This window comes from Melanaphis sacchari, unplaced genomic scaffold (assembly GCF_002803265.2).
Source record: "Melanaphis sacchari strain LSU unplaced genomic scaffold, SCAv2.0 Contig34_pilon_pilon, whole genome shotgun sequence".
In the NCBI taxonomy this organism is placed as follows: Eukaryota; Metazoa; Arthropoda; class Insecta; order Hemiptera; family Aphididae; genus Melanaphis; species Melanaphis sacchari.
In genome coordinates this window covers 1,444,470-1,732,827 of record NW_020271213.1, presented here as the reverse complement: position 1 = coordinate 1,732,827, position 288,358 = coordinate 1,444,470, and the positions used below count along the sequence as shown (strand labels likewise).

The 288,358-nt window shown below is 22.9% G+C and overlaps 6 protein-coding genes and 1 long non-coding RNA gene across 11 annotated transcripts in view; 3 read left to right on the top strand and 4 right to left on the bottom strand.

Annotated features, from left to right (window-relative positions):
* The first annotated feature begins 72,809 nt into the window (after positions 1-72,809).
* Positions 72,810-192,880, top strand: LOC112596837. The gene is made up of 46 exons (XM_025342660.1): positions 72,810-72,898; positions 81,483-81,610; positions 86,039-86,162; positions 86,896-86,990; positions 105,733-106,043; positions 106,607-107,856; positions 110,495-110,711; positions 114,143-114,348; positions 119,706-119,781; positions 124,267-124,475; positions 125,846-126,069; positions 132,011-132,186; positions 132,275-132,383; positions 132,521-132,668; positions 136,127-136,370; positions 139,350-139,504; positions 140,048-140,138; positions 140,512-140,771; positions 141,768-142,023; positions 142,327-142,463; positions 143,393-143,683; positions 145,860-146,162; positions 148,446-148,589; positions 148,887-148,949; positions 151,880-152,368; positions 171,055-171,204; positions 172,928-173,026; positions 174,075-174,270; positions 174,620-174,843; positions 175,002-175,147; positions 178,267-178,513; positions 180,350-180,504; positions 181,650-181,815; positions 183,007-183,244; positions 183,424-183,640; positions 184,135-184,285; positions 184,551-184,676; positions 184,751-184,926; positions 185,533-185,646; positions 185,726-185,883; positions 186,331-186,563; positions 186,933-187,160; positions 187,801-188,025; positions 189,025-189,598; positions 190,034-190,173; positions 190,254-192,880. The coding sequence occupies exons 1-46, from the start codon at positions 72,833-72,835 to the stop codon at positions 192,438-192,440; spliced, it is 11,922 nt and encodes a 3,973-aa protein (XP_025198445.1). The 5' UTR covers positions 72,810-72,832; the 3' UTR covers positions 192,441-192,880.
* A 2,978-nt stretch (positions 192,881-195,858) lies between these two features.
* Positions 195,859-200,391, bottom strand: LOC112596817. 2 transcript variants are annotated; one of them, XM_025342625.1, is made up of 4 exons: positions 200,063-200,391; positions 199,863-199,982; positions 199,193-199,400; positions 195,859-196,047 (listed from the first exon to the last, which is right to left on the bottom strand). In XM_025342625.1, exons 2-4 carry the CDS (start codon positions 199,947-199,949, stop codon positions 195,872-195,874), a joined length of 471 nt encoding a protein of 156 aa, XP_025198410.1. In that variant the 5' UTR covers positions 199,950-199,982; positions 200,063-200,391; the 3' UTR covers positions 195,859-195,871. The 2 variants fall into 2 exon arrangements, with proteins under 2 accessions (XP_025198410.1, XP_025198409.1); XM_025342624.1 differs by lacking the exon at positions 200,063-200,391 and having other exon boundaries at positions 199,863-200,033.
* Positions 200,392-202,384: 1,993 nt separating this feature from the next.
* Positions 202,385-209,208, bottom strand: LOC112596776 (ornithine aminotransferase, mitochondrial). Of its 2 annotated transcripts, none has more exons than XM_025342558.1 (7): positions 209,102-209,208; positions 204,940-205,145; positions 204,591-204,815; positions 204,224-204,447; positions 203,452-203,703; positions 203,121-203,376; positions 202,385-202,597 (listed from the first exon to the last, which is right to left on the bottom strand). In XM_025342558.1, exons 2-7 carry the CDS (start codon positions 205,118-205,120, stop codon positions 202,425-202,427), a joined length of 1,311 nt encoding a protein of 436 aa, XP_025198343.1. In that variant the 5' UTR covers positions 205,121-205,145; positions 209,102-209,208; the 3' UTR covers positions 202,385-202,424. The 2 variants fall into 2 exon arrangements, with proteins under 2 accessions (XP_025198343.1, XP_025198344.1); XM_025342559.1 differs by lacking the exon at positions 209,102-209,208 and adding an exon at positions 205,593-205,696.
* Positions 209,209-222,493: 13,285 nt separating this feature from the next.
* LOC112596829 lies at positions 222,494-241,623 on the bottom strand. 3 transcript variants are annotated; one of them, XR_003114799.1, is made up of 8 exons: positions 241,533-241,623; positions 231,703-231,846; positions 231,511-231,621; positions 230,939-231,123; positions 227,170-227,272; positions 226,760-226,991; positions 223,997-224,175; positions 222,494-223,935 (listed from the first exon to the last, which is right to left on the bottom strand). It is a non-coding gene; the product is annotated as an uncharacterized LOC112596829 (long non-coding RNA). The 3 variants fall into 3 exon arrangements; XR_003114797.1 differs by having other exon boundaries at positions 222,494-224,175; XR_003114798.1 differs by having other exon boundaries at positions 222,494-224,175; positions 231,715-231,846.
* A 29,170-nt stretch (positions 241,624-270,793) lies between these two features.
* Positions 270,794-276,310, bottom strand: LOC112596796 (serine/threonine-protein phosphatase 2A regulatory subunit B'' subunit gamma-like). The gene is made up of 9 exons (XM_025342597.1): positions 276,209-276,310; positions 275,954-276,078; positions 275,739-275,846; positions 275,067-275,182; positions 274,784-274,952; positions 274,394-274,582; positions 273,518-273,654; positions 272,130-272,343; positions 270,794-271,109 (listed from the first exon to the last, which is right to left on the bottom strand). Exons 1-9 carry the CDS (start codon positions 276,273-276,275, stop codon positions 270,852-270,854), a joined length of 1,383 nt encoding a protein of 460 aa, XP_025198382.1. The 5' UTR covers positions 276,276-276,310; the 3' UTR covers positions 270,794-270,851.
* Positions 276,311-276,752: 442 nt separating this feature from the next.
* LOC112596775 lies at positions 276,753-279,697 on the top strand. The gene is made up of 2 exons (XM_025342557.1): positions 276,753-277,281; positions 279,081-279,697. Exons 1-2 carry the CDS (start codon positions 276,753-276,755, stop codon positions 279,695-279,697), a joined length of 1,146 nt encoding a protein of 381 aa, XP_025198342.1.
* A 1,976-nt stretch (positions 279,698-281,673) lies between these two features.
* The window catches only part of LOC112596774 (zinc finger protein Xfin-like), a 15,092-nt gene continuing 8,407 nt past the window's right edge, over positions 281,674-288,358 (top strand). Inside the window, exons 1-4 of the mRNA XM_025342556.1 lie at positions 281,674-282,471; positions 283,761-283,963; positions 284,086-284,238; positions 285,465-285,505. Coding sequence (XP_025198341.1) covers positions 282,468-282,471; positions 283,761-283,963; positions 284,086-284,238; positions 285,465-285,505 — 401 coding nt within the window. The 5' untranslated portion in view covers positions 281,674-282,467. The remainder of the gene's footprint in view (positions 282,472-283,760; positions 283,964-284,085; positions 284,239-285,464; positions 285,506-288,358) is intronic.

The following is a 288,358-nucleotide window of genomic DNA, read 5'->3' as shown; positions in this document are numbered from 1 at the left end:
TGTAACATATCAAGACACAAGACACTTAATAAATCTAAACTTACGTCACCACGTAGACCGTAAATGATAATAAACAGACTAAGAATTGGACACACCAACTTAACATATGATCACCTAATGGCTGGACGAGATCAATTTCTCTGTGGCTCATACATCAAACTAGATATAGTCAAAAATATTTGCTAAATGACTCAAATAACAAAGATTCAGAAATAAGCTCAATACTCAGTACAACCTCTATGAATTCCATACTCTAAAGCTATAAACCAACACTCTGCTCACAACATTATTACATTTATCGGAATTTAATTAAAGTTATCATTATTGTACCATACCTATACCATACTTTTATATGGTTAATATACCTATATTAAACTATGAACTTAAACTGTAATATCTTAGATTTGAAAAACGACAATAATCTTGTTGTTTATCTGTATGTATTGTATGTATTTATGAAAAAAAAAAAGTATTTTAGATTAAAATATTAAGAAAATTATAAAAAATATGAGCTTCACTAAAAATATACGTGTAGTGAAAATTAATTAAAAATAAAAATAATAATAATATATTTTCAAAACTATTTTGACAAGATTAATTTTATACTACATCCTTAATTAAATATTTTTATCGTATTAAATGAGTTAAATAATTTGTTTTATAAGATGTAAATATGATATCAATCTATATAATAATGTCAAATATTAGTAAGTACTAAGTAGCTAGGTACTAAAAACTTGTATTTATTTTGTGATTTACGATAACTTTAAAAAAAAAATCAAATCGGCCATTATCATTTTAATAACAGAAACACTTAGAAATCATATTTTTATGTTTTAATCAAAATTATCAGATATTTGTGTAACATTATTAAAAAAAATTCACACATTCATTATACATTTATAATAGTTTTAAATTAATTACTTATAAGACATTTTTCACAATATGAAACTAGTACTCTTATTCAAACTTTAAATAAATGTTGATGAGTTATAAAAACTTGCTACCTACCTGTTAAAATTAAATAAAAAACCGTAATTACATAATTTTAATCGTATACTTAATTTTTAATACTCTATTTTTTTTAATTCAAATATACACGATAATAATATGTTGTTCAATATAAATTTGGTTTTTAATTGATCCTATGTGTTATTTATATATATATATATATATTATATATACTCGTATATATTATTATTATTTTATGATGACAACATTTGACCACAATTAGTTCAAATCCTAATGACAAAACTGTCAAGTTTTTTGTTTTTGCTATCGATGCACAATATTAATGTTGACAATGACATTTGTGGCATTATGTTGAAAACCACTCCTTCATAAACAATTTCAATTATGTACAACTGTGGCACTATGACCTACAACCTACTGAGATATAAGCTATATAATATACATTATTATTACATATTATATTATTACAGAATATCATATTACTATGAAGAAGTTTAAACTATCCTAAATCAAAAAGTATTCAATTTTATTACCACAGTTTCATTTAAAGTAAATATTACAAAATTAAATTTCCTGTTGAATTTATTATAAAAAATATTTTGATACATTATAAATGTATCATTTTGTAATGTAAATATCATGTATTTTATTGGTTTTGTATACTTAAGTGTTATAAAATTATTGATAAAGAAAGTCATGTAGTTTTATTGTATGGTATAAAAAACATAATATAGATTATACTATTTATACGTAAACGGGCAGTTAAAAATTATAAATAAAAATAAAACAACATAGGCATGTTTTTAATTTAAAATATAAATTATGTTGCACATGTTCAGCAGTGTTGATAGTCTGTAGAACTTATGAGCGAGATATTGGTAAATTGATGTTTAAATATTTCTTAATAGCATTAAACATCTTAAGTATGCATAATGGTGTAATGTTGTGATTGTATATGTATGTATGCGTGAAGTACAGTTAATACGATAATTTTGTATATTAAATAAGTATGCTGACCTAACTGTATTATATTTATACTTAGAATATGATAATTATTATACACAAATTTCAACAAAAATATTGTATGTTAGTATCCAATAAGTATGTACCTATTTAAAAATAAATGCTAGGTAATTTTAAGATAATTGAATATTTAATTTTCGTATTAGATTTTGGTATTAAAGTTAATGAAGCATACCGTAGTCTATAATATTTGGTCGTAGTTTTATTATTACATACCTATTTAGGTAAAATATATTTTATTTTAATAAAAAATTGTTAATATACTTAATTAAATCAAATAAAGCTAACAAATTAAACAACAGTTACGGTTCAATACAATTTTCTAAGCAAATTAATTTTCCATGTTCTTATTTAAATATAGTTAAATAATTGCTGATAAATCAATATAGGTACGTAGGGTTTGGAAATTTTCCCGTATTCTCCAAACCTAATTTTGTACGTTTACATTGTAAGTTGTGTAAGAGTAATTTGATTCAAGTTTCTTAGAAATATTGAGAGACATATTAAATAATATAAGGAACTTACTACTTGGGTTATAATGTAATTGTGTACAATATTAAATTACACTAATAGGTAGCAGAAAGAAAAATTAACAAATTTTAAATGTTTTATTTTGTAACTGTATATTTATGAATTTTAAATATTCACTGTAGATTTGATTGAAATTTTATGATTTCATTTATTATATTTAACCGATATTGTATGAGACTCACGACATCTGATTGCAGTATTTATATAGGTTTAAATAGTTCATTAGTTTGTTGTTTGGTTAAAATTTATTTTTAATGACTAAAAACTATAGTAGGTTAAATTTTAAAAAGTATTTTAACTCTATTTATTGGGTTATATTTTAATTTAATTCAATCAAAGGTTAGTATTTAAAATTACCAAAATATTTTTATTTTTTTTATTGTTTCTAATCATTATTATTGAGTAATCATAGATTGAAAAATGAGTGCCAAGACCAAACATATTGAGTATTAATAGATTAATGAATAAATGATTGCGAAAAAGAAATATGGTAGTGTATCGAAATTTATATCTAAGGATATTTTATGCTATATTATATTATTATAAGAATTTTATTGATTTTGTAGGTTGACTAAATTTTTCTAAAAATATTACGTACCTATCTACATTTTTAGTCAATACCAACGTATCGTATAATAGTTTGAATATTTTTGTGGTATAAATATTTTAAAATAAGTTTGATTATTTCAAAAATGTCATCATGTTTAAACTTCAATTATTCAATTATGTTACTTCAATAGTTTATTAGTGAAATAAGTTTTGACTACCCAGGGAATTTATAATTTTCTTGAAATCATAAAGAAAATATTTGCTTTTTTTCAGGGCTTGCATTTGAAAAAGAATTTTTTTTTTATGTTATTTATAATTAAAACGTTATACAAATTTTGAGTTTATCGTTATTCAACTTTTGTATTTATCGTTATTCAGAATTAAAATTTTTAATATATTTTATAAATCATGACTATTAAATAATTGAAAATTAATTAATTAATTTAATGATATACTATATTTAACGTTTTGCGTTATGTTTTGTTTTATGATTTATCATATATTTTGTTAATCGTTATGTTTTGTTTTGTGTTGTTCAACTATTTATGTTTATCGTTTTCCGTTATATACTCAATTTCTTTTTGTCAAATATAACGTTATAATCATAACGTTATTATAACGTTTGAAAGCCTTGCGTTTTTTAGAATATTTGGTATTATGAAGAAAATATTATTAAAAGCCATAAACATGTTACAAAAATTAAAAAATGTAATGTAAAATAACTAGTAACAGAAGCTGCTATTTTAGAAAGTATTTTCAATCTCTGAGGTCATTGATAATTATATAAGTTTACTGAAATCATAGATTGTTTGTATTAACATTTAATTAGATAATTCTTTTTTACCTTTTCCCACATTGTACAATTTTTAAGAATGGTTCACTGAGTGAAGCCTAAATTTGATGTACATTAATCTATTTGAATATATACTTTAAATTAAATTTAATAACCAATATAGTAGGAAGTGGCTTATCTTATCATTTTTATGTAAAATCCTATTTATTTTGTTTTTAATCAAATTTTCTTTTATTTATAATTATTTAGTGAATAAAGTAAGTTTTCAATTATCATTATTTTTAATTTGATGAATAATATTTTGATTTAATAATTTTTTACCTACCTACTTATTTATATAAATAGTTTGTTGAAGTTGAACTATATGTTATATGCTATTAAACTTGGGTCAACGTTTGAGGTGAGAATTATTTTATTATAAATATAATCAACATGTGTAATGTGATTTAAAAAAAGGTCGTTCGGTCTGTTAGATACGTGTTATGAGTTTATGACAAACAAAAAATTCTTTATTGAAGCCTTGAGGGACGATTAGTAATCACTTTTTGTGATTGAACATACGACAGAATTTCTAAAATACAATTTTAGTTTATAATATACGTATTTGTTGTACTTACTTTAAAATAATTAATTTTCAGATTGAAATTTTAATTCCTTATATTATTTATAGTATGAAATATAAATTTCAAGTAAATAAAAAGAAGAAGTTCAAAATATTGAGTTTTTACTTACGGTTATTCGACCTATATAATATTGAATAACATATTGTACCAACAACTGATAAAAGTTTCACTTTTAAAACTATATATAAATTGAACTTGGTACTTCTATATAACGTTATAGAAGGATATACTTTTAATATCAGGAAAACAAATGACGAAGAATATTAAAATATTAAATAATTTGATTTTTTTTTTTTACTTAATAAGGGTTTAATCGATTTTAGTCATAAGTCATAACTATTAATAAAATTAAATATGTCAGATGTAGTGTAATCAATCATATCAATTATATAGGGTTCAGAAATCGTTTCTTTTTTAATGGTATTTTTTTTCTAGTCAAGGGCTCAATATATCTGTATATTTGGGCGTTAAGAGTCTTGTATATATATCTAGACCAATCATTGAACGTATAATATGTATAATGAATAGTATTAAAAGATGTTGACCATCAAATTCTTGTGTTTATATCACACTTAACAAAATCTATAACCAGGGATATTGAATTCATATAAATTATGATATTATGTATTGTTATAAATCAAATAAACTCTATATTAATAAATTCCAATATAATATTAAACTATTTTATTTTAATATTACTTTAAAATATATTCAAAGCTTGTTAGTAAATATATTTCAAACATTTTTTTACAACCCCAATTCTTGATAATTTACGACTTTATAAAACATGCAAAAATATAAATACCATAATAATTTACTAAAAAAACAAGTATGGGTAACTTAAATATGTCATGTACACAATTCATTTTGTATTGGGTAGGTACGAATTTTCTAAAAATACACACTTAAAATCAATACTTAAAATTAATTTAATTATGAAATATATATTTCTATTATAAATACAACAAATAATGGTTAATACGAAACAAATATGTTGTTATGATAATACGTACTAATGAAATTTTTATTTTAAACAAAAGAAGAAAAAAGAGCTTTTTTTAGTAAGACGTTCTTTTTACATTGTCGCGCATTTTAAAGGATCATTAGATTTGTGTAAAAATGTTTTTCAAATATATATATCAGATTTTAGATTTAATGAAATGTCATAATGTTTGGGGTATAAACAAATATAATTAATTCAATTTGCAACGTTGTACAATTTATTTGATTCTAACCATATCAATATTTAAATAAAAGTAGATTAGACAAAAAATAAGATAGATGGCATGACTCATAATCATAAGTAAATTATTGATTTTTCTAATGATCTGTCCTTATTTAGTTTGATTTAATGTGTAACCGTAAAAATATCCATTGAAAGTATTATTATACTTATATAATTAACTCATACATTTAAAGTATTCTTAATAATACGAGTATATTGTCTATTATATTAAAAGATATTAAATTAAACACTTAAAGTAAAATTTTATTTTTATCATCAATAAGTTTTTCTAATTAAATAATCTGTTAGAAAATAAGGTAAGAATAAGAAAAGAAAAAAATTTAAATCCATGACTTAAAATAATTATTAAAAAGCTGAACGAATTTATACAAACATTTTCATTAAAAACAGATCGAATTGCACATATTTTAGATTAAAAATAATGGATTTATTTGACACTTTTATATCCATCAATATCAGTCAACTGATAGATGAAGATTATCTACATAATAAATTTTAGTGGCATGGATAGCTGTATCCTGTGCGTGTAGTAACCGTGTAGGTATTGTTAAACGGGCGTTTCGGCCGTACTGTTTCATGAATATTATCAACATTGTGTCAGCGTTAGTGAACTATATAGGTTAAACTTACAAATAGTTAATTATAATACGAGTATAAAATATGTTTATGTTTAGGAAATATTTAACTGGATTTAATATGAAGACATATTATCATGTATTTAATTTAACCAAAATACAATTTTATACCCTGGGTCAAGCGGGCAGGGAGCTATAAAATATTTTATATCTCTTCTAAATTATTTCGAAAAACTGAAAAAAATAATAATACTACGAAATTCTATTTTATCAAGTCAAGACAAACATGTTCATTAATTAATTAATTTCACACAGAAACGATTTTACTATCTATCAAATCTTATGGTTATTAATATGTCTTTTAGTTGTTGAATTCGATTTAGTAATACCTAATAACCTTTCATACAAGATTTGTGTCGAGGAAAATTTTAAGAATACCTTTCAAAATATTAGAGACATTTTCGATGAAGGAATTATTAATATTTTATTTACTGTTCATGTATGTCAGGGTTCATTTATAAAACAACATAAGTTAAATGTAATTTATGTTGGCTTAAAATGGGTTCAATGGAGTTTTCCAATTATAATCAAACCAGGTGTCAAGTGAAATTACGTAATTTTGTTTTAATTTATTTGTAAGTCTATAATACATTATATATATAGATAATTGGGTCAGTGAAAATGGCAGTAAAAGTAATTAGGTACCTATTTTATTGGTGTCGTTAAGTTAAAATATATTGATTATAACTTCATTTGACGGGGATAAAAACCAATAATAATTTTAAACATTTTTTTTTTTTATAATATTTATTGTAAATAATTTAAAATTTTCTAAAATGTTTCAAAATATATGTTCTTTTATATTTTAAGGTAATAATAGAAAATAAGTCATGATCAAAATATTTTTTGTAATGAAAGTGATTGTGATTATCACTATTAAAATTGTATTTAGAAACAATTTTTTTAGATTTATTTAACTAGTATTTTGTTTGATAATAAAGGTAAAGTTTGTCCGATTCATTATTAAGTTTTGTTAATTTTTTACTTTTAACTTATATGTACATATAATAATTATATGCTACTAAAATAAAAATAATAAACATTTATATGAGTTTGACATATTTTCATAACTAAAATTAAGTTTCAAAAGTTATATCTTACAAAAAAAAGCTAAATTAATTATTATTGTTGTATTGAGAACTAAAAAATTCTATTAGTTATTTTTATTGACTGAGTGCATATTTAATAATTCTAAATACATAAAAATATGCAAACAAATTTAAAAATAAAATATTGAAATATTTTTCCTTTTATAAAAATTATTCCATGTATTTGTGCATACTTCATAGTTATAGAAATAATTTAATAATTTTTAAATTATTTTTAACATGTTTATTCCTTTTTTTGTGGCATAGGCATACGAAAATATAAATTAATAAAAAGACCGATACCACGGTTCATGTATACCTATAATTTTGTATGATAATAAGTTTAATTCAGTATTCACACATATTTAAAAATATAATGATAAGTTATATTAAATTGTCAATGTGTCTATTATATTAACGTATATCAGAAATCGACGGATTTCGACGGCATCATTTAAAAAAATACTATTCCGTTCCTCCTGTATAATTTTTAATCAAGGGATATAATATGCTACTTTTATAAACTACCATCAATAAAATGAATATGTATAAAATCCTTTTTTTAATTGATTAATAAAATACATAGGAATATTTTATCATTATTTAATGGTTATAAACTATTTTTATTTGGATGCTCAAATTTAGTCCTTGTACTTTCAATTATATAAAAATAAATTTTTAGTCAATAAAATTGAACTTGACACATAATATTTCTTGTTTATAAATTGATGATTATTGGGTTCGGTTTTTAATTGTTTAAAAACTTATTTAGTATTCTATTTTAGAGCATACGTTGTTTACAAATAAAATTATGTCAGATTTAAATACCAATTATTCAATTTAAAGTCTATTTTTATAACATTTAATACTTGTATGTTTTATATTATTTTATAGTTTTGCAATTTTAAATATTTTAAAAATGTATTAAATCATAATATCGGTTATTAATTTACTATTTATATGTTTAGAATTCAATGCATTATAGTTTAGCAAAAATATTTTTATGAATAGATAACTAATTAAAAACTACCAAATTATATGATGTTATCATATAAAACGATTTGAAATAAAACATACATTTACATTTTAATAAAATAAATTTTATAATGTTAAACGTTTCTATTGATCTATTAATAATGGACTAATAGGTATATTTATATAATATTATTTAATGTTATTCACGTTTTGATCGATCTAAAATGATATCCGTTCTGTACAGAAGTTTCCGTAAAGTTACCTTAAACTGAGCCATAGAATACTTATAAAACTGTGGTGAATTATTTAACTCTATTGATTTATAATAATAATATACACAACTACAGTACTTCACTTAAAGTTATCGAATCTACGAGGGCATGAGGCAACTTACTGCCCGCATATGTTGTATAGGTACTAGGTTTTTACAACAATCGTATACAATATTGCAGTTTTCGTTCTTCCTTTGTTTCGTGTAAACGTTGTGTTATTTTTGCTAGTTGTGTTAAATTATTGTCATGTTATATTAAATATAACAGAATACCTACATTAGTGAGTATAGATAGGTGTTATACTAATCGAAGTAGACGTGACTGTCTGTTATATAATCAATCAAATCTAATAAAATTATGCCTAAAAATACAGATAATATATTATATATACGTAAGATTACTTCTTAACATATTATGAATCAATGATAATTATAAGTTATGATTATCTATAGGTAACATTAATTTAATCTTGTAATTTGTCAAAAATATGATGTAAGGTAAGTTTGTATAATCAATACAAAAACGAAAACTGGAGATTGTAAGCAATATGATGACGTACTATAAATAGTTTGGATTGACATAAAATAAATGTTTTATGTAATTTTAATCACTAAAATTGACAAAAAAATGTTAAAAGTTTAAGTCATTATGACTTAAATAATAAACAATGGAATCTTAGATTTAAATTATTAAAAGAATCCTGAAATTAATTTTTTTTCAATTCTCCAGTTAAATATTATGAAGTTATTTTTATAAATATTTTATTTAAAAATGTATAGGCCTTATATTATCGACATGACACAATATGAAGTACCTATAAACACATATTTTTTTTTCTTTTTTTAATAATGTTTATATTATATTATGTACTTATTTTTCTTTTATACTTATTATTCTGCTTTACTAGGTAATGTGTAATACATAAATAAAATGTTATTATGAATTTCTTAAGAATTATTTTCTGACTTTCTGTGTTTTAAAATAGATTTAGGCAATATACTTTGATATTGATTATTCTATTTTGAAATACCCTCTGAGACCAACCAATTAACTCTTTGGGATTTTCATATTTCAAACACGTTTACCGCTGTTTATTGCTTAGCATAAACTTAATGTTACTGAGTAAAGTAAGTTGTAGTTATTTTTATTTTTATTTAAAAATCAGATTATGTGTAGTTCAACATAATTTTAGAAAAATTTGAGTTCTGGAAAATAGCATATAATAATAGTTAACGCTGTCAGTAAATAAAATAAATGAATAGTAATAAGTCATAATTAATAGCTATAATGTAATAATATAATAGTAATTATATTACAAGTATTATTATGTTATAAAAATATTATAGGTACTAATTCGACTTTAGTACTATTATATATTAAAGTAAATTTATCTAATGATATAATAATTAAATTGAAAATACTAAAATTATTAAAAGTAGTGTTATGAGAAATTTTATTTTGTTTCAAATAAATAATGTTAAAAATATTAATCAATATTTTCGTTTGAAAAAAATATGCTAGAGAGTAAATAATGTCCATGCAATATATTAATATATTATACAAAGTAATTAAATAAATTCTAGTTTTAAGTTAAAATAGGCACGAGTTAACATTGTTTTGTTTACCAATAATGTTTAGTAATGCATACTCTCTAATTTAGAGAGTGATATCAAAATATTTATAACTATTTTTTTATCATTTTTAATACCTTAATGTATATAATTTATTAATGTATTTGGAAACAGATTGTGAACGGTAAAAATATATTATTATTTTGTTTTAATGTAAATATGAGGTTTTTATTTAACTCAACAACTAAGAATTTAAAATAAAATTTGTTCTAGACAAATATCTTATAATCTAGTTAAGTACTGTTATTATTATTTACGAAAAATTAATATTGTTTTTATAGTAGGTATAATTCAAAAATAAACTATTGAAAAGATTTTAGTTTTTCACCAAATATTTAAATCATAACTTTTTAGACATTATATTTATCTAAAAATATATTTTGTGTTATTTATAAACATTACATCTTTTCAACTTTATCTTCTTGATTTAAAAATGTTTTGATATTAACAACAATTAAATAATATTTAAAATATAATTATACATTTATTATAATCATTAAAAGTTCTATTTTTAAATTAGTCATTTTAACAGACCTTTGACCGTATATGGCACGAGGAATTGCTATACAAAGTAAAGACTTTTTTGCCCTCAACTTATTGTACTCTACTTAAGTCATATCTAACTGTTCGTTATTTTCACCTCAATTTTAAATCCGCATATTTCAATACAGTAAACATCAGAGCTGGTGTTCTACAGGAAGACATCCTTTCCCAATACTATACAACTTATATGCTTTTAATCAACCAACCTCGCCCAACACTATAGTGGCAAACTATTTAGATAACAAAATTATCATATATTTAAGTGAAAACCCTATTGTATCATCGCACAATCTTCAAAATCATCTTTCCTTTATGGAAACCTGGTATAATAATTGGAGGATTAATGCAAATCAAACCAAATCTAATCACACAACTTTTACCCTTAAGCATGGACACTGTCTGGCAATCACTCTCTATGGTACTCAAATCCTGTCTACTCCAACAGTTAAATATCTTGGCTAGACCATAGGCTCACATGGGCCCAACATACATGTGTTAAAAGACTAAACCTGTGACTTCGTATGCTTAAATCTTTACTAGTTAATAACAAACACACAAATCTAAATATAAAGCTTTTAATGTATAAATCCCTCATCAAACCCATTTAGACTTATGGTCTCCAACTGTGGGGAAATTCTAAAAAATCAAATTTAAATTGTATTCAGACTTTTCAAAATATTGCATAACGGAAATTAACTAACTCCCCTCCATACATATCAAATTTTACCCTTCACACAGATTTTAAAATCAAAGCAGTAAAAGAAAAAGCAGTAACTTATTCCGTTTAGCATCTCATTTTAATCCTCTAATTAAAGCTCTTTCATCAAATGGTATTCCGGGCAATCCTCCAAGGCGCTTAAAATGAAACTGTTCTAGAGATAATATGTTAATATGTATAATAAATATATATATATAAATTAATATATAACTTCAATTAAAAGTGTCATCACTGGGTGGTTGCTTTTATTAAGCTCATTCATGTATTTTATTGTAACTTAGCTAATACTCTTATTGTGCCCTTGAGGTATAGATTGTGTATAAAGAAAAAAAAATTAGTCATACAATTTGTAAATTATTTTGTAATCAAAAAAATCATAAAATATTTAATTTGAATTATAATGCTTAATGCTTGAAGATAAATATAGTATGACTTTTTTTCTTTCTGAAAACCCCAAAAAAATATCTAACATAAAGCTATAGTAAGTTGGTGTTTAAAATTGATAATCACACATGCAATAACGGTTTTTCTTTTAATGTTTATTTTATTGTCATTAAAAAATTAAAACATTCTGGTATGACTAAAATTATAATTTTTATACAAAATCAAATTTTTTAAATATTTATATTCACACAATTGTACTGTATATCAGTATTAACATTAAATTTAGTTAAAAGCTAATAATGATATGTTATTATACGGAATCATATTATAATTATAAAGAGTTTTAGGTTTTTGAAAAATAATAGTTTATCTTACGGTATTACTATCTATTAGAAAAATAAATTAGGTACAATTAATTAATATTAATAAGCAAGATTCTAAAAAATATAAGCTGTAAGTCTCAGCTCACAATCGTTTTTCGTGTGACTTATCATTGAATTCAAATTTAAAACAAACAATATAACGAATGGTGTATTATATTGTTATATTGATTTTCACAATGACAATGCATACTTGATAAGAGCGCCCGTAATTAGGGGCTGGGGACATGGCCCCCTCACTATTTTAGTATATTCAATATTAAATGGATTATTACCTTTTTGCTCGGCTTAAATACTATAATATATTTTTATATTTTTACTTTGCCTCCCTTCCTTTGGTTTATATTTCTGCTGGCGCTCTTAAAGTTTGACACTTTATACACAACAGAAAGACTTCCTCTGTTTTTTATACCAAAAGTAAGATGAAAATTATTGAAATTATTGTAACGAGGCGATTTGATTCTATATTAAGCTTCTGTTATAGCATTAACAATTATTCATGTTATATTTAAAGGATACCAAATTTTGTTTTGTTACGATGCTTAAATAGAATAAGTGCAATATATCAACATTTATGTTGTATGAAAAGTCAGTTAATTGTTTTATGATACATGGTGGTATTGCATAGATTACCAATGAAGTGGATGAATATTTTGAGGATTTTTTTTCAAATTTTTATTAGTTAAGTATTTATAAGATAATTGTAATTATAAAATGAATTTCCATATTAGCTAACGATTTTTAAAAGTCTCATATGTGGTGTTCATAAACAATATTAAGAAACGATATTGTACTCAGTACTGTTTATATTTAAATATAGAGAAATAGCTTGTTTTTGTGGAATTTAAAAAAATTATTTGTTCGAAAACATATAATTTTAAAACACATTCTATTTTAATTTATTGTTTTATATTAATTCATCGCGTTTCATTACTTTTAATTTTTTCATAAATATTAATAATTTAAATATATAAATAGGTATATTTATACATGAATCCACGAAAGATAATAGATTAGGTCACTAATAATTTTATATAAAAAGTAATTTGAAACATTTATATTTTTTATGTATTTACGTAATTTGTTAATAATATATACAGGTATTTAACAACAGACGATTATTAAACGATTAACATATTTAGTTTATTTATTTTATATTATTAAATAGACCTGTATTTACATAGACTCTTAGGTAAAATGCTTTTAAAACTCATAGATATAAAAAATATATTTATTTTGTTATATTTAATATCTAATAAATATTATAATTTTTTGGTAGTGTACATCTTAAGGTACTTTAAAATATCATTATTTTTAATTAAGAGTATTATCTACTAAAAAATATGTATATTTTTGTAATTTTTTTGGAATCTGTTTCCATACTCTATATCCTAAATAATAAATTAAAATTTATTGTTTTTAATCATATATGTATGTATGTATATATTATCAAAAGTTTACTATGGTTATTAATAATAATTATTTATATTATGTTTTTTTTTTTTTTTATGGATAAATTAAATAAAGTTAAGTAAAGTTGTTTTATTAGACTTATCTTAGTGTTATGAACTACCATAAATCTTGATTTTACACTAATTTTGAAGGTTAAATTGACCGTTTGCAAACCCTGCTTCCAATATGTCAAAAATCACAAAAATATTTATATTTGTAAAGCATAAAGTATAAATTTACAATTTAAATTTATTCTCAAACTCTAATTACCTATATAACATATAAAAAAATAAGCAAACAGCACGGTAGGTCGATTCAGTTTTATTTTATTAGAGAAAAATAATCTTTCATACTTTCATCTTAAATTTTGTTTATAAAAATTATTAAATAAACAATAATTATAAACAGAGCTGTCAAAAAAAAAAATAAAAATATATGTATATATGTAATATATATAATTGCCATATTATAATTTTACACATGAGTGATTACGTTGAAAAATAACTTTGTTATTAAGGTCAATTTATTATTGGAATGAAAATAAACATTGTCAATAAAAAATAAAATAAATGTATGGATGTGACACAAAGACTGACATTTTTTCTTTTATTGCTTTACCCACATAAGTGTAGGTGGTAAATGTATGCATAATATTTTAAGGTATTACAATTTATGATTTAAATGCATCAATAAATTAACTTAAATATAAAATATCATTCTCAAAAATAATATTATAATTTAATTATAAAAAAAATATTAAAAATCTTGGATTATTTTATATTATTGAATTGTTTTGTAAATAAAATTCACATCTGTTCTATACCACATAAGTGTAATTAAAAAAATAAAAACAACAAAATTTGATTTCGCATTTTTCAACTTGAAATTTAGAAATTATTTTTGGTTGTAAAATAATGAAGTATATAAATAGTAAGCATCTTAAAAATCTTAAATAAACAAATATAGTTTTAAATGTCTATGGAAAGTACTCATCTAAATAATAAAAATAAGTAACAATGATACAATAATTATTGATAATTTCCAATAATTGTATAATAATTCGATGATAATGTATATACATTATTATTATCAATACGTTTTTAAATTATTAAATTATTTTAAATTTAATGATAAATATTTTTACAAATCAAGAATATATTTCATAAATAAGTTACTTTTTTAAATATTTAGTAGGTTTTCTATTGATTTTTTAGAGTTTTTCAATTTAATATTTCAAATATATTTTATAACTTTGTGTTATAACAATATAACAATTAAATAAAAAATTGTACTAAGCAGTAGCTTAGCCATCAGTTAAAATTCCAAACTTAAATTAACTTATAAAAAATAGTTGTGTAAATAAAAACACAATTAATATGTATATGATAAATCAAGAAAAACCTAAATGTTTAATTCAAAATAATTATTGTTTGGGGCTTAACAAAATAAAGTAGATTATCCGTATTTTTTTTTTTTTTTATCAAGCATTTGTTTTTAGGTAATCATTTTAAAACGTCAATAAGACATAACTTTATCTCGTTTCAATATATTTTTTTACATGTGCTTACATATGACTCACCGTACATAATGCTTGTAGATAACATTTATTTTAAATCAGCTGAAATAGCTTCTGTGAAATGATTCTTGATATCCATTACTGATATGCAAATATGTGCATTTCTTTGTCCCACGTTGTGGTCTTAAGGTTTTATTTGATAAGAAAAGCAATATGATTTTACCCTGAAAAAATTACAAATTGTATCATTATACACTTGATAAAATACAATGTATATTTTAATATAAAATAATACCACATATCTATAGTATATACACATTTTTATGTAAGTTTGGTTGATGGTTTAAATTATAACTAAGTAGTAGGTTACATAGTTGTTTTGTAAATCACATTACCCATTATCTAATAGTAGAATTTTGATATTTTAAAATTATCAATAGGTTAAATAAATAATTGGTTATCAATGAGTAAAAATATCTTTAATAGTCTTCATAAACAAAATTTTAATTAATAAACTTAAATACATTTTTAAAGCTTGTGTATTGTAAAATTTTGAGGTAAAATTTTTCATCACAAAATATTGGATGAAATTTCAAAAACGTTGACAATTAATATTTTTTGAGTTTTAAAACTCAACTGAGGTATTTTAATGTATTAATAAAAGTATAAAATAAAAAATAAAAATATTTTTATAACTTAATAAAATAAGTAAGGCATCATAATACTAATAACAACTATGTTAAGTATAATTTGTTAATAACGTAACATCTTATGTATTTTACTTTTAGAATAATTTGGGGACTTTTATGTCTTAAAAAGTTTTATGAATACAACTTTATAATATTAGAAACATATTTAGCATAATAATGGTTAATTAATGGCTTTAAATATTTATTTTGTTAAAAAGATGATTCATGTGAATGAGCTTATAACTGCGTATGAAATAGTTTAAACGTGTTTTAAAAGTTTTACCGTTTTGTAGGTTTATTTATATGTTTTTATACATAATTTATAACTATTTTAATTATTAACATAACATAATAGGTGCTTTATGACACACCTATATAGTACCTCTGTTTAATGTAGCTATATTACAATATCATTCTTTTTTCATTATATATAACCTAAAATAAAATAATAATTTACTTACATTTTTATTGTTATTTTAAATAATAATATTATTATTATTTGTATCCTTCATTTATGACGCGTTTTTTATAATCGTAATTTAACAATTTACTTTAATCGTAATTCAAAATACATTATTACACAGTTCGATGTAATTTTTACTTTATTTTATTCTATATAATCATAACTCTGATGGCGTGTACAGTGATATCAGTTTATTATGGACACGCGATTCTATCAATAATGTATAGAATTATAAACGTTATCATAAACCGATCATGTTCTCTTTCTAACAAACTCTGCAACTATTGAACAATGGTAAATATTTACAAAACAACACTTTACATCTAGCGTGTTTTTCTTTAATTTTATATTAATTTTAAAAACATTAAGTTCAAAATAAATAAAAAATGTTCCTGAAAGTAATTTTTTTTAGATTGGTGTGTTAAACTAACGTTTATTCTGATGAAAAAGTTAGACACATATAATATATAATATATATTATTACAAAAGTGCACATGCACGCGTCTGGATTTGTGCTTTTGTGTAACTACTACATTATATTATGAAAAAAAATAAAAATTAAATAAACTAAAATACAAACATAAATATCAATACCAAAAATGTTGTCTCTTTATAAAAATATGGGATTATGGGAATATAGTATAAATAGTCGTGAATATATTTTAATAGGTAACTTTAAATTATTGTAATAAGATATAATATTTATTTTGTTAGCAAACCTTTCAGATCACCATACATACATACATACAAATACATAAACAAATAAATATAATTATATACTATATCTGAGTTATTAATTATCAGATAATAGGTATTACTTAGCTTTTTTTTTTCGATTCAATATAAAAATAATTGTAAGAGTATAATAAATTATGTTCAGTTAAAAAAACAATAATTTCAATTGAAACATTTAATTAAAATGTAATAACTTATCACTACACGAGATAAACAGACAAATTATTATAACTGATGATAAATTATTTAAAACCATTGAAGTATTGAGGCATTAAAGTTATCAAACACTAATGGGTTAATTTAATGAAAAATTATTTTTCAAAAATATAAAGTAATATAAAATGTCTTATTTTAATTTTATAAATGTTGTTTATTATTCAAAATTTATATAAATACATTTAAATAAATACAAATTGGTTATTAAACATTAGTCGTAAATTAAAATAAGTGTTTGGAGCAGGTACCTATTTTGAATTAATGTCTAGTTTAAACATAACATATAGCTAGGATATTAAAAAAAAAAAAAAATTATTAATTTTAGTAGTATATTTAAAAATGATATGAATAAACCATTTCATGTGAAGAATTAAATATGGTTTTAATAAAATTTTATTTATTATTGAAAATGCAATCTTAAAATAATTTAAATTATGTAAATTACATAGCTTATAATTATAAAAATTTTAAAAATAATAATTGTATAAATATATTTATGTAATACATTCTCATTTAGTTTTTTTATAAACTCCTCAGGTTAATAATCTTATTTGTTGAAGTTTTAAAAAGTAACGAATTGCGCTCCTGTCAAAGTATAAATAATATTTAGTTAGTAAAAAAAAAAAAAATACCACAAAAATAACTGACATTTTTCAAACATTTTATTGACATTTATAAGACATACATGATTTTATAACACACGATCAGATAGTAATTTTTTCTTTGATCGGTAACTCTTTTCAAAACTTTAAAGTTCAAAAATAAACTGAGACTACTTTGAAAAAATTTAGTGCCAAGATATAATGTCGTTAAAAAATACGTTATTTTGTCATTTAGAATGTTAACACAAAAAATATTATGCAAATGATTCGTTTAATGTTTACTAAAAAACACTTACATGAAAACATTATCAAAAAATACAAAACCAGAGTTTAGTTCAAACGTAAAAGTTTCCTATTATTCAATATTTCAAGGAAATTTTATTAAATTAGTCAAACTTCTTAAATAGATGTTAGTCTAACATAAATCTGTGATTTAAAAAAATTGCCTAAGAAAGATAGTTGCATGTGTAGAACAACAACAACAACAACAACAAATGTAAATATAAAACGCTAACGAGGTTTGTTTTGTAAAATAGTCTATGTACCTAGTTGATTAACTTTTATAATTCAATGTTCATCAATAAATTACTAAAATATTAAGTATAATATCTGTTAAATGTTTTGGCACATATGGTAACACGAGTTAAAATGGGAATACTTACTTAATACATTAAGCAGAACAATATAAAATTAATTATTATATGTATATATCATATGTAGTGTTATTTTGTTATTTGTACACTATTTCCTAAGTCAAAAACTACTTAATATTTATTATGTTGAATGACAAGTAACAACTAACTCGCGCTTATCCAGTGTGGTTCAACGGATACCATGTCATCGTTTCTCCTCTCTAACTCCCTCCCATTTTAAATATAAACGAGAGTTATTGAGTCTATATTTCTTACTACGGTTTGATGATTTTGCTTGTTTGATAATAAATTACTGCAATCGAATCGTAAAACTATCCAGTTAAAAAAAAAAAAAAAAATCATAAGCCATTTTTTTTAAATTCCGACTCCGATAAAGCAAAAATGTTTGTTTAATATATTCCAACCTTATTTTGATGTAATTTATCTTTGTAATATAGATGCTATTGCTGGGCTTATTAATCTTATACTTTAGTTTCTTTTCATTCAAAATTATCTTAACATATAATTAATCAATTGTAATACCTCTTAAATCTTGTGTTTTTGGCATTTTCATATTAAATTCATCGATGCACTCCCAAGCAGTTATAGATATTTCAGATAGTATTCTCAAAAGTGGTATACATCTCTGTTGTGTCTGTTGTGTATAATATTTATGCCACTGATTAACCCAACACTTCAAATTCCGTGGTCACCGATTACATAGATGACAAGATCATAATATCTATATATTCTGATCTTGAAACAGCTTAATTTAATTGACTCTCATAGAAGATTGGTATACCTATTAAATGACGGTTCAATATAAACTAATCTAAATCTGTATAAACTACAGCTTATATTATACAGTTCATAGTACTCAGACTATGTACTTATTGTACTTGCATATGAATCTATGTATATGATACTCAAATTCCTATCTAATCCATAGTCATGTGTCTGGGCTAACATCAGATCATTTATATTAACGTGGACAGTCAACTAAAATCTTAAGATTTAATTTAAATGATTACCTACATTTATCAAACAAAATATATCATTAAAAATAAACGCATACATATTAACACTAAACTTTTTATTTATAAATTAATTTTCAAATAAACCCGTCTAGGTATATGGATTTCAACTGCAAGGAACGTTAGAAATAGAACATTATCAAAAAATTCAAATTTTCCAAAATATTGGACTATTATATCAATTAATGACCATCATCTCTTACTATATAATTTATTCTGATCTCAAATTAAAATCTTTCAACGAATAAATAATCTATTTAACATACTTCTATAATAGACTAATCTTAAACTATAATTCATCTTTTGACAATTTTTTAATTTCCATAATTCTTAGTAATCATCAAATTCGTCTTAAACATAAATTATAGTGTCGTAATCTGCTAAATACATAGTATTAATCATTAATCTTAAATTTAATATATTCAAGTAATAAAAATAAAATAAATGTCATGTTAATCTATGAGTTTTATTCATAGATGGCTTCTCTAATCAACGATTGTCCAATAATTTTTATAGGTATTGCATATTATATATACACATTTTTTAATGTATAATTATGTACATTTTTATCTATATCTCGTATAGGAACTTATTGTTCCCTTAAATCTAAAGTATTGATTTTATATAACTTTTGAAAAAAAAAACCCGAACAGTCGTTCATTATATTTGTTATGGTATGAATTATATAATATCGAAAAACCACCTGCCCGAATTTATTATTCAAACAACGCATGAGGATTTGTCTTCTTGTCACTTTTCTCAACCAGTCTATGCATTGAAAATTGTTTGGATTATTAATACGTTTCCATTGTAGATACCTATTGATATGCATCCATAGATATGCCAAAATATTGGCGAGTGGGCGAGTGTGTGTGTAAGTGTGTCATACAATATTATTATGTGTAAGGTATTATTTTTTAATCATCAAATTGTGTATAGATATCATTATTTTCATCTACTTTTAATTAAATTCGTTTTACATAATATTACTTATTAATTAGCTCAAAAAATATGTATTCTCGTGTAAAAAAGAAAAAAATAATAAATAAATAAAAATACAATCGATATCACAAATCATAAAACAGTGATGTATTATTATTTACTTTGTAAATGGAAAATAAAAATAATTTTTGTCGATTTTTCATGTTTAGTTTGTATTTGTTTTTGTTCGTGACTATTGTTATTTTTATTTATTTCACGAAAAGTTATGACTTATTTAATATTCACATTTGGTTAAGTAGACTTTGACAATATTGACAGTTTTTTGTAAGTAATAAAACATACAACAAAAGAAAAATAATGTAGGTTGTATACATTATTTAAAAGTAAATAAGTTAAGTTTAGCTTGTTATATTTGAATAATACTAGTTTAAAAAAAAAAATAATAAATAAATAAATAAATAATATAAAATAAAATAGACGTCTGATGTTTAATATAATCGCACAGGACAATTTGATAAATTTACATTTTTAATAATAAAATAATAATGACTTAAATATAACATATAATAGTTACTTGCCTGGGTAAATTTATATCACTAAAACGGAAATGAAGATATTTCAATTGCACCTTAAATAAGTTTTAAGTTTTGACATTCAAGTATTGCAATTAAAATAAAACCAAATTATTTTACTAATGTTTAAATATGTATTTAGTTTATTAAAAGAGTTAAGCTTATAATATTTAATGAACCATTTATCTATATAAAAGAAAGTTAATAAAAGTTCATACATATTGATTACAATGAGAATATTTAATTTATTTATTCAATTTAAATTAGATTGCGTGGAATTTTAAATTTGCAAAACACTTAGCATTAAAAATGAATACTCTTGTACACAATATAAACCTTTAAATAGTAATTTATGCTTTCAAATAAAGTCTAGTGAAAATTTAATACCTTATTCAGGCGATCTTATTATTTATTGAAAATATTCAAACAATACTATAATTATCTATACCTTAATCTGATGAACAAAATACAGAAAATATCAAAATAGAACATATAAAATGGCCAATAGGTAATATTAAGTATAGCACCCAACAACCAACCCAAAACTTTAGTAAAAAACTTCAGTAAAATATTGTCAATATAAAATTGATACTACTATATATACTATTTGTATATTAATTGTAACAAGAAAAAAAAATTACATTTTAAAATCGGAGAAAGTTAATGTTTTGAAAATATTTTTATTGTACTCGTAATATGAATTAAGTTATGTTGACAAAAGATGAAATGTAAATATTTTGTTTCAAACAACATTCTCTAAGAATCTAAGAAAATGCTCGGAAAAAAATGTAAATCGTTTAAATTATGTACTATGAACACTTTTTATAAATAATAATGTATAACTAATGTACAATATAAGAATAAGTGACTAGATATAAATCATCGTAAATATATTATGAAAAACATATACAGCTTGATTTTTATTTAACTTGTGTATCGCATGGTATGCTATTCTCATCTTAACCTTTCAAGACTTTTAAACTTGCATAATAAAAAAAAGATAACACATTATTTCTTGAAATAACTAAAATAAGAGTGAAATGAGATATACACAAAAAAAACTTTCAAACCAAACGAGATGGACACTCGTTAGTTGTTAGTCCTGTTGTTTAATGAACAAACACGTACTCGTTTATCTCGTGAATATTCTATGCATACGCTTTTCTTTTTGTTTCAGTGAGTGACGTTCAAATTTTAGCTTAGTTCTAGTAAAACGTTGATGTTGCATTGTAAATTATGTATAGTTATTATTTTGTTTGAATATTTTTGTTCCATTTATTTTTACTGGTGCAGAGAGTTTAACTAAAAAATATCGTACATATGTTATAATGATTACCTACTATACTGACGATTACGCATTAATTTAAACGTTATAAATATCGTAGAACAATGTAATTTAATTTAAAAATGTATTTAAGTCATATTTATGTTTTATCAATTTTTAATCATATAATATACTGTTATAAACTATAATAATTTCTGCGTCCGTTTAGATTTTTTTTTAAATGTCTTTTTGTACTAAAAATAATAAATAAAGAACGATTGTCATAAAACTGATTATTTAATCATCATGCTATTAAAATAATTTGTATATTCCCGTCTGGTGAATTAAATCACTTGATAAATAACTTATTTTATTTGAATAATGTTATATTTGTATTTTGAAATTAGAACTACTTAATGTTTAAAACATTTAAAATTATTTAGATTATAATATTATTATAAGACAATAAAACATTTGTTTTATTTTATTTAATTTTAAAATATTTCTAAAAATTGGAAAAATTAAAGATATTTATGAACTATAATCATCACATATTATCAATTTATTTAATTATACAGTTTTAGATGATTGATATATATATATCATATAATATTTTAAAATTAAAAAAAAAACATAAAACAAAACTAAATAATACTTTACAATATTTTTTTTTATACCAAAGGTGAATTCCTAATTTCTTGAAATAAGCCTTTTGTAACTAATTTTTTAGAAATAGCATAAAATGACAAAAATATACCAATTTTATGGACTGGACAACGATAATAAATGTTGTTCGATCCACAAAGTGTGCAATTGTTAGTTTTGTAACTAAAAATATTTTTTTCGTTATAAATTATTGCATAAAGTATTAGTTTGGTTTATAACTGTGATTTTTTTAGAATAGTTTGGATAAAAGTAGTAGGTATTTCTAACTAGTAAGATAGTACTCATAATTTGGAGCTGATGAGTAACTAATATTATATCATATTATATAGATGAAAGGAAGTTATTTTTATAATATGTTCTTTACTTCCTATTTTAATCATCAGGTTCAGACTTCACATATTACATTGTGTTTTAATGAATAAATAAATAAAATACCTTATTAATATTTACCTTACATTAATGAAAACCTAGATAGCAATAACACCAATAACACGTCATTTTTAATAAAATAAAAATATTCTTTATAATTAAATATTATCAAATTAATTGTATTTCAATGTATTTATTTATTTTTTTTATTTGAATAATTTACCATATTAGTTCGTTTCGATAAATAACTGAAGAAAAATTAAATTGTTGGAAGTTTATAAACAAAAGTCTGAAAATAACTTGTCCATTTGGTTGAATTGATAAAAAAAAAATCATAATTTTACATGTAAAAAAATTCTCTGTTACATTATGACATATTATAATATGAAATATTATTTCAGTAAGTATTAAAATATTTATAAAAACATAATATACTCGTACATATTTTATATGTCTATAGATACTAGCTATAGTTTAACCTATGAAGAATAGTTTTTAAACACTAAAATCATTTCATAAAAAATAATTTTTTGTTTCGTCTATATCTAGTATTTATTTATAATAGAATCTTATTGAATTCCTCAAATGACAACCTGATGTGCTTTTACATCAATAATTCAGTGAATATTTTAAAATAATTAGACCAATTATAAATAAAATGGTGCTTAAATTTTTAATCTTATTGTGTTTACACATTACAATATCATTATTGATAACACTTATAATGTATGTATAAGCAATGGATTTTCTAACGTGTCTAGTCGTCCCTCGTCAATGTTGTAAAAAAAAAAAAAAAATTTGGTATGTTACTTATGTTAACTAATATTTAAAAATTATATTGATACATTTAAAATAATGTGTAAAGGGTAACACATTTATTAGTTAAATATGTCCACATTATTTAAAATCAATATTGTTCATTTCACAAATGTTTGAAAAGATTTGGACTGTTAAATGAAGTTTTACAGTTTTACAGATAATAAGATTGATCACAAAATTAATACAATATATTAAATCAAACATTATTTATAAGTAATTAGCAAATATCACGGAAAGAAAAATGCAATGCTATATTTGAATTTATTATACTGTTCACTGAAGTTTTTTTTTTTTTTTTAAATAACTGTGAGTAAACATTGTTGATACAAATTTATTATTTCTCACATACTCATACCTTTTAAATACATGAAAAAGGATTACTGAGTTTACTTTAAAATTTAGTCCACGTTATATTTATTACAACATGTTTTTTAAATATTTCAAGACTAAATGCATAAACCTAAAAAAATAACGTTTTTTTATAACTAAAACTCAAGAAATTCTTAAAAAATAGAATACAATATTTTGTGTTTAATGTACCTATTACATTACACAATGATCATTTTTGATTAAGCGATGTATACAGTATCCAATAAAGATAATCTAAATGATTTAGATTATTCTCAATTTCCAATTTATTATTTATTAAAAATAAGTTTTTTTGAATGATTTTTAACTATCAATACTTATCGAGATAATATTCGTTATACAATTAATTGAGTAGTAGAGAATACCTAAATTATGTAGTTTTTCTATGTTGTATACCTATAAATTTTGTGTTACTATTGTTATAATTATTTTAAGACTAAAATTAGTTAAATAAAATATTCGTTTGATTGAAAAAAATATAGTATACAATCATTCATTTTATAAAATATTTATATTAATATACGTTTCTACTTAAATTTTAACATGTAATATTGGGCAGAAGATATGCGTTTTTTTTTTTGTCTTAATTTTTTTCTATTAGAATATCATACTTTTATCTAAAATATATAACAGACGACTTTATCATAGGATGCATAGACAATTTCATGTGTGTGAAATATATATTATGTGAATGCGAATATATTTTCTTTCGGCAATAAGACTCTAGATATTTTTAAATATTAATCATAAGCTAATTTTGTAAATACAATATGAGGTAGTTATATGATTTTTACAAGCGATTATTCACCTAAGGCAACACTCAAAACACATTCCTGTTAATTTTAAGACTATGTTACTTATAAATAAAAATTCCGTTTAATATTGGCCACTATTTGCAATGTGAAGTCATAATTGGTTTTTAAGGAAACATGATGGTTTGTGAAATACAATTATTTATGCTCGGAGTACTGTAAAAATAGAGTAGTGTTTCATGATAAATCATCGAAAAGACAATATAATATAATGGTATTTTTCAAATACACACCTTCATAATGGTAATGTGTTATTTAAAGAATCTGAATAATATTATGTGCGTAAAAATATCTACCACATCTATCCTTATTTTTTTCAAAAACTTATTCTATGTAAAATTTTATTAGATAGTACTTGACGATCGTTGTACAACAATAATTAATCATCATTGCATTGTTTCATTCATCAACAACATTCCTTAAAATGTTTAAACTATTTTATTTCATTATGATTGTATTATATTCAATCAGTGTAGTAATAATATACAATTAAAATTTATTACACCAATACAAACATTATAAAATATGTGACAATATTAACTAGATTAGAAACTAAAGGCGTTGAATCCAAGCTATCAATATTAATGTTTAAACATTATACATTTGCTGATTTATTTTCAAATTATTTATTTTTATGGTCATAAAATATTCATATGACAGTAATGTATAATAATTCAAAAAACTTTTAACAATAGTACCTATTAACTCTTAATAATTTATGAAAATTACAGTTTATGTTATATTTAAAATATATTTACCAATATATAAAAAAAAATGTCACTGAGATTTCATTGAAGAAACTGAAAATAAATCTACGTCGAAATACTCTATACAAAATAAATATCCGAATTCGAAAATTTTAGGGTAAAAGAATCAAATAATAAGATAGAATATCTAACTCAAAAAAGTTTTTCATAGTAATATTATATCTAAATATTTTAATAATGCTTATATTATATACAAATGAGTATATATTAAAGATGTACATAATTAGACATTTTAAAAATATTGCCGTACATTTTTTGTAAACGTAAATGTCATTGATTTTAATTATTATAGTAAACACTCAAATAATATAATTTTTTATTATGATATGTTATACCGAAAATTTTATTGTTTTGGATAATTTAACAACTTGTGTAGTTTTGATGGCTGTTAGTTTTATGGTTTTAGGTTTGTTCATTAATATGAATTGACTTATATAAGTCCATAGTATTTTTCATTTGTTTTATAGGTTACATTTTTTTAATTTTAATAGTACTTTTTTTCTCACGAAGACTAAGCATGAATAATCTATACGTTGTAATAAAACGATTTATGATTTATAGATTTCATTTTATAGAAAATAACAACTCCGTATCATTTAAGTAATTTTTAAATATTTTTTATTGATTAAATTGGAAATTTCACATTTTTAAGATTATTGTATTGTTATTATTTACTTAAGTTTTTGTAAGATCGGATTAGCTTATATAACCAACAATTTCTGACAAATTAGAAAATACATATGACATTTTTTATTTTAAGCTGTTTGATACTTGTATGTATCCATCAAAAATATAATATAAGAAATAAATGATACGTTCAACGTTTGAAGTGTATAATATTCATTGAAGCTAAACTTCTCAGAAGTAATAATAGAATCCAAACGTTTTATTTTTCTTGTAATACGATTCAAAATTGTTAGTAGGTCAGAGATAACGATTTATTACGTGAAAAATAAACTATTGTGAAAGACTTTTCATAATGTGTTGTTAAATTATTTGTATTACTTAGTAAGTACTTATGTTAACTTTCAAGTTTAGATATCATCATTAATATATACCTATATATTTATTATATTTCAAATACAAAGCAATAGTGTTAAGTATATTTTAAACTGCGAAGCCAGAAGTGAAAATGAAAATAACCGATGCATCAATTATAATGATGTATTACGTAAGAAATAAATTATATTTGATAAATAAGATATCTACAATTTATTGAGATATTATATAATACATGACGTTGCATAAAAGAAAAAAAGAGAGATTAATTAGATTATTTTGATTTACACATGACTTAATGAAGAATTTTTATATTTTTGGAGTAAATTTGGTGAACGTATTATAAGGATTATATATCAGATATATTTTAAGAATGAAAAATAATGACGATGTAGTAAATAAATTATAGATTCAATTTGTAATTGTGCTAGGGATGACACGATTCTATATTATAATATTTATAAGAAAAATTCAAAACTTTAAATTAGTCAGATGTAAAATTTGGTAGCAAGTTTTAATGTCTAAACGTAGAAGCGTGTACAAAGAATTTATAAAGGAGTTGAACGGAATATGCCGTTAACTTTATAAATACTGGATAAATTATTTTATTAAATTGTAACGATATTTTTTATCGTATTTATATAACATAAAGTATATCATAAAACTTTTAATTTTGTTAGGTTATGTCTTTTATAGAAAAAAACCTTCTATTTGTACGTGACATGTAGTGATATAGTAATGTGTGTGGCGAGAGTGCCACGCCTAGGAAAATAACATTTTGTCAAGTATAAAAAATTCATAGCGACATTTATACTATTATTTATGTTTGGATTTAAAAAAAAATAAAACTAAATATTTTAAAACAAACAAAATAATATTAAAAATTGTTTTACAACCTATATTATGTTTTAAATAATATAAAATCTGATTCAAAATAGTTTTGAAATAATAGGGATTTAAAAAAAAAAAAATAATAATAATTAAAATAATTTACTGTAATACTTGGTTATTATCTGTTTATTGAGAGACCATAGGTTACTTTTGTTAGTTATTTTAAGTCTCATTTGAAATGCCTGTGTGAAACAATGGAAAGAAAATTCATACACATAAAACCAATATTAATAGTATTACTGTTTATCCTTTTTTTTAAGGATTTATTAAAAATTCAATTATATTTTAGAACTTTAAAGTAATAATACATAGTATGTGTATATATTTGATTATAACTTCAGTTGGTTTATATCGCAAAGGTTTATTTATTTATTTTGATGAAAATATCACGCAAATGTAATTTATGGTGATTATTTCAAATTTAATTGTATTATATTAACTTTGTTTTTTATTTTTTTATTTATATCAGATTTTTTTTTAAATCTATATATATATATATTTGTCCAGTCAGTTTTTAAAATACAGTTTTCTACTTAAGTACTTTAATTTTTAGATCCAGTACTTTATGTAATTGGTAGATAGACGCGTATATTTCTATATTCGTATTTGTTTTTTATATTAACTATACACTCTATGACTCTGTTATTATGTGTTTCACTATTAAACACGTTTATCAGTTTAAGCACGTTGGTAATTTTTAGCCATAAATTAACTAATATGTGTGTTGTTTGACCACTTTATAATCTATTTAATACAATTTAATTATTTTTATTATCTTACTTTAATTGCCACTTATGAATAACTTTTTTAATTTAAATGAATTGTTGATTACATTTTTTGTATCAGCGTTTGTTTAAGTATGTAATTTTACGGTTTTTTTTTTTAATCTTTTTGAAATTTTCTCTGTTTTTTAATTATAAGTCCTTTGTATATTATAACTAGAAATCCATAGAAGATAAAAACATATTTTATATACTTATAAAATCAATAATTTCTATGTATAGATATAAATCCAAGCTTAAATTTTAGACTGCTACAAGTTATTTGATAAAAAAATTAATTAGGAATTAAAGATTAAAGATTTTCAAAATTAAAATGTATTATTTTGTCTTGCTTTAAAAATGGCGATAGCTTCAGAAATGCATAATCCCATAGAGAAATTAAAATCATATCATGACATAATTACTTTAAAAATTTTTACTATGAATTTAAAAATTGCTATAATTTTTTATAGTTTATTAGAGTTTAATTATGAATCACATTAAAATGTTTAATATATTTACACTTTTAAAAAGCTTTCTAAAAATAAACTAAGTTTTATTGTTTTTTTTCAACGTTTTTGCATTCTTTTTTGTTCTGAAGGATTAAAATTTAAAACTTTTAACATTGTAAGTTGTTATAGTTTATAATGAATATTATTATACGAATGTTACTATAAATGTGTATTAAAATAATTTTACAATCAGTAAAACTATACATAAATTTGAGCTTTGAATACGTTGAGTAGATTATGTTCGTTATATTTAGTAAAGGATTACTGCCTTATTCCCAGTTTTTTTGGAAACCAGACTTATGATCGAATACGAGTGTATATGATAATCTTCTAGAAAATAATAATAGGTAAATTAGGGGAAATATATACTTTCTTAATAGTTAGTAAGTATTAATTGTTAAAAAAGAAATACCGTAAGTATTTTTTTATTTGGTAAAAATACATGAGTTAGAAGATATAATTAATGAAAAACATTATGCGTAACGTTGGCTTAGAATGAAAGGATTACAAATCAAACTTTTTCAAAACAAACTTCTTTATGGTTAAATATCAAAATTTCCAAGGTGCTCGTTTTAAACTAAAAAACAACTTAATTAGTTCATAAATGGAAAATAAATGAAAAGGTTTTTTATTATTGAAAATCATTATTCATGAAATTAAATCAAGTGTTAGTTAGAAATTTTTAAGCTAAACAACTTATCGAAAATTTTTTTTTATAATTGTACAGACTTATTTAGAATTAAAATGTTCTATAATGTAATGTTTATTCTATGGTATAATTATATTATAACAGTATTAAATACTATTTTTCTACGAATTAAAGAATAGTTTTTATCAAAGATACATTTTGTGTACTTGATATTCGTACTTTAATAATCGTTATTGATAATATGATGTTTTCAAATTTATTCAATATTAAATGATATGTTCAATGTATCTGTTATTTTATTAAATAAAAAGAATATACTGTGTAAAGAGTATTTAGAAATTGTAACAGTATTAATTTATTTCTTAAATAAAGTTAAAATTAATGTTTCAAATTAGCGTTTACAACTTGATGTATTATTATTTATTTAATTTAAAATTATAATTTATATAAATATTACTGAATTTTATAATGGCCATAATATAGTTTTTATCTAAATGTCGGTGACACTGATAATGCGAATTAATATATAAATGTTTCATCTCATAAAATTTTCTCATAAATATAAGAACAAGGTCTATGAAATGAAACTTTTTCATTCTTAACAACATTTTTATTGTTTTTTGTTTTCAAATTTTATTTTATGTAAATGCAATTAACATTTCATAGATTATGTAATTTTGTAGACCCCAAAAGATATTTAAATTATAAATTAAAATCAATTCATTAAAAACCAAAAAAATAAAAAATTATAGTTTTCGTCTTAAAACCACCCTCTTGAATAATTTCGAAATAACACAATAGAACCTTTTTATTTTAAACAAGCGATATTTATGCATAATTATAACGTGCCATATATTATAGTTGTTTAACTTTAAAGGAAACCATTTAAATATATAGTTGTTTTACAAAATATATAATTGATCAAAATGTCTTCAACATACTATTTTAAACTGTTACAATTAAATTTTAAAATATGCATATATTTTAATTCATCTAGACTCAAACTTCATGTTATAATACTAAATTAGAAGTTGTCTTATTATACTATAGTATAAGCAGCGTACTTGGTCTGAAATGCTTTTTTAACGAACAGGTATTTACAATCATAAAATTCTGACAACATTTTATTACCTACTCAGTAAATTTAATTTACAATCAATAGATTTTATTTTATTTTTTAGTTACCAATTAACGTTGATTTAAGTTTCAAATATTCTTTGATTTTCTCTCAATAAATATTATCTTTCTTTTTTGTAATAGTTATATTAGCTTATAAAATATATTTTGTATATGTGTTTACTAGCTTTTTTCATATTTTAAATGTATTTGAATATGATTAAAATAATTTAAAAATGTTATGTTTCTAGAATTTTATTAAAAGGGCTTTTATTGAAAGATTAATAATGAATAAATTAATAAGATATAAAAACAAATTATATTTTGATGATGTTAAATTAGTAAAAGTTATCAATGAAAAAATATGATTTGGAATTTTTTAATTTTAATTTTATTTTTATTTATTAATCAATATTTTTAATTCAATTACAGATATAATTATAATTTAATTAATTTGCATTATATTATTTTAAGATTATAATAAAAAGTATTAAAAATTCTTAAAAGTGAGTTGAGTTTTTGTTTTTATAAAAGCTATGAAATATATATTTTATAATTTAAACTATAATAGTTTTTTAATATATATAATGATTTATATAAATAAAAATTATAATTTATTATACCATTATTAAATAATAGGTTACCGTTAAAAAAAAAGAAATTACGAATTTTTTTTAAGAATATAAAATAGTTTCTAGTGATATATTTCTAAATTCAAATATAAAATTTAAAAAGGATTGAAGACTATTATATACCTAGTGTAAAAATAATACATTATAACTCATTACATGTAATAGAAATAGTGAATAGTTCTGATGGTTGACAGCATTAATAATATAGCACTCAATAAACATATTCGGTTTACATTAACTGAACTGTACAAAGTTTATCTAGAATCGATTTGCATGGTTAAGAATTCTAGACATTCAGTGTATATTACACATAAGTATAAATCTTTAGAAAAATTGTGAATGTCCGGTACGTATTTGATTTAGTTTTTTTTCCGTTTGAAAAGGTTTTCAGCGACGAAGAATAATCTTAATATTTTGACGGGACGGTATTTAATAAAATATATGTACGCATATCAATAGAATTATTTTTCTTAGAAATTTAACATAATAGAAGGATGATGTCCAATATAGAAATTGATTTTTAAATAGAGCCTAATAGAACACTACCCAACTATAATTTAGAATAAAATACAATATGATGCATCACTAGTGTTCTTAAATTATCTAGACAAAATGGCGATTTTATCATTATAAAAATATTACTAAAGAACACTTGTTGTTAATTATTGCGAATATGAAAAAGAACCATGATCAACTCATTTTAATCAACATTTTTAAAATTTGTACTTGAAAATGACTTAACATGATTTAATAAAAATTCAAAGTGTTAAGGAGAACTTGTGCCTCAAAAGTGTTGACAAAAATGCACTAATAATAAAATTAAGTAATCAGTAAATATTTTATCCATTTTTGAAGTAGAAAAAACAAACGATCTATAAAAAATTAACATGAATTAGGTATTAAGTTAATTTATATTGATCATTTATTATTGTAAGATATAAGACGCCGTAGTTATTGTCCTAGTTGGCTAAATAATTGATAAATTACTTATTATAATTTTTAATTTTCTTTTGAAAATCCTATTTTCTACATTTTAAACTAAGATATAAACAATTTTAATAATAAATCATAATATATAAACGATATTAATACATTTTTCATTTTATTCAATTAAAAGATTTTTTACGATTTAAAAAATATGTTAAATATTACAATAAATTGCACTTATAAATGATTATCATTCAAAAAATCCGATGATTAAATAGTACACAAAATTAAGTTTAAAACAGCTGCGGTAGCAGAATTATACAAGAAACAATTCGAAAAAAACAAAAGCTGTAAAATACGAGGATTGGATAAAAAATAACCAATTTTATTTACAGGCATATAATTTACCTAATAAAAAATATTAGAAAATACGAAAAAAATGAAATGGAAGTCTTACATAGGGTTATTTATTGCATAATACCTACTAAGAAAATAAGTTTTAAATTAAAGAAATATATAATGTGTTATAAATTCAGTTATATTAAGTTTATTCGTGTTATTACATTTAAGCTTATAAACATGTTTAAATTAAAAACACTGGTTGAAATATATTAATTTTGAGAGTTACTTTCGAACAGTTTGTGTTGTTGGTTTTATAATAGATTTGATTACCTCTCAGCGCCGTAGGTACATTTAACTTAATACCAAAACATCAAAACGATAATGCATCGAATTGTGTTCTATAGTAATTTATTTTAATATATTTATTTTAAATGAGTTTTTGAATATATTTTTTTTTTATTCTTAGAATCTACTTTTATTTATTCTTACAGCAACCTTACCATATATGACTGACAATTTTACGTACCTACGAAAAATCAAAATATACTGTGCAACATTTCTAGGAAATAGCATATTCCTTGACCTAGCTTACAAGAAAATATTTACTGTATTAATACAAAAGTTTAGATTTTTATCTCTCCAAATTGTGTTATAATATTATATTAACGAGAAAAATAATTTCGATTTAATATTATATAAAAAATATTATTTAAAAATCATAGTTATGAGTGATAAGTCATATTTTAATGTGGCCAATAAATTTCTTGTAGACTGTGTAATTTCCAAGAATAAATAAAAATGTTGCGTGTATTAGGTATCTAAATAAAATCACAAAATATAATTGCTGGTTCTCGTGTTAATTTAAAGCAGTATATTGGGTATAAGTAATAATTTGGTTAAATTGCTATTTTTAAATGGTTTTAGTTTTTAATTCTTTAAGATATTATGTGTTATTTAGGTGCGTTAAAATCACGTAAGTACTTTTCTGAATTTAATTTAGACATACAAATATAACTATAAAGTAAAATATAATTTATTTCTCATTATTTACATTATTTAGTATCTGCTTAGTGTCGTTCGTTGTCGCTATGTGTTATAAGTACGGCTGTAATAATTGTAATAATATTATTGTATAAATGTTTTTCTCTTATTAATGTAAAATTTAGCATCTATCCTGTTTTTTTTTTTAATTATAACTCGAATTTAACTGTTTTTATAAAATACAAGAGCATTGTAAAATGTAAAAAAAAAATGTAATTATTTTTTTTATTTTTTTTTTTGTTAAGCTTCTGTGTTATTTTATTTTCTCAGCTTATAAATAACGACTTTTAGAGTAAAAGTTGAAATTTATACCAAGGAGCGTAATAATTATCTATACGCCAATCCATTTATTAATATTGTATTAATCTAACCTTTAGTGGTCTCGCTGATTCAGAGCATTTATTCCATTACATGAGGTAAACATTTGTATTTATTTAACATAATATATACATTTATAACATATATTTTAATTATAAATTTTGATTACATAGTACAAAGAAAAAATATAATGTTAAAACTTTATCGCTTTTATATCATTCAAAATAATATTAAAATATACTGGGGTAATAATTTATTTAATTTATAGACAATAATTTTATGAAAGTAAGTATACTTAAAACTAGAGTTCCAATATCTAAAAATTTAACTAAATTAAATAACTAAATTGTTCAATGATGTTTATCATATGACATATTATGTACTTATTTTATTTCATGATGTGATGTTTAATAATTATATTCAAACGGCTGGGAAGTATTTTCATTTGGCGGATACTAATTTATATTTATTTCATAAAATTTATATAATTTAATAGAATAAGCGTAAATTACATTTATAGAAAAAGGTTTAATATAAACATTGAAAAAACTTAGTTTGAAAAAGCCACAAATTGACAATATTCTTATAGTTTTAAATTATTATGAGTAGGGACAATTAGGAGAGAAAGTAGGTCATGATACACGTCTTTTTTTATCTTTTAAGGGGGGGGATTTCTAGAATTTTTTTGAGATAAATTTTATTTCAAAGATTTTTTGGTTAGTAATATAAAGATTTATATTAATAGGTAGAATACTTATTCAATTGTTTTTAATTTGTTAAGTTGTGTATAAGGTTAAGTTTATGAGATAAAATTCGATATTCTTAGCCAGGAGATTTTGATATTGACTATTAATAGAATTTCATTTATGCGATCAAATTGCGGTACCAAAAGTGAAAATTAAAAATTAAAGAAAATACATTATACCGTATGAATTTTACGAATAATTTTAAATAACATAATAATTCCAGTTTTAATCACGCCAAAATATCTTGGAGTAAATTTTGAAAAACTTACATAGGTATACTTTATTATATAGAGGCATTTCTTAAAAATTACACTATGTTTACTTAGATACTTTTTTCATTTAATTAAACAAACGCTCCTTATTAAATTTAATATTAACAAATTTCTTCTTAAACTGTTCTAAATATACAAAATTAAAATGTCGAATACTATTATAATTTATTCAAAATTTAAATAGACTAAAATAAAATATTTTGAATAATAAAAATTACAATATTTTATATCAAAAATAATGTGTTTCTGAAAAAAGTTAAACATATTTTCATTTTGTGATACAGTTATCAAAATTAAGTAATTTATGGAAGTTGTTATTCATATAAAGTAAGATATCCATTAAAAACATCATGTTAATTTGTAGTCAATTATATGAATTTAAACATCACTTTCTCATTTATGAGTATATATCCTATTGTTTTAAAAAATTATTTTAGTTTTACAGAAACGAAATAATTAGTACGAATTCGTCATTACAATCATATAAGCAAATATGCTTTTTTTGAAGTGGAAAATACTCAGTCACACGATTAAATGTATACGAGTTTCAGTGTGAAAAAAACACTTTATATTGAATATAATTTTTATTAATGTATTATATTTTAGTGAAAAATATTTAAAATTTATTGAAATGAAGTTTATTAATAAAGCATATTAAATATTATATATAACCATAGTTTTAATATGTTCGTTAAAAAAATCAGTATGTATATATATATATATATATATTATATTTTTATTACAGTAAGAACTCATGAGGCTATGTTGTTTACTAGGTGTTTTTTTTATTCATATAATCATGCATTTCCGTAGTAGAAAACGATTTTCTGAAAACTTACTTGTGGTTTCTAAAAAAAATGATAATAAATATTAAGCACTTTAATTATTCGTATGTAAAATTGTAATTTACTTAAATTAATAACATAAAAAAACAACACTCTCTTGAATTGAAATTAAACTGTTTACAACACCCGGCACTTAATATTTATGAAAGTTGTATGCTGTTTGTAAAACATTGATGTAATATAATAATATAGAGCATTACAATTTCAGATACTAAATAAATATAATGCGAATCAGCGGTTATCATTCATTATAATTCATGCATAGTATTGGACGTAGGTGTAAGTATAATAAAAACTGAATATTTCTATGGGCTCACGAAATAATGCATTAAACAAACTAGTAAATTCTGGTTGATAAAAAGACAATTACACCTGACACGACTGGTACAGTGACACAATTCACTGAAGCAACAGAAAAATTAAACAAATCATTTTAATGCAGTCAGTCAAGTGTTATTCGTTAATTGTTCGTTTTCTTGACTCAATATTTCGAAATAATGTTTAACTTTATTAACTAACGTACATTTCGAATTGTTCATCTACTATTGTAATACGAATATAGTTTCAAATATTCAATCGAAGTAACATTAGATATTAGACATACTATATTATTCATGATGGAATAACTAATTATTGCTTAAACTATAATTTGACGTTAGACTGACGCACGGCGACGATTTGAAATCACGAGTGTCAAAATACAAAACAAATTTGTTTAAAGCACGTATATAATATATGTATATGCTGTGCGTATGTGTATATAATACATATTATGTGAGATGAAGTGAGATGGATTATGACTATAGCTGATGGATTAAATTGTTGTCATGTTTTCAGTGAAAGGTCGTTCAGATACGAGATATTGGATATTATTGTGATTTAGATTAAGTAAAAATATATATTATGTACATGAATACATATGATTAAATATATGTTTGAACCCAAAAATAAATACAGTTTATTAAAAACTTCATGTTTACTTAGTATGTACTACTTTTTACTTCCACTTATTTTGATTCTTTGATTGTTAAATAAGTAACCTACTTACTCGTATTATCAAATACACTGAGAGTAATTAAAAATATTAGAAATTTTCAAAAATATGTTGAACTTATATTTAAGTAAAAATAAAACTAAAAAAATTTAATATTTAAAAATTATATAATATAATATACTAATATTAAATAACGTTTACATTTCGTTTAATTTTGATAAAATATTGGTTTATATATTTAAATACTTAAAAATATGTCAGTTTTAAATAGTATGTGCGTTTAAATTGAAATTTTGCATTCAAAGCTATTTATTTAATCATGTAGCACAAAATCACAGTATTTTTCAAAAAGCAAATAGCAAGATTTTTTTGAATAACCTTCTGATTTTTTTGAAACTTTTTTTTTTTGAAACTAAAATAACCATTTTAATTAATAAAAAAAAAAAACAATTTTATTGGAAACTACTATTATTTTCAATATTTTTTTAATGAATTACATGTTTATAATTAAATATTGTAAATTAATTCTAAGTTATTTATTTGAATAATTTGTATTTTTATATTAATTTAAATAATTATTTTAGTTTTTATGAAAAGGCAAAAAAATCAATAGTTTACATAAAATAAACATATTTTATATAAGTGAAAAATTGACACCAAAGACTGTTTAATCTTATCGAAAAAGGAACTGTAAACAAACATACATTACAATTTTTGAAAAATTCTGTGATTTTGTGTTACACACTAAAACGAATAGCATTGAGAATATTCTTACTTAGACTTAAAAAAATCTTCCTGTAAAATGTGTTGTGAATATACAAATACATACTACTGTTATAATGTAAGCACATTTTACAATTTTTTTTTTTTTTTGTATGAGGTGACTTTAAGCAAAATAGCTTTAGTTGTAAATAAAAAAAGAGCAGACAAGTGAGTATCGCTCTGCTATTATAGTTAATGTTTAGGAGTCACTGTGATAGATGTGTTAATTTTGAATTCAATGATACACGAAAAATCATTCAGAGCGGTGACGGTCACTAAGTAGCTTTACTTCATGTTATGTTTTTTTTTTTTTATATATATTACTATTATTTATATTTTTTATTTTACTGTAAGTTATATAGTAAGTTCATTTAATTTTTACCGTAAACATTGCATTTGAAAATATAATAATATAATATCAAATATAATAATATATTAATAAACGTTAACAAGTTTCTGTGAATAATGTTTATAATAAATTAATGAATATTATAGAAATTAATTCATAGTTTTTTTTTTCGATAAATTTTTATGTGCAGCCCGCATAATTAACTATTTCACATATTTGACCCAATTACTTCTAGGAGTTTGACATGCCTGTTATACATTCAATGAATTTATCAATCCGCTCAAAATTTAATGAGTTAAATTATAGGTATGTTTAATACTTTTTTAAAGATACACACTGTTACCTTCAAAGTAGTTTGTTTGTAAATTATACATAATATATTTATCATTATTGAAATACTACTACGTAAAGATTTACGAAATAATGCATTTTTTTTTTATTTCTTTTAAATTATATGATGTATACGACTTAAGTTATGTTTTTGTATTGAATTAATAGTTATGTTATCCATACTAATAATATTATATTATACAAATTAAAATGTTTTTTTATACTTAAATGAATTTAACAGTTATTAAATAATCAAATTTTGTACGCAGTATTAAATATTAATAATTAAAATAATAAATATATTTATCTATAAGCGTTTTCTGTATTTTTATTTAACATCGACCGATTGAAGTGACTTAAAATGTCTATTAAACATTAAAAGTATTTTATAGTTGAATTTTGTTTTTTATTTAAAGAGTAGAATTTAAATAGGTTTTAATAAGCATAGTTTTCGTAAGATAAATTTTATAGTCACCAACTTTATGACTAATGAACGGTGAATCAAATAAATATATTTCAAAACTTTTTTCAATAGCTATCAGTCACGCTTACAAAGTTACTAGGACCATTTATTAAAGATAAAACGTGGTCACGGATAAACGATGCGCTGATTTATATAAAACGTTTACAAGAACTGTATACAGATCCCGTGATATAACATATTAATAAAATTAATGGTTTTCTAAGAGTTTAACTATTTTCACCTAACTAGATAAAGTATTTTATTTCGTTCATTCATTACAAAATTATTTATCCGTAATTGCATTTAAATACAACGAAAAAAACTAAAAAAAAATAGAAGAGCTACTACTGTATTGCAGATTACAAGTGTACTATATTATTGAGTAATAATATTCTTGTAATGTATACATGACTAGAGTGAAGTATTATTAACGTAGGCCAACCATTATGTGGGTACATTTTTATACACATTATATTATTTGTTGTGACATATATAAATAAAACGTAGAATTATATTGTAATAATGAAAAATTAATAATTTTTTAAATAAAATAAAATAAAATGTGAGGTTAATGATGAACACAACGTAAGTCTGAATGGAGATAATAAATTATTTTATAAATTTTCTGGCATAGTTAAAACAATGGTTTTTTTATTACTCATTAAATATAATTTAATTAATGTCTTTAGAATTTTCTTGACATTATTTGACTTTAATTCTTGATAACTTTTAAAAAAATTATATAAGCAACTATTTCATTTTTTAAAGAAAAAAAAGTAATAGTAAAACCATAAAAATATGAACAATTTTCAAAGTATGCTTTAATCAACTTAAGCCTTAAAATATTTTAATCACAAATCACAACTAACTATAGTTACTGACTTGTATTGTTAATGCTATTCTCAATGTACCCTTTATATTAGAAAATATATTTTTGAGTTTTATCAAAAACGATATTGAAGACTATGTTAGATAAAGATATATCCAAGCTATTAATTAAAAATAGTTTTATGTTTTAAACAACTGTGAAAAACTAAACATTATACAAGTATTACTCAGATTCATTTGAGTTGTCTATTCCGAAAATATATCCATAAATTGACCGTTCATTAAAAAGTTTAATAGGATTTGTAAGTCATCAATGCGTAAAAAAAAAAAAAATTCATCTTCCAATTTTTCTAATCCGATAATTTTCCTGTGTATTTTCACGATTTAAACGGTTTTTTTAAAATGTTTTTGTGTCTCATGTTTTTCTGAATTACATCTAGTCTATTTGTTATAATTTTGGATTTTGCTTCAACTCAGTTAAATTGATTCCTAATTTTTTTAATAAGCTCTGAAACACTTTTAAATAAATAAATTATATTTATTAAATTAATTTTCTTAGACTGCAAACAGTGCAAACTTTAACTAGCTAAATTAACTTGAAATAAAATATTATACCACGTTATAACTGATATTAAAACTAAAAAACTATTTATTCATTGGCAAGTGAAATAACATAGTAGCATGTTCTGATGTCAATATTTTCAATCTCAGATAGTTTAGCTAGAATATCATTTTTTTTCAGTCTGAAAACGAACTACTTTTATACTATTATTTTTGATTTTCCACCTGGTGTCACTAAGAGGTTTAGCTGTAGACTACGTTATTTCATCGGCTAAAAATTTCCATATACTTTCTGATGAAATGATGAATATAAAATATAAATTCTTTGATAAAAAATATAATAGAATTAATAGACGAAAATGCTGCATAAGATGCAACTAAATTTAAAGTATTAAAATTATAGGGAACAAAGGTTGCGTGTTGATTAATTGTTAAAATTGTTGCTTGTACTTTTTTCTTTTATCCTTTAATATTTTCGGAATTATCGTAGCCTTAACCACGACAATCTTGAAAATGAATATCATTTTCTTTAAGAGTTTTGAAAATAAGATCTGTTGAAATTTATCCTGTAGAGCTTTTTGTTTTTTTTAACCCAATGAAATTTTCTAAACTATTTTTTATTTTCTATATAACCAATATTATTGCAAAATATAGTTTATATTTTTATAACTCATTAATTGATTTCTGTATCTAAAGATGCATTTAATTTTAATCTTTCATTTTTTTTATTCAAGACTATACGTTTTTAAATTATAAGCCATTTTTTCATGTAAAAAATTTATTGTAAATATATTATGCCAATCAGAAAAATCTTTAACTGATTATTTAGACCTTGTGCCCTGTCAAATAATATATAATAATTTCCTGTCAATTAAAATTTTTAAATGCATTTTTAAATGATTAATATATTTATAAATTTAATACAAAATTTTTTTTTTAAATACTATAAAAAAATTGAATATATTTTCGATATTTTTGAAATAAATAATATATACTTATTAAACATTTTTATGTATCATATGGTTTAATTCTAAATAATAAATTAAAAATTGTTTTTTTATAGATATTAAATACGATTCAGAGTATTTAAATTATGCATATAGCCCTAACTCAAGAATGACAAGTTTTGAGTTGTGGATATTATATTGTTCAAGGAAGTGTAATATAATGTAATTGCGTGTTAATATTTGATACACATTTATTATGGTTAAGTTTAGAATGAGAATTAATTTGTATGTAAATATTTGTTCGATGTGTAGCATTATGGTTTTATACTTTTTTTGCATATTATGTAAATATATAATAGTTATAAAATTATCAGATAACTGCTAAAAACTCAAAATATGTATTTTTACGGTGAAGAAATATTGTAGTATTGTTGATATTATTTATATAATTTTGTTCAACTGTTCAAGACATTTACCAGTATGCTTTATAACTGTAATTCTCGAGGGAATACATCGTTTCTTATTTCATTGCCTTTGTTTTTCACACCTTTAGAATTTGTGTGCGGCTTTTTGGATTAATCTAACCCCGAGCTTTTTCATTCATAATTTTATCACAAGTTTTTACGGCAGGTAATCATCTTTCAGTAATATGAGTATATAAAAGTTTAACAAAAAAACATTATTGTGTATGAATAAACATCCATTAAAGGTAAACTACAACAATAGATATTTATAATCCATATGCTGTCACATTTGATAAATTTAAAAACAACGTTTAACATACAAGTTCTTGTGTTTAGTTTTTTATTTTCAGAAAATTGATGTGACAACTTTTCTCTTGCACAAAGATGAAGTTTTTTTTTTATTTAACATAGCCTAAGAGATGGACCTCTATGTGTTACACTAAACTTAATAAACTAAGTTTATTTATAACTAATACATAATATAATCAAAAACAAATTATTATTATCAATAGCACTCTTGAATTCATTATCAATGGTTTAAATATTTAATAAATATATTTTTTCTCTTTTGACATATATTTTATTTTATACTTATGTCATATTAAAAAAAAAAAACAAGTTGTACATACATTTTTCTCAAATCTGTATTTTTTTTTTTTTAAGATATAATATACACACATTCATACAGAATCGACTTCTTAAAATGATCAAAACGCAATGTTAAAATAAGTTTATTTATTGACGAGTTATAAAAAAAAAAAAATGATAAAAAAAAAATATTTACTAATTCATACATTTTAGCTGCAAACATCACATTGCTAATTTTGCTATATTGTATATTTTTTAAAGAATGTTTTTTTTTAATTTTAAGAGGTAATTAATGATTTGTATTTATATTTTCCATAAAATATTAGTTTGTTACAAAATAAATTAGTTAATTTATAATTAAAATTTAAACAATTCAGATTATTTAAATTATTTGACCGATTTTTTTGTTTTGATTTTTTAACTTGTCTATGCCAGTAGTTTACATCCACCGGTCCACGATAAAAAAAGATATTGGTTCAAATTAGATTGAAAAAAATTATATTTTTTGTGCAGTTTTTAAGCTATCCATAGACGATGAACTATAACCCTATAGTAATAAGTCACTTGATGATCTACGATTTCAAATAGGTTGAGAGTCACTGGTATATTTCAGCATATTAGTTTTTAAAATTAAAAACGATGCTATTTTTCATCACAATATTGAATATGTTGTGAAATATAATTCACTACATTTTATAGAAGTGATAACTGAGTCAGTATTAATAAATACCTAAATTAAATATGGCTTTTTATCATTAATATATTTATAATTATTGTAAGAAATTTATTTTTTGAATTAGAATATACGATAAGCACATATTTTTGTTTTAGGATTTGGTTGTAATTAGTTTAAAAAATGAGATATTTTTTTGTAGATTTTCTTCTTAAAAAAAATAATATAAAAACATTTTTTTTCGTCGTGTAGAAAATGTTATTAAAATTAATATAGTTTAAATCACTAATAATAATTACTACATTTTAATTGATTCAAATAACAATGCAAATTTATCTAGATGGCTATAATGTCTATCTTACAGGTTGATTAGATACCAACATTTTTTAAGTTATCTAAACAAGATAATGATAATATAAGTACTATGATTTTATATAAGGTATCTAGAAACAGCATTTATGGGATTCATACTTAAATGTGATCTTTAGAAGAAGCTAGTAAATATTCACTTGGGTATGCATGTTGAATTAAAATTTTTTTTTAGATAGTAATTTATAGAGCAAGTTATTTAGAATATCTTATTTTTCGTGTTTATACTCATATAGTGTAAACCAGCAGGACCAAGAAAGATATTTGAAAAATGTCATTTCTATATACAGGTATTTAGTATTTTGTAGATTGGGTATTTTTAAATTATTTAAGACTATACATAGACAAAAGTATGTGAAATGTTTAGAAAGGGCGCCGAGAAAATATGCTTATGTTTAGCTTAAACTTTTGAGAGCTTTTGCTATTTTATACGTGAGATACGTGAGTCAGTGTATTTGATGTGTCTACTATAATCATCACAATTTACAAGTTATATGTGTCTAAAATATGCTTTTTGATTTTATATAAATTGTATATATAAAAAATTACTTCATACTCTTTCTATTTTATGTTAAAAATAAATTTTATTTCTTTAACTCGATTACATATATCAACAAATTTTATAACCACTGGCCTCAAAATCTTATCGTTTAAAAAAAAAACAACTAATTTTCTAAACATTTATATTTCATTTTTTTAAATCAATGAAATTTAACTATCATATCAACAAAATCTAAGAAAATTTGTTAATGTATTTATACTATTATTACTATTATATATACTTATGTATACTATTATACATTTATACTATTCATACTATAATTTCATTTAATTCTAATAATTATGACATACATAAGATCCTATATAGGCTTTTTTTATAAAAACACATGTTTTATATGTTGTTGAAAAATGTATGAATTTGTTTAGAACAATTTATTAATTATTTAAATCGACTTTCCAATTTCCACACGCCGCTCAAAACTGACAAAGAGAGTTAGTATGGTTATAAAAATGATAATTTTTAAATTTCTTATTTCTACATTTTAGGTATTATATTTTTTTTAGTAGAAATTCATATTTTTGTTTAATTCTTAACTATCGTTGTCATTATAATTATAGAGACTATAAAAAATACTAGATATGTTTTTGCAATAAGAGAAGATCGGTAAAAAAATGAAGAATGTAAACTGTGCATTCCTTTTGTTTTAGAAGCTTATACTTTTATAACCACTTATTTGGTATACTCCACATCTATATTATTTAGGTTTATTATAGTGAAACATAAACACATATAATCCCCCGAACAACTTTAATAATATTTATTATAATATTTTGTCTTATCACCTAAAAAAAAAAAATATATATCAAGTTTATACTCGTATATGATTCTTTTAACAATCAGTAACATATAAAATAGTGGAATAAATATAACATTGAAGAGTTCAAAAAAATTTAAGTTTTCTTAATAATTTACTCTCAGGTAAAATAGGCTCTTTAAAACCTCTATTTTACATTACTTTAAAAGTTTCTTCGTTTTTTTCTCGTAAAAACTATTAATTATATGTCCAATATGTAACACAAACTAAGCTACTAATTATTCTCTTGTGATGATTTCTAAAATTGCCAATATTGAACTATTTCAGTTTTTCTTTTAACATTACATATGTATCTTATAATTTTTTTTTAAATTTAGTTTTTAGGTTTTTTTTTAATATTTAAAAACTGTTTATAAGTAAATGTTTTTATTGTAATGTAATCATTTGACTATGATTGGCCTATAATCTATCATTGGCCTGTAATTTTAATAAATAATAAACATTTTGCTTATGAATATTGAGCATTTATATAATTCGATAGAATTATTTATTTATTTATTTTTTTTAACAAAAAAATGTACATATTATTATTAATTTAAAAAATATTATGAAAACCAATTTGACTTAAAACTTAAGTTAACCTACTTATTACTCCAAAAGTATTATATTATAATTATTTTACGTAGATATCTTAAAATATTTGTGATTATAAACTTTTTAAATTAACCTATTAGTATTCTACATTAATTATTAAAACTTTTTATATATTAAAATGTATTATTTTATTTATTTTTCCATACTTATATAAAAAAGAAAAAAACAAAAAAGTTCATTTATATTCTACTTTTATTATTAAAGCTGATTCAAGTACTACTTAGCATATTTAACAAGCAACATAGATATGCGTATTGTGTAATAATGTGGCACCATAAGCATGTAAAATTATTTTATCTCAGACCAAAGACCATTAACTTTCAACTTCCAACACATGTAATGTCTTCTTTTATACAAAAATAATAAGTTTTTATTTTTTCAAGTCCGAAAAAGGTGTGACGGATAAGACTTGATGCTGTACCCTAGCTGATAGGTATGGGTTACCTTATATACTTTTATAATTCAACTAAATTTATTATTTATTTCTGAGTTATACATTTTGACCTAACTTAGTACTAATCACATTATTATTTACTGAACTTCTTTTTTCTTTCGAGCTAACGCACCTAATTCTTGTCACTGACTGTCTCGTTTTATATTAGACCAGTAAGACAGTACTTCCTGACTAATTCTAACCCATTTTCCATGTCTATCACTAAACTAACTTTATAATAATTACGTCACCATTAAATTATACTGTTGTTACAACAATTAAAAATATATGCACACATATCATAAAATAGATAACTCACTATTACTCTAATAATGAGATTTAACTCATAATTTATGAAAGTTAATATTGTTTTTTAGGTTAGATATTAACGACGATAAGCATATAGTATACTTGGTATTAAAATTGTTTAGAAAAAAAATTAAATGTTAGTTAAAATTTAGTTAAATTATGTACCTACTAATATGCATTTTTAAAACAACTATTACTCCGACAAAATCATACATTTTCAAACCGTTTTTTTAGATTTACTAAATTAATTAAAATATTTAAAAATATTTAATTAATGTTTTTATGAGAAATCGTTTGTTTTGAAAAAAAAAAAGAAACACTTTTGGTAGAATCATAGTTTATTATTTATTATGACTTATAATATATAATAAATGAAAATAAACTATTTTTTTTTTTAATTTATTCAAATTAAGGGTTTCAATATGTAGTTAATAATATATTCTAATTTTGAGATAAGATACAATTACTTTAAAAGTATTACGAATGTTTTAATTTAGATTTATCACTCATGTATTAATTAATTTATGATATAAAAACAAAAATATATAACTAGGTATAATAAATACAAATTAATATTAATTTTTTAATAAATCATCTATCTAAATCGAAAAAAAATATAAATATTTGTATATTATTTTTTGTATGAAACAATCTTTTATAAAATTATTTATATACAAAACTTAAATATCTTATAGGTATTTAATATAGTAAGTAAAAAAAGTATGAAAACAACTAATAAACATTTTCATTGGGTAATTAAAATTTAAAAATTAGTGAAAGTAAACTTTTAAGTTTTTAAACTTAAAAATAAAGTACACATTGATATTTTGACTAACACGATAATGTGAGTTGAAATACAGTTAAAATTAACTTGTGCTATTTAAATTATTAATCAATAGATATTAATATAGCTTTAATGGAAATTTAATACAAATGTTCAATATTTAAATATTGTTGTTTAATTTTTTTAAATTCTAATTCGTGTAGTTGTTGAATAAATGGCTATACAACAAATAATATGAAATATATTACATACATTATATGAAAACATATTCAAAATAAAATACTTAATACTTATATTTTAGCACATTGTTACTGAATTTAAGATTTTTTTTATATACATAATACTATTTGAAGTTTAAATTTGAGAAGTTTTTAATATTATAATACGTCAATATATTACCCGTAAAAACGTTTTATTTTATTGAGAAGTTAAGCCCCCAAATTTCGTTTATGTTTAAGCTGCTGTCAGCATAAAATAACCTTAAATTATAACCGTAAATAATTATATATTTCAATGCAAAATAAATTTATTTTAAAAGCACTATGTACTTTATTTCATCTTACTATCTCACCACTTTTGTTTCCTTGGTTGCCATATTTGAACTAATAAGAACTCGTTTTCGTACTTTATTTGTGTGTCTCTATTGGTTGTGGTATTAAGTCTCACGTACATTATATTATAGTTAATATATTATTATTAATATGGTAATGACTCATGTTTTGCATTATGTTGTTTAATGTTATCATGAATCATGTACCTATTACAATAATAATAGGTGGCTATAGTGTTATTTTAGAAATATTTTCAGTGAAACATATTTTATATTATCTGTACTATGGTATATTATATTGTTATTATGGAGATTATTATAACTTATTATATAGGTATAAACTTATTATCATTGTATTATTTTTATATAAAGAGAATAAAAAAAAATATTTATACATAATAAGTATAATAGGTTCAGCGTTTTACTCAATTGGTTATTCAGTATTTTATAATGGTTAAAATATTTATTTTTAGTATATTTGTTTACATTTTATAATTTCCAATAAATATTTTTATAAACTAAAAAAGTAAATTAACAATCAATAGCCACTTAAAAAAATCCCTATTAAAACCAATAAATTTATATTTCATTCAAAAATCATCATATGGGAAAATGATTTTAATTGAACAGAGTTAGGTTTAATTAGATTAATGATTAAATAAAAATACTTCAAAAAATTTTTTCAACAATTCTAGTTCTATTATATAATTAGGTATACTATACATTTAATTAAGTTGAATGACAAACGATATCATCAATTTTAGTGCATTAGATTTTTTTTCAATTATTAGTTTTCACTCGAATATGTCTAAACATCACAATTTTCTTATTTCTTATCTACTTATCTATACTATTCTTTCAAACTACAGGTGACCCTGTCAGAAGTTTAAAAAACAATTAGTGTCATGACACTCCGCTCATCTATACTAAAGTCAACATGATTAATCCATAAGTTCCATTAATGTATCGATTCTTCAAACTTAATTAGCTACCAGTCTAACACTTTGTCTCAAATTGTATATTTATTTACAAATAATATTTAAAACAGCTTAATTTTATATTTTCAGTGACATGCATGCCATATGCAATTAATTCAAAAACAATTTCATACTTTTTTTTTTTTAAGTAGATCGTTGGAGAGTCTCAAAATATATGTATGGTATTGAAATATTACATTAATCTTAATATTAAAGTTGGTATATATAGTGTAAGTATGGTAGAAATATATTTATATATATATATATGTTTTGGAGTGTAGAAATTTTATTTTTGGGGGCTGATAAACCTTGTAGTACCTAAAGATGACCCACCTCGTTTAAATATATATCTCACTATATAAAAAGAAAAATAGTTTGTTCATAAAAATTTTATTTTTTATTTATTAAATATCTACTGTATTTATATTATATTTTATACACGTATATCTATAAAACTATATACAAATTTGCATCGTCGAGTATAAAAATATAATGGTTAATATGCCATTCTAATGCATTTTCACGTTTTATTGAAACCACGCGCTCTTACAAATATATAATATTAGTAGATAATTAATATATAATAAATATATTTTATATGTATATAATAATTTAAATGATTTTGTCATATTCTATGAATACGGTTTTATCTAACTATGTAGTTACAAAACCAAAAACCATAGATAGTAGATACATAATAAATTATATTATATGTTCGTCTAAATCGGCGATTCCTTATTGTTGAAGAATTACAATAGTCGTTTCTTACTTGTTAAGGATCTAAATAATAAATCATAATTATAATAATTTATGAAACTGAAAATACTAAAATATTATGTAAAAATAATGGTGAAATAATCGAAAAAAATTAACTAACTTTATTGCATTCAAATCGTTTTAACTAATAACTTATAAACGTTTAATAGTTTCTATTATGATTGGTCAAAAATAAATAAATTGTTAATTTAGTATGTTATTATATATATTTCTCAAATTGTACTCAAATGAACTAATTTAGGGTATGCCAAATAATCTAAAATAATTTGTATATTATATGTATATTAAAGATTATCATTTTTTTTTTTTTTTATTTTTACTAATAAGCAAACACAAAATAGAAAATTGTGAACATATCTGAATTATTATTGGTGTGAAAAGGGGAAATCTTAAAAATTATTGAGTTATTAAGTGAGCTTAAATTTTGTGACGATACAAGACAATAACTTCTAGAATTAAAAAGTTAAATAAATATACTTAAAACATTTTAGTTAGAAGTTTGAACTCGTACTTATTAAATATAGATAAAATAAATAGAACCACATATTATCAAATACAACAATTTATTTTGTATTTTAAATAATAAAAGACAATGTGACATTGTCCAACATTCATTATTTTGAAAATAATTACATTTTTTAACATTTTATTTTTGTAATATTTAAAACTCACACAATAATTATAATATATTATACTATAAGAATTTTTTTTTTTTTTTAACATGTATATTAGATAGTAAACTCGCTTAACCTTTGATTTTTTTTGATTTTTAGCTACCCATACATCGAAAATAATAATAAAAATTTTAAAGAGCAATACTTGTAAAACAATTTAAATGTATGGATTTTGAATACCCAACAAACTGTTTTTATCAGTCAATATTTAAAGTTGAAACAAATAATAGTGTACAGGGATCTGATAAATTTGGTTCAACAAGGTTTAAAGTATAAGAAGTATAATGTAAACAAGTATATTCGCTTTATTCACAGTTATTGTATTACAATTAAAGTTATATATTAAATAAAAAATTAAAATAACATCCTTATTATTGATCTTATTAAAATTATACTAAGATGTGTAATTTGTAGTTGAAAAAAAAAATGATAAATTATTCAAAAAATGTAAGACTGTTGAATATTTAGAAAATGTGCAAATATTTCCACGTTGGAGCTAAACTGTTGATTGTAGACATTTCCTAAGTTTAAGTATATATGTATACTAGTAATTCATTCTACGAGGACAAAATGATGTTGACTGCCGTAAATCACTGATGCATATATTAAAACTATTCAAAATATATATGTGAACTATAAACAAAAAAATAATACCATGTAAGCTATGTAAAGTATCGTTCATAAAATACGGATAATATCTTGTCTTAACATTGATAGAGGATGCCATAAATAAAAGTAAAAAATAAAAATTAATGCTATAAAATGTTTTTAAAATAAATATTTATGTGATTTAATGATTATATACTACTTAAAATCGTTGTAAATTTCAAACTAAATTTGAAAAATATGCATTCATAAAAAATAAAATAAAATTATGTTATAAATCTACTTACATAATTTAAATTAAGTACTGAGTTATGATATTATTCAAATTATTTCTCAATAATACCCGAACATTTTTAAAAATAACCACTTTTATGTGTTATTTTTAACATTCTTAACTTTCCTAAGAAGGGATCTTTCAAACAATCTGTCAAAAACATACACAACTGAAAACACTTTTAATAGTATGTCAACCTCAGTGAATTGGTATAGACTATAGGTAGTATGCTCTTTCACATAATATAAGTAGAGTACTTATAAAATATAAGTTGTATACATAATATACAAATAATATATATATAAATATATATTGTAATAAACGAATAATTTATTTTTTTTAGGACATACTCGTTATGCTATAATTTGTAATCTTTGATAGTCATTTATTTCATGGAGATTTAGAAATAAGTAATATCGCTCATAAAAATCAGACATTAATTATTTTAGTTAAACGATTCAATCATTTTTTTTTGCAGGTACATACAGTGGTATGTAACAGTATTATTTTCTTAAATTAATAATTATAATATTGAAAATTTAAGTGTTAAATTCAATATATACTTAATTATTTTTACAAAATATTTTATTTTTAATTTCCTAATATCGACTTATATTATGAACTTACATAACACAATATTAACTAAAAATCATATGCCATTGTGTTTGTATTTTTTTATAAATATACATAATCTGTATGAACTAATAAAATAAAAACGCAGTTAAGAAAATATTAAATAAAATTGTATAATACCATTGAATTTGAATACAATAAACATCCATACATTTATATTGGATAAATTAAAAACATTTATGTACCTTTTATATTACCGGGGGCGGGTTATAGTTATCTATTTTATTATTTCATAAATTACATATTTAAGGTAATATTTTTAGAAAAAAAAAATATATATATATATCAATTTTTTTGACAAATATCAAAATAATATATTTACATGAATTATTACTTAAATTACACACTGTATCTATTGAAATCAAAGTCATTATTATTAATCGAAAATAATTAATTTGTTTCTCTTAGTTAAACGGGTGCTTATTTATTATTGTGCTGTTAAAAATGCATGTTGGTTTTTAATTAATCAATAACAAATACTAGCTGTAAAAAGTAATAGGAATGTTAAAAAAAAAAAATAAAATAGATTCTACTAATAGCAAACATGTATGACGTATGTACATTGTGCAGCGTGATAGGTGTTAAATTTAATATTGTTAATTGTTTTCATTATATACTTGTACAATATGCAGTTCGTAGTAATATAGTATCACATAAATTATCGACAGTTGTTCGCTCAAAGTAAATGGTAATAAAGAATAGTGACACTGAAGAGTATGATAATTTAAAAAAATATAAGATTCTCATTTATTTTTTATAAAATTATTACTCATTATATATATTATATAAAATATTTTATCGATTTAGTGAAACTGCTTTTTTTTTTTTTATCAAGTATAAATGATAATTTTTCTTAATTTTGTAATATATTGGTCCATAATGTGTACATTGTAAAATAACAAAAAATATATTCATAATAATATAATATGAACAACTTTCCATGAAACTATAGTAGATAATTTTCAGTGTAATAAACTTTTTATCACACACATAAATACAACAGAAACCAGTATATATTATTGTAAATGTTTAATATTTTGTAGAATTGTCAAATATTTAAGTACTGAAAACTAACCTATATAAATCAATAATTAATTATTGATATTAGTAAAATAGTAAAACTTACTATTAAAATAAATCTGTAACGATATACATATTTAATATATTTTAAATATCGTTTAAAATTTATTTTAATTCACAAACGTATAACCGCGTATAAAATAAAATACACAGCAGAGTTTTAGAAGATAATTTTGTTTTTCATGATCTACATAATATTTAATAGTTACTAAACATTTAAAATATTAAAACAATCTTCATACGAAAACGGTTATTTAATATTTGCAGAACCCATTGGTTTTATTGAAATCAATTTTAAATAGAAAGTGTAAAATATTAAAAAGCATTGCTAAAAATATAATGAAAATAAAAAAAAACAACAATATTCTATTTTTTTAATGTCATAAATAAAATATGAACTGTAGTTGTTTCTATCTATTGTATTTTATTATAATGCATATACTTATTTGAATATACAATTAAATAAATATTAAATATTAAATTAAGAAATTAATTTAAAAGATTTATATATAATCACATCGTAAAAAATAAAAAAAAATAAAAATAAACTATAAAAAGATAATTGATATACGAGTAATATTGATTATTTTCTTTGAAAATAAAGCCGAGTTCACAGTTACATCGGTTGTGTCATGTAGCTGTTATCGTATTACTGATTGGTCGTAGTAATCATAGTATCATTCGTTATAACCATGATCTATCAGGATATTTTTAGAGTAAGGCCGAGCTTAACCTTTTAACATGACACGACCGACAGCGTTCTGAACCTAGCTTAAATCGCTACATTTACGGGTGTATTGTTTATACAAAAATATAATATTAATATCTAGAAATCTCACCACTAGAAATGTTAGAGAAAATCATAGACTAAAATGCCTACGCTAGAAATACAATTTTTAAAGAACCACATGATGTATAAATACGCCCTTTACTTGTCTTTTAGTACGTTATAAATTTATTATACAGGTATAATGAAATAATTTAGTAGGTAGCTAAAAAGTTTGAAAACGTTCTGTGAGTATAATACAAGTATTTTAAAACATTTCAAACTTTTGACACTTATTGTTTTTAAAAATGTACATTATTTTTCAACAATTATAAAAGTTTATTATACTAGTTTTCATTTATTTACAGGGTATCTATTTAGATGTAATATTATATAATTTAATTATATAAATATTCTATGATACCTATATTATACTTTTAACACAATATAATGTGCAAACATTATTCGTTTAAATAGGTGCTATTAAATATTAATGCAATTATCAATTCATAATTATAGTTCTGTATAGTAATTTATAGGTATTAAAAAAAACTATTTTATTTTTTCAATAACCTATTAAATTAACACATATCAATGGCAGAATTAATAATAAATTTGTCTGAGACTTCAAACTATCAATAAGAAAAATGATATATGATTTTTAAGCTGTAGAATAGTAAAATATATCTTTTGAAGTGATAATTTGCTTAAAAATATTTTTCGTCATCTTAAAATATTGTATCCAAAAAGTAAAATTTGTGAGAACACTATTAATTTAGAATACATTTTTGTCCATAGTATTATTTTCATTATTTATTATAAATATATTCAAAATATTATAAAAAGTGTGATTCTTCACACAATGAAATAAATATAATATTATTTTGATTAAAACAGTTAAGTTAAATTAGTTCACTATTGAAAGACTCATCCTGTATCCATCAAATACGTAATCATAACATTCTTATTTTTTAAGTAATTTGTGTGATAATCAGTGATTAATGTAATCATAGTAATTTAAAAAAAAAAAAAAAAAAAAATTGAATTGTGTTATAATTTTATAAACATTGTAATAAGTATTAACACATTATATCATAATATCTATAAAACAGTCGTAACTAGTTGAATCTATCTTAGGCATTAATAATTAGCAATCAACTATGTTTACTTAAAACCTTAGCTTAACTAAGCTTAATATTTATTAAATCGGTAAGATAACGTTAATACTATAGTGATTAAATATTTTTATGAAATTTCGAGTCTTAAAAACTGAAATGTATTTACTTTTATTATAAGTTTTATAATATTCTTATTGTGAGATAATATTACTTTAATATTGAAATCATCTTGTTGGATCGATTGAATATTAGTGACATGGTTTTTCTTTAAAAAAAAAAAAAAACATAAAATAAATGGTAAAATTTTTTGTTTTAACTTTCCCGTCATATTAAAAATTATATAAAAATTATTAAAAGCCATGTTGTAAAACATTTCATTTATAATTTGCTTGCTAACAAAACAAGAACGCTATCAAATTTTTTTCTAGATAATTTTATTATTGGAAATATAAATCGAATTATAAATTATAATATGTCACTCAATTTTTAATATCTCTAGAATTCTGATTTTTTGCAATATAACATATTTTAAAATATTCATAATAATGTAAGTAGACTATGTAAACTCATATTTTATATAAATAATAATAAATAAAATTGTGTATCGTATTTGTAAATTAATGATTGTTGTTTTAAGGGTGTTTCAATTAATTTATATTGTATAGTAATAATTTTCTTTATCTCAAGTAACATTGAATATTTCCTAAAAACCTAACAAATATTACTAAATCGCTTTAAAAATATATATAAAAACTTTAATGTGTGAAAATATATCGACAAAAATCATTTCTGGCAAGTATTATATTTTTTCATTTATTTTATTTTTTCGAACCTCTACTCGTCCTTATCCATCACAACTACTTTCAGTTCTTTGTAATTGGCTTTTTCTACGTCTTCTATGATCTATTTCATAAATAGTGTTGTTGGTCTACCTCATCCAGCCCTTCCTTTTTATTACTTTCATTGTCTATTCATTGTTTATCATTATATGTCCAATCCACTTTCCTCTTTTTTCTTTAGTTATTTATCACCTTTCTTTCCATTTGTTTACTTTTAGGTATACTTTTTCGTTTTTAACTTTCTCTGTCTAAGGAATTTTAAATTTTCTTCTCCAGAACTATGTTTCAAAATCTTCAATATATTTTTTTTTGTTTTGAATATTGTACATGTTTCTGCCCCATCTATATGGATATACTCCATACATAACTCTTTATTAGAGTTTTCAGGTCACCAGACTAATATATTTACCGTAAATAGGTGTTTCTTCTTGTAAAATATCTGTTTTGTACTTTAGTTCTTCTCATATTTTCTATCATATGTTGTTTTGTTTCCTAAATATGTAAAACATTGAATAGTTCCTAACTTTTCATTTTCAATTGTTATGTTCAAATCAATGCTTATTTGCTTCAAATTAGTATTTCTGTTTTGTTCTTGTTTATTTTCATGTGGCACTATTTACAACATTCATTTATTTTTGTTAGCATGTTGTCTAATTCTTTTTCAATTTCCGTTATCTCTGCTATTTTGTCTGCAAAACGAAACATTTGTACTAACTCACTATTAATTTTTATTCGTCCAATATGTTTTTCCCTATTTGTTTTTTTAGTACGTTTTCATTGTATAGATTGGGGGATATCATAGGGAATAAGTGATAACTGACAATTAGTGTATTATTTAATCCATATTAGATATTTAATATTGGTACATAATATTTATAGATAAATTACATATTTATGTAGCTACATTTACTAAGTTAATGGGTTCAGCTTTAAAGTAACTTTATTGTTTCAACGCGGGTTCAAAATTATTTGTTTGTACTCAACTTAATTTTTAAGATTCCTCTAAGACTCATTCAATAGCATCAAATTTAAACATTAGTCATACTAATAAATTGAATTGGGTTAAGTAATATGAAAAAAAAAATTGACTTGATTTGTCATTTTTTCAAACATGTATAACATATCTATGCTGTTTTATGGAAACAAATGCGAACGGCATAACAATTAAAACTATGAAGTATTAATGATAAATAACAAATAATTATACATAATGTTTATAAAAAAAAAAAAAAAAACTTAAGTAAAGTATTAAATATTAAACAAAATGAATTTGTTCCAAATCATTTGTGGTTTTTTTTTTCACAGATGAATAATAAATAAGATATATTTTTAATTTATATAAATGTGAAATTTACCCCGATTTCTTATATTTTTTCTTATTTGAACTACCTTTTTAATCATTGATTTTTAGGCTTAGAAATAAAATTCAGTTAAAGTAGTTTGAGATTAATTTTTTAAATTACGGTAAGTCACGTTAAATAACTTTTAACACGAAGAAAAATACAGTGAAATACAGAATAAATTCGTTAAATATACAAAATATACACGATTTCCAAACAAAATACAATATTGGATTAAATGATGACAATAAAACAGTTACTAGACTTAAGAGAAACTCCTTTTTGTATAATTGGTTATATAAAAGAGGTCAGAATGAAAAAAAATAGTTTGTTGTGTAAAAAAAAATATTTGTTTAACAAATATTAATTTTTAAACGCGCTTATAAAATATAATATCTGTAATATCAGATATTTAAAATCAAATAAAAATATCAAGGTGTAATTTGTATTCAATTTGGCCAGCCGTCAATTTACATAATATAGAAATTAAAAATAATTTTAACTATAATTAATACCGTAGGTGAGAATTTTTGTGACTTAAATCATAATTTTGGCAGTGACAGTTAAATTTGCAAATTAAAAAAATAAAATATTTTTAAATTTTATTTTTTCTTATTATTGGTGTGGTATTTTAATTATTTGGGATTATTATTTTTAATTAAATTTAATAAGTTTATTATTAAAATAATACAATAAGGATAGTCTTTGAATAAAAATTATTTTAGTTTAATAAAACTCCGTGTCACAGTTTTGAATATAGTATAGTAAATCGTCATTTTACTGTTTATAAAAGTATTTAAGTACAAAAAAGTTATTATAACTACATTATATTTATAGAGTAACGATCGATATTTAACACTAAATTAAGTATTCTGAAGAATAAATGGACTAAATAAATTCAAAATATTTGAATTTAACTACAAACTACAGGAATAATATCATAATTTTAAATGGCAAAACATTATTTTAATTGATTTAATATTCATAAATTCAAGCTTAAATAAATTTAGTTGAAGAAAAATTATATTTTGATGTATAAATATAACATATTTTTTATATTTTAACATCAAACGTTCAAAAATCCTTTTTTTTTTTTATTTAAAATTAAAGAAGTTTTGTATGACATTTTCAAAACTTAGATATTAAAATTTCATATTTTATGAATTTTCAGACAAAAAATAATTTTAAAACGATAGTAATTTTGACATTTATTGTCAAAACTCAACTAAAAAGACTTATTAATAAATAATAATCATATTATTATTTTCAGTTAGGTATTAAGATATCTTAACATATTATTATCCAACGTGTATATTTGATGGTGAAACTCACCACATGCTCATAACTAGGGATCCATTATAATTTTCATATTATAACTGTTGAACTGTTCATAAATCATTGTGTCTTCTATTCTTTTACGAAATGTCTAATGTTAGTTTTCACATTATATAATAATACAAGTTTGACAATTTACCCCTTGGTTTTTACTTGTCATATATTTTTATTTTCTTATTGATTGCATTTTGATTATATAATTTAACATATTAATCAATGTAATATTGATATTGTATAGTTATTTTACTCATTGGATTTTATAGGATTAAAATTGCTTTAGATGTCTTTATACCTGTGTAAACGGTAATAATTTAACTCGATATCTTATGTATCATAAAAAATTTTATGGAAACATTAGTTAGACTAGATGGTATTAAGCATATTTATAAAGTTTTCATATAGTTTCAAATTACAAATCTATAATGTATTAAGCGAAAAAGCGGATGCCAAGATAAGATTTATTATTATCATTGTCATTCACATTACTAAACACGTTCAATCTGATTAATCATAAATTATTGTGAAATGATTTCAGTACTAAGACAGCTGTGCAACATCTACTTGAGTCTTATAGTGTGTAGAAGTGTAGAATAATATATATATATATATATATATATTGTCACGATGTGAAAATATCTTAACATTAGCATTATTTACAGATCCGTCATCTGAAGTATAATAAAATGATGAGTTGATAAGTTAATAACATTTTTTACTAAAATAATAGGTTGACTATAGACATTTTTGTATAAAAAAATATACAGAGTGAGTTTTTTATTGAAAGAGATTTTATAAGTTTTAGATATTGTATGTTTTCAAATCGTGTTTTACTATTTTGATTATACATACCTGATAATTAAATATAATAATGTAAATTATATGTTATGATATTATTATATTAAGTAAATATTAAAATAAACATTTAATATATTTAAATCGTGGGAAAATGGGTATGGCTTTGCTGTATATATTTAGTGGGTCACTGTAATGGATGCGTTATTGAGATTTAATGACATAATATGTGGACTACGGAGATAGTCTGTCACTCTATAACAATAGTACATGCTATGATATATTTTTTGATATTTCTATTACAGCAATTAATTTTACTATTGCTATTACCGTAGATTAATTAAATTTCTGTCAAAAACATTGCATTAATTATATTTTCAATACCTATTTAATTATTTAACTATTATTCTAATACGCATACCACATTATATTACTATTATTCACTTTTAAGTTTTAAATTCAAAACTACTTTATTATAAAGTAGTATAAATAGGTTCATCCGGTTCGTGGTATAAATAAGTAATATCTTAAATTATTTCTATATTTTGAAAATTTTATTCAGTATCGTAAAATTCATAATGTACGCAAAAGTTTGAAGTCGCAACGAATAATGTTTTCAAACTATAACAAAATAATACACATTGTTATTCTTCGTTAAAACATGTAATTTTACCCACATTTGAACTCAAAAAGAGATTAATAATTTGAAAAATTATGAGTACCTACTATACGTATGAGAAATTCAAACAAAATCATTTAGTCAAAATTTCAAGTATCTTTAGTTATTTATTTTTAAATTACAACAAAAAACATAATCTATTTTCTTCAAGAACTAGTTTGACGTAAAATCAAATGATCTTGGATACTTAAAATTTTTACCAAATATATTTTATGTAAGTACCTCCATATAATTTTGTTATTGTTTTTTCTGAGTATTTTGAACAATACTGGGGAATTTTCACTTCTTAAAATAACAAACTAGATCTATTTTTCCATCAAAAACAAACTTAAATATTTGAAAATCGAAGCGTTTTTTTTAAAAACTATTTATGTGTATACAGCTCATGAAACACAACACATTTCATTGTAAAATCAATACATTCGTTGTTTTAATCAGAATATAAAACAACATATTTATTGTTTATTAAGTTAATACATAGTTTTTGGTTTTATTTGGAAACTTAATAATACATTTATAGTTATGCTTCCTTGGATATAAATTCCATCTATAATTTATTGAGAAAAAAATATATTTTATATTGTTGTGAATTATAATAAATTATAATCATTATATTATCATACTTTGTAAAGATTTTATTTTTAAGCAATTTTCACAAAAATAATTTGATAAAATAATCTTCTTAATAATAAAGACCTATTAAAATAACCTATATATCTTAAATTTTTTCATTACTTATATTATAAAATATAAAATAATTAAGTATAAAAATTAGTTTTATCAGTTTCTATATATGTGAACAAATATGAATTGTGTCACAATAGTCAGAATAAAATGTGTTTTTCATTTATTTCTTGTGTAGTTTAATTTAAAAAATAAATGTATAAGGTATTGTATTTGTTCGGTACCATTGATGCCTTTTTTATGTAGGTGCCTACAATATACATATATATATATGTATATATACTTACACGTGTGTATTAATGTAAATGGTATTTTTTAGTGTAAAAATAAATTATTGATATTTTATATTATAAAAAAATATGTTTGAAAAAAAAAAACTAAAATTAAAATAAAACGCATATTTTTCAATTGCACTTTTTCATGTAGATATTTGAATTACACTAATTAGATGTAATCTAAATTATTTAAAATTTTTTTTGTTTAATATTTAAAATGTATTATAGAAAGTTATTTTTATTAAATTGTTACTTGAATAAGTATTATGTAGACTTTAATTATAAACCAGTCGTATTTTGTCAAATATGATTGAACATTATGCACTGCATAATGACATAATCATAATCTAACAAATTCCTATTTCTATCGAACTTCGAATATTTATGTTTGCATATATCAACTCATTATTCAATGCAAATTTTATTTCTATAAACAACTCAATTAATTTTATTAGCTAAAAAATAATATACATTTTGATAATATTCATTATTTATTTAGTAATTTAAAATATTAAAAAACCCTATTTAAAGGGCGAAAAAGTAAACATTCATTAATCAGTAAATTGATTATTTTTTAATAAATATTAAAAAATATCTTTATTTGCAAAATAATATGAAATGAATCGAACTTGAATTAAAAAAAAAAAATCCTATATTATCCTTGTTTATGAAATATGATGGTGATAGTTATAAGTGATTGACTTTGTGTTATTTATCAATTATTTAAATATATACATATAAAAACATATACTTATGTAGGTGGTAATTGTGATAATGTATATACAATAACGTTAAGTAAAATACATAAATTTAGTTTTAAAATGAAAATTATTTTTAGAACATCTTAGAAGTAGCTAGTAGGTAAAAAATAAAAATAAAATAATATATGGATATACATATTTTTAACAGAAATCTATTGTTGGTTTTGGTCATAATTTAATGTTGTTGAAAACTGGTATGACTAGAAATATATTTTTTCTTACCAAGCATTATTTTTTAATGATCATAAATTAGATTAGTTTATTTAACCTTTTAACCTAATAATATATTGAAAAATTTCCACTAAACGTCATGCTCTATATACGTAACTTTTAAGCCTCGTTACTAAGTATCTACAGTAGTAAACGAGATATATTATGAATGTATATTATGTAATATAAATCATTGCGTAGAATAAAAAACTACATGTACTGTATTTAAACCAATTTTTTAAGAATAAGTACTAAGAGTTTTAGGAATAAATTAGTATTTTTCTGAGTCAAGGACCAAAAGAACATAGAAATAAATGAACGTGAAAAAAAAAGATGGTTATAAACAACAATTATTTACGGGTCATGCAGAGAATAATAACAATTGGAATTTATTTATCACTCACACCAATCACCATTGCTCGTATTAAACACTTTTGTTAACAAAAAAAAATCTGAAACAACTTTATTATAAACCCACTAAACATGGCTTATAACTTCAATGATTACTTTACCCGTATTTTTACTTTTAAAATACTGCAATAATAATAAATATAATAATTTTTTTCTCTGATAAACCTACATTAATATCATGGTTTAAGAATATTTAAAAATCTTATTTTTCTGATACAATAATTATATAACGATTTTGGTTTGATATTGAATATAAAATCACATAGTGCTTGATTAAATAATAATGCATCGTATATAATTGAATGAAATTTTTAAAGAATAAAATTTAAAAAAAAATAAAGGTATGCAAGTGGGTACCGCTTTTTTGTACATTGGTTACTATTATGATTGCCATTTATTTTAATTATAAGTGTTATAGTAGATTGATAGAATTTTTTCCAAAAATTTTCGTTCAGTAAAATCTAACGTAGATTTTAAAAGTTGAGGTTAAATATATATGTTTATTAAATCATCTTGATGTATTTTATTTTATTTAGCAAGCATATACTTATTTCATAAGTAAATATAATTTATATAAATATATTTGGTACTTATGACTTTGTATTTAAGGTTTTGAGTAGAACTGAGTTATTAATATTATAATGGTTTTATAATGATATATGTTTATTTATTGATTTATTTGTCAAATATTTTTATGATGGAATCTGTCATCATGTTACAGTTCAAAATTGTTTTAACTTTTTCCTTTTAAAGTACTTTGAATATATTTTATCAAAAATCATCTAATGTGGTTCATCTACAAAATATATTTGTCTTTTTTTAAGTTTAAAAATAGTTATGGTATTATCTTGAAAATAATAATAATATTGATACATATTTAAATAATAATTTTCTATTTACATTTCAGTTTAAAAAAAATATTAAAAATAATTTAAATTTTAAAATCTTTTATGAATTTTTGTTTTTCATCAATATACATAAAAATATTTTTCTCTCCAAAAAATGTAAAAGTTAAATACAAGTTTCTTCATAAGCTGTTCTCGTAGAAATTTAAAAATGTTGAAAATACATAGACGTTATATTATTTAAAAGAATTTAAAGTTATAACTTTATGAAACTTCGTCAAAATCACAAAAATATAATCACAAATTATTGTTTGGTGAAAAATACATATAACTTTAAATATTTTAAAACTTGAACTTGGAAGTTCAACACATGATTATTGCTAATATTTTTTTTTTGTTTTCACACATATTAAGTAATATCGAAAATACTAAATATGCACCACAGCAATTAAGAAAAAAAAAATTAAAGTAATTTTAATTAAAGTTTGTTGTAGAACATTTATAACCAAAGGTTAAAATCGTGCAACTTTAATAGTTTTGGACATTTAAGATTATATCAATAAACGATGTATATTAAATATATCAATTTACGATTTCTGTATTTATGATAAACCTCATTGTAGATAACTGAGGATAACTGGCTAAATATATTAAAATTTCTAATACTTATTCTTAAATAGTTTGTACATAACAGACAGTAATATAACACTATATAACTATTTATTAATATAAATAGCAAACTATTTAAGTATATTTTTTAACCTTTAATATTTATAAGTGAATATTATATGTATGTTTATGTATACATGTATACAGGTATATTCATTAAAATAAATATTTAATTTTTAATTTTTTTTCCCGAAACTATAACATAATATATTATACATATATAGGTACAACCAATAACTATTACCGCATGAATGATAATATAATACGTGTCATGTTTATTTCTGATGACATGCAAACAATCACAATAACTTACAATTAAGTATTCCTATAAATAAAATAAATGAATACAAAATATTAAGTTATTAATTTAAGTTGAATTTAATGGAAACATGGAACTTAAGTGAAAAATCAATAAAGATATACATATTTTACTTCTAAAAAAGTATGCTGCAAATCAAGGTCGTATCCATGGAATTCAGGCCTTAAAAATGTATGAAATAATAAAATCACTATGATCGTAAGTTTTTGAGGGTCAAATAGGAGATAGTCAGTGTCCAGAATATAAATACGGACGGTGTCCTAGAGAGCAATTTAACATTGGCACTCTGAGTCAATTTGACAAGAGAGTTGATAGTATGATTCGTCTAACAATTTATTATGTTACAGAAATATATATATATATATATATATATATTATGAATATCGGATACAAATTCATCTGACTAATGTTAAAATAATTGTCAATATCATATAACAGTATAAAGTATTATCATCAGTCACATCTTAATATTAACTATAACGAATTATTATTATTTCAATTAGAATTGAAAATTATTTAATATTAAATAAATTTACAACAAGATTTAAAAATAAAATATGACATACATTTATCATTATGCCAATAGCTATCCTAATTTACACAATTAAACGAAACTAATACCTATTTAAATTATATGAAAACATAATTAACTACAGTAAATGAATTTATTACCATTTATGGTTGGTTATGACTTATGAATCATAACTTAAGACCAATAATATTTTAATAGTTAGTCAAATTTACTATTTCGAATTTATATTATAAACAATATAATAGTAATAATAATTCAAGATTTATGTATCTGTGAACTTTGTTCAAACTTCTATCTATAAAATATATATTGCACAAACCTGTTAAGAGTTTTGAAATTTTCTAAGCAATTTAAAATTAATATTTGTAATACTAATATTTATCATTTAAGTATTTACGTATTTTTGTAATAAAAGTAAAAAAATATAAATCATGAATTTTATATTGCATACAACTTACGTGACGAAATATAAATTGTATTAATTTAATAACCTTATTAAAACATAAATAAGATTTATTTAATTATGACATCCACATTAGTTATTGTTTATAAAAATTGTTGTTTTATATTGGTTCTTATAAAATTAGAATTAATTATTAACATTTTGATTTGTAAATCAGTATAATTTTGGAAATAATATCGTTATATGTTCCCTTTTTTCATATTTTTAAATCTAGTATACTAATTGTTAACTTATTTATGCATTGTATTAATTTGTGTATATAGATCAGATTTTAAATGTCTTTTATAAATAAATACAAAAATAAATCAGTATTAAACTATTTGATATGTACTTTTTTTTTTTTTAATTACATGTGTATGCACCTACAGAGTATTATTATATTTGAAAAGAAAAAATATATTAGTATTTTTATAATTTTGCATTATATTACCAAATAAATAGTGTGTTAATTTAATCAGTGAACCACTACATTTTAATACGAAGTTCCAAATTCAGTAGAACATATTGTTATGACTATAAAATATGTGTACATAATATTTTAGTAAATAAGAGGGTATGTATGTTATATAAAATGAATACATTTAATAACTCTAAACGAGTAAAATTCAATATATTATAAATATTATTTATCTAAAAACTCTAGAATAGTGTTTATTAATTTGATTGCAATATATTCGTAATGTAATATGATGTGATAATATAATATAATCAAATAAATAGATAACCAGCTGTAAAAATAAATGATTAAAATAATATTGATAATTAAGTTCATTGTACTCTGTCTTCTTTTAGTGCTAGTGGTTATTTGTTTAATGTACATTTAGTACATTGGGTAGGTGAACGTCTACGTTTTAAAAATAAATTATTGTGTTTAATGTATTTTCGAAGAATAGCTTATAGACAAAAATAATCATTATTTAATTGGATCTGTTCATTAAATTAACTATAACGATTTTTAAAACGAGTAAAGAAAAGTCCGATAGTATTAAAATTACGATTGTCCAAACGAAAAATGTCAAACACTGCGGAATTACCATAGGAACCGAGCGAAAATCTTGTCTGAGATTTGTTATCAAATAAAATAGAAGTTTTTACAATTGACATTTTAATTTGTCCAAAACTAAATGAAAGTTACAATCAAATATAATTTTATTACGTGATTAATATATATTCTATAGTTCACGAACTGTAATAATTGATTGCTGGGTTTATCGTTGGTCGTTTATACCAATTTGTTTTGTTAGTAAACTAACGTTTACAATACACAACACCTGTGAAATTAAAATCTAACCCTACATGCATTGAGGTTATGGATATAAAAATCTTCAAACAAAATCACCTATAACAACTCCGCATACCACTAGTTTTTCACATTAAATTACTAAATATATTATATACCTTTAAGTACATAACACGTTTGTTGATTACTTAATCTGGGATTAAGTAATCTGATACAGTTTTTTGCCCCGCTTATCATCCACAATTTGCAAATATGAAGGCAATCGGTGTTAATCTCCAATAAAAAAGGATAAGTGCTACATAGAGTACATGTAGCTGACAGATTTCCGGCGTACTTCTAGGGGATGACACGGTACTTGAAATGTACTATTGTAAAATCGTATTAATAAGCAGGTACCATTATTATTATTATTATTAATATTTTTGCGTCTATAATTTTTACGTTAAAATAAATTATCATAATTTGGTCATTAGATCCTTACATTGACTGTTATAAATATCTATACCAAAAAATAAATGCAAAGAAACAAAAAGCGTCTAAAACAGTATATAGAACAAAGTATTATTTTATACCATTATATAATTGTCATACCAATGTTATATTATATAACATACACGAAGTTTTCGACATTGTATCGAACAGTAATTATTTTCTGGATTTCTAACGTTTCATTTGCTTCACATTTCACATTAGTAATCTTTCGGTTTTTATCAAAGGTTATATGAACAAATAAATCAGAATTTCTTGTTACTGGATAATATCGTGTATTTTTATTAGACAGATTTTACTATAAATTGTAATAATGAAGTTTGCGGCAAATGCATTAAAAAAATATATATATATATATATAGATATATTACAATAACTTCAAAGTTTCAACCCGAAACCATTTTCTAATTATTCATTGATTATATTAAATATAGACATGAATGAAAGTTAAACATTTTTTATCATAAATATTTAGTATAAAATTTGGGTGGCTTAATAAAATCTGACTTGGTATTAATTAAAAAAGTGATTATTATCAAATAAACATAATATATTTTATGTGTTACTTTTGAACCGTAAAAAATATAGTAAATTAACTAAACAATTTATTATAAAAACAAGTTTATTGAGATATATATAATATATTTGTTCAATTTGTTCCTGAAATTAATTTTTGTGTTTAATTTTTCTTATAAATTGTATGCTTTTATTATTACTATTTTTTAATTAAAACGTTTAGAGAATATTTTCAAATATTATATAAATAACATATAGATATATTTTAAATTACTTTAATTCACATTTTTATAAATATGCTATCTTCTTTCCGATATATTTTTATTTATCAACAATGTATGTAAATCGTTTTACGAGTAAGTGGTAAACATAAACATGATATTATATTATATGTTCTTATATATACGTATATATACATTGGACAAAAATAGAGATAAAATGTTACTATTATTATTCTTTTTAACGATACATTGTTTAGGAATTGAACGATTAAATCGCGGTGCTTAGTGTGACAAAACATAAGCTTAACTGTTGAAACAATGTACGTATAAAAAAAATATTATTTCGCTTTTTATGTGTTTTATTTTATTTCAGATTCGTATGAGGGTTAGGTGTATATTGTATATGACAATAACCGTTTTGTGAATGGGTCGTTCTTGGCAACGACCCAATGAACGACCATCGGTTAAGATGTTCACTTTATTCACTACGAAACTGGAATGTTTGATAGTAATAATATTATATACTATTCCTCACTTGCGTTTCATGTCTAACAGTTGAAAATGCGATTGGAACGTATATTATAATACTTTACTGCGATAATCTTTCAAGAATTTTTCATATGATCACTTAAATTTGTATGGTTTTATGTGTAAAGTATGTAGGTACAAACGTCATTATTCAAAATAATGCTATTGTATACTTAATTATTGCTCTTATTCGTAAAAAACTGATTTTTTGTGAAAGTGCCGATATGAGTTGATTGATTTTTGGGACGATGAACAAAATGGTTGATAAATTCTAATGACCAAAGTGTTATTTACAATGATAAAATTTGGTAAAAAATTATCTTCTAGTTCCGGATATTTATTTACTAAAATTATATCAGCGTTAAATAATACATATAATTTAGTGAATTAGTATAGAAAAACCTCTGAATAGCGAACATTCACGGGACCACCAGAATTTTCTGCTGTTAGGAAAAATTAATAAAATAATATGTATTTACAATGTTTATTTTATATTTTTGAAAAATTGAATTTTATAGACATTTAAAAAAATATTTTACTGAAGGTGTATATTACATAATATTATTAGGTGTGCATATTAAAAAAGTGTAAAATAATTATAAATCGTATTTTATTTTTTATAATTTTATTGAAATTTGATCAAAATTTGACGGAAGTCGAGTAACTTATGGTAGTAAAATTGCATTGCTTATATAAAGACAAAATGTCTTCAATCGGTTCACTAACTGCAATATTCTTAAAACTTCGTGGTTTCTGTCTTTAAAACCACTAATAGTGGTTTCAAAATCCCCTATATTCACTCATAAAATAACCATAATCCGTTCTTCACTTATTTTTCTACCAATGCAGTTATCGCTTTGGGATACATTGATTTATCGGGTAAGACACGGATAAACTAGTCGGTTTCGTCTAAATTCAAAATTAAAAAAAAAACAACAATTAAAGTTTCACACATTATGACTAAATTTATTATTTCGATCTCCACAACATCATCGTTAGTGGAATTACCTTCTCTACAAACAACTTTATGAAAAATTTTGTGACGTATGAAAAATTTCTTAAGTTATCCGTAAGTTGCTATAAAACTAGTTTCATCAGGGTTTTCACTGCATTTTTATATAAAAGGATCAGAGATAGCTAATTTTTAACATGGGCTTAGCGGAACTATTCGTAACATGTCATGATTTATTTCAAAACCCTTACCTTCTATGAAAGTCGTTTTTGTATCTTCATTCACGTTTTCATCATATCACTTGGGCAATAAATCTACCTGTGACTTAAATATAGTTTCAATTTGAGTTTTTCAGCTTTAATTGAATAACTAACTCATGAACGCTTTGTTTCTTTATAAAACAACATTTTATTATGCTGATTTTATTTTCAATATCAAATGTAATTATATAAAAGCTATGATAAATACGATACTGAAGAAAGATATGTAAAATTAATAATGTTTTATTTTATATTTATTTTCAATTAATATTAAATAATTTTATTGTATCACGTTTATTAATAATTACACGTAACTATACAGTTTTTATCAAAAATATAAAAATAATATATACCACAACTTCGTATTTATCGCTATAGTTGTTTGTTATTTATAAGAATTTATGCATACTGGATTGCTAAAACCTGTCTGCGTTCGTTTTTCAGAGGTGTCCACTGCTTAGATGAGTACTATTCATTAATTTCAATGAGGTTGTGCTGAGACTGTAAAATGCATTCGTTATTGAGAAGTATCTGCTAATTAGAGGTTTCCATTGAGAGAAGTTTTACTATATTAGCTTTAAATTGGATAAAATAACTTTTAATTCCTTTAGAAAATTGTTAAAACAAATATATCCAAAGCAGATAAAAAAGTTCTATTTTTTAATAAAAGCAAATTAAAAATATATTTATATTTACAGGATCAATATTACATTATTTTATTTATATTTTGAAGTCTAAACTTTTTCTAAAACTATCTGTTTTAAGCGGTTTTATTAACAAAATTAAAATTAATAGTAACAGTTTGAATATATTTTTTTATCTATTGAGTATATAAAATTTAGACTTGGAGATGTCATGTGTGTATATGAGTGAAGGATATAGTAAAACATAACTTATTAAAAACGAAATCATTTACCCTAAAAAATTATGTTTATAATAAATAAAATAAATAATATCTTTTATTATCACTTTATAATTATTTTTTTTTTTTTATAAAATGTTTAAAATTCTGAAGAATTTTGTTTTAAATTATCAATTAAGTTTAACAAACTACAGTCTCAATTATTGTAAACTAAACATATTATGAAACTACTTAATCTTTTTATTAAAAATTCAGTTTATTGATTAAATCCAGACTTCTACTTACGTGTCCTGTTATATCCCTGTTCTTTATATTTGATAACTAATAACTATGTAATATAATTTTGGAAATATGTTGCCTACAAGACACATGTTAAATATAATATTAAACTCTACTTGACACGTGTGGTTAGTTTTTAGTATACATCAAGTTAGTGTCATTAGTAATAGTATTTATTTTAGGCAGGAATATAATATTCCTTTATCGAAATAACTGTTAATCATACTTATTTTTAATTTAAAAAATACCTTTAATTGGTTTCATTAAGTATCATACTATATATTATTATCTAAATTATTTCAATGTGCAATGAAAAGCAAATTATATTCAAGAGATACTGTTTATAAACCCATCAATATGTAGTGCTTCATTTTTTTTTACGTTTTTCATGATTTCCTCTATAAATTCATCTGCAGAAATTCACCATAATAACTACAAATACATAAGTTCCATTAGCATTTTTTTTCTTTTTACTCTTTATAATTTATGTGCGTACGGAGAGAAAATAGTATGTAACATGTTCATACAATTGAATACACTTAAGCGCTGTTGTCGTGGTTATACGTTTGATACCTTTTGTTAATAAATTATTATTTATGAATTTAACACACATACGAAAGAGCCAAATACATATCATTTAATAAAAATATTTTTTTACGTTGCTAAATTTATACTTTTATGTACTCTAATAAGATTTCTTGAACATAAATATGTTATGAGTTTTGATTTAAATTAATTTAAAATATTATACTTAACTACAGAATACGAGTAGGAAATATTGATAAATTGTCCTTACAATATTTCAAAAATGTTTTTAGAGATAATATACTTAAAATATATATGAGAAGTATCTTACAAAGAAAAAATATATTTGGGTAATAAATTAGTTATTTGTAATAAAAAAAAAAAAAAATAAATATATTTTATTGATACACATTTTATACTTCTTGCCCAATACATCTAAGTAAAAATTGGCTACTTAATTTTATTATTTTCATAATGTGTAATTAAATTTTTATGAATTTCAGAAATAGAATCGTTCAATTTCATGATTTAAATTATTATAAAATATGTTAAAAAAACTGTTACCGTAATATAATTGTTTATAGCTGTTCCTAAGAAATTACGTCAAAAGAAATAATAAAAAGAATACAAGCTAAATAATTAATATTTATAGTTTTAAAATCCTATTTGAAAATATCAAGTATTTACAATACTTTTTTTAGTAAATTTTAGTAAATTCAATATTCAATATCTATGTTAAATTTAGAATTCAAAGAAAAATATTTCATGAAAAGTGTAAGCCTTTCAATATAAAATATGTCTGATATTATTTTTATAAATATATACCGTAAAATATATTATAGCCTATATATATATAATATATATTATATATATACACGGTTATTATTATTATTAATAGTAGTATACGTCGAGACACGCGTTGTTTTATTTTAACAATGTGTGTGATACCTGATAAATAATAATGGGATTTTTGAATAATATATGAAAATTATTGAAATTGCCATGACTACCGTATATTATTATAACTCTAGAAAATAATCACAACAGTTGTACATACAAATTTATTGAATATCATTTTTGACCTCTTTTTTTTTTTTAAATTGACTTTTGACATTCATGTTGAATTATTAATCTAGAAGTTTAAACTATTTTTAAAGACTTAAGTTAATTTTCAACTCATAAATTGATTACAATAATAATAAACTTTATTAAATAAAACGATAGTTATGAATATTATGATATTATGATTAATAATTATAAAAAATTTGTTTATGACTTCATAGAAAATGCATAATATGGTTGATTCAATTATTATTTCTATAATGTTATTTTCATTTTTTTCAGTAATTTTATAAATAAATTTAGAAAATACCAAAAATTATATTACGTGTACTTGGTAATAACAATTGAAAAATGCAATTTAAAATATGCAAGTAGTTGTATTTTTTTTTTCATTTTTACCAATAAATTATTTTATAATGAATGTAAGAAGTAAATTGAATACGTATAAATTATCCATACCTTTTATTCACACAGAAAATAAATTATATAAATAACTTTTTGAATATATCTATATAATTTTTAGAAAGTCACTAGAATACTAAAACTATTAAAGCTATACTAGCTTAAAACACAATAGATAGGTGTAAAGTGTATAATTAAATTATTTCAACACAGTAATTTATTGCAGGACAATAATATGCAAATGCCATTTACAATAAAAAAAAGAAATAGCTAATGTAATTAGTGTCTAAAATATAAAATAAACTAAAACAAAACTTTGCTACTCGTAAATACATTTTCATTTTGCAGAAAGCTAAGCATATTGGTATTATTGTTGCATAACACATTATAATAATTAAATTTTGTGGTTTTTTAATATATTATAGAATAATATAGTCAATAAGTATAGTAGCTTTATTTCATTATTTATATATTTTAATAAATAATTTATAAATATTTAATATATGTATGAAATTTTATACCACAATAATTTAATGAACAATATTTTCAATCCTGATGAAGTTATAGTCCATTTTAAACATTAGATAGAGTTTTCAATGTTTGTTTTTTTTATTAAGCTTCTTTAAAATTACATAATGTAGTTCTATCTTAAGTTAACTGATAAACATAATTTGTTTATCTTTATGTTGTAGTCAAGTACGGGAAGTGGGAATGACGAAGCTGTTTTGAAATGAAGGGTTCCAGTATCAATAGACCTCAAATGCCGTTACTATCGCCCATCGAATATGACATTGAAGTAAGTATTTAAATCTTAGGTTAAATAAAATCAGATTGGATTTTTTTTTTTTTTTTAATCGTATCTCATTTTAAACACTTGCTATTCAACAATCAACTAATTGGGTAGTTGTATACGTAGCTCAATCACCAATGGTCAAAAACACCAACAAATACTGATGAGTAACGCAAATGTATATGTGTGTTTATGAACTATAGAAATGTACTAATAAATAAATGATAATAATTGTCTGTATTGCTAGTTTAAAGAAATAATAGCAATTATAATAATAATACACGGGCATAATAATGCACAGCAATGCAGTCATCAAGTAATAAGTAATAGTGAAACGATAATAGCTCTCTCACCTACACTATAATTGTTTGCACGTACATCCTACTGTAGTGATGGCTAAAAGGAATATTAGGAACCATAGACAATAATAAAAATAAACAGAACATAAATAAACTGTTTTGAAAGAATTTATTTAGCAACATTTGTAACATCGGATAGAGTTCCTTTAAAAAAAAAAAATCTCATGTTAATACATGCCTAACAAACGCGCTACGAATTGCATTAACGGTTACATCAACAATCGCACTATATTTAAGTCAATACAGTTTGTAAGTAGCAGACAACATCAGCACAGGCAGTGACAGTGACAGCCACAAAAAATACAGCAAAATATGTTCATCACATACTTACACATGCCTTATCGCCGCAGCGACAATGTGTATAGCGATATGCCTATTGTAAAAGGTGCACCAACCGTGATTACAAAACACGACGGGAGAGTGCATGGCATCGACGTGAAACGGGATAAGACAAAGGCTAAAATGAGTTGTGTCCTAAACACGGAATCGTGTGTCTGGGCTTTTTTTCCAGGTTTCACCCGCCACGTCCAGTAAATGTTTTTGGTCTAGGAACACGAGTTATGCATATTTGTTATGTCCGTTAGATGTTTATGAGATACGCGAGCCTTGTCTCACAGTAAATTAAAATCAAGAAATTTGTCCGTTTCGATATTATGTATAATTTGTACGTATATTAAAAATTAAAAACTATTACACTTTAGATAGAAAATATAATTTAAATAATAAGATGTTTTTAAATTCAAGTGGAGAAAAATTTATTGAGAAATACAGATACATACATTTTAAATCACAGAATAAAATAAATGTTGTTTTATTATATTTATTATTAATATATTGAACTAAAAGCAACAACAAAAAAAGTATATTGCGTTGTAGACAAATACATTTAAATAAAACAACTTTTTATCAATTTTTTTTTTTTTTTTTTAGCTACAATTCGAGTCTCTCCTTTATAACGCGCGAGAGTAGCTTACGAAAAATGGCTGATACGTAAAAACTAAAAACGCTAATAAATAACCGATTTAAGCATTCTGTAGTTTAAATTTTTTTTCGTACGAATAAACGTATTAAAATTGTTAACAGTCTGTTTCGTGTAGAACGACCGGCTGAAATACAATCGCCTATATTCACTATTTCAGGGGTGAATAAATTACGACTTGCGAGATTAATACGGCCCGCAAATCATAATATTTAAGGTTGTACAACAACTAAACATGGTACGAAAAATATTAAGTGTATGCATTTTTATTCACCGCACATGTTTATTTTTATCTTTTCTACCCCAATTAATAAAAATGTGTCCATCTCAGCACTATAGTTTACAGGGTTCATACAATTTCGCTGAATCTCATTTCGTCAAAATTCTAGTTCAAAGAAATTTCAGTTTGTCAGACTTTATTAAATTTAATAGTACTCTCAAATTCACCGACAGGTAACAATAATATTAACGAAAACTGATATGACAATGATGTTAATATAGACAACGTTTAGCTCGATATTAAAATATTTTTCACACATTGAAAATAAATGTAAAAATCGAATCTGAATGTTGGTCATTTTAGCTCAGTCCATTCCTACCATTTTAACTGTGTAATATTGTAATTTAATAATTATTTAATAGTGCTTATTATCATAGAATGATTGAAAATTAAATCTGAAAATATCAAAAAATTTTACTGGTGAATAACAATATTCATTGTATTGAAAGAATATGGGATAAAATCATATATCCACTATAAATTATAGGAGTACGAAATTGAATTTTTTATATACCCTCAGTTAGTTAGTTTAGTTAGTTTATGTATCTTATATGGTACGAACTTCTATTTATTTAATTTTTTTTTAATTTTTAATATTGATGCATATCTTAAATAATATAATAAATGTTGTTGTAATACTACAGGAATACATTATAATTAATATTATCTTTATAGTGACTAATTATATTTAACATATTTTTATTAGGTAGCAGATCTATCGGTCAATTTTGAATATATTAACAATTAGTAGTTGGCATATCGAGAGTTAATGAACTGAAATTTCACTGACAGAAGAGGATATCACTTTATCGATGGATTTATTTTTGTATGCCAAAAGTCTGTGAACAAAACATCAAATTAAATCTAAAAAGTTATAAGCCGAAAATTTATATCCCTTTGGCAAACAAGATTCAAATAATAATAATTTAACAACACTATAGATTGACGGTTATGAGCTTTACATTGAGCTGAATTTAATACATTAAATAACTAAAAAAAGTTACTAGAATATGAGTTAAATAAGAATTAATTGAAACTAATAAAAATAATGAAAGAAAATGTAAGTTATCTTCTCAGACTAATTTAACTGCCACTACTAAAATCGTTGTTCAACATTAGTTTAATAAATAAAATAATTTTTCCTAACTCAATTCATAATTTACAATAATAAACAAAACAGAAGGAACTATAAAACAAAATTATTTATAGCTGAACATGAAGCGCAGACTAGCCAGTTGCTTACTTAAAGTTAATTAAAAAATAATACAACTCTCATTATTTCAAATTAATATATAAAGTTAATAAATTAGAAAAAAGATTCAATATAATAATATTAATAACAATAATAAGCAATTAAGACAAGTAACTAAGTATTCAATAATTATGGTGATTTTTGAAGGTGCTTGTGGAAAATAAATAATACCACTTCTTATGAATTATAGTTTATAGTTATTAGTACACATTTTTCAATATAATATGATACGGTATAATTTCCACATAAAAACTTCAATTTAACGAATTTTTTAGATAACCATAACTAAATTATAATTAAATGTTAGTAATTTTATTTTATAAATTTCTTTAAAGTATGCATTTTTTTCTCATTAAAAGACTTTGGGTTATTCATGTTTTTTATTGCAATATTATATTAATAAATTTAATTGCTGTTCAATCTAACAAAAATATCTGGCCATGGTAGAAGTCAAAGGTTCATTTCAATTATTAACACATGACTAATACGCAATAATAAATATGGGCGTTGGCCTTTTCTTACATAATAATTCACAAGACAGATATTATACAATTAATCCACTATCATTTATATTTTCATTTAATATGTGCATGTATATGTCAGGGTTGTTTATTATGAATTAACCACTGGTTTGGTGACAACTGCGCAAAAAGCGTTTACATTGTTGGAAGTGGAATTGCAAGAGAACAATTATTAATATCTTCAGTATTTTTACCTTTGAATTTATTACTGATTGACTGCCACAACAAATGTATCAGACACTATCAAAAGTTTCATTATTCATTTGGGTAGAAACTTTTAGTTCCCGTGAGAATGACCGATGGGAAATCACGTTATTGTCCTTACTAAATACGAATCACAGCTGTTTTAAGTTTTTTTTCTCGACACTAGAGAAACAATTTCCACCGAGCACAAGCAAGTTTTGACCTATTCTTTACATATTCTTTGCCCTTTCACAAAATGTGAAAGACAATTTTTTACGATAATAAACTTCTCAAAAATATTGAGTTCGATTTATTGATTTATTGAATAAATTATAAAAATCAGAATATCCCATTCTTATTTTTAAATAGTATTTGAGTATTTATAAATAAAACCTGAGCCAATAAAAATTAAACAATAAAAAAAAATATATATTTTTTTTCTACAACTATATTTTTAAGGAATTATAATTTGTAATAATCAAAACTAATATTTAGTCTTCTTAATAAGAAAAAAAAGAATTATTTATAGTATCCCGTTACTTAAAATGAACTAGTTGCATAATTTAAAAGTAATTATATTAATACTTTCACCGTATAATAATTTAATAATTATTTTTAAATAGCACATTTTACAAATATATGATATTTATAGATTAGTATTTTAGACATTTTATACCATTTTAACGTACACGGATTAGTTGACATTTAATAAATTGAATAGTAATTGTGTCTACGTAATATTATATATTTTAATCGATTTAAATGATAAGTACTTAAAAAGAGATAAAATGTCTAAATGACAATTGAAACTACGTTTTCTCAGCACATAAAGATTACTACCAATATAGAAATTCTAATTAAGTAGGAATTAGAGAATTTCAAGTGTATAATTTATTTTAAAGTGGCCTACTTAAACCGATTTATTATTATTATTATATGTTTTTTTTTAGTACAGGAGATTTTAAATCAAAAACTTGAGTGATCTCAACGATTAAAAAAGATGGAAAGTCAAAAAGTTTCCCCCATAGGATTTAATTACTACACTAAAATATAAAACCCAAACTCCTAAACTATGGTAATATTATTATCAGCGGTACCATAAAAACTTGAAGTTAACTATTAATAACTAATATAAATTCTAATTAATTATAAAATACTGTCAAAATATTGGTTGAACATAGCATATAATTTATATTATTAATGACTAAATAACTATTTTAGCATAAATAGTATAAACATCATAAACGATTGATGTATTGAAAACTAACTTTATGCTAATAACTGCATATTCTCAGTTAGGCTTTTTACTGATTATGCCTACTATTTTAAACGTATACATCTCACTAATGTAATTTTTATATATATATATTTATTATTATTATTACTATTGATCTTAATAACCACTTAACAGCAAATTATATTAGTTACAACTACTATTACTAATATTTATAACACTTAATTTATAGTTTAACATTTAACAAACTATAGATTGTAGATAACATTTTTAATGAACTTAGTTTATTTAATTTAAATTTGTAAATTTGTTAGGTAACATAATATTAGTATTACAATTATTATTATTTGTAATAGATACCAAAAAAATAAAACATGACAATGGTGTAGCTAAACTGCCTATCTAAAACGCCGTGTAATCATAAAATATTATAATTAAATAGTATCTTATTTTTTAAAAATATATAAAATAAAGTAGTATCTATTTAAATTTTTAATTTTAGATTTCCATATATAAAAATAAATTTCCAATAAAATTATTTTCTATGAAAACCTTTTTATTTACATTTAACTTTCAAGGTTAAAAATGATGTGAACACACTAAATTATAATTCAATTATTCGTTTATTTTTTATTATCTTAGTGTATTTTAAAATAAAACATATCGTATTCCGTTATTTATTATTAATTATTTAATACTTGATCTATAAATTGATTAAGTAAAAATTAAACATTTAGTTAATAAATTATAAATATTTATTGTACATATTATGTTATTAAGTAATCAATTCCAAAACCAAAATTTATATATAAGATTTACATTCAAGTTAAATTTACTTCTTTAAAAATTAAAAAACCATCAGTAATTAATCTTTTAAATAAAATATATAAACCATTTTTCCATTAAAATATGAAAAACAATATTAAAAAGTTATTTAATTTTAATAACACATTATTATTAATTAAATATTAGATAATCTCTACTTATTAAACAACATATAATAATATAATTTATATTTTTTTTTATCAACAATGGGATTATTTAACATTGGAAATTATTTTGAAAGTTATTTCGTATAGAAGTGTAAATTTAGAAAAATAAATTCTAATAAGATAACGTCATATTTTTGGGTTTTTCTGATTTTTAATATTGACAATTTTATTTAATATTTGATATATTATCTATATAAATAAACATATATTATTATGGATAACATGTATCTATAATATTTGTGGTCAATAGATATTGATTTATTTATTAACTAGTTCATCCATCAGTTCGATGATAATAAAGTTGTTGAGTGTTTAAAATAGAAATTTATATTATATGAGTAATTTTTATTGCATAATCATAATAAAAATAAATATTCTATATTTATCGCGTCTAAGAGTGCAAATGTCAAAACGGCTGAGTTCATTTGACATAAATCGTTTTCCATTTATACCATCGGTTATAGTGGACAAAATATCATAAATTAATTATTAACACAAATTTTTATCTTAAATTTCTTGTTTTTTTTTTTTTTTTTTATTATGGACAAATTTATAAAAACCAAATGAAATCTAAAAAGGTGACATAATAATTTCAGACACAAATATCTCATTCTGATTTGGATAAATTTTCAATTATTTTTTTTTAATAAACGATTACGGACGTTAAGCAATAATTATTATTTAATACCGACGATTGACATTATTTAAGTAATTATTTATCAGCATAAAGATTGTGTCGGTGTTTTTGAGACAGCCGTCAAAAAATATTTTAAATTAGTTTAAAGGAAATCTTACAAAGATAACTTTCGTTACAAATTAAAATACACAGGTACAATAAAAAACATGAGTTATGGGTGATTGACGGTTTTAACTTTCATTTTCATCGCATAATACGCAATGAAATTCAATTATGGTCATATGACAAAAATTGCATGTTATACATCTATAAAATTTGATATACATTTAAAAAAAAAATAAATAATCTTGGGCATGACCACGATCACTTGTACAATAGAAGGTAAGCAATAGTTTCAAGCACATAGTGGTAGAGTAATTATTATGTGAACGTTCCAGCAAAATTATACATTCTGAAATTTCACCAAATGATTTAAATATATTTGATACAGATAATATAATTTTATCCAAAAAACTTAACTCATATGAGTAAAAAATATTATCTTAACACTTTTAAAACTGTATGCGATGGTATCTGACGATGAAGGTAAATTTCACACCAAGGAAGTTGAAAATAGATTATTGACATCACTATTAATAAAAGTGCTGTATGTTTGTCTAAGTTAAAAATTTAAATATTTTCAAAAGTGCGATACTGTTTTGATGGATAGTACTTTTTCAAGCTGTTTATCTCTGTTTTCACAATTATTCGTAGTTCATGATTCAAAGAATAGTAATTACGTACCATTTTGTTTTTTTGTTTATTGGTAAGTAAATCATATTCAATAAATTCGATTGAGTTATTGCAATAACATTCATTAACACTATGGTTTTTCAAAATCTATTCACTTAGATGTTCGTTTAGTACGACCAATAACCAAATAAAAAGATGTTGGTTCTGTATTGGACAAGTTTAATATAGAAAAATATAATCATTAGGTTTAGTTAAAGTAATACGAGTATTGAAGATAAAAATTTAAACTTTTTGAAAAAAAAAATTGTTAAAGTTACAATTTATCAAAGTATTACAGATAGCATTATGTCAATACAACCAGCAGACTATACAGCTATACATGATTTTACAGATTATGTGTTTATGAACTATATAAAAAATACAGATTCTGTAATATTTCCTACAGTAATACAGATAGAATTTTTTTTTTTGATTTAAAAAACTAAAAATTCTGGGGAAAGTTTTCATGCTATTTTTAATGGTATATAATATATATATATATATATATATATATATATCAATTGATTGAGATCGTTTTTTTTCTTAGCATAATTTTATAAACATAATTATTGAATAGCATTATAATATTTGAATACATAAACAATTTAATTTATAATAATATGTGCTGAATTTTATAAACGTATTACCTAGATTAACTTAATTTTAAAAAATACAACAAAAAAAAGCGTAAATGACAGTTAAGTATTATAATTTAATATATTATTAAAATGGATTATCGCTTTTTTTTTTTCAATTTTTGAAACTATTAATTTCATTAATTAAAATATAATTTAAATTAACTTTGCTTAAAACTGTATACAGTTTTCTCTTTTTATTCAATATTTTAATAATATTTAATTTTATTCATAACGATTTCATAAAAAAAATTAAAAAATATAATACACAATAAACGAATAATATATTATATAATGAAGATTATTTTTTATAATTTTGTTCTAAAAACTCTTTGAAATATTTTACTAGAAAAATTATTGTATTCATAACAAATTTATATTTTTATTTTAATAACAGAGCAAGAACTGTATATGTTTTTTTGTGTTATCTTTTAAAATAATTAGCTAAAAGATTAACAGTTATAAATCTCTTAACTATAAAAAAAGAAGAGATTTTGTATCACCAAAGGTTACTCATTCTTGAACTATCTTAAAAATCTAAGAATTTGAAGGTTTAGACTTTCGGTATACGTCTAGATGAATTACTTATAAATTCATAATTTTATTAAAAGATAAATTAAGATTAAAGATACTCTGTTAATTACTCTGTATACTTAGATGTTTTCATTGTCTTAATGTTATATATTTTGTTCTTGAGCTTTAACAATAGTGTAATGCAACTCATGGATCATATATGTTTGTTCACAGAACGACCATCAAAATAATGCATCTTCGGGAGAGGGCTTTAATCCTCTTTGTGAGAAGAGCTCCGAACAGCAACAAAACGTGTTAAATTCATCAAAAATATTTATCCCATTAAGCACTCCACGTTGCAGGTATTTATTGAACACATAAATTAACATTGCACCATTTATGTGTTATGCCCATAACCATTTATCTAACTATAAATCAAATATTAAAATCATACACTGTATTAAAATATTGACGTTGCAAGTTGCTATTAATGATAACAGATAAATATACTCACTTTGTTCAAAGCATACTCTTTATTATAGAATAATATCATACTTCTATAAATTCTAATAGAAGTCTGTAGAATATTCTAAATCATTAAATTAAGATATCTAGGACTCCATTTAGAGTATGCCATATATAGTACATGTGTATAATGAACAATGTATATTTTGTAAATACCATAGTAAAATCTGCTAAAATATTCTGTTTGCTAACAGAGATATACGTTCTATGAATTTTAGTAATAAGAAATGTATGATACACTAACGAAAGCAACAGCCGCGTAAACACTAGAGTGCGTGAGTTTTATAGTTCTATGACTATGTTTTTATCTGTTACAAATTTACCAAAATGTTAAGTATTAAATCAAAATTAAATCTGTTTTCACATTAGTAATTCACTATCCTTTTACATCTTATACGCTATATTACGATAATCTTAAATTATTAAACAAAATGATTCTTCTATTGAATCTCTTTAATGTTTTTGAAAAAAAAAAAATGTATAAAATGTGATTTAATATTTACTTATGGTGTTTTTGCGTTAGTGTAAGAATTCGAAATATAAGTATTATTGTGATACTGAAGAGATTTGAATATTTTATCGATATTAATAGGAAAAAAATGCAATTTTAAATATCTTTGTATAATTAAAAAACAATTATATGTTTTGAACAATTTATAATTATATAAAAAATATCAATACAAAAATTTGATGAAAATTCGAGTATTTGCATTTATTAGTTTTCAAATGTAAAAATAATAAATAATAAAAACTTGTTTGATGAAAATCATTAATTTATAAGTAATTATTCAATTTCATCAAATTTTAATAATAGACGCTCATAATGAATATTAAATTTGTGCAATCACGATTAACTTTTTTTTTTTAATTCAACCAATAAGAATTATAAGTTATGGTTACTTTATATTAAGATTTAAAATTGTATATAAAATATAAATATATTTTTTATTTTTTTTTTTTTTTTAACTACAAAATAATTTGCAAATATTCATTATTTTGATGGATTTTGTTGAAATTCTTTCTAAAACTTCTGAAAAATATTGACACTGTATTTTTGATATTTTTAATTAAAACATGAAACATTTACAAGGTAATGTGTAATCAATTTTCAAAGCTTTTGACCACATTTTTATAAAAAAAAATATAAAGATAAAAAATGTAAAATCTTTATATAGCTCAAGACAAAAGAGTTGAAATATTTTTAAAATTAATATAAGTATATAAAGTGCTAATAATTTTAACATTCTATAAACATTTCATGTCTTTATAGTTAATTTATTTAGATTTAAAATAAAAAAAAAAACAAAATTAATTTCTCAAATATTGGCTTTGATTAAGATTCCAGTTTACCTCGATTATTTTAAAAAGTAATAAGAATTTTATACCTTTTACCCCTAGAAATACAAATAGTATCCTATTTTCTCCATTTTAAAAGTTAAAAATCGAAGCATTTTTACTGTTGCAAAAGGCGATGTTAGATTGAAAATGAAAACACGCTATTGTAAAATCAATACTTTCATCGCTCCGTTTAGATTCTAAAATTATAATATTGTTAATAATAAGTAAATAAATATATTTCTAGCCTAGTTTAGAATTTTAGAAGAAATAAGGTTTTTTTTTTATTATAAATAAACCATTTTAACAATCTATTGATTGATTAATATTAAAAAAAAATAATGATAATAATTTGTCAGAAACATATAATGTAAGAACTAATCAACTAGTCAAATATGTTTAATTATTAATATTGATATCAAAAAATTAAATGTTATGTAGGACGTAAGTATCAAAATAAACGAGTACTTAAATATACAGGTGTAATAACATGACAAATAATATTTTTAATAAAATATATAATGTTTCAGTAGTTTTTGTTTTTATCATGATTATAAAATAAATTTTTTTATTGAATATATATTTTTTTTTAAATTAGTTATAAAAAAAGTTGCTACGCATATGCGGAGTTTTGACAGAAATTGCATTATAAAATAACCATTACATTTATTTAATAGGTATAGAATACGTGAAATAATATTTGAAAATGAATATCATATAGACGGTAATAAAATTATAATATTAATCTCTCGTAAACTATGTACTTTTTATCTGAAATTTTAAAAACTTTTAATTAATAAAGTTCAACTCATGACTCTTAAGAAAATATATACTCATGAATATATTATTTAGCTTGTCATATACTGTAGTACACATTATTAGAATTTTCTATATGTTTATGTTTATGCTGTAAACAGAACAGTTCTGAGAATTATTTAGTAAACTTATTAAATCTTGGAGATAGCAACTAACAAATAATAAAATAACATGTCAAAACTCAAATTCAATGATTTTTAAACACCCATATTCAGTAATTTAAATTATTTAAAGGTGAATTAATCTTTAATTTAAATATTAATTGTGTTTTATAAAAATTAGTTGTTTAAATAATATATGAGTAAGTAATTCCACACAAAAATAATCAAAACTATAAATTACTAATAAACAGTAAACGACAATTATTATAAGTGGAAACATTGCATAGTTTATATCTAACACTTAAAAAAATAAAAATAAAAAGTATGAAGATTTTATTGATGATTTTAATAAACAAATATTTATTTAACTTTTTAAGAATGAACAACTTATATTATAAATTATAATGTTGTTATTCTTATTTGTATCTATTTTTTTTAACTACTTCAGTTAAAATTTTAATTACATAGTATTAACATATTATATTATTTTAGTAAAAACGTAATAACGCATAAACTTATTTCAGTTAAGTCATTTAATGACAAAATTAAAAAAACATATTGTTAATTAATATTGTAAGTGACTGTTATTTATATTATTTATTAGAATATTAATACTATTTTCTTACAACCTTTACGTTCCATGAAATATTATTATCTAAAATAAAATAAAAATAAATTGAATAGTTTTATTCATATTTTTATTTATCTTTGGCTATTAGTGATATATACATTTATATTATCATAATCACATATTTTTATTGTTTATGTTGGAAATAAAAAAAAAAAACAATAATATATACCTATATAAAGTAAATTTATTATAATGAATACGTATTTAGTGTTAATAATACACAGTTATTTATTTACTTTTTTCAATAAGTAAATAATTTTAAATACTTTTGCAAATTCTTACTCAACCGATAATTTTAACAATCGAAATACAGAATAATAATAATAATATACGGGCTATATTAAATTATTTAAATACATTTTTGAATTGGAAATCTTCATTATATAAACACGTATAATTATTGAATTTCACTTCTATACACAATGTCAGAAAATAATGCCTAGGATGTGTAGTTATCCAGTATAGTATTTTTCACGCGAACTTCGTTTTTAAGTAAGTTACTGTGTAATAGATATTTTAAATTTTAATTCATAATGAATCACTGCATATGAAAAGCGATTCTGAGTACCGATGCTGTGTCAAACGAAATTTCGTAGAATATTAATTTATAATTAAAATATTCATAATTTACTTTCCTATTCTTAATACTGAAGGTTTAAATTATTTTTAACATTATGTCGCATATATTATTTTATGTATAATTATTATATTAAGTGTTGTCAATACTCACGTAAGTACCATCAAATGGTTTAAAGTTCATAATGTAAATAGTTGAAAAAGTGAAAAATTTATAAAAATGTTATGTGGTACCCATAGAAAATATGTAATAAACATACAATGGCAAATAATTAGGTCTACCGTTAACAAAACACATTTCTTCAAGATAATCAAATCACAAGGCATTACATAAATATTTTTATATTTTTAATTTAAATTATATTTTAATTTAAACTAAAATATGTGATAAAAATAAACGTCATTGCATGCTAAAATTATTTTTATAATTCAGGAAGAACAGCTTAGGAGATATTTTGTTTTCGAGCTTCAAATTTAAGTTTTTAAAACTATAATTATCACTTGCTGTTAATAATGAAGAAAAACTAAAAAAAAAAAAGAGTTAAGTTTCTATTCTTTCAAATCCTGATCCAATATATGATAGAAATCAACCTTAATCATAAACATTTAAGTTATTTATTTTTTTTTTGTGTATTTAGACACATACAAAAAATCAAACATACAGTTGTAAAATCAATATTTTTATCGACCATTATTAATTCAAAATCAAAAAAAAATATGAATTATGTGCTAATAGAAATAATTTTATAATTGCTTGATAACTATGAAGCTATTATATTTATATAAATTATTATTTTTATGTTTAGTCTCGGTTCTTCTACATCTACAGACCATCTTGGTTTTGAAAGTCAATTACTGGAAGTGGCTATTCGTACAAACGATGTTTCAAAAGTTAAACACTTCTTAATGATACATCGAGAAAAATTTCAGGTATGTACAGCTTTATGGTTGCAATATAATACAGAAGTATTGTATATAATATGTAGTAACGTATATCTTGTATTAACTTTATATTTAGTTTTTGTAAATTATCAGAAAGGGTTCAACATAGAAAATATTTAGGCATTTAATATGTGGTGTGTATTAATGTGTCCATAGTAAATGGACATTAGCTTGTTATAAGTAATATTGTCTTAAGAGAGGACAATTACAGTTCTTAAACGAACACGCAGATAATAACAATTAAATATTATGATATATATATTTTAAATAGTTGGTTGCAAATGTTTTTAGTTTTGACACTTGTGTGAATGAAGAAAAAGTAATTTCGTACTTAAAATCCATTTATTTCTAGAATATTTAATAATAGATTATAGTAATTAATCACGTGATAATAAATAAAAATTAAGACAAACAAATATTTTATCGATAAAAAAAAAAAAATTAATTATCACATATTTTATACATTAATTCTATTTCATGGTTTTATAAAATTTTAAAATTATATTAATATACGTATCAAACTGATTTTTTAGCCTTATTTGATATGAGATAATTCAAACTCAAGTCCAAAAATTTAATTTAATTTAACTCATTTATTTTTTTAGTTTTATAAAAAAACATGTATAACTAACATATTTTTTGAAAATTGATTTTTATTTTTTTAGCTTTTAAAATATTTTTATAAATAAGAAGATAAGTTTCATTTATTTTTATTTCACAGATAAATTCAAAACCACCAGAAAAGAATTTTAATTTCAATTTACAAAACCAGGACATAAGTATAAATTCACAACCGATCAAAATTCAAACAATCAGGTAAATTTTTATGTTTAGATATTACTATATAATATTAAAAATAATTTTTGCTAATTAAATTATTATACCTTATTAATATTTAATGTTGTTTATGATGAATTCAATGCTACTTGTTCAACAAGTACATATAAAAATAAAATATTTATGTGATTCTGATACATATTCAGAACAACGTATAAAATAACGTTTTATTTTTAATTAAATGTAATTTTATAGTTGATATGCAATATCCACTTTTGTTTTTACTTAAATGCAACCACACTTGAAATAGATTTTCAATGTTAAAAATTATGCGTAAAATGTTTCATTAATTTTTTCAGTATTGAAAAAAAAATAAAATAAAGTAGATAGGTGGGTAGTTACTACTTTGCTGTACATGAGATGTCAATAAATTTGGTGAAATTTGTTGAAATTTCAACTTCAAATGCATTAAAAAAAAAAAAAAAAATTAAATCAATGCATTCTTCACATTTTCGAGAATTTTAACTTAATGAATAATTTTTTGTAAAAAAATAACTAAAAAAAAAAAAAAAAATGTTACATTACTATAAATAACTTAAAAACAGTTTAAAAAATTGAAAATTGAATTAAATAATGAAAAAAGTAATGTAAAAATTTAGTAAAATATTCAAGTATCTATAATTATTTATTTTTTTTGAAATACAATAAAATTCTTTTAGAAAATTATTATTTTATGGGTGAATATAAAATGTGGTTAATATTTAAACTTAAAATGCTCGTAAAAATTGATATGTCTTTTCAGTAGAATTTCGTAGAACATTTTAAATTTTTGATATAAAAAATTTATTTTAGCGATTTTTATGAATTTTGTCAAAATTCTTATTTTAAATGCATAAAACAATTAATATTCTGAGTACAGACTTTCAATATTTTTTAATTGAATAGTTAACAACTTAAGAGGAGCTTTGTATTAAATTTCTATACATTTATTGCAAATAATTTTTAATCGGCATTTATTTAATAGAAAAATAAAGTTCTTATGTTTAATGTTTATATATATATATATATAGTTTAAAACTACCCAACATTTTTTAATAATTTTATCTTGAATAAAATATGATAATATACACATTCGATAAAAATTTAAAGTATCTATGGTTATTTCGAGTTACAATAAACTAACAAAATATGATTATAAAAATAAGTACTATGCATTTCTAAAGTTGACCGGTTTGAAGTATAAACTTGATCCAATTTTATATTCAAAGTTATTCTTGTTTTTAAAATTGAAAAATTTTATTAACAACTTATTGTGTACTTATTTACAAAAAAAAAAAAAAACACCATCATGATAAAATCAATATGTTCGTCGCTTTGCTCAAAATCTAAAATATATATTTTTTATCCATTTTTTAGAGGAATTGAAAAAATATATGAAAAATGAACGTATATTTTTTTTTACATAATAACTACAATGAAGTTAAAATAACTAATTATTATACAACGTTTTCTATTAGTATAATCTAACATTATTTTTTTAAATAAAATAAGTTTAAAAACATAGTTTTTATGTAATTTTATTTAAATATTCATATTATTCTTATCCTAATGTTTTTGTAAACGTACCTATGCTTAATTTGATATTTATTGTAGTTTCTGAGTTTGAGGATGTTACTTTTTATTTTACTACAACATATTATTTGTTTTGAAAAACAATTGTTCTGTGCTTGTAAAAATACTTTTTGAATTCATAATAATAAAAAAAATTATATTATATTATTTTTTCCTATTTTTAGAAAATGACAATATATATTTATGTTTAGCGTACATGTTTTAGTAATATATCAGAATGGTTATACAGGGTTTTTTCAATTTCTGAGTAAAATAAATTATTTATAAAATCCTTTTAAAAATATTTTATTATAATTTTATTAACTCTCCGTATAAATTCTTAACAGGCTATGGAATACTTGATTCAGAATAGATGCACATCTGTATGAAAACATTTTAAATGATTATTTTTTTAAGTAGATGTTAAGAACAACTAACTATTATTATTATTCGATGTATATGCTAATATTTTAATTAGTTTCAAAAATATGAATATCGATAAAAAAATAAAAAAAAAAAAAACATGATTTATCAAAAAACGATTGAAAGTTTTAATTTGTAATATATTTTAAGCTTTGTAACTAAAACTGTCAACTATAATATTGAACAAAATAAGTATTTTTATTTTTATTATTTTTTTTTTACAAATTTATAAATATTTTAAATGTAATTGAATTGGTCAGTAGATACTTAAATTAATTTAAGTGACGTGTTTCATTTTTTGTTTGGTGAACGTAGTGAATATGATCAAATATAAGTTAGTATTCACATAAACTGTATTGAACATCGTTAACTTTTAAACTCTGACAGAACTTTCTTGTATATATAATTCTATAAATTTCTATTAAGATTTTTCTATAAATAATTTATCTAATATACAAATTATTTTTTACGATTAAAATTTAGACTTTATACTTTATAATGTATAATATGCTTGAATTTAAAAAAAAAAATAAATATTTTGTTGTACGTTATTTACAATTAAAACGTTATACAAATATTACGTTTATCGTTATTCAGAATTAAAATTTTTAGTACATTTTATAATTTATAACTATTAAATAATTGGAAATGAATTATTTCTTTCTATGATATATTCTATATAACGTTTTGCGTTATGTTTATTTAATGATATATCATATATTTTGTAAATTGTTATGTGTTATTTAATTATTTATGTTTATCGTTTTCCGTTATAATTACGTTTACATATTTCAATCTTTTTTTAAATATAACGTTATTATAACTTTGCAATCCCTGATAATATGTATACATATTAATAATAAAGACATATACTTAAGTTATGTATTATATATCCGTTTATGATTTATGACCATTACATTTAAAAAAAAAAAAAGAAATTCAGAGCGTTAGTTAGGATTTTCTTAAGATAATATTACTATGAAAATTATTATACTGGAAGTTATTTTCATAAAAAAAAAAATTACATAATTTTAAAACTAATAAACATAAATTTCAAAGTGTTAAGTACAAAATAATGAACACTTTTTATATCATAGTTTTATGTATGTTTATCAGTTTTGTCATTTACTTATTTTTAAGTACGTACTAAGATAATATAGATACTATAGTTAAAAATGCGTCTAAATGAGATGTTTGGTATATTATTCGATTCTAAAATAACATGTTTTTGAAGCTTTTTAAAAGTTTAAGCTATCTAAATATCAAATTATACATACATTCTGAGTTGCATATTCATTAATTAGTTATTAATGATTTTCAATAAGTAATGTCTTTATTAAAACAACAAAGAATTTTGTTCAACCACAAAACTTTATATTCAGTTAATACCTTCCATTCACTAGCAGTTGTTTTGCAGTGCAACAATTTAGTTTTTTTGCGGTATTCAAAATAGTTCAAAAGTTTCGTACTTGTGTCTAGGGAATCATAATATGTAGATTTTAATTTAGATATAAAGCATTATTGGAGTTAATAAAATAAAATAAAATCAAAGCTAGACCTTGAAAAAACTGTTTTTTTATGATTGAACCACATTCATTGCTGTTATATATGTTTTTTCATTATAATAATATGGTTATTGAACTTTAGAGTAACTTCCTAAAATATTTTTCATAATACATAAGCACAAGCAAATTTTAACAGTTATAAACTAAATAAAAATACTTTAATTATATAAATAAAAATAGATTACCTACATTTCTTAATTTATAGTTAGTTTATACTAAATCATTATAATATACCATCACAATTGTGAACTCGGTAATATATATACTTATACATTATAAGTAAATTTTACATGCATATAATTAAACAAATACAAATGATTATCTATGCTATAGGCGTGCGCACAGGGACAGTAGAAGTAGCTTATGCTGCCGCTGGACTTTCTTTGGGGCTTCTGCGGCCGGCCAATATTGGATAATGGGTCTCGGTAAAATTATATTTCGACAAAAAATGATCATCGTAGAAAAAAAATTATAAAAAAGTTTTATTTTTGTTTGGAAAGTATAGATAAATATTTTTTGTTTATAGAATTTACCAGTATAAAACTAATAAACTTATCTGCCATAACAAAATAATATAGGCTATGATTTTAAATCATAAATATTATTATCATTTATGGTCAACAAATTTAAAAATAAACTGTGTTTTTAACGTCATCATCTTGAGTATCGTACGCCAATATTCCATAACGCTTGCGAAAAACAAATAACCAATATAGTTTTAATGGTAAATTTGAAAAATGGGCTAAATTAATCTCTTGCTGCCCCAGAAACCGGAGGCTGTGCACACCTATGATCTGTGTACATTAAAAAAAGGCAATGGCACAACCAGGATTTATTCAAGGGGGGAGGGGTTCAAAAACTGTATTTATCTACTGTTTTTCTTTTCTTTTCCTTGAATAATACATATATTTTGTTGCATAATAAACAAAATTATATTATTTAATATACATATTTTTTACATTTTTAAATTTATATTTATAATGTATGTCAATTAATTATTATCATTATTATTATTATACCAGTTAAATTGTGGTATAATCATTAGACATTAGTTTTAATATTAATTTTATCTGTATATCGAATTCGACGTGTTATTATCAAAATACCAAATCTAATCAATAATATTTTATGAAAATTTTAGGGTAACTTTAAAAAATAAAAATAAATACTATGACATAAGTCAAGAGGAGGTCTAGACCCATATTCCACCCCCTGGGTTTACCACTGATAAAAGGTATAGTGAGTGTGTGACTCATAGACTCTAAAATTACTCCACCGATTTGTATGTGATTTTCAGAGAAAATTTTTAGAAATACCAGAAAATTTAAAATAATTAGTTTAAATTTCACCCAATAAATAGCGCTTAACTTATTTGTTGTTTTTGATTACATGTCATGTAAACTTTTATGCTAAATGCGTATAACAACAAATGATGAACTTAAAAAAAATGTTCATTTTCATCAGATATACCTAAACAGGGTAGGTATTCCCTATCACAGTTGGATTTTTTCAAAGAGCAAGGTAGATACACTAAAATAAAAAAATACTGAGTATAGTATCTTATAATTGTTAATTTTTCCTAAATGAAATCGTAGTATGTAAAATATGTAATATAGTTAATTGAATAAATTATCTGTTTACGCAATACGCGTTTTGGCGTTAAACCGTTGATGTTTAACAGAATTCCGACAACGTTTAAGCTGGTATATCTGCGCTGCGGACTAAATGATACAGTGCATAACAATACAATTACATTTCACCAGAATGCGTATATTGTGTCGTTAGCTTATAAATGAACTGACAATAATGCACGATAGTATTTTGGTATTCACGTTTTTAAGTATTATACAAAAAAATCGCGCGTACGGCGCGTAACTCGATTATTTTACCAATGTTTCATCGGATTTTTCCATTATATAATTTTACATTATAATATGTAAATACAATAAATTACAATTTCTAAAGAATGGTAGTAACACTAGTAACGTATGAAATTTTCTCTAACTACAAGAAGTTCGGGAATAATATTATACAATTGATATTGTGAGTCATATCTTCAAGACTATCCAAACACCAATGCACAACATTAAATTATAATAGAGTGCTTAGAGCGATGACGCAAAAACTTAAAACGCCTATGTAATTTAAACAAATAAATACATACAACTAAAATATTAGGATTTTGTGACAAAATATTTCGTTGTACTACCCAATATTTTATAATTACGCTTGTGATCGTAAAAAACGAAACAGCATAGATTTAAAACCTCGCTGAAATTCCATAATGAGAATTTATAAACTTACAATATTCCGTAAATCGAGAATCCCGAAAAGCACGCTAGAATAATATAATGTCATAATAGGAAGCAATACATTGCTATACTATAGGATATATTAAATTTGTCGTATGTGTTGGTCATTATTTGGGTGGTTTCCCAAATAACTAACACTTAATCTGCCGAAACTCAATTTTTTAAAACCTAATTTGCTTATAATTATTCATCTCGATGTGTCTATAATTTATTCAATATATATATATAAATACATTTCCTTAACATGAAAATTTAAAAAAATCTATTTGTGTACATAAATATATTTATATGAAATATAAAAAAAATATACTATTTTATACATTTACCTTTCTTTAACATCTGTTGTCCGTTTTTCTAATATACGAATTTTTAAGTTTGACTTAGGATTTGGGTTTCCATTTGAAGTAACATATTCGATTCAAAGTTTTTCTACTAGTTTTATTTATAAATAGATAAATATTGGGCTTACGTCAATTAACTATCCAATTTAAAGCTATAATATTCTATTATTCCACACGATTGATTGACTTAGATAATAAAATAAATGAGATTAATTCAAATATTACGATAATACTCGTATAATATTTTTATTGTTATGCCAAGTAGCACTGTAACATATATCTTCGTTGTAGGTAAATTTTGTTTTTTTTTTCGGACAAAAAACCCAGTGTGTAAGAATGAGTATAAACCATCAGTCGTTGCCATACTTTTTCACTGCATTCGTCTCGCTGCCATTATATTTACAACGTATTACTAGCAAATCTTATTTTATCCTTGTCAAAATTATATATTTTGCAATATGTACTTTGATTTTTGTACAAATCATATTTTAGCCATGACTATACATTTTTTTTTTCATACAAATGTAATGAATATTAAAAATAAAAAGGTAACTAGAAATATTTTTATGTTATAAATTACTAAAATATTGCATACTTTATTGAGTTATTATTATAATTGCTGCAACTAAAATTAAATATAAATTATCTTAATTTGTCTATCAAATAACATTTTTTTATATATTTTAGTATATAATATTTTCAGTCATTCTCGAAAAACAAAAAATAAATAAAAGATGTAACTATAACAAAAACAATATATTATTAAAAAAATAAAATGGTATATCTATTATGTTTTACACGTTATCAGCTAGCATAATCTACTGAGGTATTTCCATAAAAATTATAACGATAATATCTGAACATTTCACAATAATTGTGCTTTAGAATTATGATTCAAACAGATTATAGTATTGAACACTGTAATAATTTGAAATTGTTCTATGTGTAAATGTGTAATAGAAACTATGTTATAAGAAAAGTATAGATAAAAAATAAATTTAACAAAAAATATAAATTCAATTGAAAATTTTTTGTCTTTAATGAATGAACAAAATTAAAAAAATAAATAAAAAATGTAACTGATAGTTATTTGATGCTAAAAATTGAAAAATAAATAAATAAAATTTCATTAAATTACAAACGTTTGAATTAGTAGGCGAAGTTAAGAATTTTTTTTTTTTTATTACATAGATTAAACGTTTATGATGAAATATTTTATGTCTTTGAAAAATCATTTATAGAAACAAGATAATATGATAAACTACTTACATTAAAATGTTCATAATTTTATTTTAAAAATGATCTGTTAATATATCAATTTATATTATTAAATAATTTTTAAATAACTTTAAGAAAAAATTTGAAGTTTTAAAAGTAAAAATATTCAATGAAATGTCCATAAATAATGTCGGCTTAAAAAGCAATTTATTTAAAATAATATTTATTATAAGCTTAACCAACAATTTAAATATGTAATTTTTAGGGAACGGGTTTCAATTTAGTATAAAATTAAAAATATTTAAATATACATATATTTGTTCATGGCTTCATAAATATTTATTTATAATATTGAAATATTTAAATTCAAAATAAATATAATTTATTATAAAATAATATATTACAATACACAATGCAAATTAAAATTTTTTATTTTGAATCATCTAAATAGTTTTCGAAAGAGAAACAGTTGGAAACGACATAAAATTAGAAATTTTCAAATTTAAAATGACAACGATTCAATCTTAACATAGTTTTATAACGGCTGAATGACCTCTTTACACCAACAGAAGTGATAGAAGCATATTTCATACAACTATACAAGTTATTTCTTTTGTATTGTATTATATTTAATGAATTGTTTTTTGGAGTTTTGTTTAATACTTTATACTTTATCGACATAACATCATTAAATCCTAGAGTTTTTTTCCAAAATGTTTTGTAATTTTGAATTAGTTAGAATTTAAATTCCTCCAGGAACATGTTCCGATTGATTTATAGTATTATCAAATATTTCTTGGCTCTCAGTTAATGACATTTCGTAATTTTTTAACTTTGAAATATTATCAACTAAATATCCAAAATTAACGAAAAAAAAAAATGGTTAATTGTTTTGCAAGTTTTTATTTTCTACGAGCTCAATAGTTTTTTTTTATTGCAATAGCAGGATCGGAATCGAAATTTCAAACAACGATTTTAATCTTTTCAATGTAATTTGATAAATATAAAGTAGCTTATGGTCACGTACTTCAACGAGTTGTAATTGGCTCAAAAGTCATGGTTAAATTTGGATACATAAATTAAAATATTTGTATACGACTCAGCGCTTTTGAAAATATATTTTTTTTATGTTGGATATTATTGAATCAACTTCAAGAAATTTAAATATACTTCTCTCTGATATACGACAAAAACTATGTATTAGAAAATTTAAATATACCATTCTTGATTAAAATTTGTCCAACACTTTTTTGGGCCACAAAACATCCATTACATTATTAAATAATTGACATATCATTTTATGGTTGCATTTATCTAATTCTTTACAACAAAAATGGTTTAGATCGAGGTGTTCTAACCCACAGCCCGCAGCCAACATTAGCCATTGAAGCCTTTTATTTCCCTTCCTCCTTCTTTGAAAACTTAAATTATATTTACATTAATTTTTTTTAATCTAAATTCTAAATATAAGTAATCTAATCATCATAATTATATCTATTAGTATTAATCTGTAATCTAATAATTTGTGAATTATATAATAATATGTTCGTAAAATATAAAATATAAATAATATCATTTTTTTTTCTTTTGGTGGCCTCCGGTGTTAAAAAGATGATGAAAGTGTAAATTGGTTTGCCAACTACAAAAGGTTGGACCGCCCTGAATTAGATGGCTTAATGTTCAATTTTCTTACAATAAAATTTGCAATATATTGGCCAACGGTGTTTGTGGTTTCATCCATTCTCTCCCAAATAGGTCAGTATCCAATGATATTTTGAATTGTTGAAATAGTTTCTTCATAAACCCCACTTACATATTTTTTTTTCGAAGAGTACTCTAGTCAAAAACTTTATGGCCAGTATGTTTTTACATACAATCTTTAAATACAGAATTTTTTTAAAAGAAGAATGTCTAAATAATATATAAGTTTACGAAACAAATCATCATTGAAAACAGACTTACTATTAGTAGATGCAATGATATAGAAATACTATTTTGTTGAAATTCAAACTATCTGTCTCTATTGCCTCTATGTTTACCAGTGTTGATGTGCTGAATAAGTTGACCACGTTGGTCAATAGATATTGATTTATTCACGATGTTCATAACAAAAAACTAGTCCATCACTTCTAAAAGGTTCATTTGGAGATTTTTCAAAATATAAACAAACTTTTGATCTTTTTGTACAAGTGACTTTGGACATACTCAAATAATTAACAATATTATAGTATGAAATAAACCAACGGATACAAACTACACAAACGGACACGACACGAAAATAACGTGATTGAATAACGCTTGTACGAATACTGATCGAAAAGCGACACGTATATTATATTAATGAGTAGATACTGAAATTTGTATCTACAAACTACTATACCTAGATAAGATGTTGAATCGTTGTCGTTTGATGTCAAGAAGTGTACAGACCTAATCTTATTGCGTCGCACATCGTAAAATACTAAAATAAAAAATACATGTATTCATTTGTAAAATATTTAAAAATATTTAAAATAAAACTAGCATCATCTTATTCAAAATTAAATAAAACGTACACACATGTCGAACACTTCCAATGTTAAAACTATCTAAAGATATTTATTTAAATTGAAATTCATTTTCTAGTAATTATATTATAGTATATAATACGTCTAAGTATCTTTAAAAAAATAAAAGTTTATGACTTTTTTAAGTGAAAATACCTTGTGAAAGTAGTTAAAATATGATCTATGTAAAAATCACAGATTTATATTGACATGTAGCAATAATAAACAGTGTGTAAAAATCTTAGTGAGATAAGTCTTATATAAATTTGATTATATATTTACTTACTGATGAGTGATGACTTATAAAAGTAATATAGAACATCAGTCATCTATATAACTCATAGACTCGTTGCAGGAATATCGAAAACTAAATACGTCTTAATATTGCACATTATCATAGAACTTATTGTGTTAAAGTATAAATAGTATGTATAGACTTGGAAAATCTAAGTAATAGTAGTGTAAAATACTCTCACCATTTATAAATGTGAATTGTTATTGCATCGTATTAATTATTTATAAAGAGAAAAGTCATACAGAATGTAATACAAATCCATTATATAATATATAGGTATATCATTTTTAATAGATCTGTTGATGATCTGCAGCGTCATTATATTAATAATCTATAATAAAATATAGTATTGTGTAAGAATATATAAGTTTGACGGAATCCAAAACAAAAGCTCCCAGGAATAAAACTTTTTAGTGTTTAGATAACGTTATTTATATATATAAGTAATCAAAAACTTTATATGCAGTATAAAATATATTAAGTGTATTGGCGTATAGCTATATTTATATTTGACACAAATTTGTATCTAAATTTTCACTTTCGTACTTTGAAATAAATTGACCGCAAACGGCACTAAAAAGGACTTTATCATATGAATGCTGACTGCAGCTATCTAAAAAGAAAATTATTCTTAATGTATACAACTGCAGAAGTAACAGTTAATAAATCACATTTAAATACTTATGTGTTTATTTGTAGTATACGATTAATATTCTTAAATTATGGAATTGTTAACCATATATAAACTATATACTAATAGTGTCATATAATATAATATAATACGTTGATACATGTGTTATAGAAACCATGTAAAATTACTAGACAACATTTTCGATAATATATTGCATGTATTCTTACGGAAAAAGCTTTCAAAAATAACACTACGGTTCTTTGTAATTCTGACAGATTACATTAATGATTTTTCACGCTAGAGATCGAAGTAAAGAATAAGTTCATTTTTCATATTTTCCATTAAAGTGGCCAAAAATCAATTAGTGTATGAGAGACACTTGAGTTATAATGTATATAGTAAACACGGACATCATTAATGAACAGAAATTGGATACTATAGCGGCAATCGTTAGTAATGGGTATATTGAAAAGGAAAAAGAAATAGTTTATAATAATAATAATCTCATAATATTCTTCAAAATATATAAATTTAGAGTAAATTACATACTTGACTTATATTGTGGAAGAAAATCCTAAGAACATTTCAGCTTTCAGCTTTCAATGATGCGTATACTATAATTAATATAAATATATGTATGTATAAAACAAGTAAATAATTTCACATAATCATGATATCAACGCATTACTGCAGGTTTTCTCAATTTGATTCACACACTATATGCACTATAAGTTAAAGTTGTAAGATTATTATCGAAGATATCCCACTAGTATTTTTATTGCTATACTAAATTATAAAACAATTATAAACATTTTAAAATTGTAATAGGTTACACAATCGTAGCTTACTTAATTAAACTATACGAGTATATGAAAGCTTTGGTTCAGTAAATAATATTCTTACCTTTAACATTAATTAAAGGTCAATTTATTGTAATTTTAAAGCTAACAACAAAATATTAGTTATTTCAAATGCAGATTTGCTTTGTTGTATCAGGGTAAGAAAGAAAACAAATATTATCTGACATCGAAACTATATTGACTATCATTCGATATTATAAAAAATATTTATACACTAATTATTAATATTAATTTATTTTATAGTTATAAATTCAAAAAACCCAAATAATAGCATATTGCTTACAAGTACACATTGATTACAGATCATTCAAAACAAAATAATAATTGTGTACTTATTTACTATTATATGCAACAGTTTATATAGATACTAAATTCCATGAGGAAATAAATTTAAATAGAATATACTCCAAGATAATAAATATAATATTTTAAGAAAAAAAAAATAATAATAAAAATAGTTTAATATAAAAATAATACTACGTAGTATGTACAAATAATTTATAAAAATTTCGTAACTATTGAAATTCTTTTTTTTTTTAAGACCATTGTATTTATAAAGTATTTTAATTGAGAATATTCTATTCATAGAAATAGTTTTATAAGCATTTAATATTTATTTTATTGTTTGTAAAATGTGTTTAATTTTTTCATGTACATCGTCTAATTTTTTTTTTAGATTTCCGCTACATAAATAGGTGAAATAACAAATATACGGGCACATTACATTATAAATATTAAAATCATTTAAATGGTTCTGTTATTTTTATCATCCGAGTCATCTGATGTCACTTAGTTGGTAGTTTGTTGATTCAATGATGTGGGTATGTGCAATGCAAAATAATTGGCTTGTCCTAACTCAATAGTCAATACCTACTATAGTCGAATTCTAAACAGTCGGTGACGTTTGACAAACAATAACGATTGCATATTTTATAACTAATACATTACCACTATCGATTTAACCGTACATTTTTAATGATTCTCGAATTTGAATTTAGCTTTAAATGCACTATTATCATTTAAACTCTAAAAGTATTCCACACAACATTTTTTTTTCTTCAGTTATATAATATTATTTTGCGTCTATAAAATATTATCTTGGTTTCTAAAACTAACATCTTAAGTTACTTAGTTAGCTTCATTAAAATTAATTTAATTATAACAATAAATATGTATTTCTGTACAATAATACGATTTAATGGTCTTCGATGGCGATGTAATAAATTCGGGTTAGGTGTATGTATACATACCATATTAGTGCTATATTGCAGGGTGTTATAATGACAAAATTATAATGATAATTAATACAATGTATATTAATATAAGTGATTATAATATAAATTAAATAACAAACTATGAAAATGTTACGACAAAAACTATAATAACACTATAAATATTAAATATACATTAAGTGGCTATTTAGTCACAGTAGTTTAAAATTGTATTTAGTAATAGGTATCATTATCAAAAACTATGAATTCAAAAATGAAATTTATTTTTTATTTATTTTTATAGAGTCGTGAAAAAAAAATGTAATTACCATTTAGTTTTATACACAAATATTACGTTAAATTTTTTAAAGTTCGAATTAAAAAAAGTGATTGTCTTACAATAACACTTTGGATACACTTTAAAAATTATTTTAAAACGTTCTTAAAATAATTTAGGTGTTAATCAACTAAATATATTATCTTGTATGTAATATCAAGCCATCAAACCGATTTATATAGCAATTATTATCCTTAATTTCATATTAAATTTTTATGGAGTTTGCTTGGCTTCCAACAATTTTCTAGAATTCTTGATTTTTATAATTTATACTCATTTTACAAATTTTCTTTTTTATATTCATTAAAAAAAATAATTATATTATCAAATTATTTTTAAGGATCGAAAATTAAAAATGTATCGAAGATGAGCATCTCTAGCGAATATTTGTCACATAAATTGGTATTTCAACGTTCAATAGATTTTTTTTAAATTAGCGATAAATAGAAATTAATTTATATATGTACTTTCAATCATTCGTATGAATAAGCTTCATTTAAAGGTTAAAATTGAATTTTTTATTTAATTTTAGCAAAAACTAAAAAATTGTAATATTTAAGGACTGTTGTCAGTTAATAAAGCTTTCGTGATTTATCATGAAACACTAAAATAGGTACTATGTTGACTATTAGCCGTACATACTTTATGTTACAACTACATAGTGCCAAATAAGTAAATAATATTATATGATTGGTTAGTGTCCAACCTGATATCGTTTTCAGTTGCGTTGCTACTTACAAAGTTACAAAAAAATAAAGGACATGAGTATGACTACAGTGAATTTAACCAATTGTACTTACATTTTTTATATTCTTTATGAAAAATATTTATGAATCATTTTTGAATAAATTTAATAAGCTGACCAGGTTTGTCGTGTTTTAATAAGGAATAAATTATAAAAAAAATGGAAGTTTCTTCGTGGTTTACAGATTTTCTAGAAAAGGTAGATATAATTAATAAAAATAACTTGCTGAAAATAACTTAATGTTTTATAATGTTATAATATCCTGTTATCGTTATATATAGTTAAATATTTCTTTGCATATTAATAAAAATAATTACAATTTGTGTCGTGAAAATCGAGGATTTAAATTGAAATTAATTTATTATTGAACATAATATATTAATACTTAGTTATAATATAATAAGTTTATTCAAATTGTTTCTCAACTAATCCAACTAGATTAATTTATCCTTTATCAAACTATAGTTTTTGATTTTAACTAAAATGTAGAACTAATTTCAACTAAATTTAAAACTTTTATATAATTGTCACACTAGTGTAACTAAATAATATATCACAGATATTTAAACACATTATTTACTAATTTAACTAAATGAATGATAAGAACATAATAAATAAATTCTTTAAAAATCATACATCTAAAATAGGATCTGGAGATAATTATAACATGTGCAATTTATAACAATATCGTCGTTATTACCTAGTACAATATTAATATATTATATTATCTACTCTTAATATTGTCTTATTTTGACTTAGATAAACTTGTGTTTTACTATACTTTAATGTATAAAAGTCATTATTATTATATTATTACATTGACATTAAATTTAGTTGCACACGTAAGCATTGAGAACAAACGTTCTTACATTTATTTCCATTACTTATTAAAACTTCAACAGATTTTTCATGATTCTATATAAATTTAAACAAATTTTAATCGGAGATGACTGATAATTAGACATTTGTACAAAATGTTTAAGTTTCTACTTAAGTACTTAAAGAAAATACAATAGACATTCACTAGGACAGTGTATCAAATATTACCCTTCTTGGTTCAATTTGTCATCAAACAAAATATAAATAGTTCATATTGCAATAAAATCGAAATACACTGACTTCAAAGTGTATATAAAGTATAAAATTCCAACCGGGTCTAATTTACAATAGTGACGACTAATGTCTAGGTTAAACTCAAGAGGTACCTTGCTTAAAAGCAGAGCATTATAAATATTCAATCTAGGTGTAATTTTATTTTAACCAAGTCTTTCTCTCAAAAGCTAGTTATTACTAAGAAAATTATTTTTCGATATATTATTTTATCGTTACAATAAATACTTCATAGTAAGTCACTCACTACAAATACATTTACGGCTAAAACATATTTTTAATATTTAGCTTAAATTATATTTTATAAAATAATTGCTACAATTATAAATATTGTTCTCAAAATGTTCTAAATTCAGTTGTAACATTCAATAACACGTGTTAAAATTATAAAAATCTACGATATCCTGTTTAGTGAATTATATGAATACCGATTATTATGTATATCATAGTTGTATTATTAGCATAGATGACTTAGATAGCTTAACATAAGCTAAAGATAAATTAATGTTGGGGAATTAAATAAGTAGTAAATAGTACAAAAAGTAAAGTACACAATGTATGGATTAATTTAGTAGGTTAACGAACTGATATAAGTTTGTGAAAGATCAACGTGCGCTTATTGTGGTAATATGCTTTTAGATTTATTTCAAGGATTTTAGAGGGTAACGTAACCGGTGTTAACATTACATCGAAACCGACACAAAATGTAATACTCAAGCAGTTACGCTACGGGGTATCCATGTATCCTTGTATATTTTGTGTTGTTAAGGTCCTTTGCAGGTGTGGATACAAGAGGGGGGCATGGGAGTGTTGACCCCATTTCTTAAAAAAATAAAAAAATAAAAAAAGTGATTTACACAACGTGTTTAAATAATTGTTATTATATAATTAATTTTTTGATTTCAATACAATAAACTAAAATTACAATATAAAAAACCGTTAAATTATTATTTTATCAATATTATCCAGTAATTTAAAATCGTATCGAATTTACGATTAAAAATGTTGACGTTTTCCTAATAATTATTTGCATTTATACGTTCATATTTTTATTTTTTATATTTATTGATATCTACCTATAACTATTGCTTAATATTATATCAATAGCATTAATATTACTACAATAGAACAGAAAAACCTCATCTTTATAATAGTATTTATAATTATATTTATTTTTAATTACAAATGGAGAAAACATTATTGTATTTGGTGTGTGTTTAATAACAACATAATAATTTAATATTTTTTGACATAAAAATATCAATAAATGTAGAAAATTAATTTTCTAATAAAAGAAATAAATGTAAAAAAATACGAATTTACAGTCATAAACAGAAATTTAACGTAAAGCAAGTGTATTTATATGCTCATTATCTATTTATTATTTTAAGACATAATATTAACTATTAATCGATATTATAAATTTATAACTTATAAGTCATATAAAAATATATTGTTCATAAATTATATTTTTAATTTATAGAATATCATTACTAGTTGAGTAACTTATAAATTCTGTATGTTTCTAAATATTGGTATATTTAATATGAAACTAACAATTTAAATTTTTTTTCGATTTGATTAATATGAGTAGAATGATTTAACGACCTAAACTGAAAACGAGATATTATTATAGGATTTAATATTAATTCTTTAAAACATTAATATTTTTATTATAACTCGTATTTATTTCTTTTATGGATAAGCCCAAACATTTTTAAATCTTATTATTATATTAATGTATATTTTGATCATGTAAAATTTAAATAGCTCAGCATATTTTTTTCTTTTTTAATCTTATGCGTAATTAACGAACATAAGAATTCTTAAACGTAAACAAGAAAAGTCTTGACACTTTTTAGATTTTTAATTTAAAGACTCCAGGTATAAAAATCAGATTGTAATTTTAATGAGTTTGAGAGAATTCGATAATAAAATAAGAATGTTACTCTACCAGAGAATAAAAGGATAAATCTTACTGAGCTGTCATGTATATATATATATATATATATATATCTATCAGGTGAATTATTAATAAATTAAATAAACATCTGGGGGTTTAAATGAGACTTTAGTAATACATCTGAACTTCCTTAGAAAACTGTTGAAATGCATAATGTCTACTAATTTTACTGTTCGACTGTAAAAAACTATAAAACGATTTAATCTAATTTAAAAATTGTTCATGAAAATAAGTAAATTAAAAATGTTATATACATTATACACACTTTTATCTTGAATGAACAGAAAAAATATGTGTTAGAAGATATGAAATAGAAAAATTGATTGAGTGGATATTTATTTTGATGACTCATCGGTGTGATAATTAAGTAGGTCTGTGTGTCTTGATTGAAAATTAAAACCTAAGTATTTATTATATAATTTACAGTGAACTTTCATACGTGCAACCAAATTACGATAGATATTAATATACGTATTAAAATATACGGTAACTATTTTCAGGCCACTCAAAATAATATGATGATTTATAACAAAGTCGATACAGCCTAATAAAATAGTATTATATTGAATGGATTTTTATTCATAAACATGTTTACAATGTTTTGATTGAAGTAATTTTATGTGTTATTAAAAAAACTCTTTATGTTATAAATTATAACTTATAAGTATAATAATTTAAATATAAAAATACTATTTTTATCATTTATTAATTATTTGGTAAACAACTATTAAAAACCGTTTCGATTAACATGTGGTATTTTTTATTCATTAATTCGAACTTATGTATAATTACTATTTTAAATTACTCTCATCGTCATTTTTTTCAATCGTAATTGAAATTCATCTCAAATAACAATCACTTTTTATTACTTAACTTGCACTAAATTTATTACGACATTCTGCATTCGACTCTGCGACGCTTAATTATTAATACAATACTCGACACTATCAAGCAATAATGCACTTATTGATGTCCGAAACAATAATCAATGGTTAGTTTGTCTTAAGAGGAGCCGTGAAGATTTTAGTGACGGTCCACACCACACAGTAAATGTGTACAGATATTTACGATCATTAAATTATTTTATAATTCGTTCAAACGGCAAGTTTTAGTCGTTATAAACGCCCATGATACAGTTTTATTTTCATTCGACAATACGAATAATAATAATAATAATAATAATTGTTCACTATAATAACGGTACAGCAGACACGTCTAGTCGCCGGTTATCGGTCTCGCGGTCGACTGACTCGTACTACAGCACCAATAATACGATATTTATCTCGCCAATTATTTCCTGTTGATTTTTTTTTTTTTGTTTCGTTATTTTCGTACGTCGACACACGAGAACAATAATAATATCACGTGGACGCCGTTTTACGTATGCGTATGACACAGTGTACCTTCTCGCGCTCATTGTCGTCGAACAAGTTTCGGGAACAATAAGCTTCATAGATCACATCATACTTTGCGCCGGATTTAATAACGTCAAAATATAAAAACATGAAACGCCGCCGCAGTCCGCCGCGTGACCTGCGGCTCGGTCGACACGTGTCACGTCTGCAGCGACAATAAATTATTAATAATCGTCATAAATGCTGTTTTGCCCTCAGGTCTGATCAAAACGATTCTCCGCGCAGTTCTCTGTCGCTGGACGATCAGGCGCTGTTGCCGTTCAAAAACGCATTGCACACGGCCATCGATTACGGGTCGCTGGACGTGGTGCGGACGTTGCTCGAGAACGGCATAGACCCCAACGCCGGCGGCCACGTCCCGCTGGCCGATTTGGACGTGCCGCCCCGACGTTCTCCGCCCGCGTCGTCCGGACCGAGTGAACGGTGCGACGTCAAGCCGGCATCGCTCCAATGTAAAATCGACGAGGACACCGGCTTCGACATACACGACATCTATCATTACGACACAGGTAGAGTAATATGTGCAGCGATTTGTTAGTTTTTGATTTTTTTCTTTTAGCGCGCCGCTCTCGACGTGGTTCTTCGGTCGCCGCGACGACACACCCCGCGGTGCATAGACTTCTTCGCGTCATCTAAACAATATGTTTCGGCGACGACGGCACGCAGTGAAAAGGCTGGTCACTGGTTTTTTCAAACGATCGTTTGAGACGCAGTCGTGCGGTGCACGCCGTCTGTACAACGCACATTGGTCGGTGTCGGCAAAACGGCTTGCGCGGAACGTCGGAAAAGTTCGATGTCTTAGACGTGCCACTCGAGTTGGCCGATAGGAAATCGAAAGCGTTTGTTTTCCTCTCCGTGAGCCATACAGAATAATAATTACACCGCCTCAGCGCGTCGTAGATCGATCGAATCGAATTCCGCGCCGTCGTCGCAGTGTTGCGCGTAGGACAGGTCGAGCGATGTATTATTGTCATCATTACGTCTACTGCACGGCGCGGCCAATCGCGGCAGCCGTTTTTCGTTTGCCAATCATTCGATATTAACGTCCGCCGTCTGTCGTACTCGTTTTCAGAAATCAGATCGGTGGCCGATGACGACGTGCGGCGGTCAGACAGAGAAGTAGCGATGGCGGTCCGGTCGACCGCGTCACCGGCCTCGTTGCCGTCGCCGGGTCCGGTACCAGCGACGGCGGCGGCGGTGGCGGTGGCGTCGTCACCGTCGCCAAAGCCGGTGGCGGTGGCGTCGTCACCGTCGCCAAAGCCGGTCGCGGTGGCGTCGTCACCGTCGCCAAAGCCGGCGGCGGCGGCCGTGGTGGTGGCTGTGGCCGATCGTGACTCCAACCGATCGGTGCTGATGCGACAGCGTTCGCTGTCCCTGGACAACGACAAGCCGACGAAGAACGGCCGGCCGCTGCTGCAAAAACTCCGGGCCGGCTGCACCAAGCTGGTCCGGTCCACGCCGTCGGACATGTGCGGCCGCGAAACCGAACAACCGCAACAGGCGCGGCCGGCGATCAGCCACGCGGCGAGCGTCGCGGCGTCCGGTTTTGCGCCGAAGAGCGCCGCGGCCGGTTTAGCGGCCGCCCCGCCTGTCGAGTTCAAGGGCATCATGAGCGAGCTGCGCCGGAGCAGCGACGTGGTCCGCACCATACTCTGGAACCTGTCGTTCCGGGACACGTACAGCAGCGGCAACATCAGCGACATGGACAGCAGCACCGAGCTGGACGTCGACACGCTGTTCGACCGGCACGAGCAGCGCCGGTACGCGGACGAGTTGGAGAACGGCGGCCGCCTGCTCATGCTCGACTCGCTGTCGTCGTTCCAGTCGTTCCAGTCGCTGTCCTCAACCGGATCTCCGACGGTACCTGCCGCCGTGTCCGGTGGCTCGGTGGCCTCTGTGCCGATGGCCACCGATTGCCCGGCCTCGGTGCCCGTGGTCGTTTTTGATCACTCGCCGGCTGCCACGTGTCAACTCCAACACGCCAAGCCGCAGCAGTCTTCGCGACCTTCACCGCCGCCTCCATCGCCGCCACAGCAACTGACGCTGCCGTCGACGCCTCCACCGTCGACTTCACCGCCACCCATTATACTGCCGGACACCGTGTCACAACCGAGCGTCGAAACGGACGATGTCCTCACGGCCGTCCCGAAAATTATCTTCAAGATCAAGAGCTCGCTATCGCTGGACCGCATGAACGAAATGGCCGACATGTACACCAAACAATATTTGATGACTCTACCGCCTCTGTTTTTGGCCGTGGTCCGCCAAAATTCCACCATGATTTATTTACTTCTCAAGTTTGGTGGATCTCCAAATGTCCAGGTAAGTTACTAGGATTTATTGTTTTAATAATTTAAGTGAGTTTACCCACATTGTTTGACGTTCAACTTTTTCTCGTCAACAGTGAAAAATTGAAGTATGTTATAGTGACACAGGTAAACAGCAGAGAAACGGATAGTAGTGAGTTAATGACGATACAGGAAGGAGACGGATATCGTTAATTGCCTTTTTAAATTATTTCATCGTTGGCAACCTTGAAATTATTTGTACATCGTAATACATCTTGTTGGTTTATTACTCGAATGGATTTATCGGTTAGGATTATGGCGACAATAAGTTATTATTTATCATTATAGTTGAGTCTAAGACCTACTTAGTCGAACACGAGATGACACAGTGAAACGAGTAAACTCTTGCATTTATTTCATAAAATAATTTTTATTGTCTTAATATATATGTTTTATATTGTGTAGTATTGTAAGTAGGTACTTGTAACTTTCAGATAGCAATATTGATATCAGTTCAATCAAAGAATGATTTTACTTGTATTTTATCGTGTTGTTAAGTTAAGAATAAATATAAATTGTAGTATTATTCAAATATCTCACCGAAAAATTACACACAAAAAAACAAAGTATGCCTCCTCTCATTTCAAACCAAAAATGCAAAAAAGGGAAACGTTGTGATATTTCTGGGCGATAGTTTCAAAAGCTTTTGAAGATAAAATGTAAAATTATTCAAAAGATTTTCTATAAAAGTGACAAAACGAAATACAATGTGTACTCTTCAATATCGCCTCAAAACCAAAAATTAAAAAGAACATGGTAGAGAGGGTACACTTAAAAGGATATTCAGAACAATTTTACAAAAAAAAAAAAAATTGTAAGAAAGTTCAAAAAATGTGATAAATCAGTAAACATGCTCTTTTATATAGTATACGAGCATAACAATTTACTTAAAGCATAAAATATTAAAAAAAAAATAAATTAAAAAATTATTTTTATTTTTTTTCTATCAAAAAATGTACGACTAATTAAAATCTAAATACATTTTATATATATAGGTATTATAAGTGTATTATTTTAAGCCATATTTTATTCAAGTAATAATACTATTAAATAACGCATAGTTTATTTGTTAAATAATTATGTCTAATTAACAATTGTAGTTTATGACTAGGATTTATAAACACAATCAATTAATACACAAAATTAATTAATTTATACCTATAGCACAATAGGGAGCTGATTAATCTATACCTACCAAGCTTAGAAATAATAAGTAACATAGAAATACACAATTAACTTAATGATATAAGCAATTACAAAAGCAATAACAGTAGGTTTTATCAAAACAGAATTAGTAATGTAGTGACGAAGTACCTAACAGTGTCTATATAATATTATATTACAAATATATTAAGACAAAAAAAAAAAAAATTAATTGAATATATCTTATTAAAATAAATGTGAAGTTGTACAAAAATAAGTTAAAACTAATGGTTTTAACTGCTAACATTTTAATCGATTAATAAAAAAAAAAAAAAAGGTTGTAATAATAACATTTAGAAACAAATTGCTTTAAATTAAACTAAATTTAATTCGATTATTTGTAAATACATTAAATGAATTAAGCTAATAGCAAACAAGTCTATCAAACAATAGTTATGTCATTAAAAATAACAAGTATAAATATTTTACTTGTAAACTTGTATAGTTATTAGAAATGTATCAACATTTCTTCAGTATAGATATATGTACATAATTTTTTATCTCTTAAAATATTTAGGATAACTTAGTCAAACATATTATACTTTATTAATATTAAAAATGTCCTAAAACTGTTCATATAAAATTGATTTTCAAGAGTAAAAAAAAAAGACTCCGACAGAATAAAACAATATATAAAATCGTTTAAGTATTTTATAATAACTTATCATATAATTAAAATATAAAACTATATTATTTGGTATCAGGTTTTAAATTAACAGTGGAATAGTTCTATATAAATATAGTTTTACAATGGGTTAAGTTTGTAATATGATCCTAAGAATTTTGTTGAAAAGTAAACTTTTAAAGTTTTAAGAAGGTTTATTGTATGAGCGATCTTCAACAAAGAATGAGAAATTGTATTTTTGTGTTTTGATTAAAACTAATTATGCACTTAGTAAGCTATATGATATGGTATACTTACCTAATGCTTAGGGATTCAAATATTGTAATTTAAATATGCATTTGATCTTAGTATCTCGACAATATTTTTAATTAGATATCATACTGATAATTTATTAATATATAGTTTTTATATGATATAAATTATCATTAACTAAATAAAAATAAAAATTCAAATAATTATTATTGAAATTATTTTATTACATTGAAAATCAATACATTTTCTAACAAGAAATACATTAAGTTGTTCTTGAAATTTCTATAAGAGTATATTAATTATTCAAGCTATTTTAATAAGAAAATAATATTTTGGTTAGCCACCAGAAAAGAGCACAAAAATAAATATTTTTTTAAATATATTTGTGTGAATTAATATTTTTTACTATTAATATTAAATTCCCAATCATAATATTTATTATAATCATTATTATTTATAAACACAAAAATTTGAATAAATTTAATAATTTTTGATCGCCATTTAAAATGTTTAATATTTTATTATTTTTCAGGATATATATGGAAATACACCACTTCATTTAGCCATCGTACAACCAGAGATATCGTGGAATTGCGTGTTAGATCTTCTTGAGTTTGGTGCAAAAATTTGCATTAAAAATGCTACAGATATTTGCCCATCAGATATAGTGGACTCATTATTGCGTATACAAGTCCATATGATTAATGACTGTTGGAAAATTTTGTCTGGATCAACAGCTGTTATTAAAGGTATTAAGTTTAACATATTAGCATAAAATTCTCATAAATAAATTTAAGAAATGTATAATATTTACAAAATTACTGATGGTAACAAAAAAAAAAAAAAAAACAAAACCATAATAAGACCTACGTTTTACATATATTATTTAGGTCAAAGTTATTATGTGAAATAGTATTTAAATATTCTAATGGATATTAAAATAATTTTAAATAGTTTTTAGTCAATCAATAAACTTAATTGTATTGTTTCTGTAAGTAAAATACAATTGAACACGCTCTTTATCGGCAACACCATTTTATATTCCAATTGATCGCACATAATATACATTTTATCCCGTTCAACTTTATTTCCATTACGCCATAAGTATTTAAACTTTCCGAAAATTGCATATTTAATTGTGAATAAACTAAATGTACACTATGCAATTAGTAAGATAATCGAAAAACGTCGATTATCTGAAGTAAATATGACAATGATACTCGCGTTCTCAATTATATTATATTTAAGGTAAGCTCTATAATTTGTTCACTTAAAAAGATAATCACGCCCAATTGTTCGTTAGCTACTTTGATTGCGATAGTAAACAATATGTTATTATTACGAGTATACAAAATCTAGTTTATTGTTTCATTTAAAATAAAATATAATAATATAAATACTTATAAATAGGTGTATAGTTTCTATAATTTCGTAGATTTGTTTCATTACCGAGATTATTCTCTTGATAAATTGAGCGTGATATTTTTTTCATATTTTATATTTTCTAGTTAAATATTTTATCTAAAGAATATTTTAGAAAATAATGGTGATTTTGATTATTATTTGAATGATATCTCAGCAATAATTTTCAAATGTGGATTGTGCGTATTTAATTCAGCTTACAATACAATTAAAAATGTTGTAAAAATAACACAATTTCAAAAGCACTAAAAGTTATAAATTAAAATCCATAATATTTTTACAGCATTTAAATTCAGCTAACTTATATATTTTATTTTTATTTTTAGTTGGTATATTTATAAGTTAAAATTATTTATAAACTTTTTACAAATAATGAACACTACGTAAAACAATGTTCAATATTTCACAAAGTTTGTATTTGATTTTTTTTTTTTTTTTTTTAAATTATATTATTTTAATTTATAGCAAAGTCTCAGTTTAAATTGCACCATAAAAGTGTATACAAACGCATTCCATAAGGTTTTCCTGTTTACATAAACTCATTTAAAGACGTATAAGTGATGCCAGTAATAAATTTTATATCGTAAAATATAATATTATTTTAATTTAATCTACGGATACTTAAATCTTATATCATATTTTAACAGAAATGAATACCTTTAATTAAATAGCTATATTATTAATATAATCGAAGATAATCCTACGATAAATATTAAAATATAATTGGACATCTCACTTTAAGCGTGTATGTGTATGTTTGATGATAATAAAATATATTATTATTGTTATTGTTAAACGATATAATATAATATAATATAAAATGCAGTTCTCTGAAATATTTGGTCTGTTACTCACTAAATAATAATACTTTTATAGAAAAAATCGTTTAATTAAAAAAAAAAAAAAAAAAAAATGTTAAAAACTGTCACAAGATATAAAATAATTGTAATGTAAGCTATATAAAAATAATAAAATAAAATATATAGTTTACAAACTTATTTGAATGCGCTTACATATTTAAATTAAGAAAATAGTATTTTGTAGTTATAGGAAAATTTTACAATTAACTACAAACTAATTATATAATTAAAATTAAAATCATATCTTTGTTTAACATGAGCGTTTAATAAATGGCATCTGAATTGATAGCTTTCAGTCTAATTTTTGTAGACTCATCAAATATATTAACATTATAGAAATAGTTAATCCTATTCTAGAAGGTCCATTATTCATGATGTGTTTATAAACACTCAGTTTATACAATTATAAAATGTATTTTAAACCCTTGAAAAATATTACTTAGTGATTTAGAAATACGTTTTACGTAATAATTTGTGACACATAATCCACTTGGATATAAACAAATTAATGTATTACCTCATTTTTTAATTCATAGTTGTTCGTCTTTGTTATTCATTATATATTATTCCTAAAGGTTTACATGCATTTTTAGTATATCGCTGATAACAGATAACAGATAACATATAATATAATTTCTAAATTATGAACTTTAAATAAGTATTATGTACTGTGATTAGAGTTCAAAACTGTCAAAAATTATAAATAAAAAATGTATAATAAATATTATTACTTTTACATTTACTGGAGTTCTACAAGGGACCTCGACTTTTAAGTTAAAAATAATAATATCAAAATCAAACACCAATACGTTTGGAAAAAATTCATGACAATGAAATATCATAATATATTTAATATCTAAATAACACTATATAACTTTAATGCTTAAACAATAAATAGATAACGTCATAAACCCACTCAATTTAATATTAAAACGATTGATAAACAAAGACAAAATTCCATAAAAAATATTTGTTTATTTTTATTGCAAATTAATATAAATATTTAATCATTTTAGTCCGTAAAGAATATAATTAAAAATATGAAATATAATATCTAGAAATATGAATTTATCGTTAAAAATTATTTAGGAAATATAGTTTCTTTTATATTATAACATATTTAAATATAAATTTTCCCTTGTACTCTTGTAATGAAAGCATTGAAATTTTACATACTAGTATGATGTATATTATAGAACCATTCAGTATATATTTTATCAAGAACCTCATAATATCGTATATTATTATTTATATGTTTATGAAGTTGATATTATACACAAATTATTCACTCTCTTAATTTTACAACTATTGTCTCTCAGACTATACATTTTTGATTTTAAATTGAGTATATGAGCCGTTATTTAAATATGAGGATTAGATTATGATTTTCTGAATACCTTTTGAACTATAAAAAAAATAGTTTTACTGAAATACGAACAAATGTGTGTCGTTTCATTAGACTGTATATTATTATATCAACTTTTAGATATACTAAAAAAATAAATATTTATTTGATAACCTGATTGGTTACAAGTCTCTTGAAAGTATTATTTTTTGATCATCTATAAAAATTTTTGAAAACGTTCAATTTCTCATTAAAAAATCATATCCGCATAAAAGAAGTTTAAAACTTTTTAAGTTTCTGCGTGAAATAATATATTTATTTGTTAATAAAATATGTATTTTTCTTTTTAGTAAAGAATAATTTTTTAAACCAATATTGACCAGTAATTACATAAACATTTTAAATTGTAATAAAATTCAATTTACACTTTTAGTCTAGAAACTTGATAAAGTTGTTAAACAATAAAAACAATAACAGTTATCATTCATTTTAAGTTGTCTTTAATGTTAACTTTAACTGTAATAATGATAACTTATTTTTATTATATTTCTAGAACGAATGTGGCGGCGTCACAATTTTATCAATTATGATCAAGCAGGTAAACCATCAGATTTACCAACATTGCCTTCAAGATTATTTCGGAGGATGAAATTTACACAAACCGATAGCGCAGAAGAACGTCACAGTAATAACATAGATGATTTTTTTGGGTCGATATGGTCACTCAAAAGCAAAGCCAGTAACAAGACTCTAGAAGTGGTAAATAAAAATATGAATCAAATTAAATTATTTATTAAATGAAAAATAGTTAAAATTATATATAGATTATTAATGATAATAACATAATATTACTAAATGTAACTTAAACATAAATAAATTTAAAATAATATTAATTAAATATTATTTTTATCTATAGTAATACATAGATGAATATATAAATAAATAAAATTAACGATTTATACAAAGAAATTTAGATTTCCTTAATAAGGTACATTTTAGTTATATACATACCTACTCATTCAATTTTGAGAAGATCGATTGTTAAAAATTTTTTTAACTAAATGGCATTTTAACATGCAAGTATAAAACGTAGCCGCCATGCAATTGAGTTAAAAATAACTTGACACGTTAAACTGACATTCAACTTAACCACACTGTTCAGTTGTTTGACCAAAATCGATTTATGTGAAGGTGAAATAGGTACCTGTTTTATTTTTTTACGGGCAAAGATATGATTTAAATAAGTTTCACACAAAATAAATAAGCACATGAGAATTAACACACATTTATTATATCCTATCCGTACTTTTAAATTTGTTTTAATGAACAGCATAACCAGAATCTTTATCATTTAAATATAGCTACCTGCTGTATTGTTTAACATAAAATATAAATTATTGATTTGAATTAAACAGTTCTTTGATCAACTAAAACTTATTATTCATTTTATACTTGGAAAATTACGTAGTCAAATATTTTTGTTTTTCTTTAAATTTGATTGAAATGTCATGTATATATATATATATATTTTAACTTAAAATACGATTGAAAAATGTATTATAAGTAATAAATAATATTACTAATACATAGGTTTTGTATTATGTGCAGAAAATATAAGCTTTGAACATGAATAATAATTAGTATATATATTATTGTAGCTAATATGTTTTATAGTAGAGAAGGATTTTGAAACTTCTATAACTAATTAAAAATAATAATTAAAAAAATACACATATTTACATTTTTGTAACTATTACTTTTAATTTATTTTAGCAATTTAAAATACCGATTAGATAAGATTATTATTGTTTACCCCCTATTTAATATTATGTTTTTGTGATTGATTTGAGATTTCTATTAATTTTATTATACCTACGATTTTGTCTTATTTAAGTGGATAAATTGTTGTTTGGCTGATCCATTTATCAGTCAAACGTTGATACGAAATCTTATTGTGAAATAATCAAATGTCGGTGCCCTACATCGTTCAGGCCCTTGTTTATAATATATATATGTATACACATAATGCATGTTATACATAAACGTACCTATATACATATCTACGCGTTGCATGATTGTAGTTTGCGAGTACGCTGATCACCCTCATACCAATAATATTTATTCGACGTAGATTTCATGTCATTTCCATACATTCAAATGTGACTCTTGGGATGGTCTACATATAGCTAGTTAAAATTCAATTAACTTGGCATGCCATCAATATAATTCCTACTGATACCGCGCAGAATGTGTTAATCCTATTGATCGCTTTTACCTCGTTGACATACGTTGATGTGTTATTATCACGTGCCAATCGGTTTTGTTGTGCACGCTTTAAAAACTTAGCTAAACATTTGAAATGTTCAAGAGAATAAATAACTGTTTTTTGATACATTTAATACATTATATATTATAAACAAAGCAATCCGTTTTATATGATATTACAGAATATTATATTTTCGTCTTATTTCTATTAATTTGCTTATAAATAATAATATTTGATACTTACTTGTAATATTTAAATAATTTAAGGTACCTACTTGAGAATATATTGTCACAAATAAGAGGCGATTAATAATTTTTTTCCCAACTAGTAACTACTTTATACACTATACCTAATTTAAAAAAATACGTTTTTATTGTTTTGTGTTAGAGTGGAATACGTTTTTTATTTATAGAACCGTAATCATTTTTGATTCTTATACATTTACATGGAAGTATAACATAGTTTTGGAAGGTTTCCATATAAAACACTGACACATAATTAGACAAATTAAACAAATTAATTTAATTAAGTTACTCGATTTTAGTAATTTGATTATGTTACAGTTACACTTCAATTCGCGTTATAAAACCAGTTACGTTGCGAATACTTGAGTTCATTCTATAATATAATAATTGTGTTACTATAAATTATTTGAGAAAAAATAAAGAAAATGTATAGATGTGAGTAGACTAACCCATTAAAATATAGATACCATGATATCCATCAGATACCTATATTTCAGTATTTAATACTGCCCAATATGTTATTTACTGTAGTAAATGCTCTAACTGTAAATGAGACAAATTTATACAAAACAAATGTGATCACAATAATAACTAATAAGTAATAATTCATTAATACGTTTGTAGTTTTTACGATTTTTAACGAAAAAATATTTCAAAATATATTGTATTCGAACTTTTATATGATCAAAATAGCCATAGTGATTTAGTTTTTAGTATTGTAATACAGCACTTCGTTTTTAAGAAAAGGCCTGGTCAAGAAGTTCCCCGCACCCGTATAACTCAAGATTATTTTTTATAAATTTGTTTGTATTTATATAGAATTTAACATTCTTTCCATTTTTCATATGTATAATCATAGCAAAGTAATACAATTTCCATAATATATCCTAAAAATTGGTGTATTCAAAAATATTTATTTTTTTAACTTCCTTTATAGAATAAAACAATTAAAAAAAAAAAAAACATAATTAATAAAACTTGTTTATTTTTTTTTTTTACGTCAGAGGTATTTTTATTTATTAGCTCGTTACCTTATTATTTGATAAATTAATATGACTCGATGCTTTAAAAAATATTTTTATTGTTTCTTTACAATATGTAACAAGTACGTATATTTTTTGGAATTGTCGTCTTTAATTATTGTGTTACACACCTATAAATTACACGAGTTATTAGATCGTCTGCTCACATTTATAATATTTTGAACAATTATTATTATTATTTTTTATTTCACGATTTCTTGAAATACAAAAAAAACACTTTAATGTATATATATATATATTTGAAAAACCCAAAAAATGCAAAAATTAAGAAATAATAAGTAAAATATAACTATTTAATAATTTATAAATTTATAATTTTTATTTAATTAAAACTTGACAATATAGTCGGAAATTGACCAAATTTAAATATAAAGTACCCGTATCCCAATTAAGTATTTTGAGAAGGTCAGTTGTCTTAGAATTTAATTCTAATTATCATAAATTATCATCATAAAATGTTTTTATTAAACATTTCTAGTAAAAAAAAAAAAAAAAACAATATTGTTTTGGTAAATAATAAAATAAACAATTTGATTACTACATTATTTAAAATTATATTTCTGATTTGGTTTGTAGAAAAAATCGTCTAACGTTTCACTGTCGTTTGTATTATTATTTAATAAATTCAATAATATTTTATAAATATTTTAGCTTATTTTAGACTATTTGAAAATGTTTAATTTTTTGGATATTTTTTTTTTTTTTATGTTAACTGCTGATGAATATTTTTAGGCCACGATCAAAAAGCCATGTTAAGATTCCATAAAAATTGTTTTATTTTTTTTTTTTAATTAAAAATACTTAGAATATAATATAAGCGTAGTTTTTTTCTATTAACGTTGTAATTTCAAATTTTGTCAAAATCACGAACATCTTAGATTATTTTGTAATTAAAAATTACAGAATGATCAATCATTTTATAATATTGCTCATAATTCTAATTTTAAATTCCTTATAAGTAATTCTTACTGAAACTTAAAATTATAAAAAATATAAAAATTGTCACAATATTTTACAGACATTTTTTCTTAAAACTGTTATTAAATTGAATATTTTAATTATTTTTGTTGGAATTCAAATATTTATATAAGAACTTTAATTTTTGATGTACCTATATCATTTTATTTTACTAAATACAATTCATACGAATCAAAAGATTGAATGATTTGTATATGTATTTTATATTTATATTAAAATTTAATATATGTTATAATTTTATGAACCAAATAAACGAACGAATATTTAAATTATGAATTCAAAATATCTTTAATTAAACTTTATTATTTTGTTTTCCAAAATTTCAAAAATTAGGTAAAATAATTTTTATTTTTTAATCCAATTGCTTAATGCCAATTTTTTTTTTTTTTTTGTACAAAATGTATTAATTGTTGTAAGTGCATTTTTACCTCTCGAAAAGGATATTACACTTTTTATACAATATGTGGCTGTTAGGAATATATGACACATTTTTTATATTATTTTAGATTTAGATTTTATTTCAAAACCAAGTCAAGTAGCTAAGTTGTTATTTAGACGTTTCCTAAGTATTATTTATACTCCTTTTACAATACATTTTTATTTAATATTTTTAACAATTTATAAAATAAATATTTAATATTATTAAATTCTATTAATTCCGTAAAATATAGCGATCTCACATAATAACCCTCATGTTCACCATTCACTTGATTTTAAAGTTGTGGACTGATATAGAATAGTTAATAACAATATTATATGTTTGTCAAAAAATATTAACTTTAATATATATATATATATATATATACTGAGTAATGTACACATTCTTGTTGTCATTCCAATTCTTTTCCTATTCCTATTTAATTGTCCTACACATTATTTGAAAAAAAAAAATAGTTCTTTGTGAAAAATGATGATACTAGCCAAAAATTCTTCATTTGATTTATTATTTAAAACAATTGTTATAATTTATGTTGTTTAATTTTAATATTATTTAAATTATTTACTGAAATTTTTAGTGTTTTAATTTTGATTTACTTAAATTTTAGTTTGTCTGTAGGTATATAGGTACTTAGTCTTAATATATTTTGATAATATATACACTCTATAAACAATATAAATAAATAATTTATAATAATATTTAAAAAAAAAAAAATGAATACATCACAAATAAATAATAGCTAATAAGCTATATTAGCAAATATTAAATTTATATACAATCAAATATGAAATAGTAATAACTATTAGTGATATATACTTTGTGGATATTCACACCAAATAGGTGAATTGTGGAACATCATAAAAATAATGCAATTATATAGGTGTATACACATATTTTAAATAATAATTTATCTGTATTAATGAATTTTAACGTAATTGATACAATAACTTTAAATATATAAATACACACTATGAATATATGGATGCTATTTCTCAAAATTTTTATGAATTACATTGCTTGGTTTATTTAATTTATCATGACGATTTTTCTAAAGTTGACTTCCACAAATTTATTGTATTATAAATTAGGTATAATGTTTTAATATTTTGCATTTATTTTATAAAATGTATTTATTTATTTAACAGGATGAAGTCCGTAACCATACTACATCACAAATTACCAAAACAAAAAACGATAAGAAAACTAATATCAATGATTACGGTAAGAAATTTCAAACATAAATAAATACAATATCATATTAATTTTAAATTTAAAAACTTTTAGTTATTATCATTTTATAATTTATATACGTCATAAACTGATGTGATACTAATACTAATAACATATTATAAATTTACTGAGCAATGAAAATGTTTTGTTTAATATTTTTGATTTAACAGTGTTATAATATTATACTCTAATTTATTCAACTTTACCCTTTTGAATAGTTTTTAAAATACAGCTGGGAAAGTATATGATTCACAATTATTATGAAATAAACAGAGTGACCAACGAAGAATTACTAATTTAAAATAGTGGTGTAATGGAATTTGCATTACCCAGTCATTCTAAATTAGCAAATCCCTGTGGGACATGAATGTATGTTATAGTTTACGACATTTATGTCACCATCATATATTGCATACAAGTGCACGTTGATTCGAAGAAAAATAAAATATATTTATAGTTTTCGCATAATATAACAGCTTAGTTCAATATTTCATAAAAAAAAATACCATCAAGTATTATTAGTATATTAATATACTGAACATTTGAAAATGAGTTTGAATTGTCATTATTTTAAGCATTGTAATATATACTAAAAAATGGTATTTCAAAAAAGAGTAACCGTATAATTTCTTCTAGTGGTTTTTTAAATACCACCATTTAATTTATTTTTACTATAATATAATAAACTTTCTATTACTTTCTATTGATTTTGAAATTTGGGTATTGATGGGTTAAGTCATATGCATATATAATATATATATATATATATATATATATATATATTAATATTATAATATATTTGATATATCAAATATATCACAGGTAAAAAACTTATAATGAATATTAACTAAAAGCTATTATAAAATATTATAGTAACTTATAAGTACAAAATGTAATCTAAACGTTCTTCAAAATCGCAAGTATGAATTACTTTTTTAAACAAATCATAATTTCAAATATTTTTTTCATTTCTCATCTATCTTGTTGTAGCTTTAGATAAATTTTAACTTGATAACTGTTATACTTTAAGTACTTAGTACAATAACAAATTTATAGAAATAGATTGCAAAATTGGTCTTCAATACGATAGTGGAATAATTCTGACTCATTAATAGTCTTTGGTTCATTCCAGAAGAGTAATGGATATCTGCTTTCATTCTCAATAAAATTATATGGATACTTTTTTATTGTACACGTAAAACAGTTCTAAGCATAGATAGTCCTAAATTTCTAAGGATATTTTATTATAATATTATTAAAAATATGGTGGTCTGGATTAATTTTTAACAAAAATAAATTTATGTATATTTTTTTATTGATTTAAAAAAATAACATTGAAAACAAAGACTATTAGTTACAAGTTTGTTTTGAATTAGGATGGTTATTTAAAAATATATACTAAATAGACAAGTTACATTTTTTTTTCCATGTGATTGAATAAATTGTATATATTATATAATAATCAATAAAGTATATTATATTTTGAAAAATGTAGCTGAGAATTGGAAATATTTATAAACGTTTTTTTCTTACGAATAGTATTTTTTAAATTACAAAAAAATATCTAAAATTGTTATTTTTTGTTTAATATGTAATAAGTTACTTAACAATTTAAGCTTATAATATGTATAAACAAATTATACTATTTTTGTATGTTATAGATTGTAGTAAATAAAACTTATGAGTATCATTGTATTAAGTTTTCAAGTCTAAGTTATTATGATTAATAATATTTGTGACTTTTATGATTTTAACGAATTTTATTAACATAATATATAGATATATAGTTGAAATGATTATAAAAAAAGAGCCTATGTATCTTCGATATTTATAAATTACTGTAAGAACTTGTATTAGTTTTTAAAGCTTTTTAAAATAATATTTTTTTTATCTCTTTTCATAATTTACAAAATAATAATAATAATGATTTTAACCTCCCAATCTCATTAAATAATAATTTAATTTTCTACAAAAGAACCAAGAGGTTCTATTTTTAAAATAGAAGACATTTTATTTCATCATATATTTAACAAGATATACATATTAGACTATTTTAAATGTTATATCTAATCGGCTTATAAATTTTTTTAAATGTTTAATCTTTTTATTTATTTTTACTCAATTTTTTGTTTATAGCTTTGTATGTTAAGTTAAAAAAACCTTGAACAATTAAGAAAAGATTTACCATTTTTTTTTGCAATTTGAAAAAAGAAGCTATAACCATATTTTTATGGGTGTTTATAGTTAAAATTATGAAATATTTGATATCTGCACTTAAAAATTTAGGACTTGATACCTTAATGATTTTTTTGGCCTTAGTTCAAATTTGATTTATAATAAAAAAAAAAAAAATCATTTCTGATTTTAATTACCATTGCAGTTATTTACATACCCAATTACTTAGTGTCTTTATCAAAATCAAAATAAAGAAACTATAATATCAATTATATAATTATTCCTAATTTCATTATTCAGTGATATTTTGATGTAATAGCATGTTATTTTATTTTTACAAGAAACTATTCAAAAATTATTTACCGTATACACATACACACACACACACACATATATATATATATATTATGTAATTATTGTATAAATAAAGATATGTGCATTTTGATTGGTATTATTCTATGTCACAATTTAATAACAATTTATATGGGTATGTATTTATGATGGTATCAATAAATATTTTATTATTCATCAACGTCACTATAATAGACGTCGTCATTCAAAACTAAAAATAAATTATTGGAAATTATCACGTCAATGAGTTTTATTAACAGGCAAGCAAATAACACTGATATAATTTTATTTTTGGTATCTAAATACTCATATTTTAACGTTTTATAAAACTTTTATAAATTATAGAAATAGAAAATTATAAATCCATGTATACATTTTCAACATTGACCAAATTTTTAATTAATCATTTGTTATTACTTAGAATTTAAGTCTTAGATAAATAAAATTAGAATACAAAATATTGGTTATTAGTTTCGTTTAGATTCCTGAAAAAAAAAAAAGGTTCCTGTTCAATTATCAGTGTTTTTAAATAAAGAATTTTTTCTAAATTAATCCTTATTATTAAGTTACATTTCAAAAAAAAAATTAATTTTAGAGACTTGAAACTTTTTGTAATAAATAATAACTAATACGTTAATAATATTATTTCCTACACACAATACATTTCGACACTAACTTACACTAATTATTTAGATTATGAACTTATTCACACCATCGTATATCATTTGTCGTACTGAGTTTTGACTTATAAATTAATAAAACCTACCTATTGTTATACAATATATTATTTTGTGATTTGTTTTTGTGTCAGTAATCAGATTAATATACCGTACTAACATAAAAACAAAAATTATCAATAAAAAGATAGAATATTAATAAATATGTTGATAGACCTTTTCGTCTCCGCTTAGAATTATTTTTCGTATACAATAGCTTATCATTACATTCACATTTAACAACTCTATTACAACGACTAACGCTTTGACAAAGTATACTATGTTAAAAGGTAAAAAGTTTCGAAGAAAAAATTACTTGAAAACATTTTTTATGATTAATTATTTATAAATATATGTATAATTATTAAAAAAAAAATAAAAAATAAAAATAATTTGTCTATATTATTATTAATTATACTGTTATATATTTACCTAATGTTTATTAAACCATGTGTAAATCTGTTTCTATTTTTTTGGTATTAAGTAAAACATTAACTAAAACATTTTTAAAACTGACTTCGAACTTGTTTTCGTTAATTTAAACGATTTTTCCCTTAACTTTTTTTTTTTTATATCATACACAACACTTACTAAATATCCTGTATAGCATTCTGACTTTCTTATAGTTATAATAACAACTTATAATTTTATTTTTTTCAATTTATATTAATTATCTTAATTGAAAATAATAACTTTGTATTAAAATAAAAACTTTTGGCGTAATTTTACTGTAAATGTTTTAATGCAAGTTGCATAATTTTTATTTTATACTTGAATTGTACTAATTTTTCCTTTTTTTTTGGCAAATTATTTTCAACAATATTAGAAAAAACAATAAAAGCAAGCAGTGACCTTTTCACTGTTAATATTAAAATAACTTTAAAAACTATTTTAGTCACAAGATTTTTTTATATTTCAGTTTTTAAAAATAAAAAATGTCAATATGTATTTATATATATATTAGAATAATATATTAATATCTACTGTGAAATTTAAATTAATTAAACATTTTTAAAAATCTAAATCAAATAGCATATCCAAACTAAAGTTTTCTAAACAATAAAATATTTGAATTATGGATTATTTTTGTATGGTGACTTGATAAAATAAGATATAATAATAAAATAATAAAATTATTCAAGTATAATGCATTGTTATATTATGTGATTGTAATTTTTCATTTGATGCAGACAATTTTTTTGTGGTTAATTTATCATATTCATATTTTATGCAGGTATAAAACACAAAAATTCAAAAGCACTCAAGTTATACAATATAGAAAGAAAGTTTCAAGTGATTTCTCATCTTTCTGGCAACGTAGAATGCTTGGGTTTCATTTTACATGGATTGAACAATTACATCGTACATATATTGAAATATTTAGAAGCCAATCATGATTTATCACTTCGTCATATATGCACTCTTTTGAAGACAATTTTGAACGTAAGTTAATTTTATTTTTGTTTTCGTAAATAAATAATTTTAGTTTAATTATAACATATTATTTAGAATATTAAGTTAAGGCTGAGTTTTAATCAACTTTATATAAGTTTTCATTCAAAAATAGACGTTGGATGAAGTTGAAACAAAGAATTTAGTATTTTAGTATTTACTACCTATATATATATATATATATATATATATATATATATATATATATATATATATAAAAATGTTATGTGTTATAAATAATAAATAATATTTTTTATTTTAGCAGCTTAGACAATTATTAATTCTAAGAAATTTTGCGTTTAATTGACTAAATATATAAATGTCATTCCTAAAATTGATTATGCATCATTTCAAAATATAATTATTTTCATAGCAATACTAATTTATGGTGATGTAACGTGGCTGGGGAACCTAGTTACTATATTAGTTATCCAGGGAAGGTTTTCTGGTCCTTATGGATAAATTTTCCGTAGCTGGGGGGTTAGAACACGGTATGTGGGATCTTATCAATAAATAAAACACGTTTGGTTTATAAATCTCTGTTCAAAATATATTTTTGGTTTGTACTTAACAAAATGTAGATGGTGGTAAACAATCCCGGTGTTGGTGAGTTCATGCTTTTTGGTGAGTTCGTGTTTATTGCTGGTCAGTCTCGAACTGCCCTTTCGATAAACGGTGCGTATTGGCCACAGGCCTCACAATCATTAACAATGTTTATCTCAGCATAAATATCCCACTATTGCCTACTACGGAATTGACACATACATAGGTGTCATGTAACAATAATATATATTATTGTTACAGTGAAATCTAATAAATTTTAATTCTTATTAATGTTACTATCATTTAATATAATTTTTCAACTAATTGATATTAACTAAAAAATATGAATAATAAAATAATGAGTGTAAACTAAACTTTGTGAAATTTATTAATTGAAGAATTCCATGATAAAATACATACCTAATGGATAAAATACAACGGTTTATATTTAAAAAAAATTTTTTTTTATATATTATAAGGTATAAATTTAGATACATAATTTTAAATAATATATAAATATCATATCAAACAAAATAATGTTATTTTTATCATCTAAGTTATAATGCAATATTAATTCAAACACAATTCAATACTTATACATTTTAAATTCACTATGCATTATAAAATGTAAATTGTATATAAAATATGATTATGCCAATTTTCATCAATCAAATAATTCAAGTGATGGACATGTTAACATTTATATTATACTGAGTTAAAAGATAAGTAATTTTAATTCTTTGGTCCAGAGTGCATTAGTGTATTACCAATATCTTCTAAAAAAATAATATGTATTATCTTTTTCTGATTTAATTTAGGTTGCGGTTATGGAATTTGGAGATAAAGGGAAAAAGGAAGAATTGAGTGTGATCCTTTGTTCAGTAATGAAAGTATGTTTAAGTGCACTGCAAGGGATTCACCATGTCCAGTTTACAGCAATGGCGATAATCAATAGAGTTATTGATATTTCCGTACAATATAATGTGTCTTTTGTTAAAGCTGCTGAATCTGATTATTTGCATCATCCACAATACGTATCAGAGTAAGTTTTTTTTAAACACTAATAAAAAATAATTTATTCAATTTTTTTTTTATTATTTAAGTATTTTACTAAATAATTGCATTTTTAAAATACTAAGTTAAATAATTTAAAAAATGACCAGTGAGTAACCTAGAAACTAGTACCTTCTAAAAAATAAGAACACTTATATATATTATACTAATGGATACTTATATGTGTTATATTAACTAAAAGTTACTGTCTTACTAGACAAGAACTAGCGTATGAATACTAGGATACACTTATTATTTTTCAAATTTTAAATATAATATATTATATTAAATAAAAAGTTTTTATCAAAAAATTAATTTTAAATTCAATAGTATGTAAGATTTAGTAGAAATATTGTAATAATAGAAAAAAAAATAGTTATAATATGATAGTGAGCTTAATATATTTTACCGAACAATACCAATTTGATCAAACATTAAAAATGAATATAAACAAGACTGTGTTAAAATTTTGTCAGTCAAATATGGTTTAAGACAACCTTTGCTTATTAATTTGAAAATCACTAGATAAAGTTTTGATTAATCTGAGAATGAAGCTCTTGAGTAGAAAATCATAAACTTTTTCTATAATCCACTTAGTTACGGAGAATATAATATTTTATTTTAAATCATTAAATTGTATAATGTACATTTTTTCTATAGATTATTGAAGACATAATAAAGCCACTTTTTTACTTGCAAATACATTTAACTTTTTACTTAATTAGTTATTTATATATAAAATTATTATTTTTTTAACAACGAATAATAATCATCACAAAAAGTAGGTACCAACGTTTCTGAAAAAAATAATCTTATTATTTTTACGCGTACATTTTTTTTTTTAATTTTTTAAAATAATCATTTAAAATATCTTCTACTTTTTCGATTCACTATTTGTGTTATTGATTTACTTTTAGTGTTAAAAAATAATACATTTTCTAAAAATTGTTATGCGTGTAAATCCATGTTTAAATTAGATAATTTGATAGGAAGGTAACTTATAAACATTTAAAGTTTAGATGAGTAGAGTTAGGTTAACATAAAGGTATCCTAAAAAATGTTGGTCTACTTGTATACTTAACTATAACTTTTTACACATTTAAAACTAATAAATTATTCATTTGAAATTTTATTCTCGTACGTAACTTTGTATGAAAAAAACATTATTCCAAACAATATGAAATTAAAAACCTGTTACATTAAAAAAAATAAAGAAACTTTAAACAATATATTTTCATAAACGTATATATATATATATATTTTACTGTAAGATAATCACTTTTTATATTTACATACTTTAAACGGTATAAGGTGTGCTTTGTGATTCCTAAAACAATTCTTTTTATTGAAAATGTAATACATTGGGGCCAAAAAAAATACCGAAACATATAAAACTTCTTCATTTAAACTTATCCTTATCTATACGAAACATAAACATAATTTATTTCAAATCATAATATTATTTATGACTTTTAACAACTATATAACAGTCGAAATAATATTTTATAAAATATCAACTTTAGCTTAATTAAAATTAGTATTTTTTCTTCGAGTTATATACAAAATTACATTATATTACAATTTTTAATTGCCAACTTGTTATGGTATTTATAATAAATTTCTAAATTAAAACATAAAAAACTAATGAATGTCAAAATACATTTTAAAGAAATATTTAATTCGGTTTTTTAAATGATTATTTTTAGTTTACCATACTTATTGATTCTAAGATCATCTTTATTATAATTATAAGATTTGTTAGGAGTTAAAAATAATCATATTATGTTTTTATGCATAAGAGATCTTAGATTTAAAATAGAAAAAGGTATTGAAAAAGTATTATAACACATAAAATGTTTAGGGAGAATTAGAAGTTTTTACATAAAACTAGTTTTTGACATAATTAGAATACGAGTTTATTTATTGTATTTCTAAAATAAATAACTGTAAAAACTTGAAATGTTAATCAAATATTTAAATCGTTAATTTTTTTTTTACTTCATGATACAAATTTCAATGTATTAATTGATTTCAAGCTTTTTATAAGTATATAAATGTTTAATTTGTCTAATTTGTTGATAAAAGATTATGTATATGCTTGAAAATATTGAAATTTTAATTTAAAGTACAAAAAATATAATTAACATTTTCTATACACTTTTTTTATTTGCTTTTAATATTCAAAAAAATAATGGGCCCCACTGAACGTGTTTATTATGAAATTTAAATGTTGAAAGAATTTTATTTACTGTAGCATATATTATCATAAGATAGACTTGTTTTAAAACGAAGATAAATATAATATTAATTTAAAAATATGTCATATACTCAAATTATGATACGGTTATCGACTACCGTTAATATTAAACAGCAAAAATAATTATTACATGTATAGACGTACGATAGAAACATCATAAAATGGTAAATATTTATTATGCCAAAAATAACTCAGATATAACGTAAAAAATCTCAGTTCACAACTTGGAATTAATGTTCGAAAATCCCGACACATTATTGGGATTAGAACTTTTTTTATAGTTATCTTTGGCACATAACTAGTGTGTAGCTTAAATTTGACTTTTGACACTTAGTTTTTATATCTTGTCTTATTAAATAATAAATATTAAAATTAAAAATTAAAAATGCATCATTAGTACCTATTAGGTACTTTGAATCACTAGTACCGGCATCTCTCTTAGAGACTCAGAAATTGCCACCCTGTGTACTCTAAATACAACACTGTGTTATGTTTTAACAATACGCACTCGATTTGATAAAGTATATTAATTTAATAAATATAATAACACATTAATAATAAATAATAAAAGAACCAATTATTATATATCTACCTGCCATAATAACCGTTTTTAAGTGAAAAATTCTGTTAGAAGTGTAAAAATACTTAACGTATGTATATAAAAGTGTAGTATAGTATAGTGTGCACACATATATTTTAAAATTTGTGTCTCCCTATGTTAGTTGAAACTTCCATAGGGTTGCTTATGTCCGGTTTATAAGTCTCATAAACAGGTAATCATCTGATAAACTGACAAAAAAAAATAGACCCACGCCACTCGGGCCATGTCACGTTGAGAAAGGGGTATACTGTCGAAGATAAGACAGCACAATATAATAACATATTTTACATTATATTAAAATATATTACGACATATAATATGACAGTCACAATTTTTGACTGTGTCATACTCATCTGTTCAATAAAATATAGTATCATAATTGAGTGCAACAACTGGCGCAACGTTGACCTGATGTCAAAGAGATGTTACCAAGCACTATAATATTTTTGTATGTGATCTTAGACTCTCCGAATACAAGTCAAAATTTTAGAAACCGAATGTCATTCATCACTAAAAAAAAAAACAATAAAAATAAATGTGAATCTCTATAGTACTCTCATTAAACAAGATTATTATATAAATGTAATTAGAAAATATTTTGAGCACGAATGATTAGTTATAAATCTTTTTTTGAAAATTATTAGATATTAGTAAAGGTGAGCTGTATTAAACAATAAAATAATAATTTTGTTTAAACTTCGTATGTCGCACTTATAAAAATATACGATAAACGTTTTTTTGTCTACTTTTAAAGAGAGTAGTAAATAAGTCAGTTAGTCATCGAACATTCAGCAAATTCGGTCAAGTATTAAATTTATTGTGGTAAACATTTCCGACAACAAATAATGCTTTATAATATGATGTATGACGTCAGATAATACGAAAATAACGATTTATAAATAAATGAATACCTACGTTAAATACGAGTAAATGGCCTAATTATAATTTTGAATACAAAATGTTCAGAGCTATGTATAAAACTACTATTATAAATACTTATAATTACAATTAAAGAAAGGGACTCAATTTGAATAACCTAACAATATTGGTCAGACTCAACTCCAATAATCCAAAAGTATTTGCGAAACTTAATTCAATATTATCCCACTATACAGACTGCTTAATAAATTAATTCTACAAATTATAATAAAAATTTAGCTCCAACCGTAGTCCTCAGAATTCTAATATGAGCCCAATAAATGAAGGACTGACAACAAAGGCCAACAAAAGAAATCACTAATGCTCATCTTATTCTACTATAAAAAACACGTCTCCAACAACTACCCAACTAAATGCCAAAAAAAATGTTTTCAACACGTAATCATCATAAACCACTAACACAAATTGAATCTGCTGACATGATTACCAAACAAAGATTGTCCCTGAAAAATTCATCATCAATGATCATATAAAACCTCCATCTCCGACCTTCATGAAAGGAGTTTTAGACTTACTAAGCTTTTACTCAATTCTAATTAAGCTGATCGGAGCAGACAATTTTTACTGCAAATCTGCCATCGATCGATTAAAAATTTTAACTGCTTACCTGGAATTTTATAAATTACTAATTCACTATCTAAAAGACCAAAAAGCGAAGTATCATATCTACCATCTAATAGAGAACAAACCTACAAGAGTGGTTGTACACAAATCACTATACAATAAATTGTCTAATTCGCTTAAGAAACTTCTTTTAAAATACAAATCAGATATTTTCGAACAAAAGTTATCTAACTTATCCTCTTCTGATGGTAGCCTCTGGAGGGAAACTAATAAGCTTTAACAATATAAATCTAGTTTACCACCACTAATCAAAATTGATAATTATATTGCTATAACTGATGAGGACAAGGCTGAGACTTTGACCTAACCGAACCTAAGCCACATCCCGACATGAATAATTCGAATGTCACCTCGAAGGTGATTCAGTATTTAGATTGTACCATGTTTCTTCATCTCTCTGAAAAGTGTTTTACACCAAAACAGTTAAAAACTGTAATATAAAAATATTCTATCAAAAAAACACCAGGCTTTGATCTAATTACTATAGAAGTTGCTAGTTGTCTTCCGAAATAAACTATCCTATTCCTTACTTATTTATTTAATGCAACCTTACAACTTCCATACTTCCTACTTCTATAAAAATTTTCAAACATAGTCCTGATTCCTAAACCAGGAAAACCACATTATCTGTCTTCCTCGTACAGACCAATAAGTCTGTTACTTTTTTTAGGTAAACTAATAGAAAGACCAATACTTTAAAGACTTTAATTGTAAATATTTTACGTAAAAAAAAAAAATGTATTGGTCTAATTACAAGTTTCTAATATTGGACTGTATTTAAAAACGTCCATATTATCCCACATAATCAAAAACAAATTCCCGGAAGTTATATAATATTAATTATGCATTTTTAATATACTATTGTATTCTGTCCTGTCGTCATGTTTTTAAAGTAATAGTGGTATACTGGTATAGTAGTACTATTGAGTGTGTTTCACGATTGACGGTTGCCAATAAGTATAAATAATAATTAATAATTGTATCGATATAGTAGTAGGTTTACTGTTTTATATACGGGTATAGTTTTTTATTAACTACATACTATTTAGAATGAATAATTAATACTTCATATAACATATTATTTTTGTTAAATATCTTGAATACTTTGTAAGATAAAAATCTAACTTGTATTTATTTTTACCAAATTGCTTATTGTTTTGTAAGAGCGTTGCACATTTTATATTCAGTGTTTTTATTACCGAAAAAATTGACGAATGATACATAAAAAAAAAGTAAAAACAATATAATATTGCTTAAAAATGTAATTTTGATATCTCGGTTATACCGAATCGAATGAGAAACATAACAGATGTTTATTTCACTTTTACCCCAAACGTACATTTTTATATTTAAATATATTTTATACTTGAATTTCAATAAATGTTTTTGAGGCCTACATCATGCACAAATAAATTAAAAAATGAATTATATTTTTAAGAATTTAATTGATTGGAAGAACAATAATTTACAATGAAATTTCTGAATATATTTGTCTATAAATGTTTTTAGCATGAATAAGTACAAATCAAGTAAAGACGAATTGAGTATTGATGACGATAAAACTAAACCAGGTGGTCCTAATAAGAAATTAACATCTATGTGGCGTTATTTTATTGGAGACCAGGCATTCAACAACAAAACTGGAAATTCTAAAACAAATAAAAATACCAGCGAAAGCGTGATTGGTAGGTACCAATATTTGAATTTCAATAAAATAACTATTCTTAATAATAAATAAATAAAATACTATGTGGCTCATTGCTATTATTTCAGAAATCTTATCTAATGTGCATGTCTTATCAATTATCAACGTATTGCACAATTCTCTGACACTGTACAAAAGAGTGATCGGGAGTAAACGTCTGTGTCCACCCAGCCATAGGTTCGTACAGCAAATACTCATCGTAATGTCTTGTTGTTAATACCATTGAAAATATAATTTGCATTTAAATTAATAGTAATCATAACATAGTATCATATAAGTATATTCTAATTGATAAAGAATTTACTGTGGTTTAGATCCAGTCAATGCAGTTACCATTGCTTGCAGATACTGAGCGCTAGAACGTTGCTATTCATGTCACTAAATGATGATGTAAAAAGCGAGCTCGTGAAAGAACCGCAATTGAAAATATTGGCTGCCTCGCTAGAATCTACCAATGATCCGGTCAGTACATTAAATATTGCATTATATTATAACATAAAATAGAGAACAATGTGTATATACAATATTAATTAAGAGCTATGACAGTCAATTAAATTTTTTAGGTGAAACACAATCTATATACATCATACATACCTACTGTTATAATATTATGCATTATGTTTTTAACAGTTGAAAAATAATAGTTACATAATTTTTCACCAAATTTAAACTTAGTGATTATTTTATTTTTTATTTTTATTAATTTTAACTTAAAAAGCTTTTATTGGGATAAGTCTAGTGAGCTTGGTAATAAATACGTTAATTACAAATTTACAGTATGAAAATATTCAAAATAGATTTTAAAAGTTGTCCAAGAATAAAAACAAATTTAAGATTTGAGATAATATAAAGTACTTTTTTTATAGTCGTTATCTATTTATACAAACAACGCGTGTTTGGAGTTTAATTTTCAGCAGTAGGTACCTTCATAGTTTTTATTACTGTACAATGTATTTATTATAAAAATAAAAATAGTATGATAATAAAATTACAATAATAATAATATTTAACGTAACATTAATAATACAATTTTTATTCTATACAACTGCTACTTAAATAGAATTTAATCATTCCAGCTTAAGTATAAAATAGGCTGGGTTAGATAATATTATAATCATGTGTTTTCAAAAATGTAATCATTTTACATACAACTAGCACTAATTATACAATTATATTATGAAAAAAATAATACCCTGATTATAAATATAAATAATATAAATAACTAGATCATAATGATACAAGATATGTTTTATAGATAAGTTTTAATTAATCAAAACTTAACGAGTTCAATATTCAGAAATATTAAAAAAATAACATATTTCCATATACTGAATGCATTTTTTATGAAATCCAAACAGTGGCAGTTGCCTTTAAACTTTTAAAGCTATTAAAAAGATATTCAAAATTAAGTTATGTATCATTTTTTATTTAATAAAAATTGTTAAAATATTAATTATTTTGAATTTTATATTTTAACATTATTTTTATAAATGTGGGTGTATACATAAATAATATAAAATCACAAAATTATAATTTACACTAAACAATAAACTATTATTATTCATTTTTTAATTAATTAAATATTATAATGATTAATACACGTGAGAAAAAATATGTGTGGATAAATATTGTAAATATTTATTACAATACAATATTCATAAACCAAAGGACTGAGACAGGTTATAAATAAATAAAAAAATTAATTATCAGAATTGTCTTATTAGTGTTACTGAGCCTAAGCTTCTACATTTCAGTTAATCATATCGATTTAAAATAAGGTTTACGTGAAAATACCATTAAATAATATTATATTTGTCAAAATATTTCAAATTTTACTTGGAATGTTTTTTATTACGAGTTAAAATTTTACAAAACGTATCATATTATATCATATTTAATATAATACAATTTAAATACCTAACTAAACAAAAATATGTTATTTCCATAAAATTATTTAAATTACAATATAAAATGAAAATTTTAAATAATATTTCGTTTCTAATGGTCATCGTTGTTAAATTTAATATACAATGTTATTGTATTTAAATATTTGTCAAGAATAATTTTAAAATAGTAAGAAAATTTAAGAAATAGTATTAAATGAATAAAAAAAAAAAAATTGTCTGGATATAAATCACTTATATATTCTTAATAAGATATTATTTTTCTACAAATAAAATAAGGATGTATTTAATTTAATAATATATATAAATTACATCGTCGGTAACTTAAACTATAAGAAAGATGTATATAGCAAGGATATAGGCTGAAGTAATAACTGAAAATGACAACATCGATGTAGATACTAAAAATACCCACATCATTTTTTTTTATTTTTAAAATATATCTTTATAGTTTACATTTATCTCATACATTTTATTATTCAAAATGTAAACCATTGTTTATCGAGCATGCTCTTATAGTCACCGTTATATTTATTGCTCTTCATGGGTCTTGTAGGTTGTATTTAAGTTTCTCGTAATAATATACCACAGGCTGTAGGCACTTATATAATATTTTACTGTTTACATTTTCAATATAGATCTGAATGTATAAAAGTGAAATAAAAAAACTCACTTTTCTAGCAATACAAATAATATTTTTGATTATTTTATATCAAATATGAATTGAAATCGATGATGAAAAATTTTAAATATTTATCGTTGTCATAGAATAAATTAATATTATTAATAAATAATGGTATTTCTTAAATAATTAATATTTTAATATTATATGACGTTTATATTTCTTAGGAATTTTTTTCTTTCTTTAAATTATGCATAAAAATACTTTTTTTCATTATATTTTTACCAGCAAAAAACCATGTAAAAGAAAGTCATCAACTAAAGATAGGAAAACTTTATATTAATAAAAGCAATAATAACTTGAGTGACACCTAAAACCAGGACTTAAAACCTCAATGATTACTTCGGGTTCAGTTACAATTCACTTTAAAAAAAAAAAAAAAAAAAAAATGTTGGTATCGATTTTTAAATATCAGTATAAAGGTTTTGATTCTGATAATGGTAAATATAAATATTTAGAGATATTTTATTTTTGAAAGATAAGAAAATCATCAAATATAAAAAATATGAAAATAAATTATGAGATCCAAATAATAGCAGTTTTAATAAGTTAATAGAACTCAAATAAGTAATAATTATCAATTTTAAATACATAAATGTATAAAAATAAAATATATCACGATCTGATAAAAATGTATATGAACGTGTATTTATGATCGTTTATTACAACATAAATATAAATATATATAACTATGACAAACAAATTTTATTAACTAACAAGCCGCGGACGAATAATAATATTTATTATTTATATATTTTTATTTTGGTAATTGCTCATGTATTACTATTTTCTGAAACTTTTAAAACTTAAAAATTATAAAATTATAAAAACATATGTATATTTACAACGTCAATTAAATTTAATAAACAAATTATTACTATCTAAACAGTAAATACCTATATGAAATAGTTACAAAGTAAAATTTTAATCGAAAAATAAAAAAAAAAATGAAAAATGATAAACGAACAAAAATTGATACCGGTTCTGGTTTGGGTTCAAAAAAAAGTTTCAAAAAGACTGGGGTTCCAATATTTTCAAAACGTTTTGGTTCAAATACTGTTATTTTTAGTTTCTGTTACAAGCTTTAAAAACCATTCACACACTTAACTAAAAACCAAAAATATTGATAGCATTCCACCATTAAATTTACTATTTATCTTTAGTATATAAACTATTAAAGTCGACTCTATTTAACTTTATATTTTATTTAACTTAATGTACTGAGCAAAATATAGATAATGATACATAGACATACAGTAATATCAAATGCATAGTAGCTGTTCGATATTAATACTAAATACTTTTTATTAATTTTGTGAAATTTAAAATTTCAGCAATTACTCGTGTTGGTGTTGCAAATTGTAGCATCCATTGCACTGAACACCAAACATCATCGAGAGCTGATCGATCATGAAATTCCAAACGTTTTGAATCAATTACTACTACCATCTGATGAATGGTATTATACGAACCATAGTGACAAATACGGCCGCTACGTGAAACATCATGCGGCTAGGGTATTGGTTTATTTAGGATTTTCATACCGAATCAATATTTCAGTTTTTGACATGTATCAAGGTAAGATATGTTTAATTATTCAATATTTCAATTATTATAAGTTGTTAATTTTTCAATGCATAAAATAAGTCTCCCTAAAACATTCGACAATAGTACTAATATAAATTTCATGAAATTTATATAATTCAATGTTCAATGATGCTAACGCGAATGTATAAAATATGTATACTTTTTAATGCTATAGGGTGCATGTTATTCCTATTTAACCCACTCATGTATTTAATAAAAAAGGGAAAAATATATTTTCTTTTGGATTTATATTTCTAGGATTAATCGAAAATAATAAATATAAATTATTTATAAATACATCATTAAGATGGACAGTATAATATTGATTATAAGATTTATTTAATTTTACCAAGACAATTTTTATACCATAAGATTTAATGATATATTTAAATAAGAGTTGTTGATAAAATTTTAATTATTATGATTAATTTTCAATGCTTATTAAATACTCGAGAACACTAGTAAATGCGTTTTATCATTGATATTTACTACACACATTAAACATAAACTTTACATTTACACTTAAATGTAAACATTTAAAAATTTAAATATGCATTAACATCAATAGCAAAAAAAAAGTACATACAATAAATAAATCATTATTATATTCTGTATAAATATTACGTAATTTATAGTATATGTGTAATATATTATTCTAAATATTACAAGTTTGAGTTCCATCACACACTGTTAGTTTTTAACAATTATGTATTTATATTGTTATTATTTTTATTAACAAGCTAAAAAAAATCAACTACCCCTATACACACTAAATAATATCAATCTACATAGAAATAAAATATCTTAAATAATTCTATGATTTTCGAATAATCTCTAACGATCTAAATATTATTTGCAACAGAATGTGATTTAACATATTATGATTTTAATAAAAAAAAATGACATACGTAATAGTTTGTCAAATGATTTAATTAATTGACTTCTGCTTTAAAAACTTAAAGTATGAGTGTTAAAGTATCTTGCCCAATTGAAATATCAAACTTTTCTTTAAAAACATTTCCTTCATATAAATTTGGAATATATATTTTGAAGTAGTCAACACACTTAAATAATATTATTCTACAAATCTCACGTAAAATATGAAATTTTTATATTAAATACATTATACCACAAAAGTTTTATTTCAAGATTTTTGAACAATTATTGCTTTTAGATCTTTGATTTTATTTAATAGGTAATAGAATACTTGAAAACAGTATACTTTTAATTTTTTTACACGACGAAAGATATGGAATTTGAGCCATATTGCCCATATTACTGAGGTTATGACATTAATGATAGTGATATAATTTTTCCCGTTTGTTTTTCATGTTAAAACCTTATATTACGTATATTAAATCTAAATTCCATGAATAGTTATTTTAATTTTCAATATAAAGATAGTGATTTTATTTTTAATTTGATTTACAGTGGATGATTGTTATTTTTTAACGGGATTTTAAAGTGTTTTTAATATAAATTTAATCAGTTTATATCTTATTACGACCTGTTATTCGATTTTTTTTAATGTTATACGTGAAAATTAGGTTATGTGTATAATACTATATATCGTAAACTGAGAATTATATTCAATATATTAAATCATGTTATCAGAGATGACATTAATATTAAATATTACAATGCTATTGTACTTTTAACATTATTTTTATCGTGATTGATTCTTCTTTAAGGAAATTAAATGAAATATATATATATCTCCTTACTAATAATACAAATTAAATGTTCAAAGTTTTAAAATTAATAATTCTGAGGTATACACAAAAATCAAAAATAACCATATTTTGCAAAATGTATCAAAAAAAGTAATATTTTATTAAAATTGAATTAAATTTAAGATAGATTGAATTTTAATGTAAAAATAAAAATTCTTTAGATTTTCAATAATACTATTTAGCAGTTATTATTTTAATTATTTAATCATTTATATTATTTTACTAAATTATATACACTTTAAGTTTTAAGTTTTAATAGTTGATAAATTCTTTTCTTCGATATAAATTTAAAAATATTTTTAATTACATAATTATGTTTAAATATTATAAGCAGCATACTAAAGTTCATGTATATTTGTTTTAATGCGAAGATAATGATTTTTGTTAGATTAGTGAAACTTTAATTTAGGGTAGAAGAACCGTGTCAGAAAATCTACAGAAAAGTTCAGAAACAATTGGTGACATTTTCAATGTATTCGATTTTAAGAATATCGATTTTTGTTATTTAGAAAACTATTTTCACTGATTATATTTTGATTAAATTCCGTATATTATGTCACATTATTTTCATAAAATATTTTTAGTTTTTATTTTTATAGTATTTTTGTTTTATTAAGTACATGATGTAACAATATTATTTATAATTTCACTAATACAATTTAAAATTTTAAAAACTTGTAAATTAGTATTTTTAAATATATATTTATTTTTAAAGTTAAAATTACAGCAGAAATGATTTTCATGAATATTATGATTATAATTTCTGTAAAACATAATTAATAAAATATTTAATTTTTGTTTTAAATCATAAAATGTTTAATACGTAATATTATACTTATAGTTATTTATAATAATGCAAAAATCATGAATCATGATATTTTTTCTATGAAAATTCTTAATTTATTACTAAAATAATTCTACGTTTTTAAATTATCTACAATGTTATTTGTTACGTATATTATATTCTAAAATGTTTGATTTTTTTTTTTTTTAACTATGATTTTTTATCACAAAGATTCTGAAATTACATAAATCTAAACAGGAATAATTTTTATCAAATTTTCATGTACCTAACATATATATAAATACAATTTAAAGTGTCAACCAGATGAAATAATTTATACTTAATGTTGTATTTATTTATTTATATTTTTAAATAATATTATTATTTTTTTAAATAAATCTACATAAAAAAATATGTTTGATATTATTGTATCATTTAATTATATTTTGGCAGATATACAACCAAATCCACCAATAACAAAAACATATGAAGATGAATACATTTCTATGACGTCCTTATCTCCAAGTTTTGTACTGAACTCAGATCAATCTAAGTTATTGGGTGTATCAATAGAAACTGCAATTATTAACGTGTTGAAAGAGATTGAGGTAAATTAGTGGTTTGATATATTGATGATTTATTTTAAGAAAAATTACTATTTAGAGTGTAACTATAAAATATATAGTTATAGATTAAGTTAAATTTTATCAATTTGTAATTATTCTTTTTAACTATTATAAATTCATTTATAATGCACTATTAGTTTTTCAAAGTAAAACTTATAAAGGTTAAAATTATAATACATCAATAACAAACACAATAGTGTTAGGACGTCAACATAATATAAATATGTATCACGTGTTTAAATATTTTTTAAAAAATGTTTTATTTATTATTCTAATAACCCAAAGTTAAGATAATTTGTTAGTTGTTACGAAGTAATTTTTACAACATTTAAATTTTGATTAGCTATTGAAAAAAAAATGATTTTACCATTTAAATTATAATTATTGTTTAGTTTAAATATAAAATTAAATAATATAAAAGAATATTAATATAAATTAAAATAAAAAATAAAATTTTAACATGAAATATATTCAAATGTCAACTATTTAACTATTGCTTGAAAAAAAAATAAATATAATTTTTAGCAATCGTTGAGTCAATCTGCTACACCATCTGAAGTGTTCACGTTACATTGGGCACTGAATGGAAAATCTTATAGTCTTTTACAAAATAATGGTATGTAAAAATAATTTTATGTCAATAAACACCAGTAAAACTATATATAAATAAATCCGATTAGATCATATTTACACGCCTGTGATTAAGTAAATAACGTAATGCATATCGTAATATTATAACGTAATCATGTATATTATTTGGTTTTATTTAATCTCTAGTAAATCATACGAAGCTCACAGATAAACGTATCAAAACGTATATTAGTAGGTATCGTTTGAATATTGTGTAATAATAATAATATGATCATCGGATTTATTTGCTGGTATTTGATGTAGCGTTTAGTTTTGATTGTTGCACATAGTGTTTACTTAATGTCGGTTATGCTTATTTAATAATTTTACGTTAACTGTTGTAACTGTTTTGACACCAGATCAACGGACGACCGAAAAGAAATATCCAACAGATGTGCGTTCGTCACTTTTTGTGCAGACTTTCGTGGCATGCGCCGCCAGCACCGTGGATCCCGTGATCTTGATCCGGTTGCTCGCCAACCGTCTAGTCACTACGCCACTTTACCCTCGAAACAGCTCAAGTATCACATCCATGTCAGGACAAGAACCGTTCCCGCCCAGAACTACAAGGAGTCGAGCCTCGTCCACGGACACGAATGCCAGCACCCGAAGGAAACGCGTACGTTACAATAACACCGTTATTTATTAAAATATGACAATATAATATTAATACGAGGGTACCGGTATATCATATTATACCTACTTTATACATTTTTTGTATAAATAAGTTTTAAAAATAATTAGGACAGCTACACATTTAAATCACTGAGCTAAATAATTCTCCGGTAAAGTAATTTCTTTTAAAAATATAATATTATTTTCATTATAACACATATTGTAATATTTTTAAATATTATAATACGTATGTATCTATCACCTGTTCAATTCCGTTTAATATGGGCAACCAATTAAACAGGATTTGAGTCTGGTACCAATCTACTGAAATGTCCATTTAAGCAGAATCAACTGCATGTGTATTTAGAAAAAAAAAATTAGGTTTATGTAAAATTATTTCTGCACACAATTGAATACCTATTGACTACCTGTATATAAAATATTAAGTACCCAAAAATAAAATTGTTTTAATAATCTATGATAATATTTGATAATATTTATTTATTTTATATTATTTGTAAATAAAATCTAATTATGAATTTCCTAATTTTAAGTTAAGTTATTCTAGATGACGATCAGACTTAAGTTTATAATATACGACCAAGGTAAAATTTATTTAAACGATTTATTAACTAATTTAAACACTAATAAGTGCATAAATATACGGGTGTTTTAAAAATCTTTAATGCATACAAAGTACACATCCTATTAACATAAAAGTGAATACTGATTTTATTTCGAAAAATACACCTCCTTTGACAATACAAAAAATACAATTATTTTAATTTAATTAACAAGCGTAAAAAAAATTCAATAAGTTTTAATTTTAAAAACTCAGATAATGTTAGTTAATTATATAAAATATTGTAGATTGTTAAGATAGAAAAATATGTAGAAATAAAAAAAATATTAATAATATTTTTGTTCAATCTCTATTAAAATAATAACTAATATTGTATTTTAATTATAGATATGTTATTTTCATAACTTTTTATTTCAGTTCAACTTAAGTCTAGATACCACAAAGTGTTATGGTTATGATCCAGTTGACGGAATTCCTTCAAAAGGAAAATCAAAATCGGTAAGCATAAATACTCGTCGACGTCGAAGCAGTACTAGCAGTGCAGGTGGTTTTGGTATTGAACCAGCACTACAAGCAACTTTCAATGCGTTTTCAAACATAATCAAACATGACATATTTAAAGATAACACAATGAGCCCAGACATCGATACAGATGAATATAGAAATTCTAGTGGTTAGTAAAATTATAAATATGACTTCTATAGTTATTGAAATAATAACAATAGTGTTACTGTATTTAAATGAAACTTAAATGAAAAAAATATATTGTATCATGAGACATGAACACACAACGGAGTATTTGAAATGTAATTCAGATAAACTGCATAAATTCAATAATATTAGTTTATTGTTGTCTTTTTAATCGAAATTTGGGTAATATTACAAGAAAAACTTGATTACTTCCTTGAAATTTAAAATATACAAACACGATGTACTCTTGTTCAAAAAAATAAATAATATGTTTAATTATTTACAGTTTCATTAACTTCGACAAAAGCACTACCCGGAGTACTCAACTTTCAATTTCCTTTGAGAAATCGCCCATCTTTAAGATCAGCCAATATTCGTAATACCACCAACGAACGATCTAAATCACAAGCAAACATAACAAAGGTAATATTAAAATTTAATATATTTTTTTATTTTTTTTTATAAGAGTACTTAAGTATATAAAACTGTTCTATAAATTCAAAATATCAAATAATAAAAAATAAGACTCAAATCCTTTACTTATATTTGTAATTTAAGAAGTGTATCACTTCAGGTTGACTCTTGTCTTTTTAGATCTTTTCTTAGATACTTATCTTTATCCTTTAGTTACACATTTGTATCCAGTTATCATTTCCTATTTTCAAAGTATTTTTCTTCTATTTATTGAACTACTACATCACCTACTCTATATTCCATAGATTCAACCTCTAGTATAACATTTTTGTTATGAAATTTAATTTAAAGAGTATGTCAATATATAATACTTAACATTGTCTCAGCTTTGTCAATAATATGTAATACACATTATGTTCATATAGATATAAAAAGAGTTTTTCTAGATCTCTTTACTCATTTAACAATAACTATTCAGTGTAATATATTATTAAAACTACTCATCTACACAATACTATATTTCTTCGTCATTATAATTTAAATAAATAATTAAAAAACTATTTATTATATTTAATACTTAAGTACTAAACGCATATATTGTGGTTCATGACATCAAATAAATTATATTCCAAACCTAACTTTTAATTTTATTAAATTATAAAAAAAAACTATGAACGTTTGAAGTTCGAGTTGTAAATAATTTATAACTTGATGAGTAAAAACAATTCAAGTTTTGAAAATTGTATATGAATATTATATTTATCGACATTATAACTATTACATACAATATGTATGTATTCACGTAGTTTATAAAGGTTAATTATTGAAAACAAAATTTGTATTTAATACAAAAATCTAATAAAATATATAAGTTTTAATTATTATAAATCACGTTTTTAATCCTTTTAAAAATGTAAATGAAATTATTTTTATTTTAGGTAAAAGGAGACTCTTACCAACAAACACCAGAACAAGAAATTTTGGCCTTTCAAAAACAATTGCAAAATTTACCTGATTTGGATTCTCCAAATCATGTATTTTCAAGACGCTTACCAGTAGATTCTACATTTGCAACGGCTACTGCAGAATTCGCACCAATTTCAAGACCAAGATCTAGATCTATGCCTCGTGTTGCTTACGAATCAAACCGCTACTTGACATTGCCAGATTCATTTCCATTCACTTGTCGCTTACCAAGAGGTCGTTCAGCTGGAACATTGGGATTTCAGGTAACTCGTATTACACACATAATACATGTCAATAAATAATTTAAAGAAATATATTAAAATATACGATAATATGAATTTGTATCAATTTGAAATGATAATTATACAATTTTAATTCCATAGGTTTTAAAATTAAATAATTATTATTACAAAATTAAAATACAATGGATTTAAATCTTTATTAATATAAACGTGTTTAATGTATTCATAAATAACATATTTCTAAAATTATATTTAATTGTTTAGAAAAAAATCTCCCATTATTGATTTAACTTAGTTAATATTTCAAATGGTGTCTCATTTGACTTGGATAAATTAATACTATTTATTGATATGTTTTATTTTTAATTCATTGTAAATTTTATTATAAGGAAAATCAAATTAAAATGTAATTAATAATCAAACATCACCTTTTACCCTCGTGTTGAAGTTTACAGCTAAAAGTGGTATTTGAACATTCTAAACCAATTATTTTCTATAAGTTGTGATTTTTATCTTAATATCAGCCAAGTACCTAACTACAAATTATTTTTAATTTATTATATAAAAAAAAATCGATTTATTCACTAACCAAATTGAAAATAAAAAATCATAGCCTTTAATAATTATTACTTAAAAAAAAATCAGATTAAATGTTCATAATAAAAAAATATTTCAGTACAATTTTAAGAATCAACATAATTCTCACTTCACACTAAACTTTAAAGTATATCATGACTGTTGAAATAAGTATCTAAAATAGTACATCCTTAACATAAATACGTTTTTAATTATACGTACTATATAATATATTAATTTTTATTTTTATCGTGATCTAGTAATAATTAATAAGACGTCACTGTACTTTTATGTAATTTTTTTTTATTTTTATTATTGACCTTTTTAAGCTCGAAAACTTAGGCCATTAGCTGTGGAAAGGCACAGTAGGTTTTTTGTTAAGGGTTTGTTTGTAAGGTTGGGACATGACGTGTTGTGTATGCGTGTGCCCCGTGGATTCGTCACTAAGAAATCGGGTGGTCACCCATCCGAGAGCTAGTGACGCCGGCCGATGCTTGACCTCGGAACATATTAGTGACTGAGGTCAACCACTGCGTCACCCAGCCAAATGTTACTATATAATAATTAAACTCGTTCGAGCACCTATTGCTCCGAACGTCTGGATGTTGGCTCCCCTGGCACAGCTAAGGCGACGCAACCGGTGCGTCCGTCTTGTTTTTGCATCGTCCGGCCCGTTCGGACGTACCTAGCTACCATTTTGTTTTCGGCGTTTCTTTTCGACAAGCTCCTCGCGTATCTACGCCGCTCTCGTGATCGACATATCGGTGCGATTCATTCGCCTTTGAACTCGGCCGATTACGTACGTGTTGACACGCGTCTTTGGTTTTGCACATTGTAGGTATGTGTGACATTTTGATGCAGCTTTGCACGTGTTTTGACTGATCACGTCGCGCGTACCTTCGGTTTTCGTGACGACTGCTCGTGCGCTGATAACGCTCGTGACCGTGTGTTGTCGGCACACAACCGTCGCACACAGAGCCAGCCATTATACATCTGTCGATTAATCGAGTTCCTATACGTCTGCATTTTTGTAGTTCTAACGTCACGGCTGATTGATTGATTGTCCGTGTTCGTGACGTCGTGACCGTTTGCCACGAGGTCACGGTAGAACTGTTGATGTCCGGGGACTGAGGTGTCGCCACTAGATCAGTTGTTCTTGTGCAGTGTCTGTGGTGCACGTTTCTTTTTATATGTTAATTTTACGTACCTTTGTCATCTCCAGCCTGTTTAACGATAAGCCCCTTTTGTATAATCTGTAAACTATTATATATTCATAACTGTTATTGAATTATTATCATATTCATGTTTAGAATGTTATACTCTCGGACCTCGGTAGAGATATTTATTACCAGATTACAATATTTACTGTTATTTTGAAATGCATAGTCCTAATACCAAATTTACTGCATATTTAGTTATATTCACTTCAGTAACCATTAGATATTTTTGAATTTCAATAAAATAGTAAGAGAATCAACCGTACAATAGGAGTGATCTGACTTGACAAAATTCTTATTAATAAGCTTATATTTACCACATGCGAGTAAATAACTTAATATTTTTTAGTGCATAGACGCCAAATGTTTACATATAATATTTATTTTTATTTATTTACTAACAGACTGAGTACCATGGACCATGTGGCCCAATGGTTATATCCAACCAAGCATCGTCGACGTATAACAGCTATCCGGTAAACAGTAACGACACGGGTAATAATGCTGCGTGCAGTGGCAGCATCGCAGGAGGTGGCAGTGGAACCGGCGCCTTATCTTCGGGATCGGGTAATACGTATAACAGTAGAAGAAGCTCGTACTCTCCCAGTGACAGATCCAGGGGAAGAGATAGCATAGCATTTACACACGGTGGCGAAATACATATTTCAGTTACGCCTTGGCACAGGAGCATATTAATTTTGTTCGAGGTATTATTTAAAATCATTCCTTCAATGTGATATCATTCTACTTACAACTTTAATATGTTTTAATTGTATTTATTACATTCGTTGTAGTCGAGGACACAAAAATTGGCCGGTGTATCCCTCTACCCGCCCGCCATATAATTACCATTATCCATGGGTTCTCAAGCTGTTTCACGCCACCACATTGTTACAGGATATGCATATAGTGATAATAAGTCTTAATACTATGATACCCACTGATAAAAAATGGCATCAGACCAGTTTTCGTGTTCCCGACTATGATATGTTCAATTTAATGATACATTGTTATTTATCAAGGCAGCACCTAGAAACAATTTCAAAATAAAACCTATGAAAAAAATATGATATACAGATACATAATTTTGAATTAATAATAATGAAAAAAATTCTAGTAGTTAATATTATTATTTATCTAAATTATAATAAGATCACAAAGATAAGATTTGCATTTAAATCAATATTAGTATAAATATATTATGATAAACTACATATTTCTTATTACATAAATTATAGGTACTACAGTTTATTATATATATAAACAATAAGTAACACAATATATTCTATTATATCTACTCGGCAACGACCAGTTTTCGTCAGGCGACGGCAAACAACACCAGTTTTTCACCCTCGCTGGGTTAACGATCCGTAAGCCATCCATGTTAGTGAACCACACTCTTATACTAAAGTCGACCGCTGAGTACGTTTCCTAAGTTTAATGGAGTATAGATGATAGAAGTCTAAGAATAATAACATAAAATACTTGAAATGGAGATCATTTAATCAGTAAATCTCAGCATTTAATGATTAGACTTTTTTTAATATTCATTTTTTATTCTTAACATTTCGACAAACACAGTCGTTTCTTTTAAACGACGTGTGATATCTTGTGGCATTGGGAGTAAAGACATGTTTTTATTTATAATATTGGTTTAGTTAAGCAATTTATAATAAAACTTTGCAAAACTGTATAAACTTTGCAATCTTTGGAAATAAAAATCGAGTATATAACTTTCGAAATTTCAAACAAGATATCGATACGATATAAAGCTATGTTTAGGTACCTTCTTTTTACTTTCTTATGGGAAGGTTAGAATAAGATCCTTTTTTATTTCATCCCTACACTGTTAGAGACTAAAATTCTAAGTCTCTAGATCCAGTTATTCGGTCAACATGGACAATAATTCTACATGGCATACTCTAGAGTTCACCTAAAAGTTTAGTCGTTTTTTCACCTTAGACTTGACAGAAGAACGACTTATGTCAAAGAGATGCTTCTGGGTCAACTAGTATACACACAACGACTAAAGAAGCAGGGAAAATCTCTGCATGTGTTCAACCGAGTTGAGTTGAAGTTCAAAGATGAACGTACTGACTGACTAGAATTACTAGGCTGAACTTCTGCAGTCTTGAAGTGAACAACGGAATTTTTAGAACCACGGGCGTAGGTGTTGGAGATCACTAGTGTGTATGCATTTTGCAGCAACGATTTACTCATAAAACGATCATATACATTTAATATATTGAACAATGCGAGTATTTCAACTAAGCTTTATTATATTTGAAAATAATTTACTTTTTAGTTCCAAAAAGAGTGAGCAAAAAATGAAAATAGCAATAATATTGATGAAGACATAAACATCAAAGCACCAGTAACGAAACACGCACGCAAACGTTGAATTATATCAAGATGGCAGCGTTGATATCTGCGTCGTTAGTCGTTATAGTGTAGTAGATGTGTTACGGTTTAGTGACTGCGAAGTCATCAACCAATTGCCAAAAAATGGTAGCAAATTTAACTTATCAAAAAATGTAAACAACAGATTTTTGTTTTTAATTTTAATTTTCATGTTTTTGGGCAAATACTCAATTGTTTGTATACGTATGAATGTATGATATTATGTAACATAATATTTAAATTGTCATATAAAACAAGTGTTGTTGTGTCATCGGAAAATGGAGCGATGAAAATTTTATTTTGGCATGAAATTAATTCAATAATTAATGATCACACATTATATTCCTGTTGTTACACGGCAACTTGATATTGACTGAAAAACATAAAAATATCCATTTGTGATATCATGGAAGAAAATAATATGATAATTTTATTTCTTAATTTAATGAGAAATATAAAATTATATTATCAAACTTTGCGCTGATTATTGTAATATGATAATATTAATTTATGATGGAATTAAATTATTTTATATTAAAAAGTCTATCAAACTAATTTATTTTATTTATTTATTTTTTATAATATGTTAGACTTGGTTGCGAACTTCAAAAACTGAACTAAATGATCAACATGCATTATGTGTGGAAATGAGAGAATTTATGCGTATTGTTAATCATATTGGAGGAGAATATTCACAGTGGTATAATGAGATAGTCACTGAATTCAAAGAACTTGTGAGTGTTTTATATTTATTAATCGTTTTGTTTTTAATTTAATATTATTCATAGTTTTAATTCATATTAAAAGCTTATATCATCAACATTAAGAATACAGTTTAACATTATTATATGAAACATTAAAACATACATAATTTACTATAAACAATAAATATATACATTATACATACTAAAGTTATACGCCATAATAACAATAACATATTTTTATAGTGCATAAGTAATTAATTAACATAACGATGAAGAATTTTAATGATAGTTGTTTTCACTTAAACATATATATAATTTTTATTTCAGTCTATTGAAATTGAATTTAAAGACGGAGATGCAGTTATGGATACAAATAAGGAATATTCAAAGGTAAAATAATAATAATATAAATAGCTAATATATTAAAAGTATATTAGCCAATATACATAATAATTTATTAGTTTGTAAGAATGTACTATTGTAATAAAAAAATGAACAATATTTAAATAATTTGAACATTTAACACTGATTTATTCTGATAAAATATGCATAAATGTATGAAACGTAAATAATATTTTATTTATCTACATCAAATGATAATGCAATTTAAATTATTTTTAATGTTATTTAGCAACAGAATATATCTACTAACTAAACAGACAAATTATTATAAAGAGCTTATAAAACTAAGCTGTTAATGTTATTGTTACAATTAAAGTATTAATGGTATTGTAATAAATTGGTGCCATTAGTTGTTTATTGAGTTGAGCCTATAAGGTAAAGTTACTATAAACGGAGAATATTTTTAAAATTATGCGGGTACCTATCGATATTGTAGTACTGGTTTGTAATTATTCATATACTTTAGGTTTTGAGTTGAGTGATAGATTTTTATTATTTTGACTATCGTCACATTTTGATAACATGATTTAATTTTTAATTTTGAGGGTATTTTTTGGTAGTGATTGGATCTGATTGGTACTTTTGGAGATAAAAAGTGTCACACATTTTGGAGCTAAACATTTTCTTTAATATTTATTATTAATTATAGCGAATGTTGATATTTTGTTTGATTGGATTTAAAAGGAATTTAAAATTGTTTGTTTTACAAAAAAATAATGATTTTAGTTTTTTTATCGTAATACAAAAATATTATTCTTAGACAATTAAAACTTATCAGTTATCACCATTACATAAATTATTATTAAATATTTTCTAAATTTGTTCACACAATGCACAATGACATTTTAAAATATTTAGATAGCGTAAGTTAAGTAAGCTATATATATTATAGCGTATTAGGTATTGACTTAAATTAAAAATATTAAAAGCTTTTGGTAAGCATTTGTTCATCCTTCCGAATTAAAAAAAAAACATTTGATGATATAAATAGAATAAAACAAATATATATTCTACCAATCATTAGTTTTCGTTTATAATAACAGGTTACACTCGAAAGCCAGTTCTTTAGATATTTTAACCTTATAATATTATAATTTATAACATTAAATATATATAAATTACCAAATTGTTATTAATTTAGATGTTATTAACAAGTATTATTAATTATTATGAAACAGACGGGCTCAATACAAATATAGATATTAATCTTAAAACTAAAAAACATAAAAAAATAAACCGCATTCACTAAAATCATGGCAAATTTTATTTTTCATAAGTCCACTTAAAACAATGATAATACAAAAAATATAATAAAATACGAGAAAATATTTTTAACTTTTTTAATTCGATAATATCAATCAAGTAATTTTTATCATTACTTATATTTCATTATTTTGCAAAATACTAAATGTATTTAATTTTTAAAGACATTATTGAATTCTGCTACATTATTCAATTGTAGAATATAAGAAAGAATATTTTCTTTAATACGTTGCATAAGTTATGATTGAAACATTAATCTCACAATAATGAGTATTAATATTGAATGCATGTTTCCACTTGACTATAACCAGACAGACATTACCATATATAGCTGTCATGGATTACTGTTATTATATGTGTACTTATAGATTTCTACTCAAGTTTTACTTAATAATTATAATGTACTTACATTTAAAAATGAAGACACATAAATTAGTCTGAGTATTTGATAATTCTTAAACCTCAGTAAAATATCGTTATAATTTAATATTTCAGAATTTAAATACTAGATACATACAGTTCTTTTAATTTAAGTTTTAATAATTTTAGTTGAGTAATGATTTTAAGCATAATACCGGTACATCTAAGAGTATTTTTGATAGGTCTGTTAAATTAAAATGTTATAATAGTTCGTGCGTGGTTTTGGATGAATTATTAAATCTAGTTTTTATTTTATAGAAATGAAAATTAAAAATTTGAGATACATCTTTTTTACAAAAAAAAAAAAAAAAAAAATAAGAAAATAAAATAATGAAAAATTGGAATTTTTATCAAATGCTTATACTACTATTAACGATAAATTTTTCAAAATATTTTGAATATTTTGATGCTATATTTATAGGCATAAAAAATTTTCATATTCTTAAAGTTTTTTTTTTTGAAATTTCAATTAAAAATTATTTATAGGGTAGAAATCTTTGAAAATTTAATTTAAAGCTCCTCGTAATTTCTTAATTTCTTGATTAAAAAATATCAATAATTTTAAGTTACAATATTTTTTTTATATTTGTTTAAAGTTAGTAATTTTAAAAAGTTTATAACAATTATTAAAACTAGTAAATTATTATTTTGTATGTAAACTATATGTAATATTTTATTTTCACCTTCCTAAAAGAATACTAATTATATGGCACTGCTACCTACCTAAAAGGTTGTAAAAAAAATCAGATCTGATTTATAATAGATATATAATAATATATAGATAAATAAAGATAAATAATAATATATATATATATATAATAGTTAATATTCAAAATTAAGAAAAATATTACTGACTTTTGGTCAAAATGCAGAAATTTATAAATGGTTTAAATCGCCGTCAAACATGAAACATTGAATTAGTTATTGTTGTTTAATTACCTAGACGTACCAAAACAATTTCTTCGGATTATATTTTCAAAAAAAATACAGATTACCATTTGAATTTGTTTTATTGATTCCCGTAATCCCTCTGCCCTAAAATATTGTAAAAAAAAAAAAATACATATACTTTATAGTTTATACTAAGCGATGTACATTTATTTTCTACTTTAAAATATATATTAACAGGTTTTAAATTATTATTGAAACACATCGATTCTTAGTCACGCTGTAGGTTTATAATAATAATAATATTGTGTCGTACGACGCATCATAAATAATTATTTCCGGAACAGTTGCAGAGCGCCGTCGTCGCGGGCACACTGCAATGCAGCAGCGACGAGGCGATCGGGCTGGCCGGTCTGCAGTTCCGCATCGAGAAAATGTCGGAGCGCCGGAACCAGACTCCGGACAGCTTGACCGCGAACAGCCCGGACTCGCTGTTTGACGGCGGCGGACCGTGCACCACTCTGCAGCCGATATCCGAAGACAAGGAGCACCACTGGCCGACGGACGTGCCGGCCGTGGTGACGCCGTCGCCGGTGCTCCAGCCGCAGTTCAACATGTCCAGCGTGGCAACGGTTACTAGCCCGACGGTCACCGACGAACCGTCCATCGGCAAGATCCACGACTTCTTCCTGCGCTCGTGCGAGTACCTGTGCTTCGGCCGCCGCCGCGAGAAAGACGTTCAGCCGGTGCGTGACCCGTTCGGCATCCTGCACAAAGTGCACATGTACGTGCCGCCGGACTACCAGAAGCCCAAGAACACGATCAAGCTCATCAAGGTCAGTAGTGAATTTCAAATACGGTTTATTAGTACTTATTGTCGTTGGCGTTGTCGTTTTTGTTGTTATTTTTATCGCCGCGGTCGATTATTTAAAACCGACGACGGAAAATTTTATTTTTTTTTTCTCATAAATTCATCACCGGCCATTTCCGTTTGTTTCCCTACGCGCACGGACGATAGGTTTTGGTAATTCGTCTAGCCATATAGCACCGCCTCGTTTGGTCGGTAAAACACAGCCGTGATTGGTTTTATACTGTGATATCAATTGATTGTACAGATCATAATATGATATAGCAGTCACCCGGCTGATGTTCTCACATAGATAGGACAGTGTTCATATTTTTGAACCTGTTTTGTTTTAAAGAAAAGATAGAAATAAACATTATTCATTTTTCGATTTATCGGAAAACACAGTCAAGCTGTTATAATATAATGTCTTGTTATAGCCACGTTTATTGATGTATTGATGGTGTTTGCAGGCCATTATTATATTATCTTGAATTACCTATCATTATTGAGAGATTAAATGTGCCTATCGTTTAAATATATTACGAGGTTTTGTGGTGAGTTTTAGAATTTTAACGTTATTATTTAAATTCAACCATGGAATTCATAAATTATTTTAGGTTAAATAAATGTTATGTGGTTTCAAAAACAAAAAAAAGAGAAGAAGAAGAACTCTATATATTTTCTAATAAATAAATTATCTAAAATATGTAAATTATAGTAGTTCAACTTGAGAAAAATTAAAGATCGATAAAATAAAAATAATTACTATTTATAATAATTATTTCTAGATTTTAAAAATTATTAAAAAATTATTGTTTTCTGGCTTATAGAGCTCATCCAGAATACTTATTAGCGCTTCAAAACTTTAATACATATCCTTGTTTTTGATTCACGTAAGACTTTTGACACAACCAAAACTTCAAGATGTTTCATAATTCAAGTTTGTATTCTCGACTTTTCTCTACATTATTTGTATAAAGTTAATTCAATTCCAAAATAAAATAAAGTATTCGTTCAATTAAATGCTACATCTGGTTACTCGAAAACAACGTAGAATATAAAAAAAAATATATAATAAAGGTAGAATTGTATATATTTATATTGTAATGTCGTAACGAATATAACACTCTATTGTTATCATCCACGTGCTTGCGTTTATATTAAATCGAATATTGTATTTTACTTCAAATTTAATTTTTAAAAAAATGTTATACTTCTACAACTGCACTTCAGTGAAACAAACTTGCTAATTTAATTTATAAAAGTAACATGCTGACATATCTCTCTCTCTCTATATATATATATATATTATATTTATATATATATAACCTTTGTGATATTTACAGTGAGGTATTACTAACTCTAAAGTTAATACTTATTATATAATATAGATTAAATACTAATAATTTAATAAATGTAATATTTTCTGATAAAATTAAATCAATTTACCACAATTCTTAAGGAAAAATAAATTACTTAAACAGCCATATCAAATAACATATTATTAGATATACTTAGTGATACCATAGATTAAATATACGAAGTAATAAACTTAAAAAAATAAATAAATATAAATAATAGTATTATATACTATTTAAAACACTAGTATATTTAATCTATGGTTAAGTTTAGATTAGGTTATACATTGATACATCATCGAATTACAATATAACACACCCATTACTGTAACTCACTCGACATTTAATGTACAATAAAGGTCGCTCAATTAATTACCTTTTTTTTTTTAGCAGTATACTAGTATAATATTTTATTTTTTAAACCCCAAATTTTTAGATATTATAATTTTTAAAGTTTTAAATTCTGAGCCAGGTATTAAATATATTTTTTTTACAAACGTATGTTTTTTTTTTATGTACACTTTTTATGTTAAAAAAAAATTTAATTCAACCTAATATATTACTAATAACAATATAAATAATTTTAATAAATAGTAAATTATACGTATTAAATTACGAGTAATTATTTCATAATAATATGTCTTCGTACAAAATTGTTTGTTTAAATCAATGATCAATCATTGAATTCAAATTTGAAATTTCCATCACAGCGACTACCTACACAATATTGATGTGTACTCGAAAATTCTTACCTCACCTACTTTCTTTAATTTATATTATTATAACTTTATAAGTTTTTAATAGTTTTACACATGACACATATTTATAATATTAAATTGTGAAATAGAACGTTTTAAAAGCTTGTATGAATAAATGGTATTTTGGATGAGTAGTTAATTAGTTATAGTAGTCATAAGCATTTATTTATTTATGTATTTATTTATTTATTTATTTTTTTTTTTTTGATAGAGTACGAGTAATAGAATAACATTTTTCGCAGTATCAATGTTTCACATAACTCTGTTTATCTTAACTTTAAATACTTATAAGTTATAAGTATAGTTCTGACTAATTGGTCGGTTCAAATATCCATTTTTATGCATTAAAATACTCTCAAAAATATCAAAAATGTTCTTTTTCAATAATACAGAATTATGTAAAAAAAATATTTAAAATAAGTAAAAATGTCTCAAATTAATTAGTATAGACAATAGAATAGATTATCTGGAATTATGTATGCACTTGCTATGTAGTAAGCACACCAGAAATTAAAATTTTAACCTGACAGAAGAATATTTTTATTTTTTTTTTTTTTTTAAACATTAAATATTTTACTAGTATTTTTATTTATTAAATAACACAAATTTTTAATATTTTAATACCTTTCAAAACTCTTATTACAATTAATACAATTATAAACAATAAGAAGTTATTAAAAAATAATAAAAACAAATTTATACTAGTATAATATATTATTTTTGTTGTTACTTCATTTTTTTAACTTATTGTCATATAATTCTATGAATAATGTACATGTATAAATACAGCATTTGAAATTTTGAAATTTTAAATACAAATATATGTTTAGAAAATAATTTATTACACTATAATAATATTGCAGTATTCCAAATTATATAGTATAACAGTAGTCAGTAATATATTATAATTAAACGCATTATTAAATCGACATTTGCATCGTGACGTTTACCATATTAAATATTATTATTAATACTGTATTCATTATTGATATAAAATTTAATAACTTTTTAAAAAGTCATGTATTATTCCGTGATAAGAATTGGCTATTTCGTTTAAAGCTGGATGTATGCTTGAATCACTGTATTAAAAAAAAAATAAAGCAGATAAAGCTTGTAAATTTTAATTAATATCTATTTTATTTATTGTTGTACATTATACTATTTTAATTTACTCATTTTTATTTTTAAATAAAATAAAACAAATCTCTTAGCGAAAAAAAAATGTTTTAAAAAATAAGTAAAATATTTCACTGAAGTAAAATGAAAACCTATCAATTTCAGGCAATATAAAAACGAGTATTATATGAATATCGAACCGAATTCTTATCGCTTACAAAAAGGTTTTATAGAGTATAATATAATATCAGTTCAATGATCACTATTCATTAATAATGAAATAATTTTTAAATGAAACTTGAAGTTATCCGTTTGTATTTTTAACAAAAAAATATCTACTAAACTAAATATGTACTTTTATTTTATGAAAAATTACTTGTTTAATATTTTTATCGTATTATAACAAATTATATTATTTTCTATAATATTGTTTCATTATTTGTGAAAAATACAAATGTTTATATTTATATTATTTATTTTTTTTTTTTTTACAAAAAACAAACGAAATTAAAGAATTACATTACATTATTTTTTAACTTTATTTATTTATTTGTATATTTATACCAAATTATGATTAGTACCTACTTATGAAATTTTAATTTCAATAACTAGAATTATTTAAAAAGACTATGATACTTAATCAGTTTGTATGCAATTATTTTTATTCAATAAACTTACCTATTCAGTTGATTTTAATTCAATAACAACTCAAACTATACGTATACAACGATATTTATAATAAATTATATGTAAATATATCCAATAATATTTATACAATTAATTGATTTTTTTTAAATAGTTTTAGTTGAAATAAATAGGCCTAATTTTATAAAATAAGAATATCTAGACTTATTTATACATTTTAAGTGGTGAAATAATTATTACCGTGGAAAGTTAATAAATTAATTGATAATTTGTAAAATATAATGTGGAAAACATCTAAAACAGTTATAATTTGTTGTTAAACTAAATATTATAAAATACCTACTATTTACTTATAATATGATATTACACCTTTCAAAAATGTATCAATTTAATAAACAATTTTCTCTATAAATGATATTAATACCTAATCAAAAATAATACACTTCTTTTTCTATGAAAATAATTGAATTAGGTAATTTACAATAGCGTGTTATCTACAACCATATTAAACCTAATTCCTTTTTATTATATAAATAATCTAATTATAATGTTATGATTCGTATGGATTTTCATTTTTATAAAATGCTTTTGATATCTTTTAATATTTTATAGAATAAAATGTATGTCAATGTTTTGATTCAACAAACTAATTAAATCGATTAGAACATAACTATTTTTAACACAAATATTAATGATTATATTACGAATAATAATTATTCAATAATGGTTAGGTAGCCAGCTAATATTTCTTAAAGTATGGATACTTATTAATAATTAACAGTGTAATTATCCTCCAGTAGTTTTTTTTCTCTCTTCTACTCAACATGAGTGTCATTCCGCATTCGGTCGTTAACTAATAAACGGTAGGGAATGGTATAAAGCAGTTTTATCGCCGGCCCATGTGTATGTTAGCGTCCGTGTAAATAAAAATATTATGCAGTATCGTCCGATCGCATGGTGAGCCACGGTCCCATGTTTTTCCAGTTCGTTTGTTTATTCCAATAAATTTAACAACCTCGTAGGTGTTTATTATTATACGTACTTTTTTATAAGATATAGATTGATTATCAAACAAAGTTAATATATTGCAAGTAATTGTCCATATTGTATTTGATTTGGATTTGCTGTTGTTACACTGGAAACAGAGAGAAATATAGTAGATTTGTGATCGGAAATCTTCACGAATTGGTTAGTATGGTTCTTTTTACAATGTTAATTTCCATTACTAATTATAATAGTACAATAATAAATGATACATACATTTTTATAATATACCTATAGTCTATACATATTTCACATATTTAGATGAAACTTAGCTGTGTTCAAAATATGTTAAATTAATATTTATTTTGTAAGCATATTTACTTTTTTCTGAGCATAAAGTTATTTTTTTCCAATAGGTTACTATGCATAATTTCTGTAATAGAATAAATTTCTAAAATATTATTATACAAGAAACTAAAAGAAAAAAAAACAAATTATTTGAATAACCTGAATTTTTTAAATTTATTAGTTGTCTTCAAAAAATTGTGCTTCTTTTGTAATTCTTACATTCATTCATGTGACAATATTTACCATATATTTTACTTTTAATGTTTCTACAAATAATTGTTTATTTCTTAACTATTTATTTATTTTTATGTATCGTTAACTCACTTAGCTTATGAATAAACATCATCTTTAATACAGAATGTAATGTAACAATATATTAACGTTTATGTGAATTATATTATATATTTTATACGTGTGTTGTGTATAATATATATATATATATATATATATATATATATATATATAGGGCAGTCAGTATTGATAAAGCTGCAAACCAGTATAATAGAACCATAAATGGAATAGTGTTATTGGAACGCACGAAAGAAATTTTATAATCGTCCAATGTAGTAAGGTACCTATCACTATTTTTGGTTCATAAAAAAAAAAAATAAATCCCTGAGTCTAGTCTTTTGAAAATACCGTCTGAGTCAAGTACTTTATAAGTAAATACCTAGTACTGTATTATATATAAAAATAAATTACTGTTTTATTTATATTAATATTCTATACATAATAATTACACACACACACACACACACACATATATATATATTAAATATTTAAAATATTTTTTTTGGTATTATAAAACAAAAACATTGTCATTGTACTATATATTTATGCCAATCGTACAACACTTTTTTTTAAAATTATTTTTTGAATACACTTTATTTTCGTTTTAATCGAACATGACTTTAAATAGTAGGTATAAAACAATTTGTAAATAAATATACGTTTTTAAAATATACAATTTATAATTATTATTAAATTTGAATTAATTGATATGTGAAAATATGTTTAGTAAAAAGTAATACATTTACTACACTAATAGTATGTAATTATCAAAGATATTTCACTTTAAACTTAAATAAGATTTTCAAGTTAAATTAAAATAGTTAAGTTTATTTAGTACAATTTAGAGTAACATCAATAAGTAACATCTACTGTATATTAAATGTATAATGCGTAGGTAAATTAAAAAAAAAAACAAATCTAAACTTTGAATAATTATAAAAATATGATGATTTGGTACCTAGTGATATAATGTTTTTCGAAAATTAATATTTTTAAATTTAAAAAAATTTAGTTTTTATAAAATAAAGTATCATAAACTGTGAAAATGTTCAATAACTAATAGTACTCTTGCATCTTATTATCAATTATTATATAATCCTCAACATTTTTAATTATACAGTTACAACTAATTTAAAATATAAATATTAAACAAATAATATATTTATAATTTATTAATGATAACATGTGATTTATTCATTTATTATACTGTAAATATTTTTATTCAGATATTTCAAAGTTTATTTAATTTAAATTTCTAATATCAAGGCTTTTGACCTAGGTTATCGACTGATTCGTTTCTTGCAATTAAAATATAATGTTTACTAATTTGGAAGTTTTCAAAAATAAAAATATTAATTTACCATATTTATCACAAAATTAATATTTCTGAATTTTTTTTAAAAAAATCACCCATTATAATTATAACGTTAAATAAATTATAATACGAGTTACTGATTTTATAGAATAATAATTTTACATAGAATATATTTATATTACGAAGTATGGTTTTTTTGTATTTAACAACAATGTTGTTTGTGGTTATTATCATAATTATTACAAACTACTTAGTTATTATACGACAAAATGTGTAATTAGAATATTTTAAAATTAATATAATACCATATTATGTAATATTTTTCCAATATGATTAAATTTATTCATTTTTTGATTTATATAATAAAAAATGAAAAAAAAAAAAATTCTGAATGGAGTCAAAAACATGTTAGTTATCTTTTATTATTTCACTTTGAGATAAGAATAATTCAAATACTTCATCACAGCTTTAAACTAACTTCGTTTTCATTTCATAATATTATATTTCACTTTTTGGCATTCATTATATTTATGTAGCTTAACAATATTACTTAAATTATAATGAATTGATTGAGATAAAATGAATCGAATAATTTTTTTTTTTTTCATTTGTAATTTATTTATTTTAATTGGCCACCTCTTAAATGATAATTATTAACTTATTATAATTAATAATAACATAGTTAATTAATCGATGTATATATAAAGAAAGGGTAATAAAAAGTGATGTTTTTAAAAGTTTAATAATATTAAAAAGTTTTAGAATAATTGAAAAGTCAACGTCAAGTATAATTACAAATTGGTACCTTTACCAATATATATATATATATATATATATATATGATTACAAATGTTTAAGTAGTTTTGGCACTTGACGTTTTGACAATAAGACAAATTATTATAATATAAGTTAAAGTATTTTTATATTATGGTGAAATTACAAAATATTTTAACAATTAAAAACTGTTATATTGAAATTAAAAAATGAGTATAAGTTTCTTATAAAAAAAAAAAAATTCACTACGCTAACACTGCTCCTTATTACCTCACTTAGAAAAAAAAACTAGCAATGATTCTCAACCGATTGGGTCTGTATCCGTTTAAGCTACTAAAATCAAAAATAATTTTCATTTCTATGCTATGATTTATTCTTTTTATGCCCGTACTATGACTTTTATTTAACTGGATTGTATATTATTTTCGGGATATTATACATTCAAGTTGTATTATGTTTTAATTTTTTTGTAATAACATTGGATTCTATTTGCATATATTTAAAGTATACCAGAAATGAATACAGGTACAGACATATACATACTACATTTATATATATATATAAATATATTTATGTATAATGTATATGTTCCTTTATGTATATTATGTTTATTGTTTACGCATACACAGTATACACGCATATATTATATTATATATATGGGTAATTTTTTTTTTTATTTATAAATGTGTGTATATGTGCGCGTAGTATAAAGACAACAGTAATTAATAATAACAACGATAAACCATTATGTTATCACCTAGAAAATATTACTGAGTAAAGAACGTGAACTAACTAGACTCAAAAGAATGTGATCAATGTGCAAAATCTCCGGTTTTAAAACATTTATTAAAAATTACAGTTTTTTTATTTTAACTTACAATCATTTATTATTGTTTATAGACATTGAAAGATTTTTATACATGTATTAATTTCAATATTAATTAGAGAATTTTGAGTTTATTGTTCAAATTTAAGCATTATGAATCTATTTCAAAATATAAATACTTCATATGTTTGACATATAACTGTTTTTGATAACTTATACGCAGGAATATATAAAGATAGTGTTTTTTGACTGCATTAAGACCTATAATCACTGTTAAAAAAATAAAAATAAAAATGAGCAAATAGATAACCACTTTACTCTACAGTAGATGTTGAGTGTCAGTCTATATTACCAAGTATATTTTATTATATATTAATATCACTACTAAAGTAATTTACTTTATTATTATTATTATTATTATTACAGTATAAATTGCCATTAGCTTAATATTAATCGCAATACATTTAAATTATAATTGTGTATATTAAGATATAATAATAAACATACAAATGTCAAGTTCTCAACAGTATTTTAGAATTACAATACAAATAATTAAAATAATTATTCTTTGTTTAAAGAATTAAAAACAATATTTATTTTTTTTTTTAATTTTAATTTGAAATATTTACAAAAATAATTTTGAAAAAAATATTTTTAGTTTTTTTGATTTCAGTTAAATATACTTATAAGAAGGCATTAATTGAATTGTTAAAATTTCAGTTATCATTAGAAATTTCCTAAGCTATATAAATTAAAATGTTTTACATTTTTAACTAAAAAACAATAATTGAATTCCCATTTTTCTGTATTATTTTTTCCCGATTGATAAGATGTATAAATTATAAGAAATGATTCACATTTTTTCTTCCAAAGTACCAACCAAATTCATTTTTTAACGTGAAATATATTAAAGAGGAAACTTAAGTATTCTTGGTACTCTAAAAGGTACACTAAAATAAAAATATATCATTGTAAAAATAAAACATTCATATCTCTGCTCAAAATCAAAAACAATAATGTACTTACAATACAATTTACGTTTCTTTAATATTATATAAATTTGAAGAACAACAAAATATTTAGCAAAAACTGTGTTCTTTTGTTCTCTAAAAATATTAAAGCGAACATTAATTGTATATCTTGATCACATTTATACGCACAATATTTCCTAAATAACGAACTGTATCAACCTTAGAGAACAAATTATTTTAATAATTAATGTTTTTATAGTATATATTTATTATATTTAAAAATAATTTGTAAGTCATTTATATGCTATTTATGTACCATATGTGTAAGATATTAATAAGATTTCGTTATACTCGTACCATATATATTTAAATATATTTTAGTTTAGTAATGTTCTATAATAGATATGTATAAATTTGTTTCAAAATTCGGATTTGAAACATATTCTTCAAAAAAATTAACTTTTTCAAAAATGACGTACTTATTATTTTATTAATTTCAATAAAAAATATTTTTAGTTTATATATATGCACACTTTTTATTTAATTATTTATTAAAGTAATAAAGGAAAATACTATAACTAGCATTTCACAGTTAATTTGCATAATATTGTTTAGCATAATTTAAGGATTATTTTCTAAATTGACATATATTTAACATAATTATTCAGTCTGGACATAAAATTAATGATGTAGAGTTACAAACAAATAACAATTAGTCTGAATGTTATTTAAAATTTGACTAAATAAATTGTTGAACCTATATAATAGTACATACTCGTACACTTCAATTATGTAATACAATCAATTTAATTATTGATTACTTAATATTTTGATTTTAAAGTAACGCTAATTATTAAAAAAAAAAAACTAGTTAGTTTAATAAAAATAACAGTAATCTAATTATATTATGAATTATTTTATTATATTTTATATTATATAGAATATAAGTATCACAAATACTTTAAAATTTATTTGAGTAAAAAAAATTAAACTTTTTTACATTTTTTTTTTTTTTTTTAATTAGAATGAAACATAACACTTTAAGCTTTGTTATAGACACTTAAAAAACTTTGGTTTGAAATATCTATACTACTAAATAATTAGAAGTACAATTATAGGAACATAACCTGTAAATTGTTTTAGGAAAATATAAATCAATGCATTACAAATTATTAACCATTAAAATCTGTATTGCTTTGTTTCTAATCTCATTTATATATAAAAAGGAAAGTAGGTATAAACGCTCTGTTGTAGTAAATTATTTATTGAGTGTACTTCTCCATTGAAGCAAAAGTCACTATAATGTATGTATTAATATAAAAAACAATTCTGAACTATAACGATCAGTATATTTCACAATATACTTGTATAATCGTTATTAAAGTAATTTATTTTATTATTAATAAAACAATAGATTAAGCTAATTGTTGCTAAAATTATTGCATTTTAAAATTTCATTGCATGCAAAAGCATAATTGTTTGCGTACGTTAAACGTTTTAATTATCCATACATAACATTTTTAAACAACTAAAAAATGTCTATAAAAAAAATGTTATGTGCTTTTTTTAAATTTTTTCAACCTACCAAAAGGTTTTTATCAAAATGTAAAAAAAATATAAATTGAAAATGTCTATTAATAGATCAATAAGAGTCAACATATTTTGAAAATAATTATTTGTGGAGAAATGATAACTAAAAAATTGGTAGTTTAAGTATCTACAATTATATGTTTTTGGATTAAATAAAAAAGCAAAAAAACTAAATCAATTAAGATATAATAACATTTTTTTTTTGTAGACATTTTAAATTTAAAAAAATAAATGTTTAAATAAAAGATTTTACTTATTTTTTTTTTTTTTAGTTATTTAAAATTGTTATGTATGGATAATTAAAACTTTTAACGCACGCAAACAATTATGCTTTTGCATGCAATGAAATTTTAAAATGCAATAATTTTAGCAACAATTAGCTTAATCTATCGTTTTATTAATAATAAAATAAATTACTTTAATAACGATTATACAAGTATATTGTAAAATATACTGATTGTTATTGTTCAGAATTGTTTTTTATATTAATACATACATTATAGTTCAATGGAGAAGTACACTCAATAAATAATTTACTACAACAGAGCGTTTATACCTACTTTCCTTTTTATATATAAATGAGATTAGAAACAAAAATCATTAAGATAAATCACTACAGATTTTAATGGCAAATAATTTGTTAAGTCAAAAACTAATTTTGCATAAAATTCCTGTTTTTTTAATTATTTGTTTATTTACTTTGTTTTTCCCAATTATTTGAAAATGTTTAATAATTTTATCCTTTTTATCTCCTTATTGTTCTATCTAAATTCTATTTTCTATTAAAAAATATAATCAAGTCATTTTTTCTGCTTAAAAAGGTGACGAAAGGTAGACAAAAACACACATAATTGTAAAATACATACATTCAATACTCTATTTAAAATCTAAACGGTAAATAAATAAAACCTTATCTTCTCATTTCATTCACATCCATGCAAGTTCCTAGATATTTTATAATTATTACTGCTTTGGATTCTAAGTTAAGTATTAAATGTATTAGTTTCATTTATTATATATGTCTTACGTTAGTTTTAAATGTAAGTCTTCAAGGATGGTTTATGATGGTGAATTCTAACTAGATCTTGGGAGATCTGAGGTTTTTTCTCTTTACCACTTTTTTTTGGCAATAAGAAAAATCTAATACGAAAACTAGAAATATTTACCCATCAATTATTGATAAAATTGATTTGTTATTTTATTGTCATTTAAATAAATTAACTATAGACACATGATATTCTCATATTAGAATAAATATAAAATCTAGTATTTTTTCCAAAATATTTCATATGTTTTTAAATTAATTATAGACATTATAAATGTTTATCTTTTAACTGTTCTCCCATAAATATTGATAATAATTTTTTTTTTTTTTTTTTTATTTAGAAATACGCCTCAACTGCCAGGGTTATTGGCGTTTAAAATATACATGTTACAGTTTAATTATAATTTACTTAATGATACTAGAGCATAAAGAAGAAAACAAAAAAAAGTATATAAGATAATTAATATGATACAAATAAATATATAATATATGGATTGTATGTGGTATGTTAGGATTTGTGTTATATTTTTTGCAGAAGGTTTGTTTCTTTGAGAAGTTCTAGGAGTGAAGCTGTTCTTTCCGTGTTTGGTGCTAGTATTTCACAAAGGTTGTTGGGGAGCATGAGTTTGTCTCTAGCATCTTTTGTGAGGAGGCATTCTGTTAGAAGGTGTTTGACAGTAGTCACGGTGTTGCATGAGGTGCATATAGGTTGTTCCTTTTTGCTCATTAGATGTTCATGAGTGTAAAGTGTATGGCCAATTCGTAATCTGTTGAGTACGATTTGATGTCTGCGCGGGAGTGATGTGTCGGGCAACCAAGGGAGGGTGGATGATTTTATTTCTCTTAGCTGATAATAATTTTTATTCTCAATCAAAACACTAAAAAATCTATTTTAAATTTTATTGTAAAATTTGATAATATCAAAATACAGAGGTACATTTTTTCTGAAGCCCATGTTCAAATGTTAATAATTTTTGTCAAAACTACAACAATTTGACAACTATTTTGTAGATCATATTTTTAATGTCTTTAATTTTTACACCTAAGAATTGCAAATTTGATACGAGGTTTTCTAAACGTTTTATTACAAGCATATTTAAAAATATAGAAAATTTATAATCAAAAGTTTTTCTAATAAATATTTTCAGTTTAAATGTTGTGAAAATTTCATATTAAATTAAAAAATGACTATAATAATCATATTTATTGTCAATTTTAATTATTTTATTTTAACAAAGAAAATGTAAATAGTAGAAATTAAAAAATGTTTGGTATTATTTATATTATGATTATCTATACACTATATACATTTTAAAATATTTAGACTAATTTTAATTATGCTACTTATATCACAAACCTCTTGACGCGATTTTCAATTCCAGAACTAAAATACTTCGTTAAAATATTCTAATTCCTCTTACAGCTTAAACAAAAATTAAGTTAAAGATAAAAGTAGGAGATAACCTTTTTATTATGGTCAACATCAGTATTTAGCTGTTCAAATTATTTTTTCTTCAGTATCAATAGGTATTCTATATAATTATTAATTTGTATACAAATCTAAAATAAAGGTATAAATTATATTAAGTTTTTCTGTTTAAATTTTAAGATTTAGTTAGAAATAAACAACTTATCAAAGCACTCTTTATGTTTGTAAAAATGACTATAAAAGGAATAAAAAACAAAGTAATTGTTGTGCGACTAGAAATTTTTCTTTTAAAATATATTGGTTCCGATTTTTGTTCCGGTTCTTAATAATCTAAGTCCCTTCTTTACGCCATTTTACAGTAAAATTGATATTAGCTTTATGAATTAATAAAATAATATATAAATATGGTATAATATATTATAATAAAACAATAGCTTTTAAATACTCTATGTGATTTTTTTGGAAAATTAGTTCAACCTATCTTACGTATTATTAGTAATAGCTAATACCTATTAATAAATTGTAAAATATCATTTGAAAATGACGCTGATGAATCTATGTTATTTTCATAAAATTTTATGCTCAATGATATTTTACTATTGTTTTAAAATTTAACATAATATCCAAAATATAATAATATATAATTTATATTACAAAATAAAATAATAAAATATAATGATTAATGAATAATAAATAATGGTATTCGTATAAACTTAACCAAATCAATTTTTAATATTTTTCCATAAAACTAGATTAGAAATCATTTATAAAATATGTGGGTCACTTTAGAGTCAGTTATATTAATTTTTTTTTTTTGTTACTTATAGGTACATTTTTGTTTTTTTTAAAAGTATAATTTTATGATTTCTACTTAGGCCTATTCAGTAAATAATTTAAAATTTATAATGATTACCTACAGTTATAAAATGTTATCCAATGAGTCTATCTTATTAGTTCTAATTTGATCAATGCTAAAAACTAATAGCTACTCCTATCTGATCATTATTATTCGAATGTTTATTATATTATACATAGATAAATTCGTAAAAAGCAATAGTCATTTTTGTATTCTATATTATAATGTACGAATAAAAATGATACAAATAGTAATCTATTAAACAAAATAATCGTTCATCATATTATTAATTAATTTGCATCTCATTAATGATACTAGAAAAAACGAATAGCTCAGTATTTTTAATACAATATTTATCTGATACAATTATGTCGCAATAACTTTTATAATAACATAAGTTATTAATTTAAAAAATAATATTTTATCAATATTATAACAAGTTCACTTTTCTTAGGTCCAAAATTAATTATAAATTCAATAGATAAAGATGAATTAAAAATAAAAGAAATATTTAAACAACTTTTGGTAGTAATTAATTATGATAAAAATATTCTTTAAAAAGTATATTATTATAAAACGCAAAACTATAACTCATAAAATCACTATTAAAAATTAAATTTTTAAAAAGATAAAATTTACTTAAATACTTACAATATTTCCCAATGTATCTACCTCATACCTTATAACAATAATAATAATAATAAATTTTACTGGAAAATATTAGAATAATCATGTTCTGTAATTTGCTTATTTAATGGTACTCAAAAATTAGAAAAAAAAATAGTACTTAAGTCAAGATTATAAATAAATGATTTTCAAAATGATTACAATAATATTCATTTAATATTTTTAGTTCTAACACTACCTACTTTAAAATTCTGAATATTTTATAAACGTTTAAAAAATATACTAGCTTAAAGTACTTTGTTAAAATACAATTCATTTTGTATCATGCACAATCCAATAATTTTAAACATTTTAATTCTAAATAATATTACTATAAAATAATGTATAGGTTACTTCTTTAAGGGTCACATTATTTTAAAATATATTCAAGAGTAGTAGCTATGAATAAAAATTCACAAGATCGATTGTCGGGTATTTATGAGGTGTTCTTTTACAAAAAGTAATATTGTTAAACATAAGACGCATTTGTAAAATTTCCAATAAAGAGCTGACATACTCCGTTTGTAGAGGGTACTTCACCATCGGATATGTTGTACTTGAAATGTTGTGTAAAAGTTAAAGACATATTCTTTACAGAGCTGGTTTGTGATATGCTTTTAGGAGGCATACGAAATGCATGCTTTTGCAAAAATTGTATTTTACAAATTAATAAATGTTTTATTTTTTATTTTCATTGGCATATAATATTTAGTCGGATTTTATTTGTATAGATATTTATAGATAACGCTTGACTGATTAATATTTTTATCAGTTTAATGAGGTACTATTCTAGAATTATTACTTATCAAAATCATATCATTAGTTGTATTGACTGAATAAATTATTATTTTAAATTAAAATATTATTGATATGATGTGTATGAAGGATTTATATTCATACAGGTGTTAAATTATTAAAAAAAAGGACTGCTAGCACTAAATTTTCAATTTGATTGATAAAAGTTTGGATAACTATTAAATTTTACATTGAATCTATAAAATATATTAAAAAAATATATTTTTATAAAGCCTTAAACTAATATTGAAATAAATAAGAGATTAATAAAATAGAACATAATATCATTTTTTTTTTTTTTATGTTATTGGAGATCTTTGTTGACCAGGCCTTAATACTGCATTTATTTACCAACATTTTCTTAAAATAGTAATATTATAAACAAGCTATTTATAAAAAATAAGAAATAAGTATAACTTGGTATAACAAAATTATACCATATATTCCTACAATTTATCGTGGTGATGTTATTAAAATGTATAAATATTTTTTTTTTTTGCATTATCTTATTAGCATATAGAGAAATTTTTAAACAATTATACATACAGAGTAATATCGTATCTATCGTATCTAAGCTTAATAAACTGTTTTTTAATATTTCTATCCTCCCCCTAAAAAAAAACGTACGTGATATTATTTGTGATGATCGATATTTTTCCATACAATTTTTAAATTTATAAATAATTTTTATTATAGCTGTTTATATTTTTCAATAATTCTTAAAGTATGGAAAAAACACGTTTGACCCCAGTAAAAAACAACAACATCCATATAGAATAAATGGCTTAATTTAATTTTTACCACATTTTAACGCCAATCAATGCCCATATACTATTATCTATAATAATAATTGGAATAGTAATACAGCATAATGTTAAAATATCCATAAAATTTATTCTAAGGTCTAATGGTATGTAATTTTTTAGACCAAATAATAATCAAATACAGTTCTAAAGAAAATTTTATAAATCTAATAAAAATTATTCTAATAAATCAAAAAAATATATGTGTGTATGTGTATGCATTAAAATGTCAAGAAAAATGCAATATTGGTTTATTAAAAATATAATAAACGACTTGAATGTAATCACAAAGACAATTTTAGAATTCTTAACTATTACTACATAAATTATTTCTAACGGTAGTCACCACTAACGATTCACTACTTTTGTTTGAAATTATTTTTTTAGAATTTTATAAAAGATAATAAATTCCTTTTACATTTTATGTGACAATCAATGGAGCTTTAGTAATCATTAATCCCTATCTTTCTGAACGGTGAACACAACAATTAAAGCATAATATGCTGTACATTGTTTGTACGAACAAGCACATTAAAATGCTTAAGTTTTTTTTTTAAAACATTATGTTTTGTCCAGTTATTAACATTCGAACTTTTTCATATAGTTCATTGAAAACAATCTTTTTTTATGTTAAAAACCTTTGTCTACTCACATGACTGATCAAAATATAAATAATAACCATTAAAATGCAATAGAAATTTAGTTTTGGTTTTATAACAATTACTACGGGTGATTAAATGACAAGTTTCATAGTTGTGGAAAAATAATTTTCACTTGTTTAATTTTAATATGTAAAAAAATAACTAAAGTACTAAGCCATATAATTTTTTTTTAATGTCTTATCAACAATATTTTTTTGTTATTATTATTATTTATGCACTTCAATAAACAGTCAAAGAATATATTTATTCCGTTTATTTGAATCACAAACGGTTGATTGGATTTTTACGCAAGTTTAACGCCAAACAGTTGTGGTTGGTTCAACTGAATAATTGTTCGTATGGTAATTTTTCTATGTATTAGATGGTATAAAAGCAAATCGTCATGTGACAAACTGTTCAGTTAGGTTTCAGATTTCATACATAAACGTACAGAACTATTTTCCCGTTAGTATTTATCTTTATTATATATATTATTTAAATGTAAAGTATGATAACATTTCAAAATTTCAAACAGCAAATACAACAGCCGAAAAATTAACTGAATTTGGTAACTATAACATATTAAAATAAAAACTTATTTATTAGATTATATATTGCAATTAATTAGTTGGTATGTTTTAATTTATCGTCACTTTTCTTAAACATTAGTACTTAATCAAAAATATCTAATTGAACTAATTCTTTGTATTTGTTTTTATTCTGTTAAATTTTTAGATAAAAGTAATAATAATAAACTAAATCTTCATTAGAGTTAAAATATGTAACTACACATTTATGATATCACTATAATAATATAATTTCCTATAATCCTATAAAAGATAAGATATACAGCTAATATTTATTTATTTTTTAATTTTATGCTTATCCCTATTTATTTAATTAATTTAATTTTTCTCTAAAACTGTATATATACGTTTTGGCATATATTTTTTTTTAATTAGCAATATTTATATTTTAAAGTTGTATAATTTATACACTACGTATAGAGTTATATTATATTTTGTTGGTTGTTAGTTTTTAGGTATGCGGTAATTAAAGATTTTCAGAATTTAATCCCAGTAAAATATCTCGGCAAATACCTGTCACGTTACTATAGTATTTATTATTTTTTTTTCCATAAATCAAATGTTCCAATAAACTTGTATTTTCTAGATATGTATTACTAACAATAGTTATTATGGTTTCAACTATTATTGACCAGTTTTGATAATGTTTTCTCGTACATGTAAAATCCATTTAGTTTATCTTGTGGCGCGTTATGGAAATAAATTGGTAACGACATGACGTGAAATGTATCACAGTACAATATAGTATAATATACTTTATAATACAATAACAAAAACAACGTAACGTCTGTCGAATTGTTCTTGATCATTTTATGTTTGAACTTAGATATTTTAAAAATGACGTTTTTTTTGTTTTTTTTTTTTTTTTTGTTAACAGGAATTGAAAAAGATTGTTGCTCATACACTTTTAAATGATTCAGAATTGCAGCTAAAACGTATTTATGTAGAGAGATGTAAACGTTTACCGGCGTTTGGTTGTAACTTTTACTTCGTCAAAGAAGTTCAACGTGGTAGAACAAAAACAAAGGTAATATACTCGTATATGTTTATATTTATATTGATACATAATTTTTTGATTTGGTAACTATAAAAAAATATAAATATTTAAAAACCAATAAATATAATTATATTGATCTCCTATATCTATTATTCCCATTCAAATATTTGTACTTATATCATATATTTATTTTAACTTTTAAAGTTTAACATTTTATTCTTGGTCGCCTATTTTACTTAAAAAATCTATTTATTTCTAACAATTATGTGACTTTTAGTTTTTTGTAATTAAAAGCTTTTTAACATATTTAATTCTTTAATATATATATTTATATATATTGTGTTAATTAAATTCAATTAATATAATAATCAGAAAAAAATATTTAACAAAATATTCTTTTTAAATAAATTAACTATTAATTATGATTGAGATTATTTCAAACGCATATATTTTTTTTTTTTTATACATAAAACATAGATGTTAAGAATATTTTAAATACAATTATTTATCTTTTCGATTTTTTCATTAAACGCTTATAAATATATAACTATAAGTTATAATATCTTGAATTTAAGTTGTGAATATAATCATATTTAAGGTACACAAATATTATTGTTATGTAAAATGTATACATTTTTGTATTTATGCTTACATAAAAAGTTATCACTTATAATTATTGCTGTTTTAATTGATTATGAATACTTTGTTGTAATTTTAGTGAATTATAATTTAATTTAATTTAAACATCAGTTATATTGGTAATAATTTGTTATTAGTTAAAATAAAACATAAATAAACTAACCATATAAGAAAATAAAAGCCAATTTGGATAAAATTAACGACATCGCTATCTAAGATTTTGTAGATAAATTATGTGACATTAAAGGTACAGAAATCGTTAAGAAATAAAGCGGAAACAAGGCTAATATATTACATAAACCTTGTTGATAAAACCACTATCATCGTCGAATGTTTCGCTGACTGTCATGATTGTTCTCAATTTTAGTTCACTCTTGTCGTTTAATAAACTGGTTGACACATAATATTTTATAGTGAATGGTTAGAGCAAAGAGGTTGACTTAAGAAAAATTACTGTCACATAATTAATGAACCATTTTCAATATAAGCTTATCGTTTTTCGTTATGATATTCTGAAACTTTAATATGATTATTTTCGTAAATAATGAAAATAATTTAAAAAATAAAATAACAACGATTTTGTTTTGTTAATTTATTTTTAGGTTAATAAAATAACTATGTTATTATAATTTAGTTAGATTTGTTTTTAGACCTCTAAAAAGTTAATTATTACTCTTATTTTGTATTAACAAGTTGTTTAATACCTAAGTTTATTTTAAATTCAATAGAGTAATATCATTATAATGTTATTTTTGTTTAATTGAAACATTTTTGCGATGGTAAGGTTATTAATAAAATTAGTGCATTAAAAATTAATAACTAATTAATCTTTTTAGTATGTTTGTATTATTTGTATCCTATAAATGAATCATAAAACGTATAATAGTAATTACAGATATATCTATATATCTAATAATATTTAAAATTATATTTTTTTTTACAACTATACAGTCAATCAATTTGTTATGATTTGTGGATTAAATCTTCATTGTACAGTTATAAAACGATCTATTCAGTATAACTAATATTATAATTATTTACCTAATTATAAACAATATTATGTTTATTTAAATATATATATATATATATATATATATATATATATATTGTACAGGCTGCACGTTTGCTTGGGCTGAGTTTGGACAAGATTATTTTGCTCGACAATAAAACAAAAATTTTATCAAAGTGTCAAAATACACAAGATTTACTCCAGGTAATTGAAATTAGTTTTTTTTTTTTTTTTTTTAAGATTTCTGTAGTTCCAATAATTTGCCTTACTTTATATTATATTGGATTATTTTAATATAGGTATATTTGTATATATTCTTGATGAAATCTTGAAATGTATTTTAAAATGTAATAATTGGGGTCTTACTCCGACATAAAACAAAATGAACAAGTAATAAAATTGAACCAAGCCCTTATCTCGTACTTTTGCATAAAAAAGTTTTAAATTTAGCCAAAATTAGTATTAACACTATAAAATACAATGATTAATTGCATCACCAGTGTTTTACAAAATTAATTTAAACTCATAGATTTTCTATTGTTCAACAAGCTATTTGAATTGCACAATGTTTTATTGTTCCATGTACGCTTGGACTTTACCGAATCTTCAATTAATATTGAACGAATAAAACCCTGTCAATTTTTTTCAATCGCAAAAATGCAAAAATAATTAAAAACATGACCGAATATACCATTTAAATTTATTCAATTACTACATCATAAGCTTATTTCAATATTTTTTTGCGAAATATGTGCATATTTTGTTAACGGTTTGTTATTTAATATTATATTTAATTATTCATTAAATAATGTAAAATTGAATAATCAATTCTGTCTTTAATTACTCATGCAGTTAATATAATATTACTATAGGAACATAAATTATATAAATCCTTTTCAACATAACGTCATAAACTTTATATTATAATGTAATATGACTATCTACTTCAGACAATGCATAATTTATTAATAAATTAAATAAACGCATTTTGAAAGAGATTATTGAATCCAGAACATCATCTATTTATTGTAATTATGAGTTTCACTAATATTTTTTTTATATGTTATAAAATAATAGTTTTTTTTTTCAAATTTACAAATCAAATGATCATTTGATTTGTTTGATTTGCGAAATACTATAGTACTATAAATACCTAGTATTTTTTTATTTTTTTATAATAGTGATAAGTTTAAAAATTATTATCACTAATATTTGAATAATAATTCAATTTTATGTTCCAAAAATAATATAGTGGCAAACAGTATTCCGAAGAAATCGAAACAAAGTGTTACTTGAATTTCGCAACTCCAAGTGGACATTGGCCACACCAACTGAAAGATCATTACGTGACATAGGTTTTGTTTTATTAAAAATTCTACAGGAGATCGACTGCAATTTCTTAGAGCTGCATTCTGTAATTGCACCAAATCAACCTACTAAACCTTTAGGTTAGTAATAAATTCCTAACTATATTTAAATTAATTCAATGTTTTATCAACTATTGATTTGAATTTAAAATGTTTAATTTAATACCTGAGTATTTAATATTTTTTTTTTTTCTATAATAGTATATTATTATATAATGACATAAAACAATAATAAAATTTAATTTATAGAAACTATTTGTGTTAAACAATGACTTTATGTATTATGAGAAAATTCATTACGATTTTCTTAATTTGTGAATATTATCATTTATACATACACAGTATTATATCAATACATTTTTAACGTAACAGAGTTATTTAAAACTGTATAGAATATAAGTAAATCATATCTTTTTATGTAATAATGTAGAATTCAGAGAGATAAACCTGGACGACACTTTTGCATCAGAATTAGACTCGCTGCGGCGAATATTACATTTCCCCGAAGAAGTGGCAATACTTTTAAGTGATAGAGAAAACGATTTGTTTTACGACGTTCCACCACTTGATTTTTTGCGGCAAGTCACTTTAGATCAAGATGGAGCAAACGCATGTAACACTTCTGTCAAAAAGCTCATAGAAAGGTTTAATGCAGTACGTACTATTAATGTTTATTTGTTTTTACTTTTAATGTTTTATAAATCATACAGCATTTATTATTCAACTCAGATAAAATAAATAAAATAAAAATTATATTTCAAAAATGTAATTTTAGATATTTTTCTGACGCTTGTATGTTCTTATACGTTTAGGTGAGTTCATGGACAACGCATCTTATAATCACTCGACCTACACACGAAGATCAAAAAGCTATATTATCGTGTCTTTTAAGAGTGGCCAAAGAATGCTGGAACATTGGGAATTTCAATGGAGCTATGGAAATTATAGCTGGACTCAAGTAAAAAATTATAAAAATATTAATTTAAGGCTATAATAGGCCCTATTAAATAGGGTATTATTTTAATATTTTATATTATTAAGTGCTAAAACGCTAGTATAGTTGAAATAAAAAGTAAATTTTTTTTTAGTTATTATACAATTAAAAAATATTGCAAGTATAAATTATTTAAGTTTTTGAACTAAATGAATGAGTTTAAAATACTAAAATCAAAAGTTGTTTACAAAGCAAACGCAACTAAAAATTAATTAATTTATAGTCATAAACAATACAATTTATTTTTATAATTTAAATTATAAAAAGTATTTTGATGTATTTTATTAAAATATATAATTTAAAATTTTTTACTTAAACATACTTTTATTCGACACCAGGGGGTAGGTATTAAATTATCATATTACGAAAATTACGGTTTATAATTTTTTTAATGAGATTTTCTTTGCAGAGAGTAGACATTTTAGACAATTATAGCGTGCTTATTATTTTCGTGTGACATAATTTGATTAGGAACTAGTTTTGTATTGTAGTTACTAATTATTATTCAAAAACTTCATATGAATGTTTAATTTTTTTCAAAATACTGTAGAGCAAGCTGTGTAGATAATTATTGTACAGACTAACGAACTATAACCATTACTGAATTGATTTTCAAAACCAGAAAGCGAAATTAAGTTGAAAAGATTGACAGCACGGAGGTTACTGAATTCAATCAGATGCTGGGGTTATTGATCACGAAACAATGACGTGTCAGTAAAGCAGTTGTTTCAACCGGTCTTCAGCGATTATAACTACAATGTTTGTAGGCCGGCCGAAACTACTAGCTTCGCTGATCACAAATTCAACAATATTAATGAGCATTTTTGCACCATACTTTCTGCTTAGTGAAATTGATTTTCAAATTAAAATTCTCGAGCACTTAAATTATATTAAAATCAGTTGAAAACATTCAATTTATTGTTCTTGTACAAAAAATATAATTGAAAAAAGTTATATTCTGCTCAAATTTAACTATTATAATTCTTTGTCATTTTTTTTTTTTTTTTATAACTTTACCAAATCAAGTTTCTAAATCAAAACACTACTGTACAACGCTTATTGGACAATGGAATAAAATTATAACAAAATAAACAAAAATTTATGATTTCTTTATTTTTTTAATCCATTTCAAATTTCAACACAGAATAAATCATAGAAAGTCAGACAACCTAAATCTTATACCAATGTATTAGTATTCGAATCTTTGTATACAGTGAAATTTCGATTACTTGAATTGGCCTAGACCTGAAAAAATCTATTTTGCTAAAATATTCTCACTAGGTACTTTCTTCCTTCAAAAACATCTTTTTTTTTTACCTAAATATTATGATTATTAGAACGATTGGTAACCAAGATTTCACTGTAATTTAATTGTTATAATTATGTTTTTTTACATTAATTATTATTAATTTGAAATATTTATGCTTAGTATGTGATATTATAAATTAATAAACTTTATTATTAAACTATACATTTTTTTTTTTTTTTTTGCAAGTTATTGTAAAAAAAAATCCTTTAAGTAACAATTTTGGTTTTAACTAGATACAAATTAAAACAATAAGAACATTTCAGGCTTATAAAAATTAAAAGATTGGATATCATCATTATTATTGATAAGATTAATTATTATTTTTACTATGAATATTTTTTTAATTATAAAATTAAATAATTTAGATAGGTACAGTTTTATTTGTATTGAACAGAAAACAATTATTACAGCTAGGTATACAATATACAATATATATGTATAAATACATTTCGATAAAATATTAAAATAACATTTATTTAGAGAACATTAGATACAATATAGATAATAAATATTTTATCAACAGTAATCTATTAAAACTTATATTTATAACTTAATTTTTATTAATTTTATAGAAAAAAATGTAAAACAATTCAGTTTTGAATTTTTGTGATTTTTAGACTTTCTAAATATTTTATATAGTAATCTAAATAATCAATTTATAATTATTGTACAAAATATAATTTTAAAATCATTTTTGGATACATAAAAAAACTATTGAAGTAGCTTATAAATGTGTTTCCGTGTTTAGTTTAAAAATGAGAATAGGGAAATACAATTAATATATATTATATTTCGTTGTTAAGAATAATTTCTCATGCTAAGAAATTATTAGAAAAATGTAACAAAATAATACAACGCAATATAAAAATTATTAAATTATATTTCGTTAATGTACTAGTTCTCATAATATGTATAGCTAACATTTAATCAATAAAAATGATTTTTATGTACTCGAATATTTTCATAATAATTGTTCTAAAATCGTAAACAATTTTAAAAATTTATAAAATCATTATTTTTTTTAAATATGTTCACCGCAATTTATTATTTTTATAACATATTATTCAACTTAAAGCCACAGTTGAAATATGAAAATTTATACTTAAATATTTTACGAAATAAAAAATAAAAATAATACTTAGTATTAGCTTTTAAAATTAACGATAAATAAATTTTAAGTTAATAAGCTAAAAATATATTTTTTTTTCTGATAAAAGTTCTATTAAAATTCTTGTCTATACACTTATATTTATTAAGATAGGATTTTTTTTTTTAAGATTGTACACTTTTTGAACTTAGTGAAACTTACTTATATAAATATTGTTATGCAGTTATAACGATGTAAATATATTAGCTGTGTAAGGAAAATAATTAACTTAAAAAATGTATTCTAAAAATTTATATTATACTAGCGTTTATAGGCCTCAGTAAATATCCAAGTTTCAATAATATATTACGCAGCTTTGTGTTTAATAGTTTTATATCTATCATTTGGTTTTTTGTGTAGTATAATAATTCCAATAAATTTGAACTTATTCAAAACATCTCTGGAATAAGATGCCATAATATTATCTTACTAAAAGATAAGAATTCTAATTTTTTTTATATCGGTGTACATTTGTAAATCAGTTTTTGAGGCTGTGTAACAAAATATATTAATACATGAGATGTTTTAAATACGTTCATACTTTTTAGCACATTTCATTGTTTATGAGTTATTTAAATAATTTTTTAAGCGCAATGCATTAAATATGTTTTGTGATACGTGTTATAGATCAGAAAAAATAAGGCCTTTCATGCAAACAGTACTGGAAAAAGAAAAGGTTCCGTTATTCTATTATCTGACCGACACTTTGTTGTCAACATCACAATACAACAGCTTTCTACAGAAAGCCTTAGCTATGCCTGACTGTCCAGTTGTACCATTTTTTGGATCTTTTATGCGTGAAATAAGGAAAATAATGAAAGAGACGCCCAGTGCTATCGTGCTATCTGATCAAGACGGCAAGGTTTTAAGCGAGGTATTTATCTAAATCATATCAGCTTAATCATCAATTAAATATTACAAAAATGAGTTGTGAACCGTATAGTCGTCTATGTTGTTATTATTGTGAGCTTGACTCAAATCATTTGAATCGGTGTTTATATTTTTGTACTTAAATTATATATACAAAGCACTTACACTACCTACATAATAATATCATTGGTATGCCGTTTATCGTAGAATAACGCATTTTAGAGTATGACAAAGGCAATAATATTTTGTCGTTATACAATAATAATAATAATAATAATGGTCCTGTTTGCATAGCAATGGCTTGATCTCTTCAATTGATTTCAATAAACAGTCCATTATGAAACCGACAGTCTAAATACAACTTTGTAGGGTCAATATGTTTACAAAATTAAAGACGCGACAGTTAGTAATATTCTATAAATTATTGCTGTTTAATATTTATATTGTTGGTAAGTGATAACAAACAATATTGCTGTTAAATAAATATTATTTAGAAGATGACTAAACAATATTTAGGTAGATTATTATTAAAGGTTAAACACTTACAGCTACCTGTAATAAATATAGATGATAAACGATTATCAACTTATCAAATTAACATTATTAAACTCCATTTGAATAGTGCATCCTTATTCAAAATGAAAAATATTATATTTCGTTTTCTTGCTTACAAAGGTATGTACTATATAACGAATATCAAGAAAGTAGTCTTTTTAATTAAATAACACATATTTAAGATTTAAAACATTTAAATATATTTATTTTAATTATTTACGATATTAAAATAATCTGTTTACTCTTATTTTTATTTTTTTGCTTCTGACATCACTTTTTGAAACAACGATTTTCTTCAATTTTCATTATTGATAGTAGTTTCTAGTAGAAATTTAATATAAAATTAATACATGGAAATAGTTAGAAAATTAGGAAATTTCTAATTGTTTTGTACTTAGCTAACCTGATTATTTATTTAATTGTATAGCATTGATAAAAAAAAAAAAAGTAGAAAAACAGGAATATTGACTTGAAAGCAATACTCGTATGCAATGATTTTTAAAAACAATTAAATTTATTGAACCAACCAAATTTATATAATACTACTAATAGCATAATCATAATAATAATTACATACGATATAAACAATTTAGTCTTATAAGTATATTATGCTAAGCGCTGATAAACTATCTCTTTCGCTCAATTGTTTCCTTGTGTCCAATGATGAATCATTGAATTCAAATTCAATACTCCATTATAGTTATCTTCTCAATAACAAACATTAAGTACATTTTGTGATATACTATACAGCAGAAACTAGGTTAAGCTTAACCCGTTTTTTTAATTATTAAAAAATGTCTGCTATCAGAAGTGTTTATTATTATTAAATATAATATAGAAAATTATTATTATAAAATTTAATATTTTTTTTTATATATTACTCCGTCTCAATTATATATTTCATAGTGAAATTTACTTCTACAAGACTACCTATATAAGTGTAATGTACATATTAAAATATTTATTAACATTTTCATATATCATTAATCTTCCTGAAAATACATAACACGGAATATTAATATGAAATTCAACAAATTTCGTCGATTCGCTTTTAGAAAGCATTGTAAGGTGTTATACTTGATGATTATTAATTTTAATAGCTGTCAAATCAGCATTCCCGATAATTGTAAAATAGTATATTTAATATGACGGTATCTCAATATTTTTAATTACGCAAAACAAAAAGTTAATTTTTATTTGGAATGTTTTTTTATGTTATTACGTTTACGTTATTAAATTACATTTAAACTCAAACTATCCTATTCATTTTGTCAATAAATTACAGAATTTGGCAGAACATGAATATTTAGATGGATATACTACTTCTCTTGGATTAGATGGAATTGTTAACATGGAAAAAATCTATAAAGTACAATCGGTACTAGAAGAATTATCAGATTATCATCGACATTATTTTGAGAGGAAAACATACGAAGCAAAGTAAGTTAAGAAAACAAAAACGTTTAAATAGGTATTTTTATTACTTAATATGTATTGTTCTTGATTAAACCAGTTATAATTCATAACTATCTACTTACTGCATAAATTGATATATTTGACAAAAATATATAAAAGATACATACAACTAAAACATAAAAAAAAAAATGTATTAATAAAAATTACTCTGTACTATATTTGTACGAGTATTAAATGAATGTGAATGCAATGGATTCAAAATAAATGAAACAATAGTATTTATATTATAAAAAATATATGATAATTTAAAATAATTTAATTAATTATTTATACCATGAGAGATTCACCTCTTGTACAATTCTTAACAATAAAAACGCATACGATTATCGTGATTACTTGTAACCTAATTATCTGATTGGTTTCCTAAACTTAATACAATTTTCCATAACCACTGAGTATAACGTTATCATGGCTATATGAAAAATATCAAGTAAAACTATATTCTATTATTTTACTATTTACTATAAAAATGACGCTATACTCAGTAAAAGTTGACGCTTGGTTGGAGACTAACTAGTTAGAAAATTAAAGTTAAGTTATAAAGTTATTTTCAAACTTTTAAGATGGATTTTATTCATAATAACTGTAATACAATAATTAAATTTCTCTTTCTATTACTTGTTTTTTTTAAATTAAATTTACTTCTATTTAATATGTACTATACATATATATATATATATATATATACCTATTAATTTTGTATATACTTAAAAAGAACTAATAAGATATCACAAAAAAGTTATGTTTAAATAATTTGTAAAAAAATATTTAATAAATTATATAACTTGATTAATTTTAAAAACTAATGTATTGTATTTTATTTTTATCGTTTTTTAAAGAATGAATTTAAAAAAAACAATAATAACATAGTAAAGAACAGGTTTTTATGTTTTTAAAAGATAAAAAACTTTTAAAATTTAAAAATAAATGCGTTTATTTTAATTTTGATTTTAATTAAAAATGATGGTTTGGTAACATATGTATAATATTTTATGTTATTGTTAAGAAATAAAACAAACCAAATAATAAATAATATTAAAAAACCTAATTTTGTTTTAATTGTTAAAATATATAAAATATAGTTATTTAATTTTTGTATTCTTCTAAAGGTTGCATTTGTTAAATAATGGTGAATTACAAGATAATTGTGAAGAAGAGTTTTCTAGAAAATACGACCCTGTACAATCATTAGCCTACGACCACGGTGTTTCATTAATACCGCATGCAATGTCTCCAAGCTCTAAAGATTTTACGATCGGTCATCATGAATTACAGGTATTACGAAACAAAAATATATTGTTCATATAGTATATTTCTGTTATGTTTATAATAAAAATGTGTACGTTTCAACATTTCTACGAATTTATACTTACTCTTTCTTTAAAATATATGGCAGAAAAGTTAAAACACTCATATTATAACAACATTACTCGTGTTTTTATAACACAATACTATAGAAAATTGTTTACTATGTATCCTTTAACAGTATCAAGACTTGAAGGTTTTCTGCGGCAAATCAATATTTTTGAATGAAGTTGTTTCAAGAATAGTCTCTAAAAAGAATAATAATTCTATAAGTATAATAGAATATTTTAATATTGTTTTTCTTTAAATTATCTTTTTAAAGTTATTTAAATAATTATTTAGTAAACATTTTTAAAATATTAATAAAAATAAATTCTGAAAAAATCAACCAAGTTATAGTTGGTTAAATTTTTGATTTTATCAAAGTTCATAATAATGTTAATAAAATAAAAAAAAAACCAAATTTCATTCGTCTTAATAAATCTCAATTTTCATGATAACATTTTAAATATAAAAATCATTAACAATATTTAATATATTAATAAAAATATTAACACAATTTCAAAAACATTGAATTTTTGAAAAACTGTAAGAATCAATAACCATAATTTAAAAGTAATTTTTTATAATTATTGTATATCTGTTGTATTTAAATAATTTCTTACAGAAGAATTTTTTTTATATTATGGCAAGCAGCAAAATTTTAGTCTTATAAAAACAAAGAGTAATTCAAAAATATTTTATGATTTTAATTAATAAATTAATTTCAATGTTATAATTTATGTTTAAACTGCATTATTTTTTTTATTTCTACCGCATAATATATTCAAAATACTCTTCATCATTGGTTATTCAAAATAGATATGTTATATTCAAAAACATTGATTAGCACGTTGGTACTTTATAGTGTATTAAGACTTCTACGACATTCTGTATACTTCAATAACAGTTTTATTTTTTTTTAAATTCATAATTAGTTTATAAATAATGAACTAAAATTATTATGTTATACAATTTTATTTTATTAGAAAATAAAAAGATGTTGTGTATAAATACTTCTTATTATAATGTTATTTAGTTTAATACCCAATATTCTATACTAATAATTTAAAAATTATTGTACACATTTAATCTCAAATTTTAAAATATTGTTCATTTTAGATAATGCATCATGGGACTACTGTTGTTCATTGGGCAGCTGACATGGGGAGTAACAGATCCGCTCGAATTTTCATGCGTCTCGAGAGAAATTGTTCAATATTGACTTGGGAGAAGACGCCGTGGAGCGCACTGAAAAGAAGTTCTGGTACACCGGACTACTCTTTGAAAACCGACCCTGAAGATAGTTTACCTAATGCGCTGCGTAACAGATCATCAATAAACTGTCCATCAGTTATGGGTAAATTTTCGAATTCTTAACTAAATCATTAAAATTTTCATTTTATATAAATCAATTAGTTTTTAAAATTTATTTTAACTAACAAAACGCTTAAAATACTAAACACATATATGCTGTAATATTTTATTTATCAAAATAAATAGTGTTTTTAAATATATGTATATATTATTTTTTATTAGGTCTCCAGCAAGGATATTTGGAATTGTCGACTGTTAGAGATATATTTGTTGGTGGTGCAGTTGGAAGAGATCGAGTAATGGCTGATGGAGGGGCAATATTAAGAAAATATAGTTTAAACAATTTTTCGATATCAGAATGCTGTTTGGGACTAGTATATGGAACTAATACAAGTGAAAATCGCATATTTTATATGCTAGCTCCTCCAAGATTACTTGGGTAAAGTCTACATCGTATATATTTTGAAATCTAACACTTACAGGATTTTTGTCAGACGTACTTCAATTTATTATACAAATTATATTAGATTCAACTTTCAAAATCATGTTACATCATATAAATGTATACAAACAATAAATTATTGAAATAATTATTTAATATTTCTTATTTAATTTTAATGAGTAAAATATGACTTGTATTTATTAATTTAAAATAATGAATATTGTTTCATCAATCTTATAAAATAGCTTCATTTTAATCGATATTTTTTATGTAGTTGATTAAACATAATATAAATCATAATGTATTGTAAGAAATTTTAAATGCGATATAGGTTTTTATCTTAATTGTATACAACTATTTATGTGATCATAAAATGTAAGCACTAAAACTTAATAATAGCCTTAAATACTTACTTTTCACTATTTTAGTATAATACTATGTTATTACATAATAGAATTATTATATTTATTTTTTCATACTTATTTATAAAGCATTTGGCTCCATGGACTTCAGACGGTGGTTCAGAAACTTCGAAACGTTATACAAACGGTTGATAAACGTTCAATATGGCTTAAAAACAACTACGTACATCAATACATTATTTCATCTGGTCGTGGGCCAATGACAGCTGATGCAATACGTGTAAGTAGTGTTTTATTAATTATATTAGAGAAGTTATTATTCGTTAATAATATATTAATTAATATATAAATTACAAAATAATTAAAACTGAGTACAACTACGTGTAAGTAATAAGAATATCAAAGGCTGTTTGTATTTTGTATAAATTATTATTTTACATATAACTTTATATCGGTTATATGCATTGATGATGCGCTTAATGATGATATAATTTTAATTGATTGTAAATTAATAATAGTTGATTTTATATCGAGTAAAATTACAGTTATTTGGAGGCAGAGATTGGTCAACGACTGGTAATGCGGCCAATAATCAATCACCAGAGACGAGCATTGCTAAACGAGCTGCTTCAATGAGATTTCGAAAGAAAAAGTCGGTAGCTAGTGTGTCTGTACGTATACAAGAACTAAAAATAAAATAATTAAAACGTCAAAACATTTTTCTATAAAAATATTTTGTGCCTAGAATGATGGACTTCTTAAACCTTACGATGTCAACGACGTATTCAATAAATCTAGAATAGACTTGGCCAGCAGTGGTTGTAACTCACCATCAACATTATGTAGTCAAGCAGAAGATGATAAGGAACGAGATAGCGTCGACAAAAATATCGTTTCTGAGCCATCGACATCCGCAGATAAGTGAGTTATATTTAAAATTATTTTGATAAATCATTTTTTTTCATAATTATTTGTTCATTACTATAAACAATACTTTATTATAATACGTATATATTTTTATTAATATATTTATAATAGATTATTTGGTACATTAGTATATTAGTTCATTAATACTTAATAAGTCCATAAGCCGCAGCTGCGTACATTTATATTAAATCTATTTTAGATTGGAATTTTGAATATAAAATAATTTTAGTGGTAAAAACTATTGGAAATTATATTAACTAATAATTTTTTTATAATTTTTAATATTTGATATCTAATTAAGTATAAAATACGAGTATGATATTTTATTGTATATTGTATATTTAATTTTTAGTTTAAAAATAACGTATTAGGTTCAAAAATAATGTTTTATAATTTTAACACAATATTATACACGTCTACATTAAATAAATTAAATTTAGTTTTTTTTCCTTATTAGACAGAGTGTGTTATTTAATAATTCAAGAATTTTAATTTAAAATGGTATTCTGCAATCATTATTTTTTAAAAGTACTTCTGTAAATGTGAAACATTGGTAATAATAATATTTTTAAATGTTATCTTTTTTTTTTTTTGCTCAAGGATTCCTCCTAAAATTATAGAGCCAACTCAGAGTGATATTGATAATTCAACAATGACACCAAATAATTCACAATTAAATTTTGAAGATTTTTGTGCTTTGTTTGATAGTTTCAGGTAAATATATTTTTAATCGATTTAAATGAATACATTTTAGAAAAATATTTTATTCGCCTTTTATTAATTTTTATTACAGTTTGAGAATGCGTAAAGATTTACGAGATATTTTCGACCAAGTACGAGGAGTAACAAGTCAAACAAGTCATAAATCTGATTATAAAAAATCTGAGGATATCACCGTACAAAATAATGCAACCTTATCTATTCCAAGAATTACATCTGAACAAACTCAAAGTAAGATAGTTTCAATTTATTTAGTTTTAAAAAAAAAATAACAATATTAAAATTATAATATAAATTAATTTAATAAGAATAAGCTTTTTTTATCATTCCTTTACTAATAAAAATTGTGCTAAATTAGCCTGATAAATCTAATATTAATACTAGATTGTTTTATTAAAAGATTACATAACTATATATTTAAATACATTACATAAACGTTAATATTTGTTTGTCCAATAATATATAATTAACATAATATACTGTTTTATACCTCAACATTTTATGATAAGTCAAAAATAATTAAATTATATACCTACTAATTCTAAATTCTAAATTCTAATTTGTTGTACCATTTTTTATTCTCTTATTTTAATTTTTTATTATTATACTGTTTTACATTAATCTTAGTTTACCAGAATATAACAACTAAAATATTCTTTATCGTCAATATTTTTATAGGTTTAATTTCAATTAATAAAAACAATGGAAATAACCTCGTTCAACCAATTGATGCAACAATTCAAAAAAAACGTATATTTGATGCTATTGCAGCGTCTAGTATAATTTCTAATTGCACTGGTGTAGAGACATCACAGTCTGCAGCAACATGGTCAATAAATGACTTAATTAGTTTCTTAGAAAATAGACAAATGATAACTTGTACCGAGGATGAAGCTCGAATATTAATTCAGGTATGATATATTTTATAAATATGTGATTATTAATAAAGAATATTTGCACCTTTGTAAATCATTATTCAATAGGTATTTAAAGATTATATGTAAGTATTATAATATAATAAAAATTTTAAATTAATTTTTTTTTAACAAACTCATTCACACTTTATTATTTAGAAAACAGATAATGAATTTATTTCATTATTTAATCTCTTAATAGTTTAATTTAGTATTGTGAATCTTGAATCAATTAATAATTGTACTTGGACTAATAAATATTTAAAAATAGTATTTTTATTATATAATTGATTATTGAAATATATATTTTTTATTATTGTTATTTTTATTTATTTATTTATTTTTTTTTTATATGTATATATATAGATCTACGAACCAAACCCAGAAATTAGTGCTCGTAATTGTCTATCCTTCGAAGGATTTGCCAAATATATGATGTTAAGGAACAATAGCGTATTCAGTGAACCAGATTTTGCAATCGAAAATTCTGATATGAACTTTCCATTATCTTGTTATTATATTGCTTCATCACATAATACATACCTTACTGGTCACCAGTTGAAAGGCGACTCTTCTATTGACCTTTATAGTCGGGTAAAACTTTAGATTAAATAATATTATTACAATGTTTTATTATTATATACAATTAATCACTACGAAATACAATTTAATAAAATAAACATTTTTCTAATAAAACAAAAAAAGCTCAATAAGTTATTTTTGTGACATTTATGAGTGAAATAATATGTAATAATAATGATATAACTTAATGTATTAAATTATTAATTAATTTAAATTGTTATAAACTTGAAGCATATCTAGAAAAACAACTAAAAAAAAAAAAAAAAAGATTTTATTTTATTGCGATAGTATGTTTTAAAATAACGAATTATATTTAAATGTTAAAATCTGTTTCATGAGTTTTTAGGTTTTTAAGTATAAAATTAAATTAACTTTAGACATGATATACATAAATGTGTTATTACCTATTTTGACTAATATTTAAGTTTTGAGTTGCAAATGATTATTTAAATAAATATTTGAAATTTTTCATTATTATTAAACATTAAATTTACATAGACATAGCATGTATCAACTATTTGTTGAAAAATATTCTGTTTTTAACTTTTAAACAATAAATCCAAATTTTCATCCAACAGTTTATAATTATCATAATATTTCATTCGTTAAAAATGTGTTATTATATAAATAAATGAATATAAACTTATTTTAGGTATTGTTGGCTGGTTGTCGGTGTGTTGAGTTGGACTGTTGGGATGGCGACGATGGTAATCCATTGATCTATCATGGACATACTTTTACATCAAAAATACCATTTCTTGGAGCTGTAGATTCAATTAATCGTTTTGCATTCGTATCATCACCATATCCTGTCATATTATCTATTGAAAACCATTGTTCACTGGTTCAACAAGCTCGTATGGCAGAAATTTTTGAGGTATAATATTTTACACATTTTAGGATTTTTAATTTTCTTTTAATCATTTAAGTTACTTTTTATTCCTGAATACAAAAAAAAAAAAAAAAAAAAAAAAAAACAGTTATCAATAACAATGACAATAACAATAACAATAACAAAAATATTAATGTATACTTGTATACGAAAAACAATTCTAATTGAAACGGTCAGTCAGCCTAAATCAGAAAATTTATTTCATGATTATTATATTTTTTTATTTTTTTTTTAAGCAATTAAAGTCATTAATCGTTATTTAAAAAAAAATTATTTTTGAGGATAAATAATTATAATTTTTATGAATTTCTAGCTTCAAAATAATTTTTGCGTTTTTAAAATTTTGTCAAATTTTGTTAAAAATATGTTTAAACACTTAAAAAAAAAAAATTGTAATTGTACATTTGTGATATTTTTTATTACAAAAATTAAAAACTTATAAGAAAATGTGTACTAAGTTGTCAAGTTTTTCTAGTCAATGAATAATTTTTGTTCAACATTTTTCCATCCAATATCGCTCTTAAAATGAAAATTAAAGGATTTTATCGTTTATAGAGATACATAAAACATATTGTAAAATCAATACATTAATCGTTTCACTTAGAATCGAAAATGTTGTTGTTTTATTATTTCTCAAAATTATCTTTAAAGATACCAATAAAGTGAAAACCATTTCATGTTTAAGAACTATTGATTATCGTTTTACAAAATAAATAATAAGATTTTGTTTTGCATTTATTTTTTCAAAATTAAATCATGATGTATGCCTCAATTAATGATATAATACCTGAGATTTGAAGACAATTATTAAAGCTTATAAATCTTAGTTCGTAATTTATTACTTTACATTAAATTATAATATAGAAAATTTAGTTTATAAATGTATTATTAAATAGTTTAATTATATCAATAATATGTTTATTTAATTAAATGATTTCTATAAGACGTTATACATGTTTTTCTATTATGTGTATTCATTTTCAGTCCGTTTTTGGTGAAAAATTGGTGAAGGGCTTTATGTTTGACTCTGATTATGAACCTCAGCTACCATCACCAAGTCAATTAAAATACAAAATTTTAATAAAAAATAAAAAGATTGCACCGTTGGAAAGTGAAAAGAATCGAATAAAAAATAATAACAGTAGCACAAAAAGTACACAAGTTGCATCTTCAGTTGCCAGTAATCATTCTAATGCCGGAATTTCCGTTAGTATAAATTCTAACGTCAGTTCATCAGTAGCCAACAAGAATCCTATTATTGAATCTTCAGTGGTAATCAAGGATCCAACTGTTGAATCTTCATTGGATATTAATCAGTCTAATATTGAACATAAAATGGCCAGCAATCAAACAAATGTAGTAACTTCAGTTGTTAAAAATAATCATAATGTCGTGCCTTCAGTAGTAAGCAGTCATCCTAATATTGGACCTCATAGAAGTAGTTCAGCCAGTGCTGGTACTACCACCATTGATGATGTGGCTACCACCATCGAGGAAGAAGAAGAATACGAAGAGGATGATGAAGAATATGATGATAGTGACGAAATGGATTTTAAAAGTAATGTTACATTAAAAACTTAGAAGTAATAATATAAATAAACTTTCACGGATAATTTAAAGTCAGTTTTAAGTACTTAAATCATAAAAAGTTCACAATTTCAATAGGGATAACAAATATTTCAAAAAAAAAAAAAAAATGGTTAAGATTTATCATTACGATTAAGCATGAAATTAATATGAATATTAATTTAGATGAAAACTATTTTTTTTTATCATTATTAGGCTATTAATAGTTCTACATTAATAATTATATTAATTATTCATTGAAATAATATACACAAAAAAATAATAGTTTTATACTAATATACCTATATATTTATTGTTATGATTAAAATGTTGGGATTAATTAAAATTATTATTCAACTAACTTTTTAGTATATTTTAAGTTCATTAGACTTTTTAATAAACTATAATACTTAATTTATATTTTTAGAAACTGCAACGGAAAAGTTTAGCAAAGGTCGTAATAGGTTCGGTTCAAAGTCAAATGAAAAATGTGCTGAAGATGAAAAGTATAAAAAACATAACAGTCAAATTGCAAAAGAACTATCTGACATAGTCATCTATACCCAGGTAAATCAATTACCAGTAATTATAACTATAATATTAAAATTAAAATAATAATAACAATTAATTTTTAATTTTTTTTTCAGGCGATAAAATTTCGTGGTTTAAATACAAGAAGTCCGAGCAGTTTAGTGAAAAATAAACGAAAATGTAATGGTAGTGTTAGTGGTCATAATGGTTCTATAGTAAATACATCGTCTACTGGAATTGTTTCAACAGAACACTACCATAGCCGTGGTTCTACTACGATAAACCCACATCATCCGTGCTATAAGTGTTCTTCTTTAAGTGAAAATTCTGCTAAAAAGCTGGCAAAAAAACGCCCATTGGATTTAATCGCACATTCTGAAACTCAGTTAGTACGAGTGTATCCAGCTAGCATGAGGATAGATTCATCTAACTTCAATCCATTAAATTTTTGGTCCTATGGTGTACAGATGGCAGCACTAAACTATCAGTCTGAGGAAGCCACGGCTTCACACGTCAATGCAGCCATGTTTGAACAAAATGGTTATAGTGGTTATGTGTTAAAACCACGAGTGATGCATGATCCATCTCATAAATCATACCGCCAATTCAATCCAATGGAAAAACATTTTGATGGTATGAATCCTATATGTTTTAACCTAAGCATTGTCTCTGGTCAGTACTTATCGCCAAATGGAGGGATTCGAGCTAACGTATACGTCGAAATCGAAATAATTGGCATACCATCCGACAGTGTAAAGAAAAAATCTAAAACTATTTTTTGTAACTCAATGAACCCTGTGTGGGACCAAATTTTCACGTTTAATGTGCTGTTCAAAGAATTAGCGTTCATACGATTTCTCATAGTTAATGCCAGCACAAATCACGCGTTAGCGCAGCGCGTAGTACCACTCAAGAGCATGCTGTACGGATATAGGCACATTGATATGCATAACATGCGTAACCGGCCACTACCGCTTACCGCGTTATTTGTATATACTCTTAGCAAAGAAGAAGTACCAAGATCTATTGATGATGAAAATACATCTTCTACAACAGCACCAACAGCAGATAATGGAACAATAAACAGTGGCCTATCAACACACCGTAAAAAATTCTATGTAATGGTTTTTGGCGTATTCTCTGAAAACTCATATATTATGTTCAAAGTCACTCAGGATAGTACTGCGACAGATTTAATTCGATTAGCATTAGACAGGCGTAAGGAAGGTGACGAAGAAATGAAGTCATATGTGCTCCTGGAAGAAGTCGGCTTGACGTGGGATGTGTCAAATAATATAAGTGGCAATAACAGTGACGATATGGGGAATAACAGTAACGTCGCCACTGATGGTGGTAATGATGATAATAGTTACGATAACGATGAACCTAAACAAAAGAAAAAGAAAAAAAAGAAAAATATCAAGCGTAGGCGAATTGGATGGAAAAATGGTGACGCACCCATGATACAACGTGTATTGGATTATAATGAAAAACTGTTGGAGGCGCAGTCGCGCTGGAAAGGCGATGGATACTTTGTGCTAAAAAAAATTGGAGACGACCCAAGCAGCAGAGCGTGGCTCACTTCATTGCAATCAAAAAACTCAGGAAATGGTCAATCAGAATCATCGTGGGATGAAATACGTACGTTCTTAGTATGTATTTATAATGTTTCCGAAGAAAGACCATACGTTATTCTTAAGGTACCTATAGGATCAACTGCACAGGATATTTTAGCTCAGATTTTAGTTAAAGCTAGGCGTATGGAAAACCCAATTTTATTCATATTGGTTGAAGAACAATGTTGGGGCAGAACTGATATAAGATATAGGGTATTGGACGATGATGAGGTAGTATATAACACATTAAAACAGTGGTCCCGAGTTGGTAGGTTTGTTCTAGAGGATCGTTGTAGTAATGAAGATGAAGATGAAGGACTGGTTGCTAAGACTTCACAAGCATTGCAAACGTTTATAAGGGTAATGAGGATCCGAAAGGGCATAGCTGCTGTAAGTCGAGGTTGGAGATCTTGTGGTTTGCCAACGTTACCCGGTCATTGTCTGCGGCATCCGGAAAATGACAAGGAATACGTCATTAAAGAAGCAGCTCATGCTCACAAAAAAATGTTAGCAAAACATGAGAAGATGTGGTGGGCAAACTTAGAAAAAGGAGGTAGTGGTGACGGTGGTGGTGGCCTTGAACGTGGTTGTGATGATGACGGTAGTGGTGGTGAAGATGCTGAAGAAAATACCTATTCAGGATTTTTAAAATCACCAGCCCAGTTATTTGGTTTTTTGAAATCCTGACACATGTTGTGCTGCTTTCAAAGAGCACGTGATAGACACGATATTGGTACAATAGTATGAACAAAATAAAGTTTTTTTTTAATCTCGAAATGGAATTTCTGTAAATGAAAATATGGATTGTTTGCTTAACCCCGTGTTCCCATCCTGTATTTAATCAAAATCATTTATACTCCGATACTCCAATCCGCTTGGTGTTCTTCATTTCTCTTCACAGGGAACCGTAACATTTTCAGGGTGTAAGTAGATAAGTCATTAATACTTATATTTTGAGATTAATGGTATATATATATATATATATATATATATATGTATATATGTATATATACTTTTATCTTCTTTTTTTTTGTAAGAATGTGCAGATTAGCTGACATTTTTTATCTTCTGATCAATATACATTATTATTTATGCAGCTAATTAGCTATTTTAAAACTAACCAAAATCCTGAGTTTTATTTATTTTTTTTATTTTTGTACAATAATTTGTTAAAATTAATAAATTTTATTTCTAATTGTATATTATGATTTCATAATGCCAATTATTTTCCATTTTTACCTTATCAATTATTTTTCATATTATATTTGAGCTGAAAATTCCAAAGCTAGTGGTTAGTTACTAGTCTTAGAGGTTGTTGGGACATCCAATTATTAGTGTTTTTTTTTTCTTAGGTAGTCGTATAATTATTTATACAGCTAAATTGTTATTAGAAAAAAAACAATTAGTTATTGGATAGTCTTATAATAAGTTATGTGTGTAAGAATTTATTTGAAATTCCTAGTTAAAACTGTTGCAAATCTAGTCATTTTATAAATATAATTATTTTATGTATCTCCAACATCGTCTCTATGTATTGTTCGTATATGTTATTAATATTTTTTTGTAATTTTCTCAGTAAAATGTGAAAATTTCTACTACAGTATTTTAAATTATATAAACTATTATTAATATAATTATTATTCATTTTATTCATAATATTATAATTAGTATTACTATTATAATTAGTTATTATCATTACTTTTATTATTATTTATTGTACACTTATCAAAATAATAATAATTATTATTATTATTATTATTATTTCTATTATTCTTATTAATATTTTATTTGTATTATATTTTTTTATCATTATTATTATTATAACTATTATTATCATTATCTATAATATAATATCTAATATTATTATCATCATTATCGTTTAACTATAACTATAATTATCATTAAAATTTGAATCTCATATTTAATAAATTTATAAGAAAGACTGTGCAGCAGCTAGAATTTTTAACTAGGAAGGACACTAACACATATCTAGTAAATATCAAAAATTTCGTCACAAATATCTATGTTTAATAAATTTAAATTATAAAATCAATCATAATTTTCAGTACCAGGAATTATTAATACAATTAATGTATTACGAATTCATCTCACTTTTTTTTTCATTATGTACAAATTTAATTTGACAATAAAACTAGATATTTCAAATGGATATGTGTTTCTAGTGTCCTCCTGTGACTATGGCATTGCAAACAGTTTTTATGATAATGACAACAACGAGATATCACTTATCAGTTATTTTATACATGTTAACATCTAATATGTGTTGGTATTGAAGATTTTTATCAATAATATTAATGTTTATTAAATATCTAGTATAATATACATGTATATGTAATATGTATATTATATAAATTGTTGGGTTAAGTTCTGTAGAACCCTGTTAACCTTAATCAATGTATTTTATTTATTGCCGTTAAAATACCATTTATTGTTTTACTCATTATACCTATATTATGTTATGTAATCTATATAATATTATTATACTTTATAATATTATCATGACAAACGTATTTATTATTTTATGTTTAGTGGCTCAACTATTCCTAAAATCTTCACAGTTTTTTTTTTTTTTTTTTTAACACAACTCATTACCTATTTTAATCATAAGCATTGTGAACTAACAAAAAAATGATAATTTTTACTCTTGCTTCATTTTTAAATATTATTGTTTCATATTAACATATAATATGTTACAATTATTATTCCAAATTCATATTTGTTACTGTTTACCATGTCAAGAATGTAAAAGAGGTGACTATCCAGCTAACTATCGGAAAAGCTCCAAATATGAGAAAATCCAGTCTACTCATTAGACTTGACTCAATTAATGTTAGCACCCATACACTCCGACTTAAAACACTCTGATTTTAATGTATCACGCAATAATAATTATCACTTTACAAACACACTTTAATCTCACACCATCACTACTAAAAACATTATTATCAAATGACTAAAAGTATTAATTAATCCTTTCCACCTCCCTCTCTCACTAATAATACTAATAAAACAAGTTTAAAATAGGATGCAGTAAAAATTCTTTCTTTATATAGATTTCATTCAAATTCAATTATTTGGTTGGTTGAAAAATAAAATATAAAGCATTAATTGTAAATTACAAATTAAATCCATATTTTTATAACAATATTAATATTTAAAATATTGTATTACATTATTTCAATAAATTATATATTTTAGAAAATTATATAGCAGCTTACAATAATATGACTGGAAACCTATACTACATAATATTAAAAAACTAAATTGAATCATACTATACAAATTAATCGAAGTTTTGTTATAAGTTTTGCATGTAATTATGTTAAAATGATATCAAAATAATTCTAACTAAAGCAGAATTATAGTGTGTTTATTATTTTAATAATATTTTTACTGATAAAACAGAATATTTATGTATACCTAACTTGTGATGTACTTTACCCAAAGTATCTACTCGTAATTGCGTGAGTATACCCCATGAGAAATCCGATAAATAATAGTAAAAACACTCTATGTAAGTAGTTAAAAATAAATTTCATCATTAAAACTATATATATCAAAAAACAATAAGTTATTTTGTAAAATTATGATAAAAAATAAAAGAAATACAACACTGATAAAAAAAAATACAAATAATAAGCAATTGAAAAATGCAGCGTATAACATTATTATGTGTAATTTTGTATTTGATGGAAACTAAGTGGTAAAATAAACTTAACAGTTGATCGATTGTTTTATAAAAAAATAAAATACGATAACTATTTTAAGAAAAGAAAAAATTGTTTATTAACAAAGATATAGCCAAATGTGTAAAGCCATTATGTGAATAATAATAATTGTTCAAAAGTTTTTTTGTGTTCAATTGTTTATTTATTTATTTTCTATTGAAAACTATACGTAAGTACGTATTAACCACATTACTCGCTTGATAATAATAGACTAATGATATTTTATGTTTAACACGCAGCATCAAAAAAATAATTTATGTGAATCACTTTATCACTGTAAATAATCTTCCTATTTTTATTTTCATTCATATTAAAATTTAGAATTAAATTAAAATACAATTAAATATAATAAAATGTATGTTTTTAAGGCTATGATAAATTTTTAGTCACAATAAATGATTCTGAAATGTTACCGATTGGCGTTTGAACGTGAGTCGTCGAAGATTTGATTTTCGATGATTGAAATTTAATGGATCGTTCTGGATTGTTAGATTGATCGTTGGTCTTATAACTATTTTTCACTTCTGATATAAATCTTCCATTATCTGATAGGAATCAAACAATCATATTTATAGTAGTGAATTAAATATAACACAGAATTTAAGTTGCATGGTTAATTAATATTATACTAACCTAAGCTTATATATTATGACTACTTGGGTTAAATGTAATATGATTTGATTTATATTATTAGACTGTAAATTATAATATGATTGTAATATATTTATTTTATCTATACGAATAAATATCAATTCTTTTTAAAATGATAAATATAGAAAATACGTAGTATAGTGTTATCACTTATCATTTCACTATCCCGTTATTAATAGGTAAATATTGAATGCAAAATAGCAAAAATTTAAAATAAAGTGTATTAAAATTTTAGCCTAAATACATCGCACTAAGAAGTTTAATCATTGAAATAATTAAATGTATTAGAAAGATAAATATCCATAATTTTTTTATTAAACATGACTCTGTTTACTACCTATATTGTATAAAATATTTATGATTGACTTAAAAATAAATTAAACAAATCTTATATAGGAAACCTCAAAAACTTTACATTTATCAAATGATTAAATTATTATTGAACTAATGCTAAACTAAAAAAAATTTAAGTAACTTAATAAATTCAATTATTGTATGTCATTATCAAAATATTTAATTTTTGTATTTTTTATCGTTTTCAACTATTATTAATGAACAATTGAAAAAATTTTGATTATTTAATAAGTTATGTCTCGTGTTTTATTTAAATTTGATAAAATTATGTCGTACTAGATTTATCCCCTACTCGTACAGATACAGTTATACTTGAACATAACTTATCGTATACATAATAATTTGTGATAAGTTCAAAGCCCAGATTTTAAATTTTATAAAAACTATAAAAAAAAATGCTTTCAAAAAATAATCAAATATACTTTTTTAACGAAATAATTCTCTTAAAAATTATCATGTTTATTGGCACCCAAGCAATGGAAAAATAATGGTATAACTTTGGGTGTTTCTAACACTTTATCTTAACTAAAATTAATATTTTTGACAGCCTGGTTTTTTACTTTACCTCTTTTTTGTTTTAATTACATAGGTAATATAAATATTTTGAATTTTTGAAGCTTAAAATCTTAAAATCAGTTATAGATTGGTTAAATGTTAAATTAAAAAATATAGAAAAGTGATGACACCGCTTTGCTATACATTAGGCATCGAATGGGTCATTGTAATTCGTGTGTCAAATTCGAATTCAGTAACAAATAATTGTATATGAAAAATGATTGTAAGTGTCGGCTTATATCATTAAAATATTACATGAAATGTTGTTGGATATTAGTTATCTATTTAAATCATTGATTTTGCTATTTAATTAATTTAATTTTTGACAAAAACATTGCATTTATTATATTATTGACATTTAATTGTTGAAATAATATATATTTATACCATGTTAAAGTTTTATTTATTTTTAAGTTAATATCATCTAACCATAAATAATATAGGATATATCATAAAATTAGTTTATATATTTTGAAAATTTCATTACGTAAAGTAAAATTTATTTTTTAAGTAAAATATTTAAATTCCCATGAATTATAAAAATTATATAATATTATATGCAAATTTTAACAAAATAATTAGCGTCGTTATTTATGATTAAGCAAGGCTTGCAAACTTTATAATAACGTTATATTTGACAAAAAATGATTAAAATTTGTAAACGTAATTATAATGGAAAACGATAAACATAAATAATTAAATAACATAAACCAAAACAATGTAACGATTAACAAAATATATGATATATCATCAAACAAAACATAACGGAAAATGTTGTAAATAGTATATCATTAAAAGGAATAATGAATTTCCAATTATTTAATAGTTATAAATTATGAAATATATTAAAAATTCTAATTCTGGATAACGATAAACGTAAAAGTTTATTAACGTTTAAATTCTAAATAACGATAAACTCAAAATTTGTATAACGTTATAATTTTAAAAACGTATACCAAAATATTTTTTTTTAAATGCAAGCCTTGGTTTAGCAATTTCATCAAATTTTAACTTAAAATGTCTATAAAAAATAATTATTTGTGTATATTTTTAAGATTTTATAATTTCAGTATGAAATAGGTACTAATGAGAAATATTGAATTAAATTTTCAAAACTTTTTTTTTATAAAAAAAGAAAATCCTTATGAATTTCTAACTAGAAAATAGTTTGCATTTTCTTGAAATTTAGTCGAATTCCGTCAAAATTTTAACTTTAATTGCATTAAAAAAAATAAATTATCGATTATTTTTTTTTTTTATTAACTTATTCAGATATAAGAACGATTTATATATGATCTTATACAGATGATATTGCAGTCATGTTAAAATTATTATTGTTATTTAAAATTATGTTTTTCTTAAACGAATTTATCCAAATAAATTAATTATTATAATTTCGTTTAAAATTTATTTAAATTTTTATGTTTTTAAACTATCTACTTCAAAAATTATTTTTGAAAATAATCAATATTATTATATTATTTAAGCTAGCCACAGTTGTATTTCTGTGCATACTAGTTTTATCTCATAATATACAAATTGCCTCCTATCCTTATCGTAAATAAAAAAAGGTTAATATATACACTAGTTGCTTCTGATTACCAGGTATTTTATAACCATTAAAAAAATTCAAGAATAGTTTACAGTTACATATATTTTAATATAATTTAAATATATATAATATTACGTAATAATGATAAACATTAATCTCATAGATATATAGATATTTTTTTTGTTTCATCATAATAAATTTCGTTGTTTTATTTTATGTTTGGGAAGAACTTCATATTATACTATTATCTTTTTTAGTAAAATTTACGATACGCCAAGAGAAAATTTATGTACAATTTATAGACTTTTTTTTTTTTACTTCAGGAGGCGACTATTATGTGTTTTAGTATTAATATGCAGATTTCGAAATAAATTTGTTTGATAAAAATATAATTGTTATTCGTTTATATATTACAATACAATATTGTATCATAATATAGGTACTATACTATTCAATTATTGGTACGAAAAACTATCAAAATGATAAATTTATTTTATATATTATATGGTTAAAAAATTAAGTATATAAGAAAGTATACATCAATACATTTTATAAAAATTTTAACGACACATGTTTACCTGTATATTCGTGGTCAGCGCTATTAGCAAAAACATAGTCACTACTAGCTCTTTGTAATGCTATAACCAATCTTTCAGGATTAGGCGTTTGAGTGTTATTACCAGTTTGTGGGTTCCATACAAAAATATAATAAGCCGACAACATGGTCGCCACAGTAGACACCGACACTAGATATGCAATTACGGTCAAAATCCGAATAATTTTTATCTATAGGAAAATAAAAAATAGGTAAAATTATAATTACTAAAAAAAAAATAATCAGATAATTTATTTATTATATTTTATAAACTTTTTATGGTAATTTTTATTTTAATAAGGTATTAAACCTGTAGTTTTTATATTAGCAGTAAATTCTCAATATTTATAAAATATAATACATTTTAATTTAACACTGTCTACAAAATTGACAAAATTTTAATGTTTTTTATTATTTACATTACATTTTTGGAACGCGCTTAAAACTGAATACAACTTCAATGTTAAAATTTATAAAGAATAAGAAATATGTATAAATTTATTGAATTTTTTACTTCATCACTTCGTTTAGAGTAAAACTAAGAAAAAAAAACTAAAAACATTTAGAACTATAAGTCTTTCGTTTCAATTTTATTATTTTATTTTTTAATTGATTATTAATAATATTATTACGTATAATAACTATATACTTACTTTTCTTTCTTTTTTCTGAGCTAATATTCTTTGTTTTGTCACTTCTTCCTGCATCACTACATCTCCGTCACATTGATCACTATTCATTATTACTGTATTGAGTTAATTCACTATAAATATCTCTAAAACAAATTTAATTTAATTAAACATATACACATATATTTATATATATATATATATAAAAGTGTGCAATTATTTACAGAACAACAAATAGATATTGAAAAACTGAGAAACAAAGCATATAGTATAACAAAAATTATTGATACACAATTGAGAATAAACTTCGTTAACTTTTGTTAAGTCTCGGCTATCGAATAAGGTTTTTAAAGAAAAAAAGGAGGAATAGCTATTGCCCGTATATTATAGGATTTAAAGCGCATGACCCTTATATAATAATTGAAGCCATTATTAGTAAGCTAGTTAATTCAATCATAGCGGATTGTCTACTTACACCATACGAATACCTTAGTCACGATACTACCAGCACTAATTTTATACTAAATTATAACCATCTATAGAATAAAAATAAAACAACAGGAACAGTATATTATATAATATATTAATCAATAAAAATGTTAACATTTATCAAATTATGAAAATGTACCAGCTTTATAGAATAAAATAAAATATTCAAAATAGAGAATAAACTCTTATGTGGTATGCATCTTAATACGTTTTAACAATACTACTTCTACTTATCAGCTTGAAATTAAACATTCGTGTATATTATTTAGTGTTAATAAATAATAATCTAAAAAAAAAAATTATAAATCTATGAAAATAGTAAATTTTCTTTAATAATTAGGTATAACATGAGATATAAATTTCTTAAGTTAGTGCAAAAATAAATAATTGTGAAAATTAAACACAAGCTTAAAATTTTGTCTTAAATAGGTACATAAATTATTAATATCACATATTTTAATTTGAATTAATTTATATTATTGTATAATGATTTTTAATAAATGGTTTTAAAATCTACTGTATTTCCCCTCCGTAGGTTTATTTTACTTCATTTAAGAGTATAAAAATCAATAAGACAGGTAATCGTATGGTTTTATTAATTTATAAATAAAATTCTATTGAAATATTTTACAAAAATAAAGTGAAATATATACTAATTCATTAATATTATAGTATAATCTATTAATTTCTTGTAAAAATAGGGTACTATTAAATAATATTTTTATAGTACTTTTTTTTTTTTTTGTATTTTTAACACTTAAAGGGTAATTTTGGAGTAGGGCCGGATTGGCGTGATGATTTATTGAATAAAATTCGGTGAGTCACTCAAAATATAGAATGGTTATGAGTTTTAAGTTGTAATATTATTTTTTTATAATAGTGATAAATTGGTACAAATATTGGTAGAAAATAATAATTGAATCGAATTACTTAACCGTATAGTAGCAGTAGCTATAATTTATTTGTAATCAAATGTTAGAAATTCTAAGACTCGGCAGGCTAATCTGGCGATGTGTGAGTGTAGGTATTTCTAAATATTAATACAATTATTACAAAATAACAATTATAGTAATTGGTAACTTAAACAAGTATTTATTTTGTTATCTAGTATTAAAATTAACCAAAATCAGTGAGTCATAAAATCATATTCATTTTGATTCATTTTCAAATACTTAAATTTAAAATACAAACAAACTATATAAAACTTTCGAAAAATGTTATGCATTTTGATACAGAATGCAATATAGGCGCAATACTTATTTTTGTTTAAGTTAAATCCAAAAATTGATATTTTTATAAATGAAAAGTGTTAAATTAAATTATATTTACAAGATTAATAATCAACATTTAAATTTTTCTTTACTTTATACATACAGTTTTAATATTTTTTGTGCAGATAATTAATGTATTTAAAATATATCTTATACAACGTATTCTATTTAATTTTAATAAAATAAAATGTAAATATTTGTAAATTAATAATTAAAATGTCTCATCTGGAATTGTATAATATAAGTCGTTTAACTTTTATTTTGTAAATTTTTGTTACACTAAAATCGTGTTTAATAGTTTATGCTATGGATTTACTATAGCTAATGAAATATATAAAAAACGATTATACAAAAATTAATGATATATTTTATTTTTTATTTTATTTTCATATTTTCTGTAGTACTGTTTTACCTTCGTTTTAAGTAATGTCTTATTTTGGAGAACATTTAGCTATTCGTTTTATGCTGTATAAGCTTATAAATAGTAATAATACTCGTGAAAAATCAATTAATTAATTTTGAACAAAATTATTTTGCAATAAACACTTAGCTTTAAAAATTAAATTTTGTATAATATTACACAGGTAGTAGGTATAAAAAAAAACACTCACACAACAAGACATAAATATATCGTATGGTATATTAATACGCGTTTAATGATACTGATAAAATGTATATGAATTACAAACTTGTAATTCATAAATTATAAATTATAAAATACAATCAATTATATCATTTTAAGATGTAATGAACATATTAATTTAGTAAAAAGTAATTAAGTTTTAGTTTTGAAATCATTTTATATATAATGGTATCAATGAATAATTTAATTATTAAAATTATTTATAGTATCTACAATTATATCAATCCCTTCACGCAATTGAGTTTCTGTAATTATTAATGGTGGTGAGAATCTCAATGCACTCGACCCAATAGGCTTAGATATCATTCCATTTGATTTCAGTTCATTATTTAATTTGTAGACATCTGATACTCCTTCTGAAAATGTACAATACAAATTAAAACAATTATACGTTTAACCTTAAAACAATAAATATGTTTATCTTTAGAATAACTGTAATAAATTATTATATTAACTTTTAGAGCTTAACATAAAACCCGTGTTTTGGTTGACAATTTAGAGTCCTTAACTATTTTTAGCTCAAATCTAATTACTATTAAAAATAGTAAACAATTATTGATGATATTTTTTTTCAAAAATAATTATTAAACCACACGTACATTGTAATGCACATTGATTGGGTAGTTAACTAGTTGCATTGTACACGTTATACATTTGAACATTAAATTATGCGTAATAGTTATATATATTTAACAACTACATGATATTTAAATTATATAAGCTCATAGTTCACAATATTATTAACTTATTATATGATAAACAAATATTTATAAAGATAAATATTTAAATAATAAATACAAATATTACATTAAACAAATTGATTTTTCATACCTATTATTATGTTTACTAAAATATGTATTTATGTTAGTAAGAACATACTTGTATTCAATACGATAGCATTCAGTAAGCCTCTTCCTCTGACTTTAATTGCTTTATCTTTGCTCAAACGTGCATTAAGTTCAGATCTAAAGATCTCACCCATCTTGAATGCGTTTTCAACCAAACCTTCGTTTATGATTACGTCTAGTGAAGCCAGAGCAACCTTACACGCTAACGCATTTCCACCATATGTCGATCCATGTGTACCAGGAGTAAGAACATCCATTACTTCACAATTACCCAATACCGCAGAAATCTAATGGGTGAATTTATTTTATTTTATACGTTATCGAAAATAGGTACAACTTTATATTTTTCAAGTCATACTCACTGGATAGACTCCGCCGGAAAGTGCTTTACCGAGGATCAACAGATCAGGTTTGACGTTTTCATAATCGACAGCTAACATTTTTCCGGTTCTACCCAATCCAGCTTGTACTTCATCATCAATCCAAAGAACATTATATTTTGTACAAAGCTCGCGAACTCCTTTCAAGTAGCCTAGACTAGGTACCACTGCTCCTGCTTCGCCTTGTAATGGTTCCACCATAAATGCGCATACGTTTGGATTTCTCAATGCTTGCTATAAAAAATTCAAAACAGGAGTTAAACTATAGGTCACTAGATAATAAAATCAAAACCATATAGTGCGTCTCATATTTTAATTAAAAAATTTAAAATTATATATTTTGGGAAATTATTGATAAAGAGTAAAATCAAGTGATAGATAAAAACAAATTAAATTCAAAAATTGAAATACTAAATACGAGCTTAACAATGAAATTAACTAAAAAATGTATGAATCAATTATTTTATTAGAAATAATTAACAGTAACTCTATGATTATGCTAATTATGTCTTAAAATTTAATATTTTCATAAATAGCGAATTAAAAATAAATAACCAAAGAAATATATACTTAAAATAAATAACTTTAAAGCTTTTAGTAAAATATATTTTTCCTAATTATACTTATAAAATAAGCCAATAAAAATAACAATGATAAATCGATTTTCTGTTAGTAAAATAAAAAAAAATCTTCAAATAGAAAAAAACGACGTGATTATTTATTAGTTTAATAATAAACTTTGTTTCATATTCACCTCTAGTTTTCCTAAATCATCATAAGGCACTATTTGATAACCAGGAACATGAGGTCCAAATTCATCGAAGGAATTTGGATCTGTAGATGAGGAAATAGCGGCGATTGTTCTCCCCCAAAAGTTTCCATGGGCAAATACAACTTGCGCTTGATTTTGTGGAATTTTTTTCACCCTATATCCCCATTTTCTAGCTATCTTGACACTAGACTCTCCTCCCTCAACACCTTAAATAAATATGGAGGAAGTCAGTTGAATAACAAACAATTAATATTTGTTAAATTATTCCAGTTGAAAAATGTTTAATTAAAAATTAATATTTACATAAAATATAATGCATTTAAAAATGTTCAAAATAAATGTATTTTACCAGTATTCATGTTCAAAACTTTTTCATAGCCAAATTGTTTAGTCAAGAACTCATTAAGTTCATACAACGAGTCGTGAAATATAGCTCTTGACGTGTGATGAAGCTTGTTTAATTGATCTGTCATGGCCTTAATAATTTTTGGATGACAGTGACCCTGATTGAGGGTGGCAAATCCTCCCACAAAGTCATAATATTTTTTTCCTTCAACGTCCCACATAAAAATACCTAAAATTTAATAATTATAATTTTTTTATAATAACGATTAAATACACTTAAAATATCAATAAAAAATGTTATTTTGAAATTTTAATCTCGATTGAAATTGGTTTATAATACGATTAAATAATACCTTCTCCTCTGGTGATAACCACGGGGCTAGGATCATAATTGTTTGCAGAAACTTTTTTCTCTCGTTGAATCACTTCAGCAGATGATTTAGCAGTAGTTGAACTTAACCGTGTGACACTGACATTATTGAAAAGTCTTGTGTACTTAAGTAACTGGGAACTACGATTTTGTAGGCCTGACATTCTGTTTTGATATCAAAGATCATATCTGAAAATAATAATGGAACAAGTTAAAATATAATATCTACCTATAGGCTATAGTTTTGTTACAATAAATTAGCAAATTAAATAAAAATGTATGTCATAAGTTAGTATAGATTATAAAAAATAGTATAAAAACTTAGACTAAAAAATATACATAATATTTCTAATTTTAAATATAAAATAATAAAACACTTTTGATAAAATTAACAGAGTGAATGATTAAAATAAAAATATGTAAAATTATTAATAATATTATCAATACGCTGAAATAATACATTGTTAAATTATAATAAAAAAAATTTGTCTGAAAAACTTGACTAAATAGAAGTGAATAATTATTTATGCATTTAGATTTCCATATATTATGATTAAAACAATAAATAAAGTTTAAAAAAATATAAATGATTTTTTTTCCAATGACAAAAGCAATATATATATAACAAAAATTTACAATTCTAAGTCAGGACCAAAATGAATACTGTGCGCAGACGAAGTCATCCAGTAGAGTATTAAAATAAAAACTATAACTCCACTCTATTCTTAAATAATCTTAGAATAGTAAAAGAACATTTAACCATTCCAATTTAGTGATACGACAAATTAATACAAGTCTTATTATTGACCTTTTCATTGATACGAGTTCGATGTTTATAGTCTGGAAATTCACAGTAGGGGAACATAATGATTCTCGAACATCGAGCAAAGACAAAATTAAATTTGTAATTCATTTTTAAAGTAGATACATGTTATTATGATTATCACAAAATAATTGTAGATGCGATAATTATTTTACGGATTAACGTATTAATATTAACAACACTACGTGACTATATTTTTTATACACTTTACATCGAGCACATGACGTGCACATAAAAAAAAAATTAATTTGTTCTCGATTTCTTATTTCTATAAAGTAGCTAATTTAAAAGGTCAATGATAACATTAATATTGTTGTTTGTTGGATGAAATTAAAATGATTAGGTAACAGCTGCTAGGCATATGTAATATTAAGATAAAAGCACAAAATATTTTAAATATACCATGTCAGTATGAAAGAAATTATTTATTTAAGTAGTCATTAATCATTATTAATGCATGACTGAATGACTATAGTAAATGTATGAACATTTTTATATACATTAATTGATAAGTAAAATTATTGTCAAATTATATATATATAATAAACATAAATTTTCAATCTAAATCATTTTTTTTTTTTTTTAACATTTCTTTTGAAAGCTTTATTTTTATATTATTCAAGTAATAATTTATACATCACTACTTAAGTTGTTTTTATATAATAATTTCTAATTTAATATATCTTTGAATATCAACAATAATATTAAATGTTATTTGTCACGCAACTCCAGTTTTCGACAAGACCTGGTATATTATATTTTTGTTATAATTCATACAAGCGTTCAAACTTGCATACATCGTAAATAACTAATAAAAAAATAAAACAATTGACTAACTAATAGATAGTAATATATATAAATTATAAAATGTCCTTACAATTTAGAAATATATGACGCTAAAAGACTATTCGCGTTCAAGATTTTTCGTTTATAATTATTTATTATTGAGTTAAAATATAACTAATAAATTACAATTTGAAAATTACTAAAGAGGATGTTACACCCAAATGTGTATTTCTATCTAACATTCACGAATACGAGTATAGTAAAGTTACGTACCAGAGTCTTAATAAAATGTATATATACTACTACAAATTTGCTTATAGATAAAATATAAATTATGCTCCAGCAAAGAGCATTATTTTTTATATAGGTATTTATTTCAAAACAAATTATATGAAATAAAAAAAAAAAAAAAATGAACTATTTAAATACATATGACTCGTTTTAAAATAAAAAAAACTCATCACTCACGCATTGTTTATATTGTTCTCTATAAATTCGATAACGAGTAAATTTTATTTAATTTTTATTATAAATAAACTGTGATAAGAATTCAGTATCTACATAAATTTTCAATATTACCTATATGTGTATAATATTGAAACACACGCGAATTTAGCGTTTTCTTGATGAAAAACACTCGAAACTTATACTAGGTACAGAATACAGAATAGCGAGCAGGTGTTAAATTAGTCTATAATAATTTAAATTATAATATAATTCAATCATAGGAGGTTAAGTGTTATTTATAATAAGGTAATTTTATTTTTTATTTTTTAATTAAAAAATACTAAAATTTAAGTTTTGAGCAAATAACTTTGTTACCGCTGTTGGAATAGAAAAGTTAATTATTAATAAACCTATATGTAACTTATGTGAAGTGTATATTTATTTTTCGTAAGTAATTACATTAAATATATATATATACATATATATTATCATAATAAATTTATATTTATCATATTAGGTCATGATAGTATTATTTAATTGTAAATAAAAATTGATGATATTTTATAGTAATTATGTTTTGTTATCAAATAGTAAAATTGCGTTAAACATATAAATGGTATAACGTCGATAAGTATAGCATTAAATACATTTTTATTTTACTATGTAAATAAAGTTAGCCATGTTATGTATATATTAAAAATTGGATACCAATAAACTAATTTTCTCATTTAAAAAATAATCAATTTATTATTTAAATAACTAACACCCATACTAAAGAAACTGCAAATATATTTTATAATATAAATTTATAATTATATTAACAAATTCACTTATTTCTTGTTTGAATATCGAATTTATGTTGTAATTTCTAATATATATTGTATACTTCGTATTCTCGTATTATCTAGCATATAATATATTTAAAAGATTATAGTACACTAATGTCCAAAATTTAACGATTGACTTTGTTATAAATTATTTTAAATAAAATAGTAGTTTAATTGTATATATAACGTTACTAAATTTTATATTATTTTGATATTTTGGTGAATGAAGTCTAAAATAATAATTAAAATAAATTATAAAATTAAATCGTTATTTTTTGGTGAGAATTTCATATTCATTTGAATTATACAGGTATTATATAATACCTGACTTCCTATACCTAAGTGTTTAGTATCAATAGAATACTTCCAATATTATATAAAAATTAATTAAAAGATGACTAAAAAATTTAATTTAGATAATCTAAATTTAGAAAATTTAGAAAATGACATATGAACTTTATCACAGACAGAGTAGACCTATATTATAATTAAATTAATTTTAAATCATTAAAAGGACACCATAGCCACATATGTTATCTTTAGCTGTCTTACATATAACATAGGAAATTTTTGTTCAATAGAATCAATTTTATGTTCTTAGCTTTAATATTAGAGTAAATTTACTCATTATCAAACTTAAAGGTAAGAATTTTATGTAGCCCATTGCATGGGCTTTTATTAATATTATAATTTTAAACTAAATTCGAGCTATGTAAAATATTTAAATTTTAAAATACTCATAACTTAGATTAAATTCCTTTATAAAAACCTTTAAGTTTGATAATGGGTAAATTTACTCTAATATTAAAGCTAAGAACATAAAATAGATTCTACTGAACAAAAATTTGCTATGTTGTATATACGTAAGACGGAGACACACATATGGGCACTCTTAAATAAATTGCACTTAATAATATATGCTTATCATATATTATAGGTAGTAAAACATATTTACACTCCAAGCAATTTATTTTTATTTTATTATATTATAAAATTTAAATATATCAAATAATTTAAACAATTAAAACATATTATATTGACCTAACTTAGAATAAATAATAAAGGCTGACATACCATCTAAGTTAAAATTACAACTACATCCATAGTATTTAAAAATAAGCTATGGCATTACTAAAAATAGAAAACATAAATTCTAAAATGTAATTAAGAAAAAAAACTAAAATTTTTTATAAGTTGTGATAAATATCAATTGCATTATTTAAAATAATAACAAAATAATTAACCAAACATTTTATACTTACATAAAGATTAGTAAAACTTGAATATATTATACCCACACGATACGAATATCGTAAATAGTAGGAAAACTTGTAATAAACATTAAATAGTGATTACGAGGATTTTATACTAATTTAAAAACGTGTATTCCAAACAACAACTGATCCGTTTAATAAGGTTTATCTTATCTCATTATTATTTCTTTATTTTCGATAAAAACACACCATTTTTGACACGTGCATTAAGTATGTTATGTCCAACATGTACTTATAGAAAATCATGTTCAACAACATATTCGTAACTATATAATATAGCTACAAACTAAATAATAACTCTAATCATAATACCCATTGAAAACAAACACATTTTACTTGACATTAAATTTTTATTGTTTAAAACTATATAATATCAGAAACTTTAATACTATTAGATATTAATTAGTAATAGCTAAATATTAAGTTTATTTTTATTTTCAGTCTTAATCAACAATAATTCGCCATATTTTCACCCATACATACATATCATTATATAATTATATACCTTAATATAACTAATACAACCTTATTGAACATTTAGATTAATATTTTAGAGAAAATATTTATGATCCTTTAAATTACTTTTTTAGTTATGGTAATCAGCTTTAAGCGGAAAATTGAAATACAAAAATAATGTAAACTATGGCTCTTAATATGAAATAATCTAGTCTGAATATGACAGTCGTGTCACAAAAATAATACGTGAAATACTGATAGTTTTTAACTCTTTTATATTAATTTAAAGTGTTTTTAAATTAAATAAAAAATATATTACACTGCGTTAATTAAATTAAAGTGGCATTAAGTTAATTAAATAAACAAAGTATATTTGCTTTTATAAATACCATATTGGTGTACACTAAAATGTTCGATTATGATTTGAATAACAAATAAATATATGAAATGAAAACAAAAAGTAATAACCAAACTTCAATATACCTAAAAAAAAATCATTTAAAACGTTTATCAAAATAAAATTGATAAAAAAAAAACATTCTAATACTTGGAGTTTTTGAGTTTCACAGTAGATATTGCGTTAAGAAGATTTTAGTAGAACTTTGTAGATTTATAAATACATAATTTTCAGATAATTTAATTCCAGGTAAAGGAGTATTCTATTGTATGAGTGAAACAATGAAAAAAAGCAAAAACATTGTATTTTTTTTAACTGAGAAAGCTACTTACAAAATTATAATATAAACCAACAAAACCAACAATGACAAGGAAAATATTTTTTATATATTTTAATATTTTTTTTAAAGTTATAACCCAAATAAATATATAAGTGAAAATAAATAAATTATATTATACTACGTACTATAACATTTGCGTATTATATATATTATAAAATTTGTTAGTAATACCGTTGATAAGTGAGAAAAACAACAGAAAACGTGTACATAATATAAATATTATATAGGTAATTTGTATACCAGCTAAACAAATACAACTAGTTGATACATCAATTTATTCAACATTTATAACTCTACCATTAATCTCAAAACATAATTGAAACATTTATGAATTAAAAGAACATCGAGCACTCCAGATCATAAATTGGTGACACGATATTTTTTAATCTATTTATCGAAAAATAACTATTTATTTTAATTGGTATTTGTTGTAATACAAAAAATACTATTTAAAGTAATTTAATACTTTTTGATTATACGTATACTATTATTTAGTTACTACTCTTATTGAAATTTCCAAAACATTTAGATTAATTTTAAGCTAATAGTTAATAAATACCAAGAATTTCATCAAATCTATTGTTTTCAGACGTTGTTTATATTGAATTTATACCAAACGTAAAACTTTACATACAAGTTATATAATAATGTAACTAGTAATACTATAGCGAAACTTTCCAGGTGTTTAAAATTTAATATTTAGCGTTTATAAAATATTTTTAGAGTATTATACCCAATTTTTATTTTAATCGAAAATATATTAATTTGTTGATACTTTAATTGAAGATATACCCTAGTTTTATTTTAACCGAAAATATATTAATTGTTCGATACTTTAATAGAAGAATAATCATTTTTATAGGTAACTATGTTGTAGACATTTTTTTTTCAAAAATCCACAAAGCTTAAATAAAAATATAATAATTTTTTAATTGAAATTATTGTTTAGAAATATTACCAATTACAATAGAGCGGGACTGGATCCCCAATAATCCGGTGAACGTGGTAATTCGGATGGAATAAGTCCATTTGTTTGTAAATAGAAATAGTTTGTTCGAATTTGAAAGTATTTTTCAGAAAAAAATTACTGAATACCATATTTTGTTCTATTATTATACACATTTTATTCTGTAATTCATTATATTAAAGTTATTTATTATTTTTGTAACAATTGTAACTTAAAATACAATAAATATAAAGTTGATAGAGTTAAAATAAAAATCTTAGTCATTTGAGTAGATAATTTTAAAAACCCTCCGGTAATTCCGGCAAATCGATGCTCGGTTTGACTTCATCCGGAATTTCAAGACTCCACTGTAATTATTTTAACTTCAGTATATTTAAATATTTTTCAAAAATAAAATTCTGTAATTTTAAATAATTTATACAAAAGACACTTGTGATAATTTTACAAAATAAAAAAATAATAGTTTCTCTGCAAAAAAAAAAAAATGCATTTATCTTTTAAAATTTTATAGTTATTAAATATAGGTTAATATTATTAAAAAAACTATTATAATTAATCGTTAATAACTAATAAATTATTTTTAATTCGAAAATATTATAAACTAATAATCAAGTTAAATTATATAATCCATAGATAACATTTTATAATAAGCTCCGTATAATGTTAACCATCTCTTTTACTAAATAACTAAATATTATAATATATATACCCAATATTTTCTTGATAATTGATAAATTATTACAAGTATTAAAATAATAAACCCCGTATAATTTAATGATTATTATTATAATAATTACTTGTATAAATAAGTTGTAGATATCTATATCATATTTGATTAGAGCGAACATAGTGCAATTAAAAAGTAGATAAATCTGAAAAGTCTAATTATGCTTCTATGATAATTAAATATAAATAATGATTTACAATCACCTAATTATGTTTTTATAATCCGTTAGTTAGTAGTGGTTTTATCTATATGACATACATCTGTCCTCTGTCGAAGACACTAGAAATCGAAAATTTATATTAAGCAATGATAGTGTTTTATGTTAATCTACTAAAAAAATTCAAAATGGAGCTTTCATAAAACTATTACATATAAATATAAGTTCACTACTTACAAAAAAATTACAAAATACTTTTGTAATTTTTTGTGATATAAGCAAATAATATGAATTTAATCATTATATATATATATATATGAAAAAAAAATCACTCACATATTTTTAATATTTTTAAAATGCTATAAGCATTATTATAACTTATGAGATATCTTATATTAAAAGTTTTTTAAGCTTTTTTACAACCTAACAAACAAATTGTACCCTATCCATACATTGAAAATAAACTGAACAATCTCAAAACTTTAATATATTCATAAATTATGTAAAAAGAGTTATAATATTTTAATTATAAATATTTAATGAAAATATGAAGTTTTTACAGATATGAGTTTTTAAATTGCGACAAAAAAAAATAAAAATAATTTTATCAAAAATTGTGTAAAAGTTATTGTTTTGTTAAATTTTTCTCGATTATTTATAAATTAATGAGAACAGTTTATTCTCTCATCTCTACCAATGTGACAACTAGATCAAACTTTCAACTATCAATTATTACCCTCAAAGTTTAAAATTTAAGTATTTTATTACCCCTATAAAGAAATGTAAAACATATGACACATATTTGTAAATTAATACTTTCATCACTCAGTTTGTGATTTTAAACATATCAAATATTTTAAAAATATGATTTAATTAACTTTTTATAGAACATTAATTTAAATAACTTAAGTTACAAAGTAACTAAAAAACATATATAGTCACTATTAGTGACATAGAATTATAAAATTAAAATATCATGTATAGGTTTATTTATTACTTAAATTTAAACTAAAAGGAATATTAAGTATAGTATAACTATCAAGATATTATCCTTCAATAAAGAACCAATATCATTAAATAATAATATCACGAAATTATCTTATTCACTACTGAATTTTCGGTACGCGAGTTGTTTCTAAGATTGTAGATGTGCTATACCATTAATGGTGTTTTTACATTGTTGAAAAAAAAATGACATAGTCATGTTAGCCAGAGAAGATGGAGATAGCTTTAACAAAGGTTTTTATGTTTCCAAATACTTTCTTTCTCTTTGATGCAAAGTATCTTTTTCGACTACTCATCTTGACTGGTGGCATTGAAGAATGCCACATGCTGACTTCTTGACACGTGACAGTTTATAGTAGTATCGTCCCTTTTTGTCAATACTAAACACTTATTTTGGGTGATTGTCATCTGCCAGGTAGTAATCTCCACTTCTTTATTATATTTTAAGCTTATTAATAAATAATAAATAATACTATAATTCATTATCTAATGTACATTATTTCTTATAAATAAAAGATTTGTAGTTGTCAATTTTATTGGTCTACAGTAATAATTATGGGTTATGGTTACAGCGTTACATTAGCGTTATTATTATACATTGTACTCGAGTTTTAAACTGTTGTTTTAATTTTAAATATTCATACAGAGTTGCGATAACTTGTAAAATACAATTATGTTGTGTCTTAAATTTTATATTAGTACCAACTTACATCATAATATTATTGTATTATTTTGAACAAAATTATATGTAAATTTTAAATTTTGAGCAGAGTAATGAATGTATTTATTTTAAAATTATGTTTATTTGTATTTATTTTTTTTATAAAATGTTCTGTGGTTTATAAATAGGGGTGGGTAGTATTTTAATTAAACTTATTTAAAAATACCTTTTAAAAATATTTTGTACAGTGAGTATTTTCAAAATACAAAATAAAATTATCACTATTGAATTTTAGCCCAGTTGCGAGATAAAAACTTACTATAGCTTTGTTATACAATAAATAATAATAAATTTTAAGTATAAAATACAGTTTATATTATAGTCTATAAAGTAGCTTGTATTATGTTCAAATTTGAACCGAACCAGTTACAATAACATGGATCTCCAGCGCAGTTAAAGATCTATAATAATGACAAAAAAACGAAGATCAATTTATATTTTCCCAAACACCAACAAATTCAACAGCTATCATAATAAATACAAATCAATAAAAATTCGTCCAGTATTTAAATCATGAAATAAAAATATTACATATCTAGAAAACTACCTTAAATTTCGGTAGTTGCTTTTTAAATATACTATATATTCATCAGCTCCAGTAAATACATTATTTTTATTCTCAAGAATAATTCTATGTTCAAATTTTAGTGAGTATGAATAATTACGTACTTGAAAAACTTGTATTTTTAAAAGGTAACAATAATTCTGTAAATTGAAATTAATATTTTATTTAACTTTTTTATTTTTATATTTATTTCTAATTTCTAACTTATATAATATTTTTCAAACAGATATTACTATAAAATATTTAAGCAACTTGTATTTATGTGTGTGTGTATATATATATATATATATATATATACTGAATAAATGATTATTTTAATAAACAACACTCATTTAAAAAAAAAGCTATCAACGTTTTTGAATAAATTTTTTTTCATAATTTACAGTCAAATAAAACAACATTTTTTATTTTTTTTTTACTTTTTTAAAAAACGGCATACATTTTTCATTTCATAGATCTATGAATACGTCTTTTCAGAGTATTTCGATACATAAAATTAAAATTTAGACGAGCATTTTATAAGTTATTTGTACTTAAAATGTAGGTAAACAGACTACAATACCGACAATTTAGTGATATTTACGTCTCCACTCAACCCACCATAACTTTAAATACATACTTATAACTCAAATTACTTGTCTGAATGTCAACTTTTATGTCGGTATTAAAATAATCAAAAAGTATTCTGCTTCTGAATATTAAATTAAAAATATATATTATGATTCAAAAAAAAAAAAATAAATAAATTAAAAATAAATTAGTATAAATTATTAAACAATTTTTTACTTCGACTGAAAATTGTGTAAAAATAATATTTTCAAAATGATTAATAGATTTTGAAATAAGAAATATGGATAGATAAAATAATCACTTTGTATTTATATTTACAATATTTTTTCAGAATATATTTTAATGTAGGTATTCTTCATAATTTATACATACATTTTTTTTTAAATTTTCTAACAAACTTGAAATTAAAAATTATTTTATATTTTATATTTTCATTACCTACATTTTACTTATTTTCAGTTTGTATTTTATGAACACAATGTTACGCGTTTTTCTAGTCTCTGTTCACAATGAATGATTTATTTATAGTAATTGTATATATTTTACTGTTTAACGTGATGTCAATTTTTTTTTTAATATTTTAACTCCCTACTCAATTGAGGATATTTTAGTAATATGAATTACTCGGAAAGTAATTTAAAAAAAAATTATTTATTTGATTACCTTATTTAATTATAAAATAATTAAATTATCTAATTATCTCATCTAAATAAATTCAGCAGTTATCTGTGGTAATTTATCTAGATAAATATTATAAAAATTGATATATTTTAAAATACTGAAATAGGTAATAATTTACTAAGTACCTATGTAATTAAATTTTATTATTGATTAGATTATATTTTTAAATTTATAACCAATGGTATTGTTTTATATTCTCGTAATTAAAATATTATATTTAATATGAGTTAGGTATTGGATTATTTTTTTTATGCATGATGAATTTGTTAGTATTTGATACCTATCTTTATTAAATGTATAGATTTTAAATTTTTTGTAAAAACTCTTTATTTTTATAGTTACAAAAAAGTGTTTAGATATTTATTTTCTGTATAATATTATACTTATTTATGGGTAAGTTTAGTTAACATTTATTTTTTTAATTATTATTATTATTTTATTTTTAATTTTTTTTTTTTTTTTTAATATTAAATTTTCTCTTGTAATTTTCTATATAAATTGTATTTTATTTTGTTATTTGTATATTTGATTTTCTTGATTTTATTTTAAATTAGGTATCTTTGTTTTGATTTAAAATGGACTTTTTTTTTTATTTTATCTGTTATTATGCACTGTTAGTTCATATTTTTTAACGTTTCTTTTTAGTTCATCTAACATTTTGTTTCCTAATATTACTATAATGTTACTGCAAGTATACAGTCTTTTAAAAGTAAAAAATAGATTATAATTTTTTTTCGGTATTAATCAGTTTTATTAGTTTATACTCATGTAACAATTTTTCATATAGACATGAGATAGATTAGATTATCAACTTTGTTACTGGATATCAATAGCAAATTGAGAAAATCAACAAAATAGATTTTGTTTATTTATAACTTATAAATAAATTACAGTAAAAAACTGCGAATAATTCCATTAATAATATTTAAGAGTTTCTGATGTATACATTTTGAAAAAATATGAGATGATATTCGTACATATAATAATGATCTCTCATCAATCGATTTTCTTATTTTGTTGTAATTCATGACAAAACTACCATAAACTGTTTAAATTTTCAACAAACATTTATATTATCATTTCAACGCATAATATGATTTTAATAATATTAATTTAACTATTTTTGAACTATTTATTAAAATTTGATATTTATAATTCTTTTATTTATTTTTATATAAAAACAAAATTCTGCATAAATTTTAACTATAATCATATAATATTACATATATAATATACATATATGCATATGTATGATTATTTTTTTGTAATAATTTTAAGTTAATATTTTGACAAATTATTTTGTAGTTAAAATCTTAAAAGCTGTTTTATTTTTATATTCGACGCTAACAATTACTAAAAATTATTTATATCTATTTGATACAATGCACGAATCTATATGTTGAAGCTAATAATAATATTGTTATTTCTTGTTAATCGCACTCACAAACGGTAAAATTAACATCTTTATCATGGTCATCACTCATCAAAAAAAAATAATTAAATATAAAAATATTATACTAGATTATTTAAATAATTGATTATTATCATCAAATAAAGAATATCGAATATTGAGTAATAATATTTCGAACTATGAAGTCAATAAGTAGCAACGTTCGTAGCCGATGACAGTCTTAGTGTCGTATCGACACAATGTAAATAAAATTATATCGACTAAAATCACGATTATTGGTAGTGTAACACATTCGAAAATCACTTGATATAGTATGTCAGTACCATAATCATTTCTTATGCTATTTCCACTGAAATTACTTTTATACTATGAACTGTAAAAGTTTCATATACAAAATATGAAGGAGATTTTAAATCACTTACATACACGTCATGATTTATATATTTTTTTTAAATGCATTGTTGACTTGAGCGTTTGTGTGCTGGAGATTCGAAAGGCATTTTACCGAATACTCTCCGTTTGTTATATTCTGACAGTCGAAACGCCTGAAACTAATGATGTTATTTTTAGATTCCAATAAACAATAATAATATATAAAAATAATACTATTGACAATATGTAATAAATAATAATTTATAATCTTATTTCATTAGAATATGATCTGAACTTGAATTAAATTTTAATTTGATAATTTAAAAAATATACCTACAATACGATAAATTTAAAGACTCTTTTGTTGAATATATCAAAAATAGAATATTATGTGTACTTTTTAATAATATTTTTTCTTTTCTAAAATTATATAATTTTTTGACTTGTAGAAAAACGCAACTTACTTTTTTATTGCTCCTCGTATAACATTTTACAACTGAAATTGTACAGTTACACTGTTTATATGCACGTCACATCGGTGCAAAGATAACTCAATGAAGAAGTATACTCGTCTCATTCTGTACAGTAAAGTAGTTATCTAGTTTTTCATTTTTTTTTTTTTAAATCCTTCAAGTTGATTTCCTAGCTAAAAAACTAAATTTTATAAAAGTATATGATATTAAATTAATTAGCCATGTCCTAAATTAACAAATAGATACTTGACCTCACAGAAAAAGTTTACAAAAATTGTCGTGTGATGCACTAGATCGGATTATTTGAAATTTGAAATTGATGTTGTATATTGAACCACTAAGATGAAAAGACAAAATTGTATCTTATCAATACACAATTTACTTATACAAAGTTAAATTCAAATGAATTCTATGTCACGTGGTCATTAATTTTATTTTATTTCGGTGAAACTGATAAATTAGAATAAGGTAGAAAAAATTTTGGATTTTCATTCTCTGAAATGAATTGAGCTATTTATTTGAGATCCAGAATTTAACTTATCACGTGGCGTACAATCAATTATGGAAGTACTATTTAAAAAAAAATTATAAATAAATATTTTGAGTTTTTGACCAGCTAGAAAGAAAAGAGTGCAGAGATCAAGATGAATATAGAATATTAAACCTCTTACATTTAAAGTTGATTATTCGTATATGCGTATATTATTTTGTAATTGAATATTCAGATGATATTTCGAACGAATTAAGACATAAGCAATAATTCTAAAACTTGTATCATTACTAAATTTTTTTTTGTATTCCAACACATCGCGTTCATCAAATAAACGTATTAACAAACTGAGTAACTTATATTTTATAATCTTAACTGTTATTTCAATACATATAAAAATGAAAAAATTACGTTTTCGTATTTTTATATTTTTTAATAAGCCAAATAACTTATAGGTATTTCTGTATAACATATTACGTTACTTAGAGAGAGACAAACAATATACTATATATATCGTCTGATATGACTAAAGACCAAAGCGAATACTAAGCAGAACTATTGAAATTTAGAGAAAAATTTAATTTTAATTGATAACTATACATTTTATTTTATAATATAAACATTAAGTGACGTTATATTTATTCAACAAATATAATTTGTACTTAAAAGCCATACATGAGCCGTATGCCATATTGAATTGTTTATGTTATTAAAGTACGTAGTTAAATATTATTTTAGTATTATGTTTTAATGATATAGACATAATATGAAATATTTGTTTAAAATTTTTTCTTAATAAACTATTAATACCATACATCACAGTGTCGTATTAAATCAAATATAATATTTTAATATGCATAAAAACGTCAAACGGGATTAGAGTTAACTTTCACAAATACAAAACATTTTAAAAATCAGTAAATTTCTTAGTAAAAAAGAAAAAACTCATTCAAAAGAGATTGATGAGAATATAATTATTGCTTTAAATATATATATATATTTATTTGTATAGTTTTACTTATATTAAAATAAGTGAATTGTTAAAAAACAATTCTATATTAGTTTAATAATTAATTTAATACAATTTCGACAGAGACAATCGTTTAATTTTCCTATTAACTCACAAAACAGTGAAAAGATACGTTTATACATTCCAAAATTGTACCCTTATTTGTAATATGTATGTGATAGTTAAGTATATCTAATAGCTTAAATACTTTTTTAAAAATCAATAATTGAAGGAAAAAACAAATTTATCATATAGAATTTAATGTTGATATAATCTGTATTCTAAAAAAAATCAGTTTATTTCACCAGGGTTGACTTAATAAATTATGGTTAATTGTATTTTATAAATTACTTAAAGCCATAAAAGTTACTTATTTTTAATACATAAAATAAGTATTATAAATATATTAGTGTAGTTGCGTCACCGTGAATAATATGGCATCTTTATAAAGTAGATTTTAAAGTACTAAAACATTTATCAATAAATGTGTAATAAAATTAAACATTTTTTGTAAAGTTTAAAAATAAGAGCAATATTATATAGTTTTCAATTTTTGGCTGTAAGCGATTTTAAAATAAAAATCTATATTAATAATATTTAGTTGATTTTTAAAATAATTTTACCTATTTTAGAATGGTATAATAAAAGTATCAAATTATTAAAATATTATTGGGATACTGGTCAAAATTTATTTAACAGTACTTTTACATAAATGTATTAAAAATATGCTACAATTTTTTTTTTTTTTACTATAATTATTTATTTTTAATTAACTTTAGCTAATTTCAATTGAAATAAATATTCAGAAAAACTAATATATAACATAACTATATTTAGGTATACTTTATTAAAATAGCAAAAAAATATCTCTGTATTATAAGTTCATAATTTAAATCAATTACGTGTTTTGGTATTAACTCTTATGATGAGATATTTTAATAATAAATGCATAGTTGTTGTATATTTATTTAGAGATAAAAATTACACATACATAAGTTTAATATTTAAGTTATTATTAAGGGCGAAATAAAAGTTCCAAAAGTTCAGTACATCGTCAACTTTTAAAATCAAAATATTTTTAGGTAGTTGTATACAAAACTCATAAAATAAACTTAACAATATAGATAGCAATAGTTATATAACGAAATTTCTAGGTAACAAAGTCTCGTGGGGAATATAAATAAAATCGTAATATAGAGAAATTTGTTAAATAGAATTACATATTTTTAATACTTACATAATTACGTATTTTATATTCTATAGAGTATTAAAAATATACACCAAAAATCATATTATTATTTTTTAATCTTAATTCAAAATAACTTATCAGTGAGTTTCATTTGCTTATTGATTTTATAAATTGTACTTTTTATTGCAAAATATTTCAATTTCATTAGAATTTTTGTTAACTTCTTCATAGACATATACTTCATTTCGTTTTTTTATTGCAAACAAAGAAAGATTCTAGCCTTTACTTCATTATGTGTTAACGATTTTTCAATTTGGTTGAAAGGGAACTTGTCGGAAAATTATATTTTTCAGAAATATCTTTTTTTAACATCTTTATCGACTTCATTTAAAATTTAAAATTTATCAAGAATTGATAAATACTTACGTTTCAATATTTTTTTGGTATGTATAGAAAAAAAAAACAAAATAATCTGAATGTACGAATTTACGAATAGTTAATTTGTTATATCGTACACAAAATATTGTAAAGTGGAAGTTCGTTGTATAAAAGTTTCACTTTATTAAAATTATAGAAAATTAAGATAATAATGAGTTATTGAAATCATTTTAAAGTAAGTGAACTATTTAATTTGTATGCACACAATATCATGTTATATTTTGGAAAATCTAGTTTCATTTAGAATTATTTTTGAATAAATTTATAGCTAGTTAAATGTACAAGCTTATTTTTACAATATAATAATAATACACTTCATATATACCGCATTTAGATACGTGAAGAAACAAACCTTCAAATTTATGAATTTCTTCTAAGAAGCTCATTAAATGTAATATGGCGTAATATATATGCAACATATTGATAAGTTCTTATTTAGTTGATCAAAATATTATTATAGTTTTAAAATATTAAATGTGCTTTGCTTTTAGTACTTAATATTATAACTTTTCATTTACATTTTCCTTTAAATAAATATTCTTTACTTGGGTTAAATTAAATATTTTTAAACATTTAAAAGCAAGTAATAAATGGCTAATTATTTACTACATATAAAAAAATCACAGTCAATACAAATAATTGAAATGCCCACTGATTTATTGATTTTTAATCTAAATAATAAAATTCAAGTAAATCTAACATTTTCATTAAAATTATACTCGAGTTTAATCAGTTCAAGGCTTGTATTTAAAAAAAAAAAAATTGTTTTACGTTATTTACAATTAAAACATTATACAAATTTTGAGTTTATCGTTATTCAGAATTAAAATTTTTAATATATTTTATAAATTATAACTATTAAATAATTGGAAATTAATTATTTCATTTAATGATTTACTATATTAAACGTTTTGCTTTATGATATATCATATATTTTTTTAATCGTTATGTTTTGTTTTGTGTTATTTAACTATTTATATTTATCTTTTTCCGTTATAATTACGTTACAAATCTCAATCGTTTTATTGTACAAAATATAATGTTATAATCATAATGTTATTATAACGTTTTCATTCAAATATTTATTTGTTAATTTTTGTATTAGTAAAAATTTACAACATTTGATTTTAAAAATATCAATTTTATTAAATATTTCAAAATAAATCATATTTTATTATCATTTTCAATTTTACCAATTAACTTTTACTCATATTTTTTTTATAATTAAATAAATTTTCTTAGGTATATAATTACTCTAAAATCATATTATTACAATGCAACTACCACATAAGTATACTAAATCGTTAATCCTGACGATAAAAAAATATTGAATATACTGACTATATAGAACTTATTAGTACAAATAAATTATGATTACAACATTTTTCTATTGTTTAGGCATAATTTATAAACTTTTATATTTCTAATATGTTCAATAATTACGGTAGGTATAACTTAAATATACTAAATTTTTAGTTAGTTATTTAAACCATCTATTTCGCCATGCATTTATCTTAATGATCCATCAAAATATTTATCTCTCTAACACTTTGCAAATAAATATATACGCATGTTAATATAATTTTTAAATCCACATCCAGTATATGTTTGGTACTTTAATAATAGTCGACTTAATGAATAATATTTTGCTTAAGGGTGATATAATTCCGAGTGACATTTTCATGTCTTTTTCTGAATCGATGAAAAATACATTTTCAAAAATGTACTAATATAAAGCACAAATAAAATACGTTAGGTATAGTGAATATTATGTTTGAAGGACAAATGATGAAAATCGAGTAAAAAAGAACGCTGTGAGAATTTTCGATTTGGGATCCGGTAAAAAAAATAAAAAATATAATACCGTGCGTGTGTACATATTATAATAACGGAAAACCGTTCGTTTTAGGTTCATAGGAGTTTTCTGCAAAAAAAAAAAAATCTGACGAAATAAAAACACTACATAATAGTTTGTTTTCAGATTACAAATGCGCACACACATAAACATATAACATTATACACGTATATGCGGAATATACGAACACCGCACGCAATCACACAGATGCATAAACAGGGATTAAACACGGTGGCGTAGTCGAGTGAAAGTAGAACGGGGAAAGGCGAATAACCGATTCGGTAAGATATTATATGTTAGTGTTGGTTCGGGTCTGCAGCGTGTGTGCACAGCACACATATGTCATGATAATATTATATCATATAATATGAAAGAAAAAAATATATAAATCTATATATAATAACAGTCGTCGTCAACATACATGATGTTAATATAAAAAAAATTCTCTTGACCGACACTCAATTTCCTAAATGTATACATCATCATATGTGCGTCGTGGTTGTCGTCGCCGTGTCAGAAGCAGCGGCGGCGGCGGCGTTAGTCGAAGATTGAACTCTCCCCGCGTACGTCATCAGATTCACATCTATACTGGCCGCCGCCACCTCCACTGCCACCTCCAAAACACACCACCACCACTGCCTCGAGGTAGTGATATTTTTAGATTTTGGAACACAGCTCACGCGTATGCGTATTAGGCCAAATGCCGCGACGACGGCGCAGCGTCCGTGTGTTCTCTTGTTGTTTTAAACGCACGTCTCTTATAGGTAGCTCGGTTGTCCCGGCTCGGAGAGCGAAGGGGGTTGAAGTGGGTCCCCCGGCTGGATGTGGGAGAACGGTGTGCTCCGAGGCTAAGACACACCCACAACAGTTGTGGTTGGTCCGACGCCGGAAACCCTCGACTACGGTACAAGGTCGACACTCGTCCGTGTGCTCTGATCTGCAGCGTTTGTCGACAGTCATTACTCTGGGAGACGTGATCTACAGTTGACGTAGTGACATCTAGCAAATTCAGTCCCAAATGATTGAATTAGTATTTTACGTCGTGGCTTTCATGCATTACGTATACTGCATCTGGCAAAGCGACATTGGGACACAGGAGGACCAACAGGTAGCACAGGACCACCCCACCGCAGCAGCTGACGCATCCAAGGACAACAACGCCACCAACGCTTCCTAAGCCGCTGCCGCAAAGTCCAGTCGCCCACCACGAGCCATTGACATTCGACTTGTTACGTTCATCTCGAAAAAAATAAAATAAACGTATAAAACTAACTACACGAAAATATTATAATACACGTATAATCATAATAGCACAATTTTAAATACTATAAAATATCTCATCACAAGTGACCCTAACCGTCAAAATAGAGACCACACGAGTGTTATTTGGCTTTTTTTTTTTCATATTTTTACTTGTCGCAATTTGTTTTCCCTTTTACTTTCACGTCTTCTACAGTAATTATGTCGACGAACATTTACCAAATTCGTTTGGCCCGAGAAACAAATTATTCATTGACATATACGATACCGAACTTTCCGTCACTGAGATACATTCATCTCAACAAGATAACGGGAGTAGTTACGATCCGGACCGATCACTTTTATTTCACATGTAAGAATGGACAATTTATTTATGCTGACGGCGTAACACTTTGATAATCGCGTGACTCAATGTCCATTAATATTGTATATTTTTTTACAGGCTTACTCAGAGGCGACCAGATCAGAGGAGGTTCGTTCAGATGGATTAATGAAGAAGACGATTTATTTTCCATGCAACCACCACCAGACTTATAAGAGGTATTTGACTTATTAGCGATCAGATCATTACATTCTTCATCTTAGCTACTATAATTGCGTTGTATACCTACTGATTCTTGCTTATGCTTTAATAATATTATGATATTTATACACTTCGATATTCTTATTATATATTATATAAACTATGCGATATTATAATCCCATTCTTATTATATACCATACTCATTATTTACATAAATCTATACAATTTGTATGCACATAATTACTTTTAAATTATAAACATAATTATATGTAGCTTTCTAGTTAAAAAATAATGCATTCAAATATTTATCATAAAAATAGCAAAACTGCTAATATTCAAATAATTACATAAGATTATATAATTTATTTATCATGAGTTATTATGTTTGTTTCCAAATTTATTTATTTACAAATTTATCTCAGGGATTTTTAGAAATATAATATACTATTAAAAATTTATTTCACGGAAATTAATTCTCAAAATATGTAGATCGGTTAAAAGCAAAACTAATAATAAAATGTTATTCAAAAGTCAATACTTGTAGGTACCTATAATATATTATATTATTAATCTCAAATTATTTTAAAAATATTTGCACAAAAATGTTAATTTAGATAACATTTAAATTTTTCTGATATTTCGAAACATATTATTTTGATTAAAAAATTATACCACGTAAAAGAAGTCAAAAACTTAAAATATACGATTTAATTTTGAACATCCCTATTTAAATGAACGTTTATTATATTATTATATAGCTTATAATATTGTTTATATATTATATTATATAGTATTATTATTATTGTTGTTATTTTTATTTTTATTTTTTTATTTAAACTTTGAAAATTATTAGTGTTGACATTATTATTATTATTATTATTATTATTATTATATTATATACTTGACATAATTTTTTAAGTTAATTTTATTATATTACTGTCGTTTCCACAATATATTAATCAATTTTAAAAATAAATGAGTCTTGTGTAATATTATTGGCAAAAGATATAATAATCGTACTAAATATTAAATACTATGGATATTATTTACGCATAGGTAATCAATATATTATTATTATTAGGTTAATCGTGTATAAAGTTTTAAGATTTGTCAGAATTATTAATGGTTTACGAAACGTATAAAAATATTATAGCATATTATGTAGTATGCGTAGAAAATACAACTAACGATAATATTGATAAATTCATAATCATTACAGTAAAATATTGTTACTGGTTTTATTTTTTTATTTTCAGAATATTAAATTCTACGATAATTTATTACAAATAATTGTTACCTACTACACTTAAAAAAACATTCAATATTAAATAATATTGTATTTTATAAACTCTGAAAAAAGTGTAATAACTCGTGGACATAGCACACTAATTACGGTTCCCCGAGATTTTCCGTCGATCTTTTTTCTGAGCCTGCTACAGTGGACGACGGGATCAAGGTGAATGTTAAACGTATACGTGAGCACACGGTACACAAAACGAAAAACATTCATGGTCCAAAAACCATATCTATAGTATTTATGTATAGGTCATTATTATTTTATATTTACCAGACGCGGTGTGCAGCGTATCATAAAAACGTCGCCAAATTGTGAATAATAATAATTAAGATACTACGTTTGATTTGGACTTGTAAGTTGCTTTTATCGAGGTAGTCAACTGAGATATATCCTACGATGATATATTTTATTTGTTATAATTTTTCATGTTATAAATGTAATATGAAACGAGAATAAACGACGAACGATGGTAAAATTCGTTGTACAAGCAGGTAAATATTTCTATACTTAGTACTAGAAATTAGACTATAAATTTAAACGCGATAAAAACTAGCCAAACATTAACTTAAATAAACATTAATACATAATTATACAATGTAATAAAAAAGAAATGCACAGATATACATAGAAAAAAAAATAATATATTAAACATTATGTGAAATCCAATACCATTTAAAGTGGTCAACTTTTAATTTAACTTAACTTGCATTTTGATCATAATATTTATCTACCAATACACTCACACAATTGTGAAGAAGATCCAATTACGACGACTTATTTGGCATAGTAAACTTGGTGCTTGTTTAGCGTGGAGAACGATAAACTCAATAACACAATATGGTACATATTCTGACGTAAGTACACAAAAATAATAATATTAATGGTTCGAAATTTGAATCGATATTTTCTTGTCTTAATAGGCATTTACCGATAGTTAAATACCCTTATAGATACCATTGTCTCTGCATGTAATACCTAGAAAATTAATTAATACTTATATTAATTTAAAACCAAAATTAAAATAATATTAATTTTATTTATTTTTTTTTTTTTTTGGCGATAATTATTTTTAAAATTCGTTGAAAATTCCCTAGGAAGATTATTATAAAGTTAAAATTATAAAATAAGTAATAACATAACTTTACTAGTCTACCGTTTTTATAATTCACTTCGTTCGATTTTCTCTCATGTTTTTTGGACTCTTGCCGCTATGATTATTTCCACTTATCCGAATTAAAATTACTTGTGAATTTTACCTGAGTAAACATAATATTATATTGTAATAATCATTAATATTTAATGCATATTATGATTACTTTGTGTATTTAATATTATCACGAAATTAAACATAGCTTTTTCAAAAGTAAACTTCCAAATTTCATAACCTACATACGTCAAGTGATGCCACTTTTATTTTCTTTAAATCACTTAATTCGTTCACGATTCGTATTTATTATAATTTGTACATTTTAGTAGTGTTATATAATCATATAGGTTTCGATTGATATGTAATTAAACAATATGGATGGAAACGGAAAACAGAAAAAGAATATTATTATAATATAAATGCTTATAACACAATTTATACTTTGTTTCTTCGACAAGTTTTCCTAACCCAATTTAATGAAATAGAAAATACAGTTGACACTAAAATGTATTTTTTCTAGCATAAGTAATGTGTAAATCATTTATCATTCTCTGTTCTATTAGATATAATTAATATATAAACCATTGGTTATGAATTCAAATACGATTATTAAACTTAGATACTGAAGATACTCGTATATCAATAAATTATTATCGGTCTTAAATACTAAATAAAACTCTATCTGTAATTAATTTTCTAACGCTTTAAATAATATATTTGATATAATACCGAAATATTTGGCACAGAAATAAAAATAGGAAATATTAATATCTATGAAAAATAAGAATCGTCACAAATAATATATTCATATAAATATATAGTAATTAATAAAAAAAAAAAAAAAAAAAAAAAAATGGAAATTTCTAGAAATTTAATATGATGATTTGAGTCACGTTATAATATATTAAACACAATATAAAACATCAGTATAGATTCTTTCATACACGTTTAAAAAATTTTCAGGTGTGCTTAATTTTTATACTATTTAAAAAAAATGGACGAATACCACTTATTATAACACTAGGTTTATATATTTAATGTATATTATTAAATAATTAAAATATATATAGTATATTAGTCAACAGTTGTAAATCACTGATTTAGATACCAAGAATTTAGGAAAAAAAATAAACGAATTATTTCAGTAACAAAATAAAAATGTAAAAGGTTGTAGTTTGTACAAATAAAATATAATTCAAGATGTATGTATTTCATATAATTTTATGTAAATATTAACTAAAAATTAAATAACTATTATATTAGATCACTAAATTGTACCTATCATTTTGAAATCGAGATAGGTTAATAATAAATTGTCAACATTACATCAAAAATATATAATATATTTATAATTTTTAACATTAATCGTTAGATATTAAGAAGGTAAATGAAGGAGTAAAATTTGAATTCAATAATATATATTTGCACACGAAAAGCGATTCTAAGCATAGTCAGTCTATCAGAGTATATTACGAAGATCATTTCAATTAATGTATTTGGATATTACAATTACAGTAATTTATTGTACATTGTACCTATTATTAGTATTACAGTAAGTTGATTCAATTTTTATGAAATATATACCTAGCTTTTATTATATTATAAATATTTAATTTTTAATATAATAATAAATATAATTTATATTATATCATATAATTGTTATTAACTTTTGAGTCACTTTCGTAAAAATTATGGAATAATTTATTTATAAACACTCGTATCTTAAAATTAATTGACATATTTTGAAACTATCATAACATAAAATAAAATTCATAATATACGTAAAAGTTTTAAGTCCTCGTGTACAATATTTTTAAATTGAAAAAATAAATTCAATATAATTTTTAAATTCAATATAATGAAAATGGTTATAGGTATATTTGTAAGTTATGTAATTTTATTCAATTTTGAGCATCGAATGACTTTAAAAAATATTGTGCTTATATATTTTTTAGATTTTTTTTTTCTAGAGTAAACTACTAACCAGCAATCTTGAATTAAATGGTAAAGCGTTAAGCATAAAAATTGAACATTTAATACATTTAATATAAAATATATAAATAATACAAAATAATTTTCAAACTTTTACGATTTTGACTATTTATGAAAATATTTTAACTTCAAATGCTTATAAAAAAAAAGTAATGAGCATTTATCTTTATTTTCCTAAATAACTACAATCAAAACTTTGTATTACATTTTTTGAACAGTTATTTATTTATTTATTTATGGAAAAAATATTCAAAATATAAAATATCTATAAATAGGACAATAATAATCAAAATATTTTGAAAAATTATACCAGAAATTTTAGATATTATAATTTAAACATTAAACATTTGGTGACATTTTAAATTATCCACGATTATTCGTTTTAAATTAAATAGAACCAAAAAATTAATTAATGAGAAATCGTTAAATTACGCGTAAATATCCTATTCAAAATTTAAACTTCAGATGCTTATAAAAAATATTTGTGGATTTATACTTAAAAAATTTGATTTTTAAAAAAACTATTAATAGTAATTAACAAGAAACTTTATTTTAAAGGTTCAAACATTATGTAAAAACGTGAAAGATTTTAGGAATTTTTGTCAACAAATTTTTATAATTTTGACGAATTTTGTCAAAATTTAACATTAAATGCTTATAAAAACTATTTTATTTATACATTTTAATTGGTCTATAATAAGCTTAAAATGAATATTATATTAAATTATTTAAGTTTTTGACTAATTCAACATTTTCTTCGAGACTAATAAAAAAAAAAAAATCTTTAATAATAAATAATTCTATATAGGTTAAACAGAGAAAAATTATTGTGATAAATATTTTTATGTATAGAAAACTCTAACATCTACAGTTATTGATTTCTAAATTATATTACATACACAATATTAATTTTGAAAAATTCGCTAACAAAGACCACTCTTAAAATTGAAATTCGGAGCATTTTTTCACCACATAAATGTTTAAGTATATTAAATATTACACTCAATATTAACACTAATATTGCTATTTTTTATTGAATTTGTTGTTTAAATAGTTTCATGAAAATATCCTGAGTATGAAATTAAGTTAAAACATTATCTACCAATTTAAAAAGTATTATAGGGAATATAATCATTTAATGAATCAAAAATGAACTGTGTAAGTTTTAAATATCAAATATTAGTATTGTAAGATATTTCCAGTATAGTTAATTATTATCGAATTAAAACAAACTTATTCATCATATTAATCATAAAAAATGTATACTAAAAATCAATCTACTTCTTAATCTCCGAAATATCGGTCCTGAGAATTTAGTACCATGCTTTTAAGATATAATAATCTTTGATTAAAATCATAAATGTCTAATAAACCAATCTAGCTGATAAGATTAATAATAAAATAGTACATTGTTTATTATTAGTTATTTTCTTAAATGCCTACTAATTTCAAGGAAATAAGTTTATTTTATACTAAATTCTTTTGACGAACATTTTTAATTTAGGTATTTACACTTTTCCTCGTTTAAAATTGTATTGTTTTAAAATACCAGTTAAAATACCTGTACACATTATTAATATCTTATACAATAACGTGAAAACTTTATCTCGATTAAAGTATAAAATAAAAGCAAAGTATGATGTTCTTTAATGTTGACATTTTAAAATAAATAGAGAGTAAGTTAGACACGTATGTATAACATCACTTTTGTGTTTAATTAAAAAACTAGATTTATTATTAGGTATATTATTGCAGTCAGTTAAGAAAACAAATATTTAATGACCTAAAAAGACTTTAAATTTTTGTTGGCGCATCAACAGTCTGTGTTTGTTCCTCGTCGATTTTCTGTAGTTAGTGTAGTTGAATCGTTGTTCGTGAAAAAAGTAACTTTTAGCTTTTCCACTTGAGAAAATATCTGCTCGACTAGTATATAAATCCAATATAACATACTCGTATATTTTTTATAATCTGTAAATACAAAAAAAAATATTTTATACTGCATTCAATCAACAACCTAACTAATAATATGGTTTAAAATAATTACTCAACTATGTTATATATATACATAACATTATATGTTTTAACAGTATCTTATATTACCATTTATTAAGTAGTTATATAAAATATTAGCTATTCGTTTTAATACAAAAAGTTTAATTTAACAATTTAAAAATTATGAAACTTACAAATAAGTAATTTAAATGAAAAAAAGTAACATTAGTGTATACATAATTATACTATTTATAAGTAATTTAAATATCTAGTTGCTTACAAACAATTTGAATAATAGAATAAAGTATCTCAAGTATAACTTGACAAACGTAAGCTAAAATATATAATTTAACGCATACAAACCTTTGATTAATTTTATTTTTTGAAAGAATTTTTCACGACAATAGTATGAAATATAAAATTGAATAGGATATAGAGACTGAATGTTGTGCACTCGCTTCGTCCACATTATACCTATAAAATAATATTTTGTAATACATACCATAATTTCTCATTAAATTTATTTTAATAACACTTAAACTAAGTAGTTATTACCTTGATACTAACTTGTATTGATTAAAAAAAAAAAAATTTAAAAATAAAATGTTTGTATATATTTGATTAACGTTGATACTTCCCATCCTCCCTTCAGCCCTGATTTGACATTAGGAACTATAGTGTTCCTTTCACCATCAGTACCTACAAAATAGTTTGATATTTATTAACAAAATAATATAAGCTATCTATACGTTTGAACACTGTGATAAATAATCGAATTAAATACAATTATTATCAGACTTAAGTTTTTATGAACTATTTTTAAATTTATGTAAAATTCACACATGTCATTAAATAATTTTAATTCTTATTGTTAAAGTATAGTAAGATTTGGGTAATAATAATGTAAAATAATATATTAATATAATAGTACCCTCTTGACATAAAAATATTTTTATGAGAAAAAATTAAATATTATACATAGCAAAGAACGTTTGTTGTAATTTTTAAGATTTTTCATTTGTTATACACAAAATAAAATAAAATCATAATATTCGGCATCTAATCTTTATAGATTGATTTTCTAAACAAATAATCGATTAAAGTATATCTAATAAAATATAATTTATTTTTGGAAAGACATATTATATTTTTAATTAAACACTTGATAGTAGGCTTGAAAATAAATCGAATTCCATTTACCACGTAGACCAATGTTAATATGTGTTAGAACGTAACCAATATCAAGCTGTATTTTCACAGATCGTAGGTACATAGTATATATTAAGCTCCTAAACATTAATTAATTTATAAAATTTGCTCATATCATGAAAATAAAAGATTGGAGGGTACATTTTTTTTTATGAGCAGTAATGTTTGCTTATTTTATTCCTCAAGATCAAACATTAACTTAAATTTAATTTGATAAAAAAGAAAAAAGAATATACAAATTAACAATACGAGTATACCAGACACATCCTAAAGAGTTTTAACAATTTTATGACTTCTGATATTTTCATTTCAAGTTTTTATATTTTTATAAGAGTAGGCAGTAAATTAAAAATTGAAGAAACTGCCAAATTATAATGAATTGAAAATCAACCCTAATAAAAGTCTATTGACACGATTTATATTAATGTATAACTTTATGATCTGGAATTCTCGTCACTATTTGATTGCGTATTTTACTACCCAACATCACACATTTATACTCAATAATGAAAAAGAGTTAATGATATATTGGTATTTAAAATCAAAATATTATATAAAATAGGTTCATAAAGCAAATTATTTGTATTATTGTAGCTGGAATACATATATATATCTTAGTTTAAGATCCAATAGAGGTTCGTTCACACATCAGCCTCTTCCCTCAAATATATGGCACTGAATGAAAGGTTCATGTATATAATTTTAAGTTAACCTAAATGAGCTTTTATTTATTTTTTTTTTTTATTTTTTTTGTTTATAATATAGCTTGAGATAATCGAATTAAATTTCGGCACTAATGCTTTCTTTTAAATTATTATCCATACTTGATTTGTCTCATGTCTGTGTCTATTATAATTGTAACGCTTTAGCCAAACTAACAAAATATAACCGTTGTTTTATCAAGATTTTGGACAAAATATTAATGTCATATAACATGTAATAATTCAATAGACAAATATAGAAGTAAAGTGTATGTACTTAACAACAAATATTATATTTATATTTAAGGTATAATTGAACATTGAAAGGCGATAAATTAATACAAGTTTATTTAACATTTTAAATACTATACATATATGAAAATTAAAAAGGAAATCTAAATGTTCTTATAGGTTTTGAGAGTTGTATAAGTATTGGTACTAAAATCCAAAACCACTATATGGTATTAGATATCAGGCGAAATTTGATTACTGTGATTGATTCAGTCGCACAGGTTTAAACCCCAGTGAAAATAAAATTTTAAATAAACACAAGTTTAATGGCGATGGATAACAATCCATAAAAAACAATTTGTGATTGAATAATACTACGTAAACTTTAAATGACAGTCAATCATATTGGTAGATTATTGTTATTTTTAATACAGAACTAAATCATACACAGAATCATTTTATATTAAAATAATAACTGTTACCCACCATAATGCGTTCCAGTGTGTATTTTTTTTAATCAACTGAAAAAATATTCATAAATTATACAATAATATTATGTTAAGTAATGTAAATACATTTTCCCTAATAATATCACTTTTATCGGTTTATTTCGAGAATTTGAGGAATAATAATTAATTTTTTTATGGTAAATAATATGTTTGTTATGTCAATCAAAGCCATTCGAATTATTTAGGTTTTTAAATAATAAACTTTTAAAATATGGGTTAGGTTGAAATTTCTTCCATTTTACATTAAAAATATTAAAGTTAAAATTAATAATCTAAAATAATATTTCTTAATTTAAAAACAAATGAGGGATGTAATATTATTTTCTAATGTTAGTATAATATATGTATAATATCAGTGACTGATATTTTCTATACCTAAATAATGACAATAATCAATACATTTACTTTGTACCGGTAATAAGGTTATTTTTTAATATTTTATTTTATAAATATATTTATTTATTATTGAATTACGAGTACATAAGCAAGTTAGCTAAAACATCATTCCCAATCAGTGGCTGTTTTGGAGAGTAACTTAACAAATAAAATAAAATTAAACAAAATCATAATTTTTTTGAAATTATTATTTCATACTTTATATTTATTTTATAAATTACGATTTAACAACAATATTAATAAGATTTTTAAATTGTTAGATGATAATATTCTATAATAAATATTGTATTTAATATTTATTATAGCTTATAGATATTTTTTTTCATTTTTAATTATGATATTGTAGTTTTGAAATTAATTATTGTCATTCTATATTTGTTTTAAAACAATAAATATATTCTTTGTAATGATTTCTTTTAAACGGTATAAACATAAAATTCAATATTGTAAGATTGATTATTTTACATGTTTGTAATTTAAATTTTATGTTTAAAAAAATTAATGGAATATTACTAATTCCATTATAAATAAATAATAATATTCAACAGAAACATTGTTTAAATAAAATATGATTTAATAATAAATACAAGATTGATTACTATAGTATACCATCTCATTTAAAATGAAAATAAATCTGGTGTATTAGGTATAACAAAAAAAGTTTGAAAAATGAGTAACGTATAATGGACATGGAAAATTAAAAATGTATGGCACGGTAGAAAGATAAGTAACGTTATGTTATTTTCGTAGAAATTATTTTTAAACACGACCCTTTGTCAAAATGGTTAGCCTGTGCTACACAAAATATTTACTCAATCGATAACTCGGCGCCACCACCTATCAAAATATGTAAACAACAAAGATTTTCCCAAGTGAGGATAATGTTGACAAGAGATGTGAAAATATATTTAGGTTAGTCTAAAACTAGATTGGGGGAGTTTGAGTCTGGTGCTTAGAAAATACGATACTACAATCTTTTATATGGACCATAATATTGTTATAAAGAGGTTATTAAAAGGAAAAAGGAAAAAGATAAATACCGTTGATTCCAAAATAATATGACGCACATTTATTTTTTCATCAAAAAAAAAATAATAATAATAATAAATAATAAGTCGGCGAAAAATAGAAATATAATTTTGTGTACCGATCTCTTGCTATAAAAATTAACAATAAATAAAATAAAACTATATATTTTTACCAGATATGTACGTAATTGAAAAAAAAATTAAAATAGAGACACATATTATTAAAATGTTGTCCATAAAATTATATTGAAAAATGGAAGCAAATAACGAACGATGCTTAAGGATATAGGAAACAAATGCACTATGATTCAAACAATCTGTAATATCAGATAATTTTATTATTACTCTTATATAATATAATATACATGTACACAACAATTCAATAAAATAATCTAATATTTTATTTTTTTACTTATAGGGCTATCCAAAATTATTATTAGTTTTATTCACACGTTTAAACTTCAAAGTTTAAATGTCTATTAAATATAATATTGGCTTATATATTGTTACCAAGAATTTTCAATTTTAGTTAAAAATACTAATGAGAAGCCTATAATTGTATTAAATATTTAAACCTAAGCTATAATTAATTTCCAATTTTCATGATATTAGGAATATCTTGACATTTAAATTTTAAAAATTTGTTTAAAAACACTTATTATTTTATTTTTGCATATAAAATTAATCATACATATGGATTTTTAATATATTTCAATTGTAGTAAAAAAAAAATTTATGTGGGATTTTTCATTAAATGTTCTTATGTTTAAGATTTTATTCATTTTTGATTGAACGTAAATAATTTTCGTATAAATACTTAAGTATAAATAACTAAAATAATTTTAAATTTTAAATTATCTATAAATACCGTGAATTCAATCTAAATATTTAAAAATATGTCATATAGTATAGATAGAAAATCATAAATTAAGTAACAATAGAATATCTGAAATTTCTACGATTAAATATACTTTTTGAATCAATAAAGAAAAAAAACACCATAAGAAAGTTCATTATTATTGATTTAATTGAAAATTTAGTATAAAATCATTCGCAATAACATTATTATTTATTTTATACAAGTGTCCACTAATAATATATTAGTATAACGTATAATATCTTTTCACACAAGTGCGTAATATTATCAATAATAATTTGAATTTATCTGGAATAAATTCTTTAAAATATGATAAGTAATTCTTTATTTTATTTAAGTTTTAACATGATTATGTTTTTATAATTATATTTAATAATATTTCAAATATTTTATCAAATTAAATTTTTAACGCAGTGTTAACCATTCAATATTTTAAAGCAATAAGTAAAAAAAACATTCTCTATATCGTTAATATTTTTTTGATAAAAAGTTATGTGCACAATGCACATAAAGTTTAAAAATTTTATTTGCAAAAACTATTAAATATCAATTAACATGTAATGAAATAACACTGGCCTAATGATGTCTAATTAGTATAGATTATATTATTACTTTTATAATAAAATAAGTCTGGTAAGCGAATCGCTCTACGGGCGAGTAGTGGTGTTCCGATTATATACGGCAGTCGCCAGTCACAACACAAGTTAGAAGTTATTTATACATGATAAAATATTTATTTTTAAGTGAACATTTTGAAAATTTAATGCTAAGTTTCTTTTAAGTTTTTTTTTTGCAGCAGTTAAAAAATATCAAAAAGACAGTTACTTTTTTTTTGTTATAAGCGTTTCAATTTTTAATTTTTTTGTTTATGTGAGGAGCGATTTTAGCTTGATACTATTTTTATTTCAACGATTATGGTTAGGTAGGAGATGGCGCATGTGTTTCTAAAATTTCCTAGTTCCCCTCTCTCCCCCCCCCCCCCCAAAAAAAAAAAAAAGTTAACAACAGAACCGATAGCTTAAGTTTCAAATTTTAACTATTTTTAGTTATTTTATTGTAATTCTAAAAGTCGAAGAAATATTCACCATAGAAAACTTCAGCATCACCATTAATTATTATAAATTTTAATAAAGTTTGTTTTGAAAAAAATTAGTCTAATATATTTATATTAAAAAATAATTAACTAATAATTTAATTATATTTAAAAAATCCCTTAAAATAGAAGCTTCTTTGCATACTATTTTCACTTAGAATCGCTTTTTCACTTAAAATAATTTATCATCGAATTTAAATTTAATACATCCATTTCAGTGACCTATTTAATGTCAGAGGTACACTCAAAATTTACTATATATATATATATATCAAAGTGACTCCATTGGTTTTAAAAATTAGTTATTACTTGTTACTTATTAACTATACATTTATAATCTTTATAAACCCAAAATCTGCTTTTCTATATATTAAATGATATTTGCTAATGATCAAAGCGCCTTTACGTCTTTATTGCGTATAAAACAAACTATGCAATATAATATTCTGTTACAAAATTTTGAAATGTGGGGTACTGATATATATTTAACGATCAAATATATAATTGAGATTCCAATTTAAACTTCTAAAAGCGTAAGAAAGCAAACAATCTTCAAAGCCGTATTAAATATTATATTATGAATTTGCTAAATGTATGTATATTTAATTGCTTCCATACTTTGTCTCAATCCATTTACAGTGGCAAAAATGTTACTTTACATAATGTAAATTAAATATTTAAATTTTTTTACTAAAACAATAACACAAAATATTCTTTTTAATGTTTACCACAGTAAAACATTCGAATAATACTCAAGATATTTAATCAAATCAATAAAATTGTATAGGTACTAATTATTATTGCCATATATCAAGGACATTAATTTGAAACATCATTATTCTTCTAATTTACTTCATAACGTTAATAAAAATATTTATTATTTTTTTTTTTGCGTATTAATTTGTTCAATAAGATTTATTTGTATGATTTTCTACTGGTTTTATAATAAATATAGTTTAATGACAAAGATAAGTTAAATTAATTATTGTATTCATTACATTTAAGCATTTAAGCACGTTAATAGAAAAGTTAATAGAAAATAACATTTTGTTGTTATACAAAGAAACTTTTGATGTAAAGTAATTAAATCATATTTTAAAATATTAAAAATCTTCTGTTGTGTGTGCATCACAAAAAAACTTCTAAATACATTTTTATACATTTTTTCTATCTTACTACTAATAAATTATTTCTTGTACATATTTTAAGAGGTTCGGAAATTTGTTTGAAAACTAATTAGGTATCTAAATGTGAAAATTATTCATATTAGAACATATTATCTAGTCGATTTTCTTCTGATACTTATTAATTATTTTATTATGATTGCCTTTAAGGACATGATTGAAAAAGTTGTAGATACCTTACAAAGTAATCTTTTTAAACAAATGAAAAAAAGATACAATTTCCATATAATTTTATTAAATATGCAATTTCCACGTGTATTTATTACCATCACCCATTTGTTATTGTTATTCAAATGTTTTAAAGTATAATAAGAATAATTATTATGATTTTTACTAAACAAATGTAATGTTTGTGCATTGTGTTATAAATGGCGTATTTCTCAATTATATATTTTTACCATATTATGTGATGTGTATATATTTTTGGACAGGATCATACTTTATCATTCGAAAATATTTAAAGTATCCTAATAATATAATATCTGATCTCCTCAATTTATGTTATGCAAAATATTAAATTACAATAAATTATTTTATTTTTTTTTATATATACCTATATTTTTAATATGTTATATTTAGTATTTAATACTATAGAATTTTTAATTTTATTAACGGGAAACAACAAACATATCAAAAAAACTATATAAATCGGATTATAAAAAATATACATATTACCAAACCAAATAAAATATTCAATTAACCATGCACATAAATCCCAAGATGTATTAAAAATCAGAAAATCAAAAACTGAATATAAAAACATAAAAAATATAAATTAATCATGTTGTATATCAAGTGAAAGTTAAAAATTATACGATGATACGTATAGTCAATCGGCATGAATAAAAGGTAGTTATAAATAAAAAGTGATTTGAAATAGTCAATCCATAATTCAGTAACGAAAAGTTCATGTCAATATATTTTCCAATTTTCTTTTATTTATATTTCATATTTATAAATATATAAAATATACACTGTTTTAGATATCTATACTACATTTAATCCCTAGTGACAGCTATCAATTTCTGAATTCCCACAAGCACACATCGATAGAAATCACGGCATAAAATTCTTTGGGTAGCGTTGTCTAAAGTTAAGTCATTTTCTGAAAATAGTGATTTGAAAAAGGTAAAAAATCAAGTCATTATTCATTGCATAATATATATATACATTTTTTTTTTTTTTTTTGTTTTGATGTTCCAGTGATTGAATCAAAAAAGTTCTACTTTGGTAGTGGGTTGGCGTTTTCTTAACACTTTAATGCTTTGCTTACAAAACTGCTAAGACACTTACTTGCCACATGTATATATTATGAAATAAATTAGGTCTCGTTAACATTCAATATTCAACACCCACTATATTCAAGAATTTATGCGATAAAAAATGTTTCGAAATTAAAATTCAGGTAAAATATTACAATTATTATTGTATTATTTTTTAATATAAACATTAGAAACAAAAAATAATTTTAAATTTATGAAAATATATGAAAATGTTGTTTAACTAAGAACTAATTTATTTACCTGAAAGAGTAAAATATTAATTCAATATCTATACATACTAATAATACATAATATAATACATATTAATAATGGGTGCTATAATTGTTTGAATTCTACACCATTATTATAATATGTTCAACTAATTTGTGTTTGTATTTAGCTAATGAACTGTTAATAGATAAATTACAAAATTAAATTAAATACATGAATCAACAGAGGAAGTATTTAATTAATGTTGCATATTTTCAGTGACATTGAATTAATGATTAAACATTATCGGGTAAGTACTAGTATACTATAGCTTATAAGTAAGTCATTCACGTGGTTAATTTGAAACAAATTCACACAAACTATAATTTAATTTCACTATTTCATCAAACAATAAATATTACTATAATAAGTTAAATAAGAATGTTTCGATTGTAAATCATTAAAATAAAATAAACAATATTGAATATCTAATACCTGCCCTAAGTTTTATAAGTAATTTTACTTATTTAAAATAATTAAAAATCATACGAATAAGTTTAATACATCATAATTAGGTAATACAATATTATATAATATCTGTTTTTAATTATTTATATTTTGTGATTTCAAAAAATTATATATTTCTGAAGTCCGGGTTTTTAGGTTAGGTTAGGTATTTATCTAAGCTCATATCTCATAGGTACTTAGTTTATAACTCTACAACATAAGATTGATTTTTTAATTAATTATTCAGTGTAGACTGCAAGGTTTAATTTCCCATATACTATGTGAGTATAACATAGAATAAAAAAATATAATATTAAACGGTAATTAAATAAATAGTATAACACCTATTTAAGGTGTTGGTTTAGGAATTGAAGCATTATATCGAACTAAGTGCTTACTTAAAATATTTGATGGGATACCTAAACTGATATCATAATGAATTTTTACATTTTGACTCTTAATTCTCATTATATTTTAAAATGTAAGTAAATGTTTTTCTTTTCATAATTATTTATTGTTTTTATTTTTATTTAAATATTAAAATGGGTATATGTGTTTTATCCAGTTTGTGTCTCAGTAAAGTTATTAGATTTAATAACAATAATAATATGCAATATTATAATATGTATTTTATCAATTATAATACAATTTGATTTTGATATTAAATTGTGTACATTCAAAAACCCTATAACACTCAGAATATTTTTTTATACTAAGTAATACTTCTATTTTACAATTTAAGTATTGTAAAATCGATGTCCTGAAATTATAAAATAAATCTTTTCATAACTTAAAGTTTGTACATTTATACCTTATAATATATCAGTACACAATAATTGATACTTGTGTTTACATACAACGGTAAATCGAGTGAAGGGGATTAATACAAAGATATCTTCTTTCAGTTGTTTATTTTCTATATAACAATTAATTACAATACATAATATTTACTGTATACAAGAATATTAAAAATAATCTGATTTATTGAGTCAAATAAATTTATTTCATTCTTAAATATGTTTTTAATTCCAGTGTTATAATGTTAGTACATACTACAAGATATCTCAAAGTTTAAATAAATAGTTCTATAATATTTTTCTAACATAACAGTTTTTAAACTTATACATTACAAACACATTGTTATAATTAAATATAAATTAATTACTTCATAGTCTCACCTAAGACTCCAAACGTTGTGAATTTAAAATGCGGTTTGGTCAATGTTTTAATTAACTTCAACTCGTCATTTTGTTAAAAATGAAATGAAAATATTTTTAAAGTATATATTTCTGTTAATTACATTTCTTATTAAAATTAATTATAACTATAATTCAAATCTACATTAATAAAAAATAAGGTTTTAAGAATTTTTAAATATTATAACATGATATGAAAGTTGTTTAAAAATGCTATTATTTTAACATTGTTACGGAAAATTTAGTAATTTAGTGATTGAGTAATTGAAAAATTAAAAAAGTTGTTTAATATAAGTACGTTAAAGCATCACATTTGCGTGTTACCATTTATTTGAAAAGCTTTGATAATATGTTTGAAATTATATATTTAACTATCTTTGGCAAGACTAAGTTATATTGGTGACTTCAACGTATGAACATTTAAATTGTTTAAAGAGATTATTAATAAAACTTAGTAAAAATTAAATCTGTTGATTAATTATTAATAAATATCAGTTGAGTAATGTTTTAAAATTAAATTCGATTAGTTTTAAAAACGAGTAAAATATATATTATTGCTCAATTGCTCAAGCCACACACCTATCGATAGCCATAGTATTTATATTTTGTTTTTCTTATATCTGAATGAAAAATATTTAACTATGACAACGATTATTGTACTATTATGTGTGTGTGCGTGTGTGTGTGTGCTATAATTTTATTCATATGAATCGTAAATCGTGGAATTTTGCATATAACAATTGAATATCTGAAAGATTGGCCACAAAATGTATCATCACTGCGTGTTTTTACTAAACTGCCCAATGATTTGATATAAATTGGTTGTAACGACAACAAATCGGCGTCGACGCGTCGTACCCCGTCGGTGACAATCCACTCTCTACCGTACTACGGTGTAAGTAGTCGTCCATGGCAACGATTGAATCGATAAACGAAGACGACGATAACAGCGGCAGAAAACTGAATCTTCATATCAGCTCTATGACTGATGAAATCTATTTATACATACATATTATACATAGTTATAAACAATTTTAAAAATAACCGAGAAATTTACTCTGCTGTATATAAAAGTCTCCTACAGCTCGTCATTGAGTAAGTCACTTTAATTGATCTTGAACGTTTTAAATTGTAATTTAATGAATTATAATACATCATTGTATACATAAAAACAATTTTAAAGGGAGAAAGATATTCTATGCTTTTAATGAGTGTTATAATATATTATTATGGCTATTACTTAAATATTTAAATTTTTGATAATTGGTTATTGTGATAGTGAACACAATTTTTAGATATGCCCATGTGTCACTCTACTTCACTTATCTAAACTTTAAATTTTAAATATTTATAACTACTTATTATCTAAAAATGTTTCAAAATATTTAAGCACAGTTTTTAAAAATATAAAAATATGTATCTTAATACTTAATCTGTTTTTTGTTAAAATATTTAAATACTTAGTTAAATATAAGTCATATTATATATTATATATGATAGACAACTATCGTTTATTTGTAATATTTTTTAGATTCTAAACGGAGTGATAAATGTATCGATTTTATAATTATGACTGAGTGTTTTTTTTTTATTTATCATCTTCATATAGAGTAGGAAAAATATTTTGGTAGAAAAATATATCTTGGAAGGTCAAAATTTAATCATAACCAGTACTTTTCAAAATCATCGAAAATAAAACAGACAAAAAATTCATAAAAAAAAAACTGAAATTATCATGAGAAACCGATCTTTGAAAAAATTGATTTCTTATCAAAAATATACCAAATTGTATTTTTCTATATATGGTATAATTTTAAAAATATGACTCTTTTTGAGTATGGATGATAAGTTTTTTTTTTCCTGAAACCTTGAGATATTTATAAAAGTAATGTTGGATACAATTTTAATAAGAACTTTTTTTTCCTCTATTTTCCTTAGTTGGGAAATTGCTTTAAAATTTAAGGTTTTAAGTTACATTTACCTGGCATGATTTAGACATGATATTATTTGATGAATAAACTTGTAAAATAAAAAGAACAACAGTTATTGGTAAAAATGTTATATTCATATCTACTAATTACAAATTTTACACTCATACATGATACAAAATTGTATTTTAGATAATAGATTTACAGTTTGTTCTATACTCTATACTTATAAGTGTACTTTAGCACATACTTCTAATACAATTAATATATTTTAGGGTGAATTGAATTAAAATATTATAAACCAGTAGATACTTTTAATTTTAAAATGTATACATTTTATTGATTACATAAGTATAATTAATAAAAAAATCAATCCATATATATATATATATATATATATATATATATATATATATATATATATTCAAGTGTTATGACATAATTTAAAATTTACATAAGCTAATAATTTTTATAATATGAAATATAACTAAATTATTTACCTTTTATTTAACTCTGTTATCTTTTAAATGCAACAATAAAGAATTTGTAAAAGAACATTTTGTTCAACTTGTTTATAGATTTGTGAACTACATGAATTGTTGGATGTAGAAATCCTAGACCAGAGATGGCAAACTTTTTTTAGGTCAAGTGTAAAATTTTTCAAATCAAAGTTTTGAAAATTTTTCACGTGCCCAAAGAAAATTATATTTTCCAAGGAAAAAATAAACTTACAAAATAAATATAGTAATAATATAGTAATATAATGCATTTTACAAAGGAATATTATAATTTTTAAACATAATTCGTTTCTTTGACTATCTTTTAAGGTATAACCAAGATTTTATAAATTGCATAATTTTTTAAAATTTAATTTTTCACGCGTGCCATTGAAATTTTACCAACGTGGCACCTCTGGCACGCGTGCTGTAGGTTCGCCACCCCTGTCCTAGACAAACAGATTTATCTTCTTATAAGAAATTTTTCGCAGTTGGTTTTTTGACCCAAAAAAAGTATCTGTATAATAAATTTAACTATTGAAATATAAATTTATAAATAAAAGTAACTATACTTTGCTATACTATTTTAAAAACCCATCTTAAAGAGGTTTTATAAAGGTAACCAACTATAATTTTTATATGAATATTATGAAATTAATTAATATTTTAAACAATATAATTAGTAGAATCATCATAAAAATTTCATTTTAAACGTATATAAATAACCAAAATTAATACATTGTTTAAATTTATTTATTTTATATAATTAGTTATTAAATACTTACAGAGTGGTATTAAATGCTAACGGTCTTTCTTTAATTTTGTCTGCGTTTACAGTTAACTACTTTTGTTTGTTAAATATTGATTGACATAATAAGAAAAAATAAAATATATTAATTTAAGTTAAACTAGCTTATTTAAACATTAACTTAACTCTAATTTATTAAAAATTAATTATTAGTTTTTCTCAAATGAACAATTAATTTATTTAATTAAAAAGTTTAACCTTGTACTTAGGTTAACTTTCAGCAATTTTTATTTTTTATCAATAATAATTTACAAGGAACCGTGTATTAAATTTTCATGTTTTTAATCAAACGAACACTTTTATATTGACATTTAATGAAATAATTAAAATAGTAGTTATTTATAAATTATTAAAAAAAACCAAAGTATTTTGAAAATTATACCACTCATATAAAATGATTATATTAAACACTCGGTGAAAACTTCAAGTTTTTAAGCTTTTGAATCATAACAAAATAAACAATTTAATTAAAAATACTTTTTCTATATTATAATTAAGAATAGTATTTAGATTTTTATACTTTTGACCACTTAGAATACTAACTAGATCCAATTTTTTTATCAGAAACTGTCCCCAAAGTTAAAAACTTAAGTACTTTTACTGCTCAAAAAAGTGATGATATAAACACAAAAAGCACACATTCGTTGTAAAATCAGTACATCTATCAATCTACTCTGAATCTAAAATAATTTATTGGTAGAGATGCAGAATGCAAGTATTTTGTCAACTATTTTTCATATATGGAATTTAAAAAAAGAAATATAAATAATTCAAATTAATTTTTTATTATAGATATCCCTTTTGCTTTAATACACCATCAGTTTAATTTAAAATAGTTGTGACCATACCTTTAAAAAATAGTATACCTTAAAAAAAAAGAAAAACTATTGGATTAATTTATCGTAACTAAGTATAATGGTAATGTTATTACTTATTATATTATTATATATTTTCCATAGATATACTATCCATACACTTGATATTTAGTTCCATATATATATATATAATAATAATATAATATAATTTAATATACATATAATAATTTTAAATATAACAATTATAATAATAATAATTTTAAAAATAAAAAACAAAATGGTATCAATATTGTATAATATATTGAATTTTATAAAAAAAAAAATTTAAAAAAAAAACAGGAAACTCATTATGCTTTTAAACTCTAGTTATATGTTATGTATTTCTAAATACGACTGCCATATAAAGATTTAAAGATCTAATAAAAAAAAAATAAATATTCTATACAGAGTGATCTGTAGATATTAAGATATAGGTTGGTGAATTTAGCATATAATTTATAATTAAATATTTTATGTATAATAAATTAAAATATCGGCAATTTATTGGATTTATTTTAAAGTTTATATATTTTGATATAAAATTTAATTAGTTTTAAACAAAACATTAAAAAACATACAAATATGATAGAATAATTTTATATTTTGTTTAAATTTTTGATTTGTGTTACTAAATATGGATGCCATATTAGGAAAGAATAATCAAAATTTGAAGAAATAAATGAGTAATATAATAATATATTTAATGCAGATACATCTCTAATATTTTGATAGGCGTGTTTTAAAAAAACTAGCATTACAAAAGCTTTATTTTTGCTTTTATTCATAATAAAAAGCATTATATGGTCGTCATTAATGAAAGATAATTTAGAATTAAATTTTACCCCAAAATCATGTACTATAGAAACACTTAATAATTTATTTAACTTTAAGTATAATTAAATTCTTTAGGCAGTCTTTTTAAGAAAAAACAATATAAGACTATTTTTTTTTTAAATTTTAGTACATAGCGTTTCATAAGTGCCATCCATACATATTTTTTAAACCTAACTTGTTTAAAAACATCAATTAAACAATTAATATTTTGAAAATATTTACATAGAATTTTAGAATAAGATAGAACTTCAGATATATCATTTATGAAAAGACAAAAATAATATGGTGACAAATTATCTCCTAAGAGATACCAGAAGTAATGAGGATTCATTCAGAGAGATAATTTTTGTATTTTACATTTTAAGTACGACTAGAAATAAAAGAGTAAAACCAAAAAAGAATTGGTTCGGTGTAACCATACATTTTAAGTTTATTAATTAATAATTTATTATTTATCCTATCATAGTCTTTTTCCATATCAATATGAATAAAATCGGCGTGTGGTTGATTTTTTATGAAAAAAATGAATCCAGAATTGTGTATTTTAATATACATAAATTAGTTATTGTTAATCTATTTTTCCTACTATATTGGTTATTTGACAATGATTTTGAGAATAATTTAGATACTATTGACTATTTAGTTATAGAACGATAATTATCATTCATTAAATATTTGTTGTCTTTTTTGAAAATTAGGGGTTTAAGTGAGGATTTAAATTGTACTAAAAAAATACTGGATAACAATGATATGTTAAGTAAAGAATTAATAGCTAGAGTAAAAATGAATGCACACTCTTTTTACAAATATTGGGGAAATTTTATCAGGACCAATTTCTGTTTTTTAACTAATATTCTATAGTTTATTAAAAATATCTATTTGTTTTAATTACATTTTATTATTGGCACCGATATTATTTTCTTTTAAATTGACTTGTGAATAAACTATATTATTTAAGACATTTGTGTTAAAAAAGTTTTCTTTAAATAATTATCGCTATTATTTTTAACTTTTTTATTTAGGTATGTTATACCTTGTTGTTTATTTAATTACTATTTTTATTATTTTTGATAACAAATTTTCTAAATAGTTTAGAATTAGTTTAAACCGCATTTTCTGAGTTTTTGTATATAACGTATAATTTAAATATCTTAAATAAGATTATCCATAGCAGAATTAATGTGATTTTAAACTAAATCCAAACCGTTTTCGATGCTATTTTTATAAAAATTATCTGTAAATTCAACATTACCTAAATATTTTAAAATATAAATGTAATCACCTATACGCCAATATTATACAAATTATAATCATAGCAAGATAATATTTATTTATAATATTATGTATAAAAATAACATTCATTTAATACATCATCAATATGCATAATTTTATAGGATTAATGCATAAATCGATAGCTATAGTGGTAAAAATATTAAAATATGTAATCTAAAATGGTGTTTCGCTATTTTTTACACAATTTAAATAAGAAAAGTTTTAAAAAGCCTAATTTATCATCAAAATAAGAATAAGAATTTGAAAATATTAAAAATATTTTAAACGGTAAATTAAAATCAAAAAACAGTAAGAAAATATCTCGATGATATTTTTTACATTACGATTCAAAATAAGAATTATATACATTGGATTTATTTGGAATGTACACAGAGCCAATTGTAATAGAGAAATTAGAAATGTTTAAAAGTACAAATAATAATTCTAATCTTCAATTAAAATGTAGTTTGAATGAAAATTATTATAAATAACAATAAGTTAACCACTACCTCTAGATAAGCTCATTTTTCTATCATATCTATGTATATATAAAAATTATATATACCATTATTTAATATTAAAGCCCAATTTCAATGATATAAAATTATATGTAAGCCAGTTTTCAGTGAATATATATTAATATATATTATTATTATTATATACATTATATAGATATTATGTTATGAACAGGCTACAGTTCAACAGGGGATTTTAAATCTTAAAGATGTTTGAAAATTTACTACTACATAGTTTTGATAGTAAAAATTGAAGCTGAAGGGTGGTATATTTTTCAATGTTTTGTACTGTTAATGATTTTTGGGATGCCTTTGTCATATTTCATAATTAAATTTTGTTCATATTTTTCTTTTTTTTTAGGTTTACCATTTCATCTCAGTGTTTGTCCGAATAAATATGAATATTTGACCATTTAAATATTATTTTTTAAGTTTTCTTTGTTCTTGTAGTATAATTTATGTACCTTAATGCCCTGTAAGACGAATTTTTATTTTACATTTTTAAGTCACTTTCTCTCTCATTTTTATGTAAATTAAATAATATAATATTATTCAAACTTATATGTTTACACATGAATTCATCGATAATATTGTGTTCAAATAAAAAAAAGATCTTTCTAAATCTTGAATATCCCTTAAATTCAATAAAATTTGAGCTTTATTATTTTCTATAGATAATATTCATCCTTCAAAATTTACAATTTTTAATTAAAATTTTCGATTTTCCTTCATTAGAATTGAAACCATTTTAAATAATCATCAAATCTTTTAAACAGTAAGTTGAATTTTTCATAATGAAAATTTAATAAAGAAATGATTTTTTTATTTTATATAACACTTAGATTAGAAAATTCTACAGTTTTTATAAAATTATCAAGTCTTTTTTTTCAATTGTATTTTAAGCAATGAATAAGTGTTGTTTTTAATATTAACTTAACTTTGAATTTGTACAACATAACCAACTACTATACATGCGTGCAAATATGATGACGGTAAAAATTGTACTATTTAATAGTTATACAACTACCTATATAATATAATATATTTTATATATAATAGTTTAAAGTGTTTTTATCATAATATTTAGGAAATAGGATATTATTTTTAACAAATATGATGTTTTTGGATTTAATATGAAAAAAAAAAATTCTTACCACTGCAGTTGCCATGGCAACTAAACAATAACAAAGTTTAAATTATATACATCGAGTATAATATGTGAGTATGTATTAGTTAGAGTAATTGAATCTTATTTGATTAATTTATATTTCTTAAAGATTACGTAATATTAACCGAGTTTGTGTTACGCGAAACCGTATGAGTAAAATAATATTGAGCCTTAAGAATGGGTCAGAAATAAAAGCAACCACCAAAAACAATATGATTCAATATTTTTCTGTGTACTAAAAGAAATATCAACTTATTTTTATTATTATTACTATTATTACTATTATTACTCTATTTGTAGAAAATATATTTATTTTCTATAAATACCCGTACGAAAATCACACGTACATGAAATACTGTTTATATTATATACACATATATAAAATGCGTGCAATGTAAAACGCATTGTGAGCCAATTGAAAAGTCAAAATTAAAAACTCTGCCGTTAATATACATAGGTCACAATATTCCTTGTAAATATGATGAATTAATATTCCGTCCACATATTTTTGTTGAAATTCCCGCCTCAAAAACATAGTTTGCAACAAACAAAGAATTTATCATGATTTTTTCCCCAGTTAATATCAAAAATGTATTGATATATTTGTTTGTTGAAATATTATAGTTCAACTTTACTATAAAAAACGATGAGTGACTACATTTGTTGAAAAATCAATAAAGAAAAAATAACACTCATAGGTACTTATGATAGTAAATAAAAATATAAAAATGTTTGAAGATTATAGTTATTAGTAATTATTTTTTTTTTATAAATTATGTATTTAATATGATTGGCTTCATATTGTTATAATATATAGAATATAATATCAACTAATAATGGCTTTGTATATCAAGCGAGCTTAAATTGAAAATTTCGAATGCCTAATATGTTATAGCTTAAAAGTAGTCTAAATATTTTCGAAATTATATTGTGTATGGGAAATTATAATTTTAGAATGTTAAGCTGTTTCAAGTTTTACATTTAATATATTTTAATTACAGCAAAAAAAAAAAAAAAAATGGTTTAAAAAGAAATCGCTTTTTTACTTCCACCTCCACTTTTAACCAATATCGTCATAATTTGAAATTCTATCACTTATAAAATATGTATAAGTGGCATTACACTTAACTGTTATATTTAATTATAATAACAAAATTACGAAAAACTTTATATTATATTTTTAAGCTTTTTAATTATTTACGCAAAAACAAAAATTTGTATTATTCCTAAATCAAATAAATCGAAAAAAATATTAAAATAAATTTTAGATAAAAATTAAAATATTTTGTAATTTTCTCAAAGAACGCTAATATTAACTTTTTTGATAAATTTAAGTCTCAACTATTATAAACTTTTGAATAGATATAATATAAAATTAAATCTAATTGTACGTACAAATTCTCGTTTTTCATTTTTTTACTACCGTTTTTTTTTTTTTTTTTGTCGATTATTACTTTAAAATACCAATAAAGACAAATTGTATATTTAATCAATACACTCTTTACTTGCCAAAAAATTTAATATTACTTTATTATAAACTCAAAATGTATAATAATATTGGCGGTCGTTATTACCGTACACTTACCGTTCATAACTGCACATAATAATTATATTGTTAAAAAGATAAATTTTAAAGGTTGATAATTCAAAACCGCACACATTTGATTGACTGTTAAAAATCAAGCATATTTTATTGTATAAAAAATAATTTAAATAATTAATTTAGTATATATTAAAAATAATTAAATATATAATTAAATTGAAATAAATTTACACCCTAATGTTTTTAAATAATTAATTAAATTAATTTCCTTGGTCATAAAACGATTATATAAATTTAAAATATATTTTTCTTTTTTCTCATATATTTTAAGTGTACGGTTTTCATTATTGTTTCGTAAAAGTCTAAATTTATTTTCAGATTTTGTGATCTTGATTAAATATGATTAACTATAGTGCAGTACTAAACAATAATGTTATTTTAGATAAATGTATATTATTTTATTGATATATATTAATGTGTGCGGTATTGAACGGTTTAATTTGAGGAACATATGCGGGATTAAGATATAAAAGTGTGCAGTTTTGAACGATGATCTTTTTTTTTTTTTTTGAAAGTTTGTGGTTATGAACGAAGCTCAATAATATATATTTTGTGTTTTTTCTAAACATTTAACTGTATTTGCATTAAAGGTGTACTCGCTAATACAAATACAAGCAACTAGTATACCTTGAAACTTTTAAATAACTCGATAAAATACAAATAAAAAAACACAGTACACACATTTAAAGTTATTTTATAAATCTAATATTAAGTAATTTAAAAGTATAAATAATTTATAATGTATTATATTGTATAGGTAATAAATTACATTATTCGAATGAATACAATTTGAAATTTCGCACCTCTGACATAATATATACTTTTTTATAGAGAAGATTATTAATTGTATACTTTCTATTTAAAGCTAGCTATATAAAAATAATCACACATTTATAGATAATGAATATAATAACTTTAAAAAAAATTTGAACGAATTATAAATCAATATTACATTTTAATTAATTTCCATGATTTTAACACTAATGATTTTTTAATTTAATTTCATGAAAATAATTTTTAAAATAACATATTGATACTATGCGATATTACGAGTATAACCTCATTCAACTTTATCAATACCTATCTATTGATCAAATTAACATTTAATTAATTTATAATACTAAGTATATTTTTTATTTTTTAATCACTATGATATAATACATAACGCTATAATTTATTTTATTAATCTCGTTATGAAAAGTTGATAATAATGACTTATAAGCAGGGCTCGAAAGTTGTAGCAAATGCATGTTTTTCTTGGTTCGTCCTAGAATATTCAAAGTAAGATACAAATATGTTTCACACATCTCTGATGTCATACGTGAAATTTTATTTTGCTATTTTTTGAATATTTACGGTTTTTATTGTTATTTTGCTAATTTAGTGTAAAAAGTTAAAAAAATATAAAATAATTTAAGTAAGATGATACACTCTCCCCTTTCAGATATATTTATATAATATCTAGGATTAGGAGGAATCTGTTGACAATAATTATGCTCCTAAGTCCAAATTTTAAAGTTATTTAGTCACTATTTATTATACAAGGAAATTATGACAAAAAAAAATGAAAATCTAGTATTGTCGAATCACTAAGTAAACTGAGTAAAATTGATCAATAATAGGTAATAATTTTCAACAATTGATTCATATTCCATATAAATATTACCTAATTAGTAATGACAATATTAATTATTATCGTGGAAGCAATTTTTGTAGTTTATTTTCCATCAAGCTAAGGCTATCATTATTTTTTAAAATTAAAATATTCACTTTTTCGCGTATGAGTTCCGCTCTAGAGAACCTACCTATTTTTTTTTTTTTCGGTGCACACGAATTACGTCCCGAAATCCATTTTCCACATAAATTACGTCCCGGCAATATTTATTGAGTACACGAATTGCGTCCCAACGATATTTATTTTATACACGAGTAGCGCCCAAAAGTAAAAACATCATTTTCCTAAAGACTTAAGATAGTCAAAAGCACATTATAACTATTGGCAGGTAGGTTAAAAATATGGTTTTTTTTGCAATTAGAAGTAAGTATGTAAATTAAATTAATATTAAAAAATTATAAGACGTACAAACATACCTAATTTTCCTTCCCATATACAAACTAAAAATATAATCTGCTTAAAAGTTACCTTACCATTTGAAATAGAACTGAGAAAAAATATAATCATAAAAGAGTCGTATGAATAAAGTCGGACGCAACTCATGTAGTTATATAGATAAAGCCGGACGCAATTCGTATACCTTCTTTCGACTTTTATATATAGGGACACAATTCATGTGCAGCCTTTTTTTTTCAGTTATCAAATTAAAATATTTCTATAATAATCATAAATTTACTATTTCAATAATTATACTTTACATACATATTATAATACATAATTTAAATATATTATTTAACCTTTTATTCAAATTTGTATTTAGAAGTAACTGGAGGAACTATTGAGCCCCCCCCCCCCCCCCGCCCATGGTGAAACTTTTGATGTAGCATATTTTTTTATTTTTTAAATTTAACCAATAAATATGTTTAAATTTCAAGCATTTGAGGAATCGTGATACATTTATATATTTTGTGTTTCATATAAAATTATACATCGGATAATTAAATACTTAAAGTAAAGTATACTATTTTCTTAACAGTTTCCAATTTAAACTAACATGAATAAAGTATACTAAATATTGTATTTTCAATACGATTAGTATTACATATGGAAAATAAACATTATATAGGTATCGTTTATGTTTGTAACGCACAAATAATATTTTCTCAAGTACCTATATTACTTCTATAATTATACCAAAATTAATTAATTCGAAATTTCATAAACATGAACTAAAACGTTATTTCATATTAAAGCTTTAAATAAATCTATTAGGTAGATACGATATATACATTTTATGAGTTAGTGTAGTACATACATTTGTATAATATATTATATACTTACGTGTAGTAACAACTAACTATAACTTTTGTACAAAAACGATAATAATTTGTGATAAGATACACACATAAATTAAAATTAAAATAATATGCAAATTAGTTTATTGTAATAGTATTATTAAATTATCATAGAATTCAAATTTTAGACAAACTAATCAAAAAAATATATTGATGAAACAAAAATAACCAGACTATATTATTAAATAATCATTGTATAAATATTAAATATTCCTATTTTTGAAGGTATTCATTTCTAACATAAAAATATAAATTAAAATTTTCTAGTTTATTTTGGTAATTTTTTAATTAAAAATTCATTGTAAATTATGTTCCATTTTTAATTGCTTATATACATTTCAGCCAAGGTATATTTTTTATATGTTAATTACAATCGTGGGGTGTTTTTTGTCAAATTAATATTTTCCTTACCATTTTCAGTCTTAGAACTAGTGATATAATTTAATTTATGTCAAGTTATATTTGACGAAAACCCATTCTGAGCGGAAACGGTCTGACAGCCTATATCACAAAGTATATTTCAAGATATGTTTTAAAAAACATATAGCTGTTAAAATTATTTATTTTACTTTTAGTGTTACGGTAGATTAATGAAACTTTTTTTAAAATATTGAATTTACTATATTGTTAGCATTTAATAATTATAGTTATATATAGAGATGTAAGTTTGGTAAATTAACCAATTATTTTTTTACAGGTAAATATTATTTTACCGAAAAAATTAGCATGTGTTACCTTAAATTAAACGTCTTAACGAGATGAATATTCTTAACATATTAATAGAATGAAATAGTTTATAATTTATTTTATATGATTCAAAACGTCAAACGTTCAATTTGCCCACAACTATTGATAGTATATAACACATCATATCATACCATGAATTAATTATTACCGCTATTAATAGCACGGTTGTAGACATAATATTAATATATTATAATATTTATTTACAATTGTGCTATCAATAAATTTGTGTCATTAAAAAAGTTAAAATGAAACCGCGAGAAATATAAAAAGAAGTATTTTATAGAAGTTAAAAATAAGCATTACGATAGTTATAAGTTCATGAAGAAGTGGAATTAAGAGTTTCTAAGGGTGCTCCTATGGTGACGTACAAAAATTAACAAAATTTACCAAATTTACAGAATTTACGTATAATTTACGTAAATTGTTCTCGATAAATTACCAAAAAAAAATTTACGTAAATTTTACATCTTTAGTTATATATATTTTAATCAAATTATATCAAATTATATAAGTTATATAAGTCGATATAATATGGTTAAAATATAAGTTATATTATAATATAATTCAGAAATTTAATAATTTTTTTCTGAAAATGTCGTAAAACAGTAATAATAAATTCATAGTCAAATAAATCAAAAATATTACTCTGTATAGAAAAATTAATGAAAATAAAAATAAAAATTTATCATGTTTATAATATATAAATCAAAAAGATAAATATTGTCATACACTGAAAATGGTAATATAAACATTTGATGAAAATTGTATGTATTGTTATTTTTATTTTTTTAAATACGACAAAATATCAAGTATGTTCAAGAAGAATTAGGTATTTTACTGCTGAATATGTGAGTATTCAATATCGTAAATTTTGGATTAAAAATGCTCATAAAAAATAAATTTAGTTTTGTAGTAATTTTTTTTATGTGTAGGTGGAAAAACTTATAAAAAATTTTACATTACATTTTCAAATCTTAAATCTAACAAAAAAATGTATGCATTTTTAACCACAAAATCATTTGTAAATTTTTGAGATTTTGACGAAATTTGTAAAAATTCTTTTTTTTTACACATAAAAAAATATTTTTACTATAGATTTTCAATATTATTTACTAAGGAATTAATAATTAATGAGGAAATTTATACTAAATTTTCAAGAACTTCTATCCAATAAATAATTTTTAACTAACATTTATAAGATACCTATTTGAAGTTTAATATAATCAGTTATCAGTAATTACAATTTTGATTGTAGTCAAATCCAGAACAAGTAAATAATTGAGTTCCCAAAACCGACAAAATTGAATATGTAAACTTACTTATTATTTAAACGTTAATTTATAACGATATTAAATACTTTGTTTTAATACCTAAAAATGTTCATGGAAAATAAAAATTTTTTACGTACATTATACCTATCTTTATAAATTTCACTATACAGAAGGACATTTTTGATTTATTTTAAAATATTTAGTTTTAATATCAACTTATTTTTACTGTATTTAACAATATTTTCAGAAAAATTTTATTAAATCAAAGTCTGACACTGAAGTGCTTTAGTTTCCTCTCTCTTCTATTATACTATTTTATTTTTCACACGTTTGTCCATATCTATTGGGTAATACGATTAGTTCAACCTGCTTACAGCATTAATTGCTAAATTGTTATATCACTATCTCATAATTTGATTTTTTGACATTACGCATTGATAACAAGACAACCGATAGATGAGTTTTATAAATGTTTTTATTATTATTATTGTACGTGACTTAAAACGAATAGGCACCTGCTCGTGCATTAATTTTGAATTTAGTAGAAAATTATATTTTTTAAATGTGTTAATAAGTATACTTATCTTATCTGACTAAGATCGCTTTTTGCGAACTCCAAAATTGACTGTTGAGTTATAATTATAAATGTATACATCATACAGATTAGAGAAGAAAAATAGATTATATTTTCTCTGCGTTATTTTTTTTATACATAAATGTCTTAATAATCCAACGTTTAAAGTAGAAGTGTATACTTAGGCTTATTTTTTAAATTATGCCATGAGGCTAACAAATTATCTCTGCAATTGTAACTTTTGCACTCCTAATTTCAAAAATGTTTTTTGTGATTAAAATAATATAAAAACTTGAACTTGGCTATATCGTCAAGAATACTCATTATAATATGTAAATTTAGTATAAAATATACAATACTAATTGGTATTATACATTTCTTAAAATGATAATATTACATAAATAAATAGTTTAAAAAATATTTTATCATTCACAAATTATAATCAGCAGAAATCAACGAATGAAATTTCAATGATTACATAAGTCGACGGCGATGACGAGATCGGGATTGTCAATAATTCGCAAGGTACGTGATAAACGACCGATCATTTAAAATTAATTATTTTGATTGTAAGATATAATAAATATTTTAGTTTATTTTAACCAAAAATTACTTATTTTTTTATTTTTAAATAATTTTACACTTTTTTTTAGGGGATACTTATCTCAAATGTGCATACTGAGGCGTTATTATAGTAGCAAGAATACACTTTTGTAAAAAATAGCAAAACATTGTCTTACTTACAATCTCTTCCAATACTAGTTATTGTGGTTAGTTACTCGAGAGCAAAACAACTCTAGAATAATGGAGTGTTAATCTTGTGAAGTCTTGTCAAATTATATTTTTTTGGTAAACTCGTAATAATGGTAACCAAAAGGAAATTAAATAAGCTTTTATCACAGGTGACTTTTTTTATTCGTTTGACAGTTTGAGAAATGGAAATCGAAAAATATCTGTTATATATCTTCAAGTCTTTGGGTAACGTATACGACAAATAATATTAATAATAATAACAATTTAAAAAAAAACTCTTAAAGACTTTTTTGGGGCATACGTATGAGCAAAAATATTTCAAATCCCTATGAGTAATATTTTTTGTATTAAAACTAAAACTGAAAAATTTGAATAACAGCAACAATTGTTTCAATATATTTGTATTTTTAATATTTCTGTAAAAAAATAATGTGAAGTTTTGCATCAAATTCCCGAGCTTTTAACCGAGTCTAAACATTTTTAGCAAAAAAATAAATAAATAAAAAACATTCATATGCCTACAAAAATCATAAAACTGGTCTAGATATTTTAAAAATGTAATTATGTATAAGGAGTTATAATTAATTAATAGAGAGATTTAAGGTATCTCAGTTAATTTCTTTTGAATACAACAAAATAGGTAATACAAATTGTATAAGTATAATTCAGTATTGTAAAATGTGCTGTTAAATTAATAACTCAATACGTTACTTGTGCTACCAAAACATTATAGTGTTAATGCTAAATGAATTAAATTCCGTCAACACTTTTTATTAGTAAACGTTAAATCTAAATAATACTATGTATACTATATACAATATACATTATTTCATTTTTTTACGCTAAAAGTTTATATTATGCACATTTAAGGATATAATTTATTATTTTATTTTATTTTACGAAATGTACTTATCTACAAAAGCTAATCGACACATAATTTATTTACCGAAATATGATAATAAAAAACAACATAAATATTTTTGTATTTAAAATTATTAAATGTATGCATAAATTCAACAATTTTAACTTACTTTAATTGAATTGATCGTCTCTATTCGATTATCTCTGAAATTTAAACATACTATTTTTAATTATTATTTCAAAAATAAAGAGACTAGTTGTCAATGTTTTTTCGATATTAATGAAGATTGACAATTTTATTTTTAATCAAGCATTACTTAAAATTTACGATATTACAAACCTACAACTAATTGTATACAACATTTTGCGTTCTATAAAATCTAATAAAACCCAATGACCAAATACACATGTCGAATATTTACAGGAAATGAGATCTGGTGTAGACAGGTTGTTTTACTCAGCATTTTTACCGAACCCAGTATAAAATGCATATAGGCTATGCTTAGTACTAGGAATGTAAATGTGAGTAGTCTAATTTCGGGTTAACTTAAATTCATTTAAAAATAAGACCATAAGTCTTTTGAAATGAGATTATGGGTTGACGAAGGATATTCTCACTAACTCAATCACGTTTATGCAGATTACGTACCTTTATTGGTTTCGAGTAAAAACATAGAAATAAACATTTTAATCGAATAACAATAGTTAAATTCAATAAGTAATAATATATTTTTATTTTTTTTTATTGTTCATAAGAACAACTCGACAGTAAAGCTAATTAGTTACAATAACAAAATTACTATTACTAATACTGAATTTTTAATTTAACACTTAATTAAAGTATTTACAAATAATATTTTGATTAAATTTTGTTAATTAACTTGGTTGATTTTAAGAAGCTCAGAATTATCTTTTTCTTTTTAGAGTTAAGTTCAAGTAAAAATTCTAGATTTTTTTTGTCTTATTGAGATTTTGACGATATTCCTCACAGAATTTTCATTCTGTACATAAGTGTTTTACTGTAAATATAATTCCGTATGATTCTATTATAGAGGTTCTACTTTTACCATGAGAAATCCGTATGTGAAGGTAATTATATCTAATAAAAGCGTGTGAGTGTTTAAGTCAGATATAGTGAATTTAGCATGCTTACTTGCAGTTTCGTTTGATCATTTCCCTTTATGCCAGAGTGCCGGGAGTTCGTAATTTGTGCCAAAATAAAAACATGTAATTTTCATCACTGCAGGTAGCCGAAAATAGTGTTTGTAATTTGCACCAAAATAAAGGCATATAATTTGCACCACCGTAGGTAGTAAGAAATAGGAAATGTAATTAGCACCAAAATCAAAATCGATTATTATAAGATAAGTATTATCGAAATAATTACATATTTTTATTTTTATGCAAATTACAAACGCAGTTTAAACATTTTAGTATAAATTACACATGTTTTAAATATTTAGGCTCAATTTTGGTGCAAATTGACTACGCCCAGAGTGCCATCCCCGGGTATCTAATTGAGTGATATTTATTTTTGTTTTTAGTTATGGCTTTGTCTAGCTTATTTTGTACTAAAATTACGATATCATTTGTATTCGTTTTGTTATTTAATGTTTAGTTAGATAACTTAGAGAGTCACTAAAAATAATATATTTGGATTACTTTTTATCGATAATTAACGGGTTTAGATATGTTATTCTAATTTTTATTTTTTCGACATCAAGTACCAAATTTAAATATTTTTCACTAAATAAAATAGCACTATTATTTTTGCATTTAAGTTTTTTAATTGCTTCGTCAAATATTTTTTTTATAAGAACTATTGTTTCGTCCATATCGAACAACATTTAAAACAAAACTCAATTAAAAAATTAAAACACGTGTATTATAGCTATACAGTGCGTTAAACGTATAACTATATGGTGTACTGCAAACAACTGGACAAGAAACATGTTATACAGCTGGAGTTCTACCAAAACGAGAATAATAAATTTTTCGGGACGTGGAGTTAAATTTAATGGTCTCGTCTTATTATTGACGTAATCTCCCCTTATCTTAACAAAATCCAATATACAAACTACAATTGAACAATGACAGGGAATTCATAACCTGTTAACTGCTACAAGTACATTATTATGTACACAGCGTGTTTGTGAGGTCACACCAACTTGTGTTGTTGTGCCTCGTACGCCACGGTAGTTTATCGCAATTATGTTTATTAAAATTAAATATATTATAAGGTTTTAAGAAATTAAAATAAAGTAAAATACTTGTAGCTTTTAAATTTACAGAATTTCTTAACAATATAACAATATTTAATATATATAATCTATATAAACATTAAACAATGATACCTATTTAATGTTGGTATTTTTATACAGATATAAGAACAACTTATGTTGGATTTTGAATTACATTTACAAAAACTTGACATTTTGCAAGTGTCTATAAATAGCTCAAAAAGAGTTAAAACGTTTATAACATTTTATTATATTATGTGTAAGAAATACTAACATAAACATTTTATAAAATTGCTTATTATTACCACATTTATATACAGCAGTTAATGTGCATTAAGCTAATTCGAGAGTTTGTTTTAAGTTTTCAAATTATGACCAAGTATAAAAAGTTTGTATGAAGAAAAATAGTTATTAAACAAATGTATATCCAACGTCATAGAAATTTGAACTTCTAACGCTCATAAAAAAATAATGTGATTTTCCAGTAAAATGTTCACTATTTTTTTATAAATGAAAAATTATTGAAGGATTTTGTATTAAATTTTCAAATTTTAGTTACAAGTATAAATAATTTGTACATTTCTATCTGCAAAATAATTTGCAAATTTTCGAGATTTTGATGAATTTCGACAAAATTCTTACTTTTAAATGCTTATTAAAAAAATATTGTGACTATAAATTTTAGATGTTATTTAATTAATAAATAAATAAACTATAAAAAACTAATTTCAAATTTTTATTATTTTTTTTACAGAACGTTAATTTTTTTATTGACGTTAATGGAAAAATAGTTTTAAATTTTAAATACCTATATACATTGCTCAAAAAAAAAAAAAAAATCGTTTCATTAAGAATTTAAAATGTATATTTTCATTAAAAAGATAAAAAAAATTATCAGAAAATAGCAATTAAAAATCATAAACATGTTTTAATAATAATTTTAAACATTTTTTTTTTATTTTAGACTGTATACAATAAAATTATTTTCAAAAACATATTTATACTTTTCAAAATAATTATAAATACTTTTATATTTGATTGTAACAATTATCATGTACCAACCTCCAACATTGTATACTATGATATGTATTTGAGGTATAGTCACATTTTATTTATATAATATTTTCATTACTATAAGACATAAGTTATATAGTATGAAATAAAATATTTAACACAATATTTATAAATTATAAGTTCAACATTCAATCTAAAAAGTTTTAAAAATGTAATGCCAAATGCAATTATTTTTAGTATTCTAAAAATGTGTATAAAAAAACTTTCATCTTATTCTTATGATAAAAGTATATTATACTCGTAGGTACCAATATTTTCTTATATTATCATTTTTATAGAATAATATATAAAGTTGATTATAAAAGGGTACCTATTGTTTAAAATAATGTATGATTGATGTGTACGAAAAATTTACATTTAGATCACATTATACATTTATATCTATATAAATTTCAATGCAATGTAGGAACTAGATATTATAAGTACTAAAGTTTCTCAATTCGTGTGCATTTTATGTAATATGTTAGAGGTTACGGAAAATGATGTATTATCTATACTATATACTTTGCACTGTCGTGTTTTTGGGAGATTCATAAAATACATTATTTTAATATTAAATATACAAATTTAAATATATAATATAATATCTACAAATCATAATATTTATAAGAAAAAATACATGGTTTGACAATAACAAAGTTGAAGATAACATGAAATTTTACTCTTGAGTATACTTGATCTAAAATATAGATTATTTAATGCTTTAATTCATTATACTTGCATAATTTATTATTTGGTCTTCAATATATAAATTGCGCTCAATTGAGTTATACGCTACTCTATTATAAAATATGATTTGTTTTAAATATATTACTGTTTTTATACACATATCTTATTGATAACTTAAAGACTTAGATTTTTGGATTAAAACAATTTTGATAAATTAATTTATACAATTTTATTAGCAAATCTATTGACATGATGAGGTAAATTTTATTTCTAAAAACATAAAAATTACTAAACAATAGGTATTTTAAATTTTATATGAAATTATTAAACATTTTTAATTCGAATATAAATGAATATTATTAAATTTAATTAAATTAAAAATGCTTATCATAAAGTGATGATAACTTAGAAAAGGTATACGTGAAACATTAGATATTTAAATTATTGTATATCGAAAATCTGGCAGACTGCTATTACTTTGTATTAAGGTTACGCAGGTAGGTATATAGTATATACATTAAGAAACTCCAAGAGTGTAATTATATGGTTTGAGTTATATTTACTCAGACGGAAAAAAACAACTATATTTTTGAAACCATTAAAAATAGTGAAACCGATATACTTTTCAATTGAGCCGATCAAAATGTATGAAAAGAAACGTTTTTAAGAATTTATAAAAATACATTTGTTCATTTAAAATTTAATTGAATTTTTGATAACTCAATTTTTAATGAAATTTAATATTTACCAATATTTGAATAATTTCCATTTATATTATTCCTTTATGAAACCATTTAAAATTAAAACAACTATAAATAATTTGTTTTAAATATTTTTGTCATTTATAATATTAATTAAAAATAATTATCATTTTACATTTTAATATGTATTTATATGTATATTAAGTAATGAGTAATGACATTTTAATTTTATTTAAAACCGTATTTTAAATATCAATAAGTACCTATACGTATCAGGTTTCAAACGAAACAAAGAATGTGTATTGTGTCTTAGTCTTAAAAAATTTATTTATTTTTTAATTATTAATTTTTATGGTGGATGAGTTATGTAATACTTGCATAATATACGATTTTACAGATGATAGGTATTTATCAGTTTCACAATTAAAAGTGTATTATTTTATTTTTGTGTCTTATGGCCATGGTTTAGAGAAAAAAATACTTTAAAATTCATAATTGTATGTTTTAAACAATTGATTTTTCTTAAAAATTACTGTCATGTACCATGTTACGTTATATTCGCTTTTTAGTTTCTGAACATAACGAAGAAACGTTGGAGTTAAGCCTCCCTTCTTGAAGATCAGGCTATTTTAAAAATACAAGTCTATTTTATTCTGTATCATAGTTTTAAAAAATGCTACTAATGTTTTGAAGTGATAAAATTATATTCCTACTATTTTATTTTTAATTGTAAATAATTATAATTTAAGTTGTATGTAAAAATATTACAGACTAGATAGTAGATAATATCAGATAATAATAATTTAATCTTATATTTATAATGGTAATAAAAAAAAATTTAAGATATATATTTGTTAGATCTTGGGAAACTTTTTGAGGATTTAGTTTTTAAAATGTACACTGATAAAAATTTCTATAACAAACCTGTTAAGTAAAAATAAGTTTTTTCGCCTTACAGAATTTGTAAAAACTTTAATGTAGTTGGTAACTTTGAATCGTATAGACTACTACGTAAAATACATTTAATTAAAAAAATACTGACTTCAAGAAATTATAAGTACCTACGCTAAACAATGGAAATAACAATATTACCTGCACAATTTTGTTAAAATAATATAAAAATGTATTATTATTTATACAAATACTAAATGTAGAAATGTGTATTTATTTTCAAAACAAGTTTTATTTATAACAAAACAATAATTGCTTAAATTTTTATTTTGACATCCGAAACCTTAAAATGTATTTGGGTAACTGGCTATTTAACTGAAAAATAAAATATAAATAACGCTAATAAGTAATAACTATTGTTGTTGAAGCGATATTTTGTTCAATAAAAAAAATGTATATATAATAAATTAGTATTCAAAATGTGAGCGTTTTAATATGTAAAAATAAAAATAAAATAATTGCCTTGATATGACGTATTTTTGTACAATAAACATTGAAAACACTTTTATTCTGTTGAAGTCATACTAACAACTACTGCGTTTCTGTTAATAAATAAATAAAAAAAAAAAAAAAACAGTGTATTTAGTTGTAAGTTTAAAAATAACTTTTAGCAGAATAATTGTACTTGTTGGAAAATTAAATAATATTTTCTCAGTCAGTTTTATCATAAATGATTTTAATACCCATAAATAAGAAAAAAATTATTTTAATCAACGTTTTATATATTATGTTAAGGCGGAAACTGGTAAAGATATAGAATTGCAGCCATAAAAAATTTTGAATTATACTTACGTAGAACCAATACTACAAAATTTACCAACACTACGCTCATATTCATTATCAGGTACTTATTTGATCAAGTACTTGATGTCTAATAGATAGTTGAATAAATTACATGGTTTAAATACAATAAATTATATCAAATATTAATAGTGTACAATTGTGAGGGGCGACATTTCAAAACGTACTATTTCCAAAATGTCATAAATAATTTCTCAAAGACGCGTATTTATATCGTACCTCTAACAAATAGCGAATCTAAGGTTGAATTTTTTTTTTTTTTTGGAAGACTTTTTTGGAAAAATTACTTATGAGCTATATAATATACATTATAATGTTTTAGTTCACATGTTCCTAAAAATATGAAAGAAATGGTTAAGGGAACGTAATTAATTTTATCATGGTTGGATTAGAAATCGTTTATGTCAATTGTATCTATATAATATATTAATTAAATTATAATTATAAATTTTAATTATTTTGTTTTAAAATAACTTCTATAGTACAAAATCTAATCTGCACTTATTTTTAGAAACAAAATTATTTATAATGTTTTTATTCCAATAACTGTAATAGTGTAATAAAATTCCCAAATCTCAATGGTTTCCAAAATAGATATTGTGTAATCAATTATAATGCATTATTACACTATTTAAAATATTTATGTAGAGAAATGATTGTTAAAGAGGTCTACGGGGCCGAGGCCTCTAGCCTCCCTCCCTAGATCCGCCACAGCCTCTGTAAACTGCATATTGTTATCTAACATCTAATTCCTTTCTTGTAATAGAAAAGATTCTTTTCATCAGAAATTATAAATCTTTATTAAAACAATAATAAAAAAGGTTTAAGGTAGGTATACTATACATTTATTTTGTTCTCACAGTATTATTATTTAATATTTATTTTAGTTTATATTGTTGATAAATAAATTTTAAATTCAAGTACATTCATATAAATATAATTGTTAAAATTAAGCAAATTATTTTGTAATAATTTATTTTTATATTATTTAAAAAATGTTTATATTGTTCTCATTGTTGATATTTATGTTTACCGACTTTGTGTTCAAAATCAAAGCCTTCACCTTCCAACCACGTATATAATATATAATATATGTTTCAGAAAAATCACTGCTATATTAAGGTAATAGGTATACTCGTATAGGTAGGTACTAGGTACATACATTATAAAAATACATGGGTATTTTAAAGGTATGATTTTTTAAATATTAATATTTATTAATATTTTACGATTTAATGATTTTAAAATATTAATTAGACTATTAAAATAATTAATAATAAATAACCTAATTATCTACATAAAAGTTGTGACAAATGTTTATGGTCGCTAAAAAAATATCACGATTCAAAAGTGTTGTAAACATTTAAAAAAGGCCAACAAATTACAGAAGTAATTTTATTTTACTCAATAAAAAAAAATAAAAGATTAATTTTTTTTAAATTATATTTTAAAATAAATGAATTATTTTAAGATTTATAAGTCACAAATAAACAAGAAAGGAACTATTTCGTAATAATTACAGCTTTTTATTGATGATATAGTATATAGTTTATTTTTTTTACCTGTTGTACCGATATATTTATATTTTATAAAAATCTTAAGTATAGAGACAGCTTTCAAGAATTGGAAACTTCTGATTTTGTTATATTTCGTTATATTATTATTTATTAATCAATGGCTCAATTCAATTCAACGATTCTTAAGAATGAATAAATCCATTATATTAATGTAATGTACCGAAAACTAAATTAAATAAAGAAAAATATATGTATAAATAGAAACTTTTTGCTAAAACTGTCTACTATCTCAGCTTATGTAACTAAACAAAATAATAAAGTTTTTGTATTTTAACTTTTAAATATAGGTATGGTTATTAACTTATACATTTTAATACTTATTCATAATAAGTCATATAATTATTAACAAACCTATAATATCATATATTATCAAACATTTTTAAAAGATTTAAAAAAAAACTTTGAACATAATGTAAGTATTTATGAACTTAGGACTAGCCCATAAAAATGCCATTATATTTCTACATTGGTGGGAGAGGGGCTGTGAAGCTGTAACATCTCACATTTTCGTCACCCAGGTTCTGCGGAGTTTTGTACAACGACAGTATAAATAAATAGAATCGCCATTCGACAACCAGAGACTGAAGTCAGCGTTCTCTAGATTTTATTTAGTCCCACATTGTATAGGATGATCAATAAAACAATAATAATAAATAGAGCTGAGATTTTGATACAAAGGCATTTTTTTTTCTGGTGTTTTGAAATGTTGGTTCATACGTATAAAATGTGTTTCGGATGATACTGATTATTTTAAAGTAATTTTGTTTTGTATCTTTTAACATTTTTGGACTAAATCAACCTAAAATACATTTATAGGGTATTTTTTGACAATTTTAATGAATTTTCTCAGTTTTTAAAACTATTTTCTCGAAATGAATAAAAATTGTTGCGATTAATAAGAAACTTTCGACAAACTGCCGATGCTATGAATAATAAATTATAATACACGACTATTAGTTATTGTTGATAATAAATATTTTATCATAGATAGTCCTTTCCGTTTACGATTAAGAAAAAAACAGAAAATCATTTAACTAAATAAGTAATAACGTACCTACAATACTATTAAAATATATATATATATATATATATATATACTACTGTAGTAGTATTATTTTAAATTTTTTTTTTAAATTTTTAAGCTATAATGAATAAATTAAAATGCATTTTTTGAGTTTTTTAATTCATATTTGCATTTTTGACATTTTTTAAGACATTAAAATTCCACCCCTAATAATAATAAAACATATTATGTTACGGTAATTGAAGTATATTGTTTTGAATGTTATGATACCTAATTGAAATATATTGTTATGAATGTTATGATAACTAATTGAAAATCAAGATTATGTGAAAAAATGCCTCACGATATAATTGATATACGTATACACTATACATATTATCTAAATATTTGGAAATGACATTATGACGTTTGTTTTTTCAAACAACATGGAAATAAAATCAATAATAAAGTGATAATGTAGTCGAATGTATTGAGCCGTACCACGGTCTAAAAACAAAATGTACTCAATTTAATATTTTTAAACCCAAAATTCTAAGGACCGTCTCTTGCGGCTGCGACACACACACACTCGATCATAAAAAAAAGCTTAATGCGAAAGAGCATATTAATAATATAATAGAATACCGGCCGTTGTGAAAAATAGACATAATATATATTAAATAGGTATATAAATAATTATGACTGATAGGTAGATACTTATATACTTCTACGCTCCATCTCCCATAATCGAGAAGCATCACATGTGTTGAAAAGTATTCAAGGAGAAATATTTTAAATTAAATAAAACAATTACCCGGAGTTGGCAATTCCACAGGTGTCGTACAACGGAGTCGAAAGAATACGTTCGTCACAAAACGATCGGATCGAACGAAAAAAAATTAATTATATTAATTGGCCGATATTCTATTTACATATTAGTATTTGTATAATCAAGTGCGTCGAACATTGCACGTCGACGGCGTGGCGAAGAGAGGGTGCCCAGGCAGTGCAACGGTGCTATCATCATGACACCGACCAGAAGAGGCTAATATTAGGTATATAAATATATAATAGATACCTATTATAGGTATCTATATTATCAGCAATATCGTTCCATGGATTATTTCGGCAGGTACACGGCGTAATTTCAAACGATAATTACAAAGCCCCAATGTAAAGTCTAAAACCTATAGGATTATGCAGATTTAATTAGGTTACCAAATAAAATTATACTGTCACTAGTTTAAAAATTGATATTTTATTACCTACCTATTCCAAAAAAATGTTCTCTGAATTTGCAAGTCTGAAAATCTTTATTCTAACGATAAAAAAAAACAAAGTTACATACATCATTTTAAGTTTTATTATATATTATAAATAATCAATCTATATATCTATAAGGTTCATTGTATCATCATTTTATTACCTAATTTATTTCTTTTTTCTATCTTTTTAATTTTAGATAATTGTTTCTTCCACTCAAATTAATTAAAAATAACTAATTTTTAAAATATTTATGTGTTTGAAACATACAAATGTATTGAATTCACAGTACCTATAGAGTATAAAATTAAATTATAATGTGGTCAATAATATAATGTAAGTAGGTGGTCATAGAAAAGTAGGTAATTATCTTACACAACTAGGTATTGTTTAAATCTTATTATGAACTTTTCCCAAAGTCAATCATATATTTATGGTAAATTAAGAATATTAATAAAATATATTTGTTTATTATAATTTAATTTACCATTTAAATTATACCTAAGCTTAAAAAATAATTTTATGCTATTGGAATCATAATTATTCAAGATTAAACTTATAAATGTTTCTGTCATTGCAATGATCCAACAAATGTTTAATCAATTTACTTACAGAGTGTTATAACTAGAGCACGAATTAATGCACTAAAAAGTATTTAAATATGACATATAGTGTACAGTAAACGTCGTGAAAGTATTAACAAGTATGCAAGAAAATTATTTTTATTTATATAAAATTCACATATTAAACAACTTACATTAAATATGCAGAAATACAGGAAAAAATTCACCATTCGCTTCAAATTATTATGATTCGTGAAGATAACTGACAAAATACAAAAAAAAATATTTGATTGCATAGAAATCCCTGCTCTTATTATAATATAAATGTATATTATATAAATCTTATAAATAGTAGAGATTGAAAATCAATTTAATAAATAATAATAAATTTTATGATAGGTAAACCTAATTAACTGCAATATTAAATTTAATATTTAGTATTTCGACAGTCTTATAAAAAATACATATTCGAATACTTAAAAAAAAATATATTTAGAATACATATTTAAATATTTAAAAAAGTAGATATTCAAATACTATGAAAATATTTTTTTTCTACTAGTTTTTGTTAGTTTTGGACAATTATAGATAATATTTAATATGAACATAATAATTAATAATACATCAATAGGTATAATATATTTACAAATGGTTAATGCATTATATTTCGTTAATGAATAAAACTAATGTTCATGATATATAATTATTAATTTGCCTAATTAACAATAAAAAAAAAAATGTTTTGTTACAAATTAAGAAACAATTTTTCTGCTTCAGAAAAATAATATTTTTTAATGAATAAAATAATACAAATTTAAGTATTTAAAGTACATATTCAAATAAAATAAAAAATATTCAAATAGTTTTATTTAAAGACATTTATTCAAATAATTTAGAAGACTGGCAATGTGCATGACTAAAAGAAAAAATAAGCAAAAGTCATAAACATCCTAAGCCTATTTATAACAATATTGGTGTATTCGAAAATTCAAACATCATACCATGTACAGTAAAATATAATTTAAGTCATACAGTATACATTCATAATATTAATTTGTGTTTATAAAAATATCTTAAAACAAAAAAAAATATTGCTTTTAGCTTGATAATAAAATTCTTTACTCATATTTTAGTTTTAAACGTAAAATATTATTAGGTGTCAAAGCCCAAAGGTAAATCAAAACAATTATGATTTATAGATCCTACTAAAGTGGTGTATACCTACAACACAACTTATTTTCTATTAAATTACCGTATAATTTATAGCTTATAAGTGTTTAATAATTGAATACTTCAGACTCCATAAAAAAATAAAAATAAAAATATATAATAAATAAAATATTATAATAATTAATATTAGATAAAAATTGTAATAAATTGCTATTTTCAGTTCATTATGTGTACATAAAAAATATATTTTTACATTTGGTTTTTTAAATATGGTTAAATATTTGTACAATATAATTATATTTACAAGTTATTTAAATAAAATAATGTATGTGATTAGTATCAAAACTAATGGTTAGTATGAACTTAAAGTACTTATTAAAAAAGGTGACAAATGTTTCATTAAATAAATAAATAGTGTATACATTGAAGATTAATAATGTATATTTAATACTTATAATTAATAGTAAGACTTTATAATACTGGCATTGATCTTAATAAAAATAAAAAAATGACACAAAAACATAAACTTTTATGTTATTAAAAATTAATTTATAACATTAACATAACATATTTATACATAAAATAAACATTTATAAGGTACCTAATAAATAAATTTTCTGAATTTTGTGATATGTTAATTTGTAACAAAACTTTCATTAAAATTATTGTCGCTAATACTATTAGTTGCTAAAGTTTCTCTAAACTCATAAGACCAAAACCCATTGAAATCGACCAAAATATTCACTATTATATGACCCATTTTACTGCGTATGATATCTTTTAAAGTTATTTTTGATGGATCTTCTGGCTTGATCATATCAAAAATTTCGTCTTTTATATCTTCCATTGAAACCATTTGTTGTTGCTCTTTTGGTAATCTATCGGCAACAGCCTGAAATAAAATATGATTAGTACAAAAATAAAACTCTATGACTTAACACAATTGAACATTAATGGCATTAATACTGTATGAATGATTTTTTGTGTACATAATTGTAAAAATTACATTAAATTATCATTAGTAAGATTTAAATATGTAGTATAGAGGCTATTTAAATAAAATTTTGGCATAGATATTTTTAAAATATACTTAAAAATAATTTTCTTTTTCTTAAAATATTGTAAAAAGGGAGAACAAATAGAAACAACTTATATAATTTATGTTGATGATAAGGTAAGTTATTACAATTATCTAAGTTAATGGTACCCCATCATAGAAATAGTTAAATTATTTAACCCATAATTAATTTATACTAAAATTTTCAATAATAAATGAAATTGTACAAATAAATTTAAATACTAAGAAAAACTATTACAGTAAATAATTAATAACTTTTGTTGTTGAATCTTTAGACAAAAAAAATATATCTATTGTCTTCAATTTTTGTAGTTTACTTAATTAAAATGGTTTTTAAATTAAAAAAAAGAAAATTTAAATATATTTATTACAGAGTATATCAAAGTAATCTTGAATTACTACTACATGTTTAGAGTTTTAACAATAGTAAGCTTAAAATTTGTATGTATTAAATAAGTAAAAAGACGTTAAAATATTTTTGATAAATTAAATGTCAACTATCATAATATTAATACATTATCAAGTACAATTAGTTTTAATTTATGTATTTATTTTTTCACTGTTATTACTAACAATTTCATACCATACCACAAAATAAAAAATGTAAATTAGTCCATAAACTAATATTAGAAATTATGAGAAATATTCTTCTTAAGTTAATTAAAAAATTTAAATCACATTTGAAATTAGTTAAAAATCAATATAGTTATTATTATAAACAAACCCTAAAGCAAATTAAATTAAATGTGAATTTTAATACTTAAATAAGTCAAATGTAAAAAAAATACAGACACAACAATTTGTACATCACTTAAATATAAATAAAAAAATTACCCTTGAAAAATAGTTAATAGTAAAAGAATCTAAATATCCTTGATTTTTTATATCTAAAAATCTGAACAAATATCGTAAAGATTGAGGTTCATGACGATTTTCTGTAGCTAAAACAAAGTTCAAATAACCTTTGTAATCCATTTCACCATTATATGTAAATGCATCTTGGAATACTCTATCTAAAAAAACTGATGTGAGAGCACCTGATTTATACCTGTAATAAACAAATTTCCAATTAATACTAATTCTGTATTATTTAGGTTTATATTTTAATAGTGTATAAAAACAATAAATTAATAAGCTTATAAGTTATTAACAAATTATATCAATCATTCAATTTTTTTTTTTCATGTAATTTTAAATATATGGGAAGTTCAAACATTTTGCTGGAGATTTGTAGTTTTATGAAAAAATACATACAGTTAAAGACTTGAGATATTATATTTTGATATTGAATTAGGTTACATTAATGTATGTTCAAATATTATAAAAAGCTTCAAAAAGATATTGTTTATAGATGTTTATACTATTACTTATAAATAATTTAAAACTACTGTTGTAACATTATTATAATTAGAGCACAAATCAATATGTAAATACATTTTTTCACCATAACTTAATTAATTAATGAAGTTAAGTGATCATTTTTTTTCAAGTGATTTTCAATTTAATCAGCTTTAATTTTATATACCTCATTACATTTTTATATTTTTACATATTTCATGATAATTTTTTCACACATTTTGATATTTAAGACTAATGGAATATTAGATATTTTATTGAAGCATTAGAAAAAAAGTTAGCTATGGATATTCAAAAGGTTGATATATGATGAGTTATAGTGTATGTCAGTGGTTTAATCAGTGTTTGTTAGTTGAGATATACAAAATTAATTAATATGTTAATGTAAACTCCTCATAAGATCTTTAATTAGAACTAAAGAATGAATGTACATAAAATATTTTAAATTTTTAAACACATATCATTATATTTTATATTATAACACATGTAAAAAAATTCAAGCTCTAATAATAATTATACAACATATTTCTGTCATAAATAATGCTAGTGATAGCAAATCTAGTGTTGTCCTTTTATATTTCATAGTTTCAGAATCATTATGAGGTAATTAGCATATATTATAGCCTATGTTGCTTAATTGATTACAAATAAATATTTGTTTATATAATAATAATAAATTAAATAATAAATACTAAGTTTAAGTAGGAATGTTAGCAAATAAAATAAAATGTAACTAATAATGTTATTAACAGCTTTCAAATTATCATTATTTACTAAAAATTATGTTTAACATTAACAACAATAAATATAACCAATATCAATTATATACAATTTATGTTCATATTATAAAAAATAATTGTCTATACCCTGTTATTTCTTGGCGACTTAATAATCCATTATGATCTTTATCTAATTCTAAATATGATGAATAAATATGAAGAGCAGATGGAACAGAAAACCAATTTTTTTTCTGTGATTCTTTACTCCAATTTTCTTCTCTAAGCTAAAAAAAAGAAATCCAGTTATACTATTTTATTAAGTTCAAATTACCCAATATCTGTTTACTATTTTATATATTCATAATAAACATGGATAATTTTAAAACATAGGTTCTTAATTGGTTGTCTAGGCGGTGGTTCAATTTTTTTTTTTATATTCTTAAGATAAATATTTTTTTAAATAATTTAATTTACTTAAGAATCCTGGAAAAAAGGTGTAAGTAAAAATGTATTATTAAAATTTTCCTTTTAATACATTTTTAAGTGGTACATGTATATATTTTTAAATTTAAATTCAACATATTTAAAAACAGAAACATAGATACACAAATTCTTTTTGGGGTGGAAATTATTACTATTAATGATTCATACTTCATATAATTATATGAAGTATATACTATTAATCTAATAAATCAGACAATATAATTTAGTTGAATTTTGGTGTATATTGACAACCACAAGCTGTATTCAAGGCAAGTAAAACTTTTGTTCCATTAGCAAATAGACATCTCTAAAAATTTTAATTTTCTAAATTGGTCACAATTAAAACTAAACTATATCAGAATAATAAAGAATAATAAGAGAATTAGAATCTTCTCTTAAAAAAAAAAAAAAAAAAAATAACTAAAAATACGTCTTTTTTTAAAAACAAAAGGAGTTTTAAAGTTTTAAATATTATTCTTAAAATCTGATTGATGTTAATGTTCTAGAACAAGTTAAAAACAAGTTTTAATATATTTATACCTCCAATAACTCATCGAGAAAACCACAAGATAAGATATCAATGATTCTTATTTTTCCAGTTCGCAAAGGATCTAAGTAGAAAAAAAATTTTCTTACAACCATGCATGAATAAAACGAATAAAACATTTTTTCTAATTTCTTCAATTGTGTTAATGTAGGTATAAGATCTAAAATATAAGCTTCAAAATCCTAAAAAAAAATATATCAAATTAATTAAATTAAATTATGCTAAAAATAGAGAATTTAATTATAAATTAGGTAATAAAACTGAAAATTATATAATACTACCATTTAAATATAATACCTTTAAATTGGTTGTATAAATATTATATAGCATTACAAGCAATTTATACTTAGCATAATAATAAAACTTAAATTAAAAGCTATTACCGCTTCACTCAGATAACCACAACCACTTGAATCATATTGAGAAAGTCCATTTCTAGTTTGGTCTATCCATATTTTTTTCATTATATAGTTAAAAAATGTATCTATAGATAAAAAACCTTTGATTTTACTGTCTTGTAATTGTAAAAATATACTAGGATTAAAAAACGATCTGAAATATAATACAAAAATATTTTATTACTTTTAGTTTAATATAACATTAAATCATCTAAATAAAGAAGAAAATAAAAAAACTTAAATGATACATTGATGGTATTATAATTACTTGTATTTATCACTTAATTTTTGTTTGACTTGAATAAAACTTTTATAATTGATGTACTGGTTATGAATAAAATTATTCAATGGTGTATGATGCTCTTGAAGCAATGTCCACATATACTAAAACAAATTCAATTAATTATTTAAGAAATTATGTACGGAATTGCATGAATAATTAAAAATTAGGTTTAATAATAATATTAAATTAAACAATTTTTCATGACTCAAAAATTTAATATCATAACAAAAAAAAAAAATGTAGTTAAATGTGTTATATAAATATACGAGTATATATACATATATAATAAAAGTTTTTTATTTATAGTTGTCCTTATATTCTCTAATATTAAAAAGGTATTAATCATTTTGATAAAAAAAACTTTTGAAAATCATGATTTAGGTTTAATTATAATACTATTAAAATCAAATAAAACAATTAGTTTTTTAGTTTTTATATTTAATGGAGTAAAAGGTAAAATTGGCTAAGCGCTAATTTTATGGACAAAGTGATATTATACACATTACATGATCATCAAATTTTATAATTTTGATAGTTGAAATAATTAAAACTTATTTATTTTCCTTCAATTTTTGTATAGATACTTGCCAAATAAACATTTTTTATAAAAAAATATGAAAAATTTATATATTTAATAATATAAAGTAATATTTTTACTTTTAACTCTTCACTAGTTAATAGTCTTGACAGCTCTCTCTCGAAAAAACGACCTCGTGCTTCAGCTCTTAGTTGAGCTTTGAAAATATTTACTTCTTCAGTAACTTGCTAAAAGTATACAATATTATTAATTTAAAAATACAAAACAATCTAATATTTAAAGATTTATAAAAATATATTTTATAACAATAATACAAAAACTAAATTATACTTACAGGTATATAAAAAGTTGGTAAATCATTACCAGATAACTTCTTAAGTATTTTAACTCCTGTGTCATCTTGCTGCATGACTTCTTTAAAATATTTTTCTTCACTTTTAATTTTAACTGTAGATGTAACTATCAACATAACATGCACATTAATATACACATAAATTTACTAAAATACATGCTACAAACTTTATGATATTATCTACATATATAAACATCAAATACATTTTAAATAGGTGATCAATATAGTTAAACATACTTGCCAAATTTTTCAAACCTTCCTTCATACAATTTTCATAATTGAAATCCATTGTTAATTTATCCATTAAATAATAAATAATAATATATTCAAAATCCAAAATAAAACATATTAAAAGATTTATTATCCATTTATACTGAAACAACACAATAAATTTCAACATGTAATATACTATTGAATTATATTAATAAATAATATTTATATTGTAAAAAATAATACTATAACTATTATAATATATGTACAACACATTATATTTTGTTAATAATATTCCACATATGTCTTTGGTAAAATATAAACTATATATATATAAAAAAAAAAAAAAAAAAATCAACAAATTATGATTATCTTAACTCTATGTCAACTATGGATACACATTTATATAAAGAGAAATTCTCATTTTAGTACTTTATTGATTAGTAAAAAAAATAATTGTCTACAATAAAATAAATTTAGGTAATTAGATATTCTTAAGTTTTTAATAATTTAACACTTTCAATAATTGTATTTACATTCTTTATGCTTAGATAGTGATCAAACAATAGAAATGAATAAGTTACAGTCAGATGATTTATATACTATTGTGAACATTCAATATGGAATTGGGTTTGAGCTCATTGAAGGACAAATTGAAATTGAGATAACTGTTTTCAATGAAACTAAAAAATCTAAAACTATGTCAGCATGCAGAAACCGAATAAACTTTTATGAAGAGTTCATATGGAAAATTGACAAAACTACACTAAAATATAGTCGATCAACAAATGCAATTGTTAAGGTTGAATGTTTTAGAACACCAGAAAAAATATGTTTTGGAAATATATATAGGAGACAAAGAATCGGACATGTAATAATTAAACTTAAAGAATTTCAAATAATAGGACGTAACTGGGATCAAAGTATATCTGTTAGAGGTTATAAACTTCTTGGTACTAGTAGGTACATTGAACTTGTAATTGTTTTAATCATACAAGAAGATATAGAATTTGAGAATCACACAGACTTTAAAAAATGCTCAAAATTCAATAACAAGGAAATTAATTCCAAAAAACGATCGTTAGAACTCAATAAATGCGGTAATTACAATTTTATAATAAAATAAAATATTAAAAAAGTGAGGTGGATAAATTAATATTATTTATGTATTTTCTCATTTACATAATTGACATTACATTGTACATAGTTCAAAGGCATTTTTTTTTTAAATAAAAATAAATAAAATATCAAACATTTAAATTAATTTATAAAAAAATCATGATAAATTTAATATATATTTATACTTAGTGAATATGTAATAAATAAAAATATTTAGTCCTATTAAAGCACCTAGATAACTAAATATTTTTTAATTTCAATAAATAAAAATTTCAAAATATCTAATAAAGGCAATAAAATATTTAATTTCTATTTGTTGTAATTCAAATAAGCTGTATTTTTTGAGTATACATAATATTAAACTTATTTTATGATATAGACATACATAAACTGACTTTTTGTTGATTAACTATTGCACATTTATTTGATAAATACATTTTAAAAATTGAATTATTATATCTTCAAAACTCCTTCTTATTCAGCATTAAGTTTTTATAATATGACACAGAACATTATAAGATTAATTCCATGATTTTTTTTTAAATATTTTAAATTTTAAATTTGGCCAAATACATTTAATTATCTGGATAAAGTTTTCAAGTAATTTATTATTATATTTTTATATTCTATAATTTTTAAATATAAATATAATACCCATTCATCAAATTTAATAGGAGTACTAGCAATGAAATATATTATGAATAACATTATTTACAAAAACGTAGGACATATTATATTCACATAAAACACTTCATACAAATTGTAAGGGAACATACAATACAAATATCAATGTTTTATTTATACATAATATAAATATTTGATTTTATTATTATCTAAGAAATTTAAATTTAAGTCAGAAGAATTTTTTTTTTTTAATTAATAAAAGTAAAAGTTGTTTTATTGATAATTAACTTTATTGTTAACTTATATATTACTATGGTAAAAGTAAATACAAATACAGGTATAACCTAGAATTCTCAAACTTTACTGTTGGAAGATGACTAAATATTGGATTTTTAGCTACTGATCTTAGATAATTTTAGAATTTCCCAAAATAATTTGTTCAGATTAGAAATTATTATTGAATATTGGTTTTTTCTTCTTTATACATTTGACAATAGAATAGTAAAGAAAAAACATTTACAGTATAAACTCAATTATGAAAATGATTTTAAACAAAATCCAAACATCATGTGAAATAAAAAAAGAATATTATTATATTATAATTTATAAAAATAAAATAAGTGTATTATGTTTAATAATTATTATAAAAAAGGTAATAGCCAATCGGTTTTATTAATGTATAATCAACTAAATATTTAAAAAAATCATTTTCAGAACTAAGATTTACCTGACATTATTCTTCTTTCATGGTCTAATTCAGTTAAGTTTTCATTGAGCGCTTCACATTTTATAATAGAATAATAATTGTCTTAGATATTTCTATTAAGATACATAATATTTTATATTTAAAACACAAAAAAAAATAATAAAGATATATTAGAGTATTGTTATTACAAAATGTATTTATCAGTGCATGCTTGATTATCGTTATATCAAAGATTGCATTAAAAAATTTAAAAAATGTATGATATAGTTAGATATCAAGGTAAGGAAGTAATTACATTTTTAAATTATCAGAAAGTTTTAAGTTTATATTTCATAAACCAATTGGTATTAGCAATAGTTTATAAATTCTTGGTTTCACTAGTATTGTACTTTTACCATAACTTATCTAGGTATAGCAAATAATAATAATTATAATTATATTTACTTATAGAACTAAACAACAAATATAGTAATGCAATAACTCAGGAAAAAGATAAGAGTCAATTTAGCAATGTAATCAACAAACAAGAATCACAATTTCATGAAACCCTTAATAAATGTGAAGAACTATTAAACTGTTTAAACACTGATAACAAACATGAACAATTTTGTAAAAAAGAAATGCATAATATAAATGAACTAAACACTGTAAAAAAAAAAGTTGAACAATCAATTAAAGAAAGCAAAGATTCTTTGAAATTTAATGATTACAATGAATATAAACTTAGTGAATTATTAGCAACTTGTTTAAAACACACAGATGAATGGTTAAAAGTAATGCAAACAATTAAAAAAGATATTGACATAAACAATCTACACAAATGCTCTAGTAATTCATTTTGCAATTCAAGTATTCAATCAGAAAATGATTTTGAACAACCAACTATCATAGTAAAGGAAATTAAAAAAAAACTTAATGAATTAACAGAATATATAGTTAATATAAATAATAAGGTTAAGAATAATAAATCTAAACGTTTGCGAGAAATATCAACACTAAAGAATACAAATTGTATGTTGACCAAATTATGTGACAAAATCGCAAAGAAAATAAGTGATGACAAATGAATTTATTTAATTAATACATTATGTATACATTTATCAAAATAATTATGTTTGACAAAAATCCACATTAAAACATAATTGCAATGATCCAATATTGGATTTATTAATTTATATTGTTCATAAAACACATTATTAATATTTTGTATTTAAAAATAAATCTAATATATATTTGTATAACATTGAATGGTTTTTATGAATTTTAATGGATATTTTTTGTAATTTAATATCTAAAAAAATAAGATTTATACTATATGCATAACCCTACATATTAGTATAATTTATCATTAGTGATAAAAATGTAACTCAGTAATTCAAAAGTTGAACTAATTATATTTAAACACAGACATTTATATTGACACATTTACTGCCTATGAATTATGATGCTTTAAGCATTGAACAAATTATGTAGAGATACTCGTCTTTATATTTTAATTTAGTAGAATATCACACACAAGGTGTTTAGCACCTCTAAATTTTAATTGGCTATATTATGTCATAAATATTTGAATACTTTTATTTCTAAGATATTGTTCATTTTTTAATAAAAATTAATACTTAGTTATGTTATGAAATTATATATTATTGATAACCGAAAAAAGCATTATTGTACAATAAGTCGATAACAATTATTTTAATATTTTTTCACTAGTGGTAAGTGAAGGCTGAAGTCTCACACGAGTCACTCTAATCGATATAAATCTAATACCCAAACATTAAATCCCATACATTTAACCCAAAATGCGCCTATGTTAAGAATGAAAAATATTCAACATTGTGAATCTTACCTCTGTGGTACAGTAATTTTGTAATCATTTGGGATTTTGTCCACATAATTATGTAATGTCAGTTTTTGGTGATCATAACAATATTTATAGTAAGATTATTATTTAAGATTATGAGTTATGACCTTATAATAGTTGTTACTTATTAGTTATTAGAAATCATATCATAAGTTTAAAAAATCAAAAAAAATTTAAATTTTGCTACCATTATCAGTTATCATTACTATCAACTTAACGTTATCAATAATTAATAGAATTGCATAACATTAATTTAAAAGAACAATCAGTTACAAATAAACAATAACAACTTTACTGTTCAAGTAAGTACTTTACTGTACATACTTTACTTGTAATAGGTGCCTAATGGTCGGTAAAACTCGGGACTGGTAAGGCCTAATCATAACGATTAACGACCACAACGATAATATCAAATCGTCGACATCGTCAACAAATGATGACATTATGGTTAACGCTAGTAACATCATGTCTATAACCATTTCACTAATATGAAACCTTGGTGCAGTATTGTTACTGACTAGTGAAGTGTGCGTTAGAAATTAAAAAAGAAAAGTGTTTTCTACAATGATAGATTGTTTATAAAACATATTTTTTTTTAATACGATAATAGCCAAAACATTTAAAGGACTTAAATAAATGATGTTATTATTATAATAACAATTGTCAAATTATTAACAATTACTATAATAGGTATGTTATTATATCGTTATTTGTCATAATTTGGTATAATTATTTAATATTTATCGTAATCATCATAATATTGTGACCATATGACACATCAGTGTTGTACAGCACGGGAACACAGAAACAAGTGAAACAAATGCATTACCTACGATTTTTTATAGCGCATAGAGAATGCCATCATTATTCATCGCTTAAATACTATAATTGTCTTATCAATTTTTTTTTTTTGTTTTCTTATGTATTTCTGCAATAACGATTAACCATGAGTATGTAATTATTTTCAAGAAACGGCGGGAACCAATCGTAACGATAGTTTTTTTTATTACTATAAATTAATATTGTTATCTATGATAACAATATTGACGACAATGCATCAGTCCGCTATTGCGCCGTATAACACAACAATATAGGTAACGACAATTTAAACGGCACATTGTCGAAAACGTCGTACGAGTGGAACACTTGTCGCGGCCCTCGATTGCGCGCAAACGTGACGGGTCACCGTTCATTTGCACTCCGGTTACTCACTTACAAACAGCCGCGCATCCTCCCCACTCGTCCGGCCCGGTCAATTCCGTAACCACCGCCACATCCGTCTCCACTAAACACATCACCACCACCTAACCAGCCTGCGCGCCAGACTCGTGAGTCGTGGTTTGTCCCGCCACATCCCCCGCCCGTTCCCGCCGTCAGAAGCATCGCAACAAGAGGTGCCGACGCCGACGCTGCATCCCCCTCGCTATTCGCTAACCGTAACATCGTCACTCGTTCGGTAGTCCGCCATATTTAGCGTGTTTTCGTTACTGAACCGTCCCGGTCAGCCGGCCGCTACCGCAACGACGACGGTCAAACGCGCCAATTTCGATTGCTCGTCACGGTCCCGCTCAATTAATCGTTAACCAACAACCCTGCGTGGCACTGTGCTCCTCGCTCGATGTCTGTTGAGATACGACCGACGTGCAGTGTCCGACGACGACGACGAAGACATGACGTAAGCAACGGACCCACACGCTCGACACATTGACGGGTGGTTACCGACAAACAGCTCAGCGATCGGGAACCGCGGATTTCGGGTGAGTACGCGTTATGGACATTCGCCGTTTACGTTTTACCGGTTTCGTTTACGACGCGTTTCGTCGTCACGCGTCCACGTTCCCGATCGTTACCACCCACGCTCGAAACTGGGTACTCTATGGTTGCTGCACTATAAACCCTTACTGTCGGTGAATAGTGCCCAGTGTCAGATTTGGAATAATTCGGTGTTCAACACCCACAACAATTGGATAAGTATGGGTGTGTGACACCATATTTAAATTTGCGACCATTCAAAAGTAGGCTGAACCTAGGCCTACTCGTTCTGATGACATGGAAATAGTTGTCAATCGCATCTGTTAGCAGACGTTCACTCGAAACCACAGATCTCTAAGAAATTCAGAAATCTATATCAAAAATAGGTATCCATAGAACAAATATCTTAAAAAAATATTGGGAAATGACAATATTGAAAGAATGTATATAAGAAAAAAATATCCTTGCCTGTATTATTATCAATAATACATACTGTTTTCAACTTTTAATAAAGGAATAAGTTTTATTCATTATGTACCGATTTACTACATATGCAATACCCCTGGCAATACTTATCCAGTATTTACTCTTAATGTCATTATGCATAATATGCCATAAAATAATTAAATACTCACCTCTATAGTAACCAGTTAGTAATAGTGATAATATGTGCTTAAAAATACTTACCATTGCTGTAGAATTTCAATGTCTTAGATATTTTTTTCTTGGATAATAAAATTGTTTTTGAGGATCTACTTATATTTTTGATTATCTGATGTAGATTCCTATAAATTACATATGCTCCAAGGTGCATATCCAATTTTTGTTGCTATGTGTTAACTTTAGATTGTGGCAATAACTAAGACTTATGAAGCCATTTTATCCACTTATGTTGTTTCTGTATAACTTAAATTCCTAGTCTGTTCTTTATATTTTAATTTTGAAACAAGTTGTGATCATTTTAAAATTTATATGGTATGCTAGTATAACATGATTTATCAATTAGTTCAATTATTTATTATCTAGGTACCTCATATCCTTTTTAGTGCTCCACTTAACATTAACTTTTTTAATCATAAATTTTTTGAATTAAGTACAGATAAGAAAATTTTTAAATTGCATAAATTAATAAAATAAGTTACATAAAATTGATATCTTTACATTTTCATATTATTTCAACTAAATTTATATACTAAACTTGTTAACAATAATACATAAATAGTTACCATTATTTATAAATAAACTAAGTACAAATATATTTAAAAAATACTTTGGAAAAAATTGAATAGTTATTTAGGTATAATAATTTAAGTATTATTGTTAATAAATATGTACTTACGAAATATTTAATGTCTACTATAGTTATTTCATTAGAGTTTACGATATATAACTATAGATAACACACAGACTGATGCAAAAATGATAGTGTATGATTGTATGATAATATGTGCAACTGTGAAATAAGCTTTAAGTACTTATAAAATACTTTATAATATTGATATTTTATTTTTTAGTTAGTTACTCTTCAAGAATCAAAATCAAAATGAATGAAGTTAATATGGCTAGTAATCAAGAAATAAATATGCAATCATGTACCATAAATGATTTATGCAGATTATGTGCAAATTTTGATGAAAATTTGATACCAATATATGCTGATGAAGGAGCAGATCATATGTTAGAAAACAAAATAAAAACTCATCTTCCATTTATAAATGTATTGTACACATTTTAATTATAATTTTATACCATACAAAATAAATTATTTTATTTGTAAAAATCCAAAAAATGTTGTGTTTGATATATATTGTATTTATAATTTATTTTTATATTTTACAGATTTCTGAAAATGATCTATTACCAAAAAGAGTATGTTATCATTGTGCTTCTGCTGTGCTTGTATGGAATGAGTTATATGAATGCAGTACTGATGCAGACCAAAAACTTAGAAGTATGTTTGAACCAATTCCATTTGACCAAAATCAGTGCAAGGTAATTTTATTTTGTAAATAATTTTGACAATAAATATTACTTATTACTTTTAGATCAAATACCTACACATGCCAGGCTTTATATACCTATCTAATTTTAAATTATTGTTAACAATTTTTATTTATTAATGTATCTAATTTATTTCTATTGAATTTATTTGTAACTGATATACTTTATATTAATTAAGTGCATTTTTAATTAATTATTTAGTAATCAATATCTGAAATGAGCTTTATATGGGGAATAGGAATTCTTCTCCATCATTTATATTAGAAATGTTGTGATCACTATCTTATGTCCTACTCTATACATTCATGTGTATGGTTGACTATTTTTATTTTAAATTATATACTTATAATTTTGTAGTGGATAAGATGAGAATAACCTAAATTATTTTTTATTGACTTATATAACCTCAGAATATATTAATAGGATAAGGTATATTTTGTGTTTTAACTTATTGTTTATGAAATTAGATTTTAACAGTTTTATAGTGATAATATCATTACAAAACTTAGCCATTTTTGTTATAACTTTGTTATTAATTGTACGTGTTTATTTTATCGTCATCTCTTAAATATTATATGAAAGTTCTCTTTGTTTTCTAAAGATAAAATGCTAAAAATTGTAGGTAAATATAAATTTAATTTTGCTAAATTATTAATTGTTAATATTAAACATTGGCATTTACTATGAATAGTTATCATAGTTAATTTAAAGTTGATAAAAAAAAAAAAGTATAGAATTATTTGTTAAATTTTAACTATATTTTATCCTAAGTCTGGGTAAAATATGATAGAAAATGTTAGTTCTAATTTTTTCAAAAAGCCCATGAGAATCCCAAAAAAGTAGTCAGCCATGTGCATGAGACACAAGATAATGATTGCAACTGTTCTAATAGTAGAATAGGAGAACCCCTATTCTTTTCGCGGAACTTAATTCAGGTACAGACACCTAAGTAATTTGTATCATGTGTTTATGAGTAAAATAAGAGATTTCTTACTATGTAAATCTATTCACTTATTATAATTAATTAGAAAATTCAGTGTTTATAAAAAAATTAAATATATAATTGTTTAGTTAATTGAGGCATGAATACAAATAAAACGTCTAAGAGTGATAGTTACTTGTTTGATTTAAACATATTTACAATGTTTAGTGTATACTATAGTTTATTGATAATTTTTTCCATGTATAATGTTTGTTTTTTTTTTTTAATGTAACAGGATATTCAAGAAGATGAAAGGCTACATCGATCACTTAAAAGGTAAGATTCTTCTTTATTTAATAAATATTTTGAATTTTATAGAAACGTTGATTATCTGATATAATTTAGGATTCCAAATATAACAATATTTAAGTTTTTAAACTATGAAATGTGTTTATTTATTTACACATTGATTAATTTTCTAGTCTGCACATAGGTTTGAAGAATCTGTGGTTTCTGTTGGTGTATAATTTTATAAAATCTTGATATCATACACAAATTATGCACAGTTATTAAAAAATATTTAAATTAATATATTATATCTGTATTATTCATTTTTTAAAAGTATTATTTTAATTATTTCACATAATGCATTATAATATGTTTATTTTTAAACTTTTTATACCTTTATATTTTAAATCTCTGTTAAATAATTAATTATTTTTAGTTAAGTAGATATCGCACTTGCATGTGTTGTTTCCTCTTTACAAATTTATAACAAAGCAAATCTGTGTCCAGTAGTTCCAATTTTGTGTAAGCTTTTGTAATTGGGTGAATTGACCTATTATCTATCTTAAAGGTAAGTATATTATCTGTTTTCTCATGGTTTTTTTCACTAATACTTACATTTTTAAGTAATTTATGAGCATAATATAAAATATTGTTTAAAAATTCTTATAACTTACTAAAAATTAAAATATAAAAAAAACCAGAGAAAATATTGATAATGTTCTTATCCTATTATATAAAAATAAGGTCAATACGCTCTTTTATTAACATTTATTGTACACTATTGGAGCTCCAGAACACAAATTTAGCATGCCTAACATTTTTAAAACAGAGACAATACATGCAGGTGTAATGTTCTCTTAGTCAACAAATACTTATGAAGATAATAATAATAATATTAATACTATTTTTCTTTATATTGTAATTGTTGCTATTTAGAACTCAGATATGAAAGTAATTATTTTTGAATATGTGAAGTGCATGTATTGGTAAATTAATTACCATACTGTATGTATATTGAAATATAAAAATATGCTATAAATCTTATTTTTTATGATGAAAAGTTAAAAAAAATTTCAGTATAATTTATATATATATATTATACAATAAATTGTTATTAACAGATATTTATAATGTAACTTATTTAACTAATATTATTACATTCAATGATATGCTTTTCTTTGCATAAAGAATACCATTAAAATTTAAAATTAAGCTTAAAAGTATTAAGTTTTATTCAGTCATAATTAAATAATGATAGCATTTAGCAACCTCCAAAAAAAAAAAAAATGTCATAAATTTACTAGTTAGATAATCAGCGGACTATAATTTAAATATAAATTTATGTTTTTAGATGCTTTTATTGAATAAGTTATATTATTTTGCTTATAATTTGTATATGAAATGTAAGGTAGTTGAAGCACAACTCTTGATCAATGATTTTATCATTTCATGATTAAAATGGTTGATCAATACTCTTAAGGTTCTAAAACATTGATTTTACATTTAAATTGATTAAAATTTTTCTTAATTTTAAGAAAGTATTAAATATAAATTACTTAAGTAATATACATATAAAGTTGGTTATAGATTCATTTTTTAAGTATACATTATGATTATCTAAACACAAATTTGATTTATAATTTATAATTATTAAAACTCATATCAATACATGGTTCTTTTGCTTTTTGTTTACAATATTTATAGTTTTAAAATACTTGAAATCTTATAATTTTATTATTTTTTTTTATGAGTAGATTAATTTAATCTAACTTTAAATTAAATTATTGAATGTCATAAAATGAATACACTAAAACAAATGTATAATAATAAATCTTTAAAATGTGTTTTATAAAGAATTTAGAGATAATACTTAATCCTGACAAATATTAAAAAACAAAACACATAATTATATCATCAACTTATATTAAATAATAATATAAAAACAAATAAAAATACCAGCTTATGTCTTATAACAATTATAGTTTTAGATTATTTTTTTAACTATAGTTTAGTGCTCAACTACTGGTCATGATAAGAAAGCAAAACAATTTCATTTGTTTACCAAATTGAACAGTAACATTTTATATTAAGTACTATTAAAGTTGAAATTAAACTAAAATTATCATGTTTACAAAACTATTTTTATTTAAATAAAAATTAATTTTTAAGTAACAAGTTAATTTTTAGTTGAACTTCTGATTACTTCATATTGGTTTATAATATTTAAATTTTTTTATTTTTATATTTGAAAAATGTAAATTTCATAGTTTATTTTCTAATATATAAATCATAAAAATATTGTTATACTATTTATTCATTCATTACAATTGATTGTAAATTTAAATGGTTGGTTTAACAATTTCTAATTATAACTATTAGTTTTGTTTTAATTTTCTATCTTATTCTGTTATTAGACTCAACTTATCTTATAATAATATTTTTTAGGAATATGAATTAATGAACTATACAATAATATCATACTTAAATAAATAAATATTTTATACCTAACCTTTTAAATAAATATATTATTAGTATAATAAACTTGCAGTTGATAGAATAATAATAAATATTGAAAAACATAAAAAAATAACAATATTATATTCATAAGATATATACTTTTTTTTTACTTGATTACTTGTTATTTTTGATGTTGTATCATCTTTTATTTGAAATAGATAAACAAATTAATTCTAATTTAAAGTATCTTAAAGTTCTTAATCACCAGTGCCTTGTTTTGTAGTGAATGTAATATATTATAATCAGTAATTGCCAACATTTTTTGCATTAAAATTTACTTAGCTTATGGCATTTAAATTTTATGAAACTTTTATTATTTAACAAACATTGTGATGATTAATTTTTACGTATTTAATTATTCATATTAAATTATTAATTATAAAA

What these genes read in the sequence shown, in the direction of transcription:
- LOC112596837 (XM_025342660.1), top strand. Translation starts at nt 72,833, where the DNA reads ATGAAGGGTTCCAGTATCAATAGACCTCAAATGCCGTTACTATCGCCC. An exon ending in TAGTCTTTTACAAAATAATG is followed by an intron (nt 140,139 to 140,511) that starts GTATGTAAAAAT and finishes TTTTGACACCAG; the next exon opens with ATCAACGGACGACCGAAAAG. An exon ending in TCATAGAAAGGTTTAATGCA is followed by an intron (nt 174,844 to 175,001) that starts GTACGTACTATT and finishes TTATACGTTTAG; the next exon opens with GTGAGTTCATGGACAACGCA.
- LOC112596817 (XM_025342625.1), bottom strand. Translation starts at nt 199,949, where the DNA reads ATGAATAGTGATCAATGTGACGGAGATGTAGTGATGCAGGAAGAAGTG. An exon ending in CTCAGAAAAAAGAAAGAAAA is followed by an intron (nt 199,401 to 199,862) that starts GTAAGTATATAG and finishes ATTTTCCTATAG; the next exon opens with ATAAAAATTATTCGGATTTT. An exon ending in CGCTGACCACGAATATACAG is followed by an intron (nt 196,048 to 199,192) that starts GTAAACATGTGT and finishes GATTCCTATCAG; the next exon opens with ATAATGGAAGATTTATATCA.
- LOC112596776 (XM_025342558.1), bottom strand. Translation starts at nt 205,120, where the DNA reads ATGTCAGGCCTACAAAATCGTAGTTCCCAGTTACTTAAGTACACAAGA. An exon ending in AGTTTTGAACATGAATACTG is followed by an intron (nt 204,448 to 204,590) that starts GTAAAATACATT and finishes TATTTATTTAAG; the next exon opens with GTGTTGAGGGAGGAGAGTCT. An exon ending in TTTCCGGCGGAGTCTATCCA is followed by an intron (nt 203,377 to 203,451) that starts GTGAGTATGACT and finishes TTCACCCATTAG; the next exon opens with ATTTCTGCGGTATTGGGTAA.
- LOC112596796 (XM_025342597.1), bottom strand. Translation starts at nt 276,275, where the DNA reads ATGGATAAATTAACAATGGATTTCAATTATGAAAATTGTATGAAGGAA. An exon ending in TACCAACTTTTTATATACCT is followed by an intron (nt 275,847 to 275,953) that starts GTAAGTATAATT and finishes GTATACTTTTAG; the next exon opens with CAAGTTACTGAAGAAGTAAA. An exon ending in CTATTAACTATTTTTCAAGG is followed by an intron (nt 271,110 to 272,129) that starts GTAATTTTTTTA and finishes ATTTTATTTCAG; the next exon opens with GCTGTTGCCGATAGATTACC.
- LOC112596775 (XM_025342557.1), top strand. Translation starts at nt 276,753, where the DNA reads ATGAATAAGTTACAGTCAGATGATTTATATACTATTGTGAACATTCAA. An exon ending in GTTAGAACTCAATAAATGCG is followed by an intron (nt 277,282 to 279,080) that starts GTAATTACAATT and finishes ATTTACTTATAG; the next exon opens with AACTAAACAACAAATATAGT.